This window comes from Sinohyriopsis cumingii, chromosome 6 (assembly GCF_028554795.1).
Source record: "Sinohyriopsis cumingii isolate HCF-2022 chromosome 6, ASM2855479v2, whole genome shotgun sequence".
Classification (NCBI taxonomy): domain Eukaryota; kingdom Metazoa; phylum Mollusca; class Bivalvia; order Unionida; family Unionidae; genus Sinohyriopsis; species Sinohyriopsis cumingii.
This window is the reverse complement of record NC_142966.1, coordinates 34,454,809-34,714,480: the sequence shown is the minus strand read 5'-3', so window position 1 is coordinate 34,714,480 and position 259,672 is coordinate 34,454,809. Positions and strand designations below refer to the sequence as shown.

At 36.0% G+C, this 259,672-nt stretch overlaps 3 protein-coding genes, 1 long non-coding RNA gene and 1 other non-coding gene across 9 annotated transcripts; 1 reads left to right on the top strand and 4 right to left on the bottom strand.

The window, feature by feature from the left end:
- Positions 1-15,381: 15,381 nt before the first annotated feature.
- Positions 15,382-50,755, bottom strand: LOC149796704 (uncharacterized). 2 transcript variants are annotated; one of them, XM_089960262.1, is made up of 15 exons: positions 50,611-50,755; positions 44,179-44,314; positions 43,266-43,340; positions 37,909-37,997; positions 32,145-32,218; positions 29,579-29,667; positions 28,554-28,571; positions 23,980-24,131; positions 22,688-22,765; positions 22,139-22,199; positions 20,862-20,982; positions 20,335-20,384; positions 19,121-19,252; positions 16,812-16,889; positions 15,382-15,859 (listed from the first exon to the last, which is right to left on the bottom strand). In XM_089960262.1, exons 2-15 carry the CDS (start codon positions 44,230-44,232, stop codon positions 15,623-15,625), a joined length of 1,308 nt encoding a protein of 435 aa, XP_089816388.1. In that variant the 5' UTR covers positions 44,233-44,314; positions 50,611-50,755; the 3' UTR covers positions 15,382-15,622. The 2 variants fall into 2 exon arrangements, with proteins under 2 accessions (XP_089816388.1, XP_089816389.1); XM_089960263.1 differs by lacking the exon at positions 28,554-28,571.
- A 4,129-nt stretch (positions 50,756-54,884) lies between these two features.
- Trnat-ugu (transfer RNA threonine (anticodon UGU)) lies at positions 54,885-54,958 on the top strand. Its single transcript has one exon. It is a non-coding gene; the product is annotated as a tRNA-Thr (tRNA).
- A 44,259-nt stretch (positions 54,959-99,217) lies between these two features.
- LOC149796702 (heat shock 70 kDa protein 12A-like) lies at positions 99,218-137,679 on the bottom strand. Its single transcript, XM_089961328.1, has 5 exons — positions 137,568-137,679; positions 115,989-116,294; positions 107,351-107,572; positions 106,045-106,201; positions 99,218-101,020 (listed from the first exon to the last, which is right to left on the bottom strand). The coding sequence occupies exons 1-5, from the start codon at positions 137,568-137,570 to the stop codon at positions 99,954-99,956; spliced, it is 1,755 nt and encodes a 584-aa protein (XP_089817454.1). The 5' UTR covers positions 137,571-137,679; the 3' UTR covers positions 99,218-99,953.
- Positions 137,680-140,665: 2,986 nt separating this feature from the next.
- On the bottom strand, positions 140,666-172,425 carry LOC149796701 (uncharacterized). Its single transcript, XR_016421727.1, has 4 exons — positions 172,413-172,425; positions 169,077-169,138; positions 166,113-166,176; positions 140,666-142,064 (listed from the first exon to the last, which is right to left on the bottom strand). It is a non-coding gene; the product is annotated as an uncharacterized LOC149796701 (long non-coding RNA).
- Positions 172,426-172,449: 24 nt separating this feature from the next.
- On the bottom strand, positions 172,450-243,245 carry LOC149796700 (uncharacterized). Of its 4 annotated transcripts, none has more exons than XM_089961329.1 (12): positions 242,977-243,245; positions 204,164-204,394; positions 203,479-203,673; positions 199,715-199,855; positions 197,535-197,687; positions 196,600-196,740; positions 195,795-195,935; positions 195,381-195,520; positions 182,067-182,207; positions 176,039-176,168; positions 174,418-174,521; positions 172,453-172,684 (listed from the first exon to the last, which is right to left on the bottom strand). In XM_089961329.1, exons 1-9 carry the CDS (start codon positions 243,041-243,043, stop codon positions 182,151-182,153), a joined length of 1,266 nt encoding a protein of 421 aa, XP_089817455.1. In that variant the 5' UTR covers positions 243,044-243,245; the 3' UTR covers positions 172,453-172,684; positions 174,418-174,521; positions 176,039-176,168; positions 182,067-182,150. The 4 variants fall into 4 exon arrangements, with proteins under 4 accessions (XP_089817458.1, XP_089817455.1, XP_089817457.1 ...); XM_089961331.1 differs by having other exon boundaries at positions 172,455-172,684; positions 197,535-197,675; XM_089961332.1 differs by lacking the exon at positions 195,795-195,935 and having other exon boundaries at positions 172,450-172,684.
- Between the last annotated feature and the right edge of the window lie 16,427 nt (positions 243,246-259,672).

Below are 259,672 nucleotides of genomic sequence, written 5' to 3'. Positions count from 1 at the left end.
ACCGACACGCGATTGATTGGTATTAAAGGAGCTAACATTAGACCCACACAGGCGATTTATTGGTATTAAAAGTGCTTACATCTGGTCCAGACATGAGATTGATTGATATTAAAGGTGCTTACATCTGGCCCAGACAGGCGATATATTGGTATTAAAAGTGCTAACATTAGGCCCAGACATGCGATTGATTGGTATTAAAAGTGCTAACATTAGGCCCAGACAGGCGATTGATTGGTATTACAAGAGCTAACATTAGGCCCAGACAGGAGATTTATTGTTATTAAAGGTGCTTACATCTGGCCCAGACTGGAGATTGATTGGTATTAAAGGTGCTAATATTAGGCCCAGACAGGCGATTGATTGGTATTAAAAGAGCTAACATTAGGCCCAGACAGGCGATTTATTGTTATTAAAGGTGCTTACATCTGGCCCAGACAGGCGATATATTGGTATTAAAAGTGCTAACATTAGGCCCAGACACGAAATATATGTATTAAATATGCTAATAATAAGTGAACACGTGATCGATCGGTATTTTTATGCTAACATTTGACCCAGATGCATTTGATAGTTATTAAATGTGCTAATACTAACCGACACGCGATTGACTGGTATTAAAGGAGCTAACATTTGGTCCAGGCACGCGATCAATTGGTTTTAAAGGTGCTAACATTTGTACAAGACAAGCGATTGACTGGAATTAAAAGTGCTAACATTAGGCCCAGACACGAAAGATATGGATTAAATATGCTAATAATAAGCGGACACGTGATTGATCGGTATTTTTATGCTAACTTTTGACCCAGATGCATTTGATAGTTATTAAATGTGTAAATACTAACCAACACGCGATTGATTGGTATTAAAGGAGCTAACATTTGGACCAGAAACGTGATTGATTGGTATGAAAGGTGCTAGAATTAGGCGCAGACACGCCATTGGTTGGTATTAAAGGTGCCTACAATTGGCGCAGACACGCAACTGATTTATATTCAAGGTGGTTACATTTGGCCCAGACACGCGATTAATCGTATTAAAGGTTTTAACATTTGTCCCAGACATGAGATTGGTTGGTATTAAAGGTGTTAACATTTGTCCCAGACACGCGATTGATTGGTATTAAAGGTCCTTACATTTGGCCCCAAACACGCAATCGATTGGTATTAAAGGTGCTAACATTTGGCCAGACACGCGATTGATTTTTATTAAAGGTGCTTACATTTGGCCCAGACCCGCGATTAATTGGTATTAAAGGTGCTAGCATTTGGCCCAGAAACGCGATACATTGGTGTCAAAGTTGCTAACATTTGGCCCAGACATGCGATCGATTGGTATTAAAGGATTAAAGGTGATTACATTTGGCCCAGACATGCGATCGATTGGTATTAAAGGATTAAAGGTGTTTACATTTGGCCCAGATATGCGATTGATTGGCATTAAAAGTGCTAACATTTGGCACAGACACGCGATTAATTGATATTCCCGGTGCTTACATTTGGACAAGACACGCGATTAATTGGCATTCAAGGTGCGGACATTTGGGCCAGACAAGAGATTAATTAGTATTAAAAGTGCTAACATTTGGCCCAGACACGCGATAGATTGGTGTCAAAGGTGCTAACATTTTGCCTAGACATGTGATTGATTGGTATTAAAGCTGCTAACATTTGGCCCAGACACGCAATTAATTGGCATTAAAGGTGCTAACATTCGGCCCAGACATGAGATTGATTGCTATTAAAGGTACTTAGGTTTGGCCCAGACACGCGATTAATTGGTATTAAAGGTGCTAACATTCGGCCCAGACATGAGATTGATTGCTATTAAAGGTGCTTAGGTTTGGCCCAGGTACGCGATTAATTGGTTTTAAAGGTGCTAACATTTGGCCCAGACAAGCGATTGATTGGCATTAAAAGTGCTTACATTTGTCCCAGACATGCGATTGATTGGTATTAATGGTGCTTAAATTTTGCCCAGAAATACGATTGATTGGTATTAAAGGTGCTTAGATTTGGCCCAGACACGCGAATGATTGGCATTAAAGGTGCTTATATTTGGCCGAGACAAGCGATTAATTGGTATGAAAGGTGCTAACATTTGGCCCAGACGTGTGAATAACTTTTATTAAAGGTGCTTACATTTAGCTCGGCCACGCTATTAATTGGTACTAAAGGTGCTAACATTTGGCTCAGACATGCGATTGATTGGTATTAAAGGGTGCTAACATTTGGTCCAGACAAGCGATTAATTGGTATTAATGGTGCTATCATTTGGCCCAGAAACGCGATACATTGGTGTTAAAGTTGCTAATATTTGGCCCAGACATGCGATTAATTGGTATTAAAGGTGCTCACATTTTCCCAGAGACGCGATTGATTTGTATTAAATGGTGCTTACATCTGGCCCAGATATGCGATTGATTGGTATTAAAAGTGCTTACATTTGGCGCAGACACGCGACTGATTGTACTAAAGGTGTTTACATTTAGCCCAGACACGCGATTGATTCATTTTAAAGGGGCTCGCATTTGTCCCAGACACGCGATTAATTGGTTTTAAAGGTGCTGACATCTAGACCAGACATGCGATTAATTGGTATTAAAGGTACTTACATTTGGCCCCAAATACGCAATCGATTTGTATTAAAGATGCTAACATTTGGCCAAGACACGAGATTGATTGGCATTAAAGGTGCTAACATATGGCCCATACACGCGACAGATTGGTGTGAAAGGTGCTAACATTTGGCCCAGACACGCGATAAATTGGTGTTGAAGGTGCTAACATTTGACCCAGACATGCGATTTATTGGTATTAAAGGTGCTAACATTTGGCCCAGACAAGCGATTAAATGATATTAAAGGTGCAAAGATTTGGACCAGACACGCGATTAATTGGTATTTAAGGTGCGAACATTTGGGCCAGACACGGGATTAATTGGTATTTAAAGTGCTAACATTTGCCCCAGACACGCGATAGATTGGTGTGAAAGGTGCTAACATTTGGCCGAGACATGTGATTGATTTGTATTAAAGTTGCTAACATTTATCTCAGACACGCGATTAATTGGTATTAAAGGTGCTAACATTCGGCCCAGACATGAGATTGATTGTTATTAAAGGTGCTTACATTTGGCCGAGGCACGCAATTAATTGGTTTTAAAGGTGCTAACATTTGGCCCAGACCAGCGATTGATTGGCATTAAAAGTGCTTACATTTGGCCCAGGGACGCGATTGATAGGTATTAAAGGTTCTTACATTTGGCCAAGACACGCGATTAATATACATTAATGGTGCTTACATTTGGCCCAGACACGTGATTGATGTTTATTAATGGTGCTAACATATCGCCCAGGCACGTGACTGATATTTATTAATGGGGCCCAGACATGCGATTGGTATTCAAGGTGCTTACATTTGATTCAGACACGCGATTAATTGGTATTCCAGTTGCTTACATTTGTCAAAGACACGCGATTAATTCTTATTAAAGATGCTAACATTTGGCACAGACACGTGATTAATTGGTATTAAAGGTTGTTATATTTGGCCCAGACACGCGATTGATTGGTATAAAAGGTGCTTACATTTGGCCCAGACACGTGATTGATAGGTATCAAAGGTGCATACATTTGGCCAAGACACTCGATTAATAGGTATTAAAGGTGCTTACATTTGGCCCAGACTCGTGATTGATATTTATTTATGGTGCTAACATTTGGCCCATACACGTTATTGATTAGTATTCAAGGTGCTTACATTTGGTTCAGATGCAAATGATCCATATTAAATGTGCTAACATTAATGACAAAATCAATTGAAATGACTTTAAATGAGATAACAGTAATGACAAAATCGATCGAAATGACTTTAAATGAGATAACATTAATGACAAAATCGATTGAATGACTTTAAATGGGTTAGCACCAAGCACCGAAGAGATTGATACAATAATTTAATGGGCAAAACTTTGGTGCGGACACGACTGATATGACGTTAAATGGGCTAACATATAAGGTAGTCACGACTGATATGACATTAAATGGGCTAACATATAACGTAGTCACGATTGATACGGTCATTTGTACAAGAGACATTATTATAGAATTAGTAGTGCAATATATATAATATATAACATGATACAAATCATATCGTGAATAACAGTCATTTCAAGTGCGCTTGATCCATCAAGGGACCGCTCGTGTCAGGGATTGATTATGATAACTGCAATAAACTGACAACGAACAGTGCAAAACTATTTTCTAACTAGACCAGGTGCTTTCATCCCTAAATGAGCCTTGTTCAATGGCAATCACAAAACAGAGACAAGACAAGCAATCACACAAAGGCAGTGAAGTTAATCAAGCGCACATAACTATTTACAGCCATAAATTTTTCATTTAAATAATTCTTTAATTTTGCTCATTAGTTACTCACTCACCTATAATTACTACTGCAACAAATAAATATCCAGAATATAATTTACTGTTACACCGATTGACCTAAAAACAATTGGCTCTGTGGCTTATCCATTTATAGGTTGATATAAACTAGTGCATAGCATCATCAGCCTAGCTGAAGCCAACTATTCGAAGCATCAAACATCGTCAAGCTTTCATTCTAGCAGAAATAGTCATGTCAACTTTTAATTTCAACTCTTTTTTTTGTGTTTATTGTTTGTCTTGACTCGGTTTTGTGTTTGCCATTGATAAAGACTCATTCAGATCTAAAGCGCTTAGACATGTCAACGAAACCGGCGTGACCAGTGCCGGATAACTAAATAGGCATAGTAGGCACCGGTCTAGGGGCCCCGCGACAACGGATCAAAATAATATTGATGAAACCTATTAGCAAATAATTTGCGGGGGGGGGGGGCAAGATTTCGACTGCCTAATGGCCTCCACAGGGTTTAATCGGCACTGCGCGTGACGCAAAACTTTATACCATCCCATTCCTATATTAAAGTAAACTGTTCCAAATCCCTTTGAGAACACTTCAGACAGCATTCCAAAACAATTCTTGTTTGCAATCCTGCTATATGTTAATTTCCTAATCGCCATCTTAGCTGCTCCAGCTTGGTTTATGGCGATTCGTTACTACAGTTGGACGGTAGGACGAAGAAGAGGGGCTTTATTGCTTGTTGCTTGGCTCGCATACACGATTGGGTAACAGCCTGAAGGACTGAGTGATGTCTTTACGTATTTATCAAGTCTTTGAAAGTGCGTGTGTCAGCGAGATACATATATCCGATATGGCAGGTCTGTTAATGGATGGTGTCTACGTTGATATCTAAGACGTGTGCGTATGTGTATCAGTCAGATAAATGTCCAGTATATAACACTGAACTAATCGGCGGCTATGATAAGAATTATAGCGTATCTTATCCTTGTCTCTTCCTGGTTTTGCTGATGGTGTTAAGGTAACTTCTTGCTTCTTGATGACATTGCATAGGAGCACACGTGCATGAATCATATAGTATTGTACATCATTTTAACTGCTACTTGATGTTTTATGGACATCTTCATGTAGACTGTGTTAGCGTTTAGGGTGTATATACTATTTAGGATGGACCTAATTATGTATATCGTTTATAGGTCGTTGCTTTGGATATATATCAATCAGATATAGGAATCTCCTTGAATGGGTCTGATGATGGATACTGTCTATACGTTGTTTTGTTGTTATGAATATGATGACGTATTTATGAAGGGCCTTCTGAATTATGCTGTCTGAAGGTCTAAAATTTGTACATATTATCTTCTGTATTCATCCTTCACTTCAGACTTTTCTTGAGTCTGTCAATCCAGTTAGGAAACGACACTCCCAAGTCACTTTTGTGTTAATACACATACAAAATATACTGTGGAGTGAATGTGTACATGGAAATGAATAGTGAAAGCAAGAAAATAAAGCGAAAATAAATGAAGTATCGAAGGACCCAGATTTAAGAAACATAGTATTATAGCACAATTTAAAACATAAGCAGCAAAACAATATATTAAAAAATATATATATAAAATGACAAAACAATGTCTGCATTTTCACGTTTAACATCTCAAATCAAAACGTATTTTCGCTTATATATGAATATATGGTAGATCAAGTTACAAACTTTTCCTGTTGAAGTAGCACACAATGTTGTTAAGAACTGACAGTCTTTCAGTATCACTTTATTAACGACATTAACTAGGCAGCAGTAGCACATTTTAGCTACAAAAACTGATTCTTGATGTTGAAGTAGCAGAATTGTAACACTCCCCCTCCAATGTTTCCTACTATAGTAGCGACAGGTGGCACGTGACGTCACTTTCATCATATATACGTCTGAGCATTTCTATGATCTACCATTGCTGAAGATGTCAAATACAGTAAACTATTGGCTTAAATGAGGACCTGTAGAGGATACTTCTTATACCCGGAGTGTTATCATGCTACTGATACTGCTCAAGTTAGAATTCATCAAGAGAAAGAAGGCTTCAGTGTGGATTTTTTTAAAACAATTTCTTATCTTCTTCACACGAAGTTTTGTTGGTAGGACATCTCAACTTCTTTCATAATAACGAATTAGTGATGATTTCAGAAAGAAACAGAAGAAAGAGTTAGATACCTTTTGCAACGTCAAAAATACTGTTGGGTTCGAATTAACGCCATTTCTATGTGCACGATAGTCTTTATATGGTGGAAAGTGCATTTGGTGGAGGAAGAACCGGCGGAAACCGCGGTAAGAAATACCGACTAACAGGAAGCGGCTGTCAGCTTTCTCACATACCCACATTGGCTGAGCCTGAGACTCGAACACACGCGGACAGAGGTGAGAGGGCACCGATCAGTAAAGGCATGCGCTTTAGAGCACTCGACCACCCGAAGACTCATCAGAATGAAAATCAAGTGTTTGTGTAACAGCATGACTACAAAAATAGAAAGTAACAAGAGCAGAAGTGGAAAACCTTGAACTGTAAACAGAAAGAAGAGAATGAAAACAACATTTTTAGTGTGTTGCAACATAATGCGGCAGACTTGCGTATACTGTATCATACTTCTATGGAGCAAACTATGAGAACGAAACTTAAACAAGGACATAAACTATAATTATGTTAGCAGCGTAGGTAAACTCAACCTCATCTACTACAATAAGAGCAGCAGAACATGGACGTGGAAAAGGCGTAAGGCAGTAGCAGTTGATGCTATGAACTTCATATTTTTTGTCAACACCCAACAGTTTGTTTTATGGTCACCCAGTTCTCTTAATAGCAGATATACTGTTCAACCATTGCCAGTCTATGTATTTTATCTTTGTGCATGCTTTTTGTCTTCGACGACATAAGACAAGCTAAATCTTCAACCACTTAACCCTCTTATCTGATAGTATATAAGTGTGTTTGTAGTTATAGTGCGTGCACGCACTCATACCCATTTCTTTGTTATAAAATTACACCAAACCATGCGCAGAACTTGTTCGTTTTTTTATATACAGAAGCGTTCGTAAATGTCATAAATTAAAAGGCAGAGATATCATTTTGAGTAAAGACATTCACAGAGGAAGATGAATTCCACACTTGATCTACCATATCAAAAGTTCAAAGAAGACATTGATGGTATTGAGTTGATGCTGGATAGTAGATAACTGGCGTATTGATTTGTAGGTGTTAGGTTTGGGTGATGGATAGAAGATCACTGGATATTGGAAACTCTACAAGCGTGTTGATTGTATAGTGTGGTTATTGGATAGTAGAAAGCTGTGTATTTGTCACTCTAGTGACATGTTGATGGCTTAGTATGGGTGTTGGATAATAGATATCTAGGTGTTGGTCACTCTGAACGGCGTATAAATTCATGGGTGTAGTTTTGACATTACATTTCACATAGGGCTCATATAGATCTATAATGATCAACCTACGGAAAAATGTAACATTGTATTTCATGTTACTGGCCATAGAGAGACATGGAGATTTACATATGGACATTCTATTAAAATTAGATTTCACGTTAGAGGCCATAGAGATCTTAAATTCCAAAATTATAGTCACAGTGTCTAAGTGCCATATTTTAAATTAAGTAGTGCTAAACTATTTTCATGTATTACCTACTAATTGTAGATTAATCACACCAATTCTCGTGGATGAAAATCTTCATATTTCCATTTTTCTTTATATTTTTCTCAATTTATAACCCCTATAAGAATTGACCGACATATATCGATATATCTGGTTTTACACATTTTGAAATTGACAGTAAATATTCAACAAATAAGACACGATAGATATTTGAAATTTGTACAAGTACTGAAAGCTTCATTAAAAGTAATACAAGGATATTTTAATTTTACATTTTTTAAAAATTTGCATTGTAATAGAAAAACCTTTCTATAGTAGGATATACCTAAACCAGAGCTCGTGGACATCATACTTGTACCAAAAGGATTTACTTTTGTGAAATTCGCAAATGTACTGTTTTCAAAATTCCACTGAGTGGGCCATAATGCATTAGCATGCGTGCAATGTAAACAGAAAAGTCCTACATGTTGTAACAATGGTAACAATGTTTGAAAGGACTTTGAAAAATATATCATCTGTTCTATTTGCGTGTTGTTGATTTTTTTCGTTGTTGTTTTAAAATAAGGAAAGAAAGAAGCATACCCCAGCCCAGCAAAGCTTGATTGAATGGTGATTACGTATTCTCATAATACGTTCAATACATAATGATGTGGTTACACCATATTGTAAGCTATTGTTTTGCCCTTCAACCATCAGACTTTGTGAACGTAGTATTCTTTTCGTCTATAAATATACATTGCAAGAAACCTTGCAATCAAGTTCCGTCGAACTATTCTGTAACGATTCCCTCTGAAACTTATGTTTATGCAAATTAATTATTTGTTTGTTATTCTTAATTTTTATATTCCATTACATGCTATTATTAGGCAACTTTGTTTACTGGATTTGGTATTGTCTAAAATAGAGTTCAGTTCTGACGGATTTTTTTATTATTTTTGACGTGAACAACTTTATAGACATTGTACCTAATGCTGACCTAGTACTTGACCTTGATTTAAAAACAGTGGCAATTCTGGTAAACAACCATCATGTACATTTTTTTTAAAATTAAAAAAAAAGTTCATTCCCAGAGTAAGAACCATTGGTTTTAGCGAGGGCCATACTGGGAGTACGTGATGTTAGGCACGTAAAAAGCCTCTATTTTGTTCTGGAAGCGTGATCATGTCACCCTCATACGGGAATCTGTTTTGCGTCTTAAATTAGTGTATAACTGTTTTCTGGATAGAAATTTGGGCATTCGGGCTCTAAACCATTGACACTTTAAGGTCTTTTGTTGTGACCAGTTTGAGATGAAATTTTATTTCATGGAATACAAGTGATTCTTTTCCCCAGAAATATATAAGCGCTCATACAGAATTCTTGGACAAAAACATTCTTTGAAATTCAAACCTGGAATATTTGTTTATGTGATTCAACAAAAATCTTTGACACAACAGCACTTTGAAGGTTGCAACAGACGTCACTGCATTCTATTTTTGGATTTCATCGAGATACTGACTCAGATTCATTTAGGACTTTTTAATAATAGAACTTCTAATTTTTAATTCTTGGATTAATTTTGGATTGGACTCGTAAAACCGTACGTTCTTTTTCCCATTTTTACCTTGCCTTTCTAGAGAAATAAATTATTTGTTAAATTTTACAAAGCTTGTTGTCTTCACTCTTTTCTGTTACGTTTTGTAAGAGCCTCAGCAAGTAACACTTATCAATGCTCATACATGTGTAATCAATTCAGCACATGAAGGTGTTGCTTGTATGTGTATGTATAAACAAATATTTTTCTTTATATCATTAGATGTTCTTGCTTAGGATGCAAAACTTCTAGACAATAATTATTCTTATGCTATTACATTGATAAGGCGGTGCTAAGAAGAAAGAAAAAACAAGAAAGAAAAAAACATGGCAATTTTCGGTTTCGGTTTTGTTTTGAGCAATATGTGGCATTCTGTTTACATATGATTCTAGCACGTACATTTATGTAAACATTACTACATCCCTACTTCTTTCTTTCTATTAAGATCTCGAAACGTAAAGACATAGTTATGTTTGTAACAACAACATCAAGGAAGAAATCTGCACGAATTAACAAGGACTATATTTGAAGCACTATTTAGTAATGATGTGATACATTCGAAAAATTCTAGTTATTGACTAATCTAAAAATAACAACATTCGTACGTAGCGGACAAATTGATTCGAGATTGAATGAAGAAAAGCAGTACCGGTGTTTGTAAGCGGATCTCAGAAGAAATGACGTGCATCAAATAAAAATTAGACTCGGGTGAATATTAGTGATAAGCTGTGGCGCTGGAATACTTTGAAGGGGAACTTGAGCTGAAGACAAACCCAGCTGTTACGGATTTCCATATTAACTGGTATGAATGCGACACGAATTTGCACAAAATAATAGAAGCCAGCTATGCCTTTGAAGAAAAAATACTCGCAAATGCTAGGCCGAGTACTGCATCATATCAAATTCAAAATGAGAATAGCGTATCACATAAGAATCACCTACCGTATATGACATCACGTGGTGTTGGCTTCTTATATTTACAACGGTGACGTCTACAAGTCTTGTGTTCTTGCTTTTAGACTGAAAGCGGTTGACCCACTGATCTTTTCAGTCAACATCGGATTAATTCGTAAGCATCTGAAACATGGCCGGGTTTCAAAGTTCGAGGGAGAAATTACATGGCTCATAATGTGATGAAATGTCGATGTTAGCTTTAATAGGACCTAAAGATGTTTAGGGCTAATATCTTTCAAGATTCGTTTTTATTCAGATGATTTGGCATCTACGACTCTTTTCAGGGAACGCAAGAGCGGCGATAGAGCTTTAAGTGAGTGGGGTTAAACGAAAGAAGTAGACTTTACAAGAAACAAAAGCTACCAAATGGTTTATTCAAAAATTCTTAATTGTATCATTTAGTTTCTCTCTCTCTCTCTCTCTCTCTCTCTCCATTTTGACATAAAATTCTTCCAAAGTGTACTATGCACCACTTTTATGTAATTTCATGCCGATGACTTTATTAAGTACAGACAGAATATGGCAGTTACCTGACATTCTGTTTGTCATAAGGAAGCCTTATTTCCTTATGCATGTATGCCAAATGATTTATACAAAAATTCTTAATTGTAACTTTTAGTTTCTCCTCTCTCGCTCTCTCTCTCTCTCTCTGACATAAAATTCTATTCCAAAGTGTATCATGCACCACTTTTATGTACTTTCATGCCGATGACTTTATTAAGTAAAAACAGAATATGGCAGTTACCTGACATTCTGTTTGTCATAAGGAAGCCTTATTTCGCGCAATACTTCATATAATTGATAATGGATGATCCTTCATTTCCCGTTAACATGGAAGATGGTCAAGGGGTCTTGCACATGCAGTTTCCTTCACATGGTCATCCAGTTTTTCGATGAACTTTGAACTCCCTTCAGGCTTATGAAATTGAATTTATTTTTGTTCCTCGGCTGAAACCACAGGTTGAAGTTCTTCCATTATGTACCTCCTTGGCATTGCTACGATGACAGGAATTTTGATTCCGTATCTTTTTCTTACTTTACTTTTTTCTCTTTACTGGTCTTGAAAATATTTGTTAGAAATAGATTAAAAAATTTCAGATGCTTCGGCAGTTTTCTTCCTTTCTGTATTGTAGTAAGCATCCTTAAAACAAATCACACACACACACACACGCACACACACACACACACACACACACTCCTTTATCACGAACAAATATAGCGATGCACGGATACGTCTAGGAATTATGGTGTATGTTTAACCTGAAATAAATTGTCGGAAAAACTATACCGAGAAAACTTCTTCAAGATGAATAAATATCTGTGTAGAATAAAGAACAATTGTTAGTCTTTATTCCACTGAAATTTTTTATCTCTCCTTCCATTGCTATTTCCTATATACACGTATGCATTTTGCGTCATCAACATACATGCAAAATACGTATGTATTTTAATAAATTTCGTTATGCGAAGTTTGTTAACGGAACCCTTTTAAACGATGTAAATATGTAATAAATCATTTTTTGTATGGGCTGAAACAATTCTTATTTGCTCATATCACAATAGCGATTGTCTTGGCTTTTCCAAAGAAGGGGCAACACTTGCTCTTTCCGCTGGCATTTCTAAGAGAGTTATTCCCCATTGACTTGGCTAAAAAGTAATCCATGTTGTCTGGCACTAAATCTTTGACGTTTCTTGGCAAATAACATGGAATCTAGAGACACTGTCCTTATTATCGGAGTCATGTCAACATCATTTGATATCGTACTGGTGATGATTGATCATGCGATAATGAAGGGCTAATCTATTAAGTGTGAGGAAGATTATGCTTTATTCAGAATGTTTTATTGTGGAAATAATGATTTTCTCATTCACAGTGTTTGCATCTTCGCTAGCCAAGGTTCCGATAACCCTATCTACACCTTGGTATATCGAGCAGATATTTCTGAGCTTCGGGTCTGTGAATTTCACTGGATGCGGCGGCAAGCCATCCCATACAATCAAAATTAACTGGTTCAAATTTGAACACTGTTCCAACGTGATCGAGATAAAGGGCGCACACAACTAGACTGGATTGATAAATAAGAAATTTTCGAGTGTCGGTCCCTGTTTGCAAAAATACCTTTCACTCAAATACACCTGTAATGGCATCCCTCTGGTAAATAGTCATACTTTCGATGTTAAAAGTTATAAAGTATCATTTTTAGGTCAATTGCAACTACCGTGTCTCGGCGGATATTCAATCCACCATGCTATTGGCTAATTGGCATTAAATACTAAGGGAGGCAACACAAGAAATCCCATAGATGTCGTTAGGACAAAGCACCAATATACTTATTCGATACGCAAAAGTGTAGATAAGGTTATCGAAACCTTGGTTAGCGAAGATGCAGTGTCTGTTACACAGGATGGCAACCGATATGATATGTTGTTTATGTGACGTGGTTGCTGTAGACCCATTTATGCTAATAGTACCACTTGACTCTCCGTGGAAGTAAATTGGGGTGTAAGGGGCTAAAGTGATGAGAATATACTTTTTCGGTATTTTACTAACTTACCTAATGCTCTTATTTGCTCAGGCTTATAATCTATCAACGCCATTCCTTTTTTTTAAAAAAACGAAACAAACTTTAGTACCAAAATTGGTACGTGTGAAACTTTTTTCTTCTGTCAACGTATGTTACTCTTTTTGTTTTCTTTGCATTAAGTGGCACAAAATGAAGTTCAGTAGAAATATATAATGCATAGTTGGAACAAAAGTAATATCTGTAATATTAGTAGTAAACCAAAACTGCTGTAATAGGTTCTTTGAAATGTTAATGAACTTATTTCTCGCCCATCAAAGTTTCAAGCCTAAATTTGTTGATTACGTGGTGGAGTTTGGGAAGGATGGAACCTAGTATGATTGATTAGCATATTCAATTTTGTTACGCTCCATGATGTTTTAAATTACTTTTACTGGTTGTTGTTCTCGATCTAGCAATGCAAGAATAAAAAAGAAAACACCGATCATTAAATGGTAAGTATTTAATTCAGACCATACCTAATAAAACGATCAAATGTTTGGTCTTTTGCACAATTAGGGTAAGCCACAAATCTTTATTTGCACTCGATACTGCTTTTTCAACGACACGCTACATTCCAAATGAACTATTGAAAAGGTTTCCCCACATTGCCTAGATAACTATTGAAGAGGTTTCCACACATTGCCTAGATAACTATTGAAGAGGTTTCCACACATTGCCTAGATAACTATTGAAAAAAGTTTTTGCACATAGCAAACATAGACTACACTATTAACAAAACAAAGACAAGCTCATGTTCACGTTTGCATATATAAGGATGTTCTGTTCATCTTGTCACAGTTATAAAACTGTTCTGTTCAACTCGTCACAGAAATATGAAACTGTTCTGTTCATCTCGTCACACAGATATGAAACTGTTCATTTGATGAACAAAAAAGTGTTAGTCGACACTGACGTCATGAAAGTATGAAACTATGACACGAAAACATGAATTTGTCAATTGATATATTCATGTATGAAAATATACTGTTCAGCAATGAATATGAAATTGTGACAATATTGGGTTCTTTTTTAAATTTAAATCTTCCTATACAAGTTAAACAATACACAGTTTTCATGTACATATTAGTTTTAATAATAATAATAATAATAATAATAATAATAATAATAATACGGGATCAAAAGTTATAGTGCTTTACTCTACAGTTTTCTTATCAAAGGACTTTATTCCAGAAAATATTTTCCCCAAAAAGCCATATTTATGTATGTTTTTTTTTGTTATTGTTTCCTTTCTTTAATTTTGAAGAGTGTTGCTGATGCTGGATCTTTGTTAGATCCAATCAGGAATATTTGCTAGTAATAAACTGTAATAGGAACTTACGATATTGAGAGTTACGTCTCAAATAATGCTAGAATTACAGACACAAGTCCTTATGATTACAGTTTATAATAAATTTAAGTGGAAATGTAAATCCAGATTAAAACCAATTCTGGAATTGCTAATATGTCTAGGATGGCTCGTGTAGTGGTGATGTATCAACAGCCCTTTGTTTAATCACACTAAAACGATCAAAGGATAAATCGTTCTTTAAATTTTCATTATTTTTCAAGTCTCTATTTCCAAGAATGTTAATTTTGCACACTTTGTATTTCCAGAGAAGAATTACTTGAATTAAATAATTTTAATAAATAAATATCAGCCCAAACGAAGTAATGGACACAACAATAACTCAACTGATTCTACCTCAAGACCGTATAGCATGAATAATTAATTTCTAGAATACAAGATTATATAGTCCTCTACCTGACCGCAGGTCATAATTGGCAATTTCTATTAAAAATAACTTTAACCTAAAGAAACATTTCATTCCTGAAAGGTCAAGATGTTTATAAAAAAATGTTAGTTATAATTATATCTCTGTTGCAAATATTGTAATATAAAATGTAGTGAAGTCCCATTAGACCCGGAATTTCATGGGCAATTACCAAAGTTCTAGACTCAGATTGAGATAAAACACGTTGTGTACGAAATCAAAATCAATGATTCAGGTCAGGTAGAAAATAAACTTGATTTTTGACAAGGCAGTGTCCAAAATATAATTATCTATAATGAAAATAAAAATACAAACTGTCAAGAACAAACCATGCAAATAATATATATATATATATATATATATATATATATATATATATATATATATATATATATATATATATATATATATATAAATATATAATCGTAAGTCTCGTTCCCAATCAGTCAAGTATGACGTTTCATACCTAACACAATAGAAGTTAGGATAGGTCCAAAGTACATTGTTAAATTTCTTAAAACCTGATTCGCATCAACGCGGTATGACTTTCCAACTAGACAATCGACGATGTCGTCTGCATTCGCTAGCCCTCTCATGCATACAATGCCGCTATGCACAAGAGATTGTTGGCATTATACAATCTCTTCTGTCAATTATGTACAAATGAAATTCATATCAACATAATTAAAATATAAGATCCCGATATTTACTGCCTTTCGGAAACTGCTGATTGTGCCCGCCTTGTTAATCTGTTATCTAAACTCTCTTTAAATACTATATTCCTGTACAGGACCCAATCTGCCTCTGTCTGCATGCTATCTTGCATAACAGATTCTGAGGGATAGAACCTAGCAAAGTTTTTCAAGGTCATCAAGGTCGTGTGATTCATATGTTTCAGAAACGTCTTTTTGGAGAACAGTATAATTTCTGCCCCTCTGCTCACCTGCAAAAAAGAGCATAATATGTATGTGTGAGTGAGTGAGTGTGTGTGTGTGTGTGTGTGTGTGTGTGTGTGTGTGTGAGAGAGAGAGAGAGAGAGACAGAGAGAGAGAGAGAGAGAGAGAGAGAGAGAGAGAAGCGTGCATTGGATGTCATAAACAAATTAGATTTTGATTGAAATTTGTTGATACTCTTGAAATGCCATTTTTTATCAGTTTTAAACACACACACACACAAAAAGAAAAAAATGATGATCATAAAGTTCTTCTTCGGGAGAAATTATAGGACCACTTTCCCCAGACAATGAATTGAAATACCGTCAAAATGTCATTTTTCCAAATGTACGACAACTAATACCTACGAAATAAAATTAATTCATTGTATATCATAGTGTTAATTTGAAACAACTTAAGAGAGGATAGGCTGACAAGCCATTTGTAATTAGTTTTCTAGATTGAATAATGTATTTATTTGATAAATGACATGCATCGGAGATATGACAATGAAAAGATTTGTTTACGTTAAGAGTTGTGTTTTATTAAAAAAAAAAAGAAACTTAGGAGACAGTGATTAGAACTGAAAAATGTGTGACGTTTTTTGACCAAACTATTTCAGAAAGAAAGTTGTTCCGTGAAGACTAGTGAAATCTTTTAAAGTATTAGTTCGAATTTGTGCTTAGATTTGACTATTATATGGCGCTTTAGGTTAAAATTTCCAACAGTGATACCACCCAGTCACTTTAAAATATTTGAACGATTTTATCATTGATACAATAATTCCTATAACCCGGTCTACAATATTAAGTGCAATACAATTCGTAACAAAGGAATACTTTCTCTCATACTTATTCCTGCATGCCACAAAACAACATATTAAACGTTAAAAGACACAAAAATAAAGAACGACGATATGGCTAGCAAGCAACATGTTATGTATTTCTGTTTTGGACGACCTACCAGCATCATAACAGGGCTCTCGTTTTCGCCTTCGTACAATTCTTTGCCCTCCATTGCATGCAGCAGTGTATTCAATCCCTAGACAGGCAAAATAAATAGTGTTAGCATTTGTGATCTTTTTCTTTACATAAATGCAACTGTTGGGGAATATTATCACGTAAAGAATTTCATGCCTCTTTCTTGACTGCTTTATTATCATGGATTGCTTTAAATCTTTATGCAATACTGCATTGTTAGAACTGACACTAACACGACCATGGAAACGTTAAAGATAATATAAAGAACAAAATTATATATATATATATATATATATATATATATATATATATATATATATATATATATATATATATATATAGAGAGAGAGAGAGAGAGAGAGAGAGAGAGAGAGAGAGAGAGAGTTTGCAGTAGCAATAAAATATGTATTTTAGTTGAATTCTGAAAGACAGGACACCTTTGAATTTTCCGACCCAGCAATGCATAATGGATTACTCTAATCTCTGACATGTTAATGGTCATCGTGTGAAAGGCAATCTTAATCATGAATCCTCAAAATCCTTATTTGCAGCCCTACTCCTTCACTTTTTAAGAGACTTTAATATAAAATACAGTTCCTTAGATGCCCACGTTTGTGTCATATCTTTAAAATAATATCATTAATAATTTTCATATGCATCAGCGACGAATTGTCATGTATCTGGTTCAGATTTCACCAATCCAACTTACGACATATTCGAGCAATTTGATTGGATATAATTTAAGTATGACTTACGTCTGACCTATGATTAGTCTTTTGTTGAGAATGTACCTATACATGTTAGTAAAATTTGAATAATGACGTAATTATCCTCTATGAGCACATACCTTGAACTCGTACTGGTAACTAAAAAGCTAGAATACTGTACATTTATTGTTAACGAACTTATCGAAATAAGCTTCTAAAATATTAGTTGAAAATATTGATTCGATGTGTTTCCTGGCTATCATCTATGTAACAGTTTAAAAAAAAAACGCAGTTATTTTTTATGTCAAAAATTAGTATGCATTATATTAATCTGATATTTCTACGTCATTGATATTTGGACCCCTTCGGACTGTTCTGCATTACCATTGGATCACATAGGGTGGAAACAGTATATCGCAGTATATAAAGCATCAGAGGCGCTAAGACAAGAGGAGGACCCCCGGTGGCCGATTGATCCAAGGGCTCGCCTTTAAAAATCACTGCCATCCCACCTTTCTCCTAGTGGGTTTGAGTTTCAGGCCCTGGCATTGTGTTTATGTGAGATTGCTACGTATAGTTTTATCGTGTTATAAAAGATGGCATTAAGACAAAATAACAACTACAACAGACAAGAAGACAATCTGATAAAAGTTGTAGTATCTCGAGTGCGTTAAATTTGTTTCAATTTGTTGTGGAAAAATTAGATCTAACACTTGCCTCGATACGACGATTTAAGATGGATGTATCCCACTAGAAGCCAATGATGTCCTTTATTTTGTCATAGACAATGTTTCCCAGAAATAATGATATTTTAGCTTGAGCAACTTTGATTTATTCACACGCACACTCCGAAGGTTGTACACAATAAGGTTGTTGTTGTTGTTGTTGTTTTAGGGTTTAACGCCATTTTTCAGCACAAGATAGGCTATACATGGCGGCCAGTATAATTGGTGGAGGAAGAACCCTGGAAAACCCCGGGAAGAACCACCGACCCACGAGAAGCTACTGGCAGGCTTTCTCACGTACCAACGTTAGCCGAGGCTGAGACTCGAACTCACGCTGACAGAGGTGAGATGGCAGTGATCCGTAACGGCGAGCGCTTTAGACCACTCGGCCACTCGGGGCCCCACACACAATAAGGTAACGGATGCTTTAAATTGTAAACATAATAACGCTCCAGTGGCCCAAGTGGTTAGACCGTCCATTCGGCATCTCCGCTAGCCAAGGTTCCGATGTGATAGCACTGTCTACATCTGAACCTGGGCTAGCGAAGATGCCGCCTTGGATGCGGGAGGTCGTGGGTTCGAACCCCGGCCGAGTCATACCAAAGACATAAAATGGTACTTGCAGCTGCTTCACTAGGAGCACACCATTAAGAGGTTAATGTTTGGACTGGTCGGCCTGTTATTAGGATTATTCGACTGGGTGGGACATGATGCTGCATGTCTGCGGCATGATGACCCAGTGCTAGACAATACTATAAACTGCAGTACTGCAGATATCGTTGCAATATGACTGAATTGTTTTAAAGCTATGTTAAAATCACACACACACACACACACACACACTTAAATAAAATATTTACAAAAACGTCTTTGGACTGGAGGATCTCTACGTTTACAACGACATGTGTTTGCTTCTTATGATGATCTTCATTTTCATCGGGGCTGGAGGAAAGTCTGTATTTCTCTTGAATCGTGGATTTTGTCGGGGGCATCTGTTATCATAAAACCAGCAATAAAGACATAATCTAATGCAATTTTGTTAAATGTTGTTAAACTGCTTTTAAAATTGTCCGTCAACTGTTCTGGCCAAATATCAACACCTGGCAATATTGAAGAATTCGTGCTATCTTTCTAAAATATAAAAGTAAATATGGTTGGGAGGAAATATAATGTATGTAGTCATTATGTCATGTCTTAAAATACATGAAAGTTTTATCTATGTTTTATTTTTAATATCTTTTATTTTTTCTTTAATTTGGTAGGTTAGGTTTGTATCCACAAACAGCAGTTGTCATGTTTGTGTTTGTTAGTTATACCATCATAGAATCTGAATATTTGTGAATGAACATTTCAATTTTGCGTATACATATAGCATCTGGACTTTCTATTCCTCTCACCAGCCATAGGGACACACCATATCTCATAATGCTTCATGTAGGCACGTAAAAAGAAGTCATCAAGGTGTGATATTACTAGAGGTTTTAGTTCATTAGGCGACATCGATTGCTTTCAGCATACACATATAAATAATTACATGAATCCATCGAATAGTTTTCACACACACAACCCCCTCGATCCGTACATACATACATATATGCATACACACACACACACACACACACACACACACACACACACACACATATATATATATATATATATATATATATATATATATATATATATATATATATATATATATATATATATATATATATATATATATATATATATATATATATATATATATATATAAGTCATCATCGTCCATATGCACTATACAAATTTGCCTCATTACCTATTATTAACCCTCTTATCCTGTAGAAAGTAATTCCAGTATTTGGTTAAGAAACACTATTTTGTCTGTTAAACCTAACTAATATTTTCGGAAGACACATACTAAAATGGTATATTTCTGCATATTTTGCATCTATCACACACACACACACACACACACACACACACACACACACACACACACGCACACACTTACTTATATATGTATATACATACACAAGATACAGAGGCAGAGACAGTGAGACAGAAGGAGATTTGATGATAGGCAATATTTTACACTGCACAAGTTTCTCTTCGGTCTTCGTCTCCCAGTGTCTATTCTTGGTCCTATAATATTTTTAAGTGACTAAGATCTGGTGATTTTTCGCAATGGTCATTTTAGTATCTATACCAATAGCTTATTTCATGTTTACATTTAGTCGTAAGCATATCTATACAAGTATTACTAATTCATTTAATAACTAATAATGTTAGATCATTTTTTAACTGAATGCCATCAGCGGATTTGAAATCTCATTGAAGACAAACAAAATGTGATTAAATAATGACATTTGTAAAAAATTAATAACACAAGACATTTATATCTAGATTATGTTGAACATGAGAAGTAAATGCGTTATTAACTATATTGTGTTGAAACATGTTTAAAACCAAATGATGATGATGACTAGCATTAATACAACACTGCCCTGCTTTCGATTTAAAAAGCATTAAAAGAGAATATAATGAACAAGTCATTAACAAATAGAAATCAATCGATTGATTAATAACTTATAAATATATTTTAAAAAACATTTTAGTCACCATTATTTGGCATCCCAAGTCCTGACAGATTAATTTCGGACACAGGGTCTTCCTTGGGTTTGATTTCATTCGGTTTTCTGGCTTTGACTGCCTTTAGTGTTTTCATCACTTCACATGTACCCTAACGACACGTCATAAGAAAATCATATACAAATTTGTCTTAAAAACAGATTACACATCGAAAATATAATTAGAATTTGAACATTGTGTATGGTGTGTTTGTCACCAAAATGCTATTATGTTATCAAAAACAAACATTCTCTCTCTGTCTGTCTGTGTCTCTGTCTCTCTCTCGTTTCTTGCACACGTTTTCTTCCTTTAGGTCTAAGATATAACATTCCATTAGAAAAAAAAAAAACTATTTTGATTATACCAGTGACATGGCATATATTCATTTGTTCGTTATTTAAATAAATTTATCTCATCCTAATTTTAACTCGAGTATACTTTCTAATGAATATAATGTCGTATGATGCGTTGCCACATTGATATTTACAGTAATGAAATGTAATGAAAATGGAGATAATCGGCAAAAACTGTCCTGCAGTCACCCGTTTTCGAATTGAAGATTCCACAAACTGGTTACAGATATATAAGTCTGCATATTTTTTGTACTATAGGAAAACTCAGCAAACAAGCTTCAGACAGCAAAACTTATATTGGATCTATTGGACAGTGGCATCCTTTGAAGAGAACAAATCGCTGCGATAAGTTGATATTGTGTCGATCACATATAGAACGCACAACTGGACTCACGTACACCTCCTGATGTGTGAACAACCACACTGCAGACCATTCCAGTGTACGCCGACAGAGGAAACTATACTTGTCCTGTATGTTAACTTTCACTGCTTGAGACTAAAGTATTTTGATGTTATTAGTTAAATACACCTCAGTGAAATTCTTAGATGCTTTAATCGAATGCAATATGTTTAAAAATTTCAAATAATTTCCAAAGGATTTGATGTCTTGTACATTGATCTTCTCTTCTGCATATCTTTTACATACTTTAAACATTTGTACCTAATGTTAGCATCTTCTCCTTCATGTTTACTTTTATTTTGGAAAAGTTCATCTTCCTAAATGTTTTATAAAACACTTTTTTTAACATTGCTAAAACTATGCTTTTGGTTGGCATCATGTGCCATTTTGGTACCATTCTTCCTTAATCTGAGACCAATTTTCTCTTGTGCGTGTTCTTTTTTAACGCAGGCGGAATTCAGAAAGAGTGATACATAGATTGATAGTCATTCAGACAGACAGACAGACGTTCTTACCGACTTGACTATGTAAAACCATTCACTGTTTTGGTCGTTATCAGTAACGAGCATTCCTCGCCTGTTGATAAGAATGAAAAAGCTTGACTTGACTGTGTGAGAAAGATGATATATCAGTTGCATGTGCCTTTCAAAGAAACTTTGACTATTTTCACCTGCTTAAAAGAATTACAATTATAAATAAAGAATTCACATTATGTTTGTCTGCGACTGCTTTTTTGCCCCTATATCGGAGAATGGTCAGCGAAGAAGAAGTGATCTTGCTGGGTTTTACTTCCATATTTCAAACTTCTGCGCGTTTTTAAAGAGAAAGACATGTACTAAGCAGGAACAAATTTGAAATTCAAATAATCAGTCTTCCTAACCAGATGCTGAAATTATCATTTTATATATTTATATTCTGAACACGTTGCGCGACTATAAACACTAAGACAATGAGAGTTTTTCAAAGATCGATACGTTCAAGAAAGCAAATTGTTTGAATGCAGAAAAAATTAACAGGCTTCTTTCCTGAATCCATTTTTGTCTACAGTTAATTAAACTACATACTTAAAGTAGTTGATAAGGCAACTTCCTGGCTCCTCCTTGATGCTCTCTATTGGCCAATTCTGGAATAATGGCACTTGTCTAGAATAGATAGATAAGCAAATACCCGAATGCGACTGAATACTTTAACACAAAATAAGCATTGTCATTTTCATTGGGGAATCCGGCCTGTGGGATGACTGCCTTTGACCTTATTATAATATCCTTTCTGCATCATGACTAACGCTCAACCCTCCATCTTTTGCATCATAACATATATGGTATAACGGTGCCACATTGCAAAAGTGTAGGGATCATTGTATTCAGAAGAAGAAGAAAGAACTAGATGTGATTGGTGTATTACGTAATAGTTGTAGCTTCTGTTAAGCTTTCAAACAACATGGCAACATGTGATATTATGTGAATTCATATCTAGATCATATTTAAAATTGTACACATCATTCAAAATGTATCTTTTGTGACATTATTACAAAACTCTTACCCATGTCTTGTTTCAGCAGTTATCTCACATAAATGCAATGGGATAAAATGGTTCAGTCATTCTCAAATTGACAATCAAACTTTGCTCTCTCTGACAGCGTGTGACATACATGATAAAGTAGGACATAAAGTATATTTATTTACGGAATGCTAACATCAAGGTCTAAGAATAACTAATAATACCGTGATACCTTTCTCATTTAGTTAGGGCATCAATATTCAACTGATCGGAATAAGACCATCTCTTGATCGGGAGTGAATTACTAGATGCGTGATGTATCAATAATCAACACACAATGCTTAGTCCCAAAGCCTTCATTATTTCCTCACATCAGGTCATTTTTAGTTGATATACCTTTATCTTTTATATATATATATATATATATATATATATATATATATATATATATATATATATATATATATATATATATAGTTCCAGTAGCACAGTGCATTACAATCAACAATTTCCCACAATATGACTAAATTTTCATCAGTTCTTTCATTATATGCTTGATTAAGCGGCGCAAAGGAGGGGAGAGGATTGGCAGCAACGTCGAGAAAGTATGTCACACACTCGATACTGCAGCATGTGGTTTTTGAATTGGAATCTCTCGCACACCTTCGAAATAAATGTTTCTTGCAATATTTCAAAACCTACTATGAATACAGGAGACAAACATTTATGCAACCCGTGCAGAAAAACAATAGAAGACAATAAAGAAAAGAGGGAAGCGATATCCTTTTTTGAATAGTTTTAGACACCAGCTTACGTGAAGATTAGCCCAGATATTTTAGCTTAGGACGCAAATTACCTTAGAAACCCAATGTGTTCCGCTTCTTTATCTGGATGCTCCGAATCCATGAATATCCGGATGAAGTCCTCTTTCCCGATAACAAGAATTTCCATCGGCGTTGCACTCTCGACTGTGGCCGTTCTCTTCGTATTGAAGATTAGACCAACTTCCTGTGGACAGTGTTCATGATCAAACATTTTCAGGTTCATTACAAAACAAATACAAAATATATTTTGTTCTTCACGGCTCTCAGTATTGACACTAATCTCACATATGATAAAAACAGAAAATCTGTGGAGAGGGGGTGGATGGGTGGGAGGTGGCTGCCTATCATTGATCGCCCACTAAGTAATCATTTAGGATCATTTTCTATTCGTTGCAAATAGAATAAGACGATGAACCTTTGTTAAAATAAACTCTAGCAGTTTGTTTGCAGATACAATATATATATATATATATATATATATATATATATATATATATATATATATATATATATATATATTTGCATCCAAATCAATTTATTTTCTATAAAATGGGCAAAATATCCTCAGATCTAATGGGCATCACAATTATCGGCTACTTGAATATTATTATTATCTATATTATTATTATTATTATTGAAGCCAACAGTGAAAGACAAATTTAGTCATACAAATGATTAGCATGGGATGAATGCTTGTTTCCATTGTAATGAAATTGAAAAGTATAAGCTTTCTGTTACACTTGCTGTTTGTTTTGTTAGTTTAAACATACTTTATTGTTAACCCTGTCTTTAGTAATATATGCGATAGAAAGGGAGTGGGGCATGACTAAAATAAAACAATATGTGTGATACAAATAATAATGTCACAAAGGTAGTAGAAGTACTCATTATAAACATATGTAGAAAATCGGAAATATTCATCCTGTTTCCTTGATAAAATTTAAAACACCATACAGTTTAAATAATAATAAAAATAATAATAATAATAATACAGATTTATAAAGCATTTAATCTTTCAAAACTCTATGAGCTTTACAGTATCTATTGCAACATAAGGATATATAGAGATAGACAAGACAACAAAAACAATCACAGCGAAAGTACAACGAAAAGAATACTGAACATAATTCAAGGTAAGGAAACGTTGCTATGTCTTAAATCTGTTATTGCAGCTTAAATATATGAGTTTGAAGAGCACACCTGAACGAGACCACAGTGTTATTGTGTCTAAGTTCAAGAGGCAATTCTTATCAGGTAGCTGGTCCCTGGTACGGTAATAAAAGTCAGAAGGGTAGTGTAGATATCTAGAATGAGTGTACACATGGGAGAGGTCAGATAGGTATTTTGGACTGGAGACAGTCAACGAAATCGAACAAAGAGAACAGATTTGTGTTTGATTCTGGTGAGAACGGTTAGTAGTAGATGATACAAAACGTGTGTGTGTGTGTGTGTGTGTGTGTGTGCTCAGTTTGTGGTAATCCACTGATGATCCGAGGAGCTAGGGTTTGAACGTTTTGAAATGAATTACAATAGTCAACTCTAGAAAGTACAAAGGAACACACAAGTGTTTTAGTAGCATAAAAAAATAAGAAAATTGCGAATGGAGCGGATGAGTCTGATCTCAGGTATGCAGTCTGGCAGATGATTATGTCATATTGGTGTAATGGGAGTCTACTGTCGAGAGTGAGACCTAGGTTTCATACTGTTTGCGTGAATTTAGTGTTGTTGTTGCTGATACTACTTGTTTGAGGTAAGGAAAAGGAATGAGAAGGTCTTTGTGTGGTGATAAGAATAGCTTCAGTTGTATCGTTATTAATCCGCAGTTTGATACATTCATACATAACCTTACATCATAAATGCACCTCTCTACGCCTTGGATGTCAGTATCAAAATCATTTGGGTGACTCAGTTTGTATATTTGAGTGATATCAGTGTACAATTAGATAATGATCTATGACACCTGCTATAGTGTATATAATTGAGAGAACGGGCACAAGAATCGAACCCTGTTGAACGCTAAAATAATTTGTGTCCTTTCAAAAACGTACGACTTGAACCATGGCATGGTTATATGACGAGTGCCAAATACATATTGGAGACGGCCAAGTAATAAATGCTGCAAAAAGTCAAGGTGTGTGAGGATTATAATCGTTCTACTATCTAAAGCAGCAAGAACGTAGTTAACTACTTTCAAAAGGGCAGCTTCTGTACTATTACGAGGGCTGTAAATTGCTAAAAATGACTATTTAAATTCAAATCAGACATAAGTTACGACAAAACAACTTTTCCTAAGATTTTGTCACATACATAGGAGATTAGATACCAGTGTGGTAGTTTTTCTATGAAATAAATTCGTTGAGACGGTCTCAAATGTTGTTTACGGATGTCTTTGAAATTATGTATCACAATTGTATGTTGACAATGAGTGGATTGAAACGGTGTTGTCAAGTTCATCTCTTAATAGTTTGCAATTGATGAGGGAAGAAATTTGCAAGCAGATCCGGAAGGTCGACGAAAGAGAAGGTTTATGGAAGTGGTGCACATCTGTTTATTGACATTATCTTGTTAGCAATATAAAAATGCTCTGCGTCCAACTGGAACATTCCTTGATCTTAGTACTGAAGTATTTGCTTATGAATAGCAAGACCGGATTAAAATCAAATCCTCTCAACGATACAGAGTTCTTCTTTAGCTACGCAAAGTTGGTCCCTAACACTAATATACCATGGGGAACACTTCTGAATGGATAATGTTCATAATGGGGCATGTTCGTAAAGCAATGAACGCAAGCAATTAATCAAATCGTTTAGCTATGGGACGCAGCAAAGTTGTTAGGTGTGCTTGGATGTCATGCATTAAGTGAGTTCTATTTATCTTACGTATGTTTCTCTTTGTAGCAAACAAAGAGGATTAGGGACTGTTACGTCCAAATGGCATATGACGAATAGGTGATATGCTGCAAGTTTGTAGGACACCAATGAAGACTGTTGAATAGTACCATTAGGCGTATGAAGAATCCAGTCTTAAAATGTGACTATGTTTATGGATGGATAGGCTAAATGACTATTTGAGATTAAAAATGTGAATGAAATCTAAGAGTTTTGATGTGTATGGGGTTCAAGGATCGTCAAAGTGAAAATTGAAATCTCAAAATATAATACGGCTGCCGTCAATCGAATTTCGATATTTCAGAGGTTGAGAAACTTCACAAAAAAATACAGAGGTTAACAGTTACATTAGGTTTTTCGCTGGAAATCTTTACATCATATTACGTTATAGGTTTTCCGTTGGAAATCTTTACATCATATTACGTTATAGGTTAAGTGAAAATATGTATGAACAGGGATTTGACAAATTTTTTTCATTCTGGTTTTTGGTCTGCCTGTCAGATATAAAATAAAAATTCATACACACTACTTTAGGATTCTTGAGAACTCATTCAACGACATCTTGGACTGCGTCATTTGTTTTTACGTCAGGACATTCAAGACTACTGGAAATATTTCGGGGCATTCTATAGTTTCTGAATATTCAATACTTATGAACTTGTGATATTACATTTAGGATTATTTCTGATTCATTTAACAATACTTTAAGTGATGTTTTAAATTTTCATTTTGTGGATAAATAAATTGTTTGTTGATATTACTTAAATTGCTGGTTGAACTTCTTTCTGTTACATATGTTTAAACGTAGAGAAGTGACATCAAACAGTGCATGTATTCGGATCATTGATAAAGCTATTTCCGTGCGCATTTCTGGTAGTCCAACTGGTTGGGAGTTGAATAATGCAGTGCACGGTGGTTGCTGAGACTTAAAGAGTAACGGTTGAAGAGGAACCTGAAGTAAATTGTACAACATGATGATAACGTTTTCAAATCGCTTTTGAATGTATGAGTAAAAGTGAAATACCTTCTTATATTACTAAGCTGGCCGGCTTTGAACCAACATTCTTGTTTCACTGCCTGTTACATTTAAGCGAAGACGAATATAATCCAGAGTAATATAGTCCAGTGCAAGGATTAGTATGGAGCCGCACCAGCGATAGGTTATTTAATGTGATTAATGAGTCTGTATTATGACCCAAACGTTTCAGTTGCACAGGCTCAAGTGATGGCAGTATCACGTGACGACGGTATGTTTAACAACGATAGACGTATAGCAATGGGATAACTCTATCGAAAAAATCTAATGGAATGAGGAATTAATTATACACGCATGTTCAATTCGACCTAAGATAATGATAAATACAAAGGATAACTCAGCGTTCATGAGATTATAATAAAATATTAATACATCTACGTGCAACAGCAACAACATAATGATGTTACTACTACTACTACTCCTACTACCACTACTACTACCACTACTACTACTACTACTACTACTACTACTACTAATAATAATAATAATAATAATGTCTGCAGTAGCACTAGCAGCAACAAAATCAATAAACTAAAAAGAGATGAATAAACCAAATACTGCATCTGTAAGATAAAGGAAAATATAAAGAAGACGAAAGGCAGAAATTTATAAATGAAGGAAATATCTACTAACTACATATGTGTGAGGTCACAAAACAAAAAGAGTAAAATTCGTGCCTTACCCCAAGTTCCCAAGAAAACTGAAATAGTGTCAACTTGAAGAATCAATATTTCACAATATCCGAACCTCTTCATTTACTGCTTTGGATAAATACAAGACACTGCATAGCATTTTTTCTTTTAATTATATGCTGCATTTGCAATCTGCATTTGTTTGATTGTAATTACTCCCGATTCCTTCATGGAGTGTAATGATTTCCTGTTTTGCCTTTTACCCCATTACAGACTATTTTATCAAACATTTTAAATATCTCTGTTTGCCATCGATACAATATTTCACATAACTGAAAAATATCTTGGACCAGGCCGATGAATGTATCGAAATTCACTCATTTGTTCACCCACAACATTTCTGAAGTACACCCCTTCCCCACGGAAGAAAACATTTAGGAATGTACATTTAGTTAACGCTATGGAAGCAATATTGTGAATGACGGAACCATTTAAACCAGACGAACCTTATTAGCGCAAAAAGTCTGCGAAACAATTCTTACTTTTATCCGTATTTAAAGAATAAATTCCATATTTATAAGTGCAATGTCTAAAATCATCGGTAGAAGTAGCATAGAACATCAAAAAGTATAACTTTCGTAGTGGTTTCTTCAAGTAATTGATTTATATTGCAATATCTGCAAATATCATATCCATCTTTAATACAATACGGGGCTGTAGATGCGGGAATTTCGAAAGAAATGTTCATTAAAAACTATGTAATTTTCTATCACGAAGAAGTCATCATTTTGGCGTTGCCCCTATCATCATCTGCAAGTATTACAAAAATTACAGAAAGTTTCGTATATATAGCCATCCAGCATGAATTATACATGGTTGGACCCTATGTACAGGCCACTTTTCCTTCAGATTTTCTTTCCTGGGAAATATGTGAGTAAATGGCCCTAAGACAATCTTTACCATATGTATACATATCTATCCATTCATATCGATCGATTGTATTATACTTGGCCGAGATGATCCGATCGTTACTTGTTTTGAGGTTTGAGGGAAATATGCTTGTAAACAAACTTACTCCAAAGCTTTGGCCTTTCCCCAGACGTGCGATCGTATGCACCTTTAATTCCTTGGTTTTCTCGTCTTGAGTAATTTTCTTCATAAATGCTGAAAAATCAAAATATGTCATATTGTAAACATTTGCTTAATTAATAGACAATACATTATATGCACATATTTATGTTCGTAAAATGTAAGTATAAATTTATATGAGTAGAATGGATACTAATCTGTTATCATAAAGTTTATGTTCTTTTCATTTAAGGAGTTTTCTAATTACACGATGTTCGTGCAATTGTATTCAAGTAGCTAATTTCTGAAAGGAATAAACCGATGTTTATCAGTAAGAAGTACGCGAAAGACGACACGGCCGGATGATGAAGAAATGTTTTGTCTGAATCGTGTAGTTCATTCCATGTGTCAAGTTACATCAATCTGCGATAACAGTGTCTACGAAAATGAGCAAAGGTAAACGCAGATCACTGCAACAAAAATACACAAATTTATTGAAGGGTGTTGTACTTTTCATGAGACACCCATGTAATTAATGGGCTCCTTAGTAGCCGAGTGATATTAGGCGCACGCCATAACAGATCAGCACACATCTCACAGCTGTTTCAGTTCGAGTCTCAGCTGGACCGATGTAGGCATGTGAGACAATCATGTGGGTGTATGGTTCTTGCTATGATCTTCGTGTATTCTTCCTCGATCAAACATATTGGCTGCTATGTAGGCCTATCTTGTGGTGAAAATGGCCGTAGACACCACAAACTAAACCATCCACATACCAGGGACAAATATAGCAAGACCCTGAAGGAAATACTGTTTCAAAAAAGGCGTTACACACAAAGATTAGTGCTGGCCACTGAAATAAGAAATATAGGTCAAATTAGAATATATTTGCATCTTGGCACCTCATCCAGATACAAAGTTAATCGACGCTGGAGGAAATAGTGCCAAAGAAACAAAACAAAATGCGTGGTTTATTACAAGCCACTGTGAAGAGGCATATATGTTAAAGCAAACTAGTTTCTACTTAAAGGTGTAGCACCTTTCATGATACATATTTATCCCACGTTACACGATTCTGCATGCAAAGTGTCAACGAAACTGAGCTAAGCGCAACCCCAACGTAGAGAACTAAAATCAATTTAAATGTAAGCGCAAGTTACTCAACTGAAATATGGGTTACAATGACTTAGTTTTCATAACTATTGTAGTATTCATCATAAACTATTTTCATAACAAGCCATGTTATTCCACAAGAATTTGTGTCTGAGAAAGTATCTAAACGCAAACCCTAACCTCATTATTGTCGCTTGACCGACTGGCAATTGACGGACAGAAATCATCAATCCATAAGCAAGAATTTTGTTCACTTATTCTTAATCTTTTGTTGTTTGTTGCCTTTATAGTCCGGTAAAACACAAAAACTGTTGAATAAATCTTACATCTACCACAGATGCTTACAAAATAGAAAGAAGAGATAGTGCACTTATAATACATAAACAGGAGACAGTATAGAGTAGAGAAGACGAAGGAGAGGAAGAAGGGAAAGAAAAAGAGCAAGATATTCATCGAACGGTGATTCATTGAGATCAGTCAAAGTATTATGCAACTCAAATACCATGCCTCTGATTGCTAACCAAAATACATGTATTCAATGCAGTTCGGACATATTCAGTTTTGGCAAGGACTATAGCCGAGTGTTTGTCCTTTAAAGAACTATTTTTAATTTATGTTTGAAGTTGAATTTTAAAACTGAAGAGTATATATTTGTTTACACTAGTATAACTTCCACTCTTCTAAGTCTGTAGCAATTTGAGCTGAAAGTGCCTTTATGTATCTTGAGAGCTCGCCTAGGGCAGGCACATCGTGTAAACAGACTATAGCAATTGTAAGCAGTAGGAAAGATTGTTAGTCACCTGGCATTATTGCGATTGTATGGTTATGCCAGGTTTCGCTTCTTCACTCTAAATCGCCTAAACAAGTATTGAAATGAAATGAATTCAAAGATAATCATTATTTGAAGAAACGCTATACAGAACATAATAAATAGAGCAATAAATACCTTCAGTGAAACTTACTCATAATAAATAGCTTTCTAAAAATTGCCTTAATGATACTTTTGATCGAAAAAAGCTATTTCCTTTCTTCAGCTCTGAAGATAACGAAGAATAAAAGAAAACAATAGGTGTTATAAACAAGAACACCCAATTATTCAAACTTCAAAACAAATAAATGTTAGAAAGAAGCAAACGGTCAAAACCATCTTGGCAGAAAGGTGCCAACAATAAAATGTGAATTTCTGTTGCTTCCGCTTATCAAAGTAAATGTTTGCCTTAGGTGAACCTTTTATGTGGTTTTTCGATATTCTGTTTTATGCTTAATACTACAGGCGTCAGACTTAATACTTGCACGAAATTATCGTCCTTACAATATATAAGACACTGCTGAACCACAGAAGAGAAAAGGAAAAAGGATAAATTGCCACCCACCCACCCGCTATAAAGAACCAAGAAGAGAAAAAAAAAAGTAAAAAAGAATTTAAGCTTAAAAGTATATTTCACGCAAACTATACAAACCATTTCCGGATAAAATTAGGTAAAACGACTCCGCATCGTGCCCCTGTTTGATAATAGTTTTCTTTGTCTCTATTCTGAAAACAATATGTGACATTATATTTGAAAAACAACCTGATTATGTTGTCGTTGTGCATAAAAGAAGTAAACTATATTTAACAGCATATCATTTAAATCAGTATGACAACATTATTTTTATTTGAGTTAATAATGACCTATTTTAACTTCTAGTGACATTTTAGAAAAATCATCAAAGACAAACACACATTAATTTAAACATTGCTTGAAAACGAGAATTGAATAATGCATAGAATAAAATAATGTTCATCAATCAAACAGAAGACAATACACCTCAAAATGCATCCATTGACGCTAAGACATCGTTGAGGGTGATATCAGAGCAAGTTTGAACTAATGAAAACAATGTCAGAGGAAATGAAAAATATGGAAATTATGCAGCTAACTTTGATGACAAATCATGTTCACTGTGTAAAATGCCTTTTTAATGAAATGCAACGCATCTGTCCATCAATAATGCACGATAAAGCATTTCATTAGTACTTTGCCTTGAAACTAATAGATGCCATGCACTGCCGCAAACAATAGGAAAGGAATAGGATGAAGCTCTAGAGCTAGCAATAGGAGTATCTTGCTCAGAATAATGACAGATCGAAATCCTCGTCATTAAGAAATGCAAAGCGAACTGCTTCTGGTGGCAAAGTAGGGTTGAGTCCAGAATTTGTCATAGATCTTATTGTGTCTGGTGTCTGCTTTGTACATGCATATTGTTTATTCCCTTGCGGTAGAACTTATTTAGCTGTACAGTTGGAAAACCGTTTTGAATTTGAGTCGTTAAAAACATCTTTCTCTCTCTCTCTCTCTCTCTCTCTCTCTCTCTCTCTATATATATATATATATATATATATATATATATATATATATATATATATATATATATATAATTAACAAACACAATTGCATGTCCTTTGCAAGATGACAAAGATATGAAATCGAGAAAGGTAAAAAGTGTCTGAGTGATTTGTCACCACAAATAGCCATAGTGTTACGAGTACATGCTCTTCAAAACAGCAATATAAAAGAGTAAAGAGAACAAGCTTCGTAAAATTTAACAAATAAATTATTTCCCTAGAATAAAGAGTGAAACAAGGAGAAATAAAGAACTTACGGATTTACGGATTAAATCCCAAAATAATCCAAAAATTAAACAAAACACAAGTGTTATAAATGAAAAGTTCTAAATGATTCACAGTTGAAATCCCGAGGCAAATCCAAGCTGGAAGGCGACGACGTCTGTAATAGTCAGCATTGCACTGATGTGTCAGCAGTCTTTTGTTGAATCACAGAAAATATTATTCCAGTTTTTGAATTTCATAAAAATTCAAGCAGATGGCTTTGTCAAAGAAGTATCAGAGCATTTATGTATTTCAAGGGGAAAATCACTTAAAGTTCAATAATTGCAAGGAAATAAAAACTGGATACAACATAAAACAACTTGACGCCTCAATTGTTAAGGCATGTCTGCTAGAATCCTTATCATAACATCAGTTATAAGACTAACTAAAACGAAAAACAAGTTCTCGGATGGGGGTCAAGAGTTGATTGTTTTTGAATATATATATATATATATATATATATATATATATATATATATACTTATGTCACTTGTTTAGGCTTGAATAAACAGTAACACATGAAAGAGTGAAGACAACAAGCTTTTTAAAATACAATACTTTATTTTCCTGAAAAAAGTCTGTAAAAATGAAACAAATATGAACTTACGATTTTATAGAATCAAATCCATACATAATCCAAAAAATAATCCGAGAATAAAATTGTGGTAGTCAAAATGTTATATTGATTTAACGTTCGAATCCTGACGAAGAATCCAGATGGAAAACGATGACGTATGCTGCAATCTGTAGTGTTTAAGTCTACAGTTCGTTGTAGAAATACAAATAATGACACTCCTGTGTTGGATATCAAATATTTAATTTGTAAGCAAAGTCTTTCCAAAATTTATGTGTGAGCATTCCTCAAAATATTTCCAGAGAGAAAAGAATTAATCCTTTTGAAATGAAACTGATCTGAATCACAACATTGTCACCAGCTAGGTCGTTGCCTAGTAATGAACGAATGCCCTCAACAGGTAAAGCATACACTATTCCGACTGCCACGGGTCCTGAGACTACTTCTGATGACAAATTTACACAATGGAGAAGAACATTAACAAAGAAGCACTCAACTCCCTGAATAAGAACGCTCTCATCAGAAGAAGATTTCTTAGTAAAAGGCAATGTACCTGATGATAAAAGACTGAGAAGCTCATGTGTCCTTTATAATTTTATAGGCATAGAGCTGGCCGAATCACTCAAGAGCGATATAGAACTCTTCGATATGAATAGTTCATAATTCTCCATAATAAAATGAGACTATTATTTATTAGACCCAACAAATGTATTGGTTTCAATAAATGACAGTGACCTAGACCTCTTAGAAAAAAGAGCATTTGGAATAGGTCTGTCATGATTCTGTTGCTGTTTGTTCAATTTGTAGCAATCTGAAATAACGTGTCCTTTCTTCTTACAATATGTACATGTTGGAAGAGATAAGATTACTGATCATTCTTATCAGAAACGTGATTTCTAAAAGTTGTGCCAGATTGTGTTCGTATTAGGCTGAAATACCTTTCTAACAGAAGACTGCTGCGTGGAAAAATTACTTAAAAAAGAAACAGTATGAGCTAAGGAATACTCGTCAGCAGTACGAGAAGAATTTTCCAAGGTTTCGACCTTACGTTCATCAAGATAAGTCTTAATGTCACTATGGACACAGTTCTTGAACTCTTCAAATAATACGAGTTGTCTTAGATTTTCATAATCTTGATCAACTTTCTTGGCTACGCACTTGCACTTTTCTCTTGGAAATTCGACATGAGTTTTTGCAGCCTTATTTTTATAGTTCCTGAAGTTTTGTCGATAAGCCTTATGGAATAACATATAACCCTTTAATATGCGTTCCTTAAAAAGATCATAGGGATGCATATATATCTCGGGCGTTGTCAAAATGTGCACTTTTTAACACTAAAGTCCAATGCTTCCTCGGCCATTTCAAATTTATAAAAAAAAATATTTAAAAAATGAGGAAAATATTTTTCTATTTCTTTTTCTCTAAAAGGGGGCATCAACCTAAAATTCTTCGTAAACCAAAGCTTGAATTTGTATTTAAAGTCGGAATGTGTTTTTCATTTTCCAGCTCCAATTCTCTTAATTTAACGGATATTTATTATTTTCCTTCTCTATTTGCATTTGCATCTGTCTCTATCTCTCCCTTTTCTCCAATTGCAACTGCATTTGTTCTCTTCTTTCTTTCTCTCTTCTCTTTCCCAAATTGCAACTGTATTTGTTTCACTCTTCTCTTTCTCCAGTTGCAACTGAGGTTTTTTCTTTCTGAAGTTCTCAAGCGTTCTTAACTCTAATTCCACCTTGTATTTTAATTTTAATTCCTACACTTTTATGTCAGAGACTGATAGATACTTACTGATGAAAACCAATGTACTTTTATCCAAAACATTCTTTTGCACCAAATATTGGACCAAAATATTCTTTATTTCTTGCATCGTTAAAGAAGCTTTTGCCTCAGAAAGATCATATTTTCTGGCAAGCTGAATCAATTCATCATTTTGCAGGAACTTCTACCTGTTCCTGGGTAGGATATTAAGAACAGATATTTACTTTTGATGATATTGTAAAAAAAAAATGCCTGTTGATTTCACTAAAGATTTCCAAAATATGAAATAATACTTAGGATTGAAAATTGCGAAACTAGGGGAATTCATATTTCAAAATTAAAGTTTTCTGAAATATTGTAGCAAATTTGTCCCGAACGAGCCCCCAATTTTCTGTTACGAGTCTATGCTCTTAAAATAAGTAACAGAAATGAGATAAAACAACAAGATTGGTAAATTTTAACAAACAATTTATTTCCTTAGAATATAAAAAGAAATAAAATGAGAAATATAACCCACGGTTTTACTAATTAAATCCAAAAATAATCCAAGAATTCTTCCAAGTATTAAAAAACACAAGTCCTATCAATAAAAAGTTCTCGGTGAATCACACTTGAAATCCCAACGAAGAAGCAAGATAGACGGCGATGACGTCTGTAATAGTCAGCGTTGCACTGATGTGTCGACAGACTCTTGCTGCATCGCAGAAAATATTATTCCAGTTTTTGAATTTCGTATAAATTCAAGTAAATGTCTTTGTCCAAGAATTATCAGAGCACTTGTGTATTTATAGGGACACTTAATCACTTGAAGAAAAAATAACACTAAGCCCAATTGGACACAACATAAAACAGCTTGACGCCTCATTTGGAAAGGCACGACTGCTAGAATTCTTATCATGACATTACTTATAAGATTAACTAAAACGCAAAATGGAAGTTTGTTACATGAAAATTCTCAAGTAGTCGAGGTATGGCCTTGACTCAACTTAATGACTCTTACTCTGAGACAGATTATAGAAAATAACAAAATTGTTTAATTAAACTGTCATTGATTTTAAAACAAGTTCATCAACTAGATACAATTTTTATATTATTAGTTGTTTACGTCGAAACTAAAAAAATATAAAAATCAGTCAGGTCAAAAACAGAACTGAACTCTATTATGGACCATATCGTCTCCAGCAAACACTATTACATTACAATAGCATATAATAAAAAAATTAAACTTACAAATAATTATATTAAATATACATAACAATAGACAAAGACAAGATATCGCTAAGGTGAGGCACTAATAAAGGATAAAAATGAACAGTAGAGTAACACAGCAACAAAGAAAATGTATTAAATTATGTTAAAAGTTTCTTAATTTTATCCATACTATGCACATCATTAATGTCTTGTAAGACCCTGAAATATTCTTCGGAGGAAGAGTTTTTGTCAGAAATAATTTGAAGTGTACCTCAACAGGAGATGATCTTACTACCAATCATTTAATACTCATCACCGTTAATGCTTTCTCGTGTCAGATACTCAGCATCATGAACGCTGTAATCGTATCAGATACTCAGCACCATTAAATCTGACCTGTCACACTCAGCATCCTTAACTCTTTATCTAGTCAGATACTCAGTATCATGAACGTTGTCTCGTGTCAGATACTCAGCACCATGAATCCCTTCACGTGACAGATACTCAGCACCATGAATGCTTTCTCGTGTCAGATACTCAGCAACATGAATGCTTTCTCGTGTCAGACACTCAGCACTATGAATGCTTTCACGTGTCAGATACTCAGCACCATGAATGCCTTCACGTGACAGATACTCAGCACCATGAATGCCTTCACATGACAGATACTCAGCACCATGAATGCTTTCACGTGTCAGATACTCAGCACCATGAATGCTTTCACGTGTTAGATACTCAGCACCATTAATGCTTTCTCGCGTCAGATTCTCAGCACCATGAATACTTCTTTGCGTCAGATATTCACCACGATTTTTTTCCTCTTGTCAGATACTCATCATCATGAAGGCTGTCTCATGTCATATTTTCAGCACCATACTGGACAATAGATGAAAGATCTTCCAAAGACAAATCATCTGTAACTTTGTTAAGCTCTCGTGCAATTAGTTTCAGATACAATGTATAGCATCTTCATATTTTACGTTTCGAAAAAAAAAACAAGAAGCAAAGATAACAAGAGTAATTGCAAGTAATGTTATATGCTACTTACGTTTGGTACCAGGCTACCATGCATAATTTCTCCTGTGTCTTTAGCGGATACTCAGAGAGGAAACGAAGGGTCTGAAGTCCATTCATGGCCTATTAAAATTTTGAATATACAGTAATAACCTATTGCGAACATAATCTAGCAGTCTGTATGAAGTGAAAATATACACTAATACCGATCATTGTATTAAAATGATTTCAACCCCATCCATTTACGTAATAGAGTCCATTACTACCAAACCTCTAAATCTTAGAGACAGTAGTAAAACGCTAAAATTTTATATTACCACGTTGATTTTCGTCACGTTAAGCACGCTGGTGCAAAAGCATTGTTTTGAATTTATAACATAACATTTTGGAATGGGATGCATTATATAGCTCATGTTAATTAGCTGTCAAAAAGAGATACTAAAAGGGTCCATTTTCACCAGCATTTCATATTGTCTATACATAAAACTTGTATTGGTCCAACTCAAGCTAAACTTAGATTTCATACAATCATTTCTCTTGATTAAAGACTTGATGTTAATTGCAGACCAGTGATTGATTGATGCAATACAGACTATGACATTTGATGTAACATAATAGCAGGCATCAGTTCATACAAATGCTACCAATATTTAAACATTCCATTGGTACATGTAAATCTAACTAATATTTAGACAGTCCATGAGTACATGTAAATCCTACTGATATTTAGACATGTCCTAAGTACATGTAAATCCTACTGATATTTAGACATGTCCTAAGTACATGTAAATCCTACTGATATTTAGACATGTCCTAAGTACATGTAAATCCTACCGCTATGCAGACATCTCATGAGTACATGTAAATCCTACTGATATTTAGACAGTCCATGAGTACATGTAAATCCTACTGATATTTAGACATGTCCTAAGTACATGTAAATCCTACTGATATTTAGACATGTCCTAAGTACATGTAAATCCTACTGATATTTAGACATGTCCAAAGTACATGTAATTCCTGCTAATATCACTGGTCAACAGTGAAATCATTACTGACTTGAAAAGGCCCTAATCTGTAGTATTTTGGTGTGCCGAACACGAATATAACCGTGAAAAATTTGTATTGGCTCTCGTTTTGAAGATATTCATATACCTCATTTTCTATGTTTCACTGTGTAAATTTCTCCAGGAGGACTGCAGCAACATCCGGAATAATGATGTAACATTGCATAATACCATCATGCTCACATCATCCACAGTTGATTGCATCATTTTCTGATGCAATGCAATACTAATGCCATGCGGCTGCTGAAGTAAGTTGACGTCAGCAGTGTACTATACATGTGTAGGCCTATTATACTAATGCCAGGCGGCTGCTGAAGCTGACGTAAGCAGTGTACTATATAAAGCCCAATCAGATAGGTTCAGCATTTAAAATATTTTAGACGTTGTGCGAGACAGTTCAAGCTACTGTTACATAAAACTTATTATTTTATCCATTTACGTACAATAAAGAACAGTAATGCCTCGAAAGTGTGTTAATACCGCGGACAATTTTTGCTATATTTGTGGGGAAGTGACATTTGCCAACCAGAAGAAAAGTATCAATTCTCAAGTGAAGAAGGAATATCATCTTTACTTCGGATGCAAGGTTGGTGACCAAGACAAGCCTTGGGCTCCGCATATATGCTGTGCTACATGTACAACACAGTTTTCACAGTGGTTGAATTGCAAAAGGTCATCAATGCCGTTTGCAGTCCCAATGGTGTGGAGAGAGCCAAGCAACCACCTAAATGACTGTTACTTCTGCTTGGTTCCTCCTCTTTCCGGCGGAATAACGAAGCGAAAGAAGTCGAGAATAGTCTACCCAAACATTCCGTCTGCATTGAGACCAGTTCCACATGGTGAGGGACTTCCTATTCCAGAACCTCCAGCAGAATATTCTCTTGATTCATCTGACGAAGACAAAGGTGAGTCGACCTGTTCTTCTCCTGGTCCATCAGCATGCAGTGATCCAGATTTTCACTGTGGTGCATCATCAACCCCACACAGAATAACACAGGAAGAACTAAATGACCTGATTCGTGATTTGGACTTATCAAAGAACAAGGCAGAATTGCTAGGATCAAGACTCCAACAATGGAATCTTCTAGAAGAAGATGTCACAATTACTGCATATCGAAAGCGCCACCAGCAATTGGAGCCTTTCTTCAGAAAGGAAAGTAATCTGATATTCTGTTCCGATATTGAGGGCCTCATGAATGCTTTAAAAATCACTCATGACCCACAAGAATGGAGACTATTTGTGGACTCTTCGAAACTGAGTCTCAAGGCTGTGCTTTTGCACAATGGAAACATTCTTCCATCTATTCCAGTAGCGTATGCTGTCCACATGAAAGAGACATACGATAACTTAAGGCAGCTACTGAATTCCATTGAGTATAACAAGTACAGCTGGCACCTCTGTGGTGATTTGAAGGTAGTTGCCCTTTTAATGGGACTGCAGCAAGGATATACAAAATACATGTGTTTCTTATGCGAGTGGGATAGCCGAGCAAGGGAAATGCACTACATGAGGAAGGAATGGACTCACAGGCAGAATATAGCCATTGGAGAGAAGAATATCCAACACCCAGCTCTGGTTGAGGCTCAGAAAATCTTGCTACCACCCCTTCACATCAAACTAGGTTTGATGAAGAACTTCGTGAAAGCCATTGACCGGACTTTGCCAGCATTCCGATACCTGCATGAAAAATTCCCTCGACTCAGCGAAGCAAAGATTAAAGAGGGAGTTTCTGTGGGTCCTCAGATTCGAGAGCTTTTCAAAGATGACCGGTTCAACAACTTGCTGGAAGGTGACGCGAAACAAGCATGGAATGCTTTTCGCCTAGTTTCTAGAAACTTCCTCGGAAATGTTAGGGCAGAAAACTATAAGGAACTAGTAGAAGACATGTTGATGAAGTATAAGAAACTTGGCTGCAATATGTCTCTAAAGATTCACTTCCTTCATTCCCATTTGGATTTCTTTCCTAGCAACTGTGGTATTGTTAGTGATGAACACGGCGAACGTTTTCATCAAGATATCGCAACAATGGAACAAAGATACCAGGGAAAATGGTCCACTACAATGCTGGCTGACTACTGCTGGACACTCCTCAGAGATGCTCCCGAACAGCTGTACAAGAGACAGGCGAAGAAATCTAAGATGTAGTCAATGACTTGATTTTTTATAGGTAGGCTATTACAGTTGACCTTTTACTATTGGAATGCATTTCGTTATGTAAACATTAATTTCTTGCAGATTACAAAAAAACTAGAGCCAATTTTGCAATTTGACTGTCATATTCGTGTTCAGCACATAAAAATTGATAAGAATTGACTAATTTTATTTCAGTAACATGACTTTTGTAAAAATTTGTTGTCCAGTGTATTTTAAAAAGCCCATGAGTGCATGTAAATTCTAGCAATATTTAGACAGGCCATGAATTTTCAAATTGCTTTTAGCATGCTTCGGCTTAAGTTCAAAAACAGCTGACATTTTTCAACTTTAATTCCAATCAAATTAGAATCATAAATCTATCTTTCAGGATTTTCTTAATCTAAGTCTTTCCAAGTACCGTGTTTGACTTGAATGATATGTGATTTGGCTTTCATTCGCTTCATTACGGTACCTTGGTTAGTCTTGAAAGACCTTCCGAACACAGGATCACACTCGGAACACGTAATTCTTTCCAAAAAAAGAATGGATCATTGGCAAAATGCTGAATGTGAATAATTGTTGTTCTCGGGGTAAGCATAGTGGCCTTTTATCGTTAGGGCAGATGTCTACTGTATGTTAACTTAATGTTTTTACTAACACTACATTGTGACAGTTCCAAAGTTGTTCGTGCTGAAGGTTTAAAACGCTCTGTCAAAGTTCAGAGACCTGTATAAAGGCCGTTGGAGACTTGATCTCTTATTTTAGCGATTGTGACTAGAAATATGTTTCACCTTTGGTCATCATTTGTTCGTTTTGGCCATCTTTGTTACAATGGAGTGACATCATTGATGTGACCAAAGCGTAACCAAATTTGCATCTTTTTGTGAAAACATGGTGAAATATTATGCATTTGGGTAACTCTCAACTGAAGCACAAAGTATCTCACCTAAATAACCATTAGCTGAATTCATTAAGTTAAGATTCATTCTATTACAGAATGCTATGTTTTTTTAATTTAAATCTTTTGTTAGTTAGTTGTTGTTTTTGTGGGGGTTTTTTTTCATTGCATGCTATTGTAATGATATATTATATGTTGGATTTTACCTTGTTAAAAAGTGAATTCATTTCTTTGTGACCTGAATTGATTTCGTTTATATTCTGTAAACAACTAATACATAGCTAAATTATTATCTGTGTGCATGGGTTTAAAATCAGAATTATTATTAATATAATGAAATTATGTTTGGTCTATGTCTAGGCTTTGGAATTTCCTTAGTGTATTTGACTTGGTCCAGGTTCTGGTTTCCAAAATAACATATGTTTTATTTTGTAAATATCAGGATAATTCTAGAATGTTGTTTTCTATTACGTAATAGTTTTTTTTAAAAAATTAAAAAATGACAATTTGTGACCTGAGGTCAAGTAGAGAACTATATAATCTAATAACTGAGAGGATGTTTCATTCGCGCTTTAAGTTCTTGCACAATCAAGTTCTATTATATGTAGTGTCCAGTATTATTTCGGGCTTGAATATATTTTCTTAAAATTAGTAATTCAAGTGATTATTTTCTTGATAAATACAAAGGTACTCTGTTAATATTCTTGGATACAGACATTGCAATTTTTTGTGAATTCAAACCTGGAATTATATTACCGTGATTCAAGAAAAGACTGTTTGCACACCAACAATCTATGAGGTGCTACGGACACATCATCATCTGCAGTTCTAAATTTATTTTGGACTTGTACTGAGTTGTATTCATGGCTTTGACTTATTAGGACTTGAGTGTGCAATTCTATGATTACATGGGATTAAATTCATCATGAAATAAGTTCCTTCATATTATAGTTTTACTTTGTATTGAAGGGAAATTAATTATTTGTTGAATTGTACAAAACTTGTTGCTTATTGTAAGAGCATATACTGGTAACAAGCAGTTAAAGTACAGATCTTGGATAAGAGCTGATGTTTATATTTGTATATTTCTCTGGATCAATTCAAGCCATGTTCAGTCTTAAGAAGGAACTTTGTTTCCATGTTGTCACGGCGAGGAGAAGTGTGTGTGTGTGTGTGTCTGTGTGTGTGTGTGTGTGTGTGTGTGTGTGTCCCAAATATCTATCAGAAAATCTTTATTTGGAAAGTCGGCTAGAAATGAACGCCTGAAGTAAGAGACATAAAAATACACGCACCTGCTTCACCATGCTCTGGCTTCTATACTGCCCTCGCGTCGTTAAAATTTTCCTTACCTCCTGGCTTAGGGAAATCTGTAGTAATCGAATCATATGAAAACACTATCTTTGATGTTATCTTTAATAATGACAAAAGTATGAACACATAATTTCGGCTTCTCTTGTATATATATATATATATATATATATATATATATATATATATATATATATATATATATATATATATATATATATATATATATACATATATATATATATATATATATATATATATATATATATATATATATATATATATATATATATATATATATATATATATATATTTACTGTATACATGTCATTCTGGAGGAATAAATTCTAATTATTCTCAAAATCACTGGAAATGACTTTGTTAATGAAATAGTGTACCATGATGATATACAATATCTGTCTTTACAGAGTAATTGCAAATAAAGATTCCATAACTCAACAATTTGAAATGTATATGGTTGATTTATAAGACAGATATCTAAACAAGATTCTTATCACAACATATTCAGATATCTAAACAAGATTCTTATCACAACATATTTGCAAGTTTGTATTTTCAATGTATACCATAGTATAACTATCTAGCATACAATTATCACACATTTTCATTATATTGTCAAACACTATTTATTCTTTGAAAATGTTGACTGCTAACTGATGAGTTTACTCCTTTTGTTTCCTGAAGTTAGGTTCAGTTACATGATTGAGATCAGATAACGATAACAATATTTTTAAAAATAGTATGGACACTTCCAGGTTAGTCAGAAATGGGAGGCATGGAATTTTACTGATATATTCATTTAGGTAATCCATAGGAAACTATTCCGATTAAGAGATGAATTAGGGCATGGCTTGTGTATATTGGAATGACCTGTACCTCTTTGTTTGCTTTATAATAACTTTTGTCAAAAGATAAGCCAAGTTCTTCCATTGTGGTAGGCACTGTTTGCTGTTCGATCTCCGAGGCAATATCTACAAAAGACTTCAGTTCCCGTTCAAAGTCATATCGTTTGCTGAAATGGTAGATGAAAATTTAATAAAAGATAAAAATGCAAATATCATGCTTTATATAAAATTGAATACAGAAATATATCAAATTGAATACATAATTATTATAATCCGTTCCAAAGTTGCTTCCCTTAATTTTCTAATATCTGAATTAACATTATTGATTACATATTTGAATATGTTTTTTACGTTACCTGTAAACAGTGTCAAATTCAGTAACGTATATTTGCATAATATCTCTGGGACCTTTATATCTAAATCTTCAATATGTCGATATAGCCCTGTTTTCGATATTTAAAAAATATTAGTTCACCAAGGGCTCATTCAAAGGACAGTGTTAAAGTTTAACCAATATAAATAATTTTCAGAAATATGTTTTCAAATGGTAAAATATAGGTAGTAGTGTTTAAAATACATAATTTTTATAGTGAAAAATTACGCATTGTACGGGCATAATAAGAATCACCGTTAGAAACAAATGAACGAAGATTTTATGATTGGTAACACTTATGTATTTTGCTTTTGATAACATTATGATTAAATCAAAACAGACAGCCAGAAGAAGATACTTGCGACCAGACAAAATAGTTATACATCGTTTTCGAAAACTGAGTTTATTTGTATCTTCTATGACCGGCCTATCTTCAAAAACAGGTATGTCAAGTAATGAATGTAACTCTAAACTGTTAAAGGTTGGTATTCATGTGTCTCTTCATCCATAGGAAACAGTTATGAGCCAAATATATATGAATGTGTACACGATTCTATTGCGTGGAATTATTCCCATTTTATGCTAATAACGTCAAAATGGCGTGATGAACAACGTGCAAATTTATGTAGTACTGTCTTGAATAGTTACAGATTTGTTGCCTCTACGTGTATATAAAAGCTAGTTATGCTTAGAAAGAGGTGTTGTTTGAACTGGCTGTCGACTACTATTGTTTAAATGGGATGTCTAAACAAAGGTAGGCATCGAGACACCAACACCCTGTACGGTGACATCTTTCTGGAACGTAAGTACTGTTAGCGCCTTTCTTCTCAAGTACGGCATAATCTTCTTCTCAACATGCTTTAGTCCTAAAATGATGCTTCAGTGTTAAATTTAGATTTAAAGTTTAAACTTTTCAACTTTGACATAAATAGGAAATCACATATTTTTTTCCTTACATTACATAAATGTATTGCCTTTGTGCTAATTGCACACATGACCGTTGCGCATTCACTTAATTTTCTCTGGATTTAGGACGAATTAAATCGTAACATCGATGTGGAAAAAGGGATTTGTCAAACTTTAAACAAACATCGGATGCTTTCAAAGCGAACCATTTCCATTTATGCAACATTAAATTGAGGACTAATTGGATAACAACTATCTTCCTCCAAGACCGAAGAGCTTGACAACTTGCAAAAAATTCTTGCCTCCGAAACGTAAGAGTTTGACAACGGACGTGATCCACCTTTAGAGTCAAGTTTATTTTCACAAAAATCCATGTTAAGACATTTTTACGAAGTATTTTACTAATGTTGAAATTAAAATTGAAACAGATATCACTCTAACTCTGGCAAGTCATCTCACCAAAATATCGTTAAAAGGTCAAGAATGAGTAACTATTTTGTTTCACTCTAGCGATATACATTTTGTTACTGACTTTCAGCGAGCTACGTTTATGCAATTCATATTCAAAGTAATGGGAGAATAAATTGCAATCGTAGATATTAATAGTGCGATTTGCCCTGATAAATATCATGAAGTTTAACAAAAAATGTATTTTTAATTATATGTGTATCTATCGGAAAATGAAAATTATTGGTAAAATTATACGCTTTGAACTTTCTGTGAATTTTGTCCTTTGTTTAATCTATTTATCATTTTGTAATATTTCTTTATGAAACGCTTACAGGGTAATAAAACAGACGCTTAGTTCTAAAATTTGAATTTTTGCTATTGACATGGGGGAGCTCAGTTGGTACAGTGTCGGTCTCGAAATCTAAGGGTCTTGGGTTCGATACCAGTCCATGGCAGCACATGATGGATATTTCGGCTTGTTCTTGCATAGAGTATTTGAAAAGTGCCGTTGAAAACCAATCAAATCAATCTTAATACATCCCGGAAATCCAATCATTAAACCCAAATACAAGAATCACAATCGACTTGACAGGCAATCTTATCATCTGGTTTATCTATTGCATTTTAGACATAGTAAACTTCAGATATATATATATATATATATATATATATATATATATATATATATATATATATATATATATATATATATATATATATAATTAATAATTAAATTAGAACAGCAGAATGGTTTGTATAAAATGTTCTAAAAGGTAGATCATTGAGGTTTCCCCACATCTACTCTAAGAAAGATCATTGAGGTTTCCCACATTTACTCTAAGAACGTCATAAATATTACTTTCGGGTCCCTAAAGGAACCTTAACAGCTAACAGCGGAAGGTGATATCTACCCCTAGGGTCGTTGTATAGGACCAAGTATCATTCCTAGCATGAATGCCAAATTCAAATAATCCATGCCTTCAGAGGACTTTTAAATTCTTGCCACTGAACTATTTGATTTCAATAGTGAAATATATTCTAATACATAAGCATATAGAGTGAGATACAAATGTAATAATAAACTCTGCTTCATCACGCTGAAATATATACTCTTCATTTTTTCTGAAGCAATATACTTCACCAAACCACAAACCTTTACAAAAACGAAACCTCGGTTATTTTGAGCATGTAAACGAGTCATTTGCTAAAAGCCATACTTTACCTGAATTTACATTATTTTACCTGTTCAAAATAATTGAGATATCGTGTATATCCACACTTATACTTATCACTTTCGTTTGGTGTATCCTAGAAGGATATAACACACACACACACACACACACACACACACACACACACACAATGGTGCTGAACTACAGCTTAGTACTTGAAACATCTCTCGGAAACATCTCATATATATTTTACAAAAGTTGTATCTCCATTACCTTACAATAATTACGGGTTTGTTTCTATAAATCTCTACAATTTATGGAAAAAGAAACCTTCTAATTGAAAAGTGGTTTCATATTTATTGTTTTAATGTTGAAATTGTTTCCCTAATATACATTACGTTATGTTATTGCTGCCAAATAATGTGAAACATTACCACCTTGTCTGTAATCATTCTAGGGCGTTAACATTTTGCAATGATTCTCTATTAACAGAAGTCAGATAACAGTTGCATTGCTTTGGTAAATGATCAGTTACCAATGATAAGTAATATATTTTCTTAAGTGTCCAGATGCACGTGACGGTCAAATCAGCAACATTCACATATAATGGAATAAGTAGGTCGAGAAGCAATTATAGGCCATATATAATCAATAAAATCAAAGCAGTTTTTGGTTGTTCGATCTCATGTAAAGAAGATTTGACGATTATACGTAATCATACATCTTCCAAAGACAATTTTGTTAACAATTCTTAAACAGAAATGTCATTGTCAGCATTGTAATTTTTACAAACAGCGCGTTGAAACATGTTGAATTCTTATCTTTCCTAAATGCTTATAAAAGATGTCATTTAGACTTTCACATCGAGACGTAGAACAATACTTGAACATTAACCACCCCAAATCAGCTTATTAAAAAATCCACGATCAAATTAGGCTAGACAAAGTTTCATTATCTCAGCTTTTGTAACTGCTGTTTCAAGTGCTACAACAACAACAACTACTACTCCTACTACTACTATTACTACTACAGCAACTACTACTAGTTTTAAGTTGTTACTACCACTACTACCACTACTACTGCTACTGCTAATGATATTACCACTCTGCTACTACTGTTAAAACCACAGCAAATATAATAACTTCTTTTCAAAAGATTGGGTCTTAATTACAACAACAACTACTTTACGATATTGCTGCTACTGATGCTACTACTACCACTACTACAACTACTACTACTGCTGCTACAAGAACAGCTATATATAGCTATCGAATCCTATTTTTTTCTTCAGATTTGTTGGTTGTTTATCACACAGGCATTTAAAGGACATATTGCATGTGTGGTTTTTTGCCTTATCCATGCACACTAATTATAAGTCCTTGAGAAACTGTTTCATGACGGCAACAAGTAAAGTTAAAATGACTATTAATTACTCCTCACCCATTTGCAACTGTACAGCGCTGCTAAAATTAAACAAATGCATTACATGACACTGCTATTAACAGTAACTATTTACATTACAATACACTATTACTGTCAATAAATAAATACATTACAATACACTGCTACTGTCATGAAATAAATGCATCACAATACACTGCTACTAACGTGAAATAAATACATCACAATACACTGCATCACACATTAAATAAATACATTACAATTCACTGCTAACATTAAATAAATACATTACAATACACTGCTAACATTAAATAAATATATTACAATACACTGCTAACATTAAATAAATACATCGCAATACACTGCATCAAACAATAAATACATACATTACAATACACTGCTAACATGAAATACATTACAATAGACCGCTGCTAACATTAAACAAATACATTAAAATAAAATGACAGGCCTTTATATTTTGGAAATATGACTCCCTACACTGTCCCGTCACGTTGGAATGGGTTAGGACCTTTACAATCCATTAGATGCCATTATTTTTCCGGTACTTGAGCTGCCACTTTTCTGTTGACTATGAACCCAACGATTTCAAAAGACTTTGCATTGGGTTCAAGTGGATATGGAACTTTGCCCTCTAAATGAAATGATCATTGTTGAGACTGGTTGCATCAGACATTTTCGAACAATGGCACTCCTAAATAATTGCTATTGGTTAGCTGTAAGGGAGACAACTCACGAAATCCAATAGATGTCGCTAGCACAAAGTACCAGTATATTTGTTCGACCCGCCAAGGTGTGGATAGGATTATCATATCGGAACCTTGGCTAGTGAAGATGAATGTTGTACTAAGCGCAGTGTTACAAGACTGTCCAGCAGTTAATCTCCGTGTATATGTTAGTACTTTTCACAGACAAGAAGACTATATTACGCTGTAACAGAAGTTCATATCAAGCTTTAGAGAAAACAAGCAATTTGTTTAATTAAGGTTATCCACATTTACTCTAAGAACGTCATAGACTAAGTTACATTGATATAATTATACAATATTTATTTTCTTATTCATTGTGCTTGTTGATTATTTCCCGAGAAGGCTATGAAGACTTTCAAAACCCATGTCTGTCTATCTCTGTCTTTATCTACATATTTTGGCCGGCACGTATACCCATCATACTTTCTTCCTCTATATTACACGTAACATGGAAACAAATTTTCCAATGTTTTGATACAGCACTCTATTAATATTAATTTTAGCCCAGGAAAATGGGGTTGCAAAGAATGGGTTTAACGTTCACGTGTTGCAAATCATTAATGTCATGGAAAGGTGTCTGGAATATTTATTTTCAATGGAAACAACTATCCTGGATGACGTTGAAATAGTTTGCAAAAGCGTCCTAAATAGATTCATATTTCCCCCATGCAAGCCAAGATATAATTTTCTTAAAATTAAAGTACTCATGCCACATTTAATGTACCAAAGACGCTTTTGAATATCGATCATGTTACTACAAGGTGTTAGTCAAGGCTACCAAAGTGTAAACTTGGTCTCTATTTCAATAATTGATACAAATCACTTTAAATCACCACACAATAGTGAGAGAGGGGAGGGGAATGCATTGTTCAAGAGTACTTTCACATTAGAATAATTAAGCCAGTCTCGCTTGGCCCTGAATTAATCAGGCCAGTCTCGCAAGGCCTTGGGTTAATCAGGCCTGTCTCGCTAGGCCCTGAATTAATCAGACAAGTCTTGCAAGGTCTTATATTAATTAGGCCAGTCTCGCGAGGCATTACATTAATCAGACCATTCTCGCACGGCCCTGAATTAATCAGGCCAGTCTCGCAAAGCCTTGGAGGTTCTTAAGAAAAGATGTCAAGAAAATTGAGTAGCGTGATAACGGACACAACAACAAGAACAACAACAGCAGCAACAACAACAATAATAGAAGTAATAATAATAATAATAATAATAATAATAATAATAATAATATAAGTGCTTGGGTAAATATTATCGCAGAAATTGCGTACGGGTGAAAAACTGATGAATGGTTGAAATTGCGATAACACCGCAACAAGAAGGTTAGATTTCTTCGGTTTGACCGAACTCCATGTGAGTTTTCAGCTGTTCAATCCAGTATCGTTACTTACGTGTGGGTGCTATGTCCTCCACCCCAGGTTTGATTCAATCGGCATCAGCTCGAGGGACTCGACTTAATGTTCAGTCGAGTTGTAGTGGTTGGCGACTTTCGCATTGATTTTCTTGCGAATGTGGCTTTTGTGATTATTCATTCGATTTCTGGAATCGACCGCTTGGCCAGCATATTGAGTAACAGATCTTGCATGTCAGACTAGATTGCATTTTGGCTTGACATCCTATATTCTGATTGATCGTGTACCTAAATCCGTAGTCTAACATATGAACGATTTATTCTCAGGCAAAGTTGTGCATAATAGGCAACGCTGGTGTTTGCACTGATAAGTCTTTCTTAAGCTGTGGCCTTGTTTGACCAAAATTTTGGCACGTACTAGATCTTGAGTTTGTTTTCGGCGTACATAACGCAATCATGGGAACTCATTGAACTATATCTTTCAGACCCGTCAGACAAATCAAAAAGGTCGTCATTTTTCATGAGCTGTTGTATGTTCTGGGCATTGGGGTGGGGTGGGGCGGGAAGTTACAACGATGGGGACAAGCTTTTTCTTCTCTTTTGTTGTTGTTTGTTTTATGTTTCAGACAGCTCCACTATGAGTCGAGCTTTATTAATAGCCTTCTAAATGTAACTCATTCTGTATCCCTTTCTTCTAAGGTGTCCCATGAGCTCTCTGAGTCCTTTCAAAGGTATCAAGATTAGAGCATATGCGTACATACCGCACGTAAGATATATTATTACGTGCTGGGGTGGCAGCTGACCGGGAGTAGGTACTGGTGAGGGTCAGATGGTTTAAAATACAGATTTTCTCCTCCTGACCGGGATGGGGGTGGCGGGGATTGAGTAACCAAATGATAATGGATGGGTTTGAAAAATCCGACATAAATTTAACCGTGAGATGGAAGTTATTGAAATTGTCACCCGTTTCGATCCACTTCCATCGTATGTTCACAATGACTATACATTAACTTAGAGGTATATAGGGTGCCTCGTAAAGAAGATTTTGTTCAAGTTTTCCCATGAATATATTGTCATATGATGGTATTATTTAAGTGCCCATTACAGTCCAATAATTTGTAGGAAATGTTAGTTGTTGAATAAAAAACACCAAGAAAGGAAACCTTGCAAAAACTCTCTCCTCCTCACCATGGATGAAAGGAAGCATGGGACAGACGACCTGATCCATCCCCTCCAATGCTTTTTTTTTTTTTGCCAAACATTTAATACATGTTCTCAAGTTTACGATACCAGGTATCTTCTTGTCGTAAAATGTAATAATGCATCGTTAAAGCTCTGCTTTGAAATGCATTGCTTGTGTTTATTTAAAAATCTTTAACTATAATGGCGAATTATCAATCATCGAATAGTTTGCAAATAAAGATGTGCATAGCTATCGATGTCACGATAAAGAAGGCATGACACGATACACATCACGATAAAGAGGACCTGATACGATACACATAACGATAAAGAGGTCCCGGAGCTATAAAATCCACATTCTATGATGATGACTTTCTTTTGTGCATTCAATAAGAAGCGAAACCATTATATTGGAATTTAGTTATAAATGTATATGTTCTTACAAACATTCAGATTGAATGTATGTCATGATCAAAGATAGCTAAACTGGATAAAATTACATTTTATTTAATAGAACTATAAGTTGTATTTCTTAACGGAAATGATGGAAGTACTTAGCGATATTTAAAATATTTAGCTAGCATTTGGTTTCAATCAACATTCAATTTATATGTTAGTCTAAAACTAGAGAGTATGCCTTGAGACACAGGTGAGCTGTGATCAATCTTGTTGCAGCAAACAATTTTAAGCTTTTCCATGCATGCAGATACATCGTTTCAGTTCAACTATGAAAAGTATTAGTCTTCAGAAATGTATTCGGTTATTTTTATTCATTTATTATATATAATTTGCTTGATCTCCACAATGTGTGTGTTTTTCTGTCTGTCTTTTATGGAATCTGGTTTATTACTCTGAATGAGCTATATAGTACGTTCGGACTTAAGTCCTTAGAACGTGACAGTCATACGACTATAACACACGGATAGCAAGTCCTTAAACAGTGACAGTCATTTAAATATGATCCACGGATAATATTACACAAGATAATTAGAACTCCCTACCTTCAAAAGGAAGGCTACAGTAGGATTCTAACCATTGACCTCCAGTTTACGATACTGGCGCTCTATCCAACTGTACTACGATGCTTCGACATGTAAGGAATAACTTTTGCAGCAGCACAACGTCACCTGCGTCACAATGAACACTATATTGTTTTAGAAAAACATAAAAACTGAAGGTGAAATGATAGAAAAATATTTTAAGTATAGTTAAATACTTCCGTCAGTTCGGTTAGGAACCACAACTCATAGATGTTTCAAATATGATGTTATTTTATTCTTTATCATTATGTATGTGAATTGTTGTGTACAGTTAATTTCGATTGTGTTGGATTTTGTTCATGACTATATATATATATATATATATATATATATATATATATATATATATATATATATATATATATATATATATATATATATATAATTTACAAAAGTTTTTTGTTTACTGTAATTCACTGTGTAATATTATACTGAAATAGCACCGCATGTCTCAAAACATCTACTCAACGTATTAAAAAAAGACCGCTCCAGTGGCCTAAGTGGTTAGAGCGTCTGCTTCGGATGCGGGAGGTCGCGGGTTCGAACCCCGGCCGAATCATACCAAAGACTTACAAACTGGTACTAGCAGCTCCCTCGCTTGACGCTCAGCATTAAGAGGTTAGTATTAGGACTGGACGGCCTGGTGTCAGGATAATGTGACTAGGTGGGACATCATGCTACATTAATGCGACGGAATGCCCGAGTGCTAGACATCACTATAAACTGCAACACTGAAGACATCGTAGCGTTATTACTGGAAAATTGTTAAAGCTGCGTTAAAAATCGAAATAACACACCCACACACCTAAACACAAAAGAACTCATTCGACTTACCTATTCCCCAAATATTTAAATATATACCTACGCTTATATCTACTATCTGTCTACTTACACAAGTCCTAATTATATCCGTAACTTGTATGCACTGTTATTTTTTTTACATATATGTTTAGTGACTGATTGATTACATTTATTAACATACAGTTTCATTAGGCAGGATAAAAGTTGCTTGGGCACCTGTTTGTGCCTGCTGTGTAATTAGAAAAAAAGAAGCTATAAAACCACAACTTGCAATTCAGTTAATGGCCTTTAACATACAATCAAAACCACGATTATGTATTCATGTTTTAGCAGCTGTGGCTCGTTGCTCAGCTGGATAGAGCCCTGGTCTAGTTAAGTGGATGAGGAAGGTTCAAATCATATACGAGCCTTTGTTTGAATGTATATAATTTTTGGGACCTTTGACAAATAAGACAAATAATAATTTTTATTTGTATAATGAGAAGTCCAAATAACTAGATTTTTTTGGTATTGTGTGATTGATTTTTATTTCTTCGATGAATTAGTTAAAAGTACGATCAGTAAATGTGTTTGTTAATGTTAAAGTATTAATTTGCATGCTTGAATATATATATATATATATATATATATATATATATATATATATATATATATATGCATGGGTACATACATACATGTGTGAGTCTGTGTGTGTGTGTGTGTGTGTGTGTGTGTGTGTGTAGTTTGTCAGAAGAAGAAGAGTGCAAGAATCACGGCTACTTGAAGCATTTGTGTTACAGCAAATGTTGGATTTAAATGTACCTTATAAATTGCGATGTAAACGTTTGATAAATCTACAAGCTAGACAGGTATAGGACTTCATTTTTATGTCATAAATTCATTAATAAATCCCAGAATTGTGTGGTTTTTACCAAAAAGATCGAACCGAATGCAGACAACTTATGAGGTAGTAACACTGTGGAGCCTAACATGAAGCTAAATAAAGAATAGTTACTGAAAGCCCTGTTGTAAAGACTAACGATCCGGTACAATCAGGCACCTTGAACCCATGTCGTATACTAATGTATATTATTCATACCGTTCAATCTCTTTTGTAAATACTTCTTAAGCCTTGTTTGCATGTATTGATTGCACTACATACTTCGTCCGCAGCGGGAATGGGCGGGGTAATGACGAATAGATAATACAAGGCAACATATATAGCTTGCAATTTTGTAGTTGGCAGGATATAGATATAAAGGTAACTATTTGTTTGAATCACTACAGCATGTTTATAATCGTTGTCAACCGAGGCTCCATAGCTCAGTTGGTTAGAGCGCCAGTCTTGTAAACTGGAGGTCGAGGGTTCGACTCCCTCTGGAGCCTTTACTTTTTCTTTTAGACCTTAAATGTTCGATTCACATTTATTCAGGAGGTAAAACATTAAAATTATTCTGCATGTGTGGGTTATAGGTATAGGTCCAATAATTCCTTGATTATTAAATTGTAAGGTCATGAGTTAAATCCAAAGGAATCCTAAACAATTATATATATATATCTATATATATCTATCTATATCTATCTATCTATCTATCTATCTATCTATATATATATATATATATATATATATATATATATATATATATATATATATATATATATATATATATATATATATATATATATATATATATATATATATATATATATATATATATATATATATATATATATATATATATAATGTGAGTGTGGGTGTGTGTGTGTACTTCCATTTAAAATCTACCATTTCTATTTAATTTACAGCTCGACTGTAACACATTTAGGTATTTGGTCACGCTAAAATCGACCTATCGTGACATTGCTAGATGCATTGAAGAATTGCTAAGTTGTAGGTCTTTTTGATGACATGTAATTAGACCTGAATAATGCTTGTATACAATTCCATATATACTGATTATTACAAACTCAAATGCACAGCTAATGTACAAGCTGTAAATGTATTACTGAATGTTAGCAGCTCTTTTATAAATAAGGCGAACTATCCAAAGATTCATCTGGAAAGAAGATATACACGCACACAACTATCAGAGGAAAATGGTTGCGTTCTAAGTAAGCGTATACGTAAATTTTACCAATAAAATCTATTTTCTATCATTTGATATAAGAGAACACCTTTCACTGTTTGTGCAAAATATCTTGACATATGATAACAAGCTCTGGAACGGTTTTCTACAAAGTGTGCACGGTCCTTCAGTCGTGGTTGTATGCATTCAGCAAGGTTGCCAGCGTGAATAGAACTTTGTTTTAGAAGAGCTCATAACGACGTAGAAATTATTAAACAGTTTCCTAGCATTTCAATTTAAACAATCTCTTCGTCAATGCAAGAAAAAAATTATGTCCACAAACACTCAACACAAAAGTCGATGGCAAACCTAGATAATTACATCACTGAATGAAGGATGAATCTTCAAACAAGAGTTAAATAATGGGAAAGAGAAAAGCAAACAACAAAAAAATAAAACTGTCTTAAAGCGAGTCAGCCATCATGCCTAGTTTGTGTTGTTGTCAGATTAGCAAACACGAAAAACAAAGAAAGGTCGGGTGATAGGTGCATTCACCTGTTTAAAATATGGATAACTAAATTATTTAGATCTACTTCCAGCGAAATTCCTTTCCTTTCCTGGTTTAGGAACTCGAATTGCGCTTGCGTCAATTGCAGTTAATACCAGGACAATGCATATGGGCACCCACACACAAATACAATTATTAATTTATAAAAGACCATATTTTTTAAAGCAATAATTGTTCATTTAGGTCATAATTCAATCACATTTAGTTGCTGTTTTTTAGTTCTGTTTGTATTATTAATATTATTATTATTAGTAGTATTAGAATTATTATTGTTGTTGTTGTTGTGGTTACATACACACGAATTATCTGCGATCTAGTCTATAGGTTATACCGCATTATTTTAAAAATAAAGATGGTGCTCCTTCCCTTATAGGTCAACACTAACCTGTTTGCCATTATATCACTGATGCCAAAAAGGCACGGCACTGAAATTTCAAAACAAGTTAACGCTGTCTCTTGTTTATTGTTCGACCTCGTTTCTTTCACTCCCTTCGACAAACACTAAATGAGAGTAGAAATCACTTAAGCTAGTTGCAAACTAGGTTTGCACCGTTCTTTGAGATACATTAGTTTATATATATATATATATATATATATATATATATATATATATATATATATATATATATATATATATATATATATAAACTCAAAACAGTTTCTCAACGTTTCGAGCTTAAGATAAGCTTATCGTAAGGGGAATAAACAGCATACATATATGCAGCAAAATCTAAACACAAAAGAATCTGTAACAAGAAATATACCAAAAAAAAGTTGTTTATCCAGCAAACAAAACGAGCGGGATTTTGGCCAGTATCGTTGGTGGAGGAGGAATGCTGGTAGAACCATCCATAGAAAGCTACAGACAAACTTTCGTACATGCTCAGGATGGTAGAGCCGAGACTAGAACTCATGTGAACAGAAGTGGGATTTGTCAGTGATAGGTAAAGACGAATGCCCTTTATTACTCTGCCATCCGGGGACCCTGTGAAAGATACATGCTCACCTATAATCAAAAATAAAATATTTCATATGTAAACATATGTATGTTTTTTTTTGTTGTGCCGTTCATACAAATGTAGCTTTACAATTAAACTACGTACAGCTGCTCATTTCATTCTTCGATACGCATCATGACAGAGAGGCCAGATGCGAAACATGCCGCGGATACATGGTACATGTCACAAAATAGTTTCCACTGCGATGCGGATCACAATACAAAAGTCTCAGAGCAATAAGTATATTGCGATATAGATGCCAATGCGACTGGAATCATCAGATAATGACCTTACTCTTGCTATACACATTGAATTTTATCCGTACACATCTTTTACCATCATATAAGATTGCATTTCATGTTAAAACTGTTTATCATACAACATCCGCCTAATTAGTCACATGTATGTTTTGGATCAATAGGGTTCGTGCTGTATATAAAATATTTAGATCATAAATTAAATGAATAAAGTACCTAACCAAATGTTGAATATTTGAACAACATTGTGTTATTATTACTTTATTATTGACAGTTGGTTCTAATGCTAATAATATAAAACTGTATCGCGTACATCTTGCTATGGAGTTTGCGATACAATATATCGTCTCGTCGTAAATAATATAGTATTCCACCTGCATAATTATGTTTCGTTAAATCTCTACTTTTGAAAAGCTATGTTGGAGTTTATTTGAAAACCGTTAATTGTATTAGTGTTTTATCATACATCAAATTGTTTGCTATTATGCAATTACTGACAGATGTGACCAGATTTAGTTTTCTTCCAGAAATATTTTGTTTGGATATCTGCAGAATTATTTTGCACTGTTCAGAAAGAAAATGTCATCGGGTAGGAATGCTGCTGGAAAATACAGATGTGAATAGCTATCGATGTCATGATAAAAGTGGCCTGATACGATACACAAAAAGATTTAAAAAAGACCTTAAACGTTACACATAACGATAAACAGTTCCTGATGCGACTCGATCCAAATCTTTTGATGATGACTTTCTTTTCTACGTTCAATAATAAGCGTAAGAAATTTATTGGAATTTAGTTATATGTATATTTGCTTTTACTAAACATTTAGACTGAATGTATGTCATCATCAAAGCTAGCTAAATCCTATAAAATACCTTTTTATTTGAGATACTATAAACTGTGTTTCCAAAAGAAGCTGATGGAAGTATTTAGCCATATTTGAAATATTTAGCTAACATTTTGTTTCAGTTACAATTCAATTTATAAGTTGCTCTAAAGCTTCATAGTATGCATTGCGACACACGTGACGTTGTGATCAATCGTTTTGTAACAAACGATTTTAAGCTTTTTCATAAAAGTTGATACGTTGTTGCAATTCTACTTCGAAAGTATTGTTCTTCAGAAAACTTCTTTGGTTATTTTTATTCATTTATTTTATGCAATTTTGCTTTTATATATATATATATATATATATATATATATATATATATATATATATATATATATATATATATATATATATATATATATATATATATATATATATATTGAAATGGGTCTATTGTCTCCACCACTACCACCACCACTTATAGTACGTTCAGACTTAAGTCCTTACCAGTCATCCGACTATAATTCACGGATAGCAAGTCCTTAAATCGCGACTGCCAATCGACTATATTCCAAGGATAACAAGAGCTCTGATTCAAAGACTTGGCCAACATCGAAACGAACTTGTTGGTTTTTTATTTTAACTGTTACATCAAGAAAACTTCATGACTTTAAAAGCGACTAGTTGTTAAACTGCTGGCACCAAAGGGCATCTAACTTAATGCTTTCAGGTAAATTTATAACATCCACTTCAGTGTTTACCTCAGGATCTTGGGAGAGCTGAAGCCTCGATCTTGAAATGAAAGTCCAAGGGTTAAAGTGCAAGATAGATTTAAAGCCTAATCCAAGTCCAGATAATGTATGATAATTGAATCAATCAAATTGAAGAGCTTCTCTACCCGTCCCAAACAACTATTAATAGCACCATGCTCGCATACAAAATGGAAATCTTAGATGTATTATAAAGAAAAATTATAACCCATTACCTTTAAATAGAGAGTCTTGAGTGGGATTTGAACCCTCGACCACCTGTTTACGTGACTAGCGCTCTATCCAACTGAGCTATGGAGCCACGTGCAAGTTCATTCGCCTATGTTTCAATCAACAACTGAATGCTTTATTGAATTATATATATTTTGTCGATGACTAGTGTGCAAGCAGTGTCCGTTTAATATTGTGTATGTATCGATATTTAGGCAAAATCATTCTTAGTTGAGCACACATATTTTACAACTGTTTTAAAGTGCGTACAGCAGTCCTACCCAAACTAGATCCCACCCCTTAAATAAAGCCTTTCTTATCCCTTCATCACATGACACAGGAGACAATCACATTGGCTCCCTTATCACAAGCGACTGCTTGTGTCGAGAGTTCTTGATTTCTTATGAATATAAATAATGCAAACAATTAATGACACCACTAACATGTTTATTTTTTATTCACGTCCTTGAAGGTGTAAAAGGGAAGGCTCCAGTGGGATTAGAACCCTCCACCTCCAGTTTACGAGATTGGCACTCTATCTAACTAAGCTATGGAACCACGTGCAAGTTCGTCTGCAGATGTTTCAATCAGCAACTGAATGCTTTATCGAATTATATATTCTGTCAATGACTAGTGTGCAAGCTGTGTCCGTTTCATATTGTTTATGTATCGATATTTAGGCAAGATCATTTTATACATCGTGGCGAGTACAATACTGAGTCTAATACATATTTGGCAGTATTTATGAACAATTACAATTGCGGTCAATACTTGTATACATACTAGCAAAATGCCATAGAATAAATGAATGTACATAGCCAATGACCTTCTTTGAAAACCAATAATTTTCAGTGTAGAACTGTAACGATGTATCGACTTGCATGGAATATTACTTGCTGCATAACGTCTTCCGTTTAACAATGCACACTAATAACATGCAAACGGAGTGTAAAATACATGAAAAATTTAGTTTAATATTTTAAGTGTGATGAAATACTCAATCAGCTCGGTTTAGAACCACGGCTCATAGGTAAATCAAACAAGATGTTATTGTATTCTTTGTCATTATGTATGTGTATTTTTTATTGGTTAATTTGTATTGTGAGCTGCGTTAGTCCGTGACAATATATATATATATATATATATATATATATATATATATATATATATATATATATATATATATATATATATATATATATATATATATATATATATATATACTGAGGGTAGGAGTTGGGCCTACATATCTAATGTCATATAGGGTAACCATGTTTACTAGGCCTGTGTTCTAGCTATAGCCTTGATTTCGATCTTAGATTTTTCTAGAAATATATTTTGTTTACCATTTGACGGAAATTTCCGTTAAGATGGCACTTATTCTGGTCCTCAAACTGTGCATTAGGTTTTTATATTAAGGTTGTAGTAGAATTATAGATTCCTACCTTAACATCAATCTAAAGAGGAATCAAGTTTAGTTGTGTTTCATTTAGTATTTAAGAGGATTTATTTATTTAAATTGTTCGTTCTAATTACAGCGTACAGCACAACACAACAATGCGCATAATCTCTGGAATACTACGTCCTACTCCTTTACCATGGCTGCCGGTACTCAGCAACATTCCTCCTTCACATCTGGGTCGCCAGGAAGCAACCACAAAAGTGTTGGCTAAGGTCTATGCCAGTGAGAAACTTCTAATGTACATGGATGTCACCTCACATGCAGCAGTCTGCTTGACTTCGAGACGCCAGATTTGGTTAGGTTCGTTGCCGGAGGATATGACATCTATTTCGGCATGGAGTGTTGAGTGGTCTTCAGTAGATATTGTGAACCACTCCCTCGTAGCTGAGCCATCTGTCTACCCTCCTCGCTTCAACCTTCCACGTCAGCTGTGGACCGCAATGAACGCCTTCGAACAGGACAGGGTCGTTGTACAATCAACATTGTCCGATAGGGCCAGGCCACTAACTCTTCATGTTACTGTGGAACTCTTCAAGACCATGTCACACATTGTGAACAACTGTCCACTGACAATGTTCCCCGATGGACTGCAGACTCTGCACCATGCTGCTGATGATGTTGTTAAATGGCTGAGAACGCACTGTGCACGATAATAATAATAATTACAAAGCGCTCTTTCGTTTGAAGATTAAATCACTATTTTAGGATTATTGTTAACTCATTTAGAGACATTTTGGATTATATCATTCTGATGCACCAAGAATGGTAGCACAACGCTGTTCCAGACTATTCGCACATCATCACGTTCAAAGTTGAAACTCATTCGGAACACCGCTTGAATTCATTCGGAAAAAGTCTATACTTTTAGAATTGTGATAGAACTTTTAGGACTTTTTGGGAGTTAATGTACAATAGTGTAATTTGTTTTCTTCAAATTTTCGTTCTGTATCTTAGGGAAACAATGTATTTTTTTATTTTACCAAACGTATTGATTTTCGCTCTTTTATGTTACTTTGCTTAAGACGAAAAGTCGAAAACAGTATCGTATCAGACCCTCTTTATCGTGACATCGGTAATTATGCGTATTCCTCCCCGATGAAATTTTCTTTATGAACAGTACAAAATAATTGAGGAGATATCTGAACAAATTAATTTCTGGAGTAGAAAGTAAATTGCAAGAATATTCTATAACAATTTTTTTTTTTTTTTTTTTTTTTTTTTACCGGACGATGAAATTAGAACTATCTACCCAAACATTTAAGGTTCTACTTAGACTATTTTTAAGTCTCGGATGTGAAGCTCGTAAGAAGAGGGAAGAGCTCCTAGCTTTACAAAGTATAATGATGGCATGCTATGTTATCCAGAAGAGCTCATAGCTGCACTAAATATTAATGATCCCATGCTATGTTTGCCCTAGAAGTGCTCTTAGCGTCACTAAATATTAATGATCCCATGCTATGTTTGTCAAAGAAGAGCCCATAGCGTCACAAAGTATAATGATCGCATACTATGTTTCTCACGGAAGAGTTCCTAGTGTCAAAAAGGATAAAGACCGAATGATATGGTTGTCCCAGATGAAAACTAAGTGCGCATGGTTCTATAAATTCATTTAATCAGTTGAGAGTGAGATCTAAAGACTAAAGGGGTTCAAAGGGGGAATATCCCCCAGAGAGATACCAACTCCCGACCCCTAAAGTGAGAGATCAATAGAACTCGAATTTTTTGACCTCTATGAAGATATACTTCGAAGGATTTGAAAACAAATCTTACACTCAAAAAAGAGTAAATGCTACAGGGGAATTCAACCCATGATCACAATTTTCCTAAATTGGAATTATATCCAGCTGCAATCCAGCCATATCTATTTATCAAATACATACTTTTATTTAAAAGTGTTATTTAATTTCAAAATGCTGACAATAAGTAAGTTGCAGACTTTACTCTCTTTAGATTGCTACATATATTGATCCATGAAGAGTTCGATATGGGCTGTTTTTGACTTGATACATATATCGATTCATGAAGAGTTCGATATGGGCTGTTTTTGATTTGATACATATATCGATTCATGTAGAGTTCGATATAGGCTGTTTTTGATTTGATACATATATCGATTCATGGAGAGTTAAATATAATCTGTTTTTGATTTGATACATATATTGTTCCATGAAGAGTTCGATATGGGCTGTTTTTGATTTGATACATATATCGATTCATGGAGAGTTCGATATGGACTGTTTTTGATTTGATACATATATCGATTCATGGAGAGTTCGATATAGGGTTGTTTGTGATTTGATACATATATTGATCCATGGAGAGTTCGATATGGGCTGTTTTTGATTTGATACATATATTGATCCATGGAGAGTTCGATATGGGCTGTTTTTGACTTGATACATATATTGATTCATGGAGAGTTCGATATGGGCTGTTTTTGACTTGATACATATATTGATTCATGGAGAGTTCGATATTTTCTGTTTTTGATTTGATACCTGTATTGATTCATGGAGAGTTCGACGTGGTCTGTTTTTGATTTGAAACATATATCGATTCATGGAGAGTTCAATATCCGCTGTTTTTGATTTGCTACAAATATTGTTCCATGAAGAGTTCGATATGGGCTGTTTTTGATTTGATACATATATCGATTCATGGAGAGTTCGATATGGGCTGTTTTTGATTTGATACATATATTGATCCATGGAGAGTTCGATATGGGATGTTTTTGATTTGAAACATATATCGATTCGAGGAGAGTTCGACATGGGCTGTTTTTGATTTGATACATATATTGATTCATGGAGAGTTCGACATGGGCTGTTTTTGATTTGATACATATATTGATCCATGGAGAGTTCGATATGGGCTGTTTTTGACTTGATACATATATTGATTCATGGAGAGTTCGATATGGGCTGTTTTTGACTTGATACATATATTGATTCATGGAGAGTTCGATATTTTCTGTTTTTGATTTGATACCTGTATTGATTCATGGAGAGTTCGACGTGGTCTGTTTTTGATTTGAAACATATATCGATTCATGGAGAGTTCAATATCAGCTGTTTTTGATTTGCTACAAATATTGTTCCATGAAGAGTTCGATATGGGCTGTTTTTGATTTGATACATATATCGATTCATGGAGAGTTCGATATGGGCTGTTTTTGATTTGATACATATATTGATCCATGGAGAGTTCGATATGGGCTGTTTTTGACTTGATACATATATTGATTCATGGAGAGTTCGATATTGTCTGTTTTTGATTTGATACATATATTGATTCATGGAGAGTTCAATATAAGCTGTTTTTGATTTGCTACATATATTGTTCCATGAAGAGTTCGATATGGGCTGTTTTTTGATTTGATACATATATCGATTCATGGAGAGTTCGATATGGGCTGTTTTTGATTTGGTACATATATTGATTCGTGGAGAGTTCGACATAGGCTGTTTTTGATTTGAAACATATATCGATTCGAGGAGAGTTCGACATGGGCTGTTTTTGATTTGATACATATATTGATTCATGGAGAGTTCGACATGGGCTGTTTTTGATTTGATACATATATTGATTCATAGACAGTAGTATATGTATTGTTTATATATGCTACATTTTTTCATTCATGGAGAGTTCGACAATGTTGTGTTGATTTGCTACATATTTTGATCACTGGAGAGTTCCATCACCGTTGAATAACCGGAAATATATGTGATTAGTAAAACAATTTGATGCACGATAAACTAAGGAATACAGTGAAAGATAGTTACCCTCCCATCCACCCCACATACAGTACTTCTTAAAGCAATGCTGTAGCGATGCGTCATTACTTATGCGAGCACCTACATCGTGCGACGAGACGACACATCGTGTTGCAAACTCCATACCACGATATGCACGACACAGCGTTACAGGAACGGAATTAAAACTAACTGTCACACATAAAACAATAATAACATGTTATTCAAATGGTCATCATTTACTTAAATACTTTTATTCACTTCATTGTTTTATCTAAACCCCGAGGTATATCACCAAGCCCATTGATCCAACACATCAATGAACCAAATGAAGAGAATGTTGTATAATAAACAGTTTTAACATGAAATGCAGTTTTATATGTTAAAACAAGATGTGTACGGACAGAAGTCTTTGTGTGTAGCATGCGTAATTTCATTATCAGGTGTTTAAATAGAAATCATGATTCCAGTCGTATCGGTATCTATATCTTATGATGCATAGTGCAGTGGGACTTCTGTATTGTGATACGCATCGGAGGGGAACTATTTCCTGATATGTATCACGTACAGGACTCTGTATCGCGCTATGTGTTGTATCGGGTCTTTATCGTATACTGAAATCAGTTGTGATACGTAGCTTTATTTTCAAGCAACAATTGTAAGAACCACACAAATCAATGATCCATATACTCTAGTTACGAATTAACTATGCTAAACATTTTTGTGAAGATCCATTACTGCTGTTTAATTATTGATTAAGTTTAAACGGATTCTCGAATGTTCTAACTTCTTAATATGCTAATGAGGCTGTCAAGTTGTGTTTGAACATTTGATAACAATTCCTGCCTCATGTCTATACATGTCTTCTGATAGAATTCGTAATTCAAAGTACTTTGGGTAATATCAATACGTGTTATATAATATTACGCCTTTAGACCGACTCTAAAACAAAGAAACTACCTGTCCGTGAATTAGCCATTTCGTTACAGTCAAGCTCAGGATTTAGTTTTAAAAAAGCTTGCCAAGGAGGTGAGAAACTCTGTTGTGCAATCAGCGATTGATGTCACCGGTCGGCGTAAGCTAGAGACCGGAAAACCCGACATTATAACATGTCGGTGCTACTAACCCAGACAGTTTTCAAATAGACCATCGGTATCCAATCAGAACTAAGATAGTCAGATTGTGGGCGGGTTTCTCACGCAGCCAGACATTATCCTGTTACATTCATTTTGGAAGAATCAGTGCAGTCTGAAGTGACTAAAAGAAACATCACGCACTCCGAGGGAAAATTGTGCACTCGTATAACGAGGGGGAAAATGAGTTCTATAAACTTCTGACGAGATTTGGAATAAAGGCTTCTGAGGTAAAATATCTTCGCCCGAATCAGTCTCACATTCCTAATTATGTGTCGTGAGATTTATGCGTTATTATGAGCGTTTATTTTAGTATAAAATTAATCGTTTATATCGTAATGTAGTGTGTAGCGAATTATTAATATTCAAGAATAATGCATGTAGTTGTTAGGATAGAAGCAAAGTTGATTGTGTAATCTCCTACGATGTTACATCGTGGTGCATAACTGAATTTAATAGTGAGTATTGTTAGAACGTGCTTGTATTTGAATGTATAGTTGTAGATTATGCAGAGGTAGCCATTGTTGGCCTTGTGCACGTATCATAAGGCATTTTATATTTGTATGTGTTTTTTTATACTTTATAAGGTAGGAAATGTGTAGGAATATTGATGATGTTGATAGTTTACTATATCGACAATTAGGGATATGTGTGTATGTATCAGAAGTCGTGATATTATTATTTGTGTTGTTATTGAGCAAGGAGACAAACTTGTACATCCCATCGAATCAACAAGAAGCTTTCCTAGTGGGCTAGGACTCACTCTAAAATTAGAGAGAGGAGAAGACGGGAAGAGCACGGGAGAATAGGCAGTTGGGCGAATGGGCAGGGCCGAGAGAATAAGCGAAGGCGCGGGGCCAGGAGAATAGGCAGTTGTGCGAAGGCGCAGGGCCGGAGACGGAAACAAGGGTACCTTAAGTACCGAATCGAGATACAAGGCCGAAATTGCAGATTTTTAGCATAGAGAAGGGATACTGGAAGGAAACACTCTCACCTTTAATTTCGCGTGATGAAATAACTGGCAAGTTGGATACGTCTTGTATTGACTGGAAGCAATTGCATTGAAAAATTGTCATGTAACTGTTAAATATCGTGATATAGTTTATTAAATTGTTATACCTTTCACCTTATTAAATTTTATACTTTATACACCTAGACCGTCGGCCTTTCTGACTGGAGTCTCGGAGCTATTTGAGCTTTTAATTGTCCGTCTTTCTCTGGTGTTAGTAAATATTCCGCAGGGGGCACGTGACAGAGATACAAAGAAGGCTTTGCCAAGTGTAAAACCTGAGGTAAATTATTAGTTGAGGGCACATCTTTTACAGCTGTTTTAAAGTATGCACAGCAGCCCTACCCAAACTAGATCCCGTCCTTAAACAAAGCCTTTTTTTTTTATCCCTTCATGACATGACGGGAAGACAACCATCTATGTCAAGAGTTCCTCATTTCTTATGAATATGCATAATGCAATCGATGCAAGCGCAAGTAAAATTGTGTAGCCACTAAAATGTTTTTCTTTCTTTACGTCGCTTGAGTGAGCCTTTCACCCCCTTATAGATCGATACAACGGGCACTTTCACATGTGTTAGACATTGTTACCTTGTGTCGATGATGAAGTAGTTTCTTTATGCTCACTCATGGAAACCGAGTAAATCCAAGCATAGACAGACACGGGAGATAAAGGAGCGTAGCGACGCCCTTGGCTTCTGATGACGCACTTGTCTAGTCAGGGATTGATTTTTCCTCATCATTATTTCATCTTCCTATTTATCATTTCTTCATCCACATTCCATAGGAATATGTATAAATTTCGAAGATGGATGTTTAAGATAAATAACTGACAACTAATTGTTCAAAGCTAGATCGCAATTATCCAAAGCACCTGTAACTTTCTCTAAGTGTTTGTTGAAAGCAGCTACAAAACAGGATGAATAAGCATAAAATAAAGTGACGAATTCGCAAAAAAATTGCGTCATTGTACATTAAATGGAAATAATTTTTAAATACAAATATCGGTGTCGCGCTTATTGGTTTGAACTTCGAAGATTTAATGGAAGCCTGGTTGTTATATAAATACGAATTGAGGAGCAATAGCCCCATCCGTTTTCTAAATATTAAGCGTTATAACTGTAAATTACATCCCTGATAAATTCATGTTTCTGTATGGAGAATAATAGCCACAGTAATAATAATAATAATAATAATAATACCAAACGAAACAACAACAAAATATAAGTAATTATACTTATGTGAGCGAATACTGGCCTTAAAAGAAAGAATTATTGGAAAATGAAATCTTAAGTAATAATGATTTTATTCGGTATTGGTTCCCGCTTTCATTGTTAACATACTAACTGTGCTATATATGAAAATGTATTGGTTGGTGGACATGCGGGTGTGTCTCCTATGTAAGAATGCTTATAACAGAGACTTTGTTCCATTCGTTGTTAGTAATATATAAATGGTCAAGGGGGTATTCGGATAGGTGCAGGCAAGGCGATCGTTGCACGCAACACGAGGACCTGGCTTCGATTCTCGGTAGGGAAGAAATTAAAATAAAAGTTTTCTCTAACATGTATAATCATTGCACAAATGGTAAAAAGCACTGAAAGAACTTATATCGGTACGTAAGATTGTTTTCTGACAACAGTGAAGGAGTTCTTTTGCATGACAAGATGGAGAGAGGCTTTTGTAGGTAAGATTAACGTGAACGCTTATTGAACAGCAAACAACGCCGATATTTTACCGATATGTGTATCTCTGTATATTTCTTTCCTACATTCACATTTAAGGTATCTGATGAGTCATGTAATTTGTAACATTCACACACACACGCGCACACATACACACAGATATATATATATATATATATATATATATATATATATATATATATATATATATATATATATATATATATATATATATATATATATATATATATATATTTCCTGGGTCGGTGGTTCATTCCGGGGTTTTCCTCCACCATTAATACTGGCCGCCATGTATAGCCTATCGTGTGCTGAAAAATGGCGTTAAACCCTACAACAACTATATATATATATATATATATATATATATATATATATATATATATATATATATATATATATATATATATATATATATAATAAGTACCTTGTTGATGTAAACACTGCACACCAAACTAACAGCAACTATTATTTTAGCGGTACTTGATAAACTACAATTACACAGTATCACCGCCATTATGAACTTACCAAATACTGCAGCATTCCAATGATAATGAGAGAAATTGTTATTATTATTTTTATTATTATTATTATTATTATTATTATTATTAAGGTCAATAAGAAACAGTGCAGACATAGCGTGCAAGTATTTAGGCTAACGATAACATCTTAGCTAGCCAAGGTTCCGATATGTTAATCTATCTACACATAGACGGATCGATCAGATATTTCAGTGGTTCGGGTTTGTAAATTTCATTGGATGCGGCGGCAAACCACTGCATACAATCAAAGTCACGTTGTTCAAGTTTGAGCACTGTCCCTACATGATCGAGACAAGAGGGGCACACAATTAAAACAGGCTAATAAACAAGCAAGTTTCCAATGCTGATCTGTGTTTGCACAATTACACCCTCTCCTTCCAACACACTTGTAATGGCTTCTCTCGGGTACGTGGTCATACTTTCCATGTTAAGCTTACAAGGTATACTTCTGAAGTCAACTAATAATTTCGACATCACCTCCTCCCTGGCATTCAACCAATCAAACGTCGCTATCTGACTCATTATAGTAGGTGATTAACTAAGTTCTTATCCTTTTAGACCTTTGTATTTGTTAACACAATAACATGTTGGAATAAATGCTCAAGATTTTCCAAGATTCATTTTCAGAAATTATGTGATGACGAAATTAGAGACTTGCAAGGCAAGATAAAGGAAAAGACTTGAGGAATCCAAATGTTTTCTCCCTACCCAAACCGGCGGCAAGCCTATGGTTGCGGGTATGTAGAAATTATCAGTTGCTTGCACCATTTTCGCCCGACGTACAATGTACCGCTGTTAGAAGCTTTTGGTTAGTTGGCATTATATACTAAGGGAAGCAACTCATGAAATTCAGTAGATATAGGTAGGCCAAAGCACTGAAATATCTGGTCGATCCCCAGGGTGTAAATTGGGCAACTTAATATCGGAACATTTGCTAGCAAAGAAATAGAATAATGACAAAACAAAAAATTATGCTCAGGCTTATGTGGCCGATCTAGGTAGCGATTGTTGCTGGCATAAACTCTCAGATGAAAGGTCCACATTTACGTCCCTCACCTTCTGATCGACTACTGTTCAGGAGATTTATCATTTTAAAAGTAAGCAAAATTGACAGGAACTAATTCGATCAAAAATATTTTATAGTGAACTCAAAACGGATGACTGCCCACAGATGGTATAATGATTACTGAAGGAATAGTATCGTACTTACTTCATGATGAACTTAATCCACTGCAGCAATATAAGCACAATTCTTGCATACTTTCTGAAAAATGTTTTGGCCTGAAAATAAAAAAGCATATCAGCAGAAGCGTATCTTGTTACAATTGGTAATACAGATATAAATTATCCGAACACATAGATTTAACTTGACCAAATGTACTTGTACTAGATATTGATATAACTTCACCAATGGTCATTATCATCATCATCATCATCATCATCATCATCATCAATCCCTTAACCCAAGAGGTCGTTGGGGCACCACAGTTGACTTTACAACCAATTCTCTCCATCTTTCCCTGTTCTCTACAACACAAGTACTTGTACCAGATATCTGTATAACTTAACCAATGGTACTTGTACTAGATATCGATATAACTTGACCAATGGTACTTATACTAGACATCGATATAACTTGACCAACGGTTCTTGTATAAGATATCAATATAACTTGATCAGTGGTACTTGCACTAGATTTATAAATTTAGTGCTGTCTGGTTCATAAATTTAGCGTTTTGTATTTGTATTTTAAAGAGTCGCATCGTCACTCATTAGCATTGGACCATTCGACGATACGCTGATCTACCAGTTCGCTGCTTCGACAAAGCTCATTTGAACTCAGATTATGGAGATATATAAGGTGCCAGTTTTAAAGATTTGTCAGATTTTTCGTAACAACTTTGAGAACCAACCGCATTTCATTACAGTAAGATGGTTATGCGTGATTCATTACATAAATGCAATGTTTATTGAAGATATACAAAAATACTGCTAAATGTGTGCTTTTCAGATAAAATCAAATTAAATTATTTATTAAATTAAAACTTTCTAGCAACTATCAAAGAGTCAGGTCACTTTAAATGTCTTTCCCTATAATTTCCTAAGTTTTCCCGCCAATTCACGAGTGGCTTCCCGGAATTATTGCTACAACTTATAAGCACGGTGGTTCATAATGACTGGGGTTTCCAGTCTAAAGTACTCATCTAAATTCGGGTTGAAATGGTGACCACACCCTCTCTCAATTCCGATTGGATATCGATTCTACCCTGTTCTATTCAACTTAGCAGACAATGCTCCGGCCGTCTGTCAACGTGGTGAGATTTACTACGCCAATAAGGGTCCTTTTTTTGAACAAAGCTCCACGTGATTTTTGACACCCAACAAAGCAGGGCTCTTGTAACAATTACCAACAGGACCATTACAGCCGCGGGGTCTAACATATGCATGACTTCTAACCAATTCCTTTGTTCTTGACTTACGTAATAGCGGGCGGGCAACGTGACACTTTGCTTTGCTCTTTTTTCTTTTTTGGGGGCACCAGACAGATGCCCACCCCCCCCACCCCCTTTTCGAAAGAAAAGGAAGTGTTTTTATGTGTATTTGTATCCCCCGCAGGTGTGTAAGTTTGTTATCTTTTATAAAAAGAATTTAGTTCAAATTTTGTTTATTTAGAAATTTTGATTGGGGTATTTTTTGTTCCCTAGTGTTATCTAAGGAGTGGTTCCTCCGACATAGATTTTGTGCCTAGTCGGAAAACTCCTTTCTCCCTTTGTTTTTTTTTTTTTTCTCAGTGACCTTTGCCAGAGGTCGCCTATGTCCTGTGTATATTAAATGTATTTTGCTATATTGTATGTTTTGTTATAGAGTATCTGTTAGGACAGCAGTGTATCGTATTTCCTCTGTAGTTTTTCAATTTGTTTTTTTTTTCATTTTTTTTAGATCTGTATTTTGGTGACCAGAAAATTTGGTCCGAGTTGGGGGATGAGATGAGGGTTGCAGTCCGCACTGGCGGCGACATCCTTTTCTATTGGGAGTCTTACCGAATTCCTCTCGCATCCCCATACTCTCATCTCTTTTTAGAATTTTGAATTTTGCCGAGAAGACGGTGCATTAAATCTTTGAGAAAAAAAATAAAGCTAATTTCTTATATGAGTGATCATGGTGTCTCGTTTTCTCGTTAAACTTTAATATTGAAGTTGGCTTAGTCCAAGTAAGGAGCCGCATTTTATTTATTTGTATATGCTTCCCTTATCTGCGGAGCTACGCCTTCTTCTTTCTTATTTGGAAGTTCAGAAATTTCGAAAGAGTATTTGAAATTGAGCTTAGTCCCTTTTTGGTTATTAGCGATCTTTGTTGTTCACTATATGTGTTAGTCCCTGTGTACTTGTATTGTTTGTCCATTTCCGCCCTGTGGGATTTTCCGTCGCTCTTCCGCAGGTCTTTCCACTTCGCGTGGCGCCTTGTGACTTAGCCCTGCGGTGTCTGTGCGTCACACTTCTCCCACAATGCGTTCCCTGTACCTAGTTTCCCCTTGAAAGTTGCTATTATTTATAATATATATTTTTAAAAAAAAATTATTACAAAGTTTTTATTTTTTATTTTTATCACTTGGCCACAATATAACATTGTCGTATTTATGTAATGTATTATTTGTAAAATTGTTTTATTGTCATATTTTACATCCAAATATAAAATATTATTTATCTGATATTCATATTTTTTGCCTATTTCCATAATTAGTATTTGCCTATTAATTTTTGTTTTATCACATTTAGTCATCGCATATAGTTTGGTAAAATTTGCTATTTTGCACAGCGGACATTTTGGTATCAAATTTATCATACGACGTTTAACAACTTCTTCACCCGTAAGCCAGGCGTCGTGTAAGTATTTGAAGATTAAACTTTGTGTTTTTTGTGACCTTATTTTTGCCCAATTTGACCAAGTTAGAGTCCAGTTGATTCCCCAGTTTGCCCTTTCTACCCTGCACTTTACTTTTTTTGTTGTATCTTCTCTAATCTAGTCGTAAGTAAGTTTTGTCTCCATTAGCCATAGTTCTTTCTTGTCTCTATATTTTAGTAAAATGCTTTTTATATACCTAAATTTATTTGGGACTGTTAGTTTTCTTTTTAAGTTATTGTTTCGGTATATTTCCGGTCTGTTTCTTAAAGAGAAGTCAAACCAGTAAATAGATAGAGCCTCCCACGCAGTTTTGGGTTCAGTTTCTATTTTTTGAATCTATTGATTATGTTGGAAGTCTTCAGAAGTAGAGGGCTGGGAATCCCCAGTCCCCCTCTATTTATTGCACTATATAATGTTTCTTTAATTATGTAGTGTGTTTTATAGTTCCATATGTAGTTTTTTATTTCCTTATCAATTTTATTCAGGTTTTTGATTTCCATATCAATGGATTTAACAGTATAGTTTATATTAGAGTATAGGTATGTTTTTGAAACTTGTGCACGCTCCATGATACATAGCGGCGTTAGTATCCAGGTGTTAGCATTTTCTGTATTGTTTGCTGATTAGATGCTTATAATTTTCTTGTTCATTATTTATTACCAAAAAGCACTCCAAGAGTTTTCACTTTGTCTCTCAGGAGGTGCGGAGGCAGCCCAGGATGGTTACCGCGCCAGTTTCCTGTTTTTAATATTTCGGTTTTGTCATGATTTATTTTTGCTTACTTTTCAGCCTGTTAATGAAGTTAAATCTGTGACAAATGACACTTTCCTTTGCATACAGTTCAGCCTCTCCAAAAATAGCGGATAACATAAAACTGGGACTTAACTGAACGTTGGTCGAAGAAGTTAAATTTGATTAACATATGATTTATTTGGATTTGGATACAACGGAATATTGAATACAGAAAGGTAAATTTTTCAATACAGAAAAATAAATGTACGTAATATATATAGGGAAATTAACTGTGCACTGAATCCAAGCAACGAAGGGTGCGTTAATCCAGTGAACCTCTGTGAAAGATTAAACGAAATAAATGAAAAGATGAATGAATACCTATTTCATATGGACGAAAGCTGCTATAAAGTGAGGCAAAAAATACATTTAGTTGATGGATTTAAAATATTTCTATGCTTTCACTGACACAGTCTTCATGAAATGTGGTAAGTGATTTTTTTTTAAGATCTCGCATCAGTCATTTAAATAATGTTTTAGCAATCACTGACCATTCATCAGTTGAGCGATATGACTTGTCATCAAGGGACATTGGAACGAATGCTGCCTTTGTTGTACTCACTATAATTTCATGCAAAACATAGTTGCTAAGAACGCTGGACCATATTGCCTTGCGTTATCTTATAAGGAAAGCTGTTTCAGTCAAGCGAATGATATGACCTTAAATTGCATTACATTAATAATTTTCACCGAGTACACTTAAGTTTTTATTAATCCTTAAAAGTAAAATAATGTAAAAAAAATCTAGAATGCAAAATGACAGAATGGTGTGCGGTCTTTTAAACGTTCTTCAGTACATTCAAAACATGTGGCATAACATATATTTTTGTATGATACGCAATATTAATCAAGACAGAAAGAATAATTTTAAAGACAAACGTTTGCGTCGTTTCTTATTATATATGGTTGACCGTAATAGACTCTGTCTATAAAATGGGGATGGGGATATTATATGCAGAATTAGTTATAAAGTAGTTTGCGATAGTTCCATTCGCTGATCCCATTGCTTCCACGAAAATATTCAAATAACTTTCAGCAATTTTTCATCGACAACTGTATCGATTTAAGTATAACCCTTAGCTTGAAGGTTTTGTTTGACGATTTGTCAATAATTAATGAGACTCCCATATATATATATATATATATATATATATATATATATATATATATATATATACATATTGCTTCAGTTAATTTTATAATGAAAAGGAATGCACTAAAACGGATGAACAAAATTGCATATTATTGGGCAAGTGAAAGAGTAGACGTAAAAATGAATAAATGAGTAAATAAACGAATATATACAAAATGAATGTATAAATAGATAGGCAAATGTATTACAAAATATATTGTTTTACACACGGATTAGAACAAACAAGAAGATAAATAAACATCCTTTACAATAGGGGAGATTATAAGATCGAATTAAAAACTTAATCGTTATATTCACAGACTAACACTGCAGACTGACATGTAAACTGTAATGAAATCCGGAAGAGAAACACAGATTTATTGTGTAACTTGCAAGAATGAAATGATGCTACCTTTAAATGGGGGTATTAGTTATTGTTTTAATTAGTCCAGAAATAAAACAGTTGTCCTCTTAGCAGACTGCACTCAGGGACACAGTATAGACTTTCTACGTATTAAAAACAATCTCCCATAATTAGACGAGTCTGATATTATACAAGCATTTATTTTCTTTAACTACTAAATTTGTTTGTGTGGATAAATTAAGGATTCACCTTTTGTTTATATACATTCTGCACGAAGTAACAATTACGTTTTTGTGTCATCGTTCTTTAATATTAATTTCTATATGGCCAACGGAATAGTTGATAGGTTTGCCAGTATAGTTTATCTTCGCAAATTTTCGATTCACTTGAATAAATCTGGGCATACGTACCGATAATATGCAAGTCCTTGATTCTATATTTGATTATTGTTTAAATTATTTACCATTTTGACAACGGATTGCTCGAATTAGTAAGTATTTATAATACAGTGTCAAGGCAGAAATAACGTGTTTTCTCTAGATTTACAGTGATTGTAATACATATTTGTCATTCATATGATATACAATTACTCCAAGTAAGTAAAAATATGAGGTTAAATCATATTGTACCTTTTATCTTCTAAAAGAAAATATTTCATGTTTTCACTCTGTCTTGTCAAGCCAAATATATACATGTGGTTACCAGATGACAGAAAGTGAAGCAAAATATATGATATTAAAAGAGTCAATTACAGGATGACCGCATATTGAAAGATGTACACATTATTTGCCTCTTTTTAATTTTTACCATATCTGAAATGTCACCACACACACACACACACACACACACACACACACACACAGTGCATTTATCTACTTATCATATTACAAGTGTTCCCAAATGAGATTTTATTACTGTGCATGGAATTTAAATGTGAATTCCGAAGTGAAACAAACATAGGAATAGGAGGAGGAGGCGGAGGCGGGGGAAAGGAAGGAGAAGATACATAAAGTGACTCCACTGCGAGTCAAAGGCGCTGTACATAGGGACCACCGCTGTTAGGCAGTACTCAATTACAAATGGTAATTTTGCACGGATCCCAACACCCCAATCACAGATACAATATAATATATAATCTTAAACATTGTTTCTATTTCATAAGTGGTCTCTAAAACGCGGATTGATTTTCTCTCTGACGTGGTTACAAACTTACCTCCCCTGGTTGTGCAAAACGTGATGGTGTCAGCAAGTTCTCTTCGTTTTCGAACAAATCCTCTTCGTCAGGTGCGTCAGAGTGTTCTTGCCTATTATGCTCTCTAGCGAGAGTTGCGAACTTCTTCTGAATTCGTTCAATATTCTGTCGTAATTTTATCAATCGTGCGGAACGATCTGCTGGAAGGTTTAGTTCCGCCTCAGTTTTTTCTCTAACCTTTAATATTGCTAGTTCACGAAGTATCTCTGAGTTTGTAAGAGACTCGTTCGCACTGGACCTTTTCTTTTCTGGCCACGCCGGTATGACTGGGCCAATGTTGTGCATGGTCATCTGATGAACGCTGTTCTTTTGAGAAACGCTTTTTGGCACGGATTGATCTCGGCTTGGTGCAACATCATTGTAGAAGGCTTCATTTCCTTTGGTTAAGAAAGAAAACTTCCGAAGGCTATTTAACAAAGCCACTTGTGAACTAAGCGCTGACTTAACTGACAGATGTTGTTTGTTATCCGCATCACGATCAAGTTTTCTTGCCATTTCTTGAAGTTGTGCGATTTTCTGTCTCCGTTTCATCCTCTCTTTGTCAATAATCCCTGCCAGATTGTAGTTTATAACATCCAGAGATTCGCTACCGACAGACATATGTCTGGACTTTGTTTCTTCTCTTTTGTTTTTATATGTCGTTTGGCAGTTTATGACAACCCTGGTTTTCCCTGAGAAGGTTAGCTGACAGGAGCGGACCCAGTTGTCTCTAGGCATCGTGGGGTTGCTATGTCGTTCTGGCTGCGATTTTATCCTTACCAGCTTTGGACGGCTTGTTCTTCTTTCCATTAAGCTTGTTTAAATGTCCATCTGTAGATAAAAAGATTGGTAGAAAAACACATTTTAACAATTAAAATTGATATTTTTGACACGAATGTATATTATGCGACTTATAATTTTCTTTAAATAATGTAAAGTTGGCCCATAATAATGACTTTTCCTTTCTTACGTCATCTCCATGAATCAATGAATAGTCTACGAAGAAGGATTAGCAATTTCTCAGTCTTATGAAACAGTTTCTCGTTTGATATTGTTAACAACTTAGTTGTAGTTGCTTTCAATAACGATATTTGACAGTATTGTATACATATCCACTCATAGCAATACTTTAAACTTATTGTAATTAATAAACGTTCAACCAAAAATTGCGTCAAAGTCATAACCTGAAAACAAAAGAGGCCTATATCTTAATAACAATTCTTGCAGATAGATCGCACATGAAACGTGTTTCAACCTCCAGAATTAATCCGTTTCGTTAGCCGCTTTAAGTTTCGGTCACTACAGCATGTATGTTGATAACACGACTTCAGTTAACAAAGAACTATACAAGATTACCTATTTTTTATGGTAATAACAACGGGTAAAGCATATCTCATCTGCCTCCACAATAACAGGCAATATAGTCTTTTAGTTTTTAGAATTTCACTAAACTTGACCAAGTTAAGAAAATCAACATGTAGATTCGAATCGTAACCTTAAACATGTATATCTAATGTTACCGCTATTTATCCTATAGAGCATTGGTCATCATGACTTGAAGACATCTGTACTTACATTCCAGCCAACTCGGTTTCTTCTGCCTAACAAAAAAAGTTTCAGATCTATCTAAGCGTAGTAATTGGTAGAAAAAATACATTGTTATGCCTGAAAACCCCATACGAGAAATAGAAACCACAATCTATTCGGACAAACTCATTTTTATTTTACGATCGACCTATAAGTTGCGAATGTTGTACGTCTGCTTTCATGAGGAGGTGTTTCAATATAATTTGAAATTACAATAATGCAATCTCAGTATTTCAATCAGTTATGGTTAACTACCATGTATAGTTTCTGTTGTGCTTTGTCGAATTCATAGGGACAATACAAATTGTTAAATGACTACAACAACAAGAAGACCTTAGAAAAAAAATAAACGGGGTGTGGCGGAGAAGTATGAAAACATTCAAAATCAGATTTATTGTTTGCCGGACAAATCCAAAGTAAAAATGTTGCATATATCAGAATGTAAAAGATAAATTTAATACCGTAAGTTCTTTTTACATTTTCTTTTTGTATTCTAGGCAAACAAATTATTTGTTGATTTTTGCAAAGCTTGTTGCTTCTCACTTTTTTATTACTTATTTTAAAACCATAGAGTCGTAATAGCATGTACAAGTGACCTACTGACATTGATCAATATTCATTGAATCGTATGAATAATAGGATCATTATGATTGCAACATTACACATTTTCTGCCTCTGATGAAACTACAGCAAGCATATGATTGTATCGTGCTTACTTCATAACGTGACTTCTTTATCATTTTGTTTGATTTAAGCATGGCTTTTGAACGGTGTTCATACATGTACCATGGCATGTACATCCAATGCGTCTTCAGTATAAATTAATAAGTTGTTGTTGCCCTCCATATGGCTTGGAAAATATCCAGCACAACATTAATAAGAAAGACAACGACATCGACAATGAAATTATCAACGAGGACGACGAGTCCGATACAAAATACACAAAAACTTGACAGGTAATATTAAATATCATTAAACATGGAAAAGTAATCATATATTAAACATTCAAGAACCATAAAGAAAAGTAATACTATATTAAACATTCAAGAACTATAACCAAAAGTTGCATCTACAAACTCACCTAAAGAAAGTTATCATCTTGATGACATGTCGAAAGTTTGATTTGAATTGTCACAACGATATTCCTAGTTCAAGTATTTCAAGCTGTCCTGATTACTCTGGACTTAATCGTCCGATATTCTTGAATTATGTTTTCTGGACTTAATCTTCCGATATTTTTTAATTATGTTTCCCACATAGGCAATCTGACCACAGCAGATTGCGAGACACTGCTGAATTAGTGATATACCGCAGTTATCATCGATGGCTCTCTGGGTAGCTATCAAATGTTACAGAACTGCAGCGATACTGAAATCTTATCGACAATGACGGCAACCTCCAGGTGTTAGGAAAGACCAGTCTCGTACCTTTGCCTGAAATTGCGCCTTTAATTAAAAGCCAGTTTAGTTTCAGTCAAGAGGAGTAAAAACAAACAAAATGTTAAAGCATTCGAGAGGAAAAGAAATCACATGACTGGCGGAAGATTGAAACTGACACTTTTTAAGTCTTAAAATCATGCTCTGCAGCCTCCAATGACTCAAACAAATTCATCGCGTTGTTTGCGAAACGTTAATTATTTAAAGTATAACAAGAGTGGGTACTGACCAGACCGATGATTATTGGATTGTGAACTTATTTGAATGGGGGTTTGTTCCCAATGCAAACACGATGACAATGCCCGTATCAGCGGGAAGCTGAGCAAGGCAAATACATCAATATGTACCTGGCATGGAATAAAGTTTTTATTCTGGCGATACATATCTAAATTGATTCAGGCTCTGAATATTAGGGGAAACCAATAAAGTTATCTGCACCAATGTCACAACTATGATAACTGTCTATAATGTATTTCTGTGATAATTGAAAACTATTTCTAGTTTTGAGCATAACATTTTTATATATTTAGGCTAGTGTCAGCCGGGTTGACATTTCAAATTATAAACTTCTTGTCACTATTGTATATATCCTTTTTCTCTACTTTTTATTTCATTTAAACGTACTTTATATGTAATGAATAATTATTGATTTCTTTGGTCATTACTCGTGTAACATTAACGACCATGCACGACTGAAAATTAAAAGGGAGAACCTTGAATGTATCGTATAACATTAACGACCATGCACGACTGAAATTTAAATGGAGAACCTTGACTGTTCAGATACTCTCTGGAAGTTCACTGCCAAGTTTTAAACTTGCAAAACCATTTTAACTGTCAGTGCCCAAGTAACATTCAGAATGTTTAGTATGCACGTGAAACATACACTTTTTTCATGGAACTGGACTGTCATGATCACGAACATTTAGAGAAAAGAAGACCCCTCCAAAAAAAAAACCCCAAACAAAATGCAAATCAAGCAGGAATTTAAATAAAGCAACACGAGAAAAGATTATGTTTTTACCATTTCCAATCCATTTTATGAATCTGTTCTTGTTGGGTCATTTCTTCATTCTGGAAAAGATGGTATTCATCCCGTTAGTTCAATTAAAAAGTGATGGAAAAGGTTTAATGGTGAGGTGAGGTTATGTATTAAATGAGGATAATTGTCACAAATACCGATTCAAGAAGAACGAAAAATGTGCCAGACCTGTATCAACACCAAAACGTCCAACAAGGACCGTTGGGTACTATGTGGTTGATGTACCAAAACAACCAACTCGTTGTACCGTCTTTACTCGCTTATAACTCGAGTTCAACTGCGAACTGCACAGACCCAGGACTGCCGTTGCATTATGCTATGAAAGATCTTGGGCTATGCAAATTGTTGGTAGTAATTAGTATAATAAACATATAGAGACTCTGATCTGCCGGCTCAGCATACGACGACAGATTGTGGTCTATGTTGATTTCAGTTGGACTTAAAAAGTTAGCACACATAAGAATGCCGTTTTGTTCAGAGACCAGATTAGTTCCGTATCGGTCCCAATATTCAGACTGGCAGTGGCTGTTACCAAGCCACTCCGTGTTGCCGCATGCATGAAATATTATGGGACCCGTCAGCTTTCAGCTAAATATTCAACTGAAATATCGGACGCAATGGTAGAAATTTAGGGCATTCATTCTTTAGCAATATAAATAATGTATGACAGTTTAGAGTACACATAAAGACACACTAGTTTTATCCTTCAAATGGAAGACAAACATGCCATAAAGCCTGGCCAAATCAATTATATCAATTATGCATTTGGCATGGGTCACAGTATCGAATAAAAATGATGTCGGTATTGGTTTCCTTCACATTAAGACACCTGTTGAGGCCCAGTGTTACGCTGATCAAGCCGGGATATGTAGGCGTGTAATACTGTTTACGTATGAGCCATGTTATGTATGGACTTTTTACGTCTTTTATTGTACTTAGACTAGAAAACTGGATACAGAATTAATGTTCTTGTAATCGTATAAAGTTGTCTGCTTTGTGCTTATTGGACGCTTGCAAAGTGTACTGTGGCAAAGTTCTAGTGCTTTGATAATTACGTAACTTTCTTTTATCCCGTCATATACTTATTGTAAATAGTCTATCGTGGTTGCCCCGAGAGTAGACTGAAGAAAAACTAACAACAAACAAGCAACAAACCAGCACGTTTATCCATGAAAACGAACATTCATTAACGTTTTTCTGTTATCGGAAGCATATTAATAGATTTTATCATATGGCAAAGAACGAATGATAAGTTAAACTGAGTGTAAATATTTATCACAAAGATTCACGAACAGCAACAACTTAAGGATAATTTACTGATATGTAATAACATCGTTCATTTCTTATAAGGGGTAATAATAACATTAATCTATATACGTTTCTTTAAGTTTACAGTTGAAGAAAATCATCTTATATGAATAGCATGCATTATTTAGATAGTCTATTCCAAAAGAATAAAAATAAATGTCGGACGATGCTTAAAAATAATTTCGGCATAAACGATAATTATCTTGTTAATGATACATGAAAGAAAATTTTACTGTTTTAATTTTTGGTTGCCTTACTATTTGTTTCATAAAGATTGCATCTGTTTTCAGTTTAAAATTTCACGGATATTTCCATGTTACGAGACAAACATGAAATTACAAAGGTCCCACAAGTTTCCAATTTGTCATTTCGCTTTTCATATTGATCATTTCGTCGTACCTAATTTCTACAGTCAAATTAAGACAAGTTAAATTCAATTTCCCTTGCTGTTTGTTTTTCTGCCCTTAATATGACTGTAATGTTTTTTTTTATATGACGTAACGGGTTGTTATGCCGCCACTCTGGTAGGTGTTTAGCTGGAGTAGAGTGCTCCCAATATTCTATTTAAATTATTATATAAGTCCCACCCAGGCTCGATTTTGGTTGGAAGTTAAATTAGTGAAATATAGATGTAAAACTCCAAGCCCCCAGTCAGCAATGCCGACGGTTAAATGATTGAATATACAATAAAGTTAAATTTAACGAATACAGATTTAATGACACTTCAATCAGTAAATTGTATCACATCAGTACATATTCCTAATCCCATTATACTAACAATATCACAGCAATCAGACGCATTTCTTTATATTACAACTCATACAAAGTACACAAAGATTCAAATATCCAGCCCCTGATATATCCATACATCCATATTAACTAATCTTACACACCTCAACCATTTTCCTAATTAACAATTCAAGCATGCGTAAATTCTAACTTATCACATGAATGAATGCACTAGTTTACTAAAAGTAACCTCTTAGCGAATGACACAATTAATTCTGATCATAAGCAAACAATCTACATAATTCTCTACATAATACTCAAGCTCATTTCTCAAATACGCAAGTAAACACTAAAAAGGTAATTATATGTACTAAACGATCCTAGCAATTAAGTATACATACTACATATAATTACAATTACAATGCCGTAATATTCTGCAAAAGTGGAGCAAATAACTTACCGACCCTTACGAATCCTTGTCTTTCCTTAGAATCTCCTCTCTACGTTATACCGCCAAATTACTAGTGCTTCCTCGGAATAAACCTATATTGCTCAGCAATCTTCCTAGGCGAGACTAAATTTTCGCTTGCTAGTTAGAAGTTATAATTAGGATCGAAACTGTTATCCTCTTTCTCAATTCCAATTTCATGTCACTTTGACCCGATCCAATCAACTTAGCGGACAAAGTCCTTCTCGCTGTCTGTCCACGTGGGGACTGATTTAGAACTCGCTCCGTTTCCTTATATTGAAATATTGATATTCAACAGAAAAATATCATCCCACTGGTAAAAAACGTTCCTTTTTCCTTGAGCAAACTGCCTCGTTTAAAAATTGTCTTTGTCCCTGGAATCTTTAAGTGTACAAACGAACGCGCGCGTGTGTGTGTGTGTGTGTGTGTGTGTGTGCTCGGCCCTATACACGTACCTGTGAATGTATATACATTTTGCTTATGCATGAAATCATTTGGATATTTTTCGCATCAGTAATTTTGCTGATTTTCTTTTCTAATTGGTCATTCTATCATTAAAATAAAAGCGGTACACGTCTTTTTAAGGATTAGTTCTTTGTTTACATGTCTACAAGTTAAAAAACACAGGCTATCATATGAACTTGAAACTAAATGCCATGTGACCTTGTTTATTTGTTTATTTGAATTGCAAGGTTCTAGAATATAGCTTTACAAAGAGAAAGCGTAATGATTTTTACCTGGATATTTATAATGGACCATCCTTAATTTCAAGTTCATAATATAGCACGATTTTCTGTTGACAGTCCACCAATCAATTTATAGAGCTTAACGGATACATGCCATGTATTTAAGCAAAAACAACGAGATAATCTTGAATTATAATTGGTTATGCCCCAGTAATGATATCGATGATTAAATCGGGGGTAGGGGCAGCATTGCGCATTAGAAGAAATACATTGGTATTAATCGGCCTTACTTTTCTATATATTCTCTACATATGTTTCTCAGTACTGAACTTTCCACTGTGTGACAATCAATATAAATCATATGTTAATCTAAAATGCCTTCAAAGATGATTTTACGGTGAAGTTCTTGTCATAGAGAACATATAATAAAATTAATTGTGTTCTATGACCTGTCAGGGCAGTATTGAATCAACTTTTAATTGCTATAAATTTTTTTATTGTCCATGATAGACACATGATATTTTCACACCATGTGTATATTGAGTGTAGCAATTCGAAAATATAATTAAAATTTTAAATTTTTTGTTTTAAATTAATTAAAAAATTAAAAAAATTAAAAAATAAATTTTTCCCCCATAAATTAACAGAAATGGTATCTGTTGGAGATGACACTCATTATTATTAGCAGCAATGTATTCCTACACCTAGTTGCAATGGAGGATTTTTTTTCAAAGCCTGTCAACAAAAATCTCTTTAAATTCTGTGATAGCACATAATAGTGTTTGTAAAATATGGACAGGAAATGTAACAGCCAATGGATTATATGGCCTATTGTCATATAAGGATCCCGTGACAAACACATGGAAGAAAAAACATGTCCACAGACTGGCACTAATGGTGAAGTTGAGAAGTCTGACTATACCAAAGGAGATCGATGCATCCCATTTATGCCATAATAGTTTGTATGTGAATGTGGATCATCTGATTCTAGAGCGTCATTCCGTTAACAATAATAGGCAGTTTTGGTTTCAGAGAACTTCACCAACTCTTTAATACTGCTGGAAGCCAAACATCTGAAGACTCCCCTTCATGGGTGGAAATGATGTCATGTACTTGGTTAGACCTAGCGAGCGTATTTAGATGCTACCAGATTTCAGGAGTTACCTTTGATTGACAGGCTCTGGTTTAATTGCTTCACACCTGATAAAGAAAACCATTGATGTTTATGACAAAGAAATGGAGAGACTTTGCCATAGAACAAAATTTGCCAGCTTCAGGTTTTTAATTTTCATTAAAATTTAAGTTAAATTTAAATTTCATATAAAAATATGTATCATTTTTTAAAAAGGAATTTTCTAGAAACGTTGAACAGTCAAGTTTAATTTCGAATAATTTCCAGATTGGTGTTAGAACTAAACACTAATTACAGTTTATTTGAAGTGTTTATCTTGATTAGCAAAATCACAATTAAACTTTAAGTTTTGTGCATTTTTGACATTCGGCCATTTGGAATTGGCTTGTGCTTGTGTTACAGTGGTGTCAGATAAAAGCCTGTAACTGTCCTATTCATGGATAAAATTCCTTAGAACTGTGCAGCAGTATTTTAGAAACATTGATTTGATCACGGATGAAGTTTTGTCCATGGAGGTTAAATTGTCTAACCCTGTCAGGAATCGGGTCACAATTAGTACTTCTAGTTCAGTACCCACGACTGTAGTTCTAGTCTATTTTTAGAACATTTTTTCCTCTCTCATTTTGGTGGTGATAGAATAGTTTTATTTATTTATTTTTGGTAGGGATTTAAAGGTAACTGTTTATTCTTGAGAATATGATCTCAGGGCGTTGTCGTCTGTGTGTATTTTGGCGACAGTGCACAGTGAGTAATAAGGCCTTGATGATGATCCGGAAGTGAAATCTGTCTTCTGTTTACATGCTGCTCTGTTGACCGTCCAGCATCTCAACAAAGAGTAGGTCAACCTTTGACAAGAACTTCACCGTGAAGTCATCTTTGAAGGCATTTTAGATTAACATATGATTTGTATTGGTTGTCATACAGTGGAAAGGTCAGGACTGAGAAACAAATGTAGAGAACATATAGTAAAATTAATTGTGTTCTATGTCCTACTACGATCATTCGGAATACCATTTGAACTTATTCGGATTACTCGATACTTTTAGAATACTGAATGATCATTGTTCTCTATTCTCCTATTCTTCCTAATGATGTTTTTGAGCAACATTGAGACACTAAAGTAAATGAATTTCACCAGTCATCTAACAAGCAAGTAGTGTTATGAGTATGTATGTACCGCCATTGTAATGGGCGTCAGTGTTTATGTTAGTTACAAGCACCACTGCTGTTTGAATTAACGTTGTTCGTATGACTGTTTTAACAGTGGGAACAATGAGAATTCGAGTGTCAGAAGAGGAACGTAAGTTTAACGAAATGTATCATAGTGAGCAGATTTTGTGTTATATTCTGGATCAAACGTGTGTGTGTGTGTGTGTGTGTGTGATGTGTGTGTGTGTGTAATGTGTCTGTGATTTTGATTTTTAACGTAGTTTTAACAATGTTTCAGTCATTTCGCTACGATGTCTGCAGTGTGGCTTTTTATAGTGATGTCTAGCACTGGGGCAACATGCCGCAGTTATGTTGCACGATGTCCCACCCAGTCACATTATCCTGACACCAGGCCGACCAGTCCTAACGATAACCTCGTAATGCTGAGCGCCTAGCGAGGCAGCTGTTAGTACCATTGGATGGAACGGGTAGCCAGTGAAGGATACATAGCTGGAGGAGGCGTGCTTAGTTCTCTGTACTATATGAATGATCCGAACAGCCGCGTTTTGAACTTTGTAAAGTTTCTGAATCTGATTAAACAGCTTAATCCAGCACATCGTTGTATTACGTACACTCCAAGTACTATCATGCCTGTACAAATTATGCAAGTGGCAATATTTAGATTGGGACCAATGTCACGACCTTTTAAGTTTCCAGTTTAAAGTTATCTCTACACCAGTACATAATGAATCTGTTTTTATCGACCTCATTATTGGTCTTTCCGTTTGTTATAGTAAAAGTCTCACGTCAAATTACAATAGTGGATAACGTATCTTTGTTTTTAAAAAACGTCCGTACTAGATAGTACCATATTTGCACTCTATCATTTTCTACTCTGATGGTGGCACATTAAATTATTGCAGAGTTAATTTTTTCGGCAAACAACTTTTTATCATAACATACTGATCGCAGGTATTAATCCCGCGACAAAAAGGCACATATCAGAGCTGAAACCTTCAAGATTTACTTTCATATTTTACTACCGACAAAAACGACTAGAACAAAAATATATAAACATAATAAAAACAACTATTAATGCAGTGTTTTTACATTGTCGCGAATTGTATAATAGGCACCTCTGTAAAAGATTAGAGAAAGAATATGTTGGTGTATAATAAACAATATTACAGTTTTGTTTGAAAATCTGAATTGATTTTGATACATACATACATTCATATATTCTCATGAATGTATGTGGCTTCATATATACATAGACAAATGTTACCATCAAGGTGCACCTTGAAAGTAGCATATATTTGCTAAACATTTTCATGCTTAGATTCAGGTGATTGAATAAAAAGTTGGAATATGTGATACAGTAGTTAAAGTCACCATTCTTATACTATGCTGTGGCTAAAGTTATATTTTTGTCAGACCAAACAGCCGAAAAGTTTCATGCATGTATTCTTAACACCAGCTTTAGATACGGGTGATGGTAAAACCACTTTCCGTCCCAACATACCGATGAGAGTTGTATCCCCTGTATTACAAACCTATAAATAGTACTGATCTTGGCTAGTATTCAAGTCTTCCAGACTACCTTTAAATTTAACCAACCGAGAACCTGTCTATCTTTGATGAGGTAGTACTTATAAGTTAATATAGTATATCTATTTGGTATCACTTTTACTCAGTGGAGGTTGAGGTGGCGCCCACGCGTTAACTTCTCTAATTCTTCACTGAATCATTTGTATCGTATCAATTTCATATTATGTAAGTAGTTATAATTCTACTTTACTTTACTTATTACCAACACAAGTTGCTTCCTGTAGTAAAATTTTCCAAAAGATAAATGTTTGCTTCGTTCTTAACCAAGAATTTGATAATTGTAGAAGATTCATATCAGGACAACACAATAGATGAAAAATGGTATCTGTTGTCGACGAGTGTAATTTAAGTTAACAGTAGTATGTCCACGACCTCTATATTGACCAGTCTAATGATCGTGATCTCTTAATCATGTGTTGACAATATTCTCATAGTTACGTTTTCTATCAGTTTTTGCTTTTTTACAAATATGACGATAACGAACTTTGTCATCGTTGATTTCTTTTGCACAAAAAGGATGTATACTTGTGGAACTAACATGCGCTTAATCTCTGTCTATCATTTAGTAGCGTTTCTAGATCTACCTTATTCATCTATAGTTTCTGTATCTTTTTTGCAAAGGCTCGTAAAATGTGTCTATGTAGTTTGTTGTCGTGTATACTATTCACTCACAGTCTTTGTGAACTGATTTAATGTGAAGACAAAATCCTGATAGTATATGCTTAACTGTTTTTATTGTCCGTGAATTATTTGAGTCTTGTTTGCAAGCACTTATTAGTTTAATGATACTTTTACACTCAAAAGAAGGCACTAAATGAACTTTTGGCTGATGATGATTGTATTTGAATTTAACGAAAACCCGTTTTATGCTTGGTTGTGTTATCCCCTTGATTATTTTGTAATTGAAGGATCATGATTGAGTATTTATCGAAGTGTAAAGTGTTACCTACTCACTCACAAAGTTAACACAGAATCCATCAGACTTTATTTACTTTGTAAGTGATTAGGTAAACTTTACACATCGATAAATGCCCAACCATGATTATTTAATCCTTCTAAATCCAATTTTTGTCATTTCTGTCATTATGTCATCGGATTCTATCGATATTAGGTAGCTCGTAGTCTTCTTTCGTTCGTTTCTACATACGGCGCGTGAATACATAATTCCCTCTTTCTCCAGCAAAGCATCGTCAACGTATATAGTATTAAAAGGGGGACTGTCAGAGTTGATAATGCCAGTTAGCTAAGGAACTTGGCATCGTCATTTTGTCTAATTAATTGTTTTGGGTTGTCGTCATTTAAACCAGGCTATTCCATTTTCGGCATTATGGCACATGTTGTTTTAGCATTATTTGTTTTTTGTTTTCTACACATTGCGATCTTCCAAAAGCAAACTGGTTTCCATGTTTAGTGTGAACTAATGCTTCGTAATTTGACTCTGACCTTTGTCAAGATCTGGGGGAATATATCGAAGAAAAATGCGATAAATTATGAAAGTAGATTGGCTTGTAAAGCCTTTCATATGCTTTCATTGACGAAAGGGGAGAGTGATGGAATGCACGAAGGACTCTGCGATTACATTGTTTTAACTTCTGTTGGGCGATTTTAATCAGGGGGTTGCACATTTTGGTCGGAAATCTGGGATGGGGTGGGTGGAGGTTGTTGCTGTTTATAGTTTGGTATTTGGCGTTGGTATATATAAACTTTCACATCAAATGACATGGAAACTTGGAACTAAAAGTAGCCCGCAGAATTTTATCGATGTGTTAAACATTTCAGATCAGTATCATCTGACCGTTTATATCCAATCATATTGCAGACAACTCGGTCAATTCATAGCAATTGGAATTATGTAACTCTTATTCTGGTATTAAAATAATTTTATCACTTCTTTTAAAAGTATTTTTTTTCGTGTGCTAATTCATTTGAGACACCGATCTTTACACATCCTTTTTTTCCACAATAACGATATTTTTCTCCATTTACTCGTCCCTCCTTCTTTATGTTACTCAAATTATTCTCTTGTTTGTTTATAATTTCATATTCATTAAAAGACTGGTTGAATTCTTTTCTCGTTCATCAACTTCTTTTGACTATGGGGCATATGCTAGTGTTATATTGTAGTGGCCCGTATGGACGATCTCTTGGTGAGTTTATCATAGATAGATGGAAGAAATATTTGTCATTTGGCTGTTGAAGGTGAAACAAGCACATTATCTTCATCTTTTTTCCTAATACTTGTGTGTGTATGATCTTCCTTTCATTGGCTTATATATACAGCATTTAATTTCATTTGTGTATTTAATGCATTTATTCTTTGATACCGACATTTTAAGACGACGTATAAAATATTTTTTCTTTTCATATTTCAGTCGCTAAATCAAGTTTGACTTCATCAGCTCTAAAACCTCGAACTGTCCGGCTTCTTATCTTCTTCAAGTATGGTTCAACATCGCCAATCATAAATACAAACCTTGATTACTTTCCCCATTAAAACATGTCTTAGTTAATCATAAATACAAACCTTGATTACTTTCCCCATTAAAATATGTCTTAGTTAATCATAAATGCAAACCTTGATTACTTTCCCCATTAAAATATGTCTTAGTTTAAAACTAGACTTGGTTGGTTTTGTGAAAATATTATGCCTATTTTGTCTGATTACAAATACTTTCAAAATATTTTTGATTTTGGTGACCTTTTTTGTCAGTGGTTCAGAGTATTTTGCAACAAGCCTAAATGTAGCGTCAGTAACAATGGTCATCTAAGTGCTTTCCATTTAGAAAGAGGGTGCTGTCAAGGAATCCATTAACACCAGATCTAGTTATTATACGATTAGCTTCTTTGGAGAAATAACTGTGAGCATTTATCAGTACTGACTGTCACAGAATAAGGCAAAGAAATAAATTGGTTTTCCTTTAGAACTATTTGACTATTTCTCGTTGTACATGCGTACAACGTTATCTAGGGTGAATACGTGTTGTTCCAGGTAAGCGACTATATTAACATGTACCTCGCCAGAAATTACTTGTGACGAAGTAACATTACTAATATGATATGCACGGGTATTTTACCCTGACTTTTGCTCACTCTCCTATGGATTTAAGTAAGATCAATTTCTAAAACCGACACTGGTCGTTTTGGATCCGTCAAGGAGTGTACGCTCTCCATTGTTCTCCAGCCATAGGGGTAAGTGTTAAATTTACATTTTCATTTGATATGCGAAGCTTATTCGGTTTGTAATGTCTTATCGCGTAATAATACATTTATTACAACGCAGATTTGAACTTTGAATTACAAGTCACTGTTAGAGGTTAAAGTATTATCATATATCTAGAGATTATACAGAAACTATTATTATGATCAAGTTGGTTTTATTGTAGCTGATTGTATCTGTTGCTGTGATTGTGTCTGTCGCTGTGATTGTGTGTGTCTGTCGCTGTGATTGTGACTGTCACTGTGATTATGACTGTGAATATGACTAGAGCTGTTTGAAGCTGTCTAAAGTTGTTTAGAGCTGTCTGGAGTTTCCAGAGTATTTAAGGCTGCGTGCTGTCGATAAATATGTATCTATGTATGTATGTATGTACGTCTGTGTCACGGACGTAGACGTAGCAAATTAAAAAGGGTGCTGTATGCTGTCCGTACGTGTGTATACGTATGACTGTACACGTGGTGGATCCATAAAGGGTGCGAGCGGCCGATAAGAGTGTGGGCCAACCCAAGGAATCGTGCGACGGTACAAGGGGTCTAGAAGTATACGTTTGGATCAATTGTTGTTGCAATTGCATTTTTATGTTCATAAGATTATTTTGAATCTTAGTTGTGTTCATAAGATTATTTTGAATCTTAATAGAGTTCATATTGATTTAATATTTTGGTTTATTTTCAATGTGTGAATGTTGTGTAGAGAGATTTGAGTCAATCTTGTGTTGAGAGCGTGAGAGAATCATTGTATTTTCACATCATATATTTTTCTTAATTCATTTCATAAATTTCCATCTTTCTTACATTGTGTTTGTCTTATTCATTTAGTCCAAAAACCCACTCGGTTTCTATTCTGCGACACTGACTCTGCTTGTCGTTCGAAGTCTAATAAAATCAATCTGATGATTTAAATACCCCCCCATCAAATCAAGAAACTACAACTGTGAACATGCACTCATTAATACCTCTCTCTCTCTCACACAAGCACACACACACGCGCGCGCGCGCACGCAAACACTCTTTTTTCATTATCACTAGAAACGGCTCCTAAATAAAATTACTAATTGAGAGTTTATCTGTGAAACACACGACTGTTTGTCCTTTCAGTTGGTGTAATTAGGCATGAAAACACGTGTTCGCACTTTAAACAACTGTTGAATTAAACTGTTGCTCATACTCACCGAGATCAAAAGACAGTAAGATTTTGTTTGCGATCTTTGATGGTTAGGTAATGCAATGAAAGCTTCCTGACGCTATTGGAAATAGCACCTACACAGTTAGTGCGAGTTTCCTCTAACACTTCCCACACCAATTTTGATATTTTACAATTATGTTGGAGTGTGGGGTCAGAGCAATTTGCCTAATGAGCAGTTGGAATTCACCGTGGCAGCGGCTTATGGTAGCTGCTTACCAGCGTGCCTAGCAAATTTAGCCGATGCTGCGTCTAGTCATAGCAGCATCAAATCAATAAGAAAATTATTTATTTTATGAGAAGATGAGACGAAACTAACAGAAAATTTGACCCGGTACTCGCCATGTGCATTTGTAGTCACATGGCTACACAAATCTTGCAATCATCATTCCAATGACATCAGAGGTCCAATAGTCACGTAATACCAACAAATATACCCCCTTCCAATCTTGTTTTACAAATATATGAAAAATTTAAAAACTAAATGGACTCTCTCTTTTGGAGTCTTACAAGTTTTGTTTTGCTGAATTACAGGAATTACCCCAAAATACATTGCAATTCCCAAATATGGCTGATTATAACTTTTATAAATGATGTCTCAGCACTGAAAAAGCAATTAATGTTCTGACTATCCTAGGTAGCCAAATGGACGAATTCCTTTTATAGGAAAAATGTTTAAGGTGAATAGACAAACATAAATTATTATCTACAAATACACAAATAACTTTATCATGAAATGTCATATTAAGGTTCAAATTATTTGTAGCTATCTGGCCTTGTACACTTTTGTTTTTTCTATAACTAGTGGGCATTGGTTTTTTTTTGGTATTTCGTATTTGTTTGCTTGCAACATGATTAAAGTCTGTTAAGATCTTGTAAGTTACGTTCAAGTTTATGTTTGGTTTTATCTGATGCATAGTGCAGTGTCGTCTACATGGAATTTTAGTGGAAGATGTAAGTTCCTATCTTAAAAGGTAAGTCGTTTAATAAATAGAATTAATACCACAGGTCCAAGGAAGGCACTCAACAATTTATACTTTGCTTTAAGAAAGGCGACCACAGAAAGACGATTTTCAGTTAAGTAAAAAGTAATCCAGTTTAGGGAATGTTCATTATATTGATAGATGTTAGACTTTAAGCAACTTTCATGGTCTTCAAGATCATAACCTATTCGAAACTTAACCATAATAGCGCAAAACATTTCTCTTTTATCTATTGCTTTCAGTTATTTTTTTCAGTCATATATACGAGCACAGTTTGATACAGTTAATTCTGTCGTACGCCAAACTGATGATCATGAATAAGATTATAAGTGTTCTAATAGTTGGTAAGAGAATCAAGTACATGTTTTGCTAATAATGTTGAAAGACAAGGAAGGATAGATAATGGTATGTAGTTATTTATATCATATTTTATTCAAGCTGTAGGCAGCATAGTTTTCCAAATCGGTATATATGTATTAGACCTAACACTTTGATTGACAATGAAAGTTATACTCTCTACTATGACAGAAAAAGCTGCCTATATTAGCATTGATCCAGTCATACCAAGTCGTATGACTTTGCAATCTTCAACTTAAATTGAGGACTCATTTCAGGAATTTCAAACTTTATGTCATTACGAAGCTAATTAGATTCACTGACTTTGGCAAGGTTGTCTTTTAAGTTTATTTCTGACATTCTTTTATTTTGAATCATGAAACTGGATTATTGTATTCATCTCTCTTAGTAAGATACCATTACTACAAAATAATGTCACTTTGACCTACATTTCACATATAACCCGCTTAGGTTAAGTCTTCCGTTTAGCACAGGATGAAATAGGTTTTAGCTTGCTGTATATGTGCAACTATAACTTTATGTACGACATTTATTGACGGGATGCATCTCAATGAATACTATACACTCATCACAAAGTAGGTCACTGCGATACATATTTTATGCTTTATTGACTGTGATTCAATGTTGTGTTTTACATTTATTTCACAGGCTTTGTTTATGAGAGAATAATCAAACTGGATGATTTTATGCATCTCAGTTAGTAACACGCGGTTACTACACAAGATATCAATGTGACCTACAATTTACATTTAATTGGTTTTGGATAAATTTCTGTTTAGCTTGAGACCAAACAGGTCTCTTAGCAACGCCCAGTCTCTTTGATATTATACCAAGATTCATTAATTTTGGTGAGGGATGTATCTTAATGAATATTAATCACATTCTCATCGTACAAGAAGGTCGCAGTTACCCATAGTTTATTTTTAACTGCATTGGCTTTAGTCTGGAGCACAATTTATCAAACGATTATCAGACTTGGCGTTTGCATGTATCCGTATTAGCAGTGGCGTCACTCGGGTTGGTGTCACCCAGTGCGGTAGTTCATGGTGTCACCCCCATGGTCCTCGTTCCGTAACAGACCATACAGAATCCTTAGTAATGTCATTTTGGTGTCACCCCCTCTGATGGTGTCACCCGGTGCAGTCCGCACCCCCCGCATCCCCCTAGCGACGCCACTGTGTGCCTGCTAGTCATGTATTTAACTATGATCGGTTATCCGCTTATGAAATCCGACTAGACCGAGCAGTGTGTGCTCTGTAAAATTTGCAATTTTTCATTTTGGTGTCACCCTTCTGAGATGGTGTCACCCGGTGCGGTCCGCACCCCCTGCACCCCCCTAGCGACGCCACTGCGTATTAGTACCACATCTTTACCACAAAAGTAGGTCAGTGCAGCTTATATTTAACATTGTACTGGCTTACGCTTATGCATTTACCGCACGACCACAACGTTTCTGTATATCTATGTTTAATGCTGCTGTACTTGGAATCATGAAATATGGCTAGAGAGTGCATCTCGATAAGTAATACATCTCCCAACAGGTCACCATGACCCATGTTTAATATTTCAACGAATTTTAGTTCAGTTTGACATATTAATTATTCATTGTGTTTTCCTTGAATCATGTGAATTCATAGATCTCTCTTATAATCATACCCATAACAGAAAAGATCCCTGCGACCTAAATTTCACAATTTTCTGGGATACGTTAAATTGTTGCATTTAGGCTAAGACCAAGTAGAATTTTTACATGCTCCGTGATACTATTATTATAAGACCACGATTCGTAGGGAGGCATCTTATGAACACTGCTATCCGGTTTCAGTACTGGGTCAATATCAACTATTTTGTTTATGTTTTAATGACTTCTTTCTCAGGAATGTTCATGCTGTAACCGTGAAATTGGTGACATGCATCTTTGTTACTATCAAACAAATTCGACAATAAGGCATTTGGTAACTTATTTATTTCATCTTTAGCTAGTTTTGGTTCAGAGAAAAAAAAAAAACTTTTTTTTTATTGACCACTTGAGGTTTTGGCATATTATATGCCTACTATCCTACCAACTATCACGGGACTTAGCACGTTGATGCATCGTGATAAGTTTGTCATCTATTTTGCCAAAATTAAGTCGATGTCATCTATATTTACTATCAGTGAATTTTTGTTCAAGTTTTGTGCCGAAAGTTAATTTTTGGGGCAGTGTTTATTTTCCAAACATGAATCTTTATTATTATTATTATTATTATTATTACTGTGTCCAGTGCGTGCTCAGCCTTTTAACAACGTCATCATCAGCAAGGTGCAGAGCCTGCAGCCCACCGGAGAACTTGGTCAGTGGACAGTTCACAATGTGTGACATGGTCTGAAGAGCTTCACAGCAACAGGAAGAGTTAGTGGCTTGGCCCCATCGGACAAGGTTGACTGCACAATGACCCTGTCCTGTCAAAAAGCGGTTCAGTGTGGTCGACAGATGACGTTGAAGGTTGATATCTAGATGCATCTCTGTAACTACAACGCTTCTAAAGCCAAAGAAGGTCATTGTAACCTATATTCTGTATGCTTTACTAACACTATCCTTTTTGTATAAGACCCCATAGATTCATCCATTCTAGGCCTACATACATTATACTTTGCATTGTTTATTGTGATATATTACAATCAGCAGATTACCTGCAGTGCCTACTTGGGAAAGAGTTAGGAAACTATGTAAGTGGACTGTATGCTGCACGCTTTTTGTGTGACTCCTCACCTGTAGTAATTGATTAAGGTAAATATTGATGCGTGAACTATGTACTAATGGCTGTCGCTTCAAGGTTAGTTCAAAACCCGTGACCTTCACCCAAAAAATGTCGCTTCTGGGGTTGGGAAATCAATGATAATAATTTTTCAAGCAGATTTTGAGAACAAAACTAACATATTTTAAAACAATACACAAATACCTTTGACATGTTTATGATCAAGTTATTACCACTACTATGACATGATATACAATTATTCTTTACGATGATGATGATGATGATGATGATGATGATGATGATTATTACTATTATTATTATTACGTATCTTTTTTGGCCTGCCAATGTAGGTAGGTAGACAGATGGATGGATACGTAGGTAGGTAGGCAGGTAGGTAAATATTTGGTTTGACAAATATGTCCGAAAAATAGTGGTAATGTAACGTCAATTAAAAGTTCAAGTTTCAAATTTTAAATTTATTTAAAGTTTAAAAGCAGAAATAAAATATTGCAAGGAAAATCCTTAGTAGGACAAGGGCCCCGAATCGTTTTAATATAAATTTATTTTCTGCATGATAATGTTTGCAGTGGCTACTAGACACTAGCGAAAATAGAGGGGAGCTGTGTTTTTTTTTTTCTCGCTGAAAATTCGCAATTTTACATACATTAAAGCCACAAGAAATGATCGGTTGTGTTTGTCAATTTAATAGCTGTATTTTTAAAATAAAAATGTCTCTGAGCTTTCTCTGAAAAAGGAAATTATATCGACTTTGTCACGTTTGTATCCCTCGAAATTTATAATTTTTGTATCGTTATGAATTTTTTTCCATCCATCGATGACTGTGCAATGTTAATAATAACAGAACCCGTAACAGCCTGCTTACCTTGAGACGACAACTTGTCATAGGACTGTACATGTCTATTTTTAATTTGTGTGCAAGTTAGATTACATGCCAACCGTCTAGAACTTTATCCAAGCGATTACTTCTTTTACCGTTTTGTTGCTTACACTAAAGTCTGTGTCAGACGTATATGTTTAAGCTACATCGTATATTTTTATTTATTTAATCTGGTTATAGTGGAATTTAACACGCAACGAGGTGGTTCTTAATTAATAAAAAACATTTTGCATTCAGATCTTCACAAAAAAGTTGTGAGTATCTAAAGGCGACGAGTGTTCTATTATACTACGGTAAACAGTTTACATGTGTTGAGAATCAGTATGCATTTATCGATTTTTGTTGTTTTATTTATCCATATCAAATGCATATCAGTCACCATATAGATTATAAAATCTTTGATATTTTGAAAGTTATTCAATGATAGAATGATGATTATTTATCATAAATGATTAACTTTACTTACATTTCACTATGCATGATATACTAACTACCATATAAGTATAATTTCAATTTCAATATGCTTTCATTACGTTCATCACCCTGTCTTCATGGTGTCGCTCATAGAAAGTTCGTGCGAATTTTTTTAAAGGAAAACTTACATTTTCACCCCCATTAGCGTAAACACTCTAGGGCACAATAATAAGACATTAAGATACATAAGTGGATAAAATAATAACAAATTATGCATGCAAATTGCAATTTTTATTAATTTGCCTTTGTTTTGAAGACATCGAAATAAGTAAGTTTAATATGTCCCTTTGTATAATACACGTATAAGAACAGTATTCGACTCGGCCTGTATAAACCCATGTATAGCATATTATTCTTGTCATATATTTATACCACATACATTAAAAATAAAATGGCATTTAAAGTGTTGGTATAAAGCAATTTGACATACCAATACTATTGGTATATCAAATTGTGATCCGCCCATGGCGCGATAATACGCATATAAAGACATTTTCACGAGCATCTGCAGTTGATTATAGATAAATGATCGATTTGCACACATTAATCATTAATGACGTATGAAAATAACTGTCAAGAATATTAATAATCCCAGTTTTCTAAATGAATTTACTATGGTACACATTTTCATCATAATCCTTTCTGCTTTTTCCCCCCTCCCCACTCATGCATAACGGAAAACCTACACTGAAATGTGGAGTGAGAGAGGAAAGGAAATTGGGCTGGATTAAAACCTTGAAATAAAAATTACACCGAGTGACATACAAGAATCTGGTTCGTCGTAACGATATATGTACACTTTCCTTGGGATTTACAAAGTTGCAAACTATATCGACATTATAAGGTAAATTTCTAGATTACGTGGTACATATACTGTGGTGTATTTAATGTTTTGTTGTTGTTGTTGTTTCTTAAACATACTATAATGTTCTAAAAATCGATTATTATTAATTAAATATGAAAATGTCCAAAGACATATCTCTCTCTCTCTCTCTGGACCATCGTAGCAAGATACGGGCTAAAATCTATGAAATGACGAGCGTAGACGAATTTCTTTTGTGTCATCCCACGATGTTTCTGGACTTATGAATGATGGTAAAAGTGAAACCGACCAAAGGATGAGAGAGAGAGAGAGAGAGAGAGAGAGAGAGAGAGAGAGATTTACAGTCAGTCCTACCAGAGAGAGAGAGAGAGAGAGAGAGAGAGAGAGTTTTAAAGTCAAACCGACCAGATAGAGAGATATATATTATGATCGGTGGTACTGTCACTAAAGCAGGATAATGACTTAGATGAACTGCAAATATATTAAAATATTTTAATTTCCTCTTTTTGGTTCGTCATTTTGCTTAGTTTCTATTCCGCATCAATTTCTATGGGTTGGTATGTAATGGCTAAGCTTTCATGAGAATGGCATATCTAACTATGTGTTTGTAGTGCTCTACTTTTATCATTAAACCATTTTTCTTGGTTAAATCATAATTGTGTTTTATATTGATTTAATCAATGTGAAGAAAAAAGAAACTAAAGAAAGAAAGCAGTTAACTTATCAATATGCAAAGGTGATTGTTAAAGCCACAAAACGCATAGAACTACATTTTGTAGCGGACACACTCAGGATGTGAAGAGTTCATTGACTCGGTCAATACTCAGCTGCCTGTAGTAAATCTTAACTCCGTCAAAGGGCAAATATATGTATTTGTATGTGATATAAATAAAATATATGTACAGTATGTACGCTGTGACATTGATATCCCCCTCGCTGTATAAATATTTCATTAAAAAGAAACTTGGCAAGCCTCGTTTCCTTTTACTGAAAAATGTATACATCTCGTCGTATATCATTGATACAGCGTATGTTATATATATATATATATATATATATATATATATATATATATATATATATATATATATATATATATATATATATACACATATATATATATATATATATATATATATATATATATATATATATATATATATATATATATATATATTCTTTCGTAGATTTATTCAAACAAAACATTGCCCTTTGCATCAGCACCATTTTTAACCTTCATCAGATAATACACCGTGAATATATTCAAAATATACGTGTGTCAGATATCAGATGCAGGTGAACCGTTGCAATTATAGTCGTGTTAACCTTTTGTTTGTCTCCAACTTATATTAAATATAATATTACAAAGGGAGTGGAGCTTACTCGTGTTATTATGTTTCTTCAAATCAAAACTTAAACACTTGTATTTTATAATCAGCTAATGCCGACAATATTCTTAGTGACCCATAATCGACACAGTAGTCTTCCTGTGAGTTGCTGTCATAAGGCACCTAATGCAATCTAAAATATGTTCCTAAACGTCCGTTGTAATTAGAATATTTAATATAAAATTACATAAATGTACACTATCGCGCACACATAATATTTAACCGAATAATATATCTTATTTATTTATTAATATTGACCCTATTGATCATGCAATTATTTACGTCTATAAGAATATTTGCTTGACAATACAACATAAAGACCTAAAGTAGTTAAGGATTTGGATGTTAAACATCAGCAATATCACCATATAAAATTTACTTTATGCAAACCATGAATGACACATCACCAAATTTCTAGAAAGAAGGAACACAGACGGTTGGGCAAAGTGTACAATCATTCTAAAATGTCAAAAGAAGCTGTTAATTTTGTTCCTGTATTGATATCAGTACATTCTACGTATAGATCGGTATTACCAAAGGAAATGGTTAATCTACATCGTCTCTGTGTACGAGGAGTATTCCTATTAAGTTTATCGACTCTCAGTTTTCCTAAACGCGTGCAACAATCGTCTGTGGTATATTTCGCTTTCTTATCCGTACTAGTATATATATGGACGCTCAAATAATCCTTATCATCTAATGGCCATATGAATTTGTCATAAATAACATCCCCACATTTAAATAACGTGCCTTCCTCGATTAATGGCATGAATATTTTTGTACAGTGCCTTGTTCCGTCCGATGCGGTGTACAGAAGCTCTTTTGGGTGAACACCGTCCTGAAAGGGAAGTCTAGAACATGTTCCATATGTATACTTGCAGATCCTGTATGTAACTGCTAATGGATTGTGTCCAAATATGACTGCCCCTTTCAGTACGACAAGCCCAGCATCATCAGGGACCACAACATTCCAAGATGGGAATATGTTTCTAAACGTCTTACTAAGCATGGGTGATTCTGAGAAACCTCCTACCAGAAGAGCAACAGAGATTCCTAATTTGTCATCAGCATAATAGAATTCTTGAATGTGATTCACTGCAGCTTTTACAGCTTTATTAAAAAAGTCTTTCATTACTGAATTATCAATCCTAAGTTTATTTCCTTTCCGTAGCTCCAGTTTTGATGCAAACGGCGCTTGAGCGATCGCTTCAGTCAGATTTTCCCGAGTTTGTTTCTCAAATATTTCCACTAAAGTCAACGGAAGACTCAGAACAAACTTACCGTCTCCATCTGGGTCAACGCTTCTTTTCTTCAACTCAAAGTCACGAAATATTCCTATATAATCGTCCATTGCCTCTTTTTTAAACTCTTGAAGAACAGGACCGCCAAATATTTTGATTAAAAATTGTTTGAAACACTCATCTACCTCTTGTCCACCACAAGCACCACCTGTGGCTTTATGAAGTTCTTTCAAATTTCCATTATCCATCACCTCGTGGACAGTGATATCGACTGTGCCTCCTGAAGTATGATATGTGATTTCAAGAATTAATACATTGTAGAGATTTGTATCTTAAAGGCAACGTGATCATTTATTTTGCTACACGTTTATTGAGAATATCGACATGGTTACAGTTATTGGAAGAACAAAACATTCAATTACATTTGTCAAATAGCAAACCTGAAGAAAGATAAGTTCAATCAAGTATAAACCTGGCCTCCTGATAGCAAAAAAAATCTAAATGTTATCTTCAACACATTTGATTGCATATTAGATTTAGGGTCTAGGAAAAGAAGAAAACACATGACAAAATGTGTATCGTATATGTCTTTTTTTAAATAAGTTTGTCATCTTATTGGAAAACACACTTGACTTATCGCGTGAGATTTAATTTGAATCGTTTAAAAAGAGGTGTTTCTTCTGCGGGTTGAAAACAACTATAGATTTCAAAAGTCTGCTTAGATGACAGACAAGTTATATTCATATTTTCAATCGATGGAATTTCCGTCAGTTTTAATAAAAGTATTGCAAGTTAACTTTCAGATGAAATCTGTTTCTTTTGTAAATCGAATAAAAAACTAGATCATCATAAACCCTCCCTTTTATTGCGTATAATCAGTTTTATTCTAGATTCTATGTAACCCGCATTCCAAACTATAGTTTTGTGTTTTTTGCTGGCTGAAAACCTGTTGTCAGACAAACGATGTATTCAAAAACATCGTTATTCGTACAAGTAATTATAACTTTCATGCTGATTTTCACATTTAAGAAACGATGAATAGTTTCTATAACGTATATTTATTAATCAGTCCTTTAAGGTTTGCAACCTTACAAAATGATAAAGCAATATATGAGGTATAGATATGATTACTTTTTTTTGTTTTGCACTTTATCGAGTTCCTAACGATAACTCCGAGTTCCCATATTAAAATCTGATAACCAGATTGAGCACTAAAACTCAATAGGACGGAACCAATTTCATTATGATATACAGTAGAAGCATAAAATAATGACACTGAACTGACATCTAAAATAATTATGCGCAACATTCATACATTTAGGACATATAAGCTTGATTGAAATAGTATCATTGTGGAATTAAAAGTAAATCCTATTAAAGCCAGTAACGTATATGCGTTTGTTGCACGTCAACAAATGTGTTGGATATGTAGCATGTGAGAAGCCATATAAAGTCTCAAACAACGTTTTCTGCTGCAATTTGATGGCCCATGTTATTGCAGTATTCTGTTCATTCATGTTCGCAATGATATTAATTGGAGACTTGTACCGTAGATACCATTATTGCGTTCCTCGTGTAATCCTTATCATCTAAGGAAAAAGGTCAATTTTTAAATTACAATTTCTGTCCCGGTATTCTCACGCCTGGTCAATGATGTTATTTCATTTTTTCAATACTAATACAGCACATGTGATTCCTTGACCACAAAATCAAAAAAAAAAATTGCAAATACTCTTCTGTACTTTGATAAGTACAAATGTCTTTCGTATCACGTGGATGACAGTGACTAATTATGCTCTAAATACTTATTAGACAGCAGTTAATAAAATGTTGTGATAGTCTCTTAAAGATTATTATACTTTATCTCAGGCTGGTCTGGTGATAAACTCAGATTTGAAGAATTCCTTAACTATTTTTAAGTACCGGCATAATAAAGTGACAATTCCTGGCATAGTCAATAGTGTTTATTTCTATTTATATTCCAAACTTCAGTCTGCTGGGGCAGATTCGCGTACAGTCATTTAATGAAAAAGATGCTAATTATTCAATTATCATTCACAAACGAAATAAAAAAATCGCACACTTCACATTCAAGCTATCAACTGTGTATACCCTCTGCTATACCCATTATTGTCCCTCGCTATACGAGGATGCTGCAAGACTTCAAGAAAAAACAAATTACCAACTGCATAAGCTTAGCATTGAAATCAACAGTGGCCAGTTGATAACTACTCAACGCTAATAACCATTTGTGTATTAATGTGAGATTATTTGCATCAAGCAAATACCGTTTCCGCAAAATGTCTTTTGTAATAGCTTTCTAGATCACCGATAATTTCTCTCATTTTAAAAATTTGTTTGTTTTTCAAGATCTGTTGGTTAAATAGACATCAAGAAATCCATTTATGTCGTCATCTTGAAAATGTTTGTCAAAGTTAACATGATCATTTTAAGTGTAAACATACAATGGGTAAATGATCTAATCAAGTGCATCTGTCAGTATTGATGATTAAATAAGCATTTACTGGACATATCGAATCGCTAATGTTGTATAATCAAAAGCTTCTTAATTCCTTCATACGTATTATTTTTATCGCGATCAGCTTTACATGCACAGAATGCGGATCTTAGCACTACAGCTTCTTTGACTGGAAAACCAAACAGCGCACCTTGAAAAGGTTCAGCTGCTTTCTTATTCATTTGTCAAGTGTTACAGTTGATGTCCTTCGGATATTCGCTGGTATGGCAATAACTATAATGTTTCATCTTGTCATGCAAACTGTTTGTATTTACTTACAAAATGAATCAGCATAAGACTGTGATAGTTTCATATTTTTATTATACTAGATAGTGAGTTTGTTGCAACTAAAGTTACCCATCAACCAGTTGTTTATTACTTGCACTGTAGAACATTTATCTATAGACTTGGATAGTTTGATTTCTTTTAACAAAAGTTTATTATTGTTTTCTTGGATAAGGTCATAAACGTTTCGTTATCATTTATCTTGCTGCTGGCAAAATATCGATAACTGACATCTTTAGTTTATTCATTTTCATCTATATATGTTGTTAAATTAGTTTAGGCGATTCTCCGCCTATTTAGCGAAATGCTGTTATTCATCCATTTGAAAAGTCTCGGTCAAAATCGTGTGTTGTCTTTGGGCTTACGATAGCGATCACATTGACTTACTACTGCACGCATGGTTACTATTCAGGCTGGAAAACGCTGTGGATGTTTTCCAACTTCAAACCTAACTTAAGGTAAAGCTTTAATTTTCTGGAATGATTACCGTATTATGTTTATCTGTTTCTGGCAAAAAGTAATTTTGGTACAGATGGTTTTCCAGCTTTCCGTTCTTCTTAAGCAAAGCAGCGTACATACACTCTAGACAATATATTTCTCTGGAGATAGAGGGTAGCCCTTGAAATTGCTATGCATACCTTTCGATATCTCCTACTCAAAGTTCTAGTATGCCGCCAGCTTTATTATCCTTTGCAATATTTAAGTGTGTATTGATCCATTCGATTTCCCCCTTTGATGCTCATCAAACGTTTTTCACAGGATTGTATTTACTCATCGCCGCATCGTACAAGTTCTTATGCTCGATATGCATAGCAAAAGATGTTTACGTCGTTATTGCTGTATTCATCGTCATTGTAGTTTTTCATTTAGTACCAGTATGCTATCAACAAATTGTTTTCTCGTATCTAATTGGGCCCATAGTTATTTCGCCTTTAATTCCACTTTCGGCTATCAGTAACATACCGTAATTTGCTAACAATTTCATTTAATAATAAGTATCCATGTCATGTATTATATCCTAGGAGAGATATAATAATATCATGTCGACATGTCTGAAGTCTACAAAAGTATTGCTTGATAGTGATGTGTCTTTCTTCATATCTGAATAACCTTGATCACTCTGTGAGATAAGGTTCATGTAGTCCGATATATCGTGCACATCTTGATCATCGTTACCGGGAATGATTGAGTTAACAAGAGTGGTGTAATAAAGTTCACTTGGAACAATAAATGTTTAGAACAACCTTTAAATCTGTTGAAATAAATATAGGGGTAAATTTCTTTACGGATAAATTTAGGCTGCCTATGTTCAAATATTAATAAGGTAAATGTCGTTACGAATACATTTCAAGGTTATGCGTTCCAACAACTCGCTTCTCTGAATAAAATAGTATATCGTCTAATTTATTATTACATTGCTCTCATTAATTGATCCACATATCAATAACTTTCAATGCATCCGGTTCAACACATCGATAACTATCAACGAAACCAGATTTCACACATCAGCGAATCCCGATTCCATACATGTAAACGTCATCTTGCACCATAAAACCTACTTTGCTTGAATCTATCATCCCGTGTAATCCTGTCATAAGACATCAGAACAAGTGCATGGAATGTTTATCCCCCTGTAGGGTTCGGAAGTGGGTGGTGAGCAAATGCGACGAATATTTCAGCATTCTCTTAGGGAAACACCAGGAATAATCATAAATCAATACAGTTAGACCTGGGCTCATAGGGGCCAGGAAAAATTCGACCAAATGCTCTGTATGAGACAGAAATTGGCCAAGATTTCTCATACCTGAACTTGAAGAAGACATTAATAAAGTAATGCAGAGGAATGATAGTTCAAGAAAACTATGACAAGGTATTAAACTACTGTCTTTGTCTGCATGCATGCGTTTCATCTCATTAGTCTCCACTGCCATTCAGGTTGCTGAGCTAAAACAACAACACCCTGCACCCAAAGCCCAATTAAAATAGAATATACAATTTAAGAGATAAACTCACAAGGTAATGTTGTCCCGCCGTCACACCACTTTCATCATCAAATTAACAACATTCCAGAGATGCTGTGAAACTGTTTTATCTTTGTTGTAAACATAATTCGAACGACCTCAGAAGACGAATGCCACAGCCAACCATCAGAACTGTAATGTACCAATCAGTACTCAATATAATCTTCATTGTGTATCCATATATGCTATTAAATCGAATAGGAGTATTGACATTTCGACATCCTATACTTTTAAACTTTCAACAAATCGATCAAGTTAGTTTTACTCGTAATAGCAGAAGTTAAAAGCGATCGACAGATCATAATTCGAGCGTTGCCTTATAATGTGAATCTTTCTTAAAATTCAAATTGTTTTAAGGATATATATATATATATATATATATATATATATATATATATATATATATATATATATATATATATATATATGCTTCTAGCTGAAAGCATTAAAGTACTCCTACTTATTACTCAGAGGATGTACCTCCAGCATCAATCACTATATATCGAGTGCCTTTGGGAAGCGGAACAATGGCCTTCTTGCCGTCTGCTGTCATGGACTGTAGGGGGATCTGTCTACAGTAGATGGATGCTGCTTCCGGTTCTAGTGCGATGGTAAGATGTTCATCTGGTATTCCGGCCTGGAATTGAATACAATCTTTATTATTATTATTTCATAATTTACTATCTGTCTTTAATTTTGTCTGAGTATATTCGAGAAAAAGAAAATGCCAAGCAAAGTTTTTCAATGACGCTGTTGGATTGTATAAGGATTTTCTCTTTGTCCATAAGGGAAAAATGGCGATCATATTCCATCAGTATTATAAAAATGTGACTACTAAATAAAAGATTCCGTTTTCGAACAAAATGCTATGCCAGTCGCCTTTGTACTTAATCCGTTTCAATTAAGCTTGACCTACATCATAATTGACTGTCAACTTAAGATTTTATACAAATAAATGAGTACACATGCTTTGCTATGTGGTTGGAGATTAAAGGTGTTGATATTGAACATTATGATTTCAGTATTGCGTTGAAGCTTTGCTGTCCATTTATTAAGGAGAAAATGCGGGTTACAGCCTTGTTTATTTAGATTGTATAAGATTATTTGTTTACTTTCTTATAGATCAATACCTTGCATTTCCATAAGGCAGTAAAGGCATAGAGTTCCAGATGAAAGCCTTAATATCAACAGACAATTTCGTTGCTGAATCCAATTTTCCGTTGTTAACGATCGTGGAGTGTTTGGTAGTAAATTATATTATATACGTTTCATGCCATGGAAACAAACTTAAAACAGTTTTAGCGTTCTCGAAGACACATTGAGCATTTAATAATTACACACAACTTCGGAAATCATTTGCAACCTTTGATGAGTAAAAAATTGGTGTATCTATCAGGAACCCTTTGCAAGAATTCTCAATTATAGTTTCCACTTACTGATTTAAATCTAGTCATATAAATTATTTTCTCATTTTTCTCAAAGGTTACGTCATGCATTTTTTATCTAAAATTTATGTTGATTTCAAACGTTTTTGTTTACAAGATGCTTTTAAAAAGAGTTCAAAAGATATTAATGAATATATTCGATAACTATAATAGTTACCTTCAGTCTACCGATTCTTGCTATCATTACTTGCAGAAAATTCCAACAAATTTTAAAACTCAATGTTTTTAAATTGAGTTCTGTCATTATTACTCTACTGTATTAAAGTTTTTTCATTGTGAACGATCACATTCGTCAACTATGGAAACGGAAAGAAAAGGAAAAAAGTTTACGTTGAAAATACCGCGGTTGCAGCTTCACGCATGAACCGCCTAGCTTTGTCATTCCATATCGCTGGGACTGTCAGGACCCAGTGAATGCTATCCTCTGGCACTGCACCCGAAATTTGACTGCAACATTGGAGTAAAAGGTCCTTTCTGAGGTGATCAATTACGAGGCATATGACAGTCATCGCGGGTAGTTTCCTTCCCATTTCATCAGCTATTTCTTTCCTTCGATTTAGTCGCTGAAATTTTTTGATAGCTCTCGCGTAATAATAATAATAATAATAATAATGATAATACTTTATTCATAGCGGATAATTTATCTAGTCAAGGTCTATTCTTCCTTGACGCTCTCTTAAGAATAGTATAACAATGTGCAATATATGAAAGATTGCAGTAATTATTGTTTGTTTTAATGTATTTAGTATTAAAATACTAAATTCCATTATAATCTATTAGAAAACATACATAACTCATAATATCTCTTCTTAAATACTGTAATATTTGCAGATTGTGCATCTAGTGGAGGCTAGTTCTACATAGCTGTACCAGAGTATTAGAAGCTCTATTAAAATTGCTCTGTTGATGGTTTTGGCGTTTGAATGTTTCCATGTGATATTGATCACAACTGGTACTGTGTTGAAAAAGGCCTGAATAAAACTTGAAGATACTATGGTTCAGCTCCATATAGACGTTTATATACAAGAAATGCCTCGTTAAAATCTACCCTTTATATTGTGAACCATTTTGTTTCTGTAAACAATGCTTTTGAGGGATGATCAATAAATGCGTCTAAAATTATGCGAGCTGCCCGTTTATGACATTTAATAATCCTGTCAAGCAGAGATTTGGCACAGTTTTCCCATACAGTTAAACAATAATCCATTGTTGGAAGAAAATATGACTTGTAGTACAGATTGCGAGTTTCGATTTGTACATATTTCTTGATTCTGCTGAGTAGCACAATTTTAGAAGACAATGTTTTAGTAAGCTTGTGAATATGGTCATCTCACTGTAACTAATTATCTACAGACACACCCACACGTTTAACATGTTTGACATTTTCGAACGGATGATTACCTATTGTAAGAGATTGTTCTGGGTTTCCTAGCATGTGTAGCTTTTTTGATGTCCTCAAAATCATACAGTTTTTCACCTTCATTAACTACCATCCTATTTTGAACTGTAATATGGTCTGAGTCTAATCTATTTTGGATAACTTCAATATCATAACTAGGTGTATACAATATTGCATCATCTACAAACAATCATTGCATAATTTGCAAATAATCTGTATTTGTGGATGTATTATTTAATGATAGATCATTTACATAGATAAGAAAGAGGCAAGGGCCTAAAACTGAGCCTTGAGGGACTCCTGGATGAATAGTGCGAGTTTTTGTGCTAAATATTGCCAATGCTTACTAGTTGAGATCTTTGGTTTAAGTATGGTCTAAACCATTTTAAAGAAGGATTGCCAAAACAGTAACAATTAAACCTTTGCAGCAGAATTCATGATCGACAAGATCAAAGGCTTTCTTAGAGTCAAGGAAATTAGGCCCTTTCTTACAACCATTATCCATTTATTTTAGCCCAAGATCTCATATATTGGTTAGTTTTGTATGGAACGAGTGGTACGTTCTAAATCCTGATTGTTCTTTATGAAACAGAGTAAGTTTCAAAACACTTAGAGACCCACGTGTCCATTTGCTTTTCAAATAATTTTCATAATACCAGTAGATGGGATGTTAGAGATAGGCGTAACCATTGCACATTTCAAGGTTTCTGGAAATTTACACTAATATATGATATGCGTTAATGACTTTGTAATTACTGGTGGAGCAATTTTAATAAAATGTGGACCAATACCTTGCAAACCAGAAGATGTATTACTACTCAACTTATTGAGCATACCAAAAGCATCAGCTTCACTAACGTTGGCTACTGAAAAAAATTATCATGAAGAATATTAGCTCTTATAAATGATAGAAGAGCATCAAGCTCAATTGAAATGTTTCTTCTGGTTTTGAATACAGTTACTGGAGATGCTTGTGAAAAAAATTATTGAACAATTCAAAAATGTCTTGTACAGATGTTGCTATGTAATCATTTTGCTGATGTCTAGGGTAATAAAACTGTTCTTGGGTGGGTTCAGCTCTTTTAGATGCTTCCATAATGTCTTGGTAGCTTTATTGTCATTAATAACTCGTTTACATCAGTCTTATTTTGTTTTATCTATCAGGTGCTTTGCTTTACTATTCGACTTTCTATAGTTTTTCATATCTTTTTTTCTTGTGGAAAATATATCTTAGGTGCCTAGTCTCACTGATCTGAGGGGTAATCAACTTGAGTGTAATTTGGGGTTTAACTCTTTTTGTTTTAATTGGGTCATGTTTGTCTAAGACTGCATTTAATATCTGCTACCGTTTGTCAAAGGCAATGTTGACATCAGCTATATTTCATACTTAGTGGAAGTGTTTAAAAATTAAATTAATTAAGAACTTTTCTCATCAAACTGATTTAAGTCCCTGTATCGTATTTCAATGTTGTGACCACTTTTAGCTGATTTTGGAACATGTCTAGTTATACAGACTAGATAGTGGTTACTCAATGCAAATACTGTCACATTAATTTCACTGGTGTATTCAGGTTTGTTAGTATAAATATGATCAATGATAGTAGCATTTTATCTGTTACTCTAGCTGGGGTGTTAATTAATTGTGCAAAGTTGTAAGTTTTAAAGTTACTTATTCATGTCAATGGTCGAGTTTTCATGTAGTCAGTATTAAAATCACTTAATATAATTTGTGTTTAAATCTTCCTTAAGTAAGGCTTTCTGAACTTGCACCTCAAACCTACCAGTCCAATCAGCTGTAGAACGAGGTGGTCTGTAAACTGAACATAAGAGTATTGGCTTTGATTGGGAAAATGATTCCTTGATCCAGATACTCTCCACCCCAATAGTTTCTATATCGCCACGACTGTTATAATTAATGGAACTGTCTACACAGAGAAGAGCATCAACCCCCAGGATACCATATCTTTTCTATCAAAGTTGAACCCCTGTATTTGGAGAGCCGAATCATCAGTATCATCAGAGAGAAAGGTTTCACACAGACCTAGAACACTGACTGATCAAGTTTGCTGTAAAATTAATTTAATCAAATTCAGTTTAGAGAGGATGTGTTGGATATTTAAAATGACTACTTGCAGAGGCCAAGCACAGGACAGTTCTGATCAGAGGATTGATTTTCAGACATTATGCAATGTGTTATTTTTTAGACTTAATATATTTTCATCACATTGATTATTTATATAAACAAGTGAAGATAACATACAAGACCAGTCTGCTGTACCATGACCACATGTGGTAGAGTTTAATATACCAGAATGCACAATATGAGACTGATTTACCAATGCACAAGAATCATTTGACATATTAGACACTTGAGATGCCTCTGAGATTAAGAAGTATCTTTAACATTATCACATAGTTGGTTACATGTTAACAAGTCGCACTTTCCACACATATTAGATAGTGTCTGAAAACTGTTTAAATAATTGTAATAGTTATATTGAAAAGTATACATATATTCTAATCCAGTTTGTTGTTGAATATGTGTTGCCTCTACTTCATTGCCTTTGTTGTATATGCCTCTACTTCATTGCCTTCTACCTATTGGCATGTGTATGACTTTTGTTTTTGTCCTAGATCGTTACAAACATAGCACAAAATCTGTTTTCCATGCAGACACTGCTGTGGTACATGACAATGCTCTCCACAATACAAACAATTTTCTGACTCATGACTAACCTCATTAATAAGTCTTATGCATTGGTCAAAAATATTCTTCAGGAGCAAGGCACTACTTCTATTGGACAAGTGGATTTAGTCTCGCTTGTATAATATTTAGGTTTATTATAGGCTCATTTGTTTCTCCGTTAACTTTACAGTGTCAGAATAGTGCAGTATTTTACTATATTGCAATTACCTTTTCTTTCTTATTGTACTCACGTTCACGATACGTGTTCCCAATAGTGTATTATGAACTACTTTGTAAATAAATCGTATACACTCACGTAGTAGATGCTTTACGCTTCGGTTGATTAAATTTGTTTCTGAATGAACAAAAGCAGATGTTTCGTGGACTGCCACATACCAGCTGCTTTGCCGCATTCCGCGTTAACCTTTTTGATACAATGTTTCGGATTCAGGCCAGTGATATACACCAGACAGGTCATAAAATTGCGGGGTCACTACAAATAACATGCAAGTGGCAAGGTATAAACTGTCTTCTTTAGCTGGTAATAAGAATGGCAAAAAATATCCTTACAGTTTTACAGCCTGAATTTCATCAAAATGCACTTTCTTAGTTCTGCAAATCCGAATTACATGAGCCATGTCATGGGTTCGCAAGCCTGATTACACTTTTCGAAATTGTACTGTAATTTCGACTATATTCCATGTGCAATTACATCCACCTTACTGCACTCAAAATGAAATAAACATTATCTTCCATAGCGTCTTTTTGATAATTGCAATTGAAAGACTTCATATACGTCTTACATTATGATTTCAAACATTAAATGACAGAACAGAAACAGGCTTGCAGATGTCAATACGCTACTACCTCGCTGCTGAAATCAGATGTACTTCCCGTAGAAATGACACATATAAATCCAGTCAGTATCGCAAAATTTAGCAGAATCTTAAAAAAATGCCAATATCCATTCAATCCAGACTAAATAGAAAAGTTGTTGCAATGCGCATTCATTCACAAAATGAATCTAAATTTTAGTTTTAAGTAGATCAAAAAAAAAAAAACCTCGCAATTTTCTTTCGAAAGTGATGTCTAGCGCGCGACTAAGTTTAAATTTATATAGGCGGAGTTATGTGCGCATTAATAATGTTGTTATGCACTGATGAATCTGCGCTTGTTTATTTAGTATGGAATATGGCATACATTCAATTACTTTGTTTCTTGTAGTGTATTTTTGTTTTCATAATTAAGCCTTAGGTAGAATAAGAAAATGAACATATAATACAAAGGCTACTGCATTTGTATGGAAAAATATGAACGAATTTTGTCGGATTGATATACTGCACTCCCAAGGTCGTGCAGTATATCCATCCGAAAAACTCATTAATATTTTCCTGTACAAATGAAATAACCTATAAACATCGTGCCATGACTGTCTTTGAAGAAAGTCCTGTATTGCGGAACAAAGAGCAATTGGAAATTTTCACACAACGTAATTAGGCTTTCATTTAATGGAGTAACAAGTACATCCCATCTCGGCGGTAGACCTGACATGATTAATTTACACAATGGAATACAACAAACATTTATCGTCATCCTCTAGAGATTGGCCATTACGGTAGTTATTGCCACCAATGAGAAGAATTACAGTATGATATGGAGACATATCCATTTCCAATATTGTCTCTGTAATATTAATTTTTGCACCTCTGTGGGTTTTTACATCAGTTTAAAAAAATCGTCTTGTTCTAACTCCTTTGATTATTGATGATCTAATGAGACGAGATCTGTCTTTATTTATGTTGTTATGTTTGACAATGCACTGCCTTGACTACAACTACTTGATTTCCATGACTAGTCTGACTAAAAGAATTGCGACTGCTGTATGTAGTATTTTTATTTAATTTAGCTGCATGCTTTGGATAATTTGAAGCTGGTTGTGTCTTTAGAGCACATCCTTCTGTACCTGGTTTGATGCTGAGTGAGAAACATAACTGTCAGATTTTACAGTATGTGCTTTAACTGATATTTGGCTCTGCCCATGTATCACCTGCAGAGGAGAGTAATCTTAGTTATAATTGGTAAAGTTCTATATGTTTGTATGTATACTGCTTTTTTCCTAACAGCCGGTTTGGGTGAGGTCAAGGTGCCTTACAGGCCCTTGTATTTTGGTCCTATGACATATTCGTGTATTTTATTGTCCAGAGTTCCTGGCACACTATCTTTTGTACGTGGTTTATCCATTTGTATAATGTGAAGACAATTTGAGTTTAGCACGGAGAGTTCCTGTAGTAACCTTCCTACTTCGGCCTGGAGATAACTATCATTACTGTACACTGTATGGAAGTGCACATTTGGTTATGGATTACATGATCCTGAAAGGAATTTGTTGCACCTATCAAAAACTGGGATCAGGGGTTTCCTCCACATTGTTTTCAATCTGGACTACTTCATATTAAACTGAGCTATTGTTGACTGGATTTTTAGTTCTGTGGGGTTCTGGAATGGGTTTCGAAGCCCTTGGCTGAGAGGTAATTAATTTCAAACCTGTATAATCTATGATTTCCTGTTAAGTATTGATAAAACAATTTACCCATTCTATATAATCTGGACCTTGTACATGAATGTTACCAGTTGTTATGTAGAGAGTTACTGTGGCAGAACATACATCCATCGATTTATAGATTAGTCCATGATGTGAGTGTCCCTGATGAAAGTGTAGATTCTCAATGAATAATTTCTCAATTGTTGTAATTTGGTTTGAGTCAAGTTTTAAACATTCATTTCATTGCATGCTCTTAGATCCAGTTGGAATATTATAAATAAGATTCATAATCGTAATGTGTTTTGTTCTCATCTGTATATTAATAGCATTTATACGCCCGTTTTCAATCCACTAATATTTTCTCTCATATTATATACTAGTGTTAGGCAAAACATTGGTCTTGTCTTTTCATTTTATGCTCATTTTAGCTTGCTATTTATAGAAGGATGAAAGTTTATGTCAAAGACGGCCAACGGTCTTCTGATAGATTTTCTCATGTCGCCTGGATATGGTTAATTGTACCTCGTAGAAACGACACTACATAATCCTCCTCTTCCCCATACGTATTGCCATATGTTTAGTGTGTTGAGACGTCGGGCATAATTTTTTCTAGTTCGTTCTTTTATACTTCAGATACATTATGATACCACGCTTGGGGACGTCGGACTCACCGTGTACAATTTATAAATTAAATATAAATGTGAATTATTCATAATAGCGAATAAATGTAACTGGATGAAGTACATGTCTGGCAACTCTTGATACATGTGCCTGAAGCTTTCGATCGATCGACCGAGAGAGAGAGAGGTAAACCCGAAAGGTAAAAATCGCATCACTTATTTGCACCTACGTTCTAGGTTAGGCGGTATCCTGTTATCAGCTATTGGCGAGCATAGTTTATATTTGACCAACGGCAGCCTTTGTAATTTGCCTCTTGGCAACCTTCATAATTAGCCTCTTTTCGGATTTACTCTCTTTAGATTATGCAAAAAGAACAGTAGGTAAATATCTCGAAATAATGCCCAGCCTCGTGGAATCTATGGCACGAGGTATATGTTACTTGTAGTCTATATTTCTGCTTAAACGTTTTAGTTTCTTCAGTATGGATTTTGAGGTTTCCTTGATATCAGCCGTCTGTTATCAACGGAAATCAAATGAATCTGATAGAACTCAATTTACTAGAATCTAAAGTGTAGCGACCTATGTCACTGCGCTTAAACAAATATTTAAGTAAATTAGTTACTCGTATCACAACATATTTTGTAGATGCATGTGCGGCAAATAATATTAGTCCATTCAATAAGAAAAAGATTTTATTTATATTTCATTTGTATTTGTTATTTTCTTTTCTCCATCATACCATGTTATGTACAATTGTATTTTGTACCTCACCTTGTCCAAAATCAAGATTAAGTTCACTGTGTACTGTAATAAGAACATTTATGCTAGTTTTATGTTGTAACAAATAATACATATTTAATATTTCTGATGGAGTGTGGCTTCAATATTAGGATAGCTCTCAATAAACGCAGACGTGTTTATTTGGGTCAGGGTATAAGATATTGAAATTCCCCCATGAAGACCCTGTTGTACCTGATGTTTCGCAAGTTTTAATTATAATATTAGTAACAGATTTTATGTGTTTACAACTTAGCGTTTTCTTGAAATGAACCTTGATTCTACGTTCTGGATCTAAACTTTTGTCTTAGCTGTTTTTATAAACAATCTTGTTTATTGGAAATATTATTCATTCTTGTGATAACATTAGAAACAGAATCAGTTGTTTTGTAGTTTTTAGTTTTTGATTTGGGTGGAACTATTTATTCAAAATTATTTTCTGGAATTACGCAAGTGATTAATAATATTATTGGGTAGAAACATTATTTTGGAATCATAGTGAATTCAGACTTGGAGTACATTATTGTGATTAGTTGGAAGACTGTTAGATCACCATCACACATCAGGCGACTAGTAAATTAGTACATTCAAAACTACAGGCACATCAACAACTTCAACGCCTGATCTTATTTCGATCACCACGGGAATTTAATAAGAACTGTATTCATTAGGACTGGTGATGGAACTTTTGGGCTATTGATATTTCATTTGCAATACTGTAAGGTCTTTTTAAATTTTCCCTTTGTTTTCCAGGGAAATGAATTATTTGTCGAATTTTACAATTCTTGTTGGTTTTCGCTCTTTTCTGTAACTTCGTTTAAGACCATATATTCGTACTACTGTCTCACATAATTTTGTAGTTCAATGGTTTAAAAATGATACATAACATAAGATCATTCCGGTTTGTTTATGGAATTGCATAATCTGGTTAAAAATGGAAATTTCTAGCCATACCCTATCCAAATAGAGAGTCATCTTAAATCTTGTGAAGTAGTACCATTGACGGTGTTCATCAGCGGCCACCAATTCTGCATACATGTCCTCCGCCTTATATCCAAATGCTTCCAAAGTCTTACCATCAGGACGAATGAGAACCGTGGTCGGGGCCTTTTGTGAAATGCCTTTCCCACTGTTCCAGGATTTGATGGACACCTTCGTCGGATTACATTGGTAGTCATGTGTGAATGAAAAGGCCCAACTCGAGAAGGTAGTGCCAAAGTCAATTGCGGCCACTACAAGCTTCCTAGGATCCAGTAATGCCTTGGTAAAATTGAAATATAAATGTTAGAATGGAAAAATGTTTTCATGATAACTAGATTTATCGAGTAAATTCTTTATCTTTTGCACAATTTGAATCAATCTTCAAAGCGAAAGAGAATTTGCCAAACGTTTTCAGATGCATTGAACACAATTGTCGCACATATTGTATCACATTAAATAAAAATAATTTATTATTATTATTATTATTATTATTGTTATTATTATTGCTGTTGTTGTTTTCAATAATGTGACTATTTAGCCCCCACTGGACCCTTTGAGAGTATAATTTCATTATTATAAACAAAACCTTTGTAATCAATATACTTTTGCTGATAGGAACTCATTTCTTCTGTCTTTGTCTTAAAATGACAGAATGTTTTTTTAGATATCCAAAAGTTTAGGTGGCCTGTATGGCTGAAGAACTATTTTGTTCTTAAACTACTCCAAAGAAACCCCACCCACTCAGACACTATGACGTCATCGTGGAAGATGTAATGGAATGGAATATGTACAGTAATTAAGTTGTTCCTATCATGCATTAAAATCATCGTATCTATTGTAATATTAAAGATATTCACTTTAATTAAACTGTATAATATTCAGGATTTTTGTTTCAAAATGCTCAAAATCAAATACATTCAACTTTATTTACGAATGGACTTTTTTATCGCATCCCTTTTCATACATTATAATCTTTACAACTAAATCATTTGATACTTAGATTAGCCAATGCACTCTCTGTCATTTTCCTTACAGTACTTCTTTTTTTAAACATGAGATAATCTTCTAATAACAATCCATATCAAGGACGTTCTTGGAAACGTGGTCCCAAATATGATTGGGTATACGATATATGTTCAGAGAGCGATAAACGAATTCAAACCCAATCCAAATAAACTTTTAGCAAGAAAGCCATTATCTTTCAAATCTTCCAAAGACCAAAATAGTGTTCTGTTTAACACAGATAACTTTGTTTTGAAGTATTTATGTTTTATGCCATACATATTAATACAATTCAATGCAGCTAAGGGTTTTGCATGGTTTTTCTTGCTTTCAACGAATTTCATAGCACATTATTGTATATATATATATAATGCCGTTAGAATGGTAGCAAAATGACATACCCAAGGACACACAGAAGCAACTAACCAGAATTGTCGGACTAAGACAAACAGCTTAAATATTTTTCCTTGCGAATCGACAAACTACGAATGCATTGTAAATGTGACGGTATTTCTTTCATGTCAGTACCAATAAACCTGCAAGGGGATTTATTATTGTTTTACATGTTATTCAAACCAGTGCGTTATTTTGGTTACACTACTTTGATTTTTTAATAGGAGCCTGCTTTGCGCTACATTACTGTCGATGAAAGTATACAATATTTTCCAGAGGTAAATGCGAATGTATGATACCTTATATAAGTAACGATAATTAAATGCACGTAGGTACTTTAAATTGGTTATTGTAATGTTTATCAAGCTAATTAAAATTCGACACGAATATGAAATAAGTCAGTTCCCTCTAAAACTGTATACATGCTGTTCTCTAGATGCATTCTATAAATACAAAACTAATTGGAGTAAAACCCAGGACAGACCACATTGTTATAAATGGTAGTTCATTAAAAGGAAGCAATTAACGGGTGTTGATTGCCGTCCTTCCATCGAACATAAGGTGTCGAATATTGTGATGTTTCTTTGACAAGGCTCTTTACCACGATTGCCTCGTGATCCTTCATCTGTGGCTGTGCGCCTGGCATAATTTGCATAGTCCTTATTTTTTCAAATTAATATATAATTACACCTGCCTTAGCTGAAACCTTAATGTACAATTCTATGATCACACTGACCTCTATATAAACCACACCAATTCATAAGGACACATGGATTTGTCACCTTATACAAGTTCGTTCAGGTGTATACTTACGACTAATTTCAAATTTGATTCTTTCATAAGCAGTTGATAATTAATACCTAAAGGAAGAGTATATATATATATATATATATATATATATATATATATATATATATATATATATATATATATATATATATATATATATATATAAATATATAAATATATATATATTTATTTATTACAAAATTAATTTTCGTCAATGATTGTAGATTATATTTAAGATAATTATTACTTGTAGCTAAACATGTTTACTTGACTTTTGTGTTCCGGACACTTGTTTTCTCACCGGCAATTCATGGTTTACCTGATGTTTGCTATGTTCTTTAGTAAATGAATAGTATTAGACTTTCTTTTGTTTATAATTTATTATATTCTATAATGAACGTTTGATCCTCATCCAGTTCCTCTTATTATGTCGTAAGTTTGTGTATAAATGTTCTTTACAGTAGAATTACTCATTCCAGCATTAAAATTAGCCCTTTAGTTGTGTTCAATTTTAATTTGAGAATATTTATTTATTTACATTATTCCTGGCAATAACAAAAATGACTTTGACTTTAGGAGTAAATTATTATTTTGGGGATTATGGGAATTCATTTACAGAAATTTTTAATTATTTCATAGTGATGCATCACAACGGTTAGCACATCAACAATATTTCAGTCTATTGGTACATCAGCACATTCAAGATTTGAATTCATTCGGAACACTACTGGGATTAACTATACTTTTGACTTATGATACAACTTTTATGATTATTTGGGATTTAATTCACAATACGGAAAGTTCCTTTTAAACTTTCACTTTTCATTCGAGGTAAATACAAATTTTGTTGAATTTTGTGTGTGCATGTGCATGTGTGTGTACAATGAATAGGTTCATGTAAATAAATACATTTGTAAAGTCAACACATATCATTATGTATCTTTGTCTCTGTCTCTCTCTGTCTGTCTATCTCTCTCTCTCTCTCTCTGTGTATGTATATATATATATATATATATATATATATATATATATATATATATATATATATATATATATATATATATATATATATATATATATATATATATATATATATATATATATAAGTAGTAAATGGGACCACCCTAGGGACAATAAGACTTAGCATTAAAAACACCCCTGGGCCACTCTAGGGACAATGGAAATTTAACATGGAGAAAAACGCTGGGCCACTCTAGGGACAATGGGAATTTAACATAGAGATTGGGCTTGTCTAGGGACAAGGGGAATTGAACATGGGAATAGAGTTTGGGTTTGTCTAGGGACAAGGGGAATTGAATATGGGATTTTTTTTAAAAAAAAAAGTTTTTATAAATTTAAATTTAAATTTAAATTTAAAAAAGGGTAGGCAATGGAAAGGCTATCTCTTTTCGAGAAATATGGCTGGCCCTGAAAAGGGCCTTTGGGTTTTCTTCTTCTTCTGCTTCTAATTTCTTCTTTTTCTCCACCAACTTCTTATTTGATCTCCAACACTCTTTCTCTTCTTTTCTTTCTTTTCTTTCTCCTCCTCTTCTTTCTTCTTCTCTTCCTCCTCTTCTTTCTTCCTCTTTTCATTTTCTTCTTCTTTTTCAATTTTTTCATTCCATGCTCTCATCCTTATCCTTTCCTCTTCATCCTCCTTCTCCTCCTTTATCTCTTTCATTACACCACTTATCTTGTCCTTTACCTTTCTCAAGTTATTAATTTCCATCTTTACACGATGGGGACTATAGGAATAATGGTCTTCAACGAGTCTTATTAACATCTGTTCCATCATTCCTAAGTTGTCTAAAACGTCTTGCAATGTTTGTATTTTGTCCATTTGGTTAGAAGCCATCTTCTTTGTAGAATGGTTTGAACGACGAATACTGTGGGTTCTTATAGTGAAAGCGCGGACGTGAAGGAAAACATCCCCCTACTTTTCTCATTTCATATAATAAAACCCAAACTATACTCTCCACATGCGCTAAGAAACAATAAACAAAATCCATAATCTACTATCCACACAATCGTACGTGATCTGTTACAAAACCCAAACTATACTCTCCACATACGCTAAGAAACAATAAACAAAATCCATAATCTACTATCCACACAATCGTACGTGATCGGTTACAAAACCCAAACTATACTCTCCACATACGCTAAGAAACAATAAACAAAATCCATAATCTACTATCCACACAATCGTACGTGAGCGGTTACAAAACCCAAACTATACTCTCCACATACGCTAAGAAACAATAAACAAAATCCATAATCTACTATCCACACAATCGTACGTGAGCGGTTACAAAACCCAAACTATACTCTCCACATACGCTAAGAAACAATAAACAAAATCCATAATCTACTATCCACACAATCGTACGTGAGCAGTTACAAACACAAACACACAAACACATACCCTCGCACTATGAAAAAAGAGTTAGTGTTTATAATCACACTACTCTACCTACACACACACACACACACACACACACACATTGGCAAATCGATAGTTATTTCTTTTCTAGAGTATTGGGTAGCCCTTAAAAGGGCTGTTTTTTTTTGAACTCCAGATGCACCTATCTAATGGTTGCACCTTCCTGGCCTGGCGCCACACACGCATCTTCTTCCCCAGTCTCCTTTCACCTTTCTTCTGGGGAGCACAGAGGGAGGATGATTCGCTTCAACACCCCAATCCTCTGTCTCGGGAATATTGTACGACATCCTCTCTTCTAGTTTCTTTTCCTCCTCTTCCCTCTGTCTTCTCTCCTCGTCTTCGTTCTTCATTCTTTCCTCTTCTACTATAGCCTCCGCGGCCAGTTCATTTAACAGGCGCCTGACATATTCCAGATGTATCTGGAGTTCAAGAAGTTTGCTTATTCTGCTATTCATTCTTGTGTTGATCAATCAACAAGTGTAGCTAGACTGCCCAGCGAGTTTCAATTTATAGTGAAAGCGTTGACGTGATGGAAAACATCCCCCTAAAACATAAAATTGATCTTACCTAGATCATAACCAAAAAACAACAACGCGCCGACCTAAAAGAAACACTCACTCACTTTTTTATGCTACCCATCACTATTTTAAAATTTTTTTATAAATCACTTCAATAGACTATCCACATACGCAAAGCAATCCAATCTAACCCCAAATTTACACCTCAAACACCAAAAAAAAAGACATCATTTTAATCTACTATCCATACCAACTTACTTAACCATTTACAAACACAAACACATACCCTCACATTTTTTTAAAAAAGAGTTAGTGTTTATTTTCACACTACTCTACCTACACACATTGGCAAATGGATTGTTATTTCTTTTCTAGAGTATTGGTTAGCCCTGAAAAGGGCTGTTTTTTGTTTGCTATGGCATTCTTTTTTAGTTTCTAAGAATGCGATGTCCTCTGAGGATAGACTTTCTGGCGATAGGTCTGCTTCTTCGAAAAGAGAAGAAGAACTCTTTGGTGTCGATACGACAATCGACAAAGCCTCTGTCAGCTTCAGGTTGCTGCTGCTGTTGTTGTTGTTCCTGCTGTTGCTGCTGTCTCTAAAGTCTGTACTTCTCTGTCCATTCTTCTTTTTCCCTGTCCACTTCTTCTCTGAAGAGCTCTTCTATCAGGTCTTCAGTGATTTTTAACATTCTCACATTCTCTATTTCTTCTGGCTTCGGTATCAGACTGTGTCTGACCCTATGCAAATTCACGTAGGCTTCGTTGAGCTTAGCTAGTTTGGAGCACATCTTCGTAGGAGGATGTGTCGACAATGGATGGTTAGACTGGAAACAACCCCGGTTCTTAAAGTCAAAGCGTGGACGTGAAGGAAAACATCCCCCACACGGTTTTTGAGTCGCAACGTTTAGTGAGTGTCATGAGAGGGATAGTAAGAAATGAAAGAGCATCAATCCAACATTCTTATAGCTAAACAAACCACAAAGGCATTTTTTTCAAAACACAACATTTTTTATTCAAAAATCACTTAACACTAAACAACAACTCTAACATTTTTAACAATAATCCAACAATATAACATCAAACAATGTTTTCAAAACACAACATTTTTTATTCAGAAATCACTTAACACTAAACAACAACAACTCTAACATTTTTTAACAATAATCCAACACTAAAAGTTTCTCCACTAGGTAAAGAGAGATAACAGTCTTCCATGGTTTCTAGTAATCTAGGATGACTTCTCTCAAACTGTTGATTTCTATGGTATTATCGAATTCTGCATACAGGATGACGTTCACCGTTTCATCAGGGTCTCGGTCTTTAAACTGAATTTCCACACGAATCTGGCCGGATTTTATAGGGTGGAAATGTCCCTCGTCGCTGCCTTGGTCTGGAGTGAAATCGAAAGCCCACAAAGCGTAGCCTCCTGCATAATCCTCGTACGTAATACCGTGACTGGTATTGGTTCCTAACTGTCCGGTGGCTTCGGACAGAGACAAGTACGATCTCAAGTAATTCTTCTTGGTAAAGTCAGGTTCGAAAGGTCGGGTACACAAGGTCTTGCCATCGCGACTGACTTCGATTTTGGACACGCCAAAGTGTTGAAAGTAGAAAGGATTTTTTTCGGCAGCTCCGTTGAAGGCTGTATTCTCGACGATACCAACGATCAAACGTTTGGGTAACTGTCCTTGGAACAGATGATCTTCGATCATGGATCGCTGTCCCTTGGGAATGGTGAAGGTTTTCACTTCCACGCGTCGTATGGGATACTTGGCAGTCGTTCTGCTCAACGTCTGACTGATGTCGTTTCCCACTTTAGGTAACACTTCCACACGGCGTACGTAGAGTCTGGCTTCTAGGATTTTGGTTTTGTAACCGTCACTATCAGCCATCAAATGGAAAGCGGCACTGCTACGATTCAGTCTCAGGCGGACATCCACCCCGTTCAGCAAATACTTTTCTTGCAACCACATGTCCAAATGCAAACGATCCATCAGTTCTAAACTTGTGTCGGCTCCCGTGATTCTCTTTCTTCGTTCTAGAAATCCATCATTGTTGTCTTTCTTTTCATCAGTTTCCAATATTTCAAACTTGGTAGGTTCGTCAGCTTCCCATACCACACAGGCATTGAGATGAGTGTTCTTGGCATCTATTCCGTACGTCAAGAGATTTTCCAGGTAGGCACGATAAGGGTAAGTATCCATGCTGCTACTGACCAGTTTGTTATTCAAGTACAAGTCCACTCCACTGAACAAGGAATGCATGAAATTGTTGACGGGAGCTACTGCTTCATCGTCTATAGCACCTCCAGTCTTATCTAGAATTTTGACTTTCAGGTACAAGTAACTGCTATTCAGATCGATGTAATCTTCGGGCTGTCCTTTGATTTCAAACTCGATGGGAGCGGAATCGGTCAGTGAGGAGACGGGGTGAAATTCCACCCACTGGGATTCTTGCATCGTCATCATCGTGGGGGGCATGGCAAACAGATCCAGTTCCGTCTTGGAACAAGCGCAAGATTCTCGGTGCATCATTTTTTTGTCTCTTTTCTCAATAATCGAAAACGTCTAAGTCTCGAACGGTTCTTCTTTTCTTGGCCTTTATAGCTTGAAGTCTGGTGAAAGGGTGTTTTCTTCGTCGTCTCTTTCTGCCTTGTCCTTGCTGAATGCCTGACTCGGTAGCGTGCAGGGCATTTATAGGTGTTTCTCGGTGACCCAAAATGTCTTTGCCCGTTTGCAGCAAGACATTTTTGCCTGCCCTCATGAAGGCTTCTTTAGGGTTTTGTTTGTCGATGATGACATTTTGGAGAAATTCTTTGCCTTGCGTCAGTGCCGCATCTTTCAAGGCGTGCAATCCGCGTGTCACCATCGGTTTCAACACCGGGGCCACCGAACGAAAGGCCGATTTTAACATATCTCCTAAACCGTGTCCTCGCTGTCGAGCAACCCCTCGGTACACTGGATACATGACTTACGAATCGTGAGAAAACCGTTTTCGAAAATGGAGTTTCACCGTGACTTTTCCTTTGGTGAATGGAATATTTTGTCCCAAATCTCCTTTTATAGTAATGTTGACTGTGTCCAAATACGACTTACTGACAGGCAAATAGTGAGGATGTACAAATTCGCGGTGGACGTGGTAAGTGTTTCCACCTTCCTCATCAGTGTTCGTGGCAGAATCCACTTTGAAAGGAATGACACGCAGTAACGGTACGGAGGTGTGTCCCACCACGTTATACTCCACCACATCGGAATACACAAACATCAAATTCAGTCCTTGGTTCAGTTCTACCGGGGCACGAAATAACTTGCTAAAAGACTCGTTGTCGTAAACGATGGGTAATTCGCTTTTCTTCATCATGCTCATTCTCAGGTTCATGTCTCCGCCCAACATGTCATACAATTTAGGACAAAATAAAATGGACAGGATTTTACTTCGTTCAAATTTCATCAAGAAGCGACGAGCTGTTTTGTGGTACTCCATGGTGACACTTTTGTTAACATGCTCCAAAGCTTTCAGAAACACGGCATTAAACCTGGAGGCTATGGTGCTGACCAAATGTTGACCACTAAAATAATAGCCTGGGGAAATGAACAAGTGATAGGTGGTGTACTTTTGTGTACGGGTTTTCTTGTCATATTTGACATTGCTATCCATCCACTGTTGCAATTGTTCGTCATGAACTTCCACATCAAAAAAATTTTGATTGGGAAGGACATTGAGGACTTGGGTCGGGTGAATCATTTCTACTAAAGCCACTTCCCAATGGGCTTCGTGATCTAAGGGGATGGCTTGAGGTAATTTGGCCGTGTAACAGCACAACGTGTTCTTGGGAAACACCTCCATGGAACTGTCACTGGGTAAGGTTAAGTAAAATTGGTTTTGGTGACTCATAATTCCTGAGTTCTGTGGCTGTCCGAGGGGTTAGTGGACGTCAGAGGCGTGTCTCCGCCCAAAATGGGGTTCTGGTTGTGGTTGGAGTGGTGACTGGCACTGGCACTGGACACAAGGTTCCCGTGGTTCCCGTTCGAGGTGAATTTCAGGGAGGGATTAGGAAGCAGGTAACCGATGCAACTGCTCAATAAAATGGTCCACAATTGTTTGTCTCCTTGTTGCAAACTCAAATTGGCGATGGCTGCCCCGATGACACAATACACCACGAAGATTTGGCAGAAAAAGACGATTTGCGTTTTAGGCACACGTTCTCCACACCACACCCACAAGGGTTGTTTTTGTAAATCTTGCACAGAAGAACTGGGTGAAGGAGGAGTGGTCGACGTAGCTGCGTCTGTGTGAAAATGCATGATGGTCACTTCTTTTTATAGTCGATGACTTGCGAAGCGTCGATCCAAGAATCAAAACTGGGTGGATATCCTTTCCAACGTACTTTGACTTCTTTGACACGTCGTTTGCCCACTTTACGGGTTCTGCGTTCGAGAATGCTTTCGATGTCGTACACGTCGTCTTCTTTTATGGTGACACGTTGTAACTCGGGCAAATAAAACGTTCCTTTGAGCACTTCTCCGTTCATGTCTTCCAATTTATAGACGGCAGGATGACGGCCATGCACTCGTCCAGTGACGCGAAACAATTCGGTGGTCGAGTTAGGTAAGTAACCTTTGTCGAAAGTGCGTTTGGTTTTGCCAATGCGCACCCAATCTCCTACGGCCAACATTCCACTTTTCTCGGGGACAGCCCTCGTCGGGGACGTACCAAACAGACGCTCAAACACCAACACTTCGTTGTCGGGAGTCACGTCTTGCGGGGCACGTCCGATGCTTCGATGGTAAGATTGGTTGTACGCTTGCACCAGGTGCGGTAAGATGTCGATGTACTTCAGAGTGTGGTGATGCGTAAAATATTTCCACATGCGTTCTTTCAAAGTGCGTTGAAAACGTTCCACGATGCTGGCTTTGGTTTCGGGATTCTCGGTGGTAAAAAAATGAATGTCACGTTTCTTTAATTCTTTTTGGAAAGCTTGGTTCAGAAATTCGGTGCCTTTGTCCGTTTGCCATCGAAGAGGGTGATGACCGCTTTGTTTCAACACCCGTCGCAGGGCCCGCACTAACTCGCTGCTCGATTTGGAAGTCAAGGGCACGACCCAGGCAAATTTGGAAAAGACGTCGATGACACAAAACAAATATTTGTAGCCACGATTGTAGCTGGCCAAATGAGAGACATCGGCTAAATCGGCTTGCCATTGATGATCGATGCCTTCCACTCGGGTGCGACTTCTGGCAAACTTGCGTCGAATGGGTTTGTGTAAAGTGTAGGTAGCTTGCTCTTGTAACCATCGTTGCACTTGAGGTAAACGGAGACTTTTCAGTCGCGTTTTGGCAGCACGATACAATTTTTGAACTCCTGCGTAACCTGCAGGATGGGAGGGATCGTAGTAAATGCTGGCTAAGACTTTTTCCATTTTTATTTTTTGTGTTAATAAGACACCCACTCTTGGAGAATGCTACTCTTTTTCTCTTGGGGTACTTTCTTGGATTGCAAATGCTTTGCGTGCGGCCGGCAATAGGTGTCGAAGAGAAGGATGTCTGAGCGGGGGATATCGGTTCTTGTTTCACTTCTGTCTTCACTTCTGTCTTCACTTTCTTTTTCTCTTGTGATGAAGAAGGGGTGGCCATCATCTTTTTAATCCATCCAATTCTGGAGGTAGGTGGTGTTGTTAACTTGCGTACTTTTTCTGGTGGAGTTTCAAACCCTTCCTCTTCTTCTTCTCCTTTCTCTGTCTTGGTCACTGGTACTGGTGGTACTGGTACTGGTACTGGTACTGGTGATGGTGCTGGACTTTTCATCAAGGTCTTAAAATCTTTCAGAGTGGGTAGAGCTGTTTCGTCTAAAGCTTTCTGGTGAAAGATTTGCAGTCGTTGCAAGAGTTGACCGTACTTTTGCGATTTTTCTGTTTCGGACAAATCTTGGCGATCCATCAAGGACTGCAGTTCGTGTTGTAACTGGGACATCTCGCTCAAATTGGGATTGGGAGGTAAATGCGGGGTGCGTTGTTCTTGCCACCGATGGTATTCCATCCATCGTTTGTAAGGCACTAAAGCTAGTTTTCGTCCTTCCATGGGGTTGTCAGGGGTCGATTCTGAGATCTTGGGACTTCCGAGGCCTTTTTATCTTGCTCTCACCAGTCCTCCCAACATGGTTCCCAAGACTCCTTTCAGTATGGGACCTAACAAGAGAGGCAAAATGCCTCCACGTTGGACCAACATCTTCTTTTTTTGACGAATGGGAATTTTCTTTCGAACCATTTGGCGAAGAACGTGACGATGCTTGCTTAAGCATTGTTTCTGGTGTTTGGACAAAGGGATCGTGCCTTTCAAAACGTTCAAACAACATTCGCACACGGTATCGATGATCTCTTTGGAGGCTGTTTGAACGAGTTTTTTTCGTAGGGGTGGAAAAGCTTTGGACAGGACAGATAACATGTCCCCATATTTGGCTAAACGTGGTGGCAGTCCTTTCCTTTTCTTTCCTTGGGGTTTTCTGGAGGGTGACATCTTTGAGTCTTCAGGAGCACCAAAAAAACACTGATACCCTACTTGGTCACAGGTCTTTTTTATACTGGAACGCGTCGCCACTGATTGTCTTTACGGCGTTTCAGTTTGAGGACAGGCATGACACGTCGTGGAGGGGTACGCAACGGACTAAATCGAGCCAGTTCTTGCTTGGACAAATCCAGTAAACTTTGGAACATGCCCGATCTTTCATGGACTTTGATTTTGGGAGAAGGTACTTTGTGAGCAGCAGCCACTGCCACTAAATTGGAGGGTGCTGCCACTGGGGAAGTTCTTTTGGGGGTCATTAACGGAGAAGTTCTTGGTGTGATCAACGTCTCCAAGTACTCTTCAGTTCCTGGTGTCATCAACGGAGAAGTGGATAAACGTGAGGATGCCGGAGACACAGTCACTGCCGTGGCAGATCGTGGTTTGCGAGTGTAAGGTTGCGTCCTGGCCGAAGTGCCTCTCTTGCGACTAGTTTTCTTCTGTGGACGTTTTTTTTTCTGGGGACTTTTTCTCTGTTTCTTTTTCTGGGGGCTTCTTTTCTTTTTCCGGGGTGGTGGTGTCTGGTCAGAGGAGGGTCCTGCCACTAGAGAAGTTCTCCTTGGGGACCTGGTCTTTTTCTTCTTGGGGCTTAGTTGGACTTTTGTCTTGGGTATAACTTTGGGGGCATTAGGATCCCATCTTAAGAGTGAGCGAATGATTACCCCTCCTAGAGTACCGCTCCCTCCAGGTTTCAAAATGATTTGTTTTTTGGTTTGAGTGTCGATGCGGGGATCGGCCAGTTGGACCAAAGCGACTTTGTTTCGATCAAAAAAGCGTTTGGTTTGATGAGGAATCTGAATGATTCCTTGGAGTAATTGACGTGCCGTCACCGTGAACCATCGTAAGACTTGTTTGAGACTAGCTTCTAAGACACGAGCTCGTGTTTGTGGATCTTTTTCTCGACTGATGCCATACAAGGCACGAATCAATTTGACGGGAAGATGCGAATGAAGGGACGTCATGTTCACACTGTGTGAGACAGACGAAAAGGGTCTGAGGTTTTTTATAGATTTTTTTATGGGGAGTGAAATGAAGTCGAGGACGGAGACGTGTACAGGACAGGCCCTCCGTCTTGGCACCAGTGGTGAAACAAGTGGGTACGAAATCGCAAATCCTCGGGAGTCGTAGGTTTCAAATCGACGAGTAAATAGGCGTGTGGCGTTTGAGTGGCATCGTCGTACGCCTGAGTCAGCCAAGGCGTTCCTAACTGTTTGGCTAAGACTTGCACTTGCGATTTATCTCAAGGGCTTTTAAACAAGACCACGTAATGCGCATTGAGACTGATGGTGCGATGGGCTTTACTTTGCTGAAACAAATTTTGGGTGATGTAAACGACACTGGCATTACGGTGATGCCCTTTGCGCGTAAACCACAGTTTAATTTCTTCTTCGTCTTCTCCTAACATGTCGTCGAAAATGACCAAATGGGTTTGACGGGAGTCAGAGACGATACCGTCGTCTTCTTTAGGAATGCCTTCCACAAACACGATGGAATCGCCTTGACTTTCTCGCAAGAGGCTGTACGCCGATTGCCACTCTTTGTAACACCACACGATCGGTTGAGGTGGCCGATCGATCAAATGATGTTTATGTTCGATCAAACGTTTGACGAATTCGGTTTTGCCTGAACCGCTAGGTCCGGCAATGAGCATGTTAAAGGGATGGCGAAGATACAAAGCCTCCCAACTGGCACGATATAAGTGTTCGTCGATGACTTTGACAGTAGAGGAAGAGGGAGCAGAGACTGCAGAGGTAGCCATGGTGTGAGAAATGTCACTTGTGACACGAAAACAAACAAGACAAGAGTTTATATACTTTTTCAGAACACGTTTATTGAATGTTTCAAACATGAATACGAAAGACAAAAATACATAAAAGCCAAAGGCTTAAGTACAAGAATAAAAGGCACATGATAACCATGAACGTGGAATAAAAACAAGTGTCTGTACAACAACCACATGTTTTGGGTAAAGTTCTAACCAGTTCTATAGTAGGGGGTAAGGTCACACAAGTGTCCTCCCGAAAGGGTCTTTCAGGCCTGTCCACGACAGTCCTGTCTTGGGTGACGGGTTCTTCTGTCACCATCACTAACACAGGTTGAAAAGCAACTTTTTTCCTTGAATAACTCTCGTGCATACTGGACCACCTCTTGTGTCCAAGCCTGAAAACCCTGGTCTCGGTGATGTCCAACATTTGACTCCTAACCAATCTGGTTTCTTCTTCGTCAACGACATGGTAAGTTACTTCAATGAACAATGAACTATCGATCTTGCCTAGGGTTCCTTTTTATATACAGACCAATACCGACGTGACCGTACGGCAACGTAAAGTGATTGGGAAGTCGCACTCGCTTCTGGTATACAATTTGATAGACTTTTTCCAAGGGTCGACTGACGATGTGGTGAGTGGGTAAACGTACAATCTTGTTCGGTTGATAGGTGGTCACTTTAAAGTTTGCATCCTCTCCCGATTGCAAGGCTTCTTTCAATACCCCAAAGTTGACCACTCGACTGGTACGATGATTCAGAGTCAGTCCTTTCACTTTGCACGTCGTGTGCACTTCTCCTTGTTTGTCCCGGTATTCGTAGCCGTAATTTTTGGGGCCGCCACTGACGAAACTTAGAATCTTGTCGTCGGGATGTTCGTCTGTCCAGGCTCCTAAACGGTCTCCTTCGATGTCAGGGTGATGTTGAATCGGGTGATGGATGTAAATGCAACTGTCCGTGTCAAAGTACAGGACGCGTTCTTCTAACAGTTCTAAAGCTTCGTACAATTTTAAGCGAGCATGAGCTGTCACGTAAGCCGCAATGATGACATTTCCAAAAGGGTCGTCTTGTACAAAGTCCAGATCTTCTTCGTAATTGACCAAGATCAAATCCTCTCGAACGACGTCCAAGTGTTTCATGTATTTGGTTTTGTCGTGAATCATCTGGAAGTAGCGGGAAGGTTCTGTCAAATATTCCGTCTTGGGTAAACACGGTCGTTGTGCCATTTTACCCCACAAGCAATTTAACATCACTTTGGCAAACGATCGCCTGCCTTCGTTTTTTTCGATGTGGTCTAAAGAGATGCCTTCTTGTTCGTAGTATTTCTCTTTGAATTGTATTTGGTCTTCGGGAGTGTGACACCAGGAAGGATAGCCGCTGGCTTCTTGTTTCAGTTTCAAAAAGGCATCCACGTAGTCGGCGAAAATGCCTTTCTGAGTAGGGTCACCCTTGTGGTACTGTTGTGTCTTGGGAAAGTGGCAAATTTCGTACACTTCTAACAGTTGGTATCCCATGTCCAGAGCTTTGAACAATTCCACGCTGACCCAGGTTCCCGTCAAGGCCCGTTCTTCCTGGCTGTGATGGCAAGGTTGGTCCTGGTTGCACGTTTCGGCACAAGTACGGCACAAGGGAAACATCAGTTTGCCTTGACAATGGTGAGGTAAGACGGGATGGTATAGGTTCGTGGGAGGCAAAACTTTACACTTGATCAAGCCTTCGTATTGTCGAATGTTTTTCAGGTCGATGTGTTCCGTCAGCAATCGCGGGTGCCCTACAGGAAAGCGACAATATTTGCACACGTAGGGATACAGCGAACACACATCCAAGTATTTGATTTCTTCTCCTTTCTCTTCGTCGGCTTGGTACAGCAAACAGGTGGCATTGGTCCTTCCTCCGTACAAACTATCCCTCGGGTTCAACGGGTCCATGAACTGGTAACTTTCCACGAGGCGTTTAAACTCGGGATCGGTTTTCATACGGTGATCGTACTCGTGTTCCCACATTTCCACCACTTGGTATCCTTGCTGTTCTAACTTTAGGCACCGCTGACAAGTGTCCTGGTACAAGTCTTCCATGGTTCGTTGTAAAAACTGATTTTTAGTGCTACGGTCAGGGTAACAGACGGGACATCCGTGAAATAAGCAGCCGTTAAACTCGTACACGATCTTGGGGTTTTCTAAGTCCCAGCCATCGACCGAATACGTTCCGATGGTCTTTTCACCCCTTCCGTTGCGGGCATGCTGAATCCATTTGTCTTCCTTGTTGCACAAGTAATGTAACCAGCGTAGGGCTTTGACCGAGTATTGACGCTTGACATAGTGGGTCGTTTGAGAGCTGATGACAGCTACGGTGTTTTCAGGCATGAATCGTTGTCGATACACTAAGGAACACGCTTTGGCAATGGTGCAAGCTTCTTTCAAAGGATCGACCCCTCCGTGTTCCATGAACAGTTCTCGAAATTTTCCACAGCAACGTCGTAAAATGTCCACGTCGGAACGACAATACTTTAGCATTTCTTCCTGAAAGTCGAAAGGGTCCTAGGCGTGAGCCTGGTACCAAGCGTAGAAAGCTTCTCGTTGTTCGGTACGCATGTTGTCGGGGTGGTAATAGTGAGCCTCAGGTAAATGGGGTTGAACGGCGTGTTGACTGGCTTCCGTATTGAAAAGTGTGGAAAGTATCCTTTAGCCATTTCTGTCATTCCAAACGTTTTAGGCATTCGGCTCAAAGGCATGGCCAAGTAGCTCATCGAATCTTTAAACTGTACTTGTCCCACTTGCATGAAAATGATTTTGGCTCCGTTCAAAGTCACTTTAGGACGCTCGGTGCCTTGTTCCGTATAGTATCTCAAAAGAAACTGTCCATCGTATCCGGAGAAATTGTGAGCCATCACTGTGGCATGACGATGACAATCTCCGTAACGTTCGATGTCCTCTTGGCTCCACGTCTTGTCGATGGGGTCTAAGACCCATTGGGCAAAATCGGCTAACGTGTTCGGTCCCCGAAAGATTTTTTCACGTCCTCCAGGAATCTTGCTGCAGTGAGGGCAATGACTGAAGATAGGTTCTTGAATGCACTTCTCGCACGCTCGATGAGCCACGCAGAAATTAGGAATGTGAATGCCGGTCTCTTGCATGCATTCGAAATCGAAAAAGATGAAATTGCCTTTCTTCTTGTGACCGTCCTCTTTCTCTGGTGGGGGTTGGTATTTTTGCACGTAGCATTGGTGTTCCAAGTCCACGATGTGGTGACAACTGTGACATTTTTTCTTTCCTCGACATACGTGTGCCTTGGTACTGTTGGCACGTATGCCTTGTCTACACATAGGGCACAATCTCAGGAGTTGAGAAGCACATTTCTTCTGTGAACCTTGTGTTTTCAAATGTTGTTGGTAACAGGTAGGGCTGACAAACGTGCGCAGACAAGTCGAACAAGGCACTGGTTCTTCGCTCAGACAGGGTGGAGAGGCCAAACATCCTGGGCATTTGCATCCACAATGCTTGTGTTGCTCTCGATTATTATAACCATAGTCACATTTCTCACAGTAATATCTGTATCCCAGGAATCCGGTGATACTGGTAATGGTATCGAAATGGTCATCGTGATGATAAACATGAATGTATTTTCCGTCCTTAAAGTCTTGGCCTCGAAACAACAGAGGTCCGCGCATTTCTTGAGGGTGCACTTTCAAGGTGTAGCGTGGAGCTAGGGCATCTTGCAATTTTTGCATCTCAGGAATGCCACAGGGTGTGTCTTTGGACAGGCCAGCTTGTTGCAACAGGAGTTCTGCTTCGTTTCGTTGTTTGGTTCGGTTCGATTTTCGAATGTTCTCCCAGGTTCTTTTCCATTCTACCGTGTCGTTCTTGTTGGCATAGGTTCGTCTAACCACGATGGCACGGGCTAAGCACATCTGGTCTTGAGGGTTGTTAATTCGGACGAGACTTGTTTTGGTGTTGCGAAGGTCGTCCACCAATAACATCTTTTTGCGTCCTGTCCCTTGAGGAAGAGAGACGTGAGCCATTTTCAGTGTGGCTTTACCATCGGTGATGTCAAACTGGTCATTAGATTGTTGTACGTGTTGAATCTTGTCCATGACTTTGGAAGGGGTTAGTTCTGCGGGTCTGCTAAGCTCGATCCAAACAGGGGATTTCAAACCGTCGTGATCTATGGATAGTGTCAAGCGATCGTCTTCTTTGGGTTGACATTGTCGCTTGAGTGAGGTGAGCAAAGAATCCCACATCTCGGTGATAAACCCTTCTGCTTTCTCCAAGGGTACGTCGGCCTTGAAATCTTTAAACTTCACCGTGTAGGTGTAAGCCGTGGTTCTAAATTTTCTAGAGGAGCGCTTTTCCGTCTCTTGAATGGAATAGTACTTTTCAGGGTTGACAAAGGGTGGTGAACTTGGTTTAGAGGGTTCGGATTCTGGTTCACTCATGTCCTCTTCAAAATCACTGGCATGAATTTGTGCCAAGATTTCAGCCCTGGTACGAGGCGATAGATCACGTTTCTGCCTCTTACTTTCTTCTTCTTCTTCTTTCTTCTCGAATGAATAGGATCGTTTCATCTTGAGTGCAAAACGTCAAATGACTCAAGTTTAAACACCATAGACTAATTTATAGTCATGACAAACCAGCGTATATAAAAGGGTGTGTGTCTTGTCCTTTCACTATTCATTTCACTCTCAAACCGAGCACAACGATGGAAGAGACTACCCAGATGGAACGTTTCGTCAGAGCTTTGCGAGGGGTCATTAGAAAATTCTCTTCAGACCAGCCTACGGACTACTCTCCTTCCTTTCGAGATAAAAGTCAGGATACTTGCTATATCTGTCAGAAGAAAGGGCATTGGTCTTCAGAGTGTCCAGACCGTCAAAAAAGAAAAAAAAACAGGGGCTAAAAAAGACAAAAGTCAAGATACCTGTTATTATTGTAAAGAAAAAGGACATTGGTCTCCAGATTGCCCAAAAAAGAAACAAGAGGAGTCAGAAGAAAAGAAGGATTCTTCAGAAGAAGAGAGGGGTTCTTCGGAAGAAGAGAGGGATTCTTCGAAAGAAGAGAGGGATTCTTCAGAGGAAGACGAGGAAGAAAGAAGACAATTCTATTTTAAAAGAGGCAAAGAAACAGGAGAAGAAAAGAAGAAGGGCAGAAAATGAGGAAAAAACGGTGAAGATTTTCAAAAAACAGAGAGACTAAATAATGAGAAAGAAGAAGTGTACGAACTTTTTAAAGTGTTCTGTGGTGAATTGTGAATTGGATTGTAAAAAATGGATAAAAGAATACATGAATGATATAAGGTAAGTGTCTTTGAGTTTTGATTTTAAAATAAGAAGCTACACTCACGCACTCATACACAGACACGTACTATAAGGGTAAAACGGGTGTTTTTTTTTTTGTTTTTTTTTTTGAGTTATTGGCAAATTGAAATTGTATTTCTTTTCGAGAAATGTGGGTGGCCCTGAAAAGGGCCTTTTTTCTTTATGGTGTTGGAGTGAGTTTAACCAATCAACTTTAACTGCCTTAAGCCTTTGCCACGGCCAAGGCCTACTTCTGATGATTGGGTTGAAATCACTAAGGGTGGTACGACAGGCTTAGTCACAGGGTTGGCATGTTTAGCTCGGGAAGGTCGTATTCTCTTCGGTCGTGATAAAGAAGTCTGATACATTTGTTTCAGACTTCTTAACTCCGCTAAAATGTCCAACAGTACCGTAGCCGTTTGATTTTCACCCTCTTGTTTCTTTGCTGCTACTTCTTCTTGCTGTTGTTGCTGTTGTTTTGTTCTTACCTCTTCTTGTTGCTGTTGCTGTTGCTGTAGGAGAAAAGCTTGTTCCGCTTCCTTTTGTCGTTGCATAAACTTCTCCAATTCTTCTTTCTGTCTCTGTCTAAAATTCTCCACTTGCGGTAATGGCGAAGGTTCCGGAACAAATTCTTGCGAGGTAAGAAAATCCACAAAATCCCAATGTACCTCTTCTGAAAGTAAGTCCGGGTTCCCTTGGGCGGTCTCCCCTGCTGGTGCACCCCAATGGATCGTTTTCTGAATTTCCGTCATGTTGAATCACTGTCGCATAGATTGACTGCACACAAGCGCTAGCGAATCTATATAGACCAACTGACGTCACAGACTAATCTCTTCGGATTGGATGCGGGCTGACTGAATTTTGTAACGCTTGTTTGGATTGGAGAATGAACTCAATCCGTTTCAATCCTACCTCTACCTATAAATAAGCGCAGTTCAGTGCATTGATTCACCTGTTCTCGTCGCTTCAAGATGTGGACCGATGTGCAATCTTCTACGCTTGTGTCTTCCATGATGTTCCGGACGGACATACCCATGTATGTCCGATCCAAGTGGACCGTTGTCCACAGGACAAACACCAGTCCGTGGATACGTAGGATCTACGTAGAAAGACAAGGATGCCTGAAAAGAGTCCTGATTTACGGTCCTACAGTGAAACGTAGCCTAAGGACAAGAAGAAGACCAATGCGGTACCCTTTATGTTAATGGATACATTAACATAAACCCAAAGGCCCTTTTCAGGGCCAGCCATATTTCTCGAAAAGAGATAGCCTTTCCATTGCCTACCCTTTTTTAAATTTAAATTTAAATTTAAATTTAAAAAAACTTTTTTAAAAAAAAATCCCATATTTAATTCCCCTTGTCCCTAGACAAACTCAAACTCTATTCCCATGTTCAATTCCCCTTGTCCCTAGACAAGCCCAAACTCTATGTTAAATTCCCATTGTCCCTAGAGTGGCCCAGCGTTTTTCTCCATGTTAAATTTCCATTGTCCTTAGAATGGCCCAGTGGTGTTTTTAATGCTAAGTCCCATTGTCCCTAGGGTGGCCCCATTTACTACTTATATATATATATATATATATATATATATATATATATATATATATATATATATATATATATATAGATATATATATATATATATATATATATATACACACACATATACATATGCATTTATAACTAGGAAGCAGGAATGACTGAATAAGATAACGATTACCTACATTAATTGTATATATCTTTCACGGTGTAAGGTAAGGGCTTAGCTGGTGCGGTCTGTTGACTCTTTAAAACGTTTCTCGTAATAATCTATACGTGACTGGAATGACTTTACGTGATAGCACTAAGCCTTACGTTGCTATGAGGGAGAGAGAGAGAGAGAGAGGGTGTGTAGTGGTAGTAGTAAATCTAAAACACATCTGAAATTCCTATGGAATGTTTAGACTAATATTTAGATCGTTTATAATAAAGAACTTGGACCCCCTAATCCCAATCACTTTCAGGATACCTTTGTAGGGTAATAATGATTTATTTTAGAAGATGGTGTACTGAGTAATTATCTCATTACAATATGCAAATATACGAAACATGTCATCAGTGACATTTGGTAGTGGAGCAGACCTCCCCCCCAAAAAAAAAAAGAAAGAAAAATGAAACAACGGGAGCATTTCCTACACTTAGTTTTTCAGTATCAATTTGATGGTTAAATTAACGCCATAAATGCCCCACCTGCGTCATCTACCTCCAGCGACCTAATGTTTCTGATTATGTAAAGAATTTCCGACTTTAAATACAATTTTTCTATGTCTATGTATATGGGTTCTATCCCACAGACCCCTTTTCCGACTTGTTTACACTACCACGAAACGGTATTCTGGGTCAGCCCATGGTCATTCTATAAACCAATCAATCTTATGTTTCAGTCACATAATTAGGAATTCATGATCGGCTAGGATGATGTGAAAAGGCTAGGTTGATGTATGGCGAAACATATTAGATGCAATGGTAAAAAATACGATAGTTCGAAACCTTTTTAAAGATTCTCATAATTATTAGAATCACGCCCCTGATTCCTGGAAATGTGTGACATTAGGCATTATTGTATGATTGTATTCGTCTGTCAAATCAGCCCAATAACACCATAGCGCAGCCATTACGACCATAACTGACACCATCCTACGCTGTACAGACAGTGTAACAGTGCAGAGACCAATCCCAGTTTGCTGTTATGATTTTACTCAATTATGACGTACATTTAAATCTATGCAGTTGTGAAGAATGCACAAATTTACCTACCATTCTCAAATTTACATCAAACCTGCTAAACACTCCATTCTTGAAAAGTAAAAAGGTGTGGCCCACTTGGTGTCTAATTCTCGTTTCAAGAGCGCTCTCAACCGACAGGGAAGTTAATAAGCTAGAGTGAAAACGAGGCTGACGAAAGTAGCTTGACGGGTAAATGACCTATTTAGTGTATAAATGACGATAAAAACACCTGACATGATAGTCATATTTGAAGTGGGTACCTGTACAATTACAATGCCATCAGAAACATATATTTGTATGTAACTTGGTCGCTTACGTTGATCCGATGCTAATAGGGTAAAATATAAATAAATTACAGATTAAATTGCTAAGCACTGATAATTAATAATGTTCCTTAAGACCGGAAATGTGGTATATATCATTGCAAAAGATGTTTCACTTTCCATCAAATATTTCATTGCAATTTTAAATTAAAAAGTGATATCATACGTTTTTTTTTTTTAGATCGATCTATTTCTCTATATGTCTGTCTATTTCTGTGTATTTCTCTCTCTTTTTCTCTGTCTGTCTGTCTATTTCTCTATCTGTCGATATCTCTACCTGTCTGTCTGTTTCTCTTCCTGTCTTTCTGTTTCTCTACCTGTCTGTCAAACTGTTTGACCTTTTGATTATTCATCTGCTTGTCGATGATCATAACCTAATCCATTTGTTGACCGGGTAAAAATACTGAGAAGAAAATATTATTTTTCATAATCCATATAACATATGTAGTGCTAGCAGTGGGATGTGTTGGTCATACCTTCTAGAAGAAAGATCAGTGGTTGCCTAGTACTTGCAGCTATTGCTTGCAAATATCACATACATAGTCATGGAAAGCCTAACACACTGACAACATCGTATGTATCATGGCGAGGTCAGGGGCCTTCACCGGCTCACAATGTACATATCACGACAAACATGAGGTTTTCACAACAACAAAAAACATATCAAAACTCTGGCATTCTACACATATGACTGACCTCAAAGAAAATACATGTATACGGTCCTTAAATCCTAAAGCACGGGTAACCACGATATAGGTCATAGAAAGGATAAGGAAACCAAGCACACACTGCGCATCCCCATGGAAAAGCTCATTTTGAGAAAAGGGATCAATCAAAAGTCAGCCTTTTTATATTTAATTTAACAGACTCAAGAACAAATTATATATACCTTTAAACCTTTAATCACTAAAAACCACCATCTGGAGTATGAAGAGAACTGCAAAATGTCAGCGTTTTGAGGCACAAATAGTTGTAGCCTCGCCTTGTGCAGTTTCCTAAAAACTATGCTCGTTGATTCGCGTACTCAAAATCTTAAGTTATATGCATTAATTGATTTGAACGTTTCATCTCTGCTATGATTATAATAATGCATGATTATAGTTACCATGTGTTGGTGTTAGAAGTTCGGTAAAAGTTAAATTATTATATGAAACCAGTCACAGCACAATTCATGTTTTGGTGTTAGAAGTTCGGTAGAAGTTAAATTATTATATGAAACCAGTCACAGCACAATTCATGTTTTTGGTGTTAGAAGTTCGGTAGAAGTTAAATTATTATATGAAACCAGTCACAGCACAATTCATGTTTTGGTGTTAGAAGTTCGGTAGAAGTTAAATTATTATATGAAACCAGTCACAGCACAATTCATGTTTTGGTGTTAGAAGTTCGGTAGAAGTTAAATTATTATGTGAAACCAGTCACAGCACAATTCATGTTTTGGTGTTAGAAGTTCGGTAGAAGTTAAATTATTATGTGAAACCAGTCACAGCACAATTCATGTTTTGCTGTTAGAAGTTCGGTAGAAGTTAAATTATTATATGAAACCAGTCACAGCACAAGTCATCTTTTGGTGTTAGAAGTTCGGTAGAAGTTAAATTATTATGTGAAACCAGTCTATGTTTCAAAATCAGTTGAGAGTCTCCCACGAAGCTTTTTGGTAATCAGATCTCTGACGTCAGGGGTTATCAGCATTTTGAGGTTGGGAATAGGGTAAAAGCCTCGACTGGCTTGTTCAGGTCGCATGCCGTACATCAAAGCTATTCAGTATATACATTTTCGAGAACAGTGTAGTACACATTTATAGAGGGTAATAACGCAAAAGACATTTTGGAGAATAATTGCTTTAATCAATGATTATTATGTACAGACTACAATGGGGTTGAGCGACACTTTGTTTATTTCGATTGATCTTCACACTTATAATCTCCGTTTTACGCAAATGGAAGTATTCTTGATCCAAACGTCTCATATTGCAGGAGTTAGCGGAACTCTGCTCTTATACACACTCTTTCTGCAACAATAACGCGTCTAATGCTTTTCTTTAATTTAGATTTAGAACGTCTTTTCTCTATTTCGCTAAATTTTAGATTGGTTTCAACCGCCTTGTTTTATTTATTACCCTACAATCGGCATACTTTAACTGATAGAAACTCACATATTTTTTGTTCTTGCTACCAGCAAATGCTATCTAGTTATGCGAAAGTGTAATGGACAGTAGGACATCATATTAGAAACCCTAATACATAGAAATTTCCAACATAATGACGTTGTTGCATTAAAACAACCATATCTATGTTAGCATCATTGATATTTGCTTAAGCTAACTATCTTATATTCAAGGATATACTGTTCTTTTCATAATGCACATACATACTTTCTGACAGACTAGATAAGACTAACAATAGTCAGTACAGAAGAGTACTTTAGGAGCTTCTCATACTTCAATGACTAATGTCGGCCGTTATTGAAATTACAAGTGATGGTTGGAATGCCGGCCGTTTATTTGCAGGACATGTTAGAATGTCGGACGTTTATTCAAAGGACAAGTGCTATTTTAGAGTGTCGGCCGTTCATTTACAAGACAAGTGATATATTATGTACTTCTATAATCTGTCAAAGAATTGCATTAAGTAGTATTGTATGGAACTAATGCTTCTAAAACTGGAGAAGCTTCGTTTCTCAGTATATGAGAAATGTAGGAAAACGATCATAACGCTTTGATAGGAAAGTAAGAAATTATAAATTATATGATCTCTTAATGCTTTGGCATATGATATGATGATGACAATGGAAAATGAATAAAACTGATTTTCAACCACTTTATTTAGAGATAAAATCGGACATGCAAACATTTCAGACCAAATCACCATAATGTGTATACAAATATATACCCGGCTTGATTTATATTCATACAATCACTTCAGCTCAGAAAGACAATACTTTGTGTAATGCAACATCCATCCAGCTAGAATCGGATTCTGGTTAACACATAAAACTGTCGCTGTATCGTCTATTTTAGCATCAGATCCCTACGCCACGATTCGTACAGTCATGAATAAGTTGGAAAGGAAAGTATGACTGGGTGCATGCTTTCCCTGCAGTTGCTGCTCACAAAATTATTTTTGGTCGTTAGAAAAGGTTTTTAACCAGTTATATGTAAGAAGAGAATGACACACAGGGTTACTAAAACAATTGTATTGTCTCTGTATCTCTTGCTAAGACGCTCATAAGAAGCAAGACTTGGCAGCATCGATATTATCTGTTCGTCTCTTTCTCCGTGCACAAGACGAACCTTAAATTAGTCTTGAAATTAAGAATATTTAATGATTCTGAACGGTTATGGTAAGCAACCTTCAGTCAAAAAACCGACGATATCGTTGTCATATTCTTTTATTTCTTGCTTCAGTGGATTTATAACAATATAAAAATGGCAAACAATATGGAATATATATGACGTACCCTTAAAATGATATATTACGGATACACATATACGGATTAGAAAGTAGTAAAGCACCTGAGAGTCTTGGCCCTATGGATACAATGTATTTCAAATAATATTTTAATGTCACAGTTTCGGTGTTCATCTGCTTGGATCCTCCGCCGCTTTATATTTAAGTGGTACTTTACCAAACCATAACATCAAACTTAAGCAGATGAATGCATAGACCGATAATGGAAACCTACATGTGACATATGTACTAATTTCAGGGTATTATATATATATATATATATATATATATATATATATATATATATATATATATATATATATATATATATATTCATGATAACACATAGATCTGAATATAATACACCATTCTGATAAATGGACATACAACGGAAATATCAATATATTATAAATATTATATTCTGATACAAGAAATTGAAGTTTAGGTTATATGAATGCAAAGCAGTACTTTTACATACTTTTGTGCATAATCAATGTTGCGTAGTCAAGTATACGTAACATTCTACCAACTAACTACAAAATGTGTTTTAAACAGAGAATAAATATTTCAATTTTTTTTATTCTGTGTTGTTCTCAATCTGATTTGAAGTTCCTCTTTCTGTCGAATTAAATCTTTTCTCTTTTTGTCCATGGCTTTCAACTCTCTTTCAACCGACTGTAGCATCTTAACATCACTGTTGATGCCTACGCCTGTCTCTATTTCAAATCCCTCTCCACTGTTTTCATTTGGCTCATCTGAATAAAATGAATAATTTTAGTTGAATCTCGATGAGTACGTTAAAGGAGACCAGAAGCCAATGGAAATACAGAATAATAAAAGCACTATAGAAGAAAACCTGATTCTGAAGTATCATCTGCGACCGTTATGCCAATATTTAAATATTGGCATATCTTCTTGGAGCTGAATTTCCGTGACCTCGTATGCAAAATTCCCGCGCCTATTCGGTTACTTTCGGGATGTGACGTCATAGTATCGACTCCAGCATCCCAGCTGGGAGTTGCCAGAGTAAAAGACAATGCCGTTTTGCGTTGCTTACGGGTGTAATAACACATTAAGAAAAGCCTGTGGACAACATTTTTTTTTCTTTTCCAAAGATAAAGGCATAATGAAAGTATGGATACATTATTACAAACGAGTCGATTTCAAAGCAATACCATACAGCACTCTGTGATCATTACATTTCTACAGGGATGTTTACGAGAACGATCCTGAAAAAAATGGCAGCTCTAGGATACGCAAATGCTAGGCTTAGACTAAAAGCTGGCGCTGTTCCAGACATGCTGTTGGATATTTTAAATCCTGGGAAAAGTGTTAAACGTGTGAGTTACGAAAATAGGCAGAAAGCCGAGTAAGTGACCACAAAATGCAACAATCAATTCACAGATCTTTTATCTACACCAGCAGTGCTAAAAGTGTGATAGCCCGACACCCAGGGTCCCTCTAATTTTAGTTTGGGACCATCCTGTATTCAAAGTTAGGTGCCCGTCGGGTTTGTCGGAAAAAAATTATTTTCCTGAGGAATCTCTGATCGCGCTGATGAAATGAGTAAATGTATTTTTAAGATGTTGACATACATACCTTAACACGGCACAGCCGAAATTAAATCACCTCTGTCCTATGTGAAATTGAGATCTGATTTTAATCAAATGGACGCTTTGCTAAAAATAAGATTCTAAACCCCTGCCACGGCCATGTTTCGAGAAAACACAATTTTCAGTAATCTTAAACAAAAATTAAACATTAAAAAAAAAAAGTTCAGCCTATGCCTGTTACACGTAGTATGTATAAACGGTAATCTGTAATGATTGGAACTGATATAAAACTATCCCTTGGGATATTTAAATAGCATCGACTAAAAGAAAAGAGGTCAGTTATAAAATCAAAGTTTCAATTTAACTGGCTGCCAATAGAAATTGGGGGGAGGCTACTATTGACCCCACCCCTTGCCTCAATGTGCGAGCGCCCATGGGACGCGCCATTTCTCCCTGTGATACGCGTTATTATCCCTCAGGACAAAACCCTTGTATCTTATTCTGGTCAGCTGTGGCTAAGCTGCATAATAGCTAAAGGTTAGAATTGAGTACACAAGCATAAGGCCAGTGTGACTAATTACACTGGACAACAAATTTTTACAAAAGTCATGTTACTGAAATAAAATTAGTCAATTCTTATCAATTTTTATGTGCTGAACACGAATATGACAGTCAAATTGCAAAATTGGCTCTAGTTCTTTTGTAATCTGCAAGAAATTAATGTTTACATAACGAAATGCATTCCAATAGTAAAAGGTCAACTGTAATAGCCTACCTATAAAAAATCAAGTCATTGACTACATCTTAGATTTCTTCGCCTGTCTCTTGTACAGCTGTTCGGGAGCATCTCTGAGGAGTGTCCAGCAGTAGTCAGCCAGCATTGTAGTGGACCATTTTCCCTGGTATCTTTGTTCCATTGTTGCGATATCTTGATGAAAACGTTCGCCGTGTTCATCACTAACAATACCACAGTTGCTAGGAAAGAAATCCAAATGGGAATGAAGGAAGTGAATCTTTAGAGACATATTGCAGCCAAGTTTCTTATACTTCATCAACATGTCTTCTACTAGTTCCTTATAGTTTTCTGCCCTAACATTTCCGAGGAAGTTTGTAGAAACTAGGCGAAAAGCATTCCATGCTTGTTTCGCGTCACCTTCCAGCAAGTTGTTGAACCGGTCATCTTTGAAAAGCTCTAGAATCTGAGGACCCACAAAAACTCCCTCTTTAATCTTTGCTTCGCTGAGTCGAGGGAATTTTTCATGCAGGTATCGGAATGCTGGCAAAGTCCGGTCAATGGCTTTCACGAAGTTCTTCATCAAACCTAGTTTGATGTGAAGGGGTGGTAGCAAGATTTTCTGAGCCTCAACCAGAGCTGGGTGTTGGATATTCTTCTCTCCAATGGCTACATTCTGCCTGTGAGTCCATTCCTTCCTCATGTAGTGCATTTCCCTTGCTCGGCTATCCCACTCGCATAAGAAACACATGTATTTTGTATATCCTTGCTGCAGTCCCATTAAAAGGGCAACTACCTTCAAATCACCACAGAGGTGCCAGCTGTACTTGTTATACTCAATGGAATTCAGTAGCTGCCTTAAGTTATCGTATGTCTCTTTCATGTGGACAGCATACGCTACTGGAATAGATGGAAGAATGTTTCCATTGTGCAAAAGCACAGCCTTGAGACTCAGTTTCGAAGAGTCCACAAATAGTCTCCATTCTTGTGGGTCATGAGTGATTTTTAAAGCATTCATGAGGCCCTCAATATCGGAACAGAATATCAGATTACTTTCCTTTCTGAAGAAAGGCTCCAATTGCTGGTGGCGCTTTCGATATGCAGTAATTGTGACATCTTCTTCTAGAAGATTCCATTGTTGGAGTCTTGATCCTAGCAATTCTGCCTTGTTCTTTGATAAGTCCAAATCACGAATCAGGTCATTTAGTTCTTCCTGTGTTATTCTGTGTGGGGTTGATGATGCACCACAGTGAAAATCTGGATCACTGCATGCTGATGGACCAGGAGAAGAACAGGTCGACTCACCTTTGTCTTCGTCAGATGAATCAAGAGAATATTCTGCTGGAGGTTCTGGAATAGGAAGTCCCTCACCATGTGGAACTGGTCTCAATGCAGACGGAATGTTTGGGTAGACTATTCTCGACTTCTTTCGCTTCGTTATTCCGCCGGAAAGAGGAGGAACCAAGCAGAAGTAACAGTCATTTAGGTGGTTGCTTGGCTCTCTCCACACCATTGGGACTGCAAACGGCATTGATGACCTTTTGCAATTCAACCACTGTGAAAGCTGTGTTGTACATGTAGCACAGCATATATGCGGAGCCCAAGGCTTGTCTTGGTCACCAACCTTGCATCCGAAGTAAAGATGATATGCCTTCTTCACTTGAGAATTGATACTTTTCTTCTGGTTGGCAAATGTCACTTCCCCACAAATATAGCAAAAATTGTCCGCGGTATTAACACACTTTCGAGGCATTACTGTTCTTTATTGTACGTAAATGGATAAAATAATAAGTTTTATGTAACAGTAGCTTGAACTGTCTCGCACAACGTCTAAAATATTTTAAATGCTGAACCTATCTGATTGGGCTTTATATAGTACACTGCTTACGTCAGCTTCAGCAGCCGCCTGGCATTAGTATAATAGGCCTACACATGTATAGTACACTGCTGACGTCAACTTACTTCAGCAGCCGCATGGCATTAGTATTGCATTGCATCAGAAAATGATGCAATCAACTGTGGATGATGTGAGCATGATGGTATTATGCAATGTTACATCATTATTCCGGATGTTGCTGCAGTCCTACTGGAGAAATTTACACAGTGAAACATAGAAAATGAGGTATATGAATATCTTCAAAACGAGAGCCAATACAAATTTTTCACGGTTATATTCGTGTTCGGCACACCAAAATACTACAGATTAGGGCCTTTTCAAGTCAGTAATGATTTCACTGTTGACCAGTGTTAACAGTCAATCCTTGTCAATTTATTTATCTTGTGAAAGGTACTGACATTCGGACATACTTCAAAGAAACCATGTTCTACAATATGTATATGTAAACATCAGCATTGATTGGCAAATAAACAATGCCCTATTTCATTATAACTTACGATGCCTAGGATTTCATTTTAACAGTTAAAATCTGTTTTTCACACATTTAAATCCCACCTTGTTTCCTTAGGTTTAAGTCTTAAAGTGTATAACACTGTTTACTGAATAAAATATTTACTTTGAATTAGTTCTTTCGGGGCACATATACTGCGTGGCTTATTTTCTTTTATTCCTTCTTTTAATTTAAAGGAGACCAGAAACCAATGGAAATATAGAATAATAATAAAAGTACTATAGCAGAAAACCTTATTCTGAAGTATCATCTGCGACCGTAATGCCAATATTAAAATATTGGCCTATCTTCTAGGAGCTGAATTTCCGTGACCTCGTATGCAAAATTTCCGCGCCTATTCGGTTACTTTCGGGATGTGACGTCATAGTAGCGACTCCAGCAGCCCAAGTGGGAGTTGCCAGAGTAAAAGACGATACCGTTTTGCGTTGCTTACGGGTGTAATTATAGACCATTAAAAAAAGCCTGTGGACAACATTTTTTTTTCTTTTCCGAAAGATAAAGGCATAATGAAAGAATGGATACATTATTACAAACGAGTCGATTTCAAAGCAACACCATACAGCACTCTGTGCTCGTTACATTTCTCAAAGGACTGTTACGAGAGGGATTCTGAAAAAATGGCAGCTCAAGGATACGCAAATGCTAGGCTTAGACTAAAAGTTGGCGCTGTTCCAGATATAACGTTGAATATTTTAAATCCTGGGAAAAGTGCTAAACGTGCGAGTTACGAAAATAGGCAGAAGGCCGAGTAAGTGACCACAAAATGCAACAATCAATTCATAGATCTTTTATCTACACCAGCAGTGCTAAAAATGAATCTGATAGCCCGGCACTCTGGGCCCCTCTGATTTTAGTTCGGCCCATCTGTATTCAGGCTTGTCGAAACAAAAATTGTTTGCCTGAGGAAACTTTGATCGCGCTTGTGAAATGAGTAAATGTATTTTCAAGATGTTGACATACATGCCTTAACACGGCACAATCTAAATCAAATCACTACTGTCCAAGGTGAAATTTAGATTTGATTTTAATCAAATGGAGGCTTTGCCAAAAATAAGATTCTAAACCTGTCGTGTTTCGAGAAAACACAATTTTCAGTAATCTTATAAAAATTACAAATTTAAAAGAAAAAATCATTGTATACATGTAGTATGTATAAACGGTAATCTGCAATGATTAGAACTGATATAAAACTATTCCTTGTGCAGTTTAAATAGCAGCGATTAAAAGAAAAGAGGTCAAAGTTTCACATTAAATGGCTGACAATATAAACTGGGAGGGGTACTATTGACCCAACCCCTTGCCCCAATGTGCGAGCGCCCATGGGACGTACCTTTTCTCCGTGTGATACGCCTTATTATTCCCCCAGGACAAGCCCATTTTGCATATTCTGGAGCAGCAGAGGGAGTGAACAGACCGAAACTAAATTTAGAAATAACTATTCCACGGAATTACTTCTCGATAGAAACCTATTTCGGTGAAATAAACCCTTTCACGGCCCCATATAAAAACCCGCGCCGACTACATAAAACACATCGAAATTATTTTTATGCTGCAAAAATTCCGTCGAGGCCGACGCGATATCGTGTTCGCGGGTCATGTAGGTTTATTGTCACACGGGAAATTAAATCATTGACAAATAAATAATGGCAAATATCGGAGAAGCACTTACTACTAGATTAGCTCGAGAACGTCTCGAAGCAATTCAGAAATTTCTTCCTGTCCGTGATAGTGTCAGACAAAAATTACAACTAAGACAGCAAGCGCGGGAAGTCTTTGCAGAATCCGCGGAGGAATTATTTAAACCCGTGACCAAAGCTACTGAGAAAGTTACAACTGTCATCAAAGAAGATCTTCTTCCGGTATCAAAACAAACTGCGACGCAGGCTGAAAAAATAGCAAGAAGAACTAAACAGACAAAGAAGATTTTACGAACACTTCCAGCTGATATCGCTGCGGCTCAACCTCCACCTGTCGGTGAAGAAATACTTGAGGGTACTGACGTCGCCGCCGGGGAAGAAAAACCAAAATCAGTAAAAGAAACCGCAGAATTGATTAAAAGATTTAAGGAAGATTTTATCGAAGACATTAAAAATACTAAAAGGGAAGAATTACCTAAAAAAGTATTACGCGGTTTATATAATAAAACTAAAATTTTAACCCCCGCCTATGAAAAAGCAGCTGATGCTAATATTATCAAATGGATATATCGAATATATACAAACAAAAAGCAGGCTAGAGATGATGATCCAGATTTTATAAATCTTAATGAAGATTTAAGAAACCTTCATAATATACTAGTAAAACAACCAAAAAAAGAACAAGCAGAACAAAAACAACCCGCCGGGTATCAACTTCCTCCACCTCTGCAACAACAGCAACAACAGCAACCTTCTCCGCAGAAACAAACTCGGCAGCAGAAAAAACAACCGCAGCCACAACTTCGGCCGCAATCTCCAGAGGAAGAATTTCACGACTCACCAGCCGCTACTGGTAGTGGTCTTGGTGGTCACATTATTTGTCCTGAAAATATCATCAATGACGTATCACGGTTGGAAGTTCTCATCGGAGGAAGACGTGCCGGAAACAACTCTCCGGAAATTATAAATGAAGCCGCAGATATCTGTCAACGACTATTTCAGCGCAAAATTATGGATATTGGTACTTACCGGGGACTCATTAATGAACTCGTCGACGATTACCACAGCGACTAAGTTAGAGAAACAATAATTAAATAAAATGATCATACACAATTCTCGTCCGCGCGTGACACAGGTTCGTGTAGTGAACTCGCGATTACCAGTCTACAGAGCAACCTACGGAGATGGTCTCGGTGATACAATTACTGGTTTGTTTTCAAGAATAGCCCCTAAAGTGATCCCGATTGCAAAACAATTGTCGATGAAAGCTGTTGATGTTGTTCGTGATAAAGCCCTTGGAACTGTTGGTGATCTCGCCTCGAAAGCATTCACGTCAGTCCGGGATAGATTGGCTCGATTAATTCGTAGACCAGAAAAACCATCACCGGTGAAACTACCGAGTACTGCGCTTATGCCCGCCGATGTTAGTAAAGTAATAAATCAGGCTGCCAATCAAAAACTCGCGGAATTAATAACCCAAACACCCGAACAAATAAATACAAGTTTGATATCAGGAAGCGGACTTCGTTTTAGACGGCGATGATTTTATATAAAAATGTTTAAACGCATATCCGATCCCGCATTTGACATGGATGCACCAATACTCAAAGACGATTCTGTACATGATTTTCAGTATTATTCGTACGAGGCAACCGTGCCTAATCAACGCGGACGAATTGAATTACGAGTTCAGGACACAAGTAGATATTTTCTGCCCTCGGAAGCATTTCTTGAAGTCACGGGTATGATTGTAAGAAATGTTGACGATGATGCAGCATACGGGGGTAATCTTCGAGTTGGTTTTGTTAATAATGGTATCATGGCGTTGTTCAAAAGTGCTTCATACAGCATTGACGGAAGAGAAATTGAAACGATTCAGGATAACGTCGATGTTGCTACAACAATTGTCGGATTAGCACGATACTCCGATGACTACACTAGATCAGCTGGTCCGACTATGATGTTCGCTAAGGATAATTCTGATCATCCCGAACACAGACCTACTATTCCAGTACAAACAGCACAAGACACTGCTGTAGACCCACAGCCTGCTGGATTTGCGGCCAGGCCAGGTGCTGCATTTCCAATATTAAGACCTAGTCCAGAGTACAATTTAGGTTTTGCAACGCGCAAGGCGATGTTAAAGGATGACGAGAGGAGATTTTCATGTGCAATCCCGTTGTCTCACATCTTTGGATTTTGCAGAAATGTCCGAAAGGTTATTTTTGGAGCCAATCATACAGTTGTACTTAACCGAAAAAGTGAAGACAATGACGCTATCTGGCGCGAAGCTGCTGCTGACGGTAAAGTAGTATTATCCAAGCTTGCGTTGTGGATGCCAGTTATGACTCCATCACTCGCCGAAGAGCAACGGTTACTTTCTTTTATGGACACCGGCGGCAAATCACTGATATCCTGGTTAACAACATCAACAGATTCTATTCAAGGTGCTGGGGCTGGGCAATTTACGTGGCATATATCATCACAGCAGGGTGTATCAGCACCGCGACACATTTTTATAGCACTTCAGGCTAACGCACGAGTAAATAGTCAAACACGATCGCATATGATATTTGACAAACTTGCTGTCACTAATGTTTCGCTGCGAATAAACGGGCATCAAGAACCATCCGAAGATATAACGATAGATTATGCAAACAATCAAGTCGCGCGTGCGTATCACCGTCTGATGTCATTTATGGGACGTGATCAAAATGTCGATACTGGCCTGCAAATATCACAACTGGATTTCATATCGTTGTATCCGATTTATTACTTTTCGCTGGAACATCTTGATCTGACCAAACAATCTGTCGTTGATATACACTTCCGCGCAAATGTTGGCGAGTTTCCCGCTGCAGTTGTTGGTCCACCTGCAATTCCTGGTGGTTTTAGAGCTGTCGCGGTTATACTCTCCGATAAAGCAATGCTGCTTGAAGGTGTTGGCGGACGAATGAGAGTTATTGACGCTCCCGTAGAAAACATGTAATGATTTCCAAAAACATGTAATGATTTCCGAAAACATGTAACAATTAGATCAATCTCTAAAATATAAATGTCATACAGTCATGTTAATGTCACCTTGACTTCCGGTCAGGCAAAGAAATTGCAGTCGAAAAACGCAAGCACGTGTGGGACATCAATAACGCTAAAACACAATCAGCTAGTGGGTGGTCCGAATAAACTGTCGTTAACTAAAACCCAACTAAACCATTTTAATAAGGCAAAACAATCAACGACTGGAGTTCGACTCGATTTTTCTCCGGCCGCGATCAAGGATATGGTTAAAACCGGTGGAATATTTCCTCTTCTCGCAGCAATACCTGCATTAATTGCAGCAGCAGCACCAGCCGTAGCAAAGGCAGCCGCGTTAGGAGCAGTTGGAACCGCAGCTGGAATGGCACTAAAGAAAGCAACTGGAAATGGATACCGCAACCGGGGTACCACTGGTGGTAATATCCCACTTGCGGCCCTTCCAGGATTGCTCTCTGGAGCAACTCCCTTCACCATGAGGAGTGTTAGGTCTTCACCTCCCACTAATACAGCAGGATTGCCTGTATTAGCTCTTGCGGCACTAAGGTCGGTAATGGGGAGCGGATACAAGAAAAAAAAGGGGAGCGGACTAAGACTACCAGGAACTCCCGCATCATGGTATCCAAAAAAATTCTAACGCTGAAACACAAAGTGTTTCCAATGAGCAATTTTGATTTACTCGATGCTGTTAAGCGATTGCGTATAAAACATTTCCGGGGGGTATTTATGCGAGATCAATTACCGACGCGGCCGCGAAATCCAGAAACTGGCATTATCAATCTCGACAACAAAACCGGTCCCGGAACTCACTGGGTTGCTTACGCGATCGATCCACGTGGAATTATCTATTTCGATTCGTACGGATTAGCACCGCCAGTTGAGTTTCTCAAGTATGTTTCCGGATTTTCAATTCCCGTGTGGCAGTCGACGCTACCAACACAAACATTAATTGATCCGCCCATTTGTGGAAACGAGGTTCTAAATGTTCTTGATGCAATCTCGGAAAACCCAGCAACGTCTCCGCATCGAGTAGTGCATGAATATACCGCATCGAGAAACGCTAGCGTTTCCAATGCTAGGCATTTTCATGCTCGCATTTGAAAAACAGTATTAAGAATAATGGTGGATATTTACGGAAGACCTTTCACAAGAAAAGTCAAACCTGGCACAGATGTTGATCTCTCAAAATATGCGACCCGAGATGAAGTCGATAATCTTTTGAATCTAGCCGGAGTTGACCCAGATGAAGTTGCTGTTTTTCAGGACAAGCAAGGAAAACTAAAAACTAGCAACATCAAGTGGAATGATTTAATCCGTAATGTTCGTACAGCTATCCCTGGTAACTTTCCCGTTTTTACTGACCGTGGTAGCATCAAGGACTCGAACATATCAATCGCGGGCATCAAAGACAGTATTGATAGCGGCGTTAATAAATGTGTGAAAAAAGCCGGCGACGTAATGACCGGCGAACTCAGCATGAGCGGCAACAAAATAACCGTACTCAGAGATCCAGCCTCGAACGACGATGCAGCAAACAAACAATACGTCGACGCGCAGTACAAACTCGTTGTTGACCTAGTCAGCGACAAAGTAACAAAATCCGGCGACGTAATGACCGGCGGACTTGACATGAGCGGCAACAAAATAACCGCGTTAGCAAATCCCGAATCCGACCAGGATGCGTCAAACAAACAATACGTGGACATCGTCAACGGTAAACTAAATACGCTGCGTGCAGAGTATGATGTTCACGTGGGCGCGTTTACAAGACTTCGAAGAAACTTCTCAAAAACTGATGAGGCCGTGGATAAGTTCTTTGGGGATCCTCCAGTCGTCGACACGAAACTTTCTGAAATCATACCAAATCTTACTAATAACGCCAACGATATCAATAAGATTAATACCCGGTTAGGTGTAGTCAGAACGGAAAAAAGTTTTTCAGATCAAGTTCAGATAATAGAAAATAACATTAACACGATCAAACAAACACAGCAGAATATAGTATCGGGTATTCCTGAGATCGTTAACAAAACCAGTTTGTTTAAAGTTCCCACTGGAGTTACTCCCGGGCATATCACCAACATCGTATTCACGGTATCATCGGGATTCGCAACATGGTCACGACAGAATAACACTATCAAATATACAGCAATAGCCACCGGTGTTTACAGGTTGTCTGTGTTTTCAGCCGCTAAATTTGAAATCTTCACAACATATCCTTGGAGACATTCCACCGATAAGTATTCCGGGGTTTGCACTGTAATACTAAACAGCAACGCCGAGGAAACATTTATGCTTGAAGCCGCCGACGATACTTTAACAGCAACATCTTACTGGTTTTGTTTGGAATTCGTCGCTGCAACGCCTCAATTGGTTACCGCGTAATTGAAAATCGCCAGCGATTTTAAATAATAATGTCAACGTTGAAATCCGAAACATTTCCAGATGCTCAACAATATCGATACAATCAAGTCCGTGAGTGGCAATCTGAGTTAAAAACTGTCATCGAAGTAACCAGTCAAAAAGTAAAAAAATACCGCAGACGCATAACAGTGTTAGACGTTATGGTTTATTCAGTATCCGCCGTTGTTGCATCCGCGGGAGTAATACTATCAGCGGTCACTCCAGTGACTGCAGTAGTCGCTGCCACGATTTCTGTTTCCGCTGCTACAGCAACAGCAGGAGTTTTCGGCATCATAGCAAAAAAAATATCCTCGTGCGCGGTCACAAAATTACACGATTACACGACAAAATTAAATACAGCCACGACCGCATACCAGAAATTATCATCGCTGATATCATCATCGTTAGACGCGCAATCCAGCGACGCTGCGTTGATATCAGATTCTGAATTCAAACTAATGTCAGATGTGTACAATGACTATTTGAAAACTAAACAAATAAATAATGTCAACGGCAACGCCACAAGAACTGCTTCAACAAATAGTCACAAACACAACACCGGTAAGGACCACAATGATCTCAGCATCGTCGACGAATCCACAATTCGGCATTAATTTTCCAACTCCAATTCGTGTAAACGAAATCGCGTTAGCAAAGCTCAGTGTGTATCACAGCTGGCCCAATATCAGGTCGGAATCATTTTCCCGTCAGCAGCCGAATAATTCGTTTGTGTTCTCGTGGAGAAAAAAACCCCCACCGGAACAAAATGAACCTGAATGGGACACTATTACACTACCAACTGGGAGTTATCAGATCGACGAAATCAACGCGGGGATACAGCGCCAAATAAAAGGAATCACCGGCAAGGAATCCAAAATATCTATATCCGCACACGAACCAACGCTGTCTGCGGTCATTGAAATCTCAACAGAAGGATACCTGGTAGATATTTATAACAGCTCAATCCGAACCGTATTAGGATGGCCACAAGAAATCCCCGCCGAGGTTAAACCGCTTCCACCGCTACCACCGAAGTCGGATTTCGAGACCGACAAACAAGCACTACACGATCTCAAGGACAACTTTTATTATTCCCTTGAGGATAAGTTACTGGAAGGAAAGAATCCTTTTATAAGAGGGGGGGTGGGGGAGTGGTGGATAGAACCATCTACCTATGATAGTATACTCTTTGAAGGGGATTCAGATTTCACAAGCATTAAATTATTTGATCCGCTCCAACAAATACACAAATACCAACTACAGCGGTTGCGAGAGTATTTTCAAAATTATACTCACGATTTAGCAAGTGGGGAAAACGCTAGCGTTTCTCGCGATAAAATTATTACAACCATAGAAAAACTAAACAAACTCGCAGCCACAATGGAAATCATAAATCTAAAAATAATTCAGGCTTTACTGGATCTCGAGGGAGACAATGGGGTCAAAACTAGATTAGACTTCGCAACTTACTTTGGTATTCCCGTGAAGGATATTCCCGATTTTAAATTTCCCGGATATAACCCACCTGCGCTACGAAAATCAGTCCGGGATCTCATCGATGAATCCTACAAAGATATCATTGACACGTACTCGCGTGTAAAACCACCGCCGGTAATTCTCGGACACGACAACAGTACTACCGCGGACGGAAGGCACATATCTCCGGGAATTGTAAATATTACGGATGTTATTGCGGTCAATCTTGTATGTGACGTCATTGATGGTAGTTACAGCGCATCGGATAATACTGCGGCGACACAAGGGTTTATTCTGTATACGTTCACACCAAAAGACCCCCCTGGTTTTCTGATTGTGCAAGAACCAATCAATGTTGTCTATCTACGGTGCAATAATCCATGGTTGTCAACGATAAATTTTAAACTTGCTGACCAACGAGGAAATTTGTTGGACCTGCGTGGTGAGACTGTGAGTATAAACCTGCTGGTGAAATCCTAATGGATTTTCGTCTTAAGACTTCTCATTTAAAAAAATTGCAGTTGTGTATAATGCGCGAGTATATCCATGTCCGAGTTCGCATACATGACAAACAAATTCTCAACGCGGCAATCAGGACCGCATTTGTGGAAGTCCAAGGGACTTCTCCGGAACAGTATTCAGAACTCGACAGTGTCAAGTTCCCTGTCGAAATAGTCGTTGACGACCACGGCAACGACCAAGTCGTTAACGAAGACTTCTTGTTGACACGGCCGCAACAGGAACAGTTACAGAAGTATCACACGATCACAGTTTTTTGTGACCAAGAACACATCATGAACTATTCTCATTCGTGTATTTCCGCAGAAACACTCAAGCAAATCTTAAAAATCTAAGGACTTCCTGAGAAATGCTGTGCATGAGAAATGTTTCACATTTCCACGGTAGAATTTCAAAGACAAAAAAAAAATAATACTTTTTTTTTACCCTTGTAAACTCACAATGGTGTTTCTGGCGATGCTAGCATCGCACACGCTAGCGTTTTTACGTTAGACTTGAGGAATCTCCGATGAGAAGTCGGAGACTTCCCGAGAAATGCTTAATGTATCCAGAAGTTCATTGGATTCTGAAAAGTCAGAGACTTGAGGAATCGGAGATGAGAAGTCGGAGACTTCCTGGGAATTCTTTATTTGATTTTTTAGCAGTCGTACTCGGGAATTAATTAATTTTCGAGTCTCATATTCATGTGATAGTGTGCAACGAATACTTTCAACTGCACGCGTCAGTGGAATAAATTCGGATATTTGTTCGTTGGTGATCTCGGCAAGTGATCTATAAATGCAATTTTGCAGCATTTTAATGAACCTATATCGGGAAGGAAGAGTATTCTTCTTCGTTGATAGCTCATTCAAGGATTCAAAATCCGACATAACTGTGGCCGGGTCTGTTAAAATATTAAAACCCCGCTGTTTCAATTTTTGAATTTCATCAATTACGATTTTTATGTTTTCGTAATTCATATTATTATACCATTTTTTTTATCTAATACGGAAAAATGAAAACATTTTTGAGTCTAAAGACTTTCTGGAAATGTTTCACATTTCTCATGCAGAGCATTTCTCGTCTTTGGAAGTCCAAAGAAATCGGAGATTTTCAGGGACTTCTCACTTCCGAGTCATCGACGTAACAAAATGTGATCTTCTGTTTTAGTCGTTTTGAAAATGCGGTTTTGTTAATCCCAGCTGCGACATTCTGTATAGAAGGTGAACAAATACCGTAATACTTCGCGGCGGCATACATCGACGGGAATACCATTTCGTCACCGGTCTGTGTATTATGACCCCGGACAGGTCTTACAGTTTTTTTACCACGTCCTGTTTTACCTGACCGGCAGTTCTTGCTCTGGGTGACCATGCGAAGATTATCTACGGAGTTATCAAGAGGGTTACCGTTAATGTGATCAACAACAAAACCTTTCTTGATTGGTCCATGAAAACATTCATAGACGAAACGATGGCATAAATATCTCTTTCCGGGCGTGACAGTAAACCGACGATAACCATGGTTATCAACTCCACCAACTGGTCGTCTTCGCGTGCAGTGTCTTACTATGCCATCGCGCGATGCTTCATAATTTTTAATAGTTGGATGTGCAACGAATTCTTGTTGTGCAACGAATTTTTGTTGTGCAACGAATTTTTGATTCATTATATTACAGGCAAATCATTTGTCTAATTCATAATTTGTCTGAAAACTTATTTATATAATCACGCTCGGAGAAACTCAGAGTGTTATCGCGGTTTTTTTTATCGTAATAACGTTTCAGTTCTCGATAGCGTTTCCCACCACATGGCGAACACAATTGCGTTTTTCCCCGTGTTCCAGCACCACATCGAATACACGGAGTTGGTCCTGAACTTCCACGACGGACCTGTTGAGCGTGTATTCCGCAGTATTCCCCTCGGCATGATTTGTTACACGGTGTGGTCGATTTTAGTCTGACCCATTTGCACTGGTTCATTATATATAACACTTTTTGCCTATTTAAATACTTGTCTTAATTATAATAATGAGCTTCTCAAAACTATCTAGGATAAAACCTAGAAGTTTCCAATTCGGTCGGGGTCGATTCGATCTTGACCGGTTAACTTTTGATCGACGACGACGAAAACTCGGAGCAGTACTTGGTGTTATCAAGAACGCCAAAGAAGAGTTTCGTCGTGATGGTGCCGCACATGTGTGGTCGACATATAAAATCATAAACGACGAAGATATCATTGATGGGACTATCAATGACACAATCGCGCGTAACATAATTGGTTATCTCGATGATAAAAAATATTTCATTCAGATAAAATTTATCGTTGGTGTCGAAGACGATGAAACAGATGAAATAACATGGATTATCAAAGACAAACTAGATCCTGTTCTTGATTCCCGTGGGAAAACCATTCTGTTAACCAAAGATACAAACCCGGGAGTACTTGTTGGGATTGATGCACCGTATTATGCTAGAGCGTATCCCGTGACGGCAGTCGTTTACGGAATTTATCCGATGAAGAAACCACGCGTTGATAAACTCTCGCCGATGAAAATGTCACAGCTGGAAATGCAAAGCATTTCTCAAGTCCAAGGACTTCTCACTTCCGGATTGAATTGTGTAGCCGAGCGAGTAAGGGAACATTTTAAAAATGCCCCGCGAGGGAATGGCCTAACACCGCTAAGACAGGCTAAAATAGCAGCGTGGGCGGCAAAAGTAGCACACGATGGAGCGTCAATAAATGATGTTGCCGATCTCGAACGATCACTAAAATTTCCTATAACGGTTTTATCGTTGACCGGTGAGGTATTATACAAGAGTAAATACGATTCCCGTGGAGCACCAATAACTATTATCGATCATAACAGTCACGCCTGGACTGACTCGGTTAGAATATTTCCTCGAGACCGTGTTGTAAGATATTATCGGGAATTGGAAACCGATAATGGTGAAACTCGAAGTGAAAGTCCAGAGACTTCTGGAAATACAAGTATTGAAACTCGAAGAGTTTCTGGAAATGCAAGCATTTCTATGTTTGATTTTATTTATCAGATAAGTAAAACCGATCCAGTGTCGTTGTGGTTATTCCGAAGTGACCTCGAAGGTGAGTATGATCAGTTTGTGAGACCCAGCGGGGAGGTATTCAGAACAGCAGAATTACATCACGAAATGAAAAAACTCGCAGAAAAATATCATGCGCGGGACACTGATACGCTACTGACAAAGTGTTTTACTGTCCCGGGTGTTGTCACTCATATAGCCCGAGAACGAAATTCATGGAAACCAACCCCGGGGCGTTTTCTCGAGGATATTCAGCAGAGTTGTGTCGAATACGGACACGGTGGTTTGTGGAATACCAAGTATGATCACCGCAATATGATATCCGTGGATATGACGGCGTGTTATCCAGGAAGTTTTCTTGGGCGTGGAGAATGCAGTGAGTATTTTGCGCGGTTTGGTCATCCTACAAGCTCGATGACAAGAGTAGCTGTTGACGGACCATTACCTGATTTTGACCTGACGGGGTTTGCTTGTGTATCGTCGTTTAAACTCGCTACGGGTTTACATCCTGTGTGTTATGCTTGGTTTGGCAGACATTTCGTTGAGAAGCGATGGGCCCCGATAGCGTTATTGCGATACATGCTTGACAGTCGAATACTACTGTCGCTGACAGTCGGTAACGCGATTATATGTTATGATCGTCAAACCGAAGTTTGGTTGCCAACTCCGCAAGTCGCTGATAATTTCCAGGAGTATCCAGAATCATTTATCGACACTATCATCGATCCTGAAATTTCCCGAACTGATGAAAGCACCGCAAAAGATCTAGGACGAAGAATAATAGGAAAATTTACTCAAGGTGGAGCGTATGATCATAAACTACATCATAGTCGATTAATCATGGACGAGGCCGAATTGGATCTTATTGTCGCTGATGCCGCCACGAATAATACGTTTTGTACCCGCGAAGATGTGTTTCTGTCAAACGGGGAAAAATTAGGAACTGTTGTTAGTTACATCGACGGAGAATCAGCTCAGTATACACATTTGAGATCTTCGATGCTCGCTTATGTATCAATAAACCTATTGTCGATGATTAATAGATTTGCCATTGACGCAGTGAGAGTTGCAACGGATTCATTCTACATCGACAAAAAACACTTAGCGGCGTTGAATAAGGTTATACCGAAATCCGAAGGATTTTCATGGGGTTCATGGAGAATAAAAAATGAAATGTTGCATGGATACTGTGAATCGGCTGATGTTGTCATCGAGGATGAGTATCGCGGTGCAGAATTATCAACTTCGACGACAACTTCGTCGGCAACAAAGTTGCTCCCGTCAGTGTACGATCCTGTTGTGAGACATAGAACAGTTTATCTCAACGGGGCTGGTGGTTCCGGTAAAACAACTCGCGCTATAGAATTATTTAGAAACTCTGACATGATTGTGTTGACTCCCACACATAGACTTGCCAGGGAGATGCGACAACGGGGTGTTAACGCGTGTACGTATCACAGTTTTTTCAAATACAGCGGTGGCACGTGGACACCTGAACGAATGGGAACGAAATATATCCCCGAGAAAATAATCTGGGATGAGATAGACACTGTCCCGTTGGAAACATTAAAACAGTTCTTGGACTGGTTGTTAAAGAAAAATACCGCAATTGTTATGTGCGGCGATCATGGTCAACCACCACCATTTGTCGGTGAATCACCACACACGTGGCTGAAAACTTTTGTAGATTATTACGAGGAAATAACTAATGATGTTAGATCACTCGATGAAACGCTGAAAGAGTTTAAGGCGTTGATCAGGCTACAAACCAATAAAGTCCAATGTGAGATAATGCGTGAAATAATTCCAGAGACGATCATGAGCGACTTTTGGGAAATGTGGAAACCAAGTGATCTCATAGTGGCAAGTAGAAAGATAGTCAGGGATACACTTCAGCAGCGGTTATTTCAGTTACATCAGAAGAAATTTCCAATGGTGAAAGTGCCATTGTGTTATAGACCAGCTGATACACGATTGCAGAACACCGACGTTGATATACCTGGAACATCAGAAAAACAGAATTTAGTATTAAATGATATTATCACAGTTGATATTGATGTTGTTGAACAGGCACTAGCGATGAATAAATCCCCGTGGACGCTAGGATACGCTATGACCATCCACAGTTCGCAGGGACTAACTATTTCAGATACAACAGTTTGGATTGTTGATGATCGCATCGAGTGGTCAAATTTAGTTTATTTAGCCGTGTCAAGAGTAAGAAGGATAGCTCAGTTACGAAGAATTGTATTAGATGATGTTATCAACGACAGCTCAATCGCTGATGATACAATAAGAAAGAAATTAGCCGGTTACAAACAGAGCGACAAAAAAAATGGTAGAGAGTTTGATCCAAGTTTGGATGTTGAATTTGTAATACAATTACAACAACAGCAGAATAATCACTGTGCGAGTTGTAATTGTTTATTGCTGTGGCAGTATTCGAAAAATAATCCAAGGCAATTTACCGTAGATAGAATAGATAGTAATCGCGGTCATACGCGTGAAAATGTGATGTTGACCTGTCTTGAGTGTAATCGACGCAGAGGTGCTGCTGAAGTTATTTAAGTGATCGAGGTGGTAATTGTGTATCCGCGGGGATCACCTGAAGTTGCTCGCGTGTGAACCCACGCTGAGGAGCAGTTGAATCTAATCTGTAGATTGCGTTTCTCCCAGTTGATCTGGTTATGCTAGATATCTTATGTGTTGTAACGCTCCATATAGGATCAGTTGCCCTTTTTTTTTCTCCTTCGAGTTCGCCCGGTTCGTATAAATACCTAACGGTGACATTACCCAGCAACGGGGACGCTAGCGTCGTTGGCTGCGTTGAAACACGTTCACTGACGCGGGGTATATATTTTTTTGTGATTGCATTTACAGGTCTCATGTTTGTTGTTCTGGTAATTTCATTATTTAGTGCGCGGATCACGTTTGGCAGTCTTGCAACCCATTCACGAGATCGTGTATCGTAAATGAATTCCCTCGCGTACTGGTATCCGAATAATCTCTCAGCGAGTGTTCTATTAAATCGCTCAACAATTGCCTGATCGCGATGAATTTCAGTATGTCCTCGTCGTATGGTAACGTTATGCTGCTTTGTCAACGATGACACCGCGCCCTGAAATTCCTTGCCAGGATCAACTTGTAATAATCGTGGCCAGTTTAGAGGTCCTCGTTGATAAATTCGCGAAAACGCAGAGGCGACTTCGGACGCTGTCTTTGTTGTTAGCGGCTCTGCTTCTTTGTATCTACTAGCAACATCAACTACTGTTAGCGCGTATTTGTATGTTTTTCTACGGACAGTATCATGAGGCAGGAATAGTATGTCAGCCTGATGAACTTCATTGGGTACACTAACATCAAAATGTGCAAAGTTGATTTGTCTCGGCGGCGGTAAGTAGATTTGCCATATTGCTTGTTTTGATAGCCAATTTTTGGCAACCTCGCGTGGTACTGATGCCGCGTTGGCGAGTTTATTAATTGCTGATTTACCTCTCCAGTATCCGATTGGGGAATAATAAATCGCTTCCATTGGAAATGCTTGCATTTCTATTAATTATCCAGCCCCGATTACTAATTTAGATTTCATCGCTGATCTTATTAACCAATTAGCGAGTGACTCCTTAAGTGATTTATTTTTTATGGCGCTTAGGGCATGAATTAATTTCACATCCGCGATATGCCTGTCTTGTAGATCTTTACTTCGATAAGCAATATCATGTATGTGACACGCTGCGTCGATAGCGTTTATCGGATACTCGCCGGGTTTGGGCTGATCGTTGCTGTCAAGCCTGATATCTAGTCGTGTTCCCGGACCGCAGTAATTGTATCCTGGGAGATGTTTTTCTCCGGGATACTTTCCCCAAGGGGTACCTGGAAGTCGTCCGAGGGCGGCTGCAATGTCACCACCTCGTTTTTTTTTTGAAATTTAAATTTTTTTGTGCCACATCGCGTACACGTACCAGAAAGTGCTAGTCTGTTATTTTTTGTTGTAACCGTTGTTAGATCATTCGTAGGGGTTCGTGCCCGACACTTCACACAATATAGATCCATAATTATTATTCTTTGTATACAAATGGAAATTACAGACTTTTCTGCGACGCGGCGAAGGGAGCCAATCAAGCATAATTCGGTGTTGCCAAATTCTATCAGAATGATTATCATTGGACCGTCAGGATCGGGTAAAACGCAGTTGTTGCTGAACCTGATTATGAAGTGGATGAAATGGGACAAACTATACTTGATAGCTCCGTCTGTGGATGATCAACGTTGTTATGATGTTATAAAAGATTTTAATGAGAGTGCAAAAGCGCTGAGTGAAGACGGCGAGGATGTTGTTGAATTTATCACTGATATCGAAGAAGCTCCCAGCGTTGAAGACCTCGACGGGGGAATAAATAACCTAGTAGTGTACGATGATGTGATGCTGGACAAGCAAAAAAATCCTGCAAGGATATTTTCCCGGGGTCGTCATCGAAACACCGATGTCATTTATGTTACTCAGCGTTATACACAAATTCCTAAAGTAATCAGGGATAATTGTAATCTTCTTGCGGTATTCAATGGAGTTGATACACATACACTGAGAAATATTCATCAAACCTGGTGTGGTGGCGATATGGATTTAAATAAATTTAAGAATTTCTTCAGTCATGCTCGAAGAAAACCTCACGGATTTGTAACAATAAACCTACATGACCCGCGAACACGATATCGCGTCGGCCTCGACGGAATTTTTGCAGCATAAATTATTTTGGCGCGTGTTTTATGTAGTCGGCGCGGGTTTTTATATGGGGCCGTGAAAGGGTTTATTTCACCGAAATAGGTTTCTATCGAGAAGTAATTCCGTGGAATAGTTATTTCTAAATTTAGTTTCGGTCTGTTCACTCCCTCTGCTGCTTCTGGTCAGCTCTGGCTAAATTGCAAAATAGCTAAAGTTTTCATTTAAGTACGCAAGCAATAAAGCCGGTGTGACTAATGAACATACTCCTTATCCTTGCATTGATCTTGTGAAAAGGACTGCCCTTCGGACATACTTCAAAGAAACCATGTTCGACAGTGTGTGTCTATGTATAAGCACCAGCAATTGATTGTCAAATAAACAATGCCTATTTTGTTGTTACTTACGATGCCATGTACTTCAGGTTTAAGTCTTAATGCATGTAACACTGTTTGCTGAACAAACTATTTATTCAGAATTAGTTCTTTAGGGCCACATATACTGCATGGTATATTTTGCTTTATTCCTTGAAATTTAATCATGGTATTTAAACTTTACATATACGGTAGAGGAATGTCAGGTGTTAACTGGCCGAGTTTCTTTGGCGGAAATGGAGATGCGATTTTGTTTGCAGAGAAAATTTCACAGTGATCATTCATTTAAGCTAACTGGTGACAATTTTATTCTTTTAATTTTTTTCTACTATAGTACTGTTGTAGTTGTTTAAAAACATCTGAAATTTACTTGAATAATGTTTAATTTTCACGTTCTATTTACTGAAGAAGAAAAAAAGAAAAAAACTGTTGTGTGATATTAATTATTTCGTCCAGTGACGGATTTAGACGTGTGTGCGTGTGATTTGAATTTTTAACGTAGCTTTAACAATTTTTCAGTCATATCACTACGATGTCTGCAGTGTGGCAGTTTAGACTGGATTGCATACGTTATATCTATTTATAAATGGTTTGGGGTTGGGGTTTTTTCTTCTGACAAATGAAAATTGACAGACATAATGTAATAATCGGGACTTCGCTGCGAAAAATTTAGAGATATTACGAGATCGGGATGTAGATGAGGAAATACCCCCAAAATCGGAAGGTCTTTCTCCCGGCTTGAGAGTTGACAGGTATGAACTGTCCGGGCTTGTGGAATTTCAGTCAGGGCTTGAGTTTATTTAAGTCACCAGCCCGGGGCCTGTGCCTAAAAAATGTCCTTTAGCACTGACCAGTACAGTACATAAACTATTATATCAGACTGCAGATTCAAGTTTTGAATGTGCAACCCAAATGTGATCTCCTTCCGTCTGCCTCGCTCGCCAATGTTTATGTTTGTATTCGATAACTGGCTAGTATTGCGTCACGGTACCACGTGATCTGTCGTCTCATGAAAACTCGGAAAAACTCGGCAATTTAAGGAATCGTGGTATCTTCTATGCAATAAAATCACTACCCGCTTACGATATTTAATTTATAAACATGACAGTCGAATTAAAATCTGTAGAGAATTGCATACGTAAAAGGAAAATTTTGATTTCTAGTCTCCTTTAATCATGGTAATTGAACTTTACATGTACAGTAGAGGAATGTCAGGTGTTAACTGGCCGAGTTTCTTTGGTAGAAATGGAGATTGATTTTGTTTGCGGAGAAAAGTAGGCAACATTCACAGTGATCATTCATGGAATTTAAGCGAATTGGTGACAATTTTTGTTATAATGTTTTTATTACTACAATTCTTTTGATCTGTTTTAAAAAATCTGAAATTTACATGAATAATGTTTAATCTTAACATTATATTTACTGAAGAAAAAAAACTCGTGTGATATTTATTATTTCGTCACTACAATATCAACAAGTGATAAAATATAATATGGCACCTGTGGATAGTATACGTTTTATCTATTTATGTATGTTTTGTTTTTTCGTCTGAGAAATGAAAATTGGCAGACATAATGTAATAATAGGAAGTTCTCTGCGAAAACTCGGGAGATAGTACGAAATCGGGAGGTAGGTGTGGAAATACCCCCAAAATCGGGAGGTTTTCCTCCCGGCTTGAGAGTTGACAGGTATGAACTGTCGGGGCTTGTGGAATTTCAGTCAGGGCTAGTAAGGTTATTTAAGTCACCAGCCCTAGGCCTGGGCCTAAAAAATTTCTTTCAGCACTGACCAGTACAGTAAATAAACTATTTATACCAGACATGTATATACTATCAGATTTGTCAATACTCTATCTGTAGCCTGTATTAAATTACACTGTGATTGAATCATAAGAAGGAAGCTTCTTAATGTTTAAATTAATTACTTATGATTTCTGCTTTGCAGATTTATTTGTGATGGTTTTTTGTGTGTGAAAAACTAATGCTTAAGTTTCGACCGATGAAAACCGTTCTCAATGCCTTTTACACACCCAAGTAATGGATATTGTTTCACACACAAGTCTGTCCCCGTTCTAGTCTCTTCGCCCAGAATTCAGTATTATCTCTCAGCGTTTCAGTGTTGGAAGTATATTTTCAAGATATCATACCTACGTTGGTGGTGGTGGTGGTGGTGGTGGTGTGTGTGTGTGTTGGGGGTAGGTAATGAATATGTCATTTACATATAATACGATTGAACCTCATCCTTCTTAAATGAATTTATTGCATTGTGGTAAATTTTTAATTTCTACATTGGGCACCATCACTTAATCCTTATCACATTTTTGCACAGCACACGATGTATAAGTATTTATTTCAAAATTACATTGCATTTTTTAAATTCCAAGATATGAAATATGAGCACCTTCATACTGTTGTACTTTTCTGCTGTCAGCTATTAAACACATTGTTAACACATAATTCAACGATATAGTTATAAGCATATTCAACTTTTGAATGAGCAACCCAAATCTGGTCTCCTCCTGTCTGTTTCGCTCGCCATGTATATGTTTTGTATTTGAGGACTGGCTAGTATTGCGTCACGGGACCACGTGATTTGTCGTCTCCTCAAAGCTCGGAAAAACTCGGCAATTTACGGAATCGTGGTATCTTCCGCGCAATATAATCACTACCTGTTTACGATATTTAATTTATAACATCACAATCCAATTAAAGTTTGTAGAGAACTGCATACATAAAAGGAAATTTTTTGTTTCTGGTCTCCTTTAAGGTTTAAAAATCTCCATCATAATGGTTTAACCATAAAAGAGCATGTTGAACAAGATATGTATTGACAAATATATCTGTCCATAAACAAGGAAAAGGTTACGCAAATAAATAGGCTTATGAAGATCATCTGACCTCTACTGACCTGTTTCCATGTAATTTATCGTACAATAAGCAGACCCTTCGATTCTCCCGCTGTCTTGTAGTTTCTGTAACAGAAGAAAAACAAAGCGTAATATCTCTCGCTTAAGACAAAGACACGTTCTATATGGACGTTCAGATGAATTCACCTTTGATACTAACAAACATCATCATGTACGGTGGACATTTGATACACAACATTAGGATGATACGAAACATGGAAGGATCTAACCTCTTCCCTATGAATTATGTCCTCAGACATCGAACACGGGCATGACTTCTTTATCAATCAAGTCCTCATACTTGGAACGTGGGTAATGTCATTAGTTGCTATATGCAGAGTTTAAATGAACCATATTTGTCATGGACAAGAATAAATATCCTAGGCAGTATGTCAAGGTCTAAGATCCAGTTGCATTTTATTCATTCAGCTTTCATTAGTAGCGACAAACACTTAGCACAAAAGGTAGCTTTTTTAGCTTCTATGACGCACTTGTTACAAGTAGAGGAGACATTCCTGTATAACGTTTACTTCTCAGTAGGCTCGCAATTTATATTAATAGGATGGTGATCAATACCTTGTGATAAACTTTGCTCTTAACTGAACGGTATAAGAAGAAGGTTCATACTGAGAATGATTGTGCGAGGGATCACCAACATTGGTACTCCTACGCTGTAAGCTAAGGTGCACCTTTCTTCTCATAATACATTAATCATTTGGTGGAGACATTAGCCTCGTGTCGTTTGTTCATACCTCTTGGGTTTAAAAGTCAGATGACCAGATTTACATTTTTCAAATATTCAGGAAAAAGGTGCGATATAGTATACGCGTTGCTTTAAAACAGTGAGTTTGTATATGCACTGTTTGTCACAATAATGCTGACTAATTACAAAATATATAGGAAATAATGAAATTGTGAATTGATTTCAATCTGAACAGATTTGTTTATGCACAGTAAGTTCTTGCTAGCATTATTGAAATACGTTCCCTTGATAAGTTCCTTGTTTTCCAGGTTATTACTGTTTCATTGGGCCCATACGTTGGTTCAAATAAGCAGCATAGTAAACAATTAAATAATGACAAGTCAGACAATTATCGTGGCATGTGTGATAATAATTAAATTAAATTTCAGTAATTTCATGTGATTAGATAAAATTAGATATTAATTATACACGAATATGTTAATTCAATATGATTCCAACTTTTTCAAACAATAGTAAAGTCATTATGTTTACACTTTGACGGTTTTACAGGTATACGTCATTATTCTGTATGTTCCCCTATTTATCTGATCTTGATTATGTCACACTATCTATGTTTACCTACTGGCGTTTGTCAATACATAATCTAGCTAACTGCATAAGCTAACACAGTAAACAACCTTAGAATGCAAAAGTATGAGAGAAACTAAATTATTATTATTCTGCCTATGGAGCAATTCTTAATTTGATTTGTTTGTATTTTGTACAGTTTCTTTGATGTCTCTTGACTGGCCATCAATTAAATTTTCTCCAAATTTTGTATGTTAATACAAAGATGAATCTTCTCGACGTTTTAGACAAAGAACATCTTAGACATGCATCACAAAGCTGAGGTTCTAAATAGCTGTATCCCCTTTCAAATGAATACGTATGTTTTCCCGTGTCCTAATATTTTCTTATATATTAATCCTTTAATATAATTTTGGATGTAAATTTTAAAGTTTTAAAATTACCAACGGAATGTCACATGAAGTTAGAGATACGATATACAACGATATACAACAATATACAACGATATACAACGATATACAAAACTGAAATACATCTTCTCACATAATCTATGACATTTTAGTAGAACCATGGCGGTATTAATAAAGAGGAAACATTAGAATAAAATAAAAAAAAAACAAGCTTAACTAAACATTCTAACTTTTATGCATATTCAATTTATATTGTGGGCTTCACCTTAGTCCCTGACTGAGAATAATGTCAACCTGATTTTGATCATTCTTCTAAGAAGTCAACAAGATTCTTATTTAGATTTGAGTTCAATGTCTGTGTTTTTCCACTGGAAATTCTTTTGTGTCATAGGTCAAGAGAAAGTATTATATAGAGGATTTCGGTAAACAAGTATTCATCCTGTTTTATATCAGTCTTTTGTATTATATGATGAGGGTTTGTAGTTGTGTTCAGATTTGATTTGAGAGGAAATATATATTTAAATTATTCATTGGAATTACAACGTGATCATCAACTGTCTTAACTAAAACTTTAACTTAGAATTCAGGACTCATTCAACAACATTCTGGATTATATCATTGTGATACATCATGACATTCAAGACTGTTATATTTAATTAGGGAACTGAATTTTGATAGGACATTTAGGATTCAAAATAATATAAGTTCCTTTCAAATTTTCACTTTGTAAGTTAGAGCAATACATTGCTTGTTTATTGTTTGTTTTACTTCCCTTGCGGTATATAGTTAACGACTATATTGTCGTAACATATCCGATGAGATGGCTAAAGAATAAAAGCATCACTGTTTAAAATGCTAAGTTATTTATCTCAATACCTAAACCCAAAATGTTCATATTATGTCAATAAATTTCACTTTATATTACATAATTAGTATTATATAAAGTAAAATTATAACATTATAAACGAGTGTGGCCAAAGAAAAATATAAAAAACAGTTTTGCTTATGTGTTAGCGGTAAGATGCATGATCACGCATTAAACCTTCCTTCGTACTAACTTGACTCTAGTTTATTAGGAGAGATACAAGTTTTACAACCGTCAGCATTTCTTTCGCCTCTGGATTAAATAGCAATGGTCTAACCTAATAAGAAAATAAGAGGCACCAGACACGAATCACTATATAGGAGCTATAATACAGTAATTTTGCTCATTCATAATATGTGATGTAATTTCATTAAAGCTTACTTTGACAATTATATTGTGTTTAACGGTTCTTCAGCCTTACCTCGTATTCTGTATCTCCTGTTTGAAATCCTTCTCGTGAATTGTCACCTCCGATGGACGAATCTAAATAGAGAAAAATACAAATGTTGTAGACAAATATGTAAATGGCCTTATTATCACAAGGTTGTACTCCTTGTCAGTATTTACGGATGAATGTTGTGTTACAATATTAGTGCACATATATGAACTTAGGATTTCATATTCTATTAAGAATTGTTTCATGCTCATTAGTCAGAGAAAATATGCTCATTAAAAGCCGTCTTGCAATATAACTAATATTGTGCACCAGTCTTGCTTCACAAGGAATAGTTACATATAACTGTTTGTACGAACATGCCTATCTATCATGAATGAAAATGTCGGTGGGTTTCGTTGCTTAGAGCATCGTTACTGGATGTGTGTTAGTTTTAACCTCGATAATTTATTTGTTTAAAATGAAATTTGTTCCGTCATTTGCACGCAGAAAAATCTGGCAGTGGGGAACCCGTTTGATCTCAAATCATCTGGTGGTGAATGTGGCCATGATCGTAATAATTATGTCCCTAAACGCATCTGTATCGTCACAATACAGATGAGTCTCGATAGTTTTGTAGAGCTATTACAGGGAGTTGTCGAACTTTGTGGGATTGTATAACTGGTACAGTAAGTAGATACAGCTATTCAGTGCTGTAGTTGGTTCGAGGAACGAAGTTCATTTATTCATTGTGAGGGGTCAAAGGTTCTGGACCAACAAATTACGGGACAGCGAGGTTCTTTATGAATCTTTCGGCGGTCTGGGAGGAACGTACCACAATAGGTTGTTCCTTAGACATTCGTAAGGAGCTTTGGAGTTGGAAACAGTTGTTCCTCTTCGCCTTAATGTAACATGATAAATATATATTTTGATGAAACAAATGAATTAGGGTTTAAGCCTAAACATCAATATCCCTATTTTTGTGACAATTTATCTAGTACATCATCTTACCTGTTGATGAAGTATATATATAGATTATACTTCCTGATAATTCCATTAATCCACCAGATCTATTGATATATCGCTATATTATACATGCTTCTTTACAATTACCGTCATTGACAATATATGTTGACAAATTCATTACACTTAACACAAAATGCTGATACACTCCATGAATAGACTATATCCGTTGAGATACAAGATGGGGCCCCAGGTGGCTAAATTGTTTTTAAGCGCTCTCCTTTACAGATGACTGCCATCTCACCTCTGTCTACATGGGTTCGAGTCTCGGCCATAACGGGTGTGTGACAAAGCTTGCGAGTAGTTTCTCGTGGGGATAGGTGGTTCTTCCAACGATTTTCCCTTGTTCCTCCACCACCAGTTAAGTGTCCGTCATGTAACATGTGCCGAAATATAGCGCTAAAACCATCCCCAGAAGAACAAGATTATTTGTTGGACGTCAGTGCTTTGATTGAATCTGTTAAGAACGACAAGATTCTTCTTGCTAAACGTTTCGTGCCTGAGTAGGATGTTGAATTCATTCATCAAGTTTAATGCATTATAAATCAAAATCTCATTTGTTTAACGTGTTATGTGGTTTCACTAGAATCAGCAACATAAGGCTTCATTCTGATATATATATATATATATATATATATATATATATATATATATATATATATATATATATATATATATATATATATATATATAGATAGATAGATAGATAGATAGATAGATAGATAGATAGATAAAGTGAGGCATATCCTGAAATCGGATTACGTATTAAAGTAATGTTCTGTCCAGTTATTCCATGTTATTTAATTTAACAACTTTTCTATACTTTTTTTCGAAAAGTAAACATATTTTGACTCTCGTTTAGTAAGTATTTTGTGAGAGGTGGGGGTTAGAGTATTTCTTATTTATCTCTATTGCTTTGCTTACATCTCTTGTGACGAACGTAACATCTAGATCAGAACAAAGGCAGACCCACTCACTTTCAAGTAATAGGTCAATGCAAGACATCCTTCCGCTTTTATTTTAATATGGACAACGCTTTGGACATTAGAAGGGAGTGGTAGGAGAAAAGGTAGCAATAGTGCCAGGTAGCTATTGTAGATTGAAAATAAATCTACACAACAACCCTCCAAATCCCTATATTTTATTAGCATGAACACACTATCGGTCACTATAGTTTGGAGGAAAGGTGAATACCTAAAAAACTGGTAATTCTTCTACTCATCCTGACAGTAGGAATGTTTACTACTGTACGTTTGTTGCTGTTCGAACTACTTTTTGTACGTAAATATATGACCCAAAGGAAAGATCTTAAGACAAAAGGTAAAAGGAGGGGAAGTAGTGTACGCCTGCCAAAAATGCAGCTCTCATAATATCATTCAATGACGAATGGTTTTTGTTTATAAAAAAAATGTCCATTGAGCGGCTATAGACATAATTTCAAGGTTTTTATTTCTCATGAACAAAAGGTCCTCCCAGCAAAGGCCGACACTATAAACATATACATTAGCACAAGTTCTCAATAAATATAAAACTTTATAAATACATATAAATGTGGAGAATATACTTGGTAAGTACATTAAATACAATGTTTAAATCTCTACTCAATAATATTCTCATAGCATTTGATTTTGTTGGTCGAACATCATTGAACAATTTATCACCTCATGCGAAAGTATATTATTGGATCGTTTTTGTACTCATCTGTCTCTCCAACCTTTTTCCTGATTCTCCATCTATCTTCCTTTCTACCTTTATTATTTACTTTCTTTCTCCTACAGTCCTTCCTTCTCCCTACATACTTTAACTCTTCCGCTCTTTCCTTCTTCCAGTCTAGGCTGCTCCTTTGCTGGCTCCCTGAAAAGCTTCCTTTCAAAGCTCACAAATTCCAATTCCTTAACGAATCAAATTCAATCCCCACGCATTACTCAAAGTGACGTCGATAACACTCATACATTAATACGTCTTCTCTCTAGCCAATTGTTTGCATCTCATTCCCCACTCATTCCAGCTTCATTGTTAGACTCAGTCCCATTGAGTCATAGCTGTCTAATATATTTTATCTGATTGGATCGTTTGCATCCTTTGAATTTGCAGCGGACGTGTCAAGGTTCTAAATATGGAATGCATACGATCTACTACTACGCCTCTGGCATCAACTAAGCTAAGAACCAAGGACCACATCTCTTTGAAGTATTTCTGGTGGTCAAAGATTGGATAATACCGATATAGGGACTCTTATCTGTTTAACAGACTAATGTCAACAAGTAAATAATCTGGACACAAAATTTCCTACTAATGAAGAATTAGTAACACTCTAGCATATCAGACGATTCGAGACAGATTTGTGTGTGTGCTATCAACCTAAACCTTGTCCCAGTACAGACGATGGGATTCCATTTACAGACCACCGGTATGTGAACGCCGATAACCGTCCAGATGACTTTGATATGATGGTGGTGCCATTCTCAGAACTTATAGATTGTCGTCGTTGCTCTCCTTTTTGAACGAGGCGCGATCAACTCATCACCGTCATTGGGTTAAGATCCTTGAGAGGATGCTCCTCATGCCTATTCGAAGGTACTACTCATTCTCAGTCCGATTTTCTTCTCTTTGGCGGGACTCTGGCTCTATAACTATCCGAAATAGATTGAGACCATGATGAAATATGTATCTTATTAATATTCTCAAGCAAATAGAAAATTACATACCATCCTGGGATAAAGGACTTTTGCTACAAGTTCTGCAGGTCTGATGGAAGGATCCCATAGTCTCAATGAATTGATGAAAGCTTTTCTCTAACAAAGAGATAAATCCCATGCCCATCTGGTGTTAATGGGTCTTCTTTTGATTCCCAAAGACCCAGTGAAGGATTCTGTATCCTTCTTGAATTCAGGACTACTCTCCTCGAATGATGATGAGGTTCCCATACTCTCCTGGGATCGTAAAGGCGATGACGAGGCTATGCCTTGCTTCCTTCCTTTCTAAGTACGCCGACTCTCGGCAAGGTCCGAAACTTCATCGAACCACAAATATCAAAACTAACAGCCGTCCATGCATGCACAATGAGTATACGCCAAGCACAAAGGCATGTATGCCATGGGTCTTTTCGTATCTATATTTTCACATATTTGCAACATTCAGAAAGTTGTTCATTCCTGAAATTCAAAATATTTCCTGAGACTGATGACAAATATCGATGATGATGCATCTGAATTAGTCATCATATTATATGAATCAATATATGTTACTATGTCTACTATGATAGGAATCAAGACAATGTGTAGTCAAGAATTAGCGTATATTTCAGGAATATCCATTATATAGTATGCTAATAAGAGACAATACAAGTTCGTAGTTTAACAATTTTTCAGTCATATCGCCACGACGTCTGCAGTGTGTCAGTTTATAGTGATGTCTAACACTGGGGCAAAATGCCTCAGACATGTAGCATGATGTCCCACCCAACCACATTATCCTGACACCAGGCCGACCAGTCCTAATACTAGCCTCGTAATGCTGACAAACAAACGAGGCAGCTGTTAGTACCATTTTTTAAGTCTTTGGTATGACTCGGACTGGGATTGAACCCACGACCTGTCGCATCCTAGGCGGACGCTCTAACCACTAGTCCACAGGAGCGTAATGTTATGGTATACTATCATTTGAGCACCTCTAGTTTTAGCACAGCTTTACTTTCAAATTGAAGGTCCTCACATCTTAGAAAGCTTAAAATAACACTCATTTACGAGGACTTGGGGTTATATAAATCAATCAATACAGAAAAAAGAATACATTTCTGATATAACTCAATGTACACGGAAAAGGAAACTTTTACAATAGCGTATTTGCATATACTTGACGCATGCAGTCACTTCTGGAAAAAGAGGGGGGTGTCGTACATGCGCCTATAAAGATGGAAGCAGACCCGCGTCTGTGTTCTTTCTGTTCTAGAACTTCGCATCTAAAGATAGTACAGAAAAATTGGCATGGATGAGGGTATCTTCGTCCCGGGAGTGTTGTGCAAGGCATTAACGCCTGGTATGTATTACTGCCATTTACAATATCCTGTCTTCCTTTAGAAACAAACGTTTTATTTATGAGGAATCAGCATGTAATAAAAATATATCATAGTGCAGTCGTTAACAATAATAACCATATAAATTAATAAACAGTGTATTTGCAAAATATGGTGATAATATAGCAGCAACTAAATTGACACCTATTCACATACATACCCGTTATGTAGATATATGTCACTGTTCTCTCAAAGCATTTATGTGAATGGTTCACTATTGTTATACGATTCGTATCGTTAGGTCGCTGTGTGTGTGTGTGTGTGTGTGTGTGTGTGTGTGTGTTCTCTTACGGATAACGTTTCCTGTGCTGGGACTGGCAAAATTTAAGTAATGACTGCCCATACCGTGGTTGACCTTTCCCATTTGCATTTCATTGTCACTGGTGTCTTTGTTCCTAGTCAGTAAAGAAAAGGGTGTTTGGAAGCATTACACACACCTGCACAAATTATTGGCAAATAAAAGCAACGACATATTTTCGAGCTTAAAGTCACGTGGATAACAAATGGCTGTGCGCAATTATTCATTAGCGACCTCTCACTGTCTCTTTAAAACCGTTAATGGGATATTAATATCATGACAAATAAGCATGACTTGAAGAACATGACATTATACGTTACTTTGTCTTACGCAGCACATCTGTGATATTAAACCTGACAGGGTGACACAACCACGCTGATAAATTTGTTATAGGTTTTAGCCTGCTATGGAGTGTAAATAGAACTGTTCGTGGATCAATAATTACGCTCACCAACGTTGACATATCAAGAATATAAATAATGTATTAATTTGCTTTATTACTATTATTATTATTATTATTAGTAGTAGTAGTAGTAGTAGTAGTAGTAGTAGTGATAGTAGTAGTAGTAGCAGCAGAAGTAGTAGCAATGTAGCAAAATGGGAAAACCAATCTCACATCAAATATGTTGAAATGCCTATATTTTTATAATGATGTCAAACATTTAAGATACATTATATCCACAAACATGGATAATAGTTCTGAAAATGAATGCTATAATTGAAAGAACATTTTCATTATGTTTATGGATAAAAGTGTGACTGTTATTATGTTATTACCAACTTATTTACCATTCGTTACGTTGCATCTTCAAGAGAATGAAAATATGGAAGCACACATTTAAATATGCACGTTATTCCTTGTTAAATATACATCTTAACTGATGCAACAACATTCATAAATATTTAGTACAACTAGACTACTCGAAAGGAAAATTGTGCATAGGTCCTTTTTCAGAAATGAAGATGTAATAATTTATCTAAGATGCACGAATTTCGATCCTTTCTAGAGTTATTATTCAAGGAATGTGGCTTTCAGAAGCCCTTGCTTCCATATAAATAGTTTGGTTTACTAAAACAAGGTACTTTACTGGTGTGTTGATAAGAAACGTTTCATTAACAGATGTTACAATGCTAAATATTACTTAGTATTGCAAGAGAGATTGCCATTCTACTTATAAATAGTTTTATACATTGAAAGACGTTTTTGCAAGCTTGAGTTTCAGTTGTTATGCAAACGAAAAGAACACTCTTACGTTTAATATTAGTCATATCCCAAGCAATCAACTGTAATTTCATTAACGAAGCGACAAGTATATTGCCTCCATTTTACAAAATACAGACTGATATCAAAACCAGCTTGAATTCATTTAATAGTTAACTTAAGGAAGACAGCTGATCGATAATTATATTTAAAATTGCAATCTTTAAGAAGCAATTGCATAGTACTGTATATATTTTCCTCTAAATTATGATCAGAATCCACTAGTAGTGCTGCTAAGTACACTATTCATGCCAACGATGTATGACGTTTTAATTCGTGCATCCAAGTTGCGCTATACAATTTCCCACAATGAAAGTCTACAATAATATCACAAAGTCTAGTGAGACACTTACCGTCTTTTCTTTAAGACAGCAACCGTGATGATGTTAACGATGATGGCAATCACACATATTCCGCCAACTGATCCTCCTATAGCAGGTGCATTTACACCGGGACACGATTGAATCTGCTTGTCTGAGGAGTCTGCAATTTGAAAGTCTATACTACTTATAGTTGCATTAATTAGGAACTAAATAACAGATAGGAGTAAGGGCCCCGAGTGGCCGAGTGGTCTAAAGCGCTCTCCGTTACGGATCATTGCCATCTCACCTCTGTCTGCGTGGGTTCGAGTCTCGGATTCAGCCAATGTGGGTATGTGAGAAAGCTTACCAGTAGCTTCTCGTGGGTCGGTGGTTCTTACAGGGGTTTTCCCGGGTTCTTCCTCCACCATTAATACTGGCCGCCATGTATAGCCTATCGTGTGCTGAAAAATAGCGTTAAGCCCTATAACAACAACAACAAAAACAACAGATAGGAGTGTATATTTATGTCACCCTCTTTATGATTTCATTTATCAGAACAATTAGAAAAGGAGAATTTACTTTTACTTTTTATTTGAATAATATATTATTTTGCCACTTTACTAAGCGACGACAATATACTATGGAACCATCATTCAATCCCATCTGTCCTTTTGATGTATTGTAACTCCACTCATAAAAGGAGGTTGCCGATATGACCACGTTTTCAAACCCCTGTTGATACTCCAGTAAGATAACATAAATGAAAGCTTGATCAAAAATAGTGCCGTTTTGTGACATCGTTTCCAAATTACACAAACTTGTGATCAAGAACACAATGGCTGAGGGAAAGGGTGTATTTCTAAATTATATGTGTTCAAAGATACGTCGTTTGCCTTGACTTCATAAAATATTACATCATCCCAAATAGTGAATGTGTAAAGCTCAATTCAAAGTAGAGCAAACACTTTACTGGAACAAACCGTAAACTACCATCATGCTCCAATAGTTCAGATATATAACTTCAAATGGATAAGTGTTGTTACCAATTACCTAGCCCTGAGGTAAAAAATAGTCTTGATTGAACTGAAAATTATCAACAATACAGTTTCTTAAAATTATAATTCTAGTACAGATTATACAAAACAATAAACCTTCACGCATAATTCAGTTTCATTGTGGATCTCACACAATTATAAGGCATGGGTAATATCATTAAATAAAGAATCTAGTTCTGGTCAATACCATATTTAAATTGATAGCGCAAATGTCAACATACGCAAAGCAATAGAGCCATGTAAAAACGGCATTAATAAAGCAAAGCACTGTTTAATCTAGCCGGCAAAACATTTCACAGAAGTAACAAAGATAGTATATTTTAGTCAATGTATTTTCCTCTCACATACTTGAAGATGAAGCCTTTGTATGGGTGAGTCAGCATAAATCATATCATTACATAGTTTGTTCTGAGTGTATACTCCTTGAAGAGGAATATCATTTTGTTCCTGAACGCGTATTGTGTAAAGATTTAAGGGCGAAATATAGACATAACTATTTGAGAAAAAGAACTTATGTGGTTGACTTTCTAGATCTTACAAGAACCTAGAATACGAGAATTTTAAATAATTTAGCTGCGCACATTGATAAAGATTTTAAGCATATACACTGAGTTGTATATTCAGTTATCTTGGACATGTTATTAACTGACGTTTGAATGCAGTTTTGAATTTCACATCTGATTTTATCTTCACAATATTACTCTTAATACGTATATATCTCTTTCTCCCTACGGAGATACTTTGTGAAGAAATATGTTCGTTATGTTTGTTGTAATGTATCTGCATGCATAGCTAATTCCTATCTTGCTATCTATTTCGTATACTGTACATATAGATGGTAATATCTTTGTGTTTGTTGTAATATCTGCCATTTCAATTCACCTAATTAAAAGTGTATCCTCTTGGTCAGTTTGGGCTATTGTAATTAATGAAAATCCCCTTCTGGAGTAGCTGGGTAAGGAAGAGCGACGTGAAGCTGCCGGGTGTGCTATAAATTTACAGTTATAGCACATTCACAAATCTACCAAAAGGGAATGAATGACAGAATAATTCAAATGAGATCCCACTGTCTGGATAAAAGAAATGCGCCAATGCAACTGGACATCCTTTGAAGATTATATGTACTTAGTTCCACCCACAACTCTCCCACTACATGTGAATATCAAGACCGTTTTTATGAGAACAATGTTGCCATACAGACACTTCCTAATAATATAGCCTTCACCAAAGTCAGGATGACTGTCTAATGCAAATTCAGAGGTTGTAGGAATGAAGACTAAGCAATAAGAAAGGTGGGATTAAACCGAATGAATACCGAAATGACATGAAGAATGTATCTGTCGCTTTTGAATATAATCTACGGGCCACAGAGATGAATAAACTCTCCAATACAGAGTGCTGAGAGGGACATACTGTTAACCGACAAAACAACAATACATTCAAAGATAGGCAGAACACTACAAGAACCCTCTCAATGAACAATCATATATCTCTGTATGCGTAGATAATTGGTTGACTGCTCCAGGTGGAAATGAATCTCGTTTGCTGATAATCCAACACGACTGAAACTTTAAACGCAATTGATCTTCTGTCAGAGCACTTGGTGCAGATGCAATACTAGCAGAAGTCTTCAATGATGAGTTTCGCACATAGCGACGAGGCTGACCGAGCTCTTGTAGTCAATGTGGACTTGGGGAATTATACCAGAGGTATATAATGATGCACCATTGTCCATTTTTACCAGCGTAAAATGCAACAGGCAATCTTACGACAACCATCGGGACATCGCCTTGTTTTCAATAGGCGTCAAACAATAAACAAAGGAGGTCTGCTGAATTGCCCTGTGCATTACATTGATGAAAGGTTTCTGCCAGTCAGTGTAGCTTCAGGAAAGGACAAAGGGCCGCATAAACATACATGGTGTTTGCAGCTTGTCAACTCCAAGAGAAAAGTGAGGAATAGAACGAAACATGTACACAACATTCATCGACCTTACAAAAACATTTCTCACAGACAGCAATTTGCTTGTACATAAAACTTCATCATGATGGTTCGGCAATTCCATATCACATGCTCATCAATGGAGTCAAGCAAAGGTGTGTGTTAGCTCTGAACCTATTCAGTAGGATGTTCTCTGTCAGGCGTATGCATACACCCTTGACCTTGACACTGGGATTAACATGAAATAGCAGCTTAGCGGCAAGAACTTCAATTTGAGGAAGCTACAGGCGAAGACTAAATTACAAATGACTGTTCATGACCTCCTATTTGTTGATGACTGTTCCTTGAAGGCCAAATCTGACTCGAACATGTAACAGGGCATGGACCATTTTGCTTCAATGTGCGATAATTTGATCTCAAAGTCAGTATCTAGAACACATAGATGAAGTCAATCTGCACCCAAGAACACTTACGTAAAGCCATTCAACGCAGTAAAAGGCTTAACATTAATTACAGTGAATACATCCACCAATCTCGCCAGTACAGGGTAAAATTAAATCTACATGAAAGATGAAACAAACGCCAGTAAAGATAAACCAAGTGTAGACTTTGTCAGACAATGTGCAAAAGTGTTGGAGCACAGAGGCATCAGTCTAAATAAATACTGAAGGTGCACAATGTCGTTGTATTGCTGACCCTGCCACAATCTTACGAAGTCTGAATGGTGTACAGACCCAATGCAAAGAAGATGAAACCTTATTACATGGGCTGCTTGATGAAACTGATGAGCATACTATGGCAGGACATGGTCACAGACACTAAGGATCTTACACGGTCAAGCATTCCAAGCATCCACACTATGCAGATGAGATCAAAGTTGACATTGGAAGGTCACATCTTCAGGATGCCAGAAGAGCGACTAACAAAGAATATCTTCCACGGCGATCTGAAGGAAGGAATGCAATCTATGGGTGGTCAGAAGGAACGCTTCAAAGATTCCCTCAAGATATACTTGAAACACTTGAATATTGGCCTGAGTCTCGGAAACATCTGGTACAGGAGCGCTCCACCTGGCGCAGTCTTTTCCATACTTGAGCTTCAGACTTTGAATAGAGAAGAATTTCAGAGGCAATGCAGAAGGGTCAACATCGTAATTCTAAGAACTGCAGCACGTCCTCTGTTAAGCAAGCAAACCCAAGCGGCATCTCCTGTCGTGTAAGCCACGGATAGTTCAGAGCACCTATTAACCTTATCAGCCACTCACGTACTCACGCAAATTAAATGAGTTAGTAATGCCATAGGCATCTTTGAATTTGAAGGACGAACAACAGATGATTAAATGTTCATGCAATTATATAAATTGTTCAATTTTGTACAAACTTTTAAACATCTATTTCCAAGACATGTCCTTTAGAAGGGTCATTGTAGCAAAATTAAACAAATGCTACAAATGAAATCGTGCAGATATATTTGTTTCTACATATAGGTGATCTGGTTTGCTTTTCATGCCATTACAAAAATATTCCAATTTTGTACATATTTGTTCACTTTGTTAGCATAATTACGGAAACATCGCTTGAAATAAAGAGACTAAATTAGTTTGACATTTATTTATATGTAAATGACTTGAATTAGATGTTCATGCCATTAAGTCAGTTGTTCATTCCCTAAAAGCAGTTTATTTTATTCGAATTTTTTAAAAACAATTTGACTGAATATTTTGGTCTGAAGTTAAGGCATATGACTTTTACAAACACGAATCTAGTAGAATGAACTATATTGCCTTTTGTATGTAAATAATACGATGCTTTTATATTATAAATATAACAGTTATTTTGCCTTTGCCAGACAAAATAGTTTAAATTTCCCATTTTTCAAGGGAGCTAGAAGGACATTGTTATAAAGAAATATGAAATATTTTGATCTTTTGGGATATCTTAATTAGAAATAGAGTTAATGAAATGGAATGAGAAAACATTGAGACCTTGTACTTTCTGGCCAAACTCTAGCTAATAGTAGATCTAATAATATTATTATTTTCAGCCAAAGATATATATAGCTCACTTGTTTTCAACTTTGAAGAAGATAGATTACTTTGAACATTTTCTTCATATTTTACTGATTCAATTGATACCCACATACCATTGCAATAATTTATGACAAGATAGTGTGAAAAACTTGCACCTTTACGACACCCGCGAATTCTATTACATGCTACAGATACATGTGTACAAATAAATCAATTAAGATATTAAATAAAAAGTATGTCGGAACTGTCTTAACTATGTTTACGAAAACGAAAAGAACTAGTTTAACAATTTTTTTCTCTACTCGATGAATTTCACAACATCGATAACACCGGCCGTGCGCCTATTAGGAGCAATTGTTGCTATTCAAGTATTAGCCGCAGTTTTATTCCTCCTTGGCTTTGCAAACAAACGGATCTAAGAAATTGATTACCAGAATAAGTTTCAAAATTTGTAATGTTTTTCATACAACTCTTAACGAAATAGATAATTTACACCTTAATATCCGAGGTGAAGCTTACTTATGCTACATTAAGAACTGAACGGTGTATATCCGAGGCACATTCTTGATTATAATATTGTAAAATTTCTCTTCATGCAAAGGTTTCTGTAGCTTGAAGCACAAAATAACATTTGTACCGCATTTATTTTATATCGTGACATTTTTCTATTATAAATATTGTATATTTAGCTCGGCTTGATATATTTTTAGGATTTATATTGAGTACGATTTATTTACTCCACGAAGAAATTCATTCTCTTGAGTGTTTGATATTCCAGCTTTTTATTTTGATTGAATGCACTGGAACGTCAGTTTTAAATATACTAGGTGCGTACCATTTGGCAAATTCGATGGATAAGATTACAGACTGAATAACGATAAAAATAACACTTCGGAATTATATAAGGAAAGCTAAACCTAATAATCCATCATTCGATGATCCTGTGATAGTAGAATACTCCCACAACTTTATTTACTTGTACTGAAGATAGTTTACAAACGATTTTATCTGATTTGGCATTTTTATTTTAATTTGCCAAAGAAATGTGACATACCAATTTTACATGTTTCTCCACGCCATCCACATTCACAGCCATCTATACACTTTCCGTCTATCTTTGAACAACTACTTGTCCCTTTCAAGCAGTTGCCGCATATTTCCGCACATTCACGACCGTATGTTCCACTGTCGCACCCTGAAAATGAATTAATTCCAAAATTACCTACAAGTCGATTTTTGTACGTGAGTAATGATGACAAAGAATACTAATTGTCTTAAAGTTTGTTTTAAATTTCACTCAGTTGAAGAATAGAATGAAACAATACTCAGTTGAATAGATGCAACAACAATTAGAACCATTTATACTTTAATAAAGGAGCATAACGCATGCTTAATTGACTTCATTTATTTACTAATTTCTGTGTATGAACAGTACGAAATATCTATTCATCCTCCAACAGTATATTTCAGCATTTAATGTACTGCTCGCCAATAGCTTTAGTCTACATAAAATATTTTATCATTTTGCTGCTTCTTTTGCTGACTCGTTGTATTTATATCAATAACTCTATAGAAAGTAGTTTTTTGTTTAATTTTAAAGGCTTAGTCAGTGGTGGAACTGAAAACTTGACCGAACCTGGCAAATTAATTGAAATATCATTCATCGTCTGACTGCCGATCCGAATTGTAATATATACACGTAAACACTTTGGTTGAGAATTTAAAATGACTGAACTTCAATAGCGCTATCGCTTGTGTTGGCAGAGGTTAAATTGTTTTATCGTTTGACGTATCTAATAAAATGAACGAAATGTTTGCATCGTCATGAATACAAAAAATAAATTTTGTTTGTATTTGTTGATCTGCATAGTACACAGCAGTTTTACTCAAACTGAATGAACCCGTTGATACAAATATATTTTTCCCGCCACGCTCCAGATCGCTTGAGGAATTCGAATGTTCATTGATAATATTTCCGTATATAAAGGGCCTTGTAAGTGCCTGCTGTCACATTATATAACTAACAAGAGATTGAAAGTGATATTCCCATAATACCTTTCTGTCTTGAATATGTTTTATTTGCATTCGGGATTAACCAACGTATATCTGAATTCGTTTATGCTAAGTACGTGTTAACATGGTTATTGTATGCACTGCTAACTCAGATATGATATTTTTGGGCTTCACTCTTTTAAATTGTCTTAACAAGCAGTTCAAGACCAACAATATATGACCATTGCTTAAGACTTTTAAATTCTTTGCAAGAACGAAAGTAATACATAACTCGGATTAAATTATACAAAATATCTATACATTCAGAAACAAAGAAAGATGAAAAGACATTCACTGAACACATGACCCTCACCTTCCAAACACCCTCCAAAAGGGATGGAATGAATAAAGACGTCTATGTCATAAACGATAGTTGCACGACCAATATTTCGAACGAAGGAAAATAAAGGCAAAAAAAACAACAAATCTGCGATCGGAAACAAAAGCCACAAAAATCAATGGCCAACAATAAATAACTTAATAATAATTAGAAAATGAAATAATAAAATAATAATTAGAAATAATGAAAATAATAATAACGACCTCTCATAATTAGTGTGTACTCAAACATAGATCGTTTTCCAGGCTATTACGTTGTGAAAAGGTTTGCTTGACTAATTGTAATTCAGGCATGTCGTGTGTAATGCACACAAAATAGCTTATAAGTCTTATTATCGCGGAAAGAAAGCAAAAATGTATTGGACTGTTTACAATGAGCTATAAATATCCTTGTACACGGCAACGAAATGAACCTTCCGGATTTTGTTTAAAGGCCCGTCCATGCTCATTTATATGAGAGATAAAGTTAATAATGCAAACAAATTGTTTTTGCATGAACAAAATGAAACACAAGCCGTAAATTTAAGTAGAATCAAATAGGTAGTTTTTTGGCTTAGAATTACTTATTAATTCTCATATTTCTGTCTCGGATGAATTGCAGGTAGATTTCCTACATATTCGTCAACATTATTTACCATGATACAAGCACTCTCGCCAGGCTCATCCTAGTAGCCCTGCCATTGATCATACGTAATGAGATAAGTAGGTGAAACCAAAGTCGATTGACATGTCGGAAAAAGTCTTTTAGATCGGATGGTCACTAGCACTGGGTTTGGCAGACGTTTGAGGGACAATGATCAAGATAATACCTATATCCAAGTTAGCAAAAGAGGTGAGTGCCATTGTGATATATATATATATATATATATATATATATATATATATATATATATATATATATATATATATATATATATATATATATATATATATATATATATATATATTTACGCTCGCGTAAGGACATTTATGGGATGTGTGCTTGGGTCTACAATTTCCTGCCAGATTTGTCGTGTAACGCGCTGTCAAGGGCCAGTATATTTAAAACTTTCAATCACGTGTTCTGCCCAGCCAATCGCAATGTTCTCGCTCCGGCAGCGCGCGGAGGGATTCTCTGTTATAGAGACTGCGGCGTCAGTTGAGCCAATTTCCTTCTGGGGTGCGGACTTGTTTCCTTTACCTGTAGATTTTTTTCTCCATTGTTATCGGTTCACTTTGTTAGTTACCTTCCTCATTTCCTGGAATTTCGACCGAGTCGAATCGTCCTGGAAGTTAAGTATTTACTTACATTAACTTGTTTCCATTCCACAGATTCTGCTAACGTTTCTTTTGTTATACATTAAGTCACACTCATACTGGGTCATTCCATCTGTAAAAGCTTGCAGCATCATTTGAAATCAGAAATAGACGATCTATTGCGTCCCGATTTTAATATTCGGCGTTATTCTAAAATTTATATGCATGGTGTTGGGGGCAGAATAGTCGACACAATTATCTGGCTCGATCTCTCTGTTGCACGCAACATTAAACTAGAGAACCATAAAGCTAAACGTAGATATACTTCCCATCGTCTCGTGCATAAAAGCTGTGCTCTTGTCCTTGTGTGGAAGAGTACCTTTTCCATGATTCGCACAATGTGCAGATCGGATAACACGAGCCGTAAATGTCGTCTCTCTCGATGCAGCTGTCCTCTTCGAGATATATTGATAAAATATAAGTCTGAAATTCACGACAATGTCAGAAGAAAGGACTTTTGTAATTTAACTAGCTGATATTACGCTTCAGTTTTGTGTTTTTTGTCAAATTAAGGACTGCATTTTTATAAGAAAAGGAAGAGATGTTTATTTTTGTCAATATATTTCTTGCTTGGATTGATAGACTGAACATAATTTCAGAGGGGTATCAAAATGTAACAACATCATATAGAAGTCGTAGCCCTCAGACATCAGAGCGTAACAGCTATAAATTAAAAATTTTAATGTTCCTGAATTTACTTGGGAGAATTTCGGTTTTCTAGTTTGTTTATTTCTACATTTAAACTTGAATTATATGGTTTTTTGGAATGTTGTAGTCTAGCTCAGTAATAGGCGCTGCACTCAAATGTTGATTAGCACTTAATTTTGGTTCGCATCAACACTCATTGTGTTTCGATTGCTCCATCGGTTCCAAATACGGTTACATGTGTGATGATAATTAACATCGCTATGTAATAATGAAACACCTTTTTCCCTAAAATGCTTATACCGATTGTCGTAGAGTTTAACACGTATACGAGACTGTGTGGATGTCACTGAATATCAAATAGAAACAGGTCATGGTAAGTTCAGTAATTGTCAATATGCAATATTTATGAGCAAAACACTTTTATAACGTTAATACTTGAATCCTTCTTATTGTTGATTGAGTTCGATTCTCGACAGTTTTGGATTGCATCGTCTCGTTGATAACATAAATGTATCTACAGTCTTCACAAATTTTAATATGCAGAGAGAGAGAGAGAGAGAGAGAGAGAGAGAGAGAGAGAGAAGAGGCAGAATAATAAATCATGAAATTTGCCTGAATACAACAATTAAAGTTTGACTAACGTACGTTAAGTTAGATACATTACATAAACTGGAAGAGAAAGTAGTTCCAAAGGTGTACCGCCACTGTGGCGATGTAAATTCTGGAACCATATTAATTTTTAACAGCTCTTAAAGCAATATATGATAAATACTAGTATATTCTGTTTTACGGCTTATTCACACTAAACAAACTCTTTTGCTTCAATAAACGCAACGAACAACTTGAGACTTTCCTCCACAGATTATGCTTTCGACCTCGTGTGCTTTGCTTTGTTTCTTGAGAGACGGACAAACAGACAGGCACACAACATACCGAGAGGCTGGGAAAGGGTCAGTAAGCGACCCTGTACAATTGGCGTCAGTTTCTTCAATAAGAACTATGTGTACTGTGTCTATCTATATCCCTCTCATAATAATCTCACCATTTTTTGCAAAGCTAACAATGTCAATACTACGGAATAAATGCTGCTACTGGTAAGCTACTGATATTATCTTTCAAATCACGACGATTAGTCAGCAGTATGTTGTCTTGAGGAAGGAGGGTATACAATGTCAAGTAATAAACAGACTGACACAATAGACATAGTTCATATTAACGAGTCTCGCTCCAGTCGTGCTTTCAGTGACTTCGCTGAATATTGCCCGACCTTGGAAGTATACTTCCAGTACTATCTATTACCAACTGTTATCATACTAAACTTACACATACCACTATACTCTATAGTTGACAGATATTATTACACTGTTTGACAGCTTTAAAATACATACAAGTATAGATATACAAACAGAACACAATTATCAGCTAGAGACTTTTCTCCACGCATATTACTTTCGGTAATATTCTGAACTCAAGTGATATGTTATTGTAGTTCTACCAGATATGCTCAGAATATTCAGAGTCTAATTAATCTATAAACATATGTTGAGCTCTTCTGTAGCTTCCGATACTTCCGACAACATACCATAAGGTAAGATACCTATTTACTTACACATATACTTTAGGTGTATGAATTAAGGTTGCTACTTCTTGTATTCAGAATATCACATATTCGTCTTTACCCTCTATGAGCTTATCAACGTTTCCCCCAACATAAATAGCTTACCTATGCTGCTGAGTGTTCAAATTGTGAAATACTGGAAATTATAAAATCCTTTCAGATAAATTTATCTGGCTATGTCCTCACGTTGCAAAATATAGTGACGTATACTTGCAGGCGTAGCACATTAGCAGTATGCATTGCCGTTATTACTAAGAACATTATAGTTCACTACTATTCTAAGAAATTCTGGAGTTTTTGAGGGTCGAATCAGCAATTCGAAAGAGCGCAGACTCGAGAAAATCCACATTACAATTTGCTCTACTTAAGTTTCCACCCTCAACTGTTCGGGGATCCGTTGCCCTGGCCTTTGCATAACTTACCAATGCAAAGGCGGTCAAATTAGTTGTCAAGCAATCTATATTGTACTGGAAAAGGAAATAGTTTAATAAATTACATTCCTCTGGCAATGCATACGCGGTCAGATTAAAATTAGGGAGTATTGTCTCCTCTCTGAAAGACATAAAACATTATTCCGTCCATATGTATATATAATATAGAGGAAGGGAAGAACGTTTACATTACCCAATCACATTAATATCCGGACAATAGCGAAGAGGAACAGGGAATGCTTGAGCGTCCAAACTCTTCATATGTCAGCCTGATTGCTTCACGGAATGAATGAACTTCTAATATGAGGATTTGCGGAACAGAAGGATATGCATATTAAAGGATCCCGGGCGAATCAAGCGAAAGTTGTAAGGTTATGCCTGGGTTGACGTGAACAGAGGATTCAGATCTCTCCATTGCTAGGGCGTATAACCCACGTACAAACTTTAATGAAGCATAATGAGCGTTCCCGCCATCTAACTACACCATGTCTTGCATTGAGACAACACGCTCGAAGGCCAACCTTGTGTAAATCGCTCATATTTCATGAGGCAAAATCTTCATGAGTCACACTTGATCCATTCAAAATATTGGAGTATGTCTATTTATTATCCCACTTAGGCAAGCGGACAGCTTTTTGGGATTATGTCTTGCTTTCCTGACTTAAGCGACAAGAAGAGTCTTTAACCACCGCTATGGTGCCCTCGCTACTCCGCAATGCATCTTTTGTGCTCGAGGCCCTGTGCTCATAGCTTGCTACCTTGGCCCCCGCATGCTGCCCTGGGACCTGCCTATCATAGGGCCAGACCTGGTCTCAGCATCTGAGAGTTTATACATGGTACTGCATCTTTGCCTCCCACGACGGAACAATCAGTGAGAGAGAGGAAATATTTATTTATTGGTTGCCAATAGACATTAACCAGTATATATATATTTATTGGTTGCCAATAGACATTAACCAGTATATAGAAACGTAGCTAAGTTGCGTCACTAGTACAAAGTAATCGAAAACAGAAACAATTGTACTTAGAACACACGAACGGCACATGGTACTCCCTCATTCTACAAGCTGATGTTAGATATGTCAGGAAGCAAACATCTTGCATGATAACTGTCGCAGCGAAGATGAAGACGGAGCATCAACTTAGACGAGTTGAACCATGTATAGACTCATAGAGATTCAATTTTGGCAACAAGGTATGCAAGCGTGGCCTTGATTTGAGGAAACTATACAAGTTGCAAAGGTTCTTATTACTGCCAATCTAGTCTCTTATTTCACGCCTGAGAGTGTCTTAAATCATAGAGTTGTATCCCTTGATTGTGATTGGGGCTTACTTTTTGTCTTGAGAGGAATAAAAAAGAAGTTAAAGATGGGGAATGAGGGTGACCTGGCTTAGTTAACTTGACACTTCCCCATTTATGCCTTAAAAATGGAGAATTGTCTAAGTATCGCCATCATTTCAACAATCGAAGCACCGACAAGAACAAGGCATCAGTTAGGAGTTTATCCTTACACGGATAGAATAATGGCGACCTCAGTTGCTTTAGAATCGTGGGCGTCGCTACGATTTTCCAAGGTACGTCCATTCTCCAATCGAGCAGATCATTAATGAAGGATCTCTTCTATCGGAGAGGGGCAATCACAAGTACCCGACTAATTTCGGTATTAGAACCTCAGGAGGGAACGAAAATGACCTTATTGAAACGGCGTTAAAAGCCCATGCGTTTGTGTAATGGACTGGATGGACAAAGGCGGACAGTTTGGTTTCTCCACCAAGTCGTGAATAGTTCTAGTACATTCAGCCTCATAGCAAGCAGAATGGATGGAAGATTGGTCGATGGAGAAACCACTTTGTATGGCTCCGATCGCTTCTCCTTAATAACGAATCGGCCGGGCAACTGGGCACACCGACGAAGGTATTTTCACGCCATAAAGCAAATATTCCGTTATCTTTTTGTCCGTCCCTTTGCTGGAAGATGTTCTGCATTACGACCGTAATATACGACATTATGAGATTTGTTTTCCTTTGGATGCATTCCACCCACGCGTGGGAAGTGTTTCATATCCAGGAGACTAATGTGAATAGCATTCTCTTACAGAACTAACTTGTGGCTGACTGTCGTCGCAAACTTTAGTCGCATGTATAGGTTCCAGATTGACAAACTGACGTGTGAACAGATTAAGATTTCCGGTTGTTGGACTTCTAAGGGTATTCTTTACTCTAGCCACTCCATGCCTTGTCTGATATATATATATATATATATATATATATATATATATATATATATATATATATATATATATATATATATATATATATATATATATATATATATATACATACATACATACATACATACATACTTGCATGTATTTCTGAGTTTAATCGAAATAGAAATATGGTGATCGAAGCGACCGGAGGTCCGGCAGCACAATAGCCGAAGGGTCATCTACAGAGAGTACGTATAAAGCCGGCCGAGCTTGCGTATACCAATACGACCACATAAGTGCGTTAAATACTTAAATAAACTAACAAAACTGTACACCGGGGACAAAGTATATTACCAATTGATGTCTCATGGACAATATCTAGCGGTCCGAAAATGCAAATATTACAATAAATGCACAGTTATATCACCTGTTTAGCTTACTTTACTACCCACAAATAAATAGCGGAAACCGACAATTAGGAATAGTTTTTCTGGATTTTTCAGAAGCAATGTCGACAATTGTAAGATGAATTTAGCCAAATAATATTCCAGAAACGGGTGGTCACCCAGGTGAACACGGTGCAGTAATCTGTACGTGTCACCGTCCTTCGTCTATATTATATAAAGAAGGAAATAATGGGTACTTTCCGTCGTCCAGGTAGAGCTGTATTTGACAGGAAAAGGTTATACCTGTCATATGATAAAATAGGGCCTACCGAGTTATGTCAAGCAGGTAATGTGGTTAGGCTTGGGATCGCTGGTCTGTCATATTCGGTTCAGTGACAGCAAAGAGTAACCCTTAATTTTAATGTGAACAGGTAATATATTTTATTGAGAACTGTATATTCAACACAAACATGTGCGAACTTCTTTAATTATTATTTATTTGTCAGGAGACATGCATTTTTAACAATTTCAACAAAGCAGAGTTAAATATAGACCTGAAACACTTCATATTCAGTTTCAGAAATGTAAGTTATTTCAACAATTCATCTAAGATTTATTCTAAATATGTTTACTTTTTCGAGTTTTCGAAGTTTGAAGATGTGATCCAAAGTTCTAAATGTTACTTTCCATTGCGTTTAATGCAGTTATATCAATTTAAAGATTTCTCATTTGGTTTTGTTTTCGTTAGTTTTGTCTTCATAATATCGCTGTCATATCCATGTTGCTGTGACTTAACGAATGAATGTCATATATTTGTGATTAATTATGCCCGACGTTATTATCCATAACCTTGCTTTGAACTTGACCTTTAATTTTCCAACAACAAAAAAATATGCTCACGCTTATTGTAATGCACCTTGATATTCTCTGGTACAATTACTGAACTACCATAAATTCAATTGAAGATCATAGGCAAAACGAAAGCGACCGTTTTCGGAAGTTAGTCAAGCTTTATATGTGAGAACTACACTTTAGGTATGATTGCAAGTAGGGTGAATTGGCATTGGCTTCCAATAGAATAGAAAACGGGGTGCCAGTTGATCAATCAAAAATCATAAATATTGTAGTTTATCACTCTTGAAAGGGATCATTTTAACCACATTTCGTAAATAAGAGTATCGTCAGATATCACATTGGTATATATTTTCTGTTCTACTGTTTATCATCTTTGTTGTATGCAACGGCACAACAAACATAATATTCTTTACTCGACTATATTTCAGCCACTTCATTTAAATTATTTACAAGTGACAAATTTATTACGATATTATTTCTACTACTGCTACTACTACTACTACTACTACTATTACTACAACTAAATCTACTCGTGCCATATGCGATTAACCTTTCTACTGATAGACCCGAAAAGGTTCTGGAATAGTTAGCGCCCTTGTTTGAAGTGTCTGTAAGCTCACCTAGGTTTCTAGTTCAGTGAATAATATTAAAGAATTAACAAAGATTAAAGTCATCAGTTACGCCATATAATGAAGATCTTCGACATATATTTTACAAAGTGATAGCAGGGAACGCAGTAATTCTGAGATAAAGTATTATAGCGCCACATTCTCTCAGGTTGCGGAATCAAAGGCTTTGGTTACGCTTCGAAATCAGTTTTATCCACCATATAAACTTACGGAACAACTAAACTTTATGAAAATTGATAATAATGGAAATTTTTCGTCTACTAATTAATTTTTCAGTTTGCATGCATATGTACAAATCCAAATGAAATAATCAATCCGAAACTATTTTTTAAAGGTGCACCAAAAGGAAATATGAAAAAATGCTTGATATAACACTTGCTTAAAGTTCCATAAATCAACAAGGAATGTTCACCTAGATAGGCTAGAAACAATGGCCTGCTTATGTAACCCTTCCAGGAAATAGTCATAATAGTCATATGAACATAATCCACTTCAAACTGCACAGAAACACGTTCAAAGTCAACATTCAAGGACTTATATTCTACAATAAAATCTAGTTGACAACAGAACAATAAAAGGTGTACTTAGAACAAAAATTTAATAACGGGTGACGTAATCACTTCTTTGTAGCCGATAATATGTCGAATCAGTTTAATTATAAATCTTTATAATAAACGCATGATTGGTTTGCTTCTTTTATATCTATTTGTCTTTTGGAAGAAGAAGAAAAACAAGACAAAACAAATCAAAACAACAACAAATAATCATTAATCCAAGGTTTCAGCATCAGTGTATATCATAAACAAATAAACACTCGTTTGCTCCGTATGCAGCAATTTCTTTGTTTGCATGGATAATGCATTTACAAAAGTAACATTCTTGCAATCTGTAAACAACAGTTATGCATTTGTAAATGGAAGAGGTTACATTTTGCATACGTGATATGATCTTAAGAGTTTATTAGTTACATAGGATCTATAAATAGGTGCGTACTTATGTGTTGACAATTATTAATAATACTCTTGATAATAACACTTGATGGCGCATATGTCTAAATTTCTCAGTGGCGGATGGGTTTTGACGTTTCTAGAATAATTATGTAACTTCCTATTGGTTGGGCTAGGTGATATGGATACGGAAAATCGACCGAAAAGGAGTGGTGTTGTCTCACGTGAGGTCAATTGTGAAATACAGTTGCAATAGATGGTGTATATAAGGAGAGAGCTGAGCAATCAGATTCAGTCCGATTTTGAAGTCATTCATATTTATTGTGTTCTTTTTTTAATATCTGTAGACGTATTTTATGCTGTACTTAGATAAGAGGTAAAACGTTTGTTTGCACTGTTCAGTGGAAATAGAAGGTGCTCATTGGTTGCACTATAATAATATTCTAGAACTGTTATACATTATTCGAAGAAAATCTGTACAAAGCTATCTTCAAAACGTCAGGGACGTTGGATGACATGATCATTTCCGGTTTTGAATTGATCAGGAACCTTTCATTTATCTAGACATTTATAAGGATCAGTTTTGATTCATCCCATAATACTGGAAGTTCCTCGCGCCTTTTCAATTATATCTTTGATATATAAATTGATTTTTAAGTTTTACAAACCTTATTGTTTTTTTTTATACTTTCTCTGTTACTTAATTTATGACCATAGGTTCAAAACAACTACAAAACCAAAATCAATGAGTCAGGTCAGGTAGAAAAGAACTCGATTTTTGACAATGCCAAATCTAAAATTCAATTATCCATAGCGCATAATGAAAAGAAATAAAAATGCTAACAAGGTAAATTAAATATACATAACACTCCGATGAATGAACGACAAGAAAGTATTATGAAGCGAATCTCGTCCTATGTTTTCTTTTTAATATATTACCCGATAATATACCTTTTCATGGATTTTTAGTGAAGCATTAAATCCTATATTCAATTCGCAATACCTGAATGTGTTTACATCAGATAATAATTATATCCAATTTTGTTTCACAAGAAATAAATATGGCCCGTAAATAATATAATACACCTATAGTCACATTGATATTTCCTCTGGTTCTTTTCAAGATTGTATTGCCATGAACCACATTCTTATATGTTCCTTTCAATAATATATCTGACCTGACTTACTTCATGAATATTCAAAGAATTTAACTGCATTGCCTAAAGAGAATCCCTCAAGTTGCGTTTTGGTCATACGAGCTAAGGGTATAACTAACTGATAGATCATAGTCCCTTGCAACGATATACGCTGTTAGATTGTTGTATATTTTCTAAGGGGTCTTCGATCCCCTAACTTTATCACGAAAAAGCGGGACTAGCACGACACATGCAAAATAATTCATATTCTCAGCTAAATATTTAGAAACCTTACCAAAAAGAAAGGTCACACTTTTGCAATAGTCTTTAATGACACATATTCACTTCAAAACCTTCTTGCACGAAAGAAAAAACACATTCTGCTTTTATATAATTTGTTGTAGAGAAGTAGTGCACGAATGATGATTTTGCCGCAATTGATTGATAAGCAAACCTTTACCTTTCGCTTAATTGTCACCCTCAACACAACACGTCTTAAATTAGTCAGAATTACCTACATCTTAAGTAGATAAGCACAGTTTTACTTAAGTCAACATCATAAAATAACTGATTTAAATTACTTAAACACCTAGACTATATTATTGCATAGAGTGGACCTACTGTTATTTAAAATCACGATTAATTCTAGCTTAAATGAACGAAGACAATACATGACTCAGACCAAAATATCAAACAAATGACAAAGTCCAGCCTGTTTTGCATTGCATTATTTTCCCTTACATTTATGACTACCTAAGTTTACACACCATCAAGCTTAACAACCGTTCAAGCACTGTCCATCTGTCGCTCAAGAAACGAATAATGACACCGTTTAAACAGATACCTAAATTTCTTTTCACATAAAACCTCATATTCTCCTTTCTCATTCTTAAAAAATAGGACAAAGAAAACAAGCTTTCTGAGCAGATGTGCACTTCTTCTTTCCTTGTCACTAAGTGCTTTATGGTCACGTGCAAATTCAAGACGAAACTGTTCTGGCAGAATAAATATATATTTAAATCCAGCAACTAATGAAATTTGGATATAGTATTGTTAGGACAATACGTACTAAAAGGAAATTATAATGAACCTGCAGTATATTCAGAGTAATCCTGCGTCAAAGCGATTTTTAAATCATCGAAATCAGTGCTTTTATAAACAGGTGGTAAATATTCGCAGAGATTATTATCAAAATTATACGAGAAACGTTACAATAATCTTTCATTTTAGATTGTGCTTTTGTTCGGTTTTCGCATTTTCATATCTTCCGGATAACGTTTCTTACACCTTTCGCGAACAAATGCAAGCGAAATATTTCATGCTCTCATTATGCGCAATTCATATAAAGAAATCTCACTCGTTACAGTATAAAATAATTCCCTTTATTTTCTTTTATTAATTTCTGCGACAAGAAAAAGATCGTTAAGATTTTCCTTACAGTTTTATTACCATAATCATTATAACAAATATAATACTTTAATGGCATCGAATCAAAGACCAATCCAGTGATAAGTAATCACGGCAAAGACACATAGTAGCGCATCATTAGGAAATATTTGCGAAACATTTGAGCATAAGTATATCACTTATCATTTACTGAAATATAGTAATGATCCTTCCCCCGTTATTTCAAACTTAATTTACAAATGCAAAATGAAAATGTGCATCCTCTTATTAAAACAATAGAAACGTTTCTCACTACGATTTCACTTCGGCGTTATATGTTTTAGATAAACACTCAGGAACAAGAGAGCTAAAATAATGTCAAAGTACATTTTGTCCGAGATAATATATACATTTTCAAACTAGAATATGACATACCCTGTATGCAAGTTTCTCCCGCCACCCAGCCTCACAACCGAGCTTGCACTTTCCATCAATCGTTGAACAGCTGTTATTGCCGTTTATACACATGCCACAGGTACTATTGCATCCGTCCCCATATGTTCCTTTCTGGCACGCTAAAGAGACAAAATGTCAAACAGCAATTTAGAATTCACTAAATATTTTACTTATATTTGAAATAATATTGTAACTTACTCATCCCAGCATATTATCTGCTGTGCACAAGAAAACTACATGCATTCTGAACATTCCGAAATTTGCTAAAAGTAGCTGTCCAAATGTATTGTATTCTAAGCGATGTACAAGTCTTATGTGCATATCTATTATGATTTTGACAACTTACAATTTGGTTGTGATTATATCTGCATTTTCCAATGGAATGTGACATACCCTGTTTACAAGTTCCTCCCTGCCATCCAGCTTCACAACCGACCTTGCACTGTCCATCAACACTTGAACAGCTGTTGTTGCCACTAAAACACATTCCACAGGTTTCATTACACCCGTACCCATATGCTCCTTTATCGCACTCTATACGAAAACAAAATACAAAGTGGCAGTTTGTCATTAACACAAGTTGCGAATTCCTTTGAAAGAGGATGTACGGCTTTTGAAACTTCTCATCTTAGTATGTTCTTGTGCAAACAATATTTAAGTTCCGAAAATCCAGATGTTTTGTTGAAAGCAGTCGTTCAAATTTACTACATTTCATACATTATACTGGAGCTATGTGCAGATTTTACTTTGATAATCACAACTTAAAATTGTTTAATCTAATAGAATATGCCACGCACGGTTTACAAGTACTCCCCACCACCCAGCTTTCCCAACGAACTGTAACCATCCATGTATCACTCAACATTTGTTGGTGCCACTAAATACATACCACAAGTTTTATCAGACTTGTAACTGCATGTTCGTTTTACACATGCAAACAAGATATACGAACCTGCATTTGCGAATAAACATAACTTTTATTTTCTTTGAAAGAAGGAGATGTCGAATGTTTCACCCATACTCCTTGCAGGACATTGTCTTGCCATAAACAAATAAAATTACGAAACTTCAGATTTTTATTATTGAAACAATAATGCATTTTTAGTGAATTGTGCTAGTATTAAGTGCAAATTTATTTTGAAAATGACAACATGCAGTCTATTCGAGACTATATCCGCATTTTCCGAATGTGACATACCTTGTTTGCACGTTGCTCCCCACCATCCAGCTTCACAACCGATCTGGCACTGTCCATTAATCGTTGAACAGCTATTGTTGCCCCTAAAACACATGCCACACGTTTCATTACATCCGTGGCCGTATGCTCCTATATTGCATCCTAAAGGTAATAAATTATTTCACATTATTATAGGACAAACACTATTCTTACTTTTTTAAAAGGAACGGTATGTAAACATTTTTCCTTCCCATCCCTGTAGAGTATGTTCCTGTGGAACAAAATTTTAAATTCTGCAACTAATTGGTGAATAAATTCACAAAGAAAATGAATAGCGGGAACTATAATTGTATGACATACATATTTACTTTGAATACGACAACTTAAATAATGTTTGCGATTACAGCTGTATTTTCCGATGGTATGTGACATACCCGGTTTACAAGTTTTGCGCAGTCAACCACCTTCACAACTGACCTTGCATTCTTCATCAATCGTTGAACAGCTATTTTTCCGCTAAAACACATGCCACATGGTTTATTAAAAATTTTACTATCTAAAAATTATGTTACATATTTATTTTCATTTAAAATACGATATAAGAGTATACGACTATGGAATCCTACAGTTCCTATCTCCTATGTAGTACACAGTATGCTCTTGTATCGCATCCTTAGAGGAAACAATATAATTCACAGCATTTTAGGATAAACACACATTTAATATTTCCCTTGAAAGAAAGGTTTCAGGAACAGTGTACCGTCCCATCTATGTGGATTATTTTCTTGCAGACAAAAACAAATGTGTAAATGCCAGAAACTCATTGCCTTCGTTAACAGTATCTTAATAATGCATTGTAAAAAATATAATAGTAGTATGTACATATTTACTTTGACAATGGCAACTTAAAGATTGTTCGAACAGACAATTCCATTTTCAGATAGAATGTGACATACCCTGCTTACAAGTTCTTCCCTGCCATCCAGCTTCACAACCGAAATTGCACTGTCCGTCAATCGCAGAACAGATGTTGGTGCCGCTAAAACACATGCCACATGTTTCATTACATCCGTAGCCGTATGATCCTATCTTGCAACCTAACAAAAATACTTTATAAAATTATAGGATAGTCACAATTTGTAATTTATCTTGAATGAAAGACTATGTGGTCATTATATCTTTTGATCCCAGTCTCATATTTTCTTTCGAAAGAACTGTTTAAATTCTGAAAATCCAGATATTGTGTTGAACGTAACTTTACAAGGATAATATATTCCTTAGGTTATATTACCAATATTATTTTGAAAAGCAAACACCATGACACTTTGTAACGAAGGCAATCTTTTACTAAGCGTCTTAGTTCATTTTAACGATTGGGAATGTTACTTCTTTAGAGGTAAAATGAAGTTGTTCTTCCTATATAGGTAAATCTTGGTCATACATTGCACCTATCTGCATTTTCCGAAGATTTGCATCTTCTACTTTCTCATCCGAAAAACTGTAGATGTCAGTATGCAGTTTTCCCGTATACTGAGAAAATATGGTGAATATTGAAAACAATCAGCATTATTATCACTATATAATATGCAACATGCCTTGTATTCTTCATTTAAACGAATGTTTCATGAGACAAACTATTAAAATTAGAAATCCTTTCCAACATAACAAACATAATTTAGAAAGATAATGGTCATTGAACATATTACAATGATTATAAAGCCTTTCAGTATCTAATAAAATTCTGGAAAGTAACACGGAAACACAACTGAGATATTAGCTAATATTTCCTGAAATATACCGATGAGAGATTACAATTATGCTTACTTATTTAAGAATTCCCATGCATATATAGCGTTACGTTTTACGATATTTAACGAACGATTTTCACAGAAACGTGACACCAATAAAACAGAAGACTTTGTGCCAGGAAAATTAATTCCGGGAACAAGATCAAGCTAGCAAAAACTAAAGCTTGTTTCAAAGTATAGTTGCAGCTGCAGATTGGAATGCTTGTTGACACAGCTTCACAGTCATAGTGGTATAGTTCGTCCGATGTTCAAAAAATGTTATCGATGGTCAAAAACTTGCCACATATTTTGTTGCATCAATAGCCGTATGTTTCTTTATCACATTCTAACAGAATGATTTTTCACATCAGATATTTGTCACAAGTTCTTTAACCTTTCCATATTTTGAACAATGATCTAATAAAGCTTATAATAACAATTCCAACAGAAAAGAAACTATAATCAGTTCTTTTGCAAAAGAATGCATCTGTCATAAATGGTTTGGAGCATAGTGTAAGTTATGTACCTCTCCGTATCGTTCTTTACGATTACCATCGAACTGCACTTTTTTAACATCGCAAATAATTAGAGCCTTTTACATTAATTTCAGGTGTAATAATTGTCAATAATACAAGTAGGGGTTTCCTTTATTTCGTAACTTCTGGCAACCATGATGAGTTCTCATATTCTTGCATGCATTAGATTGGGCTTTTTTTGCCTCATCAAACAAAAGATATACTTCCTGTAGTTAATTTTAAATATAATCAAGTTAAACAATGACACCTTATAGATGAAATTAGTTGGTTTATTAAGACATCAAATGGTCTTTACAATGCTTCTTTCGCATAGAGCTTTATAGATCAATAAAGTCGTTGTTGTTACCATACCACAGTATATAATTCCTAAAAATATCGTATCATTCAATATTTTATGCCAAAGATGGTGTACATTGCTTACAATAATTCCATTTATTTGCGTCTTTGTCCCACTATTATATTACGAACATTAACTTTAAACTGAGCTACTTTTAAGTAGAGCTTCAAGTACACTTTCTTCTAAGAACCACCAAGGCTGAATTACTTTAAATATTTTCATCGAAGAACCATTAATGTGGAAATACTTTAAGCACCTTTTAGCTTGTAACTAAAACATACAAAGAACTGTGTACTAATCAATTTGTGGATAAATCTATTTTACAATAAAGACGTAAAAATGCTTGATAATTTTGCTTTCCATCAAAATTATCTTGGAAGTAGGTACCCCATATTATTTAGTTTTAATTTAATAATATGCTTGAATCACCGGTAATTAGAAATGACTCAGGAAAGCTTTAGTTAAATAAGACATACCGTCGTTACACGTTATACCACTCCATCCTCTCTCACATCCTTCTATACAATGTCCGGTTGTACTATTACAGCTAACGTTGCCGTTAAGACAGTTCCCACAGGTTTCATTGCATTCATCGCCAAATGTTCCTTTCTGACACTCTAAGAAAAAGAGTTTATATCAAAAGTATTTCCAGGTTTACACATATCGACTAATGTGTATCAATACGTGAAGGAATGTTAATGAACAACTGCCTGTCCAATGAAATGGCAACATTCAACTGATGTACCCAAACATAAACACGCTGATAAATTTCAGTTATAGCTTCACAATCGAGTAAAGGAAGCTGTATTAAGTTAGGTTCCAAGGACAGTATACATGTGTATGCAGACAAGAATTAGATTATATATATATATATATATATATTGATATATTTATATATATATATTGTGAAGTTCTATGTGACCCACTGTTATGCGTTGGGGTGGGATGCTACCAATATTTATTTGAATTAGTGTGGAATTCCCACCCTGGTTCGTTTTGCAGGAAGTGAAATTAGTGATAGAGAGATGTAAAGCTCCGAGCCCCCAGTCATCAGTACCGACAATTAAATTATTAAGAACACAAAGGTGAAATTTAAAAGAAAAACAATTTAATACAAATTAAACGATATTATTTCCTCAACCAATCTTCTTCGTCTTGACCATGTAAGAACCTATTTCATCAAGTGATTATAATGTAAGATGGCTTTCCCCTGTACTTGGTTTCTACTCATCTGTGTTTGCTCTGCCAATTCCTTTCCTCCTTCCGGCGTTTTCTGTACTCCGATTCTTCATATCCTCTTCCCCTTTTGTCTCCTTTTAGCCTCCTCCTTCTCTCTCTCTTTCTCCGGCAACTAGGCTTGTTCTCGGCCTATTGCCTTGTTCTATCCTGTCTCTCTGAGACTCGGAACTTGACTACCAGGTAGTTCTGTCCACAAAAGCTTCCTTTACGAAGCTTTCTGTCCTTTACAATGTACTAAGTGTTTTCCGGCCAAATCACGAGTGGCTCCCGGAGTGAGTATATTTCGGCTTGACCAGTACGGTGGCTTACAATCACTAATTCGTTCCTAGCCCAAATGACTGTTAAATTCTGGTTCGAATTGATGGCCCCACCCTTTCTCAGTTCTGATTGGATATCAATTCTACCCCAGTCGGTTCACTTAACAGACGAGCCTCAGGCCATCTGTCAACGCGGGGAGATTTACAACAGCAACAAGGGTCCTTTGTTCTAGCACAAAGTTTCCAACGTCTACATGCAAGTTTTAACACCAAACGCAGCGGCTCTTGTTCAAACGCGAATCGCAACCACAGTGCAGGGTCGACATACTCATGGCGTTAACCCATTCCTTTGTTCCTGACTTACGTAATCGCGGCAGGCAAACGTGGCATATATATATATATATATATATATATATATATATATATATATATATATATATATATATATATATATATATATCTGTGTTGTGTGTGTGTGTGTGTGTTTGCGTGTGTGACTATCATGAGACTTCATCTTGTGAGTAGTAAATACAAAATATAGTCCGAGTCGAAATCCTTTTGCGTTCAGGATAATATATTTTCCATGTTTGTAGCTTTCGATGAAGCATTTAGTTTCATTTTAGGATGTTAATTACTTAGATGTTTTGTACCTTTTTGTAGCACCATGACATGTATCATCAAAACAATTTGCTGATGCATAAAAGAACATGCAAAGTATATACTGGTGTTTAGACAACTGTACTTTGATCAAAATCTATGATAAATCAACATAAATCTTCTCCCATTTCCCAGCACCAATCACTACTACCCTATATGACACTAACATAAAACAGCGACTATTATAGTTTGAAAAAAAGAAATTAATTTCTCTTATTTTCTCAATATGGAATGTTGGCTGCGTATGTTTATTTATCTTTTCCATAGTTATAGGATTATTTACTTTGACAAGATATGACTGTAATGTATATATATACTGTCTCCTTCATGTCACCCCTAATTGGGAACATAATTCAATGTAAAATTACTGTGTGTTTGTTTCTTTGCTTTTTTTATTTACTTGTACGGTTGTCCCGAGTGAACCCGATAAATTTCTCTCTCTCTCTCTGATGTGTACCTCTCTCTAAGCGGCGTACGTACGCAATTTTAATTGAAGCGTATGATTATAAATTGATAGCATTGTCCATTTTATTTCTCACCTCTTCAGTAGAGATAACAAGGATGCATTATTTCCATTGAACGCTAAATTCAAATTCTTACTTCGTGAATATACGGATATGTGTTGTCACTTTCAAATTTAAATCTTTCATCGACCCCGTATGTCATTGACTTATCATGATAACGAGAAGAAATATTACAAGAGAAGTGCCGAAATATCAATTTTATGTTTCAGAAAGTACACGACATTTTGAAATTCATTTTACAAGTTCAAAGGATATGATACTGTAATTGTCTAAAATTTTCTTTATAAAGTCTGATCAACATAAGAGAGAGTTTTTAGATCTAATCCTCCTCTTCGTGAATAAAATATCCACGTTCTGACAAGGACCTTTGTAACAAACATTTTTAAGAATGGATTGATAGTCGATATTTATCAAGAATGTTTAGTACATGGACTTTTAAGTCTAAAGAGAATTTGTAAATTTTAACATATTTTCAAGCTGAGATACTATGACACGTTAATTTACTTTCGAAGATGAGGTATATATCAAGGTCATTTCTAAATCAAATCAACAATAATCAGCTTGCAACATTGCTTTTTAACACGTCCTTTAAAACAGATGGTACATTGCAATTCTTTTGATACTTCGGTGTATTAATGCTCTCCATCTTAAGCCATCTCAGATATAACAAAAGCGGTTCGGTCAAAAAAGTACTATTTCTCCCTCATAAACAAAATATAAGAGCATTCAGAATAAAGTGAAGAGTGATGTTGGCACAAAATTTATGTTCGGAACATTTTTGGCCCGGCTTGTTTGCGAATTGATTGAAGTTTTCCATTGGAATGACTCACAACTATATCAAGAGAAAATATTATAAATAGGGACTTAAAACACGAATAATTCATTAATTCATTCCCTGGAATCCATTTGTTATCAGAGTTTATGACCGTATTGAGATATTATTCGAGAGGAGTTCTTCTTTTAAATTACTCAACGAATTACTAAGAACTCATTGACTTTGTATTATCGCATTACTTTTGAATTATTGTGCACTCGTTCGAAGTCATTATGTACTGCATTACTGTGGTAAATCAGAACAATTGCGACTATTGTAAATCATTGAACTATTCTTTAATGTTGGACTTGTGATAAGACACTTAGGATTATTTGGAGGGTAGATGAATAAATAACTTGTTCATTTTTCTTAAAGTATTAGTTTTTCTTATTTCTGTTTCGTAATTATGACCTAGAGTCGTAGCGACGTTACGGGCATCAATGTTTGGCAAACATTATACACCGAACTGTACCTTCAATGTGTATGACTGCTAAGATTTGTGGTTTCACCTTTAAACTAAAGACAAAGTTTTATTCAAATATAGCCTCTATATACCCCACGTGTATATTGAGTGATGCTAGACCCAGAAGATAGAGAAAGTGGTAAGTCACATCCACGTTGAATAAATTACATTTTCATTGTAATGGATTATTCGAACAACGGCGAGCGGAATACAAAGCATTAGGTGTATTGTCATTCCATTATCAATAAAGATATAATTTTGTACATATCTTTGACAATACACTTACCACCATCGACCACGACCTCACAAATCATAAGAATGGCCTTGTTTTGTCGTATCACTGATACAAACCGGGCTAAAGAATCATTAACTCTAAATGTGTGTGGATTGTTGCCTGGCTGTACTTCTACTAACGGTTGATTCGCAGTCCATGGCTTCGTAGCATTCCCGATGAATACTTTAAAACCGGAAAGTTGATCATCTAAAGTAGAAATAGTCCTTTTAGAATAATTATTCATATGTTTTTTTTTTTTTCAATGTATATGGTTACGTATAAACATAGGCAACGTTGAGTTATATGAAAATGTTTTGAATAATGACATTTTCTCACTCATTATGCATATATTTTAAATAGGTCTTTCAGACGGTGGAATCCTGCATGATACAAGGAACATGGATATCCACGTCTGCACAAAGAGTGTATATATTTCGCTTCACCGTTTGTTATATTCATTTATTATGCTTTAATTAGATATATTTACACATACACATTGGCAAAGATGTATTGGAATTATGATATTACCCACTCAATAGGACAAATGAGGGTACGTAAAACTACGAAATGTATGTCGGTCCATTTCTTACGTTCAACTTAATTTTAGGGCATAATATTGTGCTTGATAAATCTATGTTAAAATATTCATTTAGACGAGGGAATATGCACCTGCATTCTAATAACGAAGGAAACTTACTATTATCACTTCTTTCATAAACCATGATGGCCTTTACAATAATCAGGAAGCCAATATCCACCTCCCATGTATGGTTGTCCCGACGATATTCTGTTGCACTACAGGTCTTGGATACATCAGGATTTCGTCCATCTTTATTATCATCTACAGCCTTATCAGCCGTCCAATTAAAATTATTCCAGGTCAATGTTGACGACTGATAAGCAGATTTATTGACAGCGAAGTTGAAACCTAAAACAAACAATATAACTCGTTATTCTTACAAATGAAGAGAAAATGCATGCATACATACATACATACATACATACATACATACTATTACGACTTGATGGCCTTAAAATAAGTAATGGAAATAGTAATAATCAGGAAGCCAATATCAACCTCCCATGTATGGTTGCCAAATGCCGTTGTGTTGCACTACAGTTCTTGGATGTATCAGGATATTTTCCATCTGTATTACCATCTAAAGCCTTATCAGCCGTCCAGTTGAAATTGTTCCAGATCATTATTGACGACTGATAAGCAGATTTATTGAAAGGTAAATTGAAACTTAAAACAAACAACATGACTCGCTATTCTTAAAATTGAAGAGAAAATGCATGCATACATACATACATGCATACATGCATACATACATACATACATACATACGTACATACTATAAGGACTTGATGGTCTTAAAATAAGTAATGGAAATAGTAATGGAAAAGAATGGGAATATAAAGGTTTTGTAAAATTCGAAAACAAATTATTTCCTTAGAATACAAAGTGAAAAAGTAAAAATAGGAACTTATTGTATTGAGAATTAAATCCCAAATAATCATGGAATTTCTGAGACAAGACCTAATATTTAAAGCTCTGAATAAACTTTAGTGATATTCGAAAATAAATCTAAAGCCGGAAGTGTTAAATGTACCTGTGGTGGCCTGTGTCTTAATGATGTGCCAACAGTCTTTTGTTGAATCACAAAAATACAATCCCTGAATATATCCTTATTTAAATTTCACTATGAATCCAAATCTCTCTTTCCAAGAATGTTTTTTGTGTCACTTTGTATTTGCCAAGAAAAGTCAATTGAATTAAATAATTTGAATAAATAAATTCCTACTGAAATGAAAAACTGGGCACAATAATATTCTGACTCATTCTGCTTGGATCTTAAAATACGAATAATTTGTATTTCCAGGTAACAAGATTATATAGTCTTCTTCATGACCTCAGGTCACAAATGGCGTTTTCTCCAAAAAACTATTACCTAATGAAATTTTCATTCTGGAAGGTTCCAAATGTTTATAAGATAGAATCCTTGTTATAATTAGAAAGCATGATAATTACACATAATGGTCTTTTTCATTTGTATTATGTTTATAATCACATTGCTCGACATTATGTTTCAGATTATATTTTGTTGTTTTCCTTCAAATTATTCATATGGTTGACGCCATCGCTAATAAATTCTTTAAAAGTTAGTATCCTGTCTCCAGTATAAATGTCTCTTAGATTTTATTGTTTTTTTATAGATATTAACTGCTCTTGAATCGTTGTCAAAATGAGAAAATTGATTTTGAACTTGTGTATATAAACTAAACTACACAATGAACCATTTGTCTTGCATACAATCACAAACGAAACCTACGATATAAGGTAAGCTTAAAATCAAGATTTCCTTGTCAGTTAAAAGACCTGAAAGACAGCTAAGTGAGATTGTATTCAGTTAACCACTTGTTTCGTAAATAAAATCCATGCTTTCATTCAGTCAAACAGAAAAACGTCAGTCGGAACAAAACGTTTCTGACGGTAACGTCCCCTAAACGAAAAATGCACATCTTTTTCTGAGAGGTGGATAGCCTACATAAATGGTCACCGGAACATGAACATTTATCAATGGCTGTCTCTTCTATTTATTGACAACTAAATCTTCATTTCACTTCGACTGGATCCGTGGTAGAAATATATGCATACTGATCAACATGTGGTAATAGATTCATTATTATGTGAGTGTCATGACGTCGCCAAATGGATTTTGGAAATGTAGCGCAAGTAACAGGCGTAGACAATTGAAGTTGTCATCATGTAATAAAGACACCTCTCTACAACCAAATACCTTTATACAAACAGTCGAAAGTAATGACAAATTAAGACTAGTTGTCAGCAACCATAACAATTATATGGCAGGGGTGTAATATACATATCCTTAAATTTTGTCCTAATGTATGTGTTAACGTGGGACAACCGATCAACAAAGAACATGGACTTTAAAGAGTCTGCATTGTTTCTCTTGTCATCGACACAGAACCATATTCCTCATTGGTGTCTTATTCTTTCATTAATATTTAAAAAATACTAATTAATACTTATGCGATGAAGACTTTTGAACTGATGCATATATATGACATGTTATACTAATATATGATAAGCGGACCAAAATGAAAATTAAACACAATATTGACCAACATAACACGGATTCAAATGAACCTATTTAGTCAATCCCAAACTTAATATTTTGCCAATTGTTTTAAAACAATACATGTAACAGAGATGTATTTGTCCGTGCTTGAGTTCATGTAACGACGGTTGCACGTGACTTATTGCAAGCTGTTTATTCATATACAATCATACAAAAGAATGGAATATTTACATGGATGAATAGACGGGGGGGGGGATTAACTGGAAAGGTGGCTGCCTGGGACTATTCCATGACTTCGATAACTACCTATGGGTTGAGTCAACGAGGACAAAATATGCCTTACATTTAACTGAATTGATTATGCATCAGTTCCATCAAGCATGCAATACTCTTGCAAATTAACAACTATGAATTATGACCGAAATTCTAGATTATCGTAATTATGCATTTTTATGTAGAGATAATATTGCAGTACTTTCTGTCGTAGTCAGCGTGAAACTTACGTTTAACCTATGGAATAGAATCACAATAAATTGCTGTCTGCAAGGGATGGGATCTGCTCTGTTGGGGCATGAGTTGAATTTTAATTACAGTCCGTTCAATAACAGTCCTATATATATGTCATTGTAGCGTTAAGTGTTGGGAATAAGAGGGTTCAGAAAAGCCGGAGAACATCTTGGGCCATTTGAAATGGGTGTCATTAAATAATATTTTCAATAATAGCTAGTAATAAAGGCGGACTATTTTGAATTCGATTAGAGTGTTGTATTTTTTGGTGGTTTGAGAATGTAATTCTGACTGGCTAAGCTAAACGAAAGGATGTGTTTCCCAGACAAAATTCACAGTGGATTTAGTCTCCCTCGCGATAGTAGACAGTCTGAGGAAAGCTTAATTTTTCTACCGGAAATAAATACTTCCCGTTCTATTGTCCAAGTAACATGTGTCCAAAAGGAGGACACAAAAAATAGAGAAATTCAGCTAAATAGTAAGAGATGGTCTCACTAAAACACAAGGTTATCCTGAACTGCATATAGTATGGTCATTGATGTATGTTTTGTAGTTATTTATTGAATTTTTTCACTTTAATTAACGTTTAAATTTTCCTTGAATTCAGAAGGCAATTGTATAAACGCATTTTTCCTTGAATATTATATGATTCGTTGATTACATGAAATTGTTAAAACTACCTCATTCATATGTAATAGAAATCATATATTGTAAGGACTTCATGCATTTCTTCTGGTACTAATTGTGAGAAATAAATTATCTGTCTTACGTTTTTGTATCATGTATGCTGAAAACAGATTTTGCTATATCTTGAAATGTAAGTCAATGACTCGCTAATTAAAACGGCATTGTAGTAAAGACAAGGAGTGATGTCCATTAATTAATTTATGTAATAAAGTTGTGAATTCTTTTCAATCGAGAATTGACGGTCTTATTATCAGGAACGTGTGCCGACAGGCATAGCACAGCCGGTAATTTATAGCCAGAGTGGGGTGTGGTGGTTTATTTAAGAGGTCTAATTACGTAATGATTCTCTGCTAGGAATGAGGGTAGTGGCAAGCAAGGATGTTACGACTAAATACCAGTATGAATTTGATAAATGACCATAGCATAGTTCTTTTGAATTACGATAGACAATATCTGACGTAAAAGAGAGTAGGAATATTAACAGTGACAGACACAGAGACATAGTGAATCACACCGAGAGAGAAAACATAAGGCAACGTCGACCTATCACCGACAGTGATTTGGAAAGACTGGAAGCAACCCAATTTATGTTTGATCAGTCACTCGATTCTGTAATGAAATTTGTTTGATCGGTGTATCAGAACGGCTAATTGAACTTCGCATAAAGTATGTGACTGTTCCTAAGACCAATGAATCATTCCAATGTCATGTTCAATTTCATTTTATTTATTAATTGATTAAATTGTTACATTTTACATAAAGGGGCTCTTGTTTTATTATATATTTTTTCACAGATCTGTATTTTTCCATCCATTAATTTCATATTTAATTTATTGTTTACTCGATACGGGCAATAACACGGTTGTTGATCATCTCCTAAATATAGATGATCGACCACAACAACATTTGTGGAAAGTGTAAATGAAAGACTTTCATCAACCTGAAATAGTAAGAGCCGCGTATTTATTCAAACATCAGTAACATTACTACTGGTACTGAAATACTCATTTCTGAACATGCGTTCCCCAATTGTTGTTGTTGTTGTAGGGTTTAACGCCATTTTTCAGCACAGGATAGGCTATAAATGGCGGCCAGTATAATAATAATAATAATAATAATAATAATAATAATAATTTGTTCTGCTTTTTTGCTCCATACTATTTATATATGACATATGATGGAAACTAGAGATATGAAGAGAACAAAATAGCAGCCAGATTCATGAATTTCATGGTTAATGTGGATAATATAATTAGTTTGTTCCTCATTCATTGGCAATATAATGTTATTTAACGTCAGACTCCGGTAACACTTGTGCTAATGATCACAGCGATTAATCTTCACTACTATTCACTAATACATTTTACTACAGTCTATGATGTCATCTTTATTTTCAATGCAAACTTACGTGTTTAACTGAATACTGAATGCAACAAAAATTAAATATCCTATTAAATTTACAAATTAATTGCCACTTTATTCAGTAAAGAAAAGGACCCGTATATATATTTTTAAAAGCATCTTGGCAAAGGTGATCGTTGCATGTTGACCACATGAAATTGTGTCCAGATATGGCACGTGATCCAAGAGCTAAGAGCTAAAATAGGGACACAACACCAGCCACACATACTAATCCTGTTATTGTAAAATAAAAACCAGTGGAGTGTATTCATTCAGGCACCGATCCATACACACACTGCGAGCTAATGTGTTTTTGATCAGTAACCAGATCTCAGCGTGTTTTCTATCTGAATTTTTCGGTCTGTAAATCTACGCTATTTGTACTTTGTGTCCGTAACTGTCTGTGATTTTCCAGTTCTATCAACATAGTCTCAAACTCATCCACTCTGATTATTTCATCATCCGTTGCAAATGAATACAGTTTACCGATTGTATTCAGACTCCTTTGTATTGCCGCAAGCAATTTGGAATAGACGCGACATCATCAATATAATCGCATTGAAATTAATTTCCTAGCAACACCAGAGATACCGGTTACTATCGATATAATGCCGACAATAAGACCGATTGGTGCACCTACAATTGCTAATGTTGTCGTGATTCCAGTCACACCAGGAGTAACAGTGTCAGCTGCAGCACGACCGCTGCTGAAGCAAGACTTAACTTGTACAAATCACTTGGTAATGTCACTTTGTTGTTCCGCTACGATTATTATTTTTCACGCCAGGCAGAATGAGGCCCGCCGTAGTTTTTCAATTAATAATATAAGCATGTATTTTACTTGCATAACAGGAAGACTTTGTCTTGCCATATCATCCTGCGTAGGCGCAACATGTACATGCACTTCCAGCCAAATATTTATTTTACTGGCACAAATGACAAATACGGTTATTAGAAAAAATATAGATATTTAAAGTTTACCAGTTTGATCTTCAAAAATCACAAGCTCACCTGAATCGACTCCAACAATATGATTATAAGTCTTAGACAAATCCGCATTCGTGGCACGTTAGGTCAAATTCATATGAGCACGGTGTAGTCGAGTTGAGATAAACTGGGATAAATAATTAACAAGAGGTGTTACTAGGCATGCGACGCAACAATTGTCAGGGGCATGTTGATAAATCCAGATTGGATATGCCAGTTTCACGTCTGCGTGGCACCATCTATGTAAGTTAATGTCACATACAAACGACATGAAACAGTCAACGACATGGCCTTCTGCCACCTCTTAATCGAAGACCTCTGCCCGATGATATTCGATGACTCATTCCCTAAATTCAAACGTTTCTTCCATTTAATACGACTGCGAGACACTATGCGTCCATCCACCGCCTTTTCAAATCCACTCCTGATGCAGCTCAGACTAATTCTAATTCTAGAGCTTTTGCAACCTCTAGAGCGGCTGTTGCCAATAATTCTGGAATCGCTGCAAGGAATGGAAAAATTACACTTCACCGTTGTTTTGCATTTGCGTCACCTCAGACGTGGAAAACTTTAATATCTCTTAGGTATTGTTGCGCTTGGCCAAAATTAAGCTGAGTTGTGCTTGTGTCAACCTCACAGGACATTCTCAGATAATTTTGCACGAGAATGGTTCAGTGTGACCCCACAATTATTTCTGATTGCTTTTTGTTTTTGCAAATTGATATTCACTAAGGTCGACTTTTACTTCGTGACAGGACAATATTATTTAAATGCGTAACAGGTTTAATTATGAATTCTACGAATTACAGCAGGTGCATCGAAGATCCGCATTCGACCACCAGCACACTCCAAAAAGTGTTTTATCAGTTAGCATAGCAGAATAGCTTCTGTAATTAGCACCATGGGTATCTACAAGTGTATGAAAATATATGTCAATGGCAGACTGTCTGGACAACTGCAAGTGTTCCAGTAAAAATGAATAACTCGGGTACAACCAACGAAAGTTATGTTGGGAAATCAGTAGACAAGTTTTTGGATGCTGTTCCATATACCACAACAGATTGTGATATAGACATGCAATACCAGGAGTGGCTAGTGCATAGTAAAGCCAAAAATTTCAGAAGGTTATTGATGGCCGTTTAACAGCAACGAAACTTTTGTCACTCCTAAGGTATCACATATCATCTTACTATGTTATTGACTATTTTCTTTATTTACATTTGGAAACGCCCCAAACACATGCTATGGTACATTAATACCATGTTTGATACTTATTTGCAACGCAAACGTTCCTGCATCTGCGGTATGTGCGTCTACGGTATGTGCGTAAAATGACAATGTTGATGTGGTTCCCGACTGTAATCGATAACATATGTGATTCTGTAGAATGTGATAGGGATAACACAGGCATCTGCAACCTGAACCTTTCTAATACAATTCTACCAGCTCCACCTCCGACAACCCAAACTGCTTCGTTAGAGTTGCTTTTATGAAGCATAGTTAATGTGTGTTTTGCTCCAAATATAACTTTGCGAATATTTCTTGACGACCAAAGGATAAAACTGAGGGGAATTTCACGCGGAAATGTCATTGAATTACAAATGAGATGTGATCGACGCTGTGAAAATCCAAGGTTCAAATTTGGGCTTGAATCAAGGACTGTGGCGGTTTGAACAGCAAGTTTTGGCTCAAAAATTTATGACTAACAGGAGCTGTTGTGTACTGTGTATGTGCTGCATTATTTGTTACATGCTTGACAAACAGCATAGCTGGACCGGCGGTTCTAGTGTAATCATCGCAGTCTCAGGCGAATCCGGGATTGATGTGCTAGCCAGAACCAAATTGTTTGTATCGTTCATGACATTTACGTTGTTCTTCTTTCTTTACAGTGATTGACTGAGGTATTTTTTGCTGTGATTGTTGTGCGTCAATGGATGAGGTGCAAATGTTTCCATATAATCTGCTCATAACTCATCACCTTCTTCAGTACTTTTCTTCACATATGCATTATATGACTGTAAAAAATAAGCCTAATGATCATAGGTAGCTTGTTTCCTTCCAGAAAATTCCCTGAATATCGTTTTATGCCATGCATCATTTATTTTTTATCATTTTGTTATCATGTCGGGAGGTCTGTGAAGAGCGACACGCATAGCAGTTATAAAATCACCTCACGAATTTCTCCGTTAAAGAAATGAGGTTGTCTTTTAAGATGCGATTTGTTTAATCGAGTAGCAGGTATAGTATTTTCGCAATTGCCTCTATAACGTCTTTATCCAGTTTACGGGTGCGTTTGGCGATCATGCCAGGGGATTCTCTAATTTTATCAACATCTTCTTTGACCTATTCAATCGCTCCTAGCAAACGTGTGAGGCCTCTGCAATTGCTTTTGTGGTTAGTTTGATATCCCTTTTACGTTTGGCTATATTACGATCTGCAACATAAGCCGATGGTGTAATCATGTACAACCGATCCAGGCTAACCATCGTACAACCATATTAAAACAACAATTGTGTTTTTCCTGGTCCAGCAGGACCAATGATTAGTGCACGAACTGAATTTGGAAACTCGTTTCCAGCTGTGTTTGGACGGTTTTAGTGTTTCTTTCAATGTCGGAAAAGTCTGGGAATCGTTTTTGCGTGAAAATATTGAATAATAATACAGTATTTATTAATATGATCATTTCTTCATGCTGTGTACGATATCTCGCCAAAACACGTACTGTAAATCTAACTCGAGTTCAAAGACATAATGTACGAACATCGATTAGTGGAACTTGTGCTAGCAAAGAAGTTCATGTCCACCAGAAAATTCGCAAATATGTTTTGAAAAAGATGAGATTGCGGTAGCATTAAGAAAGTAACCAGGGACAACATGCAGTAAAAATCCGGATGAAAAACATCTTTCTGGATACAATGACTATGAGCAGGATACAGAGCTTGCTCTACGACTCGAGTCTAACAAACAACCAAAGTCTACTGACGCACCTATCAACCGTGCTGATGGCGCGTGTTACCGTTATGACCTTCCTTATGAAGCATTAAACGATAAATGTGAGCGTCAACGCGTCAACGTGGATCTCATCCATGACTTAAATGATATTAATCCAACATGGCGAGATAACAAACCGCAAGATGGGTCGTCAAAGAAGGCATATTAAAACCATGATTGCATCAAGTTGTGGAAGAAAATGTGCACTGATTAACAGTAAACATACCAATATAAACAAACAAACAAACAAAACAAAGAAGCCGGATATTATCTAAAATATTATATACTCCGTGTGGGTGCTGGAGAGATGTAGCCCCTTTGGAACAGTTCGCCAGTGAAGCCAAGGTACCCATGGGATTGTCTGAGCATAGTTGGCCAGACAAGCGCTTTGGCAAATTTCTTTACCAGCACCAAGAACAATTTCACGTGTTTGGATCAATGTCCAAACACCTGAGTTTCATCAGGCTGATTTGTTATTTCGACTACATGATCGTGTCTGTGATCGACAAGTCCGACTTAGCATATATAATTAAGGCGATAACCATTGTCAATGTTGTTAGCAGGTATAACAAAGCGGAAGCGTTGACACCAAAAGATTCTGCAAGTGTCTCGGGTACACTTGAGCGGATTTAATCGCATTCTTGCAGAACGGTTATTCAGTCATTAGTACGCGCAAACATTATTAATAAGGCTAGAGCAGCCTCTGGATTGGATAGCACCACTGCCATTGTTCATAGCAGCATTGAAAATACTAACTCATACGACATGATTAAAAGGGCAATGCAGTTTGGCACAAAAGACGTTACTGTTTCTCTGATAATCATTGAGCCACCACCATATTAATCACTATGAGATCATTATTTGTTTGTGCCTGAAGATTTAGAAGATGGACATTAGCGTCACACAACTGAGACGCTAACATCCGTGGACTAATCACAATTTTGAAACGGTCTGATACTCTAAAGCAATCAATACATTTCTTAGTGTTGCCAACATCTCCTAGCGGACCAAACGCTCTCAATTTAGCATTTATGCAAAAGGAATTGCAAGTGATGCCAGTTAATTCGGAACTGCCACCAGTATTTGATTTGACGCGGTAACCAGTATCAATTGTAAGTTGATTCACAACAACACGATGGTCGAACGCGTAAGAACTGATTACATCTATGAATGTTTTTGTCTTTTTACATTGTTTGATTGTGAGGGGCCAAATTTCTGTCGATCTACGAAAAGCACATTAGTTTGGGCCAGAGAACAATTAATTAGATTTATGGGGACAGGCGTTTGTTAACTCGCTATAGTGCAATGATTTCTATTGTCTGGTCGGTAGAGGTAGAGATTTCTTAACTAAGCTTTCGTTTATCTAATAGCCAGACAAACTGTAGGGACATGGCTAACTTCGATTTCATAGTGGAACTGTCAAACTTGAAAAATCCCAGAAACCCTTAGTCGAAAACCTGGAACGGCAAGCTGACCGCAATTTTCGCGCCTTGATAAAAGGCGGTAAACATATTTAATCCTGATTGGTTACTCTAAATAAGGGGGCGTGGTTCCCACACAAAATTCCCTAGTTTTAAAAACGCCTCATAGAAAAACCTAATTAGTCTATGGTTTGCTGCAAGAGTTAAAGTACAAGGGACTCCGAGAGTGAATTTGGAAGAAATTTTCTCGTGAAACATTTGTCCAAGCGAATGCATATCTGGAAGGTCGACATACAAAATCAAGTAACGTTGAAAGCACAAAGGGGGAAAATAACTATTCAGACGTATTCTCAGACGTATCCTCAGATGTACTTACGTACTGACGTATCCAAATATCTCTGTATCTGCTTACATACCCACCTACCCACACAACGTTTGAGGGCCGAAGGGAGGCAAAACAGTAGGAAGGTTGGAGAGAAAAAGAGAAAGGAAGGAAAAGAAAAGACGAAAGGAAAGAGAACCACTACAGTGAAGTAAGAGTGAACCAGAGCTAATCAGGTTATGCAATTGTACAAGGTAACGACTTCGATTGTTCACTCGATCGTATGATGAAATAATTCTAATAGTAAACAGATCGGCTATTTTTATAAATATATTTGAGTTTTGAAATTCGGTGAAAGATTAATTCCAAAAGTAAGTGTATCTACCTAATGTACTGTATTATCAACATTGTTTATGTAATTGATTAAATTTAAATTTTTATGTTCGGGGGCTCAGATCTCCATTTATTCCACCTATAAGTTTACTCAATCCTGGCGATAACACCGAGCCAATCATCTCATAGATAACGAGAACCGAATAAAGCGGACACCTTGAAATAAAGTACAATCCGCCAATCAACCCACACCCTTTACAAAGAGAGGGCCGTTACAAAGTGGGGCCTTTTCTGGGATCAGAACATTTTTATTCGGGTAAGGAGTCTGCGCAAATATAGAATAGAATAAGTGCCTAAACATTGATAATTTCCATAGTACTTGTCAAGAAATAGTGATCAGATTGAATCGAATTATTGACTGCTTATTTTTTTAATATTTTGTTATGCAATTGTTCTTGCCATTTCTTTTCATATTGTCATGAAAATATTGTAAGAAATTTAGGCACATACCTTGCTGTCGGATCGTATTCTAAAGTCGTGAAGTAAAGTGAAGAATTACCTTTATAATATCTTTGGAGAAGAGATATTTAGGCCAACCCCGTAGTAGTAATTACGCCTTGTTTGTGTGTATGCATTACACTTAATTTGGGGACGACATTCCAGCTGTGTACTGCCCGTTATTATTCTTGATGCGGGAATAGTCTGGGTTAATTGAGTAGACCATACTAGAGGTAGGATAAATACGTGTGGAGCTATTTTCGACTAGGGCAGTAAAACTTATGTATTGGAAAAGGGCTTAATTCTGATGTCACTGTACAAGTAGACCAAGATGGCGACATACAGACAATTAGTTAGGGAATTTAAATCAGTTGGTAAGGAAGAGTTATCTTACGAAGGGGCCCGTTAGCTGAATTTGTTGAGCGCAGTGTTAGAGAACACAAAGAGCAACTAGCCGCTGAACGAGAGAAAGACAGACACGAAGCTGAACGAGAGCTCGAAGTAGCCAGGTTGCAGGCCGACGAAAAATCTAGAGTAGTCCAACATATGTTAGCCATGGAGAGAATGAGGATCGAAGCAGAGTCCAGAAGGGGTGAAGACCTGAATGAACGTTCAGGACGCATAAGTAGGCGATCTCAAGGCAGAAGACCAATACAGATCACCATGTCCATGTTCAATGAGAAGGAAGAAATCATTGACAACTTTTTGACGTAGTTCGAAAAGTTGGCTCTGGTTCATCTGCTACCCAAAGACCAGTGGGCAATCAATGTTTCCACGTACAATTCCATAGCTGCGTACGTGTGAATTTTGACAAATGGATGAAATGTCTGGTACCGCGCTAACGTATGAAGCCATACGCAAATACATTTTGAAAGAGGCCGTTTTAAGTACATTCAGAAAAGGCCTAATAGTGTTCTTAGCGAAGTGTGGATTCTCAACCTTGGTTGATATACGAGTGATGGCCGAGCGCTCTGAGAGCGCGCACTCGCGTGAAACCATCTGGGTTGGCAGGGACCGTCCTGGCATCGGTGAGCATAGGAAGACCACTGAGGTGCCACCCAAAGACGGAATGGTCAGAATGGTGGGACGGCAGGGGCCGGAAATATCATCGAGAACATTTCCGTGGGTCGGGCAAGACTCAGAGGGCAGAGAAGGATACCACGAGGAGGAAATGTGATCTTTAGCAGCCCAGACCATGTCGTTAAGGATTGTAGGAAGTATCGTCCGACAACGATTAATACGGTAACTCCGAATACTGTTAAGAAACGGAAAACAGTGGAGTTGACTAACACAGCGATAGCAACGGTTAATGGTGAGATGGACACCGTGTTATATGATACCGCTTGTAGTTATCCGGCCTTGGTAGATAGTAGATATTTCCGACCTAGAGAGTACACAGGCGAGATGGTTGAAGTCCAGTTTGCTCCCCGTCGTTAACATTGATCTTGATTCGCCATATGTAAAGGGACGAATTCAAGCGGCGTGCTTGTCGTGACTGTCTCATGAGGTAATATAAGGTGTATATATGTGTTTCCGCAGCCTAACCCTATGACATGTACCCCTGTACACGTCGGGTCCGTTGAAACGAGGTCAAAGCCGCTACGACCCACGACTTCGCCCATAGACAAACTGCTTTCTGGTGAGTTGAGGAAACTTCAAGAAAAAGATTTGTTTCTCAACAATGTATGCAGGTACGCAAAACATGGGTCTATACGGAACCTGCAGACGGCGAGGTTAAGTTCGCGATGAAACGCGGTATTTTGGATCGGTACGCCAAGAAAGGGACCAATACGTTCAAACAAGTTGTTGTCCCTATAGCGAAGCGAGTAGAAGTGCTTAATCTGGCACAAGAGGGTCTACTTGGAAACTACATGGGTGTGGCGAAGACCAGAGATAGGTTGGTGAGGCAGTTCTACTGGCCGTGTGTGTACGGGGATGTTCAGAGGTTTTGTCTTGAGACAAGTGTCAGCGGGTGGCACCTAAGACCTCTTATCGTCCGGTGACACTAGGAACCACCCCACTGATTGACGAACCTTTCTCGATGGTGGCCATGGACCTAGTAGGTCCGATAAAGTAAACGACAGAAAGCGGTAATCGTTATACACTAACAATATTAGATTACGCCACCTGGTACCCGGAGGTCGTACCCTTGAAGAACATTGACTCAGTCACAGTGGCTGATGCCTTTTTAGGAGTTTGGTCGAGAGTTGGTGTCCCTGAAGGGATACTGACTGACCAGTTGCCGCAGTTCGTGAGCCAGGTGATTGAAGAGGTAAATAGATCACTGTCTATTAGACACAACTGACGACTACCCCGTATCACCCACAGTGCAATGGTCTGGTGGAGCGTTTCAATGCAGCATTGAAACACGCTCTGAAGAAGATCTGTGAAAATCGACAAAGGGATTCGGATCGATACCTTCCCGCAATACTTTTGCCTATCGAGAGGTACCAAAGGCTAGTTTGGGTTTTTCGCCTTTTGAATTAGTCTTTGGGAGGAACCCATGGCTGTATAAAAGGAATTATGGACGGATAAACAAACATCCGAGGAAGTCCGGACAACATACCAATATGTTGTTGATCTCCGCAACAAGCCGGAGGAGGTATTTAAATTGGCTCAGGGGAATCTCTCCGACGCAAGGGGGCGTCAAGCCAAATACTACAATAAAAAGACGAAGGAACGTAACTTCGAGGTGGGTGACAAGGGGTTGTTGCTGCTACCGTTAGAGTACAGCAAACCTCAAGTATCATGGAGGGGACCATTCATGGTATTCCTATTTGTTCTTTGACAAGGGAGAAACCTACGTCGACGTTGTCCTTGACGGGACGTTAACGTCAAAGCAACGTAAGGAGGCGGAGTCGTTACTCCAAGATTACTCAAGCGTCTTGACAGAATAAACTGGCAAGAAGGAGTTGGGGGAGTTCACCCTGAAGTTACTGGATGAGAAGCCAGTGTAGTTGAAACCATATCCGCTACCCTATGCGAATTTAGAAACTGTCCTAAATGAAATTCAAGCTATGATAGACCTGGGAGTTATAGAATCAACTGAGTCGGCGTATAGCTCTCCTATTGTGTTTGTACAGAAGAAAGACGGGAAACACATATTCTGAATCGATTACAGGAAGCTGAACAGGATCACGGAATTCAAAGTAGAACTTTTACCTGACCTTGAGTCCATATTAAATATCTACTATCTACCAAGCCGGATAACTACAACCGGTATCATATAACATGGTTTCCATCTCACCATTAACCGTAGCTATCGCTGTGTTAGTCAACTCCACTGTTTTCCGTTTCTTAACAGTATTCGGAGTTGCCGTATTAATCGTTGTCGGACGATACTTCCTACAATCCTTAACGACATGGTCTGGGCTGCTAAAGATCACCTTTCCTCCTCGTGGTATCCTTCTCTGCCCTCTGAGTCTTGCCCGACCAACGCGAAGTATTTTTCGAAAATCTATCTGTCCAGGGGATGCTGGAACATTCCAGTTCGAAGTGAAGATAGATCAAAACGTGCTTTCGGAACTCCAGATAGGACCTACCAGTGGGTAGTCATGCTATTTGGGGTCCAGAATGCGCCGAGTGTCTTCAGGCGTATGACGAGAAAATTACTTGAACCGTTAAGGGGACTGAAGTTTCAAACTTCATGGACGATTTACTCTTAGTGACAACTACATGGGACGATAATATCCTTTGGCTGAAAACGTTTAGGATCGACTTCGATAAACGGGACTGACCACATGACCATCTAAGTGCCATATAGGGTTTAGGAAACTAATCTACATAGGTCATACCCTCAGCCAAGATACGCTAACCCCAGATAGTTCAAAGGTGGACCAACTTAGGGACGCAGCACGACCGACAACTAAGCCGGAAATTCGATCTTTCTTGGGACTGGCCGGGTATTATTGTCGAAATATTGCTAACGTCAGCGCTACTGCTAGCCCATTGACTGACTTGACTCGGAAAAAAGCTCCTACGAAAGTAATATTGACAGACGCACGTGAACGAGCATTTCAGACGTTAAAGGACAGACTGACGTCAAACGCTGTAGTGAATTTCTCTGATGTGACACTAGATTTTGACAAGATTTTGTCTTACGTACTGACGCTTGTGATACAGGTTTAGGGGCAGTGTTATTACAAGAGCTCGACGGAAACCTATTCCCAGTTGCATACAGTAGCGGGAAATCGTCAACTGCAGAACACAATTATTCAGTCTCTGAGAAATAATGCAAAGCAATTATCTTTGGGATATCTAAATTCCAACGTTACCTGTATGAACGAAAATTTATTTTAGAAACTAACCATCAACCACTCGCCTATTTAGCTAAGTTAAATAAAGGACGATTAATGAGATGGTCATTATTTCTGCAACAGTACCAAGTCCAGGTACGGTATATTAAGGGCAACGAAGACTGCTTAAGTAGACTTGGGACGTCTGAGGTGAAGGGTTCATCTGAGGACATGTAAAGGATAAGAGTAGATCTCCAAAAATAACAGCAACCACAGGATAAAAAGGCTGACGCTATACCGAATGATCTGCAAATTTATTCAACAGTTAATAATATAAAATATGACATCAAGGTCTCATGGCATCTACTGTAGTGTTGCTCTAACAAGTAACAATAACTCGGTCCACTGTTCCGTTTTGTTATTTAAAGGTTTCAATGTGTTTTCGGCAAACGGTAAAATGTTCGTAAGGTCAATTTTCGACAGTCACAAAGATAAACATCGAGACAAGTTGTCCTAGATAACAAGAACTAGAACGTTGTTGTCGATGAGTATTGACGGATAGTATATATTCAACCCTGGGAAGTACACTTACAGCTGATACTGATGTCACAAAGCTTACAATCGGGACTCGGGATGGAAAAAATAAACAACTTGAAATCAAATACAAAAGTGTTACAGTGTTAATTTAAGGGATCATATATACTTATTAACTTCAAGAAGACGTTTTATACAATTAGAGAAGGTTGTATTAAGTGTTATGTGTAGGATATAACGGACAATCGTACAGGTAAATTAACTGTGTGACATACTAAAATGAGACAAACGTTATGATATGTTGTTTAAACGCTTCTAACTGTAGTTTCCAGTGTGAGAAAGAAAAGTAACAATAGCTAAAACTTTGTATCTTAAAAAAAATTCCTGAAAGGCATCATGGACGAAAATTAACAATAACCTGCACAAGTACCCTGATTTTTAAAAATGTATATGCATAATCGAAACAAATGACAGCTTATCATTTATATATTTATACATTTTCTAATAATTTTCCCTGGTAGCGTTAATATATTATGAAGAATCTCAGTACACTGGTCTCAACTTTACAAGTGGATGAGTACTTTTCAAATGCATTCCACTAGTAAATTGATTACCAAAGAAGTTATAGTGCATTTGGTTAACATTGACGGCCAAAATATAATTGCAAAGGAGAGGTCAAATATAGGAGAATTTCAAAAGACCTAAGCAACTCTGGGCTTGATGTAGGTCAAGGGTAAATAGCTTAGTCGAAGAGTAATTATTAGACATAGTCGGTAAGCATAGATTGGGAGAAATAGAAGTGAAATGAAAACTCCACAAAGAATAAGAATAAACAAGAATCCATCATTAGTATTATATATGTTAAAGGACAAGCACTTAAAACTCTTGGTTAACACAGAAACTCGAAGATGGCGTTACTGGGGGTGAAATTTAGAATGAAACAGGTGGAGTAGTTATATATTATACAAGGTTTTAATACCAGACATCGGAATTGTAAACTAAAATGCATGGCATCGGATTGATAACATCTGTATACTTCATATTAAGTCCCATTAGTTTAACATTGTTGCTACTTGTCAATACCCACCGGTATGGACCGGAGTCAAGTAAAAATATTTACCGCTTCCTTATACCGTGAATACATACCCGCGGTCGAAGAATTACTTTTATATACGTCCACATACAAATGGTAATGAACTCTGACTGTGTCCAAAATTTTGACGTTTCCAACATATTACTTCTCCAACCGTTTGAGGAAGAAATGAAGGTGGAGGCAAGAGATCTACACATAAATCCAGGTGACGTGGAAAAGATCATTGAAAATCAGAAAAAGGACAATACAACACCAGCACGCAACGAGATGAAAAAAAAATGTTCAGCTATGTCAATGGGAGGTGAAGAAAGAGCCTAGGACAATATAAAATACCCATCCACACTTATTGAATGACTATATTAGTGAACTGTTTGTTTCTATGTGTAAAGGTCACGGCTAGATGTAGCTTTCATTAAAAATAAAACAATTTCAAATACCAACAGTAGCCACCTCCGAAATTCAAAGACTCAAAATTGCAAGAAAAAATGGAGAGAGAGAGAGCATTTCACACTACCTTTTGATGCAATGTATCAATGAGCAGGTTCATGAATATGTTCTATTTCACATAAATGGTGTAATTATAGTCACACATGATAACATTGATATATCCCATAAGTGGAATCTCTTGAAACAAACGATTTCAAAATGAATAGCAGTTCTTATTTTCAGGTAAAATCCAAGACCATGAGACACAATGACCTCGGAATGTTGATGAAGGTTCCTGCTGAAAATGCAGGACTTCAGAAGAGATTCACGACTTATTCCATCAAGATAATAACAAACAAACCTACCACACTCTCAAAAACCTGCGTCTCACCTAATAAATTTATACAGCCTATTGGACATAACAAATATGTCATCAAAAACAGGCATACGACTCTAAACTAAGTATGAATGAGCAGAAGGAAAATTCTTTAATCCTGATGCACACTACTGTTCCAAATTGACACCCGACCCCCACATATCTTTCTTCAGCAATGACAGCACCATCTAAAGACAATCGTCCAAAATGACCACATTAGAGTAATTTGTTTCTGGCCTGGCAAATCTTTTCATAATTGCACCGTCAGTTTCCATTGGTGCATTGAATCGTATTTTCCTAATAAAAAGTTTTGTTTCTCGTATCAATATTTCGTTGTTTTTCTTTGGCTATATAACATTCCATTCTCTTTTACAAGCTAAGTTTAGTTTACGCGCGTTCATAATATTAAGACATCGCATATTAATGTGCAGTGCTCAGGTTTTATTCATAAATTAAACATCAAGTGAAATATGAAACAGAAAAAAAAAATAATTGTTTTGTTCCAATTGTATTATTCCTTCAATATCGGAGAAAGATTAATATGCTTGTTATTAAGTATATGTAAAGGTTATTGACTATGTATTAGACAATATTGGTCCCTCGTTCATATGGCGTAGAATGCTCGAGCGTGCTTCAAGTCGTTGTATTTAAAAATGGTTGACTGAATGTCAGCTTTATCTCTCTCTAACAACCATGAACAATAATGTATAGCATCCCATTACCTTAAATAACCATGTAACAAAGCAGCGAAACGAACAGAATTCCTTTCCCAGATTTCATGAGCAAATCATGTTTCTGCAAGACGTAGTATATTAAAGAAAATTTGAATTTAAAATTTAATTTGCAAGGCGATCAGTGTAGAAAAAAATCTAAAACGATAATAAAGCAAGCTTTTAAGAGGTTTTATTATAATTCAATTCTTTGAGCATGGCTAATATTTTTGGTAAAAATGGAAAGTGTATACTTAACGTCCTGGAGACAGTACCACAGCTGCAATATTGTCTCCATCTTTTGAACCGCCTTTATTTCAATACGTATGAACAGCATGCGAGGTTCGTATTTCACTCCAATCTGCCTGTAGAATCAGATGATTGGAAACCGGTTTGGGGTTTTGGCAGAGAAAAATAGTATTAGGCGGTACTCAATAACAATGGTTATATTTTGGGAATGGAGAATGTTGAAGTATTGGTTCGATTGATTTTTTTCCACCTTCTAGACAATGGCGACTTCACATTTCAAAAGGTTAAATGTGGTGTCCGATTGTGCAATGTTTGGCATTTTGGGTCCAAAGACGACATCGTATACGGAACTGGATAGACTAGAGGATAGTGTGATATCGTACCGAAGAGCCAGTCTCCTTCATCTGCGGTGACTGTTCATTGCGTCAGAATATAGTCTTCCTGTAAAAGAAGTTATAAATGCTCCAAAAGTCTAAGTCACTGGTTTTCTATTGAATCAAGCAAACGATGTGAAACGATAATTGATCCGCACAAAATTAATAGAAAATCAAGTTTAGATTTTACTAATATCCTATATAACCAGCGTAAGAGCGTCCGGCTTGCACCTCAGTGTGTTTATCACTGGCTTTTTGACATTTGTCCTGATGTATCTAATATAGGGAAGGAACATTGATGGTCACAAGTACTGAAAATATGGTCTACGCAACAAATGATATATATATATATATATATATATATATATATATATATATATATATATATATATATATATATATATATATATATATATATATATATATATATATATAAAATTCGGTGCTGAGTGTTGGGGTCATCTTGAATCTTATGCTGTTGGTAAAAATGAATAAAAACGTTTACATTTCGAAAACTTTAACCCATGATCTTCTGGAGAGTTCTGAATATTCTTAAGCATAGATTTAGTTGACGTTCAATAAAATAACATACATATTTTTACACTCAGTAGTTCGAAAGCAATCAGTTTATTTTACTAAGGCAGAAAACAATGTTGTTAATTATCCAGATGGTAATTGACAACATGATACCATGAATATAAACTTTCATAAAAGGTAGTATCTGCCTATGCTGATGAGGCGGTCGCTTACAGCAATACCGAATGCAGATCAGATCCGTTAAGGGCACAGAGAATGTCGGTGCAGATTTCATGAGTAGGAGTGCCAAAAATGTTAAGTTAGATCAATAGTATCATCAAATATCGTGCTGCATATTAGTCTCCATAGTTAGCATGTAGCCTCGTTAGGATTTCGTTCTATTCATATCGCGTGTAAAGACATATATTCGCACGATGGAGCAAACTTTCTAGAAATAAAATCCCGATTTGATTCTCAAGAGTGCAGGTGTCACGTTGTGTGAGAAAATTTGCTAACAATTGCTGCCTCATGTTATACATGTCTTCTCACATAATTCGTAATTCAAAGTACTTTGGGTAAAGTCAGTACGTGTTATATAATGTTATGACTTTAGACCGATTCTGAAAAAAGGAAACTACCTGTCCATGACTTACTCATTGTGTCACATCAGGTGCGCTGTTAATTCAAAGAGAATCCTGCTGATGTGGTGAAAAATTCTGTTTATTTTGCAATCAGCCATTGAAGTCACCGGTCGGCTTAGGCTTAGAGGCCGGAAAACCCGACATTATAACATGTCAGTGCTACTACCCTAGGTAGTTTTCAAATAGACCATGATGTCCCACCCAGTCACATTATCCTGACACCAGGCCGACCAGTCCTAACACTAATCTCTTAATGCTGAGAGCCAAGCGAGAAAGCTCTTAGTACCATTTTTGTAAGTCTTTGGTATGACTCGGCCAGGGGATCGAACCCACAACCTAACTCATCCGAGACAGACGCTCTAACCACTAGGTCACCTGATTCGTGTGTTGTTATTCAGGGTTTATTCAGAAGGATAGCCCCAAAAGCAATACCGATTGCAAAACAACTAGGAATGAAATCTATTGACGCTATTCATGAAAATATATTCCAGCGCAGTTGGAGATATTGCCGGTGGAGCATTTTCGGCAATCAAGGACAGACTAACACGATTAATTCGACGAAAACCACAGCCACTAGTGAAACTTGCCAGCAGTGAAGTTATGGCTGCAAATGTCAGTAAAATAATAAATCAAGCTGTAAATCAAAAGCTGTCAGAGTTGGCTGATGAAGCAGAACAAAATAGCTTCAAGTTTGATAGCAGGAAATGGATATTCCCGAAGAGGTCTTCTTGTTAGACGATAACAATTATAATAAATTATTCAAACGTGTATCCGATCCAGCATTTGACATAGATGCGCTAGTTCTCAAGGATGAATATGTGCGCGATTATCAGTATTATTCTTATGACGCACGACAACCAGATCAGCGTGGTCGAATTTAATTACAAACTCAAGATACAAGCAGATATTTATTATCTGCTGAAGTGTTCATTGAAGTACAAGGGGAACTTTTGAAAGTTGAAAATACAGAATATAATGCCAATAATATAGTTAGTTTCATTAATAACGGCATCATGGCGTTGGTTGACAGTGCTATATACATGATTGATTGAAAAAATATTGAAAATACAATACCAGGTCTAGCACGATATTCTGATGATCATACAAAATCAGCTGGCCCGTCAATGATGATTGCTAAACACACTTCTGACTTTCTTGACAACAGACAGCATAATATTTGAAAACCAAGAAACGCTGCAAACACCGCTGATCTTGATTCACAACATGTAATGATCAACGTTAATACACGCTTCAACTTAGGTTTTACTAAATGTCGATCAATGTTAAGAGGTAATAGAAAATTTTCATGCTTAATTCCATTATCTCACATCTTTTGATTTTGCAGAAATGTTAGAAACGTTATTTTCGGGGCCAAGCATATCGTTGTACTTGTAAGAAGGGCTATTGACGATGATACTATTTGGCGAGAAGGTGTTGGCGTTGATGCTGGTAAAGTATTACTAACAAAACTTTCGTTGTGGATGCCGGTAATGACTCCAACGATTGCCGAAGAACAAAAATTGCTCTCTTTTATGGAACAAGGCGATAAATCATTATTATCATTGTTAATAACAACTACAGACAGTGCTCAAAGTACATTTAATGGTTTATCCACATGTCATATAGCATCCTAGCAAGGTGTTTCTGCGCCAAGGCATATTTTCATTGTTTTGTAAAATACTGAACGAATAAACTCGCAAGAAGACAGTCCAATGATATGTGACAAAATTGGAGTTTCTGAAGTTTCAGTGAGGATAAATGGACATCAAGAACCAAATGAAGATATATTATTCAATTTTGAATTAAATCATGTAGCACGTGCATACCATCGGTTAATGATATTTATGGGACGTGATCAAAATATAAATACTGGTTTGCAAATATCACAACTAGATTTTATAAATATGTATCCGATTTATTACTTTTCACTGGAACATCTTGATTTATATAGACAGTCTGTCGTTGATATTCAATTTCGAGCTCGAGTAAATAGAGACGCTGGAGCTGTTCCTAATTACAAAGCAGTTGCTGTTATACTCAGCGACAAAGCAATGTTACTCGAAGGTGTTGGTGAACGAATGAGGGTCATTGACCCCCCCCCCCCAGCGGAAAATATGCAATATTTTTTAAACATGTAATTAAATCATTTGCGATTTTTATAATGTCATATCATCACATGAATTGTCTGTATGACTCCTGGTCAGATTAAAAACCTTCAATCAAATTCAGCAAAGAACTGTGGAATATCATTAAAAAAAGGATGAGATCACAGGTGGTCAAAATAAACAATCATTGTCAGAACGTCAACTCAAGCATTTCAATAGCACCAAACAATCAAAAACATTCGGTGCGGGTGCGATTACAAACTCAATTCAAACAGTTGGTACATTTCCTCTTCTTGCAGCTACACCAGCATTAATAGCAGCTGCAGCCCCAGCTGTAGCAAAAGAAAATGCATTTAGTGCTGTTTGAACTGCAGTTGGAATGGCAATAAAGTAAACAATAGGACAAGGATTTAAAAAGTGGGAAAGGTTTAAGACTTCCATAAACTCCTTATCGATACGGAAAAAACCTGAGACATCTATGAACACTTCGTTAATTATTCCAATGTCACATTTTGATTTACTTGATGCTGCTAAGAAATTAAATATAAAGAATTTTAGAGCTTTTTGTGTGATCAATTACCGAAACAACCAAATAATTTTGAAACAGGTATCATTAATCTTGATAATTGTTCTGGTCATGGCACTAATTGGGTGGCATACGCAATTGATCCACCTGGAGCTGTTTATTTTGATTCGTATGGATTAGTTCCAACAAAAGAATTTATAAGCTATATAAACAATTATAACTCCAGGCTCGTATTCAAAGTACCAAGACAAACAATAACTGATCCGCCAATATGTGGTCGTGAAGTAAGTAATGTATTAAATGTTGTTTGAAGATCTGATCTTCTTCCAAATAGAATTGTTACTTTATACACTAGCAGTAAACTTAATGGTTTATATTTACGGAAGATCTTCTTCTATCAAAGACAAGAAAAAAAAGATGATACTGATTTGCCAAATTACGCAATTTAAGATGAACTTGCCGATATTATGAACCTCCTTTTAGTATAGTATCACAATCCATCCTCACTGTGTCTGTACTGTATTCTGAACTTATTTTTTCATCAAAAATAACTTCTTCAATAATAACATAGTTGGCATATCCAATATCTGATACAATTTGATTTAAATGTTGTAATGTTTCATTGATTTGTTGTTTTATATCGTTGTTATAAGGTGCATAATACTAGAAAATCGATTTTGTAGACTGTTAAGTACGCGTGTGTGTTCATGTATAATTTTATCAGGAAAAGTTTTTATGAAATTACCGATATAAGGAAAAGGTTTTTCATGATATATGTCATATACTGTTCTACCAAATCTTTGACTTCTTTTACCATCAGTTGTAGTAAAAGATTTTTCAGGATGTTATAGACCATCCTGAAAATGTATTCTCCACCAACCACCATAGAAGGTCTCCTCGATATTTTGGAGTTGTTATAAATATATTTTTGTCCGTGAGAAATTAACTTAACTTTGCTTCTGGTGGTCTTTTATACTCTTCAGGAAATTCTGGCCATCCTAAAACGGATCTAATTGACGAGTGATGCATATCTACAACGTCATCTGGAGAATATATTTCAATTGCAGATGATAAAGTTGGCTCATGACCTGTTATAGCTATTTTGGATTCTTTTTCGGGTCTAGGTTTCATTTTGCGCAGGGGAAAAAAATGGAAACATAGCTTGCTGAATCAGATTCGTTAATTTGTATTCTGGAGATAGTGTGTATTTATTTTCAAATTTGAGTTGCTGTATTGATTCAAAATTACAAATTATTTTTTCGGGATTTAGTTCATAAAATATTTTATACCGTTCAATCTATATTTTAATATTTTGATTTCGGATTTTCGTAGTTTATTATGTAATAAATTGTAAATTTAATCTTAAAAAAAGCTATTTACAGTGTAGCTTATTTACATTTCATGTTTAAGCTTTTTACATAGAATCTTAATTCTAAGGACGGCACAACATACAATCAAGTCTAACTAAATTATAAGGACGATAAAATACTAAATTAATTCAAAGGACGGCAAAACATACAATCGCATCTAACTTTATTCTATAGACTGCACAACATACAATCTAACTTAATTGTAAGGACAGCACAGTACATATACGGTGGCCTTGTCTACGTTTTTTTCTGCACACCCTCTCCCAAAATCAACCCCGGGAAGGTGTGCTTTTCCGCTGAATTTCGAGCACTCAGGGAGCACCCCAAATGATAGATCGGGTCACATGCTATATAAGCTCACTAATATTCAGAAATCCAAAACCTGATTCACGTTGACCGAGCTAGACAGCACAACAGTGATGGAATTCAGTACTGCGAAACAGAACGCGCAAAGCGTGCAAGGCGAGGTGCCAAGATGGCTGCCAGCCATAGCAGTGATCCCTGCTCCAGCGCTAAGAGCCATTAAGGCTCTTGGCAAAAAACAAGCTTCCAACTAGAGCCTGAGAGCGGGGACTAAAAGAACAACATTACTCCTAGTCTGGGATTCAAACATGGAGGGAGAGGACCTAATCGGTGGAGAAGGTGACCTTTGTTTAGCTAGAAGAAAAAGTAGAAACAGGAAACGTAAACAGAGGAGGGATCCCGCCAATAATAAAGCGGCTAGCCGCCCTGATACTCCGGCTACAAACTCGAGCGGAAAACAAGGACATCAACACCCGATACAGGCGCCCCGAATGATTGGAGTTTCTACAGCTACTCAGACTAGCAGTCAGCAGCAAAGAAAACTGAAGGAAGCAGGAACACAGATTGAAATTACTACCAAGGATGCTAGCACTATTACTGAGACTCAGATAGAAATGGAAAAAGAGTACTCAGAAGAGATAGCAGCGGAAGGAGGGAACACTGGTGAGGATAATGAAGAGGAGATAGAGCAGACTACGATTGAGCAGCGAGCAGAAGAACTGGACCTTCAGGACACTCTAAACGACTCCAAAAAAGCTAAGAACTTTATCAGCTCTGTAAAGTACATGGCCTGGAGATCTTTTAAAAAGAAGAGAAAACCTACCCAGCAGCAGTGGTTGTTTGCTCAACATATACTATCGGAGTACTATCCAAAAGCCTATCAAGAATCCCCGCTAACTGTCCTGGTTGATTTCGCTCAAGTGTTAGCAGAAACGCACGGATTCGAGGCAGTTCCAGTAGAGGCGTATGAGGAGCAACATACAGCGGCTGAGACCTGGGATTATGAAAACCGCCGGAAGACCTTCAGATTGCTGACATAAATTGCCTCATAGGGGAGAAATCCCAACATAGGGCTTTCATTCTGACCCCTGAAAGCCCTTTTAGGCGAATAACTTTGGCCCTGAAAAGAAACAGATTGGAAGCTGCGAAATAACTTCTGGGATGTGACACTAATAGAGATCACAAAATTTGTATGGCTACTATAAGCCAAATCGATTGGTAAACTGTTTTTTTTTTTTTGAGAAATAAATGTACGCATAGTACACGAAAATTATTCTAACTAAACAATAGGTAAATTCAAAACTCAAAATATTTGATTCGGATGTGACTCTCACATGTTTGGCATTAGGGTAGGGATAGCCTGATCGATAGGTAACGTGGCATTGATTTGATATAATTAATAGTACAACGTTGCAGCCTTGGTTCGGAAGGAATCTTTTTTTGGCCCCTTGCTGTCGGTTGCTTGGCTGGGCGGCGTTGTGTTGTGCTGTGCTGGACTAATAGCGGTTAATCGCAAAAATTAAGTAGTACGCAAACGCGTACAATTAACTGGTCGCACATACCTTATAGGTGCACGCGACCTAAATCCAAGTATATATATATATATATATATATATATATATATATATATATATATATATATATATATATATATATATAGAAATCCAAAAGTACTTCCTGCAATGGGCGTGGCTGACTGGATGACATGTATTTTTCTTTTTTGTTAATTTCTATGAATGACAAAATGTTGATGAAGCAAGAAACCTGACAGATTTAGAAAACTAAGGATAATGTTTCTTTAAAAAAAAAAACCAAAAAACATTATTCGTCAATATAAAAATTATTTTATAAGATATCAGACTCTACCTTAGCTGAATGAGTTATTCCCCCTTGATTCTGTCAAGAATCATATCAAGGAGACGAATTACTGTTATTGACGTTGAATTTCTCTGTCTGACAACAAAGATATACCCTGAAGTAAGATACCTTTGTATTTCTTTAAAAATACCGATGTGGAAACAATTAACCTCAAAAACATGATTTATTTGAAAGCGAATTCTAGTGTTTAAAAGATGTCGAGATAACCCTTGAACCGGTCTACTTATCCTTGTCAGAGTTATCTCCCTTCAACATCAGAATGATAAAATAACTGTTGTATCACAATTATTTTAATAATAAATATAATGACACAAAAAATTCAATAAATAGTAACAACTATTGAATTACCCTACCGGAGAGAGCTTTCTCATAACAATAATGAAATATAATTTTTGTTCGTTATATTTCTGTCAACGACGTCGACGAATTAGGAAAAAAATTAAAATTTCCAATAACCGTAAGAATAATAACCAGATAAATTTTATACGAATCAAAGTATAAATCGAAAGGAGCTTCGATTTAAATTATTGATAATAATGCGCATGCGTGGGCTAATACAGTAACAATATTTCCACGAAATCGAACTGTTAAATTTTACTGAGGAGATATATTTGATTTTATTAACGAAATAAATAATAATTATCCTATATCCATGTGGCTGTTGTAAAGTTCCGCTAATGGAAATTGTGATCAGCTTGTACGGCCTAATGGAGATAATTATCTCACAGAATCTCTCCAAGAAGAAAATGAAGAATCTTGCGTAGAAATATAGTCATGGTGCTGACGATGCCAGTCCTGAACAATTACTGAGTAATTGTTTTACCGTTCCTTCAGTTGCTGCTCAGTTTGCTAGAGAGAAAAAATCGTGGAAACCATTACGATTAGATTTTCTTGAAGAAATACAACGCAGTTGTGTCGAATATGGACACAGTGGATTTTGGAATACTAAATACGTTTATAGAAATGTTATTTCAGCTGATATGGTTGCATGTTATTAGGGAAGTTTTCTTGGCATGGGAAATTGTTCTAAGTATTTTGAGCGATTTTGGACGTCGCACGCATGAAATGATTAGAGTATCGATAAATGGACCATTACCGGATTTTCACCTCACTGGATTGGCTTGCATCGTGTTATTTAAGTTTGCTGAAAATCTTCATTCGATTTGTTAGGTCTGGTTTGTCAAATATTTTTCAGAAAAAATGTGGGTACCAACAGTATCATTGCGGCGTATGCTCGATGTAAAAAAAACTATTATCGTCGAATGTAAGTGAAGCAATTACTTCATATCTTCCACAGAAACAAGTTTGGTTACCACAGCAAAAAAATTATTCTGATCATGAAAATCCTGATATAACTGATTTTGAGAATGAAATCACAAAAGATCTTGTCAGAAAAATAATCGGAACATTTACCCATTGTGGATCATATAATCATAATTTACATTGTACAAGATTGATTATAGATGATGCTAAACTCGATTTTATAACTGCTGATACAACGAATAGAAATACGTTTATACGTCGAGGTAATGATAATTTATCAGACGGAACTAAATTAGGTACAATTGTGCGTTATATTGTAGGTGAGTCACCGCAGGTTACTTATTTTAGATCTTCAGCGCTCGCGTACGTTTCGATAAATCTATTATCGATGATAAATAGAGTTTCTGAGTTTGCTATCAGAGTCGCCACGGATTCTTTTTATATCAAAAAGAATACGGGATTGTTAGAACAACTACTTATCGGCAATTGTGCATCAGGGAATGGAGAATAAAACAAGAAATATACTTAATTATTCGAATGCGCCAAGTTGAAATTAAGGGTATTTATTGCCGAAAAGTCAAATATCAGAAGCATCATCAGCACCATCTGTATTTGATCCTGTAGCTAGACATAAAAACAGTTTACCTTAATTGCCTGGATTTTTTATTAAAGAACTCGTGTGATCGAATTGCTCTTGAACGGTTGTTCACAAATTGTTGTATTAACACCTACAAACAGGCTCGCAACAGAAATGAGAGAAAGAAATTATAAATCATGTACTTATCATAGATGCTTTCGATGGAAGGGAGATACATGAACTCCTGAACGAATCGGCGACAAATATAGTCCAATGAATGTTGTTTGGGATGAAATATGAACCGATTCATTAGAAATGTTAAAAATATTTCTTCGTTGGTTGTTTACAAAAAATACTGCTGTAATAATGTGTGGCGATCATGGCCAACCACCGCCTTTTGCTGGACTGTCTCCACACGAACGTTTGAAAATATTGTATTTTATTATGAAGAAATAACTGATGATCATAGAGCACTTGATCCATAATTAAGAGAGTTTAAGAAATTAATCAGACTTCAACCGAATAACAATCAATGTCAAAACTTGCTTGAAATAATTTCAGAAACTCCTATTAACAATTGTTTGGAATTTATGGAGACCTAATGATTTGATAGTTGCAAATAGAAAGACAGTTCGTGGTACACTTCAGCAACAATTATTTATGTTGCATAGAGAAATATTATTAAATCTACCCGTACCATTGTGTTATAGACCAGCAGATACGCGACGACAGAATATCGACGTTGATATACCAGAATCGTCAGAAAAACAAACTCTATATAAATAAGTGCGACTTTCATCTCGATGCTGAATTTAACATGATATTGAAACAACAGCAAATAATCATTGTGCTAGCAGCAACACAGTAATGTTGTGGGACAATGTTCTCAATTTGCTGTAGACATGTTTAATATTAATTTTGGTCATACACTCGAAAATGTAACGCTCACCTGTCTTGAATGTAATCGACGTCGAGGTGCTAGTTGACAAAACTGAATGCGGTGGTATGTGTACGTCTTCAGGAATTACTTGTAATTGCTCGCGCACAAATCCACGTTCAGGAGCAGATTAATCTAATCTGTAGATTGTAGGTTTACCCGTAGATCTTATCACTCTAGAAATTGTATATGTTGTAATACTCAGTCGCTCTTTTTGTACCACCTTCAAGTTCACCGGGTTCATATAACTATCATACAGTAACATTACCTAATTATGGTTGTATTGTAAATTCATGTCGTTGTATTGGCATATGTTTTTTTATTTAATCGCAGTAATATGGTTCATAGCAGTTGTTTGTGTAATTTCATTATTTAATGCTTTTATCACAATTGATAATCTTGCAGTCTATTCGCGAGATTCCGTATCTTTCTGAATTATTTCCTTCGCGGTGGGTAAACACGCGCTTATACTTTTTATAAAAACACTAAAGACAAAAATAAAGTAACAAAATAAACTAGCTCAATTAGAGAAACTCTTGGTAAGTTAGAGGCTTTGGTTTAGCATTACTGACCTTATTTTTTCGTTTTCGTAGGACGCCTTATTTTTTTTTAAAATGATGTTCTAGCAAAAGGTCTGTTCACCCTCTTTGCTGCTCTGACAGGCATTGGACAATTGCTTATTTATCAGTCAATTCAAGTTGTGTGCTCCCCTTGTTTCGATCACGTAGGAACAATGTTCAAAGTTGACGAACTTAATGTTGATTGGATGCGGTGTCTTGCCGCCGCTTCCAATGAAATTGACTCGAATCACAGAAATATCTGCTCGATATGCCAAGGTGTAGATAGGGTTATTGGAACCTTGGCTAGCGAAGATGGATACTATTACATGTCCCCTGCATTAGAAATACAGATTACACGAATTAAAAACTCATAATAGCAATGAGTTAAGTAGTAAGAGAGATTTGGAATCGTTGATCAAATATTACTACCAGTAAAAGTGACCCGTGCTACTAAAGGGCGGTAAAAATTACATGCAGTTACGAATTATAATAGCATTTTGTTTTGTAATCCAATTTGTCACTATATATTCCTAGTATAATTGTAAATGAATTGAGCCAAATACGTTCCGAGCCCTCTCGGCTTTACATAGATTGGAGGATGCTTGGTTTAACCAAAAGCCCATCGTGCGTAAAGTATCTACCCTGCGTGGACAAACTTAAATGGTGATTGAGATTTATTTGATGAACACGCGCTGAAAGGTGATTGTAGAAGGCTGAATAATGAGACAAATTCTGCGACATGTTTGTATCGGTCTGAAATTTTACGATCAAAGATTGCAGCAAGTCGAGATTAGGAATAGCAACTGCCTCTTTAACGGGTGTCTGATTCTTCCACCCTAATTATTGAAAAGTAAATCACAGACAACATTCATAAATTTAGTAATTAAATTAACAGTGGAACAATTTCAGTAATTTGTCACAAAACAGTAGGTGCGATATTATTTCCCCTGCTCTAAGAAAAACAAAACAAGGCATTTCTGACCAAGGCTTGAATGTCAACTTGACTTCTTGAATCGATTGTATTGTGTTTGGATTTTTCCTTCGTTCAATATCCATGTGAGATTCTTTTGAAAATTCATCGTCCAACATTCGGTCCAAAATAATTTATGTTTACCTAAACAGACTTTAATTTATCGACTTACAGTCGAATGAACTGTACTTTTTGATGAACTGTACTTTTTCGACTGTAAGAACTGTAAATAGATGTGCACCTCTTTAAGCGATTTCGACTATTTCGTAAGGGTGAAGTAAATATATTTTAACGTCGACTCTTCAGACTTCTGTAGTACTGTTTTGTTGAGTGTGCGAATGAAAGGTTACAGGGGTTTCGAAGTGAAGAGCCAGGACTACATCACAAGGGGTTCGACTTTACATTGGAAAATTGTCAAATATCCAACAGAATGGCTATGACGAAGTCAGTTGAAATTCAACAAGAAGGATATTGTATTAAATAAAGACATTAGAGTGCAAAGGTTGAATGGACATAAAGTATACATCAAACATGACAGTATTAGGTTGTTTCTTATTATTGACAAATCAAAAACATAGTTTCACGAAAATACTTATTATTTTTAACTTGAAATTTAAATGAAGAAAGTTCGTACATGTTTCTTCTTTGCAAATCGTATGCATTGTGTTATCATTCAAGTCTTACTATGTACCTAGGTGTAAGGTCGACACCCTGGGCGAACTACTAATCTAAACTGGTTGTGCAAAAACCTGATTGGGTTGATATTCAATGCTACAACTAAAATATACAAATCAAGTAATAAAGAGAATACGAAGTACCTTTTCACAGTTTGCTTGGAATTTTTTCTACAAATTCTTCCTTATATTACGCAATCTTTTAATATATTATGGTCAGACTCCTAGTGCTCAACCCAAACAAAGACTCACTTTGCCACCTTATATATGGACTGTTATTTGCATTACTTTCTTAGATGATTTGTAATATTTCAATTGTGGGGAATTCCACTAGGTAGTTTATTTCGCGTAGTATTTCCTTTAACCAATCAGAATCTAGAGTTTTGTCATTCAGTTTAGATCGCACGTTTCTGTTAAGCTACGATCAAGTTAGGAACAAAACTTTAAAGAGATCGAATAAATTAATCCGTTTCAGTATCCACCAATGTATTCCAAGACTTTCTGTTGTTGTTGAGAGCATTTCCCCCGTCTCCAATGGGTGGCGATATAAGAGTTACATTGAGGCATTCTTGTTGTTGATGTAAAGGTAAGTGTTTATTCTTCAGAATTTGACCATAATGGTGTGGTAGTCTCTGTGTATTTCGACGATAGTGAACAGTGAGTAATGAGGCATTGATGACGATCCGGTAGGTAAATCTGTGACCCAATGAACGTGCTTTGTTTATATCCAGCTTCTAAAGAAATGCAGGATAACTTATGACAAGAACTTACCCGTGAGTTATCTTTAAAGATACTTTAGAATAAGTTATGATTTATTATCATTTGGACACAGGGAAGGTTCAGTGCTAAGAAATAAATGTAGAGACTGTAGCAATGCGGATTGTATTCTAAAAATAGTAACCACACATGATATTTCAAGCTGCCACGGTGAAACCAATAACTTCTCCATATATTGATGTATATGCTCTGCTTTATTTAAATACGCTAATCTTCATTATTTGTTCCATCACTAGGATCTGACGTATTTTAAGACTTGTTTCAATGATAAATGACTTTGTATTGCTTAGATCAAAGAGGTTGCATATCTTGACCTTGCCGTAATTTCGTAGAATCTTGAATGAGTCTATACAATACACATATTTAATAACTAATCTAGGCGGCTGCGTTACAGCATTAGCTCCATCTATTTTATTTCACACTATATCCTCAGTTCTAGGTTGGCTGTACGAAATAGACATATTAGGGATAAGAAATGGAAACATGGATTAAATATCTGTGAGTAATGAAATAATGTCAATCAAGAAAGAAATCAACCTCTGTTAAAAGAAAATTATTATGTAAATAAGTGGTTGCAAAGTCAGTATGTATAACAACAGGTTCAAGATTTTGTCTACTTTAAGTACATTCCATCACTACACTGCGACATAAATTAATGATCTCATAAAGTATTCGCTGTACTATTTTAGCTGACTGACCATCATACTACTGTTAGAAAAATAATAAACCTACTAGCCAGGGAAACGTTTTCCAGAATCATCAACATGCATTTAATTCGCGGCCACAATCAAATATTCCAACCATGTGATAATATAAAGTAAATGTAGTTACATCTTATGATGTGACAGTGAACAATCAGCAGAAAAACAACTAATGATGTAAGTTTGCAATGGATATTTATTTTGATGACAGAATACAATATCTTCTCTGGTTTTACAAGATCAATGTAACATTTAAATTATACACGGATTATCAGAACCTTTCAAAAGGTCACGTAAAGAGAACTTCTTTTGATCGAAATGTAACATTGAAAAATTCAGAGTGCCTAACTCGAAAGCAATTACACATTAAACGACCTTATATGGTCTGTAAAGTCTTTATATATGATTTGGAAAATCTTTATATATGGTTTCGAAAGTCTTTATATATGGTTTGGAAAGTTTTTATATACGGTTTGGAAAGTCTTTATATATGGTTTGGAAAGTTTTTATATATGGTTTGGAAAGTCTTTAAATATGGTTTGGAAAATCTTTATATATGGTTTGGAAAGTCTTTATATGTGGTTTGGAAAATCTTTATATATGGTTTGGAAAGTTTTTATATATAGTTTGGAAAAGTTGTACGTATGGTTTAGGAAAGTCTTTATATATGGTTTTATATGACATGTAAATTCACCTGGACTTTACCAATATATAGTCATTTGTAAGGTGTAAAGGGAACCATTATCCTCTTGCATAGCTCAGAACAACGATACAACGATCTCTGTCTCTCTGTCTCTCTCTCTCTCTCTCTCTGCGTATTAAAATCTTAGGCTCTAATATTTAGAATGAGTTGTCCTGTTTACCTCTAAATTATAAGAGACAAGTCTGTTCTGTTAATACACAAACTATGCACAGACGCAATATTTAATATTATTAGCTAATACAATTTCAAATTTTAAGAAATGGAGATAATTAAACTTGCACTAGATTTTAGTTACGAATGTTCAGTGTACCAACTGTTTAAATGCATTATCTTAACAAAAGGAATGCATGAAATACCAGAACCATATGCCCAGCTGGTGTGTGTATGACATACGGGTGGGTTTTGCTTTACAAGTAATGATCGAGTTAAATCCAGGGGCTATGTTGATGGGACTATGGATCTCGATTGTTTACAATTAAGACCCTAGGACTGAATCATGGGATTAGGGATCTTGATTTCAAATTATGACCCAGAGGCTTAGTTAGGGATAAAACTCAAAGAATGACCAAATATTGCATGAATTGACATTAGGGTCAGTGATCACTAGAAGTGCGCTGTATTTCCGGTTTAACGCAGTAATTATTTCCGGTGTTCCTCATTACGCAACGTTTCACTTTACTGGTAGTTTATTTATTTCCATCATTGAAGAATGTAATGAAATTCCCTAGTTAACTGCCAATTGAATGACACTAAGAGGATGTTTTCATTTTACATGATGAAATAATTCAAAAAGTTGATTTTACACAACAGTTGTATTTGTCACGCCTCAATTTTGCCAATTTGGTGGATAAATGCGACGTTTATTTATTTACTGGTGTTATGTTAATGTGATAAGTTAAATGTGCTCCTTTTTAATAGTGTGAATCATCCTAAAACTTTAGGAGAGGAGTTGTTTTCTGATTCAATCTTACGTGATATCTAAAGTTTTCTTGTTTATTGAGTAAGTGTATATTTTGTTTGCTTCCCTCTCAAAAATGTCTTCATTGGGTCTTGGCATCCCATTCAAACTTTCCATGCCTGTTATGACAATAGCATGGATGAGATTGAGCGTTCAAAGGTGAGCCAGAGAATGCGACCTGGAGAGATCGTAGGGTGAGCATGGGAGTTTAGAACAAGCAAGGAGAATTGTAGCGTGGGCTGGAGGTAATGTTGAGCATGCTTCAGAGATCTGTGTTGACATGGATAATCGTAAGGTGAGCTAGAGAGTTTGTATTGAAAGCTAGAAAGAGCATTGGATGAGAGTTTAGAGCAAGCTGGATAATTCGTAGGGTGAGCTTAGGAAGAGGAGCTGGACATAATGTAAGATATAGAATCCGCCTACGAAGAACATCTTGACGAATTTTGTGAAGACGAAACAGCGAAATAAGGGTGCCTTAGGGGGTATAGTGTTCGCAAAACACGCAATGTTAACAAGCTGTATACTAGTTTGTAAGAATGGAACCCTTACTTAGAGGTTTTTATTTCAACGCCTCTTATACGACACAGTCCCTATTCTAACAGACAAAAAATGCTATAAAAATATCCGTCGAGCCGATGTCGACACACTCGCGACTTAATAAAGCATGTCAAGAAGAACACATGCCGTAAGATTATATCGTACATTTTCATTTGGGTCATTGTGCCCACTCTTGTTACATGAACCCTTTATTAATATTCTGTCTCGAAGAGAAAGAGTCTACCTACAAAAGAAGTTCTGACCAATTTGGTGAAGATGAATCAGTTAAATATGGGGCGCCTTGTGGGGTGCCGGCTATGGAAAACACCTAAATGTTAATAAACTGCATTAATAGTCAGTACTCATGGAACATATACTTAGAGGAATTTGATTTCAATGCCTCTTAAACAGTGTGGAAATAAGACCCCTTTCTAAGAGCAGAAAAAGTTGAAAGAAAATTCGTAAAGCCGATTTCGAGAAACTTGCAACTAAAGAAAGGAAGTCGAGCAGAACACATGCCATAAGATTATATTGTACGTTTACATTTGGCAATTACGTCCACTCTTTATACATGAACCCTTGATTGACATTTTTTTTACTAGGTGATATAGTCCACCTACGATCGAAGTCCTGGCGAATTTCGTGAAGACTAAACAGCGAAATAAGGGTACCTTAAGGGATACCGCAAATAATAAACTGAATCAATAGTTTGTACTCAAGGAACTGTTACTTAGAAGACTCTAATTTCAACGCATCTTGTAAAATATCAAAGTAAGGCCCCTTTCTAACAGGCAAAAAAAAAAACAGCTTAAAGAAAATTCATCAAGCCGATTCCGTGAAAGTCGCAACTAAATAAAGGAATTCTAGCAAAACACATGCCATAAGATTATATCATACGTTTACCTTTGGCCAATTGCATTATCTCTTTATACATGAACCCGTCAATGATATTTAATCTCTAGGAACAGAGTCCACCTACTGAGGAAACCCTGAGAAATTTGGTGAAGACGAAACAGCGAAAAAAGGGGCACCTTTGGGGATATCAGGTACGAAAGAAACGCAAATGTGAATAAACTTTATCAATAGTCCGTACTCATTGAATCCTTACTAAGAGGATTTTAATTTAACGCCTCTTATAGAGTATTGAAATAAGGCCATTTTCTAACAGCAGGAAAAGATTCAGTAGAATGCGTCTAGCCGATTTAGAGAAACTCGAACTAAATAAAGGAAGTCAAGCAGAACACTTACCGTACGATTATATCGTACGTTTACATTTGCGCTATTACGTCCACTCTTTCTACATGAACACTTCATTTAAATTTTATCTCTAGGAGATAGAGTCAACCTACGAAGGCACTCCTGACGAATTTCATCAAGAGGAAATAGCGAAATAAGGGGCGCCATACGGATACCGGCTATAAAAAACAGGTTATTTTTAATAAACTGTATCAATAGATTTTGTATTCTTGTAACCCTTACTTAGATGATTTCGATTTCAACTCCTATTATACAGTGTCGAAATTAGGCCTTTTTCTAATAGCAATAATAGTTTACAGAAAATTCGTTTAGCCGATCTCTAGAAACCCGCGACTAAGTAAAGGAGGTCGAGCAGACACATGCCGTAAGATTATATCGTACGTCTATATTTGCGCTATTACGTCCACACATTAGACATGAACACTTGATTTAGATTATATCGTACGTTTTCATTTTGGCCATTACGTCCGCTCTTTATGCATGAACGCTTCATTAATATGTTATCTCTAGGAGATAGAGTCTACCAACGAAGGAAGTCCTGACGAATTTCGTTACGTCGAAATAGCAAATTAGGTGGCGCTTAGGGGGTTCCGGCTTTCAAAAACACACAAAGGTTAATAAAATGTATTAATGATTTGTATTCATGCCAGCCTTTCTTAGAGTATTTAGATTTCAACGCCTCCTATACATTATCGAAACGACGCCTCTTTCTAATACCAGGAAACGTCTGAAGATAATTCGTCTAGCCGATTTGGAGAAAATGGCGAAGAAGTAAAGGAAGTTGAGTAAAACACATGCCTTACGATTATATCGTACGTTTTCATTTTGGCCATTACGTCCGCTCTTTATGCATGAACGCTTCATTGATATGTTTTATATAGGAGATAGAGTCTACCAACGAAGGAAGTCCTGACGAATTTCGTAAAGACGAGACAGCGAAATAAGGGGCGCTTTAGTGGGTAACGTCTGTGAAAAGCACGCACATTTTAATAAACTGTGTCAATATTTTGTACTCATTAAATCCTTACTTAGATGATATCGATTCTAACTCCTCTTATACAGTAACAAAACATGGCGCCTTTCTAACAGCAGACAAAGTTTAAAGAAACTTTATACATGAACCTTTCATTGATATTTTATCTCTAAGAAAGTCCACCTAAACAGAATTTCTCACGAATTTCGTGAAGACGAAACAACAAAATTAGGGGAGCCTTAGAGGTACCGGCTGTGAAAAAAATACGCAAATGTTAATAAACTGCATTAATAGATGGTGCTCATGAAACTTAGAGGACTTTGATATCGGTAATCCTGTACAGTATCGAAGTAAGGCACCTTTTGAAAAGCAGTAAAAAGTTGAAAGAAAATTCGTCCAACCGATTTCGAGAAACTTGCAACTTAATAAAATATGTCAAGGAGAACACATGCCATTAGATTATATAGTACGTTTACATTTGGGCCATTGCGGTCACTCTTTATACATGAACCCTTCGTTGATATCTTATGTATAGGAGAGTCAACCTTCGACGGAAGAATTTTTATGTTTTGTGACTGATGTGTTAACAGCCACTTTTACTCCAATTACTGCTAATTCCTTTATATGAGGAACTCAGTGTAGATTAGTTCTCAGCTAATTGTGTTTCCCTCTTTAAATAAAGTCATTGAAGCTTCCTGCTTATGAGACATCATACTCAATCACTTTTGTACCCCATCCCAAAAAGAACACAAATATATAGATAGATATATAGAGAGCGAAAGGCATTTAGCTTTGACTTCCAATATAAACTAGCATAAAGCTAAACTAAAAATTACTCGTTTGCACTTTGACCATATATTGCTTGATTCACATTGCATAAGACGTAGAGCCTATGATCTAGATTAGTTTGCCATATTAAATTTCTTGCTGCTGCTATAAAATAATCAAGGCATGCTGGCAAATCAAATCCTAAATCTGGAACATCTAAATATATCACAATAAAAGGTTTTAAGTTAGTAAAATCACATATACTTACATCTAGCGGTGTGGCAATGCACAAGGAGTATAATAGCAACAAATGCTATCAATGGCAGGTGATCCATCCTATACAGTGTCGACACGAATGCAGATGATTATTTCTCTAATCCGACAGGAATAACTTCAATCACACATGAAATTCGTGGTACAGTTAGGACATACGAATTGTTGAATTTGTTTAACAAAAGATATTAACGTGTTTTTGTTCAAAATTGAACGTACGAAATATCGGATCGTGTAAGTCAACCTTAATCGTACCTAACACTTTATAACTAACCAGGAAGTATTTAGACAGTATCTAGGTTTATCCGGTTTTCACTGTTAAAGCTTACAGGTAGGCTATAAAGTAACACCTTTGTCTTAGTCATACTTCCGGGCAAATATAGGTTAACCTCTCTCTCTCTCTCTCTCTCTCTCTCTCTCTCTCACACACACACACACACACACACACAAATGTTTAACTGAGCTATTTGGAGACCATGCAATAATAACTGTTCTGTGTAGTTTGCAGTGGAATTCGAGTAAATTCTATATTTACATACGAAACCATTGATGCAATTTCTGACGACTTATTCCTTCAGCTTCCAATTATAATGTTAATAAACGATGGGGACATAACTGATACCAGGTTCGCGTGTGGCTTTTTGCATGCAATGTAGCATGTGTAAATTGCCTTGTATTCATAAAACGAGTGCAAATGTAATGACACGAAGTATTTTGAGCTTATTAAGAATAAATTCCCCTGATATTGCATGTTGTTGTATTATCCTTTTCTCCGTTTTCACTAAACCTAAAGTGCACGTAGACTGAATTAAGAAAACATTTTCTTACCACCAATATCTAATATACATTCTGTCAGTGACATCCTCTCTAAACAATACACCTATAGAAAGAACATAATGTTAATCATGCTAATAAAAAAGAGATATGCTTATCAGAGATATAAAAAAGGATGTTCTATAGATGAAAGAGGCTACCTCAATTGTCTATTTTCTATCTCAATATATATCTCAAAGGATCGATTTAATGATTGATTGAACGAACGAATAAGCAAACACTCACTTGGAATGTCAGAAATGTTTTAAATATTAGTCAATACACACTAACGCAATGTACTAATCCGCTAAAATAATAAGGATGGTAGACGTCAAAGTAATAATGACGTTCTGGACAAATGTGCATATAATTGCAGTACTGACTTTACAAATATCGTGGACAAACGTATATAACATGATCCTACTGATTTACACAAGTTTTAGACAAGCGTTTATTGCATGGTATTGCTGACTTGTACAAGTTCTAGACAAACGTCTAGAACGTGATAGAACTGAATTAACACAATATTATTATGCATGAAAGCGATAACTACCTTTTTATTCACAGCATATGATTTGACGCATTCCTGTATTATTAACATGTAAAACAAAATATTCACTGTATGTTCATATATACGCGTAATCTCACCTGATGAAATTACGATTGATATATATCATATTTCATTAGTATCAATATCTGCAATGGCTTATTTTAAGGTGTCATAATTACTTATTCTTCAATTACTATAAACGTTTAATCTTTCAGTATATAAATTGATCGTATGTTATGTTTTCTTATTAAAGAGTAAAGTTTCGACTTTTTAATTGTTCCCATTATAAACGTCGTTATTTTTATCAACTGCATAATCCACATATATACTAGTTGCATTTGTTCAGATTAGAGAACGACTTGTACTTTTTTCAATGGTTTACAGGAGCTAACAATAGCTTTAAGTGTCAGGTCCTGGAAAATGTTCGTTTGCACATTTGCCACCCGTTCCTATTGTAGTGAAAATGTGATCTTTTATTATTCATTCATTCATTCATTCAAAATATTCTTTGCATATTTTTCAGTCTAAAAATATATACCACACATTTTTAATTCAGCTATGTTGTAGTGAAGATGTGATCTTTTGCTGTGATGAAAGTTAGTATGAATAGTGAAATCATCTACAGTTACTACCTTAATTTGCTTATCGTCTCCATATAATGACAAACTAATATAGCAAATGAATAGAACGCACAAGGATATAACCTGGAAACAACTTTAACTGACAAAAAGTTGGAACAGAATGTTAACATCGCAAATATATGAATCCAGGTAATGTAGACAGTTTGGTTGATAACGCGGTATACGTTTATGAAAATTCAAACATTTGCAAGAAAAATAAAAGCTGCATTACAAAATTATGTTCGCGTAGTTCAAACAAACTCTCAAAGAATTGAGGTCGTTTATTGACAGGTTAAAGATAATCATTAGGCACAAAATATAAATTTAATAGAGTCAGCATATAATTTCTACATATGAAGTTATATATATCGTTAGGAGGTCCACGTGATTTTAGTTCTGAATCCACCGAGTTTCATAGGAGAAACAGGTGACACAAGGTCAGTTAACATTCACCATACGAACGACTTGAACATTCACCATATGAAAGATTTAAGTGATACAATAAGAAGTAATCATATAGCTACTCGACAGTTTGTGCAGAGACGTGTTTTTATTATGTAAGTAAGATACTTGGAAATCTATTAAAACACAGAAATAGCTAAACAATAACTTAACCGCTGTTGAATAAAGTGTTAATACAAAATGTACAGGAATGTAAACATAAAAACAAAATATCGCCTAATAAAGAAATACATTTTTAGACCTATAAGATTGTTTAAACATATACTTAAAACTGTATCGCAGTCAAACAAATCGAAAGAGAAATGGTCGGAAGTACCAACATGTAACAACACGTCCAACCCATTAAAAAAGGGCAAGCTCGGTTATTAGAAGGTCAAATGGAAAAATCAATGGAAACTATACCAGCTTCATTGGAAGAGTCAAAAATGAATATGAATTGTGATATTCAAGAACAAATTTGTAGCTATAACAACAGCATTTTGAAGATTTCTGTACTAGTTGTAGTCATCAATGATTAAATAACTGTTATCATTTCTAGCCTTTCAAACTTGCAAAAGAAGACTTGAACTAAAATAAACAAAGAATAAACGATAACAGAAAGGACATAAATGTTAATGGAATGGCGAAATCTTTATTCCTTTGAAAAAAACACATTTATCTGAAAATAATGTAAGCAGCAAAATTATAATTATAAAATATATTACCTTTGAAGAGTTTTAGAACAAGCTTCATGTTGAAGTTGAGCAATCTTCAACACGTAAAAGCAAGTAGTTAATAATTCTTTGTCGTACAAGTTGACAATGACGAATTTGGCAAAAGGATCAAATATTTGACGAAGGAATAAAAAGATTTAGTACAAACGTTTTCAAATGAACTAGGTGCTTTAAATACCGAAAAGAGATATAACCAAATATCGTCGCTTTACGTGTAAAAGTGGAAATTGGGCATTGAACATTGAATTGAACAACAAAATGACCATAAGTAATCTCATATTGTTTGCTAAAATTAATGAATTACATATTTTTCACATTTGATTAGAGACAAGACATCAATGCACTGTACACACAATAAACTTTAAAAAAGACAAGAATTATATAAGCACGTCCATGATATGTAGAAGCGAATGATATGTTATTTTGTAATTTGGCGATTCAAGTCTTAAGTATAAATTATGATATCTGAAGTTACATTATAGCAATCAATTATGAAGTACGAGGTATCAAATTTAAAGTCTGAACTCCCTCCGTGTATTGAGCATTCTAAATATTTAACCAAAGAAGAAAATCAAACAAAAGAAATCCGAAAGAATCGTTATATCTTTGGAATGAAAATACATCATAGTTTATTGCGTACATCGTTCTGACAAATTAGTTGTGCTTGTTGTAATTAAGCATCACTGCTGAATTGATATTTAATATTTATTTATTTATTTATTTATTTATTTATTTATTTATTTATTTGAGAAATTAGTAATTTAAATAATATTGCATGAACATCATGAATTTAGAATAAGAACCTTCTCGAATATAAGGCTAGAAATGAAGAACACAATATTGATACAGGCGCGCCATGAATGAAGTTTTTGTTTGCATTGCATCAATATGTGCATTTATATTTTACTTACTATTCGTCACGAAGTTAATATGTTGAACATTAACTGTTTGTTTTGTCAGCTTTTTCAAGACAAATACTGGAGACAAGAAAACCCAGATTATAAAGTTGCACACAGATGAACATCTGGGGAAATGTCTAATCTTTTGAGTAAGTTGCTTGCAAGTGAATTTCCGCCACACATTTTAAGAATGAACTATAATCGTAAAGCTTTGGGCCTTTGCACAACATAAACAATACGGTGGATCAATATGCCCAAATGTTGTAGAATTGCTTGAAGTTTGGTCATTTATTCAAACGATCACGTTTCTAATACGTCTATCCTTTCCAGCAATAAATGTAAACAACATCACATCTGGATGTAGTGCGCAGCCATGTTGTAGTCATTGGACCGAAGTATTTCCAATATGGCGATAAAATAATTTCATGGAAGAAGTCTTGCAGAAATTTTGTCATTTGTTTGTACAATGGGAGGATTAAAGACTAATTACATTTTCTAGCTTGACTATGCGCAATGTATGTTGCCAGTAGTTCTTGACCCACATATTTTTCTAAAACAAAATTAGGGGAACAATTATATTGACGACTGTTGCTGGGGTACAATAACCTCAGCTAGTGTCATTGTTTCAAGATGTTCTTTGCTGAGCAGTTTGACTAGGATTTATATTGAGTAGTTCCATGCAGAAATCCATAGTTGTGCTTTGCAGGTAGGACCGTTTGTTCAAAGGTGTTGAAGAGATTATGTGTGGACAACCACATAGTCCAATACAGCCTGTGGGACATTCTTGTGTTTACTGCCACTCCCCTTAACACCTACAACTTGCTTTATACCTTGCATCTCATAATCGTGCAAATTAATTTTAGAAATGAGAAATAATAACTTAGCTCGTGGGAAATTATTAATTGTTTGTCTTTAACTCGCATTAGGATGGTTAAGCATGTAACCAAATATTTGCGACTTTCTTTAAAATGTAGCACTGTACAGAGTTGCTCAAGTAATATGTATAAATGAGATCAGGACATGAGTAAATAATAAAGACATTGTGACTATTCATTAAGTGTTGCTTACAGACACAGCACACATACCGTATGAATGCAACACACACACGCCTCCTTCACTTGCGGTAATCATTTACCTTTTTAGTTTTGATGTCCTAACTAAACAGAGTAACAGGTTGTGATGTAACAGGGAGACACTACCTTTCGATACCTTGTAAAGGGGATAGTATGAACCTATTACCTCCCATGCACCTATTTTCCCCTTAAACGTCAAAAGTAGTATGCACATACGTTGTAAGTAATGCGCTAACTCTAATGTGTCGACATTTTCAATGTTTGCTCTAAAAACAATAATATTCTGAATCATTGACAAACCATATGTAGACTGCCAACATTTCATTCCGGTTGAGGAAGGCATATATTTGTTTGGGGAAATATTATAGTGTCGCCCTTAATATATGTATGCTCAAAAACAAAAATGCAACAGTTTCCTCTGTCTTTAGTAAAATTTGATAAACATAGAGAGACAAGGGATGGAAACAGAGACCAAAAAGAGTGGAAGCTTTCACACAACTCTGCAGATGAGATGTCAGTCATGCATTTGCATCAGACGAGTAAAACACGTACAGGTTGTATACCGCAAACGTGACCAATGAATGATATTTAAAATAAGTGTCAGCTTGGATCTATGCAACTTATAACAATGTGTGCACTGGTAGTGAAGAACGTTAGCTCACATTATTTCTTTTTAGACCACCTACAACAAGCCTGCGTTAAAAACATACACAAACACACTCACTGCTTTAAAGAATACAAATTTTGTTTTAATCATTATCAAGAACGCTAAAACCTCAATTAAGGGTCAAGGCCAAAAACAAAGAGAGGACACAATTCTTCAAACAACAGATAAGGACTACAATTTTGGGTACTGGTCATGAAATAATAATTGCGGTTCGAGCCCTATCGTAGGCCTCGGTCACGCAGAACTCTTTGACCGTTATAGCTTTGCAATTTAAAGCTAACCATGCTCATAGAGAGAATATAAGAAGTAAACACTAAAACGGTCCATTATGGAATTGTGACTCTTTACAAAGAAATAATTTATTAAATAAGAAAATCAAAGTAGTTGATTCCCGTATTCAAGATAAATGAAGATACAATGTATGTCTTTAAAGAGGAATGATCTGAGAATAATTTATTTCTTTTCACTTTGTAGTGTATTTGCTCACATTATGAGTTTTTCATTTTATAATTTCGAAAATGCCAATAATTAATCAAGGAATGAGATCAAAACGTATCCGCCGACATGATCGTGGCTTACAATATGCACCTTGATTGATGAAAAGGAGATAAAACGGTGTGACTTAAAAGTCAATATACTGTTTGCATTCAGTTTCATTGATTTGAATTCCATACTGATATAATATATTACGCCACAAACATCGTAAATGTAAGGTTAAATGTCAATTAATATTTTAAATTAATCTTGCAAAATGCTGTAGTACAGTTGCATTTTAACTTTCATATATCGTGGTAACTCATTTTAGCCTGCTGCATATTAAATAACGCTTTATAGTAAATTGTTTAACAATAGAAATCACAGTTTTACAAAAATTTGAAAGAAAAAATTTTGTTTATGCTGTTTTTTTTTTTTAAAGTAGTCACGGTGAAACGTCATTGCAGCTTCACAAAGTCAACACGTTAACATCTGAAAATATGGCGATTATGTTGAAAATCATTTGTACGTTAGTTATAATTTAGCATTAAAATGCATTTTTCCAATTAATGAGCTTGGTTTCATTTAAATATATTTTTGGTTTCAATTCGTTTCATTCTGATTCGCTCATTGTCTCATTATTTTTATTTTCTGTGATCAGGTATGCCATGATTCTACCTTTTCCTTGAGGATCCCCCAAGTATAATCCATTACCTTTGCTATAAAATATATATAAGAGATAGACACAACAGACATAACAAGCCGTGAGCTAAATTTTGTTTTTAATATCATTAGTTGCATACTTAATTGTAAAGTGTCTCCAAAGTATAAAATGATGTGCCAAATGTCATGGGTTAATTATACGAGCAATCTAAAGAGAAATCAAAAGGCACCATCAAAACATTGTTGGTAAGTAGTCCTGTACTCTGTCAGACACATCCTAGTGATACCCTCAGATATAACATATTTATGTCAAAAAGATAAAATAAGATTAGTAGAGCTAAGATAAGGTCTTCAGTTTTTTTTAAAAGGTTAATCACGACTAATTTCGGAGAAAAAATATTTATCAGATATAAGCACTAGTAGTAGAGTGAGAGCCATTGTCCCGCGACAGCAAAAGTCTCTCTCTCTCTCTCTCTCTCTCTCTCTCTCTGAGTGTGTCTCTGTATTCGTACAATGTGCATAGCGAGGACAATTACGTTGCCAGATTTAAGCAGAGTTATTTTTAAATGTTTGTATGATGACGTTTAATTGGTACCAGTGTTGATTAGCCACGTCCATTGCACATACACTTTCCGATGTACAGCCGACGTCATATCGATTTAAATAACAATTATTTGTTGACATAAGTGCAGAAAGGACTTCATTTCTTTTCAAGCTAGCTAATGTCAACATTGAAAATGTTTTTCTTTGAAGAAATCTGAACCGCCCTAGAGCTTATATAAATTCTTGGATACTTAAAATATATGCTTCAGAGAAGATAGGATTTTCTTACTAAACACGGTCTTGAAAAACAGAATATGCAAGACAAACGTAACTTAGATCGGTTTGCAATTATTACAGATTAATGGTGATTTTCAACACTTTGAGTTCCAGATTCACATAGATTATGTCACGAACATTATGAGATTATTTCGTGTGTATTAGGCAACTGATACAAAGATTAATAACATTAAGAAAAAGAAAAATAATTGCTTTTTACATCTATGAATCTTGAGAGTTTAAAAGACTTGAATCAAGAGATCCAATTTGATTCCAACCGGCAACCTACCCCAAGAAATGTCGAAACTAAGAAGATCCCAAATAAATTGAGACGATTTGATCGTGTTCGTATGTAACCAATGGCTCTAGAGGCAATTGTTCTCTCGATTTCCAGTTTACAAGACTGGCGCTCTAACCAACTGAACTATGGAGCCACCTACTTTGCCGCAGACTTCTAAACATAACCAAAAGCTAAGTAGAAAGCTATGTCAGTCGTATGAAATCGTTATTTATTTAGCTAAGAACATATGCTGTGCCGTTAGTAAAATAGAAGTGGAGTATAATGCAACGCTCATTACATTTACGAATACTATTCATGGAACTATTTTGTATCAAATGCTTCTTAATGTGCCAACGAGTTCATCGCCGCTAGCCATTCTTTCAAACACGACAGTACAATTATATTTCAGTGAGATAAGATCAATATTCAGACTTATTGTTTTAAATTTAGTGATTTTTTTTGGTCTGTCTTAAATGCAGAATTTTAAATCAACATTTATGATACTGTTATTTTATCCGTATGAACTGCAGTTATACATGTATAGGTTTAATACCAAACTACTTAAAGATCTGAAGGACTTCAGCAATGCATAATATTCCATTTTTGTTCCTTTTTTCTTTGCTTTAATGACTTAAACTATCACTGAAGCTGAGCCTGTAAATTAAAAAATACAAACGAGGAATACAAATTTCAAGCATTCTTCACCCAAAGCAACATAAAGATCCATAAACATATAGACTTCGAAATGTACCAAATCAGCAAGAGTAAACAAAAACTCAAAAATAAGTAATAAATCAACTTAAACCAATTCTGCAAAATTACTGGACGACGAAATTATGCCAGACCGAACCACCAGTCTCTCTCTCTCTCTCTCTCTCTCTCTCTCTCTCTCTCTCTCTTATTGGTTTTCGATCTGCGCTTAGTGACGCAAGATAGAATTCAATCAACGTCGTCATGTACTAATAAGCGGAGACGAATGACTAGTGTTTAAATGACCCTGAGAATAAAGCAGACTCATGGCGTCATATTCTATGAACGAGACATCCATTAGAACTTGCAGCATGTTCGTGCCCTACAATGGGCACACTGATGAATGCAAGGGAGACAACACTGTGTGACTTTAAAAGCAGTCTTATGTTTGCTTTTCACTTTTCTTGATATGAATTCATATTGAGGTTATAAATTACATCATACAATCGCAAGGTAGGTTTAGGTGTTAATTCATATTTTAAAGTAAGCTTGGGAAATGTTGTATAGCTGCATATAGTTACGTGACAATAACAGCAAAAGCAAAACTACTACACACCTTCCTGCCCCAGACGCTCTTAGGATGAAATTTGAAGACGATAACGGGTACATAAAGATTGCTAGTAGCTAGCTAGTACATCTATGTGACACGTGTATTCCATCGATATAATCAGCTAATCAACTGCGATATGAAGAGCTAATCCATGACAATGTAAACAGCTAATCCAAGACAATAAAAGCTGGTAAGTAGGTTATTTCACTTGAAGTGTATTAAAACAAAGCACCATCTATGTTATGTGATTTCTGCCAAAGAAAGCAAGCATTAAATATGAAGAAAAGTTTGTTTTTCTTATTAAAGTTCATGATCAGAACATTACCACTCCATCGGTCCCAAATGTTTTTTAACTTTTCTCCTCTAAAATTTAGCTTGTTCGTGACTCCTAAATATTGCCTGATACAATGGGACAAATAACCAAGTGATGCTTGTGCAGCACTATTATGGGGACCCCTCTCCAAAAATTAGTTCAGGGCAATTTAATGCGTTGAAAGGAAAATATTAACGTGTAATTCCTTACCTGCTAACATTTCAAATCAGCCTCTAAACTCTGGGAATTATTGTACTCGACTAAGTCCGTAAAAAAACTCCAATGCCTACCTCGTATTTCATATATGAATTAGCCTTTAATTTCGCTATAGACAAAGGTTATACAGTCAGATAAGGCGCATAAAGATACCCGTATGAGGGTCACTGGATAACATTCCAGAACGGTTTAGAAGGTATTTACATGTATAAAGTCATGTATTCCAGTACAGCATCGATCTCACTCTATTCATCCCACAGTAAAAATAAATCAACAATGAAGTTGTTTACTTGATTCTCAATCAAAGCCAGGAAATAGGTCAGCAAAAAGATAAAAAGCTCTATTATTAGGTGTTTTCGACTAAACAGTCAGGTCAAACTAATTTCTGAAAATAATCAAATTCCAGTAAACAAAATTACATTATTGAACATGTAATGAAATAAAAATAACAAGATTGTAAAACTTACAAACAATAAATTAAATCAAATTATAACTTAAATCAAACATATATAACAGAATACCGCTAAGTTTTTTCATTTTTATTTTCACTTTGATAAAATTACAAAGCTTGTATCTTTTTACTCTTTTCTGGTCCTTAATTTAAGATCATAGACACGTAACAAAGGTATAAATAGTACACTTTATACACTTAGAACAATGTGTATAGTTTTGGCCAAAATGGTTCTCGACCTATTTTTAAAAATTTATTTAATGATTCACAGATGTAGCTAATTTTACGACTGCAACAAGGTTTTGCTTATGACATTTTGTGACATCTAGCCTAGTGGCATGCATACAGGACTTCATATACTCCCTAACCAGATGCACGTGAAACACATTTCATCAATTTTGTAATACCTGTAAGTCAGGAAAATTATCCTAGGGAATACAGTGCATCCACTAAAACATATTTCTTAATAGTATGAACTCGTGCACGAACATCGACGCATATTCTGTCATAATTACATCTTCTTTCTCTAGTCACATAAGCGCAATCAATATTTCGCATAGGCACAGGCACACAAAATTCACTATTTGTCTCTCTTTGATCACATGCAAATCATTAAAGTTATTTTCGTTTAAAGAAACAAATGGAGTTTTTTCGTCTTAAACAGTTGAGGGTGGTCTCGGAGCCATTTTGCATGTACATCTACATATTAAAGAAGATATATATTTTTCACGTCATTATTGAACAAACAATCTAAAATGTGGTCCTAAGACTTGATGGGATTTCACTGTATGGAAGATTAGGTAGATGTTATAGAGTTTTCAAATGAATTAAATATAATTGATAAAATTACACCATACGAGACAAAATGGAACAGTAACAATGTAACAATTTTGACTTCAATCATAACTTTCTTCAACTTGAGAGCAGGCATAAAATTAACGCTTGACACCACATTAGTCTTCTACCTACGTGCTCACTATTTCCCTTATGATCCTTTTTTCGGCTTGTACATGCAATTTTAAGAACTAAGAATGACTGATAATCTTAGATTTGACGGAGAGAATTGTTTTGAATCGTGATTTTAAAACAGCTTATACTTTGCTGATTTGTAGTATTTATATCTTCGTACAAGGTATTTTAAGAAATTAAGAGAAGGACACGATATGCCAGGAGATGAAGTTAATCTTGTAATATCGTCATTATAACAACATTCTTATTCTTGCATTAATTCGAATATTGTGCAATTAAATATCCATCAAATGTTTACTCACTAGCCATTTTATGCTATGTCAGTTAGCTAAGTCATTTTAATTTTCATTCTAAATGCCACAGACGTAACCCAGATAAAATATGGAAAGGAAAGTGTCTTCATCTTTGAAGAAATAATCATTTTCCTCAAATAAACAAACAAATCAACTGAAATAAAGTTTAAATATTCCCATTAAGATTATGCATGTGCAATAAACATAGTTCAAATATTTACAACGGTTCCAGAATAATATTATAATCCAAAGAATGAGATCTTTCTACCAATTCTTAACAGTCCAAACAAATGTTTTACCTCTCGACTAATATCTAAGTACAACAGAACTGCAGAGGTATAACAGGAACACAAGAAATCAGAACGACCCTAAAATAGGAGCAAATCTGATTGATACGTTCTCTCCTTATATACACATTCTATTACGACAATAGAACCCTATGTGATAGATCATACTACGCAATAAATTGTGAAATTTTCCTAGTCATGTGACTTAGCCAAACCAAAGGGGAATTAATTTTTCTATTTTGTCAGCCAATGAGAAATTAGCCCGAAGTCGTCATTAAGACTATTATTAGTTCTTGGGGTCAAAACATCCTTCCGACACTGATATATTACGAAAATGTACAGATTTATCTACAGTTTGATTTTGCCCAGATGCTTAAGTATGTGCTGACAAGAACTAATAATAGTCCTATCCATTGTATAACTGGGTGTGATATAACTGTGAAATTGTACATTATACCACCAAATTTAGAATACTGTGGCTGTGGTATTATCCTTCCAAAGTGAGGCAACCTACTGAGCAGAGTATGATGTCTTGTATACCGGTAATATAAGTGTATCACATGCGTTGCTAGTCCTAACGAACTTATCAGGTTATGTTTCAGTACATTTTTAACTGTTTGGTTTAATACTGCCTATTTATTACCTCAAAGTGCAAACAGTCACTCCGACTATTTGATTTTCTAGAGAATGAAAATAAACAGCGTGAATCAAATGTACTTGCGACGTAGATAAGAAAGAAAATAATTCGTAATTCATAGTGACAGTACATAATAATGCTTAATAATTAATTAGTATATAAGATCAGGAAACTGATGTGTCATCGCTCATTTGTTATTTTCTGTTTTAGACTCTCTTAAGTTTTCAGACCTATTCAATGTGCTTACATGCATACCTTTTAAAACCTACATAAATAATTGTTGATCACATCCTTTGACAGATTGATGTACAATGTTTCAGTTCAGACTTCTATTTTAAGACTGGTGTACAATGTTTCAATTCAGACTACCATTTCAATACTGATGTGCAATGTTTCAATTCAGACTTCACTTTCAAAATGTCGATTTTCATGAATAAAGGTATGGCTAAAACCTTGGTTCAATATTTAGGTGAAGCAAATGTGTTTTATCCTGTCTGTATGACCTTACTCAAGGCAGAAACGTCAAGACAATTCCATAGCACATTGCTTAGGTGAAACAAATGTGTCTTGTCCTGTCTGTATGACCTTACGCATGACAGCAACTTCAAGACAATTCCATAGCACGATACTTGAGATTGCTTGAACTTCATTATATTGATTAATGGTACGAGGTGCTGAGAGGTGGAAATGTTGTAAGTGGACATATACTCGAAATAGAACATGATCATTATAATAGAGCTTTCAACATGGCGCATTATTGGGGATGCTGTTTTAAAAGATTTGTATAGCGGTTGCATTCACACCTGAGTATTGCTACTAAGTAAAATTATCCTTGCATATGTAGAAACACTTAGTGAGTCAGCTAATATCGCCATAACCTTTTCGTGTATTATAATACCAATACGCAAAGGAAATACCTAGACAAGTTAAAATGTTTGTTCAAAACCCTAGGATCTTAAAGGTTCGTGTACCCATTTTGGCCATTACACCATGTACTAGACACTTATTGTAAAATCTATACTTTATAAAGATGTGAATTGCGTACATTGCATTGTGTTAATTTCAGATTGGTTATTAATAAAATGACACTAGAACAAATAATTTTTATTTTAGTTTCTAAAACTTCACTAAAATTACAAAGTGCAAGCATTGATTTTCGCGCCATATTGATGTTTTGTTTAAACCATTGCGATCACATTTCGGTGTGAGTAACCTCAGGTTTACAATAATATGTTTAGTGGGTCAATTCAAATAGGAATTTGAGTTTTTAACCTTGTCGGTTTATGGTATTATGAAAATGACAAAATGAGAAGGCTCCAGGATTCGAATCCTCGACCTACAGTTTACTAGACTGGCGCCCTAACCTACCGATTTGATTATTTTCTTTTATAACGTGTTGATGAACATTCAACTCGGACAAGCAAAAGCTTTTAAGATGTGTCAGTTTAAAATTGCTTATATCGATATAACACCGATTGTGCACAGTCAAGCAAATTATAACATAGGAAAATATGTTGCGTCTAGTAACATAGAGTCGATTGTTCTAATTGAAGGCTTTTTTAAGGTTCCGTGTTTTCACGTCATTCTGTGGTGAACTTTGGAATATTTAATACCAGAATCAGGTTTGCGAGTCCCAGCGTGTACTGCACACTTTATAGGTGGGGAGTTTGATTCGCATTCATCATTTAACTTTCTTTCTTTCACTTGAATATTTATGTCTGTAGATCAAAATTTAAAATCTAAAACAAACCTTTAGTTACGTTCACGGGTTAGAATCTACCTTATGTCATTATGATTGAGGTCCAACAGCCTTTGTTTTGGACGTCTATGATTTTAATTTGCATTTTCAACACTGAATCCAGCTTCAAATGACTATTACATCTAATTTTGAATTTGTCCTTTTGAGGAAAATTGTAATATCTAAGATATTCAAAATTTTCCCTATTTACATTTCAGCTAGAGCACGCCAGTAGCGGTCACAATGGATCACAATGGGAATTAACAGTTACCTAGCTAATCGACCTAATTAACGTGAGGTCCCAAAGACAATTAGGTTAATTGGATCACAGAAAACATGTATTCGCTAGTTAGTGAAGCCTTGATGGACAGTGTTGTTTTGAAAACAATACTCAAGTTAAACTCTAGCACACACACACACACACACACACACACACACACACCAGTCCAAACTTATTGTTCGGCTCTTAATTTCGTAAAGTACATCTACCAACACACAATTGCTACTAATTAGCTCAAAAGGATTTACTAGCTGTGAAAATTTCAATTCAGTGGGATGAACGCTTGCCTCTTGTGTCTTATACTGCAAGCATTTAGGTAAAAGAACAAAGCTTACAGAATGCAGTTAGAGTTCTATCACGATTTTCGTTCTGCACACATTCATTTTCGATAACGTTACTCTTAGAGCCTAACTTGTATAAGTTTCTAATGTTAGAAAGGGCCCTGTGTGCCATAATTTTACAATTATTATTAAATCATTACAAAGCTAATATCTAATATTTATCTAACAATTGTACTGACTTGCATGTACTAAATTGGTAAAGAAATTGATATCACATCTAACTGCTTTCCTGCTTCATATTTTCATGCACTCAGAAACGTACTAGTAACTTCCTTGTGTGATAAGGAACTCGGAGATAAAGCCATCCCTCGGAAATAGAATATCCTAAAGTCGAGATTGATAGCCTTGATATTAGCGGTAATGTGTGTGTGTGTGTGTGTGTCTGTGCGTGTGTGTGTGTGTGTGTGTGTTTGTGTGTGTATGTGTGTTAATCAAGATATAATTTATTAAAATAAACATTTATATATCATGTAATTGCAGTTGCATCAGTTGATAAATGAAGGAAAGATTTCCACTGGTAAGAATATAATCATGTGACTATACCCAAATGCTTTTATTTCTGTAGAAATGGTACGGAGAACTACTTTATATTAACTTCTATAAATAGTCACGTGCAAAGAAACAAACCTAAATGCTGAACTGGACGACACAAACTGCATGCCCTTTAAACGAAATGAAAACGCTGGGTTTATATTTTATTTTAAAAAAATGAATAAATTAATTTGACAGAATCAAATAATACAAAAGAAATGCTGGGAAACTCAAAATCTGCCAAGAACTTTGGGGCTAAAGCACGTTCACTGCAGCTCGTTACAAATCAATTTAAAACTATATGTAAATGGATATAGGGATTACGACGCGTGTGGTTCAAAGACTAACATTATAAATATTGGATTCACAGTCCTACAAGGTAAGACGCCGACTTTGATAGTTACGAAGTCGGGGTGGGCGGGAGATCCGTTACACGCCAATCGTAACTGTCAATATCAGTGTGTTGCCCTGTTTGACTATTGGGTCCTCATCAATACAAAATTTACCGACAGTCTATTTCATTTGTAGGTAGCCTAATTTGTTAATTAACACGAAAATAAATGTAAAGACGCGAAAATTGATTACTCACGTGTCTGGACATCACAAATTTGGCCAAGTCACAATGAGCTCATGAATCCATGAGTCATTCGTATGTCAAACAAAACAACACATCCATCGCTTTGAATATTGGACTTCTACTCATATCACATAATGCAAATTTAGCTACACGATTAAGACCATGCTGTGGAATGTTCAGAACTTAGATGGCGTATCATTGGTATAATTTGTTGTTTGATACTGACGTAGCTATTACGTTGCAGATGGCGAATCAACTGTTCTATAAATAACTACGTAGCAAACGCCTCAACAACAATTCATACGCTTAAACAGGCTCTAAAACTGATAAGATATATTTTTTTTAAGAAACATAACAGTAAAAAATAAAAACAATTATAAAGAATGGCAATGATAAGAGTTTAACGTTGTTTGTTCTGAGTTTATCGTGGTATAAACTGTCAGTTGCCGACACACAGAGCTTACATTACGCCCTTCGGGCGTTATTTGCTATGTGATTCGGCAACTAACCTGAGTTAAAGATGGCAATAATTTCATGATGAGCTAAAGATGGCATTAATTTCATCATCTATTTTTACTAGGTATAATTCAATATTGTTAAACATCTAATCCAGTTAGTACCTTTTCTTTTCATTTTCATACATTTTCGGTTTCAATTCGTTTTACATTGGTTCGGTCATGTTGTTCATAATTTGTTTTTTCGTTAATTATGTCTGATTTCACTGA

Coding starts and splice junctions, on each gene's coding strand:
- LOC149796704 (XM_089960262.1), bottom strand. CDS start 44,232: ATGGAAGAACTTGGCTTATCTTTTGACAAAAGTTATTATAAAGCAAAC. Junction 20,983..22,138: donor GGTTTTACATAGTCAAGTCG/GTAAGAACGTCT, acceptor ACGTGTCGTTAG/GGTACATGTGAAGTGATGAA. Junction 20,385..20,861: donor ACTTGGGATGCCAAATAATG/GTGACTAAAATG, acceptor AAAATATTATAG/GACCAAGAATAGACACTGGG.
- LOC149796702 (XM_089961328.1), bottom strand. Junction 107,573..115,988: donor TGACTCTCTATTTGGATAGG/GTATGGCTAGAA, acceptor AAAAAATTTCAG/CGACTAAATCGAAGGAAAGA. Junction 106,202..107,350: donor TGCGTGAAGCTGCAACCGCG/GTATTTTCAACG, acceptor ATTCAATTCCAG/GCCGGAATACCAGATGAACA.
- LOC149796700 (XM_089961329.1), bottom strand. CDS start 243,043: ATGGATCACCTGCCATTGATAGCATTTGTTGCTATTATACTCCTTGTG. Junction 203,674..204,163: donor TTATGAAAGAAGTGATAATA/GTAAGTTTCCTT, acceptor TTTCTACTTTAG/ATGATCAACTTTCCGGTTTT. Junction 182,208..195,380: donor GGGAGAAACTTGCATACAGG/GTATGTCATATT, acceptor ATTCATTTTCAG/GGTGCGACAGTGGAACATAC.